This window comes from Manis pentadactyla, chromosome X (genome assembly GCF_030020395.1).
Source record: "Manis pentadactyla isolate mManPen7 chromosome X, mManPen7.hap1, whole genome shotgun sequence".
Taxonomy (NCBI): Eukaryota; Metazoa; Chordata; class Mammalia; order Pholidota; family Manidae; genus Manis; species Manis pentadactyla.
This window is the reverse complement of record NC_080038.1, coordinates 13,500,275-13,740,101: the sequence shown is the minus strand read 5'-3', so window position 1 is coordinate 13,740,101 and position 239,827 is coordinate 13,500,275. Positions and strand designations below refer to the sequence as shown.

Genomic DNA, 239,827 nt, shown 5'->3' with positions numbered 1-239,827 from the left:
ACATACAGTTAGTTCATCTGCTAATCCTTCAAAGGGATATTCTTGGATTACCATAAACCCCACATGTAGCCTACGCAGAAAAACCTCTGTGGTAAGGGCGTTGGTCAACACGCATTTGTCTGTCCCTTGCAGTGCCAATGTATGTCCTGGCTTTCCCAAGTTCAATCGGGATTGCACTAAAGCTGGAATGTAAGGGGGAGAAACTGGCAAGAATGTCTTCTTCCTTGATGGCACACTCTACCCATTCTCACACAAGACCTGTGGGGCCTGGCCATCCCTAGGAACTCCTGTGGCTCTAAGATCCCTGACTAGCATTTGTGGCCGTGAGGAGCCAGATGGCTCCACACATACAATATTGCACGCACCTTCATAAAGCTGAAAATACTGGCTTACCCCCCGCCCCCAACCCAGCCCCTTTGCCACCCACCCGGCCCCTCCCCTCCCTTCCCGGCCCCTCCCCTCCCCTCCCCTCCCCACTGGCTTGTCGCCCACCCTACCCCACCCTCCCACACATTACAAGGCTGTCTCTTTTAAATCATTCAGATTTGGCATTCGGGACCGATTTGTTCTGTTATAAGGGTGCCCGTTTGGCCCACTCTTGGCACCTAGCTGTTCAGAGTAGGAAGGCCCCTCTGTGGCACTTCGGGTCACTGAGGACACGTGCCAACCAGGGTCCATCTGACCTGGCAGCTGGAGGGCTGGCCTGCCCTTTGGTGTGGGCTCCTGCCGGATGTTACTGCTCCCGCCAGAGGCCTGGCTCAGGGGGTGAATCCGAATTTCTGAGAAGGAATTTTTGGCTTGTTGAGTTGTTATGGGTTGGAAGCGGGGGTCAGAGGCAGCCGGGTGATTTGAGGCTGAAGGGAGATGCAACAGCTTGCGCAGTGATTTTAATGGCTGGCTCTGAAAGAAAAGATGAAAGTGTGTGTAGGATTTAATTTATAGTAGACTCGAAAGCTGGGGGGAAACAGCAACAGATCTGAGATGGCTGCGTGAGGCCAGGGAGGGAGGAGGGGTTCATCCAGCCTTATCTGTCCTTTTGGTCTTTTTCAAATGAGATCAAAGTTAATTACTTTTCTGTAATGAAAAGAAATCCAGAGCTTGTGTGGTAGCTATCAAGGCTTAGGTGCTTTCTGTCTGGCTGCATCCCATGTTCCCCGGGGGGGCTGACAGGGGTGCGGGAGGGTGGGCACACACTTAACCTGCAGGGAGAAGCAAAAGAAGGGATATGCCTCTCCCCTTTGAGACACTCCACCCTCTCTACATGAAGCTGCCCCTGGCCGGACCTCAGCCATCCAGCCATATCTAGCTGCAAGACAAACAGAAACAAATGTAATGTTCTTATCTCCTCAATTTTCACTTTCCTTTGAATATAAAATCCAAACCTTCCCTTTCTGCACTTTTACTTTGTTTGGTTTTTGTTCTTTAATGTTTTTGAGGAGGGGGTAAAGTTTGGGTATTAAAAATGCCATACACAGAGAAACAACCAAAAGCCCTACACGGTCTACAACGCAAATCACTCACAGGAGGCTTTCAATCCCTAACGTGGGTGACGGCCGCCCAGCCTGTCTGCTGTGGGGCCGGGGCCTGGGCCAGTGTGGTGCTACCCTGTGGAGGGTGACTGTGCTTCAAGACAGACCAGACAAGGGTCCTGGGAACATTGGCCAATACTACTGCCCGGCAGCTCCTGAGCCACAGCCTCTCCCTAGCCCCACCAGAAAGGCGGCTCACTCCTCTCTCCTCCACATGGGGAGTGGTGAAGAGGCATGGAAAGCACTCTGAAATTCAAGGCCCTCACCAGGGACTCCAGCACTTGGGGCACCACTCGTTGCCAGTCTTCAAGGGCCATGCCTTTAAGGGCTCAGCAAAGTACAGTAAGATGTTGATGATCTCAAAGAACACTACAAGATTTGAAGGAACTGGGTGTTGGAATCCAATGGGAACTGCTTGAGAATTGACTCATGTAGAAATTGCTTCTGGGGAAGCATCCTCCATAGCAATTCCAAAGAAAGCTTTGTGGTCCCTGCGCGAGGTGGCATAGTACACTGCACACGGTAAATGCTCAAAGGTGTGTGTTCTTTATTGTTTTTTAATGAAATTAGTAGAATAATGCAATGAGATTCTGGGTGATTTTTATCACATGTAACTATTGACCACACGTAACTATTGAGCAATTACAATAATCTGGGTTCAGCCAGAGATACTAGGTTACGTGAAAACAACTACTTAGCAAAAGAAATGGCTACAGAAAAAAGGTTCTAAAGCCCCATATTCTTTTTTTTGCTTTTCAACTGGGACTAGATCAGGCCATCACTCAGAACCTTGTGCTTAGTTTGGCTACATATCCAATATGCCTTGGCTATCTGGTTCTCTACACCATCTCTACCCCTCAGCCTATATTATGTTAGAAGCAGAAAATATAAATGGTTGGGCAAACAAAACAGAAATCTGGGGAACTCCTGACAGCAGCTCTAAGTAACAGCTTATAGTTCAAAAAAAGTAAACAACAGACCTACAAAAAGAAACCCTCCTCCTCCAGATGATAGAAATCTGTGGTCATTTAGAGGCACAAGTAACCCTATAGCTTCAAAAGCTCACAAGGGTTGCGGAAATTATAGTACACAGAAATAATGGATTTAGGAAATACTGAATATGATCAAAACACAGTTTAGATTATGTTACTGTGCTCATTATGGGACACTGAAAAAATAGAGTATTAAAACATTTCCAATCAAAATAGTTGTTCAAAGGTGATAAACCTCAATTACTTAAAAAATTGATTGATCCAGTCTCTCCTTATTCCCCCATTATGACAGATAAAAGTAATGGTACGATACAGTCTAACATGCAGTTCCTAATGCAACTGGTTTGCCAGTTTTCTATCAAAAACAGTATGGATTTCAAAGAAATTTAAATATTCTTTCAAGGAGTGCTGTATCTTGCAAGACCCAATTTGTATGCTACCATTTTTAATAAAACCATCTTTCCACTACCTCCTCTCACCCTCCCGTTTTATGGTTTGCCTCATTTTTTACCATGAAATTATGGTTATGTATGGATTTTCTTTTTCTCCTAGGCTGCAGAGTATTTGTCGGCTGGGGCCCTGTCTTATTCCCCCTTAATCCCCTCTAACCTGCACCCCCCACACCCCACCCGTGAAGGCTAATGGAAGCTCACTTTTTTGTCCAGTAGAACAGGGGTCACTAAAACAAGATTCATCTGGACTCTCAAGATGCATCTGACTATTAGTGAGGGTATATTCTGGGGAGGCGCTCAGCCTTGCTGTAACATTGAGAGACTAAATTTCTCAACCCTGTTTTCCACTCAGGAGAAATGGTCACTATAGAGTCTGAGAGTCTAGGAATAATGCAGACACCACTCACTTGGGTCTGCAGATCGGAGATTTTCTCAGGACGCCATTCCTTAGGCCTGCTGCTCGGGGTGCTTGCAGAATGAATGGCTTTCTGCAACGTCATAAGATCAGGGCCATCAGAGTTGGGCACCTAGAGGAGAATATGGACAAAGATTCAATAAGCACACCAATAAGCGTAATTGAGATATGCAACCACACCCCAGAGAAGAATGAAAGCAAATCAAATCAACCCAAAATTCAACCAAAACAAACAAACAAACAAACAATAAAAAGAAACCAAAACTCTCCCAATGTTCACAATGCAAGTGATGCTAGTTAAATTCTGCGGCCCCCTTAATAATTTTCCCTGCATTAGGAAAAATTGGCAGATGTCATGCAGCTTTGTTAAAACCTCAACCTTTTCAAAGCATTCCCATGCTGTTAGTTTTAGTTGCTGTAAGAGAGAGCAGTTAAATTGGGCTGTACCAGGAATTTCTGTCGTATCCTCATTCCATATTGCAGTTAGGTTATGAACCAGTTCAATAAAACAAAAATTTGTTGCTGCTGGGAAAATGATCCAAACACCGTATTTGGTGGTGCCCAAGGAAGTCTAGCAGGCTTTCAAGAATAGCAAAGTGGGAAAGTATAGTTTGAATCACATTCCCAAGACACTGCCCAGTAAATCTGAGTCTAGCTTTATACACTATGAAAATGCTGGAAATTTGTGCCACAAATCCCAGATAAGTGCAATCCACTCGCCAATTTTGGTGAACACAGGAGAGTAACACTAAATGCCAAGCAAAAGCCCCGGCTTTAAACTGTGACCAGCAAGAGCTAGAGCCAGGCAAGGAAAAAGCGCATCACCAACTAAGTTAGAAGCTGTTCATGGAGCCTGCTAGCTCGTTCGACTTGGTCAATTCAACTTGGTTTCGAAGAAAAACTGCCAACCAAGTGTTACAAACTTTGTGAGCCAAACGAAAGACACTTGTTAATTGTAAATGTTAATCAAGCTCTTTATAAGAAATAAGGGATTTTGTGAATGCTGTCTGCCAACAATTGGCTATCAGACAACCCAAAGTAGCTTTGCACTAGTTTGTTTGTTTAATAGCCTTTTATGCTTCAACTTCCTTAACTGATTCAGAAAATCCAGAATGGTAAAGAATTTATATCCCAGTGAATTTATGGAACTGGCTCAGGTACTTAACTAGCACAAGGAGAATATGACCCCATGAAAATACAAGACATGCTGTTGTCATCAGTAAAACAAGTTTACTGGAGCAGTTTTCAGGGCTACCATACATAAAAATGGGTACCATGGGTGGAGTGACTACAGGAAGCTTTTTCAAAGAAGAACTATGCTTTAAATGATTCTTTGAATTAAAAAGAGGAAAGAGGGATTTCTTGATGCTTGGATTCTCCCCGTTGGTGGAATCTGTCTGCAATATAAGATACAAATAAACTAATTGCAAAAAAAAAAGAAAAGAAAAAAAAGGTGCTCTTATTGTAGCTCCTAGCCCTTGGAAGCCCTCAGATCGTTAAATATTAACAGTTATTCAAAGAATCTCAGTTGTTGTGTGTGCATCTACTGGGGTTCTGGATCATTTCTCAACTGGACATGAAGATGCCAAAAATGAAAATTCAAGACATACAAAAGCATCTGCATGTATAAGGAACGTGTGGTCATGACCAATACCCATAGCAGGAATGCTTAGAGACCTTAGACGCGTCTTTATTTACATTAAGCTTACAAAACATTCAAGCATTTATTATCAGAAACATGATTATTATAAAGAATAGTGTTTAAAGAGCTAATTATGAACTTTAATCTTTGCATGATTGCTAGAGAGGACTTTAGCAACTAACGAATCTACCATGTAATCTGCCTATTAGGAAAAAAAAATACCGCAAACTCTTTTGAATGTGGTCAACTCTTAAACCAGAAAACAACACTTGAAGGAGGACTATCACTGCTGTAGGACCCTACCACAGTGGGAGAGGCTGGTTCTATATTATTTAAGAAGTGTTCACCCCATGGAGAATACCTGGTACAATTCAGAATCTGGGTTTTCCAACTAAAAAAACAAAGTTCAATCTTTAAATTGAAGCATGATTACCAGTTAAGATACTAACTAGGATACAATTACCAAGTTGGCAAAGTCACCATATGCTCTGAGGGCTTATATAACTCTCTGGATGGGGAACTGAAGCCAGATTCCCCAAGGCGGCTTCCAGATTTGCTCAAGTCAAAGCCGGCACCCTTTACAATACAGAATTATTCTTTGGCACCACATTTCCCTGTTTTGGATAGCTCAACTGTCAGAGAGCTAGAAGGTATATGAAGGTATTCAGGGCATCCTTTACTGGCATGTGTATGAAGACATTCAAGGAAAACAGCCCATGAAGTTTCCCTCTCCTATGACAAGGATCCCAGGGAAGAGTTTAATTTGCATCCCCATGGAGTCCTTGAGAGAGCTGGTGGGGACCCGTGGCCAGAGGCTCTCCAGAGGTGGGCCAGTGGCATGGACTGGGCCTGGGCCTGCTATTCAGGAGAACCTACCTTCTAGTCCTCCCAGCTGACTGTGCCATATCGGGCATCAGTGAAATAAAGGGACTAAACTAGATTTAGGACCCAAGGCTTTATTTAATGTGCCCTGCCCCTCTACATGCCCTGGTGTCACATTTCCTGTTTAAAAAAAATATATTATGCAAAGGCCTCAAAGCTTTAAATATTTCAAAGCTCGTTTACCTAGTTTCCTTTTGTGGAGTTCTAGAAAGTGAAAAATAGCTAACTTTAGTTCTGTCAATGCTCATTCAAAGGAGGCAGAGTTAAGGCAATGCCAGGCTTAGGAGCCTGAGGCCTGGCAGGATATACTGAATGCTCTTTGAAAATCTTCCTCTAGATATCAAAGTCTTTTTAAAAAACCTTTTTTTCTTTTCATTAAAAAATACAGAGGTACAAACAACTTTGGTTTGTCAGGCTTAAGGCACTGTGGCCTGTATGGAGATAATTTTGCAATTACTTACTTTGCATATCAAAAATGAAATGTATGAAAACCTATAAAAATAAGTTCAAGTGGAGAGGATATTAGAGAATAATAATTTTCTTATTTACCATAAGCTATACTATTGAAACATCTAAAATTTGAACCAGATCCTGAATAAAATAGCCAGTCAACATGTATATACTTGACTTGGGTCACGGTGAGTAGGGGCTTTAGGTTTAATGTAGATTTTAAGGCAGATAGACATCAAAAGCCAAATCTATATACAGAACACCTTCCATGCTTTGGTTCCTTCTACTTTCTTCTACTTAATCACCCTGTAATAGCTATAGACCAGAGGTTAAGAACAAAACAAAAACCTTAAAATAAAAATAACAGTCTTTAAGAGAAGGTACTATAACTTCAATGTTCCTGATGGATAAATGTTTCACAGACAATGATAAAAGCTTTATTAGCACTTTAAATATTTTAAGGTTCTCCAGTATAGCACGGAGAAGACAAGTAATGACTCTATAGCATCTACTACGCTGATGAACAGTGATTGCAATGGGGTTGGCGTGGGGGGGCCTTGATAATACGGGTAAATGTTGAAACCATAATGTTGCTCATGTGAAACCATCATAAGATTGTATATCAATGAGACCTTAATATAAAAAAATATTTTAAGTTTCTCTACTTTAAATCAGGTCTATTTTGTTCATCCAGTTTGAATAACAAATGTAGTAATATTTGATTGAGTGGCATTTTGATTTGACATCCCACTTTAAGTGAGTTTTACTTAGAGATAGGTCTTTAAATGAACATTTCAGGAATATTATACAGCCATTAAAATGAAGATAATAAAATTTGTGTAGAAACATTTATGTTGTATGTATGTGTGATTGACAGATACACTATTAGAAGCCAGAATAAAAATTGTACTAGAAGAATTACTATTATTTAAAACCTAAAAAACCACCTTCTTTCCATCAACATACGCATAGGCTAAAAGGCTAGGTGGAAAAAAAAATCCTCAATACTAGTTGTGATGGGGTGGTAAGAAGTCATTTTTTCCCCTCAGTTTTTCTGTAATGAGCTCATATTTATTTTATATTGAAATATGTAAATTTAACAAGCAAGTGAAAGAATAATCTAAAATGGTAATCTAGGAAAGTCTTTATTAATACTTTCAGAACATCCATGAAACAAAAACCCTCACTTTGGGTATTACATTCTTTGCTACTATTATATATCTCATGTTTACTTACCATTGAGTCATAATCCTAGAATCCATTTTCCTTTTAAATATATGAGAGTCAGTCATGAATGAAGTAAAACTAGAAACAAGATCATTTAAGATGGCTGACTCAACAGTGCCTGGTCCTCGCGGTGTCCTAGAGCACAGGGGGAAGCAGGCCTCACATGAGTAAAGAAGCTCCTGCCAGTCTGGGGTCCTGGCTTACCCATGTGGACTCACGTCACCAACCAGCAGAATCCTTGCTTGGGTGGTTCAGTGATGTGATGTGCACAGTTCCATGGAGCCAGGCCTTGGCTCAGGCAGAGGGCTCCCAGGAGATAAGACTCATTCCATTTCACAGTTTAGTCACAAGATAAACATGTCTTCCTACTAAAGCAAGCCCTGAAATGTCAAATGCTATCTCCTCTCTTTGACTCTGCAGCCCAGGCAGCACTTATCAACATGGGAAATGGATAACCAGCCAGAGGAGAATAATGAATGATGGATATGAATTTCAAGATTTAAACATAAACCAAAACCGTTTCCTAAGTTTTCACATATCTTTAGCCCCCAGAGAGAAATAAACCCCCCAGTTTTATAGTTTTTACATGAATATAAATTCACATGGGTAAGATGTTTATTGAGAGGCTTAAAGTGTTCTCTCTCATCCAAATTAAATTTCTCCTATACCTGGAGATTCTGTTGAATCTAGAAAAGGTTCTATGAGGAGGATAACTGTATTGGATTTGAGAAAGAAGCATATACAGTGTATGCATGTCAATTCTCAATAAGAAAACAATTCACTTTGATTGCCATGTACGAAGTGTGAAATACACACAGACTATGCAGATTCATACGTCACTGTATATAGAAATTGGCCATCTACTTACTGTTTGAGATTTCTTCTTTTTCTTTTTCATTGATCTGAAAAAACCTTGTTTTTCCTTTTCCTTGAGTTGTTCGGAATGACTAATGTTTTCAGGACTTTTCCTAAACAGGAAGACATTTTTATCATATTGATTTTGCAGTCATTCTCCCGCTGTTTTGTGACAAATGTTAATGAAGAATAAAAGTGCATAAAACCAGGTTCAAATAGTCCTGGAGAATCAAGCATGCAGGTAAGGAGCCTCTAAAAAGCATGGGAGGAACTGAGTCTAATCAACCATGGTTGACGATTAGTCTTTGGCACTGACTCACTCCAACTGGCAATTTGAGCATTATTACAAATGATCTGTAACTATGCTGCAGAACCATTTCCGTGCTGCTGAAAACCTCAAAATTAGAGAGTCTGAAAAGCACATGGTTTAAAGGATGCCTTTTCTGTAACCCTCTGTGGAAAAAAGCAGAAACATTTTCAGTATCTTCCTTTTTCCATTTACCTTTCTAAACCCAGCTCAAGAAGTTCATTATTAGTGGCCTGCCAAGGTATTGAACATTAAAAAAAAAAAAAAGAAAGAAAAATCAATGCTGCCACAGAAACCTTATCAGTAAAAATTGCCTAAAACTGGAAAATTTCTTTATAAAAGCCTTATATATATTTATTAATACTAAATTAAAAATGGATAAGGTAAGAAAGAATGTAGACAGGATGAATGCTTTCATATAAAGCACTGCTCTGGGGAAAAAAAGCTTCTAACTGAAAATACTAACAATAAGCTTCATACCGGTGACATCAGCAAGTATTTTAATACAAACAGGAAATATTAAGAGACACAAAATAAGATATACCTTGGCCCCAACAAGTTGTCTACTTGTAGTTAACAGAGGCCCTATATTAGTAATTTAATTTTCTGTCTTTAAAAAGCAACTCAACTGATGTTATTCTTGGAAAAGGCACATTCTACAGGCTCTGCTTTAAATCTCATTATCTATATGACTTTGAAAAAACATTTTCTAAAATGATTGGATGCCTTTTTTTTTGACTATTCCCTAAAATCAAGGGTAGGAACATTAAGGTAACAGAGTTCATTCACATTATGGTTTTAGGACACCTAGCAGTGATGAAGCTACTAGAATATGTAAGAAAATATGAGCAAAGCAGCATTCTTGATTAAATCTGTGTGAAGGCAGAAAACATTTACATAAGCTATTACAGATCCACATGATAGAAAAACTCCATGAAGCTACTAAAAACAAATCACATTTTTAAAGAATCCTCATTGTGAAGGAATATTCATACTTCGATACTAAGTGAAAATAGCAGGATTCAAAACTTTCTGCATGAGCCCAGCTGTATTAAAAAGAAGGCATATATATATATGTATATGTGTGTGTCTGTGTGTGTGTACATATATACACATTTTTAAAAAGGGAGAAAATAAAATCAAATTTTAATAGTACCATCTCTGGGTAATAGGATTAGTGGTGATTTATTGTTTCTTTTTAATTTCAACACCAAACACATATTACAGATATATTAAGAAGGTTTTAAAAATCACAGAAAATTATTTGAAAGACCAAGAACTCAAGATCAAAGACAAAAGGGAAGAGATTTAAAAAGAGACAGACAGACTGACATAGAAAAATAAAAATAAAAAGGAGAACATCAACAGCTGGTGTTGGCAAAACTGGACAGCTACATGCAAGAGAATGAAACTGGATTATTGTTAAACCCCATACACAAAAGCAAACTCGAAATGGATTAAAGAATTGAATGTAAGTCATGAAACCATAAAACTCTTAGAAGACAACATAGGCAAACATCTCCTGAATATAAGCATGAGCAACTTCTTCCTGAACGCATATCCTCGAGAAAGGGAAATAAAAGCAAAAATGAACTCATGGGACTACATCAAACTAAAAAGCTTCTGTACAGCAAAGGACACCATCAACAGAACAAAAAAGCATCCTACAGTATGGGAGAATATATTTGTAAATGACATATCTGACAAGGGGTTAACATCCAAAATATAAAAAGAACTCATATGCCTCAACACCCAAAAAGCAAATAACCCTATCAAAAAATGGGTGGAAGATATGAACAGACAATTCTCCAAAGAAGAAATTCAGATGGCCAACAGACACATGAAAAGATGCTCCACATCACTAATCATCAGGGAAATGCAAATTAAAACCACAATGAGATAGCACCTCACACAAGTAAGGATGGCCAGCATCGTAAAGACTAAGAACAACAAAAGTTGACGAGGATGCAGAGAAAGGGGAACCCTCCTACACTGCTGGTGGGAATGTAAGCTAGTTCAACCACTGTGGAAAGCAATATGGAGGTTCCTCAAAAAACTAAAAATAGAAATAGCATTTGACCTGGGAATCCCACTCCTTGGAATTCACCCAAAGAATACAACTTCTCAGATTCAAAAAGACATATGCACCCCTATGTTTATTGCAACACTTTTTACAATAGCCAAGATATGGAAGCAACCTAAGTGTCCATCAGTAGATGAATGAATAAAGAAGAGGTGGTACATATACACAATGGAATACTATTCAGCCATAAGAAGAAAACAAATCCTACCATTTGCAACAACATGGATGGAGCTGGAGGACATTATGCTCAGTGCAATAAGCCAGGAGGAGAAAGACAAGTGCCAAATGATTTCCCTCATTTGTGGAGTGTAACAGTGAAGGAAAACTGAAGGAACAAAATGGCAGCAGACTCACAGACTCCAAGAAGGGACTAGTGGTTACCGAAGGGGAGGGGTGTGGGAGGGCGGGTGGGGAGGGAGGGAGAAGGGGACTGAGGGGTATTATGTTTAGTACACATGGTGTGGGGGGGATCACGGGGAAAACAGTGTAGCACAGAGAAGGCACACAGTGGATCTGTGGCATCTTACTACACTGACGGACAGTGATTGCATTGGGGTATGGGTGGGGACTTGATAATATGGGTAAATGTAGTAACCACATTGTTTTTTCATGTGAAACCTTCGTAAGAATGTATATCAATCATACCTTAATAAAAAATTAATTAAAAAAAAAGCAGGAGAACATGACAGTTTGAAGGAGCAATGATCATTTCTTCTTAAATATTTAGCCTAAAAGTTAATGGGAATGCCGAGGAAGTAAAAACATGAACTACAGGCCCACGTGTTCCTGAAACTCCTTAGCACCTGCGATTTTAAACATCACTGAGAGAGTTCCAAGTTCTGATTTGAACTATAACACAACCAAAAACAAAAAAAACAGCTTTGGAAGTCAGGATGATCCATTTATAGTTTGAAAGCTAGAAAACTTCAGACGTGATGGAATGGATGAGAATGGAATGGTGCAAAGTCAAAAAAATTCTTTAAATGCAGTGTTGCAGTACTGGGAAAAACACTCCCATCCCCATGACAGACTGGGGCTAGACCCTGGGAATTCACTGGACGTGAAGGAAATGAAATTCTCTTGTATGAGGCCCAAAGACAGACTGCACCAAACTAAGTTCTGGGCCACAGCATTCAGTCCTGTTAGAGTTCTGGGGTACAGAGCAGAACAGTGTAGCTCACTGAAATCCCAGAAGCATAACTCTTAGAACTGAAAGAAATGTCAGACGATCTAGTCCAACCAGCAATACTATTTTTAATGTTCTATAACTTCCAGAAGTTAAAGAATTATTTGCTTATGATATGGTTTATGTCTTTCCATAATGTGGTCTGCACACCACCTAGAAGCACAGCAAAACATTCAGATTAACAGGCACAAGTTTTGACCAATCAGAATGAAAATCTAACAAAATCTCAAAGGTCTGCCAAGGGTCAGTAGTGCAAGTGCTTGCTGCCAATCCAGGAAATCCTTAAGGGGGACACATTCATCATGACTGCAAACTCAGACTCCTACTGTTAAGGAGGTTAATGCTGGAACAAGAGGAAGGGGAGGCTTGAGACCCTCATTCTAGGGCGTGCAAGATTTTGGATGGGAGGAAGAAAGTCTATCTAGTAAGATCCAAGTGACAGGGTGGGGAGTGGGGGAAAGAAGGGTAATGAAGGAGGAGGAGCAGAACAAAGGGCCTAGTGCTTGCAACTCCTAGTGCCCACAAAACACAGGATGATGAAATAGCCAAGAAATGGAAGCAACCTAAGTGTCCATCGGTAGACGAATGGATAAAGAAGATGTGGTGCATATACACAATGGAATATTACTCAGCCATAAGAAGAAAACAAATCCTACCATTTGCAACAACATGGATGGAGCTAGAGGGTATTATGCTCAGTGAAATAAGCCAGGCAGAGAAAGACAAGTATCAAATGATTTCACTCATCTGTGAAGTAAGTATAAGAACAAAGAAAAATACTGAAGGAACAAAACAGCAGCAGAATCACAGAACCCAAGAATGGACTAACAGTCACCAAAGGGAAAGGGACTGGGGAGGATGGGTGGGAAGGGAGGGAAAAGGGTAGGGGGAAGAAAGGAGGCATTACGATTAGCATGTATAATGTGGGGGGAGACACGGGGAGGGCTGTGCAACACAGAGAAGACAAGTAGTGATTCTACAGCATCTTACTATGCTGATGGACAGTGACTGTAATGGGGTTTGTGGGGGGGACTTGGTGAAGGGGGGAGCCTAGTAAACATAATATTCCTCATGTAATTGTAGATTAATGATACCAAAAGAAAAAGAAAAAAGAAAAAAGAAACACAGGATGATGAATCAACGACCCTCTGCCAGGTCTGTTCTCCAGGCACTGGATACACTGGAGCCTGGAGGAAGAGGGAATGATGAGAAAAACATCTTCAAACTGAGGCTGGGCAGAAGCAGTGGGGACCAGATCCAGGCAGGGAAAGATTCCAGAGGCCAAAACCAAAAAGGAAATGAATGATCCTGGAACTAGAGTGAAATGTGAGAGCACACGCATCAGCAAAGACACAGATAGAAGTCAGAGAGAGAAAACAGCCCAGGTGGGAGAGCAAGCTGGGGAGAGAGGCGTAAGAGAGGAGATGTCACGCCGAAACATACAAACACAGAGAATTAACAGAGAACAGGAAAAAGCCTGGGAGAGAGACCCAGAGATGGAGAGAAGCTGCCTGGAACGCAGGCACCTGAAAAGCTCTGTGTTGTACAAAAGAATGGAGATAGAGACTTGAACATTTACAAGTACTGCACCAAATGTGTGAGAAAGAATGTGCCCCCAAATTTATCTCAGTTGTGAATTGTGGACCTCATGATTCTCCCTGGTACCGCCAACAGTTGTGTGCTGAGCTGCCTTGAACGGTACCTGACATGTAACAGGCAGGGCCGGCAGGAGCAGCACAAGGAAAGGGGGAGTGGGTGATCGCACGAATCTCAGCGACAGCAGCTTTGAGGACCACCCACTGAGTTGCCTGGCACAATATCCAGGGCTGAAACAACAGCCGGGGTGAGGCTGGGGGGATGCTGGTGCGGGGGCAACAGTTTCCTTCCCGCAGTCACGGGACTCAATGTTATCAAACACAAGGGCTATTTCTGTAAGGGATCAAGAGGAAAGAGAATTCAAAAGACTCCCCTAAAAAGGGAAGGAATTAAAACTGACTGAATCAAAGTCAACCAACATCTGCAGAGTACTTTGTACGTGCAGGCCCAGTGTTAGGTGCTGGAGCTACAGGGCAAAATAAAACAAGGACTCTGACCTCAAGCTGCTCACAGACTCAAGGCAGGACACCCACAGGTTTAACAGAGGGTCAGACTTCTGGGGCCTCACGAGAATCCCTTTAGCAGCAGCGTGAAGCCACTGGGCTGAAGAAGAGAGGGCCATTACTCTGTGAACTCTCCTTGCTCACTCCTTTTCCCTGGCAGCATGACTAGGTGCTTAGCTAACATCTGAGAAGAGAAAATCAGTGGAGAATTTCTTGACTTATGGTGCTAAACAGTAGGGGTTACCAATATATTTGTAACTTTACAAGAAGACAAAGCCTAGGATTGTATAAGCAATTGTGTAAGTGACAGCAGTTCTTCACTTATCTTCACTACTGGGATTTCTAATTAATTTGGTTTACTGTTTCAAGTGTCAATTTTAACCCAATTCTGGCAGCAGTTTTTCTAAACGTATTTATACTCTTGTTTTTTAAGCAAAGTACGAGCAGTCTATTTCATAAATATATACTCTACATGGGTATTTATTCTATGTATGAAACTATAAAGGCTAGAAATGATTTTCCCACTTGGGGCCTGAGAAAAGGAAAAAATACCCCCCTTCTCTCCCATGGCTATTATTTGGATCTTTCTCCCTCTTGCACACTGTATTGTTACCTGGGATTATTTCTTGCCTGACTACCTCAGTGCCAACAACTAGAACTGTGCATAAAAGCAGCAGCTAAGGGCTCATAGGGAGGATGGAGGTGTTTCTCATTAGTAAAATGAGGCATCTGGCTGCATTAACTCTATTTTTCTTGTTCTGAGATATTTTGGCTTACCTCCCAGTTCTTAACTGGATTCTAGACAGCTGAGATGTCCAGAGCAACTGCTCTGGATATTATACTACCATATCTATTTATCACTTTAATGTATGACATAGTAGTTGGGGTTTTTTTCCATTGTGAGAAATGTGTACACTGTACAAATATTCTCTTCCCAAAAGAAATGTAAAGTACCACTATCAAGGAGAAACAGACTGCCCTGAGGTAAGTGGTTTAAGATAGTAATTCAGTGTTACCCCAGCAAGACTTGTTCATGTTTTTCTACCAGTGGCCAAACTGCATTTCTTTCAAATATACACAATATGATGAACCAATGATAGACCTTGTTCAAGTAAAAAAATCAAGACAAGTCAAGCTTAATGAATAACTTGACTAAGTTAGATGAAATACATAAAGGAGAAGTATCATAGCAGCATTATCATTAGGGGCAGGAGGAGCAAAAGCATACAGCAATTCATCACTGGCAATTCTAGAACCCTCTCAAGCCTTCTAACAGCAGTATCAGAGTAAGGTTGACTCGATGAAGACTTGTTCAAAGGTCACTGTCCAAACTGTGCCTCTAATTCTTTTTAAAACAGCTGTTTTGAGGTTTCTACACATATCCAGGTCTAAACAAACTCTACTCAAACCGATTACCGAAAGACAGAAACAATACGTTGTTAATACTTCCTATCCCACATTTTGATTGAGTTTTGATGTGACCTACTTGATTTTCATAGGACTGTTATTCTGTGATTGATGCTCTCTTAAACCATCACCACTTCACTATGCAATGACCAAGAGAGAAAAACAACTCCTTCTGTACTTCCATGTTCTCACAATTTAGACCCCATTCTCATGGCTTGTCAAAGCCACACTTGAAAGTGTCAGTGCTGGTAGCTAAAAGTAGTAGTATCTATATTCTGGGTTAATGTACAGGAGCTCTTGTCTACAGCCACATGAAGAAAGAGTATATCAAAGTTTATCAGCAAAATTAAGTTGAGGGGAGACCCCTGACAGGTCACATTAAGTGAGAGGACACTAATGCCACAGCTAACACTGACAAGTCACTGTGACAGGTGCTGCTCTAGGTGCTTTTGGTGCTTTACCTCCTTTAACAGTCACGGTAACCCTACGAAGGAGATGCTATGCTTAGCCCTATCTTACACATGAGGAAGCCAAGGGGCAGAGAGGTTACAGTCATGTGGTCAGGTGACATTAATCAGGTATTTTATTTCCAGAGTCTAATCGCTTAAGTCACTAATGTTAAAACTCCCATTTTTATAAGGAACACAAGGGATATAAAGTCTGTTTATAAAAGAAAAACTATTTACAGCTTTAAAACATCATTTTTATTATATTTTTTAAATAAGTAAGCTATTTTCACCATAGGGCACAGTAATACCAAAACCTTGATATAACCTTGCTAACAGGGTCCAAATTGTGAAACCATACATACAGGGTCAGGAGTACTGACTGACCTAGGGCTCTTCTGTGACTTCTGGCAACAAATACCAGAGATGGAATCTCTGACAGACTGGACTCATTCTAAATTCGCTGTGTTACAGTGGTGCACCATTTTATTCTTTAGGTGGACACCTTAGGAGTTCTATGAGTACACATAAACACCCCCCCGCCATCTAGATTCTGGGCAGCTGAGAATATAAAGTCGACATCATTATCATTATTATTACTACTATTCTTATTATTCTTTTAAGTCCTTACTCCCCAGAAAGATCAGCTAATGAGACTTGATAGATACTATAATTCTCTCCCTAAGTTTTTATTACATATGACACAAAAGGTAAATGGGTAAGCCAAGCTGGCACACCATTTTAACCTCTGACTCCCAGGGTGCTTTTGTGGCAGCATGAAGGATTGTTTCCCGGTTTCTCTCTTCTCACGCTGAAACAAAGTTGGGTGGCAGAGAGGTGAAAGGCTTGAGCTTATGAGAACCAAGTGAGACACTGCACACAACATGCTAATGAGCAAAGTGTCTGCTACCTGATTCAACAGCAACAAAAAGAGAGACAATGAAAGACATCATTTACGTCAGAAGGACGCCATGGAAGACTTGTGAGGTGTTTATGGACCCAGGAGATTTTTTCCTTCTACATAATTTTTAATATAAATGCTGAGCTTGAAAGAAACCATACCCATGATGGCAAATCACATTCTCCCTATCCAACGATCTCTGGACTGAGAAAGGCCCAGCAGGCGAAACACTACTAAAAAGTTTGTCCAGAATTTCACTGGCATCTCAAATCAACGACTAGAAAAAAGAAGAGCGAGAACAAGGCAAAGTACTCACCACGGATCGAATGCTGGTTGTCTTTTTGAGTGGTTGGTTCCAGAACTGCTTTCTGATGGGAGGGAAGAAACTCTGGCCGACACATTATTTTCATGGAAAGAACTGTCCGGACGTGGAGACGGCACTGAATAAAGCAAACATCAGTCACTGATTCACTCTTTTGGTCAAAGCAGCCCTCAAGTTGTTCTACTGCATTTTCCCTCCCACAAATAAAACAAACAGGTAAGTCAAATCCTCATCTGCCCTGCACAGAACTTTTGTCTTTTCTGAGGGTGGGTAGAGACATTTAGGGAACATTCTTCCTGCCCTACTGCTTGCAACATTATCTTGCAAAGGCCAATTAATACTAGGCAATATATATTCACAACACAAACTGACCTGTCAGTTGATAAACTGAAGAACACTGTACGATATTTAAAAGTATGAATATGATAGTCCCCTGCCCCTCCTTCTTTGACATTCTTTGAAGTTGAGGCTTTCTTACATCATAGACCCCACTATACAAAATCAATTCTTAGTCTGAATATTTGTGCTGGAATATACAAACTATGGTTTGACACCTGGAGGCAGTGTTGATTTTGTATTTTTTAAAACTAAATTCCAAAGAAACTTGGTTATTTGCACAAAAACCCTACCTTTCTCTAAATTTGCAATCTAGGAATGAACAGAAAGACAAACCAGAATGTATGTGAGTAATACTTTTCTGCATTTTTTGGGGGGGTGGGGAGAGGGTTACTCTCTTTTTTTGTCAACTTCTAAGCTTGGTTACAAATCAAAATATATTGCAAATTTCATTGCAAAAGATGATATAGGCTGCATATTAAGATAAATGACACCACTTCACTTGACTCTTGCCCAGCAGGACTGAAAACAGGAAGTGTTCTGGAGACAGCTTTCATCACACTGATACTACTAAATCTAACCGGATGAAGATTTAGCGGGGTACCACTGAAATGGCAGGTGTCCCCAGATGTTTCACCTACTTCAATCTTTTCCTTCTATTTTTGGACTTTCTAAAATAAAAATGTTCTACCTGCCAAACCCTGAAGTGGATTAGGAGGGAGACAAATGAGGGGCTTTGCTGGTATTAATCAATTTAATCTCCTTCATTCAAAATAAAACTGTTTCCAGAGGTCAAACGCTAATTAATGAGTTAAAAACTTCACTAACATTTTATATTAAAGTATATTCTCCAGGCAGCTACAGAAATAACCTGTGTATGGTCCATTTTGGAAATAAAATTTACAGTAACAGAAGAAAAGGCTTTTCTTCATGTATACTACAATATTTTAATTAACTTAAATCTGAATTAAAATTTTAGTCCCATGAGATTTGAAGGTAACCATGGCATCAGAAAAAAAAAAAGTGTTAAGATGCAAATTCAATGCCTTTTGCTTTTTTCAAAGGCAGGGCTGGGAGGGAACAGAGTAGCCTTCTCATTCAATATATATTTAGTCCTTTATGACATTTTGCATTTATAAAGTTCAGGTTCCTAGTTAAAATGATCAAACAGTTGTCCACATTCACCCCCAATTCTTGTCCCTTTCTAGCCATCTTCCAAAATCAATAGAATAGTGGCAATGGACCTTTCCCCTGTCCTGGTGGGCTTGCTGTCAGTCTCCCCACTAGAGGCTGGGTCTCCCACTCTATGATTACATAGCTACTCAAAGGGGACGCCTCTCTCTGTCAACATCTCCTAAATCCACATAGCCCTGAGGCATCCATTTTAAGGCTGTCAAACATTGAAGTACATACTTAAGGCTGTACAAGTTGAGTGTACAAGGCTGTACAATTGAAGATTTTCTTTCATTCAATCAACAAATATTTATGAAACTGGCAGGCAGTGTACTACTTAATGAGGGTAAAAGGAGAAAAGACAAAGGACCTCTCAACCTTGTGAAATACAGACATCAAATCAGTACCATGTGGTCTGTGTCATGTTTGACACCTAGACAAGCAAGATGGAACAGAGGAGGCAACATTTTACTTTGGGTGGGTGGGCAGGAAGACATCACACTGTAGAGGATCTCGAAGTAGAATCTTAAAAGTGATAGAAACAAGCTATCTGAGTAGGGGGAGGAGTGTGTTTTGGACCAGAGGAGGGTCTCACAGGCTGAGCATCAGCATGGAAGGGAGTAGCTGGAAGAAGGGCAAGGGCCAGGGCCATGTAAAGTGTGGAATGCCACCTTAGGGAATTCAGATTTTGTGTGGATGCCAATGGGAAGCCACCAGAAGACTCTTAGCAGGTAAGAGATAGAGGCCTGGGGTTGGGGTGGTGGGGGCACGGCAGGGGGTGCCTTGCACTGCTTTTTCCCCTGTAGCATTTATGACCTTTTACTGCTCTATATAATTACTACATTTAGTGTTGCTCTCTCCTCATGAGAATGTAAGCTCTGTGAGGGTAGAGACTTTTGGCTGTCTTACTCATCAACATGCTGTAGGCTGGAACTGGGCCAGGCATACAGGTGATATCTATAAATATTTTAAGACTTAACGGAATGAATGCGTGGTGTGGTCAGAACACAGCTTCAGACGGATCATTCCAGGGACTGTTTAGATCACAACCCTGGGTATGGGGAGACCAGTGGGAGGCTATTCAAAGAACCCAAGTCAGAAGCCACGAGGGCCTAAATTAAGACAGCAGGACCTGAAGCAAAGAGAACTGTTGCAAGGCAACAGTACAGGCAAGACCTGAAATCAGGGCAATGAAATGCAGTGGAGGGCATGGGTAGAGGTGTAGGGGAGGGAGAGAAGAGGGGAGGGGCCCTGGTGGGCGTTAGGGGCCAGGCTTACCTCGGTAGAAGCTGCCAACTCTCCGTGGAACAGGATCATTGTACAGGTGTCTATTTTCTTTGGGGGCGGTGCCATCATCAGAATGGGGGTCATGATAGGCTCCACCCTGCGACAGGAAACAGGTTTATAAAAAGTGAATGACAGCAATGACGATGTGCCCTGTGACCTCAGAACAGTGTCTAAAGGATCTACAACTTACTCCAGGATCTTTTTAAGAGAAAACTCAGAATTATGGTATGAGGAAAACTATTTAACTTTGTAAGCCAGTTCAAATTATTTGTGGGAGATTGAGTATGAATGAATTTTAAAAGAAAGGCTGTAATGATGTTGAATGACCCATTTTTACAAACACAGTTTATCGTAGAAGGTAGCAACTCAGGAGAACTCAGACCTCAGACTTTTGCCGTGCATGGAATGAAGAGGTGCCTTCTCTGGAGGGTTCTTTCACAGAAGATCGAGCCACAGTCATCTCTGGAGGGAGCTGTTCTCCAGGCTGGAAATCAAATTTAAAAGGATTTATGAGTGTCCTGTTCCTAGGGATGAAAATCACTGAAATCACCAGGGGCTATATTTGGTGTATAACCAGTACCTTAACTGGCTAAAATAAAAAATGTTAGTTGGCTAAAACACAAACTGTCCCATAAAAGATGAATCAGCTGATGAATGTAAAATAAGTCAAACAAATGTCACAGAGATGGAAAGTGAAATTCTCATTAAAGTTAAGGCAAGCAAGGAATGAATTACTCTGAAAATAGTTCAATTAATTATTAAAAACAAAATTATCTTCCTCCCATCCAAGTACTAACCAGGCCCAACCCTGCTTAGCTTCCGAGAACAGACGAGATCAGGTGCGTTCAGGGTGGTATGGCTGTAGACCAAAATTATCTTCCTAATAGCTAGAAAGTTCACGGTTCTGAGCAGCACTCTAATAAGAGATCCTATAAGTTACTAAAAAATTTCTCTAGCAGATTTTAGGCTGAGTTCTTCAAAAAGAACTGTTCTTCATGAAGGCCTTATATGGCAGATTCAGATGAAAACCAATGTTCTTTGGCTATATCAAGGAATAGAATCAGCACTCTTAATAAATCCTATTTTAAAATTCCCTAACTTCTGTCGTTCATGTACTCAGTTCTCTTCCTGATCTTCTCTAGGATAACAGTACCTTATATTTCATGTATTTCCTTAACCATAATCATAATGGTGCTCATCTCCAGAGAGACACTACCCATTTCTCTCAAGGAAGTAAGACACAAGCTAAGAACAGCCTAGGCCCAAGGTGGTGTTCACCGAGGGGAAAGGTGGCATTTTCTACCCTTGCATAAGATTAAGGGACAAAATTAGCTGCATGGCTTATCTGAACATCAGACAGAATGAGTATTACCTTGAGCCTTACACGATGTATCAAAAACATTTTATTTAAAACTTAGAATACGATTCTGTGTGTCTTCCCTTCACTTCCCAAATGTACTATATTACAAGAAGACATTCTGGGCAGGAAATCCAATGTAGCCTTTCTTCTTTCTACTTTGTGACAGGATCTGATTTGAATTTTATCACCTGTATTACTTGCAAAGGCCTAAAAGTATTTTTAGAAAACAAATGATTTACATTAAACCTAAATTCTTTAGTGACAGTGCCAGTCCAGTCCCTTGCTCTTGAAGATGGCCACAATACTTTGCAATAGAGTGATTCTCATCATTTATTCACAGCTGTAATTACCTGCCAAGCTGCCTGCCATCTTTGTGCCTTTAAACTTGGCACTGTTACCTCTCAAACTAGACTTTAAATTCACTAACAGTTGGATCTGTGTTTAACCCACAGTAACTTTATAATTAGCGTATTTAGACCATGTTCACAAAGTCTTTTTTCTGGATCTCTCAGATAGCCAATCCATTTGTCCTAAGTTACTGCTTTCTGTTTTTCTTACCTCTCTTCTCGGTTTACACTATGCTTAACGCTAGCATACTTTACCTGGCTTTGACCTCTATGTGACAACTATGGGCAGCTGCCAAGCTCTAGAGAGCTTGCCAGGCCTGAGAGGTTCTCTCTTCTCTAAAGGGACTCTAACCACTGCTCTGACGCCAATCACGGCATCTCCTGTCCTGTGCCCGTCCTCCGTGCCCAAGTGTGCATCTCCTGTGCCTCCTCTCACCTGGGCACTAGGTGGTGTTTCCAGCCTTGTGGAGAATACCTCTGCATAGGGGCCCAGGATCACTTCAACCACAACATGTCAGCATGCTAGAACAAATGGTACTGGCTTAAGGACCTGGACATGGCCTCATGATCTCAGCTCTGTCCTCAACTAGTTGGGTAAACTTCGGCAACCCACCGAACTTTTCAGAGCCTTAGCACGCTCATCTGGGAAATGAAGGGGTTGGATTAGGTGACCTCAAAAGCCCTCTCTTCTACTTTGAAAAGGAGCACCTCTAAAAGAAACCTGGAAGGCTTCCTTTTTCCAATATTCAATTCTTCAATTCACAAGTCTCATAGTTTCTACTTCTGAGTAGTCTTTAAGACGCATCCACTCTGTTTTGCCACTGGCACTGTCACAGTCCAGAACATACTCTCCTCACCTCATACTTGGATCCTGCAAAAGCCACCCAATCGTGCATTTTTCACTCCAGCAGCATGGAACAGGTTATGATTCCCAGGGCACACATACCATTTAATGTCTCTATTACCCTCCTCCTCCTGGCAGTGCTCTTTTCCATCATCCCTTTGAGCCTCTTTCCTGATGTCGACTCTACTTTCTTCCCCCTAGTTAAGTCCCAGAAGTCTCTTCTCAGATACCACCTCCCCTACCTCCCCTGGGGGCCTGCCATAGCCCCTGCCTGGGCCACGCCACTCCTCTCTGTCCCTCTGGCATGCACACATCTAACACAGCGTAGGCATGCAGCCTCACAGTCTGATAGTGACCTATTTGCTGGCAAGGGTGCATGCTGTGCCCCCTGCCCCACCTTTGCACACTCCCAGAGGACAGAGGCCACATCTTTTTCATCTTTTTAATTAGAACTGATCATGGTGCCTAGCTCAGGAAATGCCTGAACACAGAGATGGAAAGTGAAATTCTTATTAAAGTTTCACCATCCAAGACCTCTCTCTGTACCCTATCTCAGAGCAAGACCTTTAGTTGCCCCCAAAGCCATTTCTGTCTGCTTCTGCTCACAATGATCTCTCCCTGTTCTCAACTCCTATTTATAGCTGGTGCCATAGTAATTTGGTTCTTAATTATTTCATTGTTACCATGTATAATTTACTCTTCCCTGAAAGCAGAGAAGTTTCTCAAGGGCAAGCACCCTACCTCAGATTCTCTGGAGAGTCTGAAAACACTCAGCATGGAGACAGTCTTTAATGTCTGAAGAACAGCCCCCACTGTCACAGAAGCAACCAAAACCTGTCAACACTCGCTGTGTGCCAGGCACTGGGCACGGTGCTTCATAGGCTGTGCTTAATCCTCTGATGAGGATCTGAGGCACAGAGAGACTGTTGCTACTTTCCCACATCACTTGAACCACATCGCAGAAGTGGGACACAAACCCGGGTCAGCCTGGCTTCTCAGCCCGAGCTCTTGGCTACTTTGCTACACCGACTGCTCACTTACTGACTGTCCCCTTTGCCAGCACTCATGTCCCCAAGCCGTCCATTACAGGTGCACTCCCAGTTTCTGGAGCTCTGACACATGCTGATGAACCGAGTTTCATATCCTCTAAGAGGTGAGTACTTTCCCTACACGGAACTCTATTCTTCTGACACTGGCTTTCCTCTGCCTTCTTTTCTTTGGTGCAAGTGAATGCTCCATACCACAAAAATACAACTTACAAAATGTGATCTGTTCTAAGAATGTTACTTTTTTTAGACAGCTTAGTGTCAGTTCTAGAGTCTGAAAATCAATAGGATAGAGGAAGCATTATGCTAAAAATATTGTCTTGAGATTTAAAAACACTCCAAAGACTTAAAATTAACATTTATCCTGACCTGAAGTTTAATTTCCCTATAGTTTTAGATGAATTTACAACTTTCCAATTCCATTAAGATATTGAGTAAGGTATTAGCAAAAGGGTTTGATTTAAGCAAATGTGGTTTGCAAAGATTAGAGAAAATCCCTGTAACTTCACACTGAGTTTGGAGAAAATCAGCAACTAACCCAGATAGCTGATGAACTCTAGTAAACCAAAATAGGATTCCCTCAACAAAATATGCCAGAAGGAACATTTAAGAAAGGAAGCGGATTTCTAAACAAACCTTTTGAGCTCTCTTGGTACTCCACATTTGGCTTAATGAAATTATTATTTTTAAAAAGTAGATTAGTCCTTCAAGTATTGCTTCCCTAAAGGAGTCCTATTAAGGGTACAACCTCCTGCAGTAGGGAAAACCGCAGGCTGACCCTGTGCCCCCCTGCAGCACCTTCCCATGATGGGCCGAGAACCCCAGCCCAGGTCCCAGGCTGTACCTGAGGTGCCAAGAGCTGCAAGCTGTTGGCTCTGGCTGCCATCCCTTGGCCTACGCTCAAGCTTCCGTCCAAGCCTTTGGTTCTCACTTTGTCGCGCGTCACATACATGGAATGCCTATGTGGACGCTGCTGGGAGGAGAAAGGGCTGGTGTAGCCCAGCCCATAAGAAAAGGATTCATGAGGTGCAGACAGCGAATGGGAATGGCTGCTGTCCATGTGCTCGGGCAGCTTCAACTCCTCCATTGTTTTAGAATGCCTGGTTGTGGTTCGGCGTGAGTCGAGAGTGCCCTCGCTTCGGTTATTTCTGCCCGAGGGGCTGAGCAAAGTTCTCGTGTCACTGTGCCTGGTCGGGGTTGGGCTGGTGGGAGAGTTCAAGTCCAAGCAGCTGGATGGGAAGTACCTACTGGGATTAGACTCTGCAATTTGGGCCCTTGCTTCGGAAAGGTTGCTCACGGACTTGGAGTCACTCAGAGCCCCGTGGCTTTTGGCCTTGGTCCTGTAGGAGGGACTCCGAGAGGACTGGGGGATGGTGTCAATGTAGCTGTGCCGACTCTGCTTCTCACTGGGCTGCAGTGTCCCTGCTTTGCTCTGAGAGCTTTCCATAAATGAGTGCCGGTTCTGCTGAGATCTGCTGCTCGACTTGAGGTACTTTGTGCCTGGACCTTCCGAAGGCTTTGGGTCAATATTAAAGTCAAACTCTGTCTTTGACTTGGCTTCTTTTGGGCTGAGAAGGTGCGGTATGTTGTTGTTGGTAAGATCTTTGCTGGCAGACCCAGGTTGGCTGCTTGCTTGGTAGGTTTTGGTGTGCATGGGGCTTAGAGTAGCTCCAGCAAGGTTTCCATTTAGGAAGCTTTCGTTGGTAGGCAGACCTTCATCCGCCCGGGGCAGACCCACACTGAGGTTCTGGATGTCCTTGCTGTTCGATCTGTGGTGAGACTGTAAAGCAGCACTTTTGCTGGCTTGGTTTCTATGGTCAAAAAAAAGAAAAAGAAGTATGTCAATTTCCCTCACAAGCCGACCACAGAAAGTATCATTAAAAAAAAAAAAAAAGAATAAATACCTCAAACATCTCAGTGACTAAAAAAGCATTAACTCTCTCAAACAAGTATAAGCAAACAACAAGCAAACATAAGAAGCGACTTTCTTGGATCAAGTCCCTCTGCAACAAAGCAGTGGTCCCGATAAAATGGTTTTGGCATGTTTAAACGCTCAGCCAACTTGCTGCCAACAGTTTCTAACTGGTATCTGGAAAAACATGCTTTGCTATCCTGGTATTTGCAGGAGTGTTTGTTGTGGAACACCTGCTAAGAAGAGGAGAGCTGAGCTATGGACAACCTCTTTAGAATTCTTTTGTCTTCTTGAATGTCAGAAGGCAACATTTAGACTTGACGGTCACCGTGTTCCTTGGACTTCATTTTCATTTGTAAAACTCACAGCCTGACTCAGAGCTACATACAGCACATACAAACAGATGCCGGTGTCTCTTTTGCCTTTAGCGTTTACTGTCAAACGATGAGAATTCCAGAAATGTATTCAATGGAAGAAATGACACTCTAAAAAGAAATATAAACTGCCTGGTGAGGTTTGTTGGAAAACATGATGATCCGTGTTTGTGTTTCAGAAAAGTGCCAGTTCTTGGGGTGCCTTCAGATGGAAACCTCCCCGTCCATTAAATAGGAACGTGCCTCTAACTGAATTGCAGGGGTCTAAATACTTCATTTCTCTCCAAAAGACACCACTAACTCTCTTCTTCATTTCATATGACAATATTCCAAACTGACTGAGGCCTTCTTTAGGATTTAAAGCTTCATTTCCTACTTGGCCTAAAATATAAATTATAAATCCAGAGGAATACCTTGCCCTCTGTTGGAAAGCTGAAACTGACATCACAGCAAGGTCATTTTGTTCTATGGTATCTATTTTATAGGATCAAGTTATAGTGTGAGATAGGTGAGAATGTTTTTAAATGAAAAATAATTTACACAACTCCCGTTTTACTGTGTATTCAGAAAATTTTGCTGCAAATACTGCTATTGCTAAAAGATGGTTTGTTTTGGGAGATTTTGGAAGAAAATTCCATACTAATTGGAAAAAAGTCACATTTTTTCCCCCACAGAATTGTAATCAGGCATCAAAGGTATGGGCCCTTTTCCCCTCCTAGTATCTAGCATCAAGGAAACCTGTAATGGCATGCAAGGCCTCATCTCCTAAACACACTTGCTAATCTACCCCAGTTGGGCCACAAGAATTGCAGCATTAAATAAAGTCGCTTAAATTTAATGCACTAAATGGCAGATCCCAGACCTAGAAAGAAATTACCAAGAAAGAAAAGTTTCATTTTCTGTTAAATGATGTCAACAGAATTTATCCCCAGATCTATAAACGGCAGTCCTCGAATCTTAAAGACATCATGTTTTAAACCATTAGAGACGTTTTGTCAATTTTTATTTCAGTAAATAAAGTATCTTAGCAACTTTTCAAAAACTCAAATGATGACAAATAGCCTCACCCACAAATAGATCTAAATGTGGTTATTGGTTATTGTTGGTTGTATATAGATTATTCTCCATTTGCCCAACCCCCAATCCATTCTCCACTCCTTTCTGCCCACCTTGGGCCTCAGGGCCCAGAGCTGCAGGATACGTCAACCAGGCTCCCTTGCCACCTGACACCCATGTGGGCTTAGCAGTTCAAGGGGCTGAGGGCTGTCTTCCCGGCACCTTCTGGGCATCAGCACTGACCCGAACTCAGATTGTAACCGTACACATCCAGATTACAGCTCCCCTGGGGTGGCTCCTCCTGCCTGGCTCCCCTAGGCTCCCATAACCCTATTTCCTGCCCTTGGTCCTTCAGAGAGAGTAATAGCAGAGAGACCACATGCAGGGCTTGTGAAGTGTCCGAACTCTCAATTCAGAGCCCAAACCTACACATTAGAAAGAACATACTCACAGCAATGTAAAATACAATTTCTAAGGTGAGAAGGAAGGCTATACAATTAAGGCAGAAACATTTGTCAAAGAGTTAGGTTTCCCATAAAAGTACAGAGCCTGAACCACTATTCTGAAAGTTTCTATTTTGGTATTAATCTGAAGCTGTTGAGCTCTGCACAAAATTCTTGTGTAGAAAGGGCATCAAACTGTCTCCAAATTAGAGCTCTGCCAAGCACAACAATAAAAAATGGCTTCAAAAATTCCACAGATTTCTAACACAACAACTGTAAGGAATCTGCGTTAACTTGCCAAACACAAGAGGATTTTATACTCAAACCCTTCTTAAATGGCTGACAGGAGAGATAGTTGCTCTCTTTGGTTAAGATAACTTTTCAAGGCAAACATCAAAGTTGCAAAGCTCTACTTTTATGGAGCAGGCTGGCGAAGGAGGGCTGGTGAGAGGGCAGTCTGCAGCACCCTGCCAGGCCCAAGGTGAGCAGAACTTCGGCAGAAGAGTCCAAAGGAGGCTTCGGCAAGGGCTAGCTAACGCAAGAGTCTGCTGCTACAGAGACAGGGTGTGTGTCTCAGGGACAAGGCGGGGGAGTGTGTCAGTGGCAGCCAACATGATACGGGGCCACGAACATCTCTGCAATGGTGCTCTAAGTCCCACGGAGCCATGGTCTGTGAGAAAGCCCTGGGAGAGGGAGACTGAGTATCCCCGGTAAGAAGGGCTTCCATGAGGGAAACATGGACCACAGATAAACATAGAAAAAAGGGTATTCCCACATACATGTAAACGAGCTCAGATCAATTAGAGAAACCACCCAGGACTTTTTCTTTAATGTATTCCATGTAGTATCAAGAACAAAAAATCAGTTCCTCCAGAGACTTTTATTTATTTATAATTTCTATTCTTGTCTACCTCAAAAGGGGATTTGGGAGAACTCCTCAAAGACCCTTATAAACCATATGCTCATCACCACAGACACTGTCCGTGCCAGACCCCTAAATGGATTTCTCAAGGAGCACCTCGGATCTCCGGAGGACTCTCTCAAGCGAGTCACTAGAGGACGGACACAGGCCCACTTTTCATGGTACGGGTTATACCCTCACCACTACAGCATAAATCAAAGAACTGTGATCAGTCTACTGATGTTATATCACTGGGATTCTTTTTCTTTGCAAATGTAATCTAAAGGACTCAAGCGACAAGGTAGAGGGAGGACAAAAGCACCTGAACTGGGAGTGACCCCAGATAAGACACAGGCATAATGTGAACCTCCTAAATGCAAAGGCACAACTAAATGATGAATACTATTCCTTGACTTAGTGTACTAAAATCTCACAGTTCTCACCCCTCACAGATCTAAAAAGTACCAGGTCTTGAGCTTTCAAAATTCCAGCAGATTAAGAACAATTATTCTACATGGAGACAAAAACTGGGGGAAAATGGGAGAAATTTTATATTCAAAAAGGTGCCTATTAAGAATTATTGTTTTCTATTTCTTTTCTAATAATAGATGAGAAAAACTATTTCCTGTCTCCTATAGTTTAAGCAATGCCAAATGACAAGACCAGCTTCTTGGGAGAGGGAGACTATGACAAGCATACTGGCCTCCTAGGAATGCAGCCAACAAGAACCAGGGAATGTCAGTTCTAGAGAGAGAAATTGATTCCATGGTCCAGTCCCTCGTGGGTGCCTTCCCCCACCCCCACCCCCTGCCAAGAAGTAGAGGGTTTAAGATTATGCTGAAAAATTGTACTTTAAAAAGCACCAATTTTAATCACTATCTACCAAACTGGCTTTTCTATTTCCGTATTCTTACTGTTATGAAAAAAATAACTTCTCAACTCGATGATTAAAAGAGCAACAAAAACGTAAGACCCTTCTAGAGAGCCAGACATACTTGGTTCAAGTTTCCAAAGATTATCCTACGTGCCTTCCCACCCACGTTTGGCCTCCTCTTCATCCTTGGCATCACCCCCAGGTCCCATTTACACAGAAACTTATAGCTTATGGGGCTAGAAGTCCCCTTAGTTGCTATCCCATGCTACCTTTCCCAGGAAATGCATAGGTTTCCATAATATACTTGTTAAAGATAAGAAAGACTTTAAGACCCATACGACTCTTTAATTGTGGTTCTGAATCATGTAATAAGCATAAGGAAGATATTTTTGAATAAAGAGGGCTTTCCTTCTTTTCTCTAATTGCATCATTTAAGCAGCCACCTCCTCCACCTACTTGTAAGACCAACACTACATCTGTACTTCCTTCAAAGGGAATATTTACCTATTAGACAAAGTGCTGCTTTCCACGTGGTAAGGTTTTCTTTTTGCTGACCTTGAAGGAGAGCGATCCAAAAGTCTCTGGGTTTGAAATGTAGGGTGATTCAAACACTGTTCTGTCAAGTATCTGTCAGCTGGGTCCAACTTCAGTAAATTCTTAAGAAATAAAGTTGGGATTGGAAAGAACATGACAAAGTCAAATTTAAATCGTAATAAAAACCTTATTTCTTTCTCTCGTAAAAGAAATACATGGTCACTGCAGAATACCTAGCAAACAGTTTCGTCCAAAAACTTTGTTTACAAAGGACTATCTAAATCACCTACCATCTTACCACTGTTGTCCTCTGGGAATATGCCCTCTCAGCCCTCTTTTGAGTCTCATAAATCCAAATTTTCTTTTAAAATCTGGCTCATGTTGTACATTAATTTTTGTATACTACACTTTTCACTACTAATCAAAAACATTTAAAAAATAATATATGTATTCAAAATATATTTTGGGATCAGAATATATTCACAAAAAAGAATACACATTCTTTATCTTTCTCCTGTCCCCGACTCTGGAGGCAGCCTGTTACCAGTTTATGCATCCTTCCATAGCTACTCCATTCATCTCTCTCTACCTGCTCCTTTCATTTTACCCTAATAGTAGCACACCCACAATGGCTGCACTTATGCTTTCTTTCCAATGGGCTTTTAGGTATTCCTAGTGATAAACATTGTAGTTGATTCCCTTCTTTGATTATTATGAACAATGCTGTGACCAATAACTTTACAGCATGCTTTTAAATGACTATATAAAAGTCTGTGGTATGGATATACCATGATTTATTTAACCATTTTCCTACTTTTGGACATTTAGATGGCTGCCACTTTTCACTATTACAATTAATGCTGTGATGAACACATGAACTCTTTGCATACATCCATGATCCCTTTCATAGGCTAAATTCCTAGAGCTAGAACTGTAGGTATATACACTTTCAAGGATCATTTTCTATGTGTTGTCAAATTACCCCCTAAGGAAGATTATCTCAAATGATACTCCTCTCAGTGACTGAGAGCCTCCCAATTTCCTAGCACCTTCATTAATACAGGTACTATCATTCTCTTTAGTACTTATAAATTAGATATTTTAAAAATGGCATCTCATAGCTGTTTTAATTCACATCTTTAATTACTAGGGAGGTTGAGTACTTGTTTATTGGTTATTTATATTCCTTCGTTTCTTAGTTTTCTGTGCATCTTATTTTTGAGTAACTGTCCTAATTTACTTTAAGTCTTTTTTACTCATTAAGGTACTAATCACCCTTTTAAGTTGTATGTATTAGTTTTACAACTAAAATGTTTTCTTCTAATTTTACTTTTTAGTAATTGGATGGGATTTTTGAAGGAGAGTGATTACTAAAACATCGATTTTTATTGACAAATTCAGCAGATACATAAGCAAACATATAGTGCATAACCTAACACAACTCAATAGAGCACATGGAAATTCACTCTTTGAGTGACAGGCATTCTCCCTCAGGGAAAGAAGGAAGGGTGAAATTCCTGTCTCCCCAAATCCATCTCCAGTGCACTTTTGTGCCCATGGTTAATTCTTTGTGATCCACTGCTGAACAATAAGAGCAAACCTAGATTTGTTCCCAACAAACCAGAATAAGATAATAAGAATACTGAAACCTTCAGTTTGGGTCAAAGAGTCTGATAACCCCAGCCACTGCTTCTATACAAATGGATTTACATTCATGTTGTCTCAGACACAACTTTCAAATTATCTCAATTCTACCTTATTCCTTACTAGAAAACAAAAACTGTGGGGCTACATCAAATGATTCTGGTCTACTGTCAGTTAAAACAGTTTACATCAAAATGGTTTCAACTGTATGATACTAGTTAAAAACAAAGGAAAACTGGCCTCTTGAATAGTACATTAAATTTGAAGTACATATAACCTTTCAGAAGCCAAATATCTATTAACAATTATTTTTATATTTATCAATACAGCTGTTAATTTTCAAATTACTTGAAGAATGAGGTCGTTATGAGGAATGTATAAAACCTACTGAGCAAATAGTTAAAAGTTCTGTATTTGGGGGGAAAAAACAACATTATTAGTTTTTTGTACTAAAATAGACCCATATAATTATTATAGCTATTATTTAAGTTATTAGGAGCTTGGGTTAATTCTGGTGACTTGTATCCAAAACTAAAATGGCTGATACATATATAAACAGATGGAGGATGAGATGGCCATTTTAGGTACTTACATGAAGACAAAATTACAAAATCTGCTTTAGGGAATGGCATAGAGAATAGATTTCTTCATGAAAGGATAAATAGTATTATTTTCCAAATTCAATTTCAAAAATAGTTAAAAGACAAAAGGAATAATTCTATTTATACAACATTCAATCATAACAAGGCAATATTAATCTTTGGTGATAGATGTCAGAGTCATGCTTTCCAGGGATAGGAAGGGGCAGGGATGTCGAGCCTGGGGTGGGGGGTGGTTCACAGGGGGGCTTCTGGTATGTTAATCATTCTCTATATCTCACTCTGGGTGTGGTTACATGATATATTTACATTATAAAAACTGATTAAATCAATGATATTTCACTAAAAATTAACTGAAACGTACACATAATTTGGACACCTTTAAACATACATTGCAATTAAAATGTTTAATGTTAAAGAAATTCGAGGGTTAACTATATTAAATGAATAAGAATTAGGCTGTTTAACATCCAAATTGGTATGCAGGAAGATTCAGGGTATTTTTGTACTTTTAGCTGTACTTTTTACCAGGCACCAACTACATTTGGTAATGATTTAACCAAAAAAGTCCAATTATTTTTAACTAAAATAAGATGAAAGACAGAAAATGTGAAACTGTATTTAATTCTTTTACTTTATTCTATTTACACTTTAAAAGTTACCAAATAATTAAGGCCCTGATAAACAAACAAGCTTGTGAAAGAACATATTGACAAAACGCAACTGATTTAAAAGATAATTTATGTCTAATTAACCTGAAAGAGCCTTGAGGGCTCTTTTTTTAATAGCATCTCTCAATTTGTGTTCAGAACACTAGTGCCATGGAGTTTTATTTTTTAAAAAAGGCAAAATGTATTCAATATTTAATTAAATTTGACAAATGTTGGGTAAGACAGAAATGCTTCCTTACTGTGGGATTTCTGAAAGCCCTTTTATAGGTTAATGAGGATTGTGAATCTCTATGGACAGGTATGCATATATGGCCTTTGTCAAAGGCCATGCCACCGCCTACCCCCATACCTATTTATACAATGTTCCTGGGGACACACATTAATACAGTTTAAAGCACAGCAAAGTTCTTAGAGTGCTGCTCAGCAATTTCCAACCATGCTAAGAATACTTTTAAGGCTCTGTGCACAGTGTACCCTCTGATTTTCGTGGTTGACGGGGCATACAATAAAATCGACCCATTAACAAGAGGTTTTTGAAGGTCTACTAACCAAGAACCAGCACTTGCTTATGCACTGGCTGGCTGCAATGAAAGCTGGAGAAATATGAAAAAATAGCTCTCAGTCAAGGGCTGACTGCCGGTCTACTGGGAAAGAAAAACCTGAATAAAAAATGGAGGATGCTTTCAATAGTTCAGGGCAGAAGACCTTCTGGACAGGGGGCTGCACCAGCATAAAGAGGACACTGGCACGGCAGCAGCAGCGTTCCTGTGTGTCCACGCAAGAGCAGCCAGGAAGAGCCCAGCAGTCCGGGAGAGAAGAGGCCAAGTTAGAAAGAGGCAGAATTAGGTTCACTGAGAAAATAATCTGATGGGAGTCCTCACGTGTCATATGAAAATAGGCTAGAATCTCTTTTTCTTCCAACATTCATTTCGATTTGTTTTAAAATCTCATGCATGAGCAGCTCTTCAGTGCTGAATACAATTTTTAAATGACTTATTTCTTATGTATATTTAGATTAGTATTATTCTGTCCATTTGAGGAATACAGTTTGAGGTTTCTCGTGGTCCTATCTAGATGGAGTGTTACAATACCAGATACTGCTGCAGCTTAAAATAAATTGCATGCCTTTTAATAGGACATGGTCCCCTGTGATTCATCATCATACATCTATTAATATAACATTTAATTCATAAAAGTAGGTTATGGTTACATGTAGACACATGAGAGCCCACAAACCAACCAACATTTTATACAGACAATATCAACGTGTCCCACCTTCATTAAGTCAAGTAAAACGCTATTTAAAATTCCAAGGTATCTTCTCTCCAATGACTGAGGATGGTTAACAGCGGGAAACTGTAAGAACAGGACAGGACAGGAGAGTTAGCGCTTGGGGAAGGGCTGTGTGCATGTGCTCTGAGTGCTGCCGAAGGCAAACGGACACACAGTTACTGCCCCAGTGCCCAAGTCATATGTATTTCACAGACATACCACTTTTGGCGTCTAACTATCTGAGGTACAGATTAACAGGACTGGGTATCAAACAACAGGAAAACTCACAGGTATTCAGATGATATTGAAGTCTAGTCTGAGAACACTGAAGCATGTAAAAACAAACCCATCTATAAAAATATGAAACCGTTATTCATCCAGTTTATACAGTATTGTCTGCTTATATAGACAATTCAGTTATAATAACAGTTTATACAGAACTTATCACTTATACAGATAATTCTTTAGCCTTTTCCACAACAACATATCATTTATTTCTGAAAATTCGAGAAGTAAAAAAAGACAAAGGGCAGAGAGGTTGGTACCTAAAAGGCTACAGTAAGAGAAACAGTGAATTCAGAGATATGGTCTATTATTGCTCTTAAAATACTCTTTTAATGACCTATTTTCAATTCCTTTCTTTACATAAGCTGGAACAGAAGGCAAACAGGCTCCCAGATTAACAAACACATTTTTTAAACAAAATGGGGGGGCGGGGAAGGTCAAGTTTATTCAGGTGCTCTGTCCATCCCTCTGCCAACTCACATTTTGCAATATCTAAGTGGGTGGCAAACTATTAGAACCCAATGCCATATACTCTCTCCCAATGGGAGGGCTACTTTGCTTTTAATATCTACTTCCTTTATACTAACGTAAATTTCAAAGTACTGAAATCCTTGAACATGCTAAATAAGTGGATACGAGAACTACTTAAGCAGTAAAATTCAAACAAGATATTTAAAGAATGATTCTGACATCATCTCTACCCTGTGATGGGTGCAGCAGGAGATACAGAATATGGGTAAGACCCAAGCTTGCACTTAAGCAAGCCATAGTCTGGCTGGAAAGCAATCAATACTGAATTGTGCAGGTGCGAATGCTACATGAAGCTCACAGAAAGAAGAGCCCCAAATGGTATGCAGCCATAGAAGAACCAATCCATAGATGATATCTGAACTAGGTTTTGAAAGATAAGAAAAATGTGAGGTCAGAGAAAGTAGGACAGCACCTTCTAGATAGATGAAGTGGAAAGAATACATGAATGTAACAGACACACAGGCTATAACCTAAGACTGATTTCTGAGGAAAGTGATGCAATGTAAGGCATTTTAGCAATTCTTCTTTTAGAGATGAGGAAGATGACAATCAGGAAGTTCAAGTAACTGGTTTAAGGCAAGTTACATAATTAAAAACAGTAGAACCAGTATGTGCTCCCAGGTTGGTGACCCAAACCCCCCACTCTTTGTCAACTCAGGCACCTCTAAGGGAGGCACAGAGGTTCCTTTGGATGTGGCTGTAGCATTAAATAGCAGCCCAACGAAACAGACACCTGAACCTGATGTGCTGTGATAAAAGACTCCCCACCAGTACATTTTAATGAACATCTTGCTCATGAGGTCTATCTTATGCTACCAGATACCAAACTTTGTTTTTCAAAGTTTGAAGTAACATTTTATTGATAAGAAAAGTAATGCAGAGAGTCAAAAGGTATTATAAATATTCTGATAAAAAATGACCAAGCAAACTCCTAACTTAAAAAACTAATTTATGTGTTTTTGTATGACATCTATCATTCTAATGTGAGATAATTCAACAAATAACTAAAACTCAAGCATGGACGTTTAAAGTATATTCCAAGGAGTAGTTTTTCTTTCTTTCTTTCTTTTTTAATCACTTGGCCAGTGCAATACAATGACAGTGCCTCTTTGCAGAGCACTATGTGTCAGGTACTGGTCCAGGCATTGTACATGTAATATTTAATCTTCACAACAACCCCATCAGGTAGTGCTTCTATTACGACCATTTTACACATGAAGTAACAGAGGCACAAGAAACTTGCCTAAAGTCATTCAAGTAGTCAATGTGGAGCCAGGCTCTGAACCCCAGCAGTGTAACTTGAGTCTATGTCCTACACTTTGAGACATTAACTGGTACTTTTTCAAAATAATGCAGACCATTAGAGCAGTATCTGGCTGACTTTCCAATCTCTACACACAACTCAATCAAAATGCAAATGACACTGGACTGCTCACTGGTGAGTCTGTTTCACAGAAGTTGCAGCTCACATGCCTTGTGTGCTTCACTATCTGTTGCAGACATTTTCAAGTAAAATGATAAAGATGTTTCCCTCAAAAAAAAAATGTTGATAAACCTCCAAAAAGATGAATCTAATTTAGTTAAACCACCACACTTTCAGACTCAAATGTAAAAAGAGTTTTATAAAAATCAAAGTGTCACAGAAGCAGCAATTTCCCTGAAGGATATTTATAAGCAGGGTTATCATGTGCGGTCTAGCATTTTACAGAAAATACTGTTTAGTGAGGAGGTCTGGGAACAAATAGGACAACAGACAAATGAGGAAAAGATATCCTTCACTTGGCCTATATAATCCAAATGCTACTCATTCTTCAATATCCAATTTCAAATGCTCTTAAATCTTTCTCTAGTGTATCCAGCCAACTATGATTTATAACTCTCCAGAATGTTTAACATTCTCACGGTCTCCACCGTATTGAGATGTATTAGAAAACAGTAAAATGTAGTAAAGGATGCAATACTTTATTATACACTAGGCTTTATTACAAATTGTATTATTTTCTAATTATTTTACACATGAACATGTTAATTCTTCAGCTAGTTTGTAAGTGATAAAGGCCAGGTACCATGACAGATGTGATTACACTCTCTTCAGAGAATCCAGCATAGAGCCTCTTTAACCAGGCAGAGGATAAGGCAGCCAGCAGACTAAACTTGATGTTCTAGTAGATAGCGTTAAAATCCTCAAGTCAAAAATTCAATCACTCAATACTATTCAACCTAGTAGGCACTAGTCTAGTGTGTTGCAAATATAATGGTGAACTTGACAGGCCATTTCCTCAAGGAATTCCTTATTCCAGTGAGGATACATATTTGTAAACAGCCCTTTAAAAAAACTGCAATGACTGCTACAAAAGAGAGACGACCAAAGCACACCAGGAGCACAGAAGGGGGTCACACATTTCCCTGGAGGAGTCTAGAAGGGCTTTATGGAGGGAGGACATCTGACCTGAGTCTTGAGGCAGGAGGAGGAAGGGCTTTCCATGAAGTGGGGTGAGTACTGGGAGCATTACAGGAACAGAAATACAGCGCTGGAGAAGCAATGTCAAGGCAATGGTTAGAAGTTCCATGTGGCTAAAGAGCAGGAGGCAAGGTTAGGAAAAGGTGAGAGACAAGGCTGGAGGGCTAAGAGCAACGGGTTCTTAATGCTACCCCAAGGAGTCTAGACTTAACCAGCAATCCCGCAGAGCCTTTTAAACACAACGGAAATAGAATTAAAAGTGCACTTTGGACAAAAATCATTCTAAACGCAATGTGAAAAGACTAACATGACGAGAGAAAGTTGTAGAGACAGTCTGGAAGTGCTTGTCAACAGTTCGGGTAAAAGGTGCTCAGGCTGAAAGAACCATTAGAGATGGAAAAAAGGAAAACACAGCTGAGCCTGAGTATTGACAACACCAATCGGTTCAAGTGATCATTCAAATATTCTTTGAGTCCCCACTAGATCTGGTGGGATCTGTGTTAGATGTTGGAAATACAGTGATGAGACTTTATGATTTCTCCCCTTGGGGAACTTCTATTCTAGTGGTTGAGAACTAGACAGTTACTAATTAACAAGTAAAATAATGACATACTATGATAAATGCTATGACAGAAAAAAGAAGGGTGCTGTAAGAGACACTAGGAAGGAGGTGGGGGCAGTATGTTGAAGGGTCAGAGAGAGGGGGAATCCTTGGAGTTGAGATCTACAAAACGAGAAGGCGCTACACAAGGGAAGTGCCTTCCCAGGAGGAGCTGCAAGTCCCCAATCCACAAAGCTGGAAAACCCTTGAAATGTTAATGGAAGTCAAAGAAAAAGGAAGGCAAGCGTGGCAAGTATTTGGAGAGAGGCATGAGCTGAGGTCACGCAGCTGAAAGGGCCTGGATCCACCAAGATCTCATAGGCATGAGAAGGAGTTTGGATGTATTCTCAGTAAAACAGAAATTCGTGATTTACAACTAACTTTATTTCTGAATATATAGCTGACCCTTGAACAACACGGGGGTTAGGCATACCAACATCCTCGCACTGTTGAAAATCCATGTGTAACTTATGACTCCGCAAAAACTTAACCACTAATATAGCGTACTGTTGACCGGAAACCTTACTGGTGACAAATAGTTGATTAAGAAATATTTTGTATATGTATTATATACTGTACTCTTTAATAAAGTAAGCTAGAGAGACAAAATGTTTTTTTACCAATTGCCACAAATCTTCAAAAAATTTTCCAATACACTTTTTGAAAAAAATCTGTGTATAAGTAGACTAATGTAGGTCAAACCCATGTTGTTCAAGGCTTAACTCTAATAGGTTTTGCTTTCTGCTAGACTGAGGGTGAATCCTGCTTAACTGTCATATTTTCAGCACCTAGTATGGCAAATGCTCAGTAACTGTTGAACTTTTTGTACCCTAATTAATGGTCATAACTTGGCTAATTTTTGGCTTATAAAAGCAAAAATAAAAGAGAAAAGAGAAACTTGACTGAGGTAACTCAGACAGATTTGGAATAGAGGGAAAGCAGGAAGGAGATGAGTGAGAAACTGTATGTACTTCTTTCCATTCATTTCTTCCATGTTCATCAGGAATAGGCCCCATGCTGGGCACTATGAGGAGGGTTGCTTCTGAAAGCAAAATGAATTGAGGTCCAGAAAGTCAAAGGAAAACACAAAGTGCTTTGCAAATGTGAAGAAAACATCATTTGAGAATGACGCATTTAAGAGAAAGAAAGGAAGTGGTGGTGAGCTTATAGTTCCCACAGTGGCCACCAACTGGCATGTTGGGTCGAACGGGGTAGGTGGAAACGAAAAAGTAGCTTTGGGGGCAGATGGAGGAGAGACACTGCCTGTCACCGGCCCCTCCAGTTATGTGCCTCCCCAAGTTGGTTGTCCCTCATTTGGGTAGTGTTTATACTTTAAGACCCTTTTTAGCATATTCTCTGAAAACAAGTTTTGTACAAAGTTACGAAGTCTAGAAAAGGCTGCCCAAGACACTACACTAGCCTGAAAGGAAGATTTGATGTTTCACTGCCAACTGACAGACAAAAACCTGCTGGCACAGCACCTTTAATTCTGAGGAATCCAAGAATTCACAGTCCTCCTCAAATCACTACAACAAGTTATGCTTGCTCAAACGAGCAACAGCAATTTATACATTTTATTATCTTTTAATATTTTGGATAAAGAGACATTCTGTGATAGCCAGAGTTTAGCATAATGCATACACTGGAAAAGATTTTGAAAAATTTTGAGGAAAAACATACAGCAGCTCCCATTTTCCAGCTCAGACCACTTTTTACAATTCACAAAACCTGTTTAAGATTCAAAAATAAAATATGATAATGGGGATTATGAACATCGTAATGGGAAAAGGAAGAGTATCCAACGGATAGCTTAGCACTACATTGTGCAACAAATGATGATTTAAATACTGCTGTATTGATACCATGTGGAGTTTTAGCAAAGCCTCTTACCCGGAGCCCGTGGAAGCGAGGATTACTGTAGAAGAGTTTCATCTGCTCAGATGGAAGTGGTCCTAGCACCTTCTGAATAGTAAAAAGTTGGTCAATTTCACTTTCTCCAGGAAATAAAGGCTGTCCATCACTAAGCTCCCCAAGAATGCAGCCCACTGACCACATATCTACAGACTTTCCATAGGGAGCTCTGAAAAGCAAAAGGAGAGATTATCTTGGCAACTGAAGGAAGGGAATTTTAATAATTTCCAAATTATTTTGAACAGATTCATGATCTAAAGCACATTTGTGTATTTAAGAAATTAAAAAATACCATGCAGGAAAAAGTGAGGCTGAAAAAAGGAATTATGAATAGCCAAGTAAAAATTCAGAACACAAGTGAATAAATCCATGCTAATAAAACCATCAGTTTAATAACAATTTAGTTAGTATACACTAAGTTGAAATCTATTTACATCCAGGTATATTTTAAACATGAATGGCTTAATAAACCCTAATACAGTGCACACACCTCTTGGTTAACACCTCATTTTGGGAATGAAATGCTCCCAAGAAATTATTTTCTAGGCAATTATCCTTTAGCTTTCTAAATGTTAAAAAGTTACATCTTGTCCATGTTTTTTAGTTTATTCTATTGAATGTATTACTGACATGTGTCTTCTTAAACAACAAATACTGAATATTATTTAACCTCTGACTTCATAGAGTCAATTTCTAACAGTTAAGACTGTGTTAAGCTCTAATGTACTATTTAAATCTATTGTACCCTATGTTATGGGGCTTTATGATAGCTATTTCCCTCAAAGCATTTTTTCCATTTGCTAACAGGTTTACAGTTCTCTTCTAGGATTTGAGTTTACCAGATGGCTTTAGGAATGTTACTGCTATTAATAAACAGAGATTATACATGAAAATGTAGTTATCCCAGAACAGTTTTATATGTATACCCCAATAGCTATAGCCCTTTAAATCAAATTATATATGGCAGGTTAAGCAAAAAACCATATTTTCTTTAGTTTCAAACATAAACAATCCAACTTTTAAGAAGGGAAAGCCAAATAAAGTATGTGAAAAAAATATGGGGTCAAATTCTAGGATGTCATAATGATAAGGTAGTAATACAAAACTTTTAACAAATAGTCTAAATTATAGCACTGTCACACTATACAGAATGTTTTAAGAACGGTAGGTCTTTGCAACAATAAGTCAGTATTTTATTTTTCATTTCCTTCCCAAGAAAAACTAAGAGTTGTATTAGAAAACTGCACATATATTTTCTAGTACCTTGTTGGGGAGGGGAATACACCGATCTTTAATACCTGCAGGAGAGGGTAAGCCTGTGCTAGATGGAGAAACCTGTGGGAAATATCCACGTATTCACTACACACTATTTTTCTTCTGTCAACTGATTTGAATAACTTATGCTCTAGAACTATTTTGAATGTCAAGGACAAAGTCTTGAGAATGTGCAAAAATGTAAACTCTTAATGTTAACCAACTATCAACTGATTTCAATGGGATTTTTATATAAATAATATGGTTCTTCAATTAGTACTTGCCAACCATTTAATTAGCAATATTCAATCTGGTTCAAATTACTTGGAATCTCCACTTTTGGTAGCTACCACATATCTCTAAAAGTAACTGCAGTTTTCTGGTAGGTATTATTAGGCAGTGAATAAAGTGAAGATTCACAATAAGGTTGTCCTCAGAATGAAATCCCTGAGGCCATCTCATGAACAAAACCATACTGTAATGAGTTCTTGAATCTTCATTTGGGGTTCTAAGAATGATCTACTTCATACTCATTTCTTCTTTGGCAAATACTGTCCAGTAAATTCTAATTCTAATCCCCCCCAAAAAAATGGACTGTGTAACCCCACTGAGTCCAGGTACACAAGAGGTACACAAGAGAAGACCAACCCTAAAAACAAGTTTAAAAATTAGCACAGAAATTCTAAAATCTACCCACACACAGAGATAATAAGATCTACCCACACAAAGAGAGTTTCCCAGGATAAAACAAGCTTTTGATTTCAAAAAAATAGTAACGCTTTCAGTAACTGACACCAATAATTCTCATAGGCTGTAGGTCAGCAATGAATCAAGAATTACCACCAGATGGTTGATAGACACTGGGAAATCAGTTGTTAAAATCAAAACAAAATCTCAGTGAGTAACTTAAGCATACAGTCATCATGATCTTCAGAAAAAACACAGAAATTTATATTCCTATTATATAAAAAGTATCTTTCAAAAATTAAATTTTCATGTCCCCCAGATACACATATGGCACAATAAAGAAAAAAGATAAAACCTACAATTCATGCACTGGTCATCATTCACTATATCTAATTTTATTTATAGAGTGTGTGCCTTCTTTCTCCATTCTTGGATGGTCTCAAAGAAAGAAATACAGTCTAGGAGAAATAAGAAAATACTACAACTAGGATAGATAGAGAACTGTTAATATAACTGTGTGATGGAGATCAGCACAACCCTTAGCTCCTCCTTAGGTGCTAACATTAAAATGTATTAAAAAGAAAAGAACCTTAGCAGGACCCTTTTCAGGTGTTAAGAGATGAATGAAAGAGCATTCAAAGTGGAAGGGGAGGTGTAAAGTGGATGGATGTGGATGTGTTGCTGAAAAATCATCAACGCAGTGCTTGTTTGCCTAGCCATTTATTATCAAACAGGATTTACACAGCTCAGAAGAAAAATGGCAGTTGGTTCACTATTCATACCATGTTTCCAGCAAAGCAGCCAGATGTAAGAGGGAACTGAAAAGTGTTTGTTGAATGAATGAATGAATAAATAAACAAACAGATAAGCTAGAATGTCAAACTGTGGTCATCCACATTTTGAGAGTAGAAGATTATTAGCAAAGATGGCAGGAAAAATGTCTCCCATTTCTGTATATCTGCCACCTTGCAATGTGACTCTGCCATTCCTCCCAGCCGTAGGTTGAGTTTGTTTCTCCATCCCTTGAACAGGCTTGACTATGTGATGTGCTTTTGGCCAATGAGGCAAAAGTCATGCAAACAGAAGCCTGAAAACTACCTTTGCTTTGGGGCTTGCCCCCTTCTGCAGGGAATTCTTCTGTTATTACACGAAGAAACTTGGACTAGCCAACTAGACGGTGAGACACCCCCTCTGGAACAGAGGTGGTTTGTCCCAGCTGAGGCCCTCTAAACCAACCTGGCTCGGGATGACCTATTGACCGATTGTAGCTACATGAGCGACTCCAAATGAGACCAGAAGAACCATCCAGCTGAACTCAAATCACTAACTTCCCCAAATTGCCGGCACCCAGAATCATGAGCTAAATAAATGATGTTTATTTTATGCCACTAAGTTTTTGGGTGGTTTGTTACACTGCAGTAAGTAACTGGCATCTAATTAACTGAAGCTCTTATCTTCCACAGATGATCCCAAAGCTAACGATACAGGATCAGCAGATATGTAGACATTCTATTTGGGGAAAGTAACTCACCCAAGTAAGAGTTCTGGGGACCGATACCACCTGGTGGCCACATATTCTGTATAATTAGCATTATTGCCTTCTGAAAGATTCCGAGCAAAACCTGAAAGACAGCAAAGCCTAAAGGTGTAACTTTGAAAAAGGAGAAATAATTTCATTTTGGCAAAATATTTCAGTGCTAGTATATTTTAAAGGAACATCTAAATCTAAAGACAGTAATAACTGGTATTGAACGAGCTGTTTATTAATAGTATCCTTGTTATTTTAATAGGCTAGTCCATTGTTCATATGGCAACTAAAATGTATGACATACTCACTAAAACACCAGTCTCTCCATATAAAGAAATCCATGCTTTTGAAGCCGCTGTATGCTTTTATAAGCATTCATAGCATACTTTTAGATCAGCTCTCTTAGTAAGTACAAACCTTAAGAACAAAATGAAGTCCTCACAAGAGCCAGAAGTCAAAGCTAAATGAGCATATAGCAGACAGTCATTATATTCTGCTATGTGGGACTTACACAATATTCCTACATCTTTGTTGCTGATCAGTCCTAGCCATTACATAAACAACTCACGGTTGGCAATGATGGAAACAAAGCAGACCAAAATTATTTTCATCTCCTAATGTGACTGAGAAACATATTAGGGGTATTACAGACTCTATCACTATTTCCCCCCTAAACCCTTTCAAAAGGTTTTGAGGTCACAAAATAAACCAGCAGGAAAGCTAATTACCCATCTAAGTCACCAAAAGCAATATGGGTTCACTGTGAATCATCATAAAGAACCAGAACATTAAAATTAGGGGTAAAAATTAAGTTGTATGTCAGTTTTTAAAATGGAAAAGTACTTCTTAAAATGGAACAGTAAAAAACAAAAACCCCTAACATCAGTTAATCAATGCTTCTAAGACATATTTTGAAGAAATACTCGTATTTTTGAATGGGATTCTTCAAGCTAGACAAAGGAGTTATGTGCTCTGTGAGGAAAAGCAATTAGGAAGTCCTCACAGGGACACACGGGGCACAGAATGTAACATGTGGTGCCGCCATGCAGAACTTCCTCACCATTTAAGATAGTCTTTTCTTTAAGAAACAATGCTAGACCAGGGATGCTCTTTTCCTGTTATTAACCATTCCACAGGCATCTCTTTTGTATTTATAACTTGCTTACCAATGTCAGTAACTTTGGAGCCTAAGCAGATCACCAACCCATAGCATCATGGATGATTGGTAAAGGATGTATGAAGTACACAGTCTCAGTATTTGGTGATAATTACAACTATGGAAAGGAACTCAGAAATACATACTATTTATAAAAATCATAATGCTAAGGAAATGCTAAAAATGCCAAAATCAGAATCTTTTAAATACAGTGTTCAGTATTTCCTTGTTATTCCTGTAAGCATTTCTTAAGATGTTCAGGATACAGCAGGACTCTTCTTTGTAATAGTCTCTATCATAAGGTACAAAGAAAATTAAGTCCTGTAAAACATTTGTCCTCAGACATGCAGATTCTTAACATTCAAATTATTTGAAAACGTTGAGTGAAAACAGCTACACACACTTGTAATTACTGCACTGGACAAAATCAGTCATTCTACCAAGAGAATTCTTAAAATGCTGCCATTTCTCACTTCTGTGACCCATCTCCTAAGTAGTTTGGCTTATAAAAGGAGATGTTCTCTCACATATATGTGGAGGCTCACATTATATTTGTGATTATATATGAATATATGAAAAAATAACATTAAAAAAACTTTTAAAAAAGTTATTTTTAGCACTGGATTAAACAAAAGAAAAATTTTTCAAGTGACCCATGATTTAAACACCCTAATTTACAGTTTTTAAACTTCTCTGAATTATTTCAATTTAAATGTTTAGTAACACTTAATACAGAGTTTTATATTTTTAGAAACAATACACAATTATCTACTAGGAGAGGGTACAACTCAAAAACTTCCTTATATACTCAACCAGGAGCTGGAATATTATATATCAATTACTAATATCATTCACTGAACATTTAAAAGGAATTAAATACTTACATTTAGATTCTAAAAAACAAAACCAACAAATAATACTGAAATAGACTTATAAACACAAACAACAGAATGGTGGCTGCCACAGGGCAGGGAGGGCGGGGGGGTAGGCAGGGTGAAATAGGTGAAGGGAGAAAAATATTAGTGAGAATTGATATGCTGATCTGGGCAATGGTTACATGAGTGTATACATATATCAAAATTTATTGAGCTGTACACTTTATTCTATGTCCCTCAATATAAAACAATTTTTTTTAACGGGGAAAAAGGAATAAATGGAATTGCTCTAAAAATGTCTTTTGGCTTAAGAGATATATAACTACTGCATATGCACAATACACACGTGTGTTTACACAGGCATATTTTCAGAGTTTATGTTATGTCTATAACAATTTCTATCAACATTTAAACTATTGTTTAAAATATTTTTTTATCCTACTCAAACCAGAAGGCCACAGTGGCATTTCCTAGAAAATTCTTTTTCTGGGGTCCTTAATGCTAGGCTTATGAATATATGCATGTGTGTGTATCTGCTTTGAATTCATTAAACAAATATTGCATGATGAATTTCTTTTTTTAAGGAGACAGTACTACACCGAGCAAAGAGAAAGCAGTATTCTTCAAACAATTTTTCAACATACAACCTAATTTATGTCAACACATAAAAAGTAATTTTAATATGCCTGTAAAAGCTACCTATGTGTTATATCAAATGAATTCTGTACTTACAGGGCTCAGTTTCTTTTTTTTTTTTTCCTTTTTTTTTTAAGGGCTCAACTTCTTTTTAACTTACCAAAGTCACACAGTTTCAAAACATCATTGTGGCTGATTAAGAGATTTTCTGGCTTTATATCTGGAGTATCAAGATTAAAAAACAATTATTAAAAAGTGTTCCACATACTGCTGATTGATCCCATTAGATTACTATAACAGCACCTAATTAGAAACATCCAGAGTAATTTGTATGGAGACCTGTGGAGCAAAAAGCAAAGTAATACATTTTATACTGGTACATAGAAATTTCAATTTATTTCTTTTTGAGAAAACATGCAGATGCAGGCCACAACTTCAAAAATGTTTTTCCCTTTAAATCTGAAAGGCATTAATTAGATCACTGCAAGGAATTTAAGAATGACTGAATCCAGGCTACCACATTTCAAGGAACTATTTTTAACATACCTTGTAAAATATTAGTGATTCAAAATTCTGGAGATAGAATATAAAATGTTTACACCTACAAGATACCTCAAAAACATTTGTTAAGTAGCTAGCACTGTATTTATTGGAGGAAAAATACACATGTAAGATAGATTTTGTTGTGATTTTCCATATTAATTTCTGTATTTACATATCTCTTAGGTTTTCTGTGTGGTTCAAAATTATAAACGTCTAATGCCAAAGCTATACGACATGAGTCAAAATAGGATCTCTCATTTTTTTCATGGATCTTTTGAAGATGTAGTGGGAGTTGAGGAGTAAAAATACACAGAAAATGCAGCTTAACTCCCCCCTTTGGAGGCGTCTGACAATACTATTTTTAGAGTACCCATCATCTATTTCATACGGTAGAGGTGAAAACAGAGAAAGGGAAGAGATAAGAGTGCAATCTGTAGATTTCCGAATCAGTTTCTACTGCTAATTCACAACCATTGATTCACTACACACCTAACCAACTCACAGTACCACTATGGAAATGTAGCTTAGTCAGTTCCTTATTAATATCCTCAAGTGGTAGTATAGACTATCAGAATCTTACCCTAGATGTCCAGTTGACTTGGAGATCTACCCATCCACCAACAACCCTGACAAGGTAACTGCTATTAAATTCAAATGTAAGAGAAATACAAATAATCTCTTTGTAGAAATAATAGGAGCTGGCATTCTTCACATGACCTTTAAGCTATTCTTAAATTGAGACTACCTTTAAAACGATATCCTTGTGTGTTTACACAGGCTTATTAAAATGTAGTATTCATTTATCTGATAATTCAGAAGACAAGCAGACATGGCAGTATTCTGATGAGCAACTTTAGCTTATTATGTCAATGTGTCCCATTATATCAAGAGAAGATGAATGGCGCAGTCCAAGATGGTGCTAGGTAAGTAATTCCCCTTTTAATGCTATAAACCACCTACCTAATGGAATAAGGAGAAAGTACAGGAGTTTATGGAGTATAATCACAGCCTTTTAAGGCAAGGTTGATCACGCCTACAAACCTGCAAAACAGTGGGCACTTTTCTCTAACAAGCAGGGAAAATCACGAGGTGAAGGTATATACTTGGAGATCATTAGTCTCAGAGGGAATGAGAGGTGGCTATCAGTGGTGGTCAGTGACTTGGGGACCACCTCAAAGCCTGATTCTGGGTTGTTTCCCACACCTGGTCTACCAGCAGGACTCAAAGGCAAAGGAGAGCATCCTTTTGCTATTTTTCCTGCACATAAGCTTCAAGATTTACATTTGTTGAGTTCTTTATATAGCTATGCATTTCTACAGCTAAGAGGGAATCTGGTTAAACAAACACAGAGATGTCACCTTAATATCCAAACAAACTTGTACCCCATCCTTTCAGTGATAATAAAGGAGACTTGGAGGGTAAACAACATCTCATATCCTATACTTTCAAAATACATTTAATTTATGAGGAATTTAATTTAAAGTGCCCAAGGAAGTATTCTTAAGACAGTAACATATGAACCATCTGTTAATTTTATTTGATGTTTTAATATTTTCCATTTCAAAAATTTCATACTTACCCCTATGAACAATATCATTCTTATGGCACCAGTGAATAGCTTTGATTAGTTGATAAATATAACTTTTAACTTTCTCAGGTGGAACTCCATTTGGCATTTCTTCCAGCAATTCAAGCATATTCTAAAAATTAAATAGGGAGCCATCAATCTCCAAAATCAGGCAGGCACATAAATCATGTATTAAAAAAATTTTAAGGCATCTGGGATGATATACAACATGCTTATTTTTTCATTATTTTGTTTTCCACCCACAATCCTTTTCCTGCAGTCACAGGATATTGTATTAAATGAAGGTTCTCTTTTAAAAGAATCTATTTTTATGACTCCCAAATGCTGCCCAAGTAATAACCCTGGGTACTTTTTACTCTCCCTAAAATCTTTCAGCATCATTTTAGAATAATTTCAAGGGAAAAGCAATACAAAATAGACATATGACATTGTAATGTATAAAGGACAGGGGAAATAGTTACTTTAACACAGAGTACTGTGCATCTTTAACAGAACCCTGCAATAAAATCAAGCCTTGAAAACATTTCTGGGAGACCTGGAAAACATCTGTAAGAGAAAATGATCCCTAAGATTAGAAGTGATCAATAAAATCAGTATAAAAATAAAGACAGGCTAGAAAATACTCTTGAAATAAAAATTCACTGACTCCAACTAAATCAGTATTAGTCCAGCGTCAGAGACCATTCTAAAATTCATGCAAAATTATTAAGTAGAAACTCTATTTACTTCGTCTCCACTGATTTCCAGATATACCAAACATTCTCCATTCCCTGTGTAAAGCACAATACTAAGGCCCACAGCATGATTAGAGCTTCCTGTTTGTAGACGACCATCTAGGAAAGCAGTTCTCAAAGTGTGATCTGTGGATCTCGGGGAGAGGAAAGGGTCCCCTCAAATCTTGCAGAGGGACCATGAAGTCAAAACTATGACACAAAGCAATGATGGGTAAACTGGTGGCAACTTAGCATGCATCAAGACACTAGATTCTGCAATGCCACATTCTTGCAGTTAAAAATAAAGACCAGGATGTCTTTGATAAAGCAATAAAAATTATTAATGTTACTAAATGTCAATTCTTGAGTACATGTCTTTTTAGCAATCTGTCTGCTAAAATGAGGAATACACATACAGCACTTCCGCTGCTTATCAAAGTATGATGGTTGTCTTGAGGAGAGGCTCTTGGACAACTGAGCTGCAAGCTGAACTAGCTGGTCTTTTGGTGGAACACCATTTTTTACTTGAAAGAAGGACACAAATGTATTTATGATAACATTTAATGGGTGTACTACTGTTATTTTTAAATGGATTTATAAATATTTTTATATCACTCAGTTTCGACTTATGTAAATATATTAATATTTATGTATTAACATAAAACTCAAATGAAGTCCCCATAATCTTTAGAGTGTAAAGGAGTCCTAAGACCAAAATGTTAGAAAACCTGCTGCTCTAATCCTACTTCACACTTTTGTTCCCACCAGTCAAGTTGTATAATATAAACAGCTGTTTGTTCATAACATTTCCATACCTATTTTAACAGATGCACTTTTAATTTTAATATAATTAAATATCACATAAACCAATGAAAATGTTTTTTTAAAAAGAGAGCTGCTCTTTTTAAGAACACAAAGTGTGCTGTTTTGGAAAGGCTTAATAAAGGAAAGTCACTAAACACATAGCCGTCTAATCAAATGTGAATGCGACAACTCTAAACCACTGGCAAGGGACGAGGGTGGTGGCGGTAAGGATTCTGCATTGAGATTGCTTTGCAATGTTTTTAAGCTTCTGCTTCGCTTTAAAGAAGCAGACGCAGGATATCCTAGCTGATGCATCCATCACAGGTATGATGTATGCGAGAAAGACCCATCAGAATTCTACCCAGAAGATCAATACTCAGAAAGCCTTGACCCTACCTCTAAAGACTGGTAAATGAAAATATACTGATATGTTTCAAGTTAAAATGTGTAAGGTATACATGCATCATTTTTAAATGGTTCTCCACTTCAATTGCCTTTTTCAAGTAACAAATGCAGCATAGGAGGCCCCAAATGTATATGAGAAATAAGAGGGCTTTATAATGTAAAGTGAATTGTATGACTCATTTCATATTCAACTCTAAGTTCCTCAGTGGCAGAGAGGAATGTCCCCCAATATCCATTCTCCCCTTACTCCACAGTAATACAATTTGTAAATGGATGCATAGGTGTCCAAAATGAAGAGTATATTTCCCCTCAGCTTGCAGCTAGTATGATCATGCATTTAAGGATGTGCCGATGTGATGTGGTCACTGGAGCTCCATCTGGACCTGAGAACAAGTCACATCTCAGGAGTGGTACAGCAGAAAAGCAGAAGCCACCTGGGTCTCCTATAGCTGTAGAGCAGTTACTGTACCAGCCCGGTCATGCCTACCTTTGTATTTGTATGTGAGAAAGAAGAAACGTCCGTTTTGTTTAAGCCACTGCAACCCTGAGTTTCTGTTGCAACCCCCGACCCCTTTAGAAGCATCTTTCTCCTTGCACTTTTGAGACTCATTGTCAATCATTAGGCACTGCCATTGATGGGAGGGGATGATGGTCACCTTCTACTGAAAACCCACAGGGCCAGGGCAAGAATCCCGGGCCTGGGGGTCAGAAGACTGGAGTTCTGGTAGCATCAATGCCCCTTATCATCAAAGAGAGCTCAGACATGACAAATCACCCAATATACACAGAGGTGGCTTCTCCATTTGTGCATACTAAATTGTTATTAAGTGCGAACAATCACCATGAATAGAACAGAAATAAAAAACATAAACAGAAAGAGAACTGTCAAGAGTTTTATTATTTGGCAGTGAAAACTGCAAACTGCATGATTATTTTTGACAACTAAAAAATAATATAAAGAGCATCTCACTTTATAGCAATATAATAATTTTTTTTAAGTATCAAATTTTTGTTTTATTTTAGTGAGGAAGGTCCCTTAGGAAAATAACCTAAATTGACACAGGAAAAGAAACCTTAAAACAGTGTTTTAAAACAACAACATTGAACCTTGTAATATTTCTCAAGTTTTGCTTGTAATGAAATTACTATGTATCTTTTTTAATTAGGAAAATAATTTGTAAAGGGTGAATTAATTCAAAAGTCACTTTACTGGTCAGTCGTCTTGGCAACTGCTCTCTACTTCATGATGGTGGTGGTGGTAGTGGTGATGCTCTCTCATTTATGACACAGAGAGCACCTGGGAACTGACCTAAAGAAAACAAGAAACCTCTCCAGGCACCATCTTCTCTAGAGAGTTAACACAGTAATCAGCAGAGGCCACCTATTTATTCATCAAGGAAGCCTCTAGAAGATCTGTCTGGCTCCAGTTTATGCTACTCTTGTTAAGGCACTTATTTAAGTTCTTGACGATAACCAACTGCAGCAGGTCACTGCTCTCCAAGAAATTCACAGGCACACGATATTGACTACCGTAGCAGACGTCTGCCCTTAGGATGGCGCATCATTAAAAACTGTTACTAATAGTTAACAATTAAAAAAAAATACTGAATGCAGATACCTTGAACAATGTGTTCTTTTCTTCTTTTCTCCCATGCTTCCAGTTCCTTCCTTGTGGTCTCATACACCTCCTTAAGCCTCACCTTGGCCTACTGGCACATCTGCCCTCAAGTAAAGCCAAAGCACTGGCAGCTCACAAAAGGCAGCTTTCCGAGGCAACTCATTTGCCACCCTAGGTCTAATTTAGACACATGTTCTAGGCTTGGGAGGTGCCTTACACAGGCCTCCGTCATCTGTGCCACCACTGTCAACTTGCCTCTCTCCAAGGCCTTGCTTAGGTTTAATGAAAGTAAACCAAGTATAAAAAATTACATGTTGAACACAGACTCTAAGACTTCAGAAGCAAATCAATACAATATTTAAACTTAAGATCATCTCTATACAGTTATATGTATTTTTAAAAATATATTTTATATGACATAAAATATATTTACATTTTTTTTCAGGACTTCTAATGATTATGGATAATACTTTCATTTTTAAAGTCTTCAGATTATGAGTATATTGACAAGTCATACTAGATCATACTTCCTTGCATAGCATCAGAAAAAGCCCTAAGTAAAAGAAATCAAGTAAATCTCCAAAGCATCAATTAGTGACTTACTTTTTCAACATACTCAAACACCAAGTACAATTTCCCCCTCCGACGAAAGGCTTCCTTCAGCTCCACAATGTTTTCCTGTTTGAGAGTACGAAGCATTTTAAGCTCTCGTAAAGTCGTTTCCTTGACTTCTTCATTTTCTAGAATGTAAACAAATGATGAATAGAGTCAAATTAAAGCCTTCAAACTACTGTTCAAAAAATTCTAAGAACATTAAAAACATACCAGTTTCACTTGCCACTTTGGTACTTCTGCATAGTAAGTCTAAGGATGAACTATTAAGTATTCCATTGTCTTGGATCAGGGATCAAGAATAAGAAACTCAAAGAAGAGAAGACTTATGTGACCAGACTGATTTTCTGCTTATATTTTCTTATACTTCTCATTGCAAAGTGCATGTGTAAAACACAGACTCATAGATATGATATATAAATCCACTGTCATTTTAACTTTAACACTACCTACTGAGGAAGAAGTTTAAAAGGGTAAAGAGGAGTGAACCATATTTACGTGCAGAGAAGCCTCTATGAAGCATCTGTAGCAGCTGACGTTTTAAGTTTGGCCTGAAGCTTTGGCTTAAAAGAGCCTTTGATTCCTCAGGCTGCCATGTGCGTCACCTCACCGAGCAGAGGTCATGTGCCAGGCATCCACAATGCCGCTCCCAGGCAAGCTGCAGGGAATTCTAAGTATCTGATCTTCTCTCAGAACTGCAGCTGCTGTAGGTTCCTGCTGTCTTCCTGTGGCATGTCCACCTGTCCACCCCAGATGGTGTAGCTATACTGGGATGGAGAACTTATGCTTAACCAATACACCCTTCCATATCATCTTCACTCATGATAACCCTCACCCCAGACACGGAGGAAGGACACAAGTCACATTAACTCTAATGGATTAATTAGCTGGGAAGTAGAAAAGGTAGTAAGTATTTCACTTTAAATGAATTTTTATGAGAGCTTTAGATTTAGCTGGGAAATTCCAACTGCCATGTTTACAGATGTATGCACAAGGACACAGGTTCATAATCTCTTATCTGCAATCCCCCAAATCCAAAAATCAGCCTAAAAACTGAATGCTTTTTTCAAAGTTTATGGCAAATCAGTTTAGAGGCAAAACCTGAACTGACATGAGATCGCTTAGTCTGTTTATCCCAAATTGGTATGAATATTCATATATTTTGCTTTAGAAATACTATCTGATGTCAAGGTGCTAGTAACATGCTTATTTCCACTCTAAAATCCAAAGGTTATGAATTCTAAAACACGTTTGGCCCCAAGGTTTTGGGTTAAGGGTCAGAATCCTAGCTTGAGATCTAAGTTCTGTGAACCCCAGGGTCAGGCATGTCTGGAGAGGAAGAAAACGGAATTTGGGGATAAGGGTGAGAAAGATTAAAATGTCTTCTAGGAAGAAATGCTTCCTAAGCAGACACACAAGAGGAAAAAGGCTGAATGGGGCCAAAGAGGGAGGGGAGATTCTAAATGCAGTGCCACGAATACTTCAGATTATTTTCTATCCCAGTCCTTCTCCCAACCCCCATTCAAACTGAGTTTAAAGAAAAGAGGCCATAATAAAAGCAAGGGCTTTGTAGCACCAGAGCACCTGCAACAAACAGGGAACATAAAAAGTCAACACTGTTTTGGGAACTCGTTACACAAGTGATGTATTCTCCCTACTTCAACAAAAGTAGCCTGTTGAAGAACGCTGGAGCACAGATTTAGGAAAGGCCAGGCAGAAATTCTGCCCGCCTGAAGGCAAGAACTAGCAGTAGCAAAGGCAAGAGTGGCACAAGCAGTGAACCAGCCCAGCCCACCTCAGGGGGGTCAACGGAGAACTGGGCACTCACAGGGCCCACCCCACGTGAGGGAAAAAGAGCATGAAGCAGTGGGGGCCACCTGGTAGTAGGGGGAAGGTGTGTGATGTGACTGGGGGCCTTCCCAAAGCCCAGCTGTTCTGCAAGCTGGGGCTGTGCCTCAGCAGTGGTGTGTTGCGACCTCTGGACTTGCTGACGCCCAGGAAATGCTGAAAGTCTTTAGACTTATGAAGAAGGCCAGCCTGCTTTATTGCTCTCCTATCTGAGTTACTCCCAAAGTTGGGGAAATCAAAGTAAAATCCACCTCTAAGACAAAGAATACCACACAGATCTCAATGAGAAGCAAATGTCTTCTGACAAGGAAGCAATTCAACAAGGGGCAAAAACACGGATTCCTTGTGACCTGGTCCTCATCTGCTTTTCTACCCCCATTGTCCTTCCTTTCTTCCCTTCCCTCAGTTAGTCTTTCAATTCCCAGAACAGCCCAAACTTTAGTTTTCAACCTTAGGACCTCTGAACTTGTTCCCTCTACCTAGAACTCTCATTCTACTACAGGACTCTTTTACAGGGCTAGCTCCTTCAGGTCTGGGTGTATACATCACTCCTCATGGCCTTGCCCAGATCACTAACCAAAGCAGGCCTCCATCCCATTATTCCTCACCGGACTACTCTGAACTTCTCTTTCACTGGCCTTCTCACCGTTTTCACTGATGCATTTGCTTGCTTATTGGTTTTAGCATCTGTGTGGCCACCCTGCTTAATCGAGAGCTCCAAGACAGGTCTACGTTCTGCTGTTCAACAACATACCCCCAACCACTTGGGGCTGTACCTGGCAAAGAGGGGACTGATAAACACTTCCTACACAAATGCTTTCACTGGTACCAAGAGAAAATCTTTGCTCACAGGCGGCTATCTCTCATTCCCTTAAGACACAGGAAGCAGCAATGTGACAGCAAATAATAGGCACTTTGCACTCTCAGTTTTGAGTACAGTACTTTCAAAGGACAGCTTCTCAGGCAATAAGACAAACTGAATTTATTTTCCCCTATTCACCTCTGCCCTTGGTTGTCTTCTGCAATATGTGATAATGAAAAATGGAGGCTCCAGAACACTGACAGCACTAAGAGTCAAGAACACATATATATTTAATCATTAAGAACATCCATAAACCATGCTAGAGCTGGGTACAAATAAACGTTGCACCAAAGTCAAAAGTAAATTAAGCTGGTGGTCTGTCTTTTCTAATCAGTTGCTTGGTGAATTCTTGGCTCCCAAAAAGCAAGTGAAAAAAGGGAGATTTATATTATTAGCACTTGTGGTAGTTTCACTTTGCTAACATTTAAAGCCACCTCAGAATGGCCAAAGCAGGATGGTTTTAGTAGAAGGGACACTGGAGTAGAATTTGGGAGAACTAGATTTTGGATCCTCTTAAACCAACGCTGTGACATGTAACTCTGGGAAAGCCACTTAATTTTTCATAAAATAACTAAGCAACTATCCAAAAGCAACAGGATACACATTCTTCTCAAGTGTACACAGAACATTCTCCAGAATAGACCACATACTAGGCCACAAAAAGAGCCTCAGTAAATTCAAAAAGATTGAAATTCTACCAACCAACTTTTCAGACCATAAAGGTATAAAACTAGAAATAAATTGTACAAAGAAAACAAAAAGGCTCACAAACACATGGAGGCTTAACCACATGCTCCTAAATAATCAATGGATCAATGAACAAATTAAAATAGAGATCCAGCAATATATGGAAACAAATGACAACAACAACACAAAGCCCCAACTTCTGTGGGATGCAGCAAAAGCAGTCTTAAGAGGAAAGTATATAGCAATCCAGGCATATTTAAAGAAGGAAGAACAATCCCAAATGAATAGTCTAAAGTCAAAACTATCAAAATTGGAAAAAGAAGAACAAATGAGGCCTAAAGTCAGCAGAAGGAGGGACATAATAAAGATCAGAGAAGAAATAAATAAAATTGAGAAGAATAAAACAATAGAAAAAAATTAATGAAACCAAGAGCTGGTTCTTTGAGAAAATAAACAAAATAGATAAGCCCCAAGCCAGACTTATTAAGACAAAGAGAGAATCAACACACATCAACAGAATCAGAAACAAGAAAGGAAAAATCACGACAGACCCCACAGAAATACAAAGAATTATTAGAGAATACTGTGAAAACCTATATGCTAACAAGCTGGAAAACCTAGAAGAAATGGACAACTTCCTAGAAAAATACAACCTTCCAAGACTGACCAAGGAAGAAACAGAAAATCTAAACAAACCAATTACCAGCAACGAAATTGAAGCAGTAATCAAAAAACTACCAAAGAACAAAACCCCCGGGACAGATGGATTTACCTCAGAATTTTATCAGACATACAGAGAAGATATAATACCCATTCTCCTTAAAGTTTTCCAAAAAATAGAAGAGGAGGGAATACTCCCAAACTCATTCAATGAAACCAACACCACCCTAACACTAAAACCAGGCAAAGACCCCACCAAAAAAGAAAATTACTGACCAATATCCCTGATGAACATAGATGCAAAAACACTCAACAAAATATTAGCAAACTGAATTCAAAAATACATCAAAAGGATCATATACCATGACCAAGTGGGATTCATCTCAGGGATGCAAGGATGGTACAACATTCGAAAATCCATCAACATCATCCACCACATAAACAAAAAGGACAAAAACCACATGATCATCTCCATAGATGCTGAAAAAGCATTCAACTTAATTCAACATCCATTCATGATAAAAACTCTCAACAAAATGAGCATAGAGGGCAAGTACCTCAACATAATAAAGGCCATATATGATAAATCCACAGCCAACATCATACTGAACAGAGAGAAGCTGAGATCGAGAACAAGACAGGGATGCCCACTCTCCCCACTGTTATTTAACATAGTACTGGAGGTCCTAGCCATGGCAATCAGACAAAACAAGGAAATACAAGGAATCCAGATTGGTAAAGAAGAAGTTAAACTGTGACTATTTGCAGATGACATGATATTGTACATAAAAAACCCTAAAGACTCCACTCCAAAACTACTAGAACTAATATTGGAATTCAGCAAAGTTCCAGGATACAAAATTAACACACAGAAATCTGTGGCTTTCCTATACACTAACAATGAACTAATAGAAAAAGAAACACGGAAAACAATTCCATTCACAATGGCATCAAAAAGAATAAAATACCTAGGAATAAACCTAACCAAGGAAGTGAAAGACCTATACCCTGAAAACCACAGGACACTCTTAAGAGAAATTAAAGAAGACACTAACAGATGGAAACTCATCCCATGCTCTTGGCTAGGAAGAATTAATATCGTCAAAATGGCCATCCTGCCCAAAGCAATATACAGATTCAATGCAATCCCTATCAAATTACCAACAGCATTCTTCAATGAACTGGAACAATAGTTCAAAAATTCATATGGAAACACCAAAGACCCCGAATAGCCAAAGCAATCCTGAGAAGGAAAAATAAGTTGGGGGGAATCTCACTCCCCAACTTCAAGCTCTACTACAAAGCCACAGTAATCAAGACAACTTGGTACTGGCACAAGAACAGAGCCACAGACCAGTGCAACAGAATAGAGACTCCAGACATTAACTCAAACATATATGGTCAATTAATATATGATAAAGGAGCCATGGACATACAATGGGGAAATGACAGCCTCTTCAACAGGTGGTGCTGGCAAAACTGGACAGCTACATGTATGAGAATGAAACTGGACCATTGTCTAACCCCATACACAAAAGTAAATTCGAAATGGATCAAAGAACTGAATGTAAGTCATGAAACCATAAAACTCTCAGAAAAAAACATAGGCAAAAATCTCTTGGACATAAACATGAGCGACTTCTTCATGAACATATGTCCCCAGGCAAGGGAAACAAAAGCAAAAATGAAGAAGTGGGACTATATCAAGCTGAAAAGCTCTGTACAGCAAAGGACACCATCAATAGAACAAAAAGGCATCCTACAGTATGGGAGAATATATTCATAAATGACAGATCCGATAAAGGGTTGACATCCAAAATATATAAAGAGCTCACACACTTCAACAAACAAAAAGCAAATAATCCAATTAAAAATGGGCAGAGGAGCTGAACAGACACTTCTCCAAAGGAGAAATTCAGATGGCCAACAGGCACATGAAAAGATGCTCCACATCGCTTGTCATCATGGAAATGCAAATTAAAACCACAATGAGATATCACCTCACACCAGTAAGGATGGCCACCATTCAAAAGACAAACAATGAAAAATGTTGGCAAGGTTGTGGAGAAAGGGGAACCCTCCTATTGTGTTGGTGGGAATGTAAATTAGCTCAACCATTGTAGAAAGCAATATGGAGGTTCCTCAAAAAGCTCAAAATAGAAATACCATATGACCCAGGAATCCCACTTCTAGGAATTTACCCTAAGAATACAGCAGCCCAGTTTGAAAAAGACAGATGCACCCCTATGTTTATCACTGCACTATTTACAATAGCCAAGAAATGGAAGCAACCTAAGTGTCCATCAGTAGATGAATGGATAAAGAAGATGTGGTACATGTACATAATGGAATATTTTTCAGCCATAAGAAGAAAACAAATCCTACCATTTGCATCAACATGGATGGAGCTAGAGGGGATTATGTTCAGTGAAACAAGCCAGGCAGAGAAAGACAAGAACCAAATGATTTCACTCATATGTGGAGTATAAGAACAAAGGAAAAACTGAAGGAACAAAACAGCAGCAGAATCACAGAACCCAAGAATGGACTAACAGTTACCAAAGGGAAAGGGTCTGGGGAGGATGCGTGGGAAGGGAGGGATTAGGGCGGGGAAAAAGAAAGGGGGCCTTACGATTAGCATGTATAATGTGTGTGTGTGGGCACGGGGAGGGCTGTGCAACACAGAGAAGACAAGTAGTGATTCTACAGCATCTTACTATGCTGATGGACAGTGACTGTAATGGGGTTTGTGGGGGGGACTTGGTGAAGGGGGAGCCTAGTAAACATAATGTTCTTCATGTAATTGTAGATTAATGATACAAAAAAAATAATAACTAAGCAACTGACAACCTCCCCCACAACAGCACCCCCCCAAAATCTCATGGCCATTTCCCAATCCAGCAATCTATGATTTCTTTTCATTAAAATTCCCTTGATTATAAGCCTATAAATCTCCCTGAATTTTGGTACTTTATTGTATACACATCATTCTAATTTATACTGACTCTACTTAACAAAGGCTATAGAGAGAAGAGAAATCAATCTTCGAAAAGCTCACAAAAGCACCCCACGTACAGTACCAAAACTACCTTATTTGAGCAGCCTATCTTTTTCAGGAAATGAAGGCTTCTTTCTTTTATTAAAAGTTGAGGTAAGCACTTTGGTACTAGGATTGTTATGAATGGGAACAGCCAGGAAGTGGAGTTATTAATTCTCTAAGTGCACGCAAAATGCACAACCTTCATGACTTGCTACAGCCTATCAGTTCCGTTTCTTTAAGTGCTTTTAGTATTCCTGGCCTACCGTGCGCTTAATGATGAAAATTGTGGCATTAAATGGTCAGATGATGGGGAAAAGAAATGGACTTTCCACTAGCACATGCTCCTCTCCTCAGAGATTCAGAAAATCGCAAAGCTCTTCAGTGAGGCAGCTTTCTACAGGTCGCAGCTCAACCCACTGAAGGGAGCACAAAATCCCTGCCTTCCAGGTGAAACAGTGCTGTGGATCCTCCATGTAGGTGAGGCTCCTCCAGTTTACAAACTAAGAAACCAAGTCTATAGAGAGTAACTTTCTCAGGGCGAGTGAGGGAATGTCATACGGAGTAGAACACAGGGACACAGGCAGCATGGTGTAAGGCAGTGAGCGAGCCGTGGAGGGTAGGCTGGAACACCCAGGTTCAGGATCGGCTACTTCTAGGCTGAGGGGTGAAGCAACATGGTACAGGAGGAAGAAAAACTCAGTGAACACCCTGGGGCCTGCATCTCAGTCTCAGTTAATCACATACTAGCTGTGAAGCTCTGAGGCTGGGGTTCCTAGGCTGTAAGCTGGAGTTGGGGTTCTACCAGATGATTCTGAAGGTCCTTGCAGCTCTAAGAGCTGGTTACTTCCGATTCCTGCATATGTGCATGCTGATGGACCTGGTCACCAGTCATCACTGAGGGTGTTCAGCTTAGTATAGGCAGCAACTCTGATAATGTTGTATAAATTCTAGAGTGATGGCTAAAAGGCAGGGTAGGAAAAGGTTGTTAAGTAAAAAAACAAACAGAAAACTAACCTGTTTCTAAGCTTGCCAGCAAAGCAAGTTAACACACTTAAAAATCAAGAAGGGAGATTCAATAAAGTAAATGAAAACAATTTTTAAGAAGAAAAGTCACAAGAGCAAATGAAACACAAAGTAAGTAATGAAAAGAGAAAACTCTAAAGATGAGCAGAAACTCTATTGTAACTCTATTTTTAAAGAACTGTGGGCTTGGAAAAGAAATCCAGAAATAGCTGTAACCTACTTTATGAAATCACAAACCTGACATTCTTGTACAGCCAAAGAAAACTCCAAAGACGGACCTTAAAGCAGGTACAATGGGGAAAAAAACTCAACCCATCCTTTTACAAAACCCTAAAGGTGCCATGTTTGAGTCAGTTCACCCTGACTGAAGTAGGAACATCAACAGGAGAGTAACACGGCCAGCGGTGGGTTGAAGGGCGTTGCAGCTGCCTGTACACCAAAGGGAAGAACCTTTCCATCTCCACGGATGAAGGCCGGGTAAGGCAAAATGGAAATGTGTTCAACTGTGAAAGGTGCAAATGTTCACCAAATCCTTGAAGAGTCCCTGAAGTTTGAAACAGATCCATTTTGGACATTAAAAGGAAGTATGGTGAAATCATGACTAGCCAGAATGTTTAAGCTTAGTTAACTGAATTCTCTGTTTAACCAAGGGTTGAAAAGTTTGTTTCAAGGCCTCTCTTACAGGGAACCTAACAGGTTCTTAAATTTAAGAACCAAAGATTATGAACTCTAGTTTTGTACCACTATACAAAATAAGAATCTGAGTTCTCTGGATCTAGAGATCAGGATAGAGCTTTCTAGTGTTTGGGTAAAAATAAAGATGAAACAAACTGGAGAAAAGAATAAATGACTGGGAAAATCAACCAATGAAAGATAATAGAAGCATGTTAAAAAAAAAAGAATAAATGATCAATTAAATACTTCCTCATAATTACAAAGAAGAAAAATGTCCATTCCAAGAAAAAAATATATATATATCTACAGGAAACAGAAGCAGCAGCAGGATATGAATTGCAAGCAATTTTGTTTGATATAAAAGCAGAGAGACAACCTAAATTCCATCTTAACCATGGACTGCTGCACAGCTCCCTAAGAGTCAGCCTCCTTTCCGTGCACTGAGGCCCACTGACAAACTGGGAGGATCCTTCCTCACTCCATCACCTGTACGTTCAGGGAAAGACTGAAAAGTCCAAAGAAGCAAAAGGTGTTGTCACATCAGAAGATCCAAATGTATGTCAAATTAATTCTAGACCACAGACTTCCTCAAGTAAAGGTTGAACAAAGCTTTTAATTCTTGCTGGTCCAAAGCTATCTAGTCTAAATCAGTGCTCTTGGATTATTCAGTAAACTGAAGACAGACACTTGTACGTGTGTGTGCATGAGAGATTATCACCTGAACACCAAATCTCATTGTACAAAATTGGAGTTATAAGAAGGGCAGGAGAATTGGGCTAAATTATCATTATAAATAGTCTGAGAAGTACCCGTTAATTAAATAATATCTTTTTTGGTATGGTGTCATTTTTCTCTTCTCTGAAAAACCAAATACCAAGCAGAGCTAATTCTATGACATCTTCTGGTTGGTTAGGTGTTTATCAATATTTTTCTATGCAAACTTACATGAAGAAACAAACTTATAATATGATCATTCAGAGTATCATTAAGAATTCATTATGTGAGGCTCCACATTTATGATGATGTATAAAAAAAAACAAAAAGTCATCAAAGCAAGAAAATATTAACTAATGAAATGACCTCAGATTTAAAAAAATGTCATCGCTCAAACACTGCTCCCTTTTAACAGGAGTTTTTATCCCCACCCAGTGTCAAAGTCTTTCAGGGAGAATCATAGGCAGACACTGATTAGTAATCTGACAGTTATACAATAAAACCTGGCAAGGATGAAGAAAGACAGGAACACACAAAAATGAAGAGAAAACTGACAAAGCCTTTTCTGTTTTTTTTTAACAACCCTCTTTTTATTTTGAAGGTCATTCACTGACCTAGCCTACAATTTTATAGTAAAAATTGTCCCTCCTCCCCAAAACACTTGATTCTTTCCTCTAAGTAGTACAAGGTTGCTATTATAACCTAAATTGTGTTAACTATAAAATAAACTTATTTTCATAATTTTAGTTTCATTTTCCCAATTTATAGTCCCAACCTAACCTTTTATTTACTATGAAATTTTGGTTCCCATTTAAAAAAGTGATCTGTTTCTTATCCTGGGATAATAAGGACTTCTTGAACTAAATAGTTGTCTACCTTAAAATGTAGTTTCAAAATCCACTTTATACAAATCTGTGGATATATATGAATTTAACAGGAAAATAGGACATTATCATAATATTTTAAAGTTCACAGACAGTAATATATATTCTCATAAAAGAGCCCTTAATATCATCAGTGTTAGAATACTTGATTAGCTTGAACTTGGGTCAGATCAAGTTCAGATCCTATTTCAGTTTAACAATGTTTTTACAGAATTATTTTATTATCTTCAAAATGATTTTTAAACTTGGGTTTATAAAAGTGACTCCCATACTATGAAAAGAATACTTTCAGAGGAACTAATAAAAGAGATTAATGAGACCTATGTGACAAAAAGGGCAGTATTATCACGAAACTCCATTTTTTATTATCATTGGCCTGGCTGAAACTTAAGATACACTGATTCAGAATTAAGTGGTTTATATAGGGGTTGAATAGGCATCCTCAACTGTACTAGACTATCTATGTGCACTTCATACTCTTAAAGGGTTGTTCACCACACACAAGCTCCCTTACTTTCCATTAAGCAAAATAACTACTCTGTCAGGAGGAAAAGGGTAAAGGCAGAAAAGAGAGTACAAGATCTCCCAGGCAGAACTGGAGAACTAGGAAAGTGTGCTAGAACAGGGTTGGAACTAAGAAGTTACAAATAATTGGATTTGTCTTCAGATTCTATCACAGAAATGTTTAGGAAGTGTCCCTCTAGAAGTATGTTTAGGCGTACCTACAAAGGTGCCCATGTGTAAGGTGGGTGGGTGAGAAGGCTGCATGCCTGTGAGGTATGGTCACTGGTCTGCCCGGCAGAGATGAGGGCAGAGTGGATTCACGTCTTGTCAGTTCAGTAAAAATAAGGGTTGACCGAATGTTTCCTATAATGTCTGGACTACTTACACATTCTCAGAACTGGAGAAGCTTCCTGAAAGCACCCATACCTGATTTACCTTTACAGCTTTTATAGTACCTAGGCTCAGTGCTCAATGAGTTTCAACAGATACACTATTGACTGCCACTCTGGAGGTATCATAACACAGGTACAATTATATCATTTAACTGAAGCTAAGAATTGATATGCATAGGATAGAGATTGTGAAGCATATGGTACTAAGTTTTTTTTAAAAGCTGGCACACATGGCTTTGACTATAATCCTTTTCAAAAATTTGATGACAATTATTTTTGGTGGTAACTGATGCTTGACAATGTGTCTTACAAGATGAATGCACAGCCAGAAGTCTTCACACACATGTGAAGGTTATGCTTTGATCTACTGTTGCAATCAGTCTTTTTAGTAGATCACCATTCGTCTCTTGGGCACCTGTGGTTAGCCCACAGCCAGTGCTCCAAGAGCTCATTTCCAATGGTCTCATAGTGGGTTGACCTGGGGCTATTGCCTCCATCAGACTACAGGTACATCATTTGAAGAGGGGTTTTTATTTTGTTTTGTTTAAAAGAACAAGTTAAGAGCATTTTTATGGCCTTCCCTTCAAGGCTGCTGAGACAATGGCTGCTTAAGTTCCCAGTTGAGGAGCATGCAGCTCTGCATCAGGAGCTCAGCACATCAGAGTTACATCAAACACCACTCACTCTACCCCAGGACTCTGTTAGTGAGCCCTTTTTGTTATTTATGTTTGCTAGGTCTCTAAGGTAAGGGTGATGACATTGTTCACAAATACAGAGGCTGGTGTCTTACAGTATTTAGTCAACGTGTGCTGATGAAGGTAGGCTACGACTGCTCCTGTCATCCTTCCAATTAGACATGAAGATTGATGCTATGCTGGTGCCTCTCGCCCCTTCTCCCCTGGAGCACTATTCTACAAATGGCACGTTGTGACTCGGGAGTGGTAAAATCAATGTATCTGATGCCACAATAGGCATTTACATGAATTTATATGAGCAGGAAAGAACAGAAGATGGAGAACCACACATTAGTAAAATAAAGTAGTTTTGTGACACTTTTACTTCGGTTATATATAGTGTATTATGTAGTGGATATTGGGTTAGGATGTAAAAAATATATCTACTGTGGGTCTCTGTAAAAAATAAAAGATTGGAAAAATGCTGCCTAGAGCTTCTTAAAAGCCATGCATACCTTTGTCATCAGCTTTTCTACTTGGCTATCTTTGGATGGTCAACAGCCGAGATATACAATGCAATGAACCACTGAAATGCTTTATTTGTATTTCATACAGTACCTTTTTTTGTATACTTTTTCTTTAAATGCTTTATTTTAAACTTTCTTGCCCAGCATAGGGCAATTTTCTTTTTGTATCATTATCTACAGTTACAGAAAGAACATTATGTTTACTAGGTTCCCCCCTTCACCAAGTCCCCCCCACATACCCCTTCACAGTCACTGTCCATCTGCATAGTAAGATGCTGTAAAATCACTACTTGTCTTCTCCGTGTTGCACAGCCCTATACATGCTAATTGTAGTGCAGCATAGGGCAATTTTAATACTCCATTTGAAATGGAATATTGTGACCAAGTCATCCAAGTATTGTGTTTCTTCTTGAAAAGCCTCTATTCTCCCAATGAGTTACTCTAAATATAAATCACTCTCTCGATATCATCTATATGCCACTTACCCTTGCATTTCTGACTGACTAGGAACTAGAGATTATAGTAACCAATAACAAAGTCTTTCACACAGAACTCACTACTTGTCCGCAGTATTTATTTCAAATTAGTTTTCTCATTTTATTAATACTTAGCAACAGTGTAAATAGCATGCCTTCTATCCAGCATCCGACGGAACACTTCAAATATTGACTGTACCTTAAAATACAAGATGAATTTTCTAATATCATAAGATTTGAAAAGATTCACACAACAGCTAAATATTTCAAAGTAAAGCATGATAATAATAAGCTATATTTACTTTCTGAGTTTGACTTTAAAATCTCATGAACAAACAAGTCTAATCAACTAGATCCCATCTCTTCCATATTCTATTCACAAAAACTAAATACAGAGAAGAAAAAATTATATATACATATATATACCTTCACTGTCCTTGAATTTCTTGATTGCCACAATTTCATGCGTTTCCTGCAAAGGAAAAAAGGCAGAAAGTCAGTCATTCTCCAGTGTTTTTCAAAAGGAAATCCCAGTTGTCTCAGGTATATTCTGGGACAGAGCAGCAAGAAGCCAGAGAATAAGTAAATATTTCTTTACAGGTGTATGTACACATCAAAACACATCAAGCTGAACACTAAGATTCAAGCATTTTATGTATGTGCCTCATTTAAAAAAAACACAAAAACCTAGATCCTCCTCTTCCCCAGCCCCTCATTTTTTGGTTCCAAAATCCTCTTTTTTACCACACTGCAGGCCTTGTCAGGAAGGAAAAGGAGAAGAGGGAGAGGTGAAGGACCAAGAGCAGAGACAGTGAGAATCCATGGATAAACCAGGGTGGCAATGTCCTGAGGCTACCCAAGGGGCCAGGAGGCCTGACAACATACCGCCATCTGTACTTCGCACTGAAACTAAGGCACACATTTCACTTGGGCTTCTAAGACCAGAGAAAAGGCTTCTACAATACTTGGTAGTTGCTGGTAGCAGAATACCTCTTCCAAGTGTCCTCCCTTGACTTACCTTTTCCTAACAAAACTAGTTGTTCAAGAGCACTTCCCTATTTTGAATCCAAAGTGGTATACTACACATTTGCCACCGCTACCAATCACCACCTCCCCTGCCCTAATTATTTAGCTCTCCTCAACTAACGGAAGGAATGTGTGCACAGAACCCTACTTTCAAATGACACATCACAAATATTTTTTCTTTTTTGGTTGGAGGAGAAGAAAATAAGGGCTGGAAAGAAAACGGAAATGCTAAGAACTAAGTACCACTAGGCTAAATAACTCGTGTCTAAATTCTGGTCTATAAAAGGAATAAAAAAGCTTTTGATAAAATAATACATAGATTCTTCAAAGCCAACATGTCTTATAGAAAGGTCTTCTGAATGACCCAGTCTGCTCTTTTCTACTCTAAATGGCTACACTTTAAGATCTGCAGGCGCAAATCTTTTTATAGAAGATTGTCCCCGCATCAAAACAAAGGCTTAAAGAATGGACACAATACCAGGCAATAACCAATAGGGTACAGATCATTAACTTAATAAAAATACACGCTTTTCTTTCATTCTTTACAAAAGCAAAGGGGATCACGAAAGCAGAAAAAGAAAAGAAAAAAGTAACCATTTTAATCATTACGCTGAAAGCCAAACCCTGAGTCATAACTATGTGTATAAATCAAATGCTTTCTGCTTCCCATCCGCCTGTTAAAGAAAAAACAAGCTTTCATATTTGTGTTATAGGAAAAAATTTTATCTGAAAGTGCTAGAGGCTACTGAGGAAAAAGATGCTTCTTCAAGGTACTATGTTTTTGTTTTTAATGGGGGAACAGATAGAACTGCAGAGTGCTGACAGCTTTTGAGACACAATTTCTTTGTACTCAGCCTTCCAGTTTCTTTCTGATATTTTAAGTGTTTCATCATCGGGAAGAACAACTGCATATTCAAAGTGATGCGGTGGGGGTGGGGGGGCAGCTAGAATTTAGTGTAGGTAGTGCTAGGTAACTCACTTCCTACACTGATAGCACTGTCTTACCCAGCTCCTTTTCAAATAGCCCTAGCTAGCCACCTCCCTAGCAGCACAAGGGGAAGAACAAACCCTATCAGGAAACTGCTCACAGCACAAAGAAAAGGGCGCCGTGATACACTCCTTCGATGAGAGTAAAACTGCTCACACTGCATCCGAGAGCTGTTCTGGGTTGCATTTCTTTTTTTTTTTACTTGAAATATCATTGATATACAATCTTATATTGGTTTCGAATACACAACATAGTGGTTCAACAGATACCCACATTATTAAATCCTCACCCCTACTCTATTAGTGTGGTTACTATCTTGTCAACACAAATGTTACAGAATCATCGGCTATATTCTCCATGCTGTACTAATATTCCTGTGACCAACTTATATTATGGAGATTTTTTATCCCCCTCCCCTCAACCACTCCCCCATGGTAACCACTAGTCACTTCTCAGTGTCAATGAGTCTACTGCTATTTTGTTCATTCTGTTGTTCTGATTCTTGATGTTTTGTTTTTAGATTCCACAAATAAGTGAAATCATTTGGTACTTGTCCTTTTCTGCCTGGCTTATTTCACTAAGCATAATTCCCTCTAGGTCCATCCACATTATTGCAAATGGCAGGACTTATTTTATGGCTGGGTAATATTCCACTGTGTATATGTACATCATCTTTATGTTCCAGGTTGTATTTCATCCTATGTTGCACTCTAAACAGAGTCCCATGCACATTTTTTTATTCCATCCTAAGTATTAACTTTATCTCACTTTATAAAAGGTCCTGCTTAGTTCAAACTTGCCCACTGATATGACAACAAGGGCAGAACGAGGCACCTGAGACTGATACGAATTCCTGGCAAACACTCTTCTCACTGGCTGGCTGGTCTGAGGTTGATCACCTGGTCTGAGGTTGATCCTCAGTTGTCTGAGAAAGCTGTTTGCTGAGCCCACTCTTTCTGGCACATCCTGCTCCCATGACTACATTCACCTCATCTTACCAAGGGGTGGGTGGAGGGGGTCTGTGAATCCTAGGATGCAACATGCTGCTTCCAATCCTTCTCTATTTCTTGCCTTACTGTATTTGGGGAATTTAGTCTCTGAAAAGATCTGGCACTACAGGTGCTGACGTGGGCTAGTAGAGAACTCCAGCTCCCACGGGGCCAAATGACAGTTACCCTCATGAGATGGCTGCCCGTTTCTAGCCCCTGGGGCCATGGCTCCAAGCTTTGCCCTACTCCCTTTGGACAGTTTGCCCTATCCCAGTTCAGAAAGTAGAATACATAGCATGGTGTTCAAGGCTGCATTTTTCGGTCCATCTCCCTGCACCTTGCCAATGATCTAAGGTCAACATTTAATGTATCAATTTACAGAACTTCATGAGTTTTTGTTTTTAAATATCTTCATGGTATTTAACGGAGAGGGAGGGGGTGATACACCAACTTTTATTACTTATACTACCACCACCCTGGATGCTACACATAATACAGGTGTAGACAAAGAATAAAAATATACGAAAAATAACTCGGAAGGACTGTGTTTTAAATTCAATTTATTCACAAAAGCATTGCCCCCACAATGTCTGCAACAGAATGTTACCAGCTGTAGGGAGCATGACAGGCATAATTTGCTACTTGTTTCAGAGTCTTACTTTGTTTAAACAATGAGCTAGTTAAAAGCTGCTGTTTTAAACAACAAAGGATGTGATAAAATATATAAGTAAACCATTAATGGTAATTCCATATCACACCCTTAATTTTGCCTCAAAACTGGAATTATACTACCTTGGAATGCAAATAGATAGAGGTTCCTGAATTTACTGCTATCTCAATGAGTGAACAAGCTATCTAGGCATTTAACATTTTCTAGAATAATCTCCTCAGCTAAAAGAAAATTAGAAAGCACATGAAAAATAAATTTTATGAGTAGTGACAAATTGAAAAAACCTGACGGGCCTATGTTTCGTCCACTATCTCAAGATTTCCACCCCATACAAATCATGCCTCAATCACCAAACAACCTTACTGGACACAGAATTGTAACCAAAATTCACTCCTGCTACTGACTGTTTAAAGCTCATGAGTCATTGGTTTATTCCAGAATCAACTGTCCCTTCTGAAGATGTTAGTAAAGCAACTAATCAATATTAACAATCATAAAATGTACTGAATTATTTTAAATGCAGCCATATAGCTTGATTTATTTATGTTCTGGAACAAGGAATTCTCTAAACCAATCATACTATATGAGGAAGTAGCAGGAGCCACTATTTTAAATATTTTGCTCTGTTATTTAAAATATCCAACATACATTATGAAACAGAACAGAAAAAATATTGACTTTATTGTACTCCAGTATTCACGGATTAAACCATTCCAAAGGTTATATTATACTCTACAATTCATTCTCTAATTACCCTCTGAGGAAGCCCTTCCTTGGGAGAAATTCTTTACTTCTTCATCCAAATAGCAGGAAACACAACTTGACAGCTAACGCATTTTACAATATTTCAATCGCATTTTGTATGCAAATATCCCAACTGTCTGCGTGTTTTCGCACACTGACACGCTCCTTTAGCTAAAGCAAAACCCTGCACAGACACTATTACCTTAAGGACCGATATGGTACCTGAAAAAGGAGGCTTTATTTTAGATTATTAATTTTAAATACTTTTGTGCCAGGCCCTGTGCTAAGCGCTTCTCATATATTATCTCGTTTAATCCTCAAATCAACACTCTGAGGTGAATCTTACCATCATACTCATTTTAACAGATGAGGATATACTGAGTTTTAATGAGGTTATTTAATTTCCCCAAGATTACATAGCTAAAATTTTAAACCCAGGGAAGACAGGTTCTGGAGGCCATTTCTCATCCAAGGCCCTACTATCCTGCCTTTGCAAGCCATGTACATAAGCTTTGTTGTTAAAAAGGATATATTCTGAAACACCTATATGCATACCACCAGAGAGGCCATCATTATTTCTAAGTTCTTCTAAAAAATGTATTTAGCACCAACAAAAATTTTCAAATAATTTTCTAATAATGTCTGCTATAATATTTATAGACCTAAAAGTATGTGCAAATATTTCATTATTTTCATCTCTATCTTTGTTCTTATTTCACAGAAACCTTCTAAAATAACTTTGACAACTAAAGTTATTTTTACACTATAAACAAAACTATAAAATGTGAGTAAATTCAAGCATGGCACACATTCCACTTAGATACAATGGAGCAAATATGTGTTTGCCAACTACATTAGAAACACAAAATATAACCCAAGATATGCAGTGATAAGAACTGTACAGTTTTCCAAGAAATCCCTTAGAAATGTTTACTTCTGTAATTTATTTACTACTTATAAACTACCACAGTTTGCCAATACTGAAAGTTAGACTAACTAAATTTAAGTATTTCAGACCAAATCAACAAGGAAAACAAACTATAGCAAAGAAGAGGAGCATTTCAGTCAGTCAGCTCAGAAGTGTCTACTGGGCCCCTGCTTTGTGTGAGGTTTTATGCGACATCCTAGGTTTGACATGGGTGAGTAAATGAAGTATCTCACATACATAGAAGCTTATACCCTGGTGTGTGTATCAGTGCATGACAATAAGTTAACATTCCTGACAGATGTTAAAATGTGCAATAATGTTACATGATATGCCACAGGAGTTCAAACAAGTTGATTGTGTAAAGATACAGAAAAATTGTATAGCCTTCTCAGATTTGAGTTGATAGTATCTTGGTTTATTTGCTTCTGATCTCTTTCTGAAATGTAAAATGTCATAAATATATCTTCATTCATTCTCATTCCTTCTCTCCTGAGAGGTTGCTTTTATCCTGAAGTTGGTAGTACTGTTTCCACGCACATTTTTATTACTACAAGTGTATTTATCCATAAGCCACTTTACAACTGTTTTGCATACTGAGAATCATGTGACTGGCGTATTATTGTCTTTATCTTTTTGTAATAGCCTTTTGTTTGTAAGCACTACAGTGTATATCTGAGATTTAAAAATAAATCTAGTTCAGTGGCTCTCAACTGGGGATGACTGTGCCCCCAGGGGACACCTGGCAATGTCTGGAGACACTTCAGGCTTTTACAATGCGGTAGGGGGCTTGTGGCATCTAATGGGTAGAGACCAGGCATGGCAAACATCCCACAGTGCAAAGGACAGTCCCTAGGACAAAGAATTACCTGGCCCCCAGTGTCAAAAGTGCTGATGTTGAGAAACCCTGCTCTGATTTAGTCATTTAAACTGTTTTGTGGTATTCCATTGTAAACACTCCTCTTTAAAAGAGAGGCTACTTGTTGACATCAGGTAAGTCTTTTGAAAGACTATTATACTGTGAAAAGAAATTTTAGTTGAAAATGAAGTGATTAAAAGACTAATTCTTCACAAATTATTAAAGCTATTCAACAGAGCACTAAATAGTCTACATATAGCTCACTGTCATAAAGCCATTACTTCTATAGTTAACTTCTGTAATACGGCTCTAATCATTAAACATTACATGATCAGACATACCAAAAGATACATAAAAAAAAAAAATATATATATATATATATTTTTTATTGAAGGGTAGTTGACACACAGTATTACATTACATTAGTTTCAGGTGTACAACACAGTGATTCAACATTTATATACATGATAATTCTAGGTACCAGCTATCACCATACCAAGTTGTTACAATATTTTGACTATATTCCTTATGCTATACATTACATCCCGGTTACTTATTTATTTATAAAAAATATATTACTTACTTTTTTAATTAAAAATTTAGCAATGTTTTCATTTGGCCAAAAACAGTTTAGCAGAGTCACACAAAGTCTACACCAAGAGCTAGCAAACTTGTTAAAAAGGTCCTCATTATGGGGATACTATCACAGGAAATTTGGTAAACTGCAAATTGTTCATAATTTGTGTGCTAAGAGTACTTCAAGAAAACTCTTACATTTTAGAAAGCTTTACAAGGAAAACTCATAATGAATTTACTTCATGCTCAGTCTCTAAAAAGAAGACAGTCTTATGAAAATATTAACACATGTTCAAGAACGTGAGAGCATGAAGTCCAAGAAGGAAGATGGGGGAAGTAAGGTCTTAGAAAGACTCACACCTAAAAGAACTGCTTTCAAGCCAAGTTAGTAATAAAATTATTTCATAACAAAATCTATTTTCTCATTTATTTCCTCCGAAACATCAAATTCCTTCAGACCTCCTCTGGGCTGATCTGTCCTCAGTAAATATTTATTGAGATGTAAAATGAGAGTAAATGAGTGTAAAATATTTAGACAAAACATTTAACCATTCCCTCATCTACTGCTCTGATCCTGGTCCTGTCTCCTGTCCCCACAGCTCAGTGAACACTAGCCAGAAATTTAAGACCACTTTTGTTATCTCCCCTTCTGCACCCCTAAATCCATCTTCATGCTGTTGGACTTTTCAAATTGATCCACTGTTCCCTACCTAACACTCCCATCCCAGTTTGAGCCCTGGACATTCCCATCTGGAGTACTGCCTAGCCTGCTGACCCTTCTAATGTGTCCTCCACTCAGCAACCAAGCCCTTCAGAAATCTGATTTTGCTGCCCCACCACTCCCCTTAAAACTCTCCCCGAACTCCCCTGCCCTAAGGACTCTATCATAGCCCATTCATGTGGCTCACATGGCCCACAAGGTCCACCCAGGGACCACTGGGACGCCCTCCAGCTTCCTCTCCCCTGGCCTTCCTTGCTTGCTGAGCGCCCCTGCCATCCTCACACAATCTCACCTGCTATAGTTCACTTTGCTCCTGAAAGCCTTCCTCCGTCGCCCCACTCAACCCTACAACCCCTCGCTTCGCTTCAATCCTCACTTCCTCAGGGAAGCCTTCCCAACAGTCCTGTGACTAGGCTGGAAGCTCCATATGCCTTCTAAGCAGAACTACTTCGAAATTTTTATTAAAGTGAGACCTTCACACATTTATGTGACCACTTGATAAAGGTTTGACTCTACTGTTCGACTGCAAGCATGTGTGTGAGAAATAAATGTATGACTGATCCAAAAGTGTGGTAAGCAAGAGAGGGGGAGATCCAGTGTAAAGGTCTCACTACACAGCATCGCCAATTCAAAACTTACACCCTGCCAGACCAGGTCATCCTTTCTGCACATCATTTACTAATTCTACTACAGCTTAACAGAGAGAAACACCTTTCCCTGCCATAGTTTTAAAAAGATGACATTCCTCAGTATATAAGGAGTTTAAAAAAAAAAACACAGAATACAAATATACACATGCAAGTTTTTTTAAAGTATAAAATATCCATAAAAGACATATTAAGATAGGTCTGTTTGCCTCTAAAGTCTCAAAAAATGAAGATAATGAAAGAAACATAAGCTCCTTCAAAACTTCACCTGGTCCTCTCCAGAGGTCTTTTATTAGACAAAAATTTAAATAAGCTCTAAAAATTCTGAAGGAATTATACTGTCTTGATTAAAAACCTCTTTTACTACTTGGCCACTCTGGCCTCCTGCAACTCTGAAAAATACAGCGCAAAACTGTTATTTCTTTCTGTTAAAATTTTCTTCCACAGCATATACTATCAAGTGCTTGCAGTTACTAGGTTGCCAATATTTATCAAGTTATATAAGGAGGCTTACTAAATTAAAAAAATTATTATTGATTGATTTCTCTCCTGAAGCAATAGAATAAAGATGGTTCTCCTTCACTTTCACCTCCATTCCATTCTGTGACAAAAGTAGTAAGATTTCCTCTAGCCCGGCAAAACGTAACATGAAAACAGAGATGTCACATAACTAACATTTGTGCAGTGTGAGACATTCCCAATGACAGAAAAAGTCCCAACTTGGGAACTGTCTAATACTTGCGTTGCTTGCAGTACTGTAGAGGAACGCGGTCGCCAAATCCTCAGTGCCAATATGCTACAAACATCCAGGCACTTTGTATTAGCAGTGCTTTAGAAAAATGAAGAGAAAGGAGTAAGGCTCGGACTGACGTGGAACAGGAAGAAGGGAAGGGCCTCTAGAGGTGAGATACAAGACCATGAGCCTGGTGGGAAGAGAAAATCAAAGCGAGAGGCTCTCGGGAAAATGTAAGCCACATTCTTAAGGCAGCCACTGGAATTCCACAGCTGAGACTTGAACTATTTTCATTTGAACATAAAAGTAAACATATCCAGTAAGGCTGTGAGACTTGGGGCTACCTAGATGGCTGACATTTGGGTGCCACAAATGTAAGAATAAAGAACATAAAAGTCTAGGAATATTGAGTTGTGAAATGCAAACAAACCCCCACACAGAGCAAGCCTCTGTAAGTACTTCTAAAATGGCTCAGTGTTAACTGCTAGTGGATCAGTATCAACCTGAAAGGACACTGGCTGATAATGTCAGAGGATATAACCATGATGGACTAAGGAAACTAGCTTGTACAGAACTGTACACTTAAAACGGTACATTTTATAGTAATGTAAGAAGGTACATTCTTATATGTAAATTATACTTCAACAAAGCTGGTTTAAAATGATGCAAAACTAATTCACCTCATAGTTATAGACCAATATAAATTTACTACCCTATGTTAATATTATAAATTAGGTAATTAACAAAATGTTCAAAAATGTAGTTAACGAGATGAAAAATGTGACATGCAAAGAACAATTTTCACTGATCCCTCTGACAGAGCAAATAGCAACTCTTTTCAATAGAAAGAGACGGGAGAACTTTAAAAAAATTTTAGCTCTGTATTTCTAAATCATATGAAATTCTAGATTACTTTTCAAATAACCCACACTTTCAGACATCATATACAGATGCTGTCAAACCACCATGTGTACATCAAACTCAGACTGTGTTATGTCAGCAAATGAATGGAAATTTCAAAATGTACATGGTATGATGCCTGCCAGACAGCATTTCAGCTTGGTAATATCAACCATCATGTCTGTACTGCAATTATTGCACAATTGTGTTACAATTTTATTTCATTTTGACCTTATTTTATAACAATGAGATAATGAGAAAATGAAAATTCCACTTCTAGCGATCAAATAATTGAGACAAAGACAGCATTAGTTAGGCATGCCAAATGCAATCTACAACCTCAATCAGATAATCATTGGACTTAAGCTGTGTTCAACAGTGAGCAAAGAGTACAAAATTTAAATTTAAATGTTGGAAACATATCCTCAAAGACTAAATCTAAGATGTTGAAAGAAAATGTAGCTTTTTAATCTTCTATAACTGATTTAACCTTGATTTTTAAGCTCTGATTTTGACTTTAACTTGCATTGTATGGTAGCTCAATCCTTTCTGGTTTATAGTTTCTTTCAAATACTCAGTTTTTCCCCTCACATTTTCTCCCTGCTTCTATGAGGCTGGCAGCTGGGTGTAGGGATGTGGGTGAGGTTATGTAACTTGGCTATGGGAAGGGAAGGGCTCTCGGATGAATGCACTCAGGCTTTTGTGCTGTCCCCTGGGGCTCTCTGGTCTCCAAGACAAGGTTCCTTATAGGCCTGGACCCCAGACACCAGCCTGATAATGCCGTGGGGGCCGCGCTTCTATCTTAGAATCCAGAGCTCTGGCCTGGTTGTTTGGCTCCCCCTCAGCTGTAATTGGTACCAAAGACATCTACACTGCATAATCTCATTCACACCCATGACCCAGCCACCAACTAGAGTACTGGTATCAGCCTGCCCCTCAGCACAGCATCCCCATCAACAGGTTCTCTCAACCCAGCTACGCAGGGTGTACAGGAACTCTGGGATTCCGGGAAGCCACTCCCCACCTGAGGCGGCCCGGGAATCCTTGCTCTCCTCCAAGCACGACACGCTGCACTGTACGCTGCTGCTGCAGCTTCCACTGCGGTGAGGCCGCCTTGCAAGGCAGTTTTTCTCCCTGGGTTCTAAGACCAGGATGGGGCATAAGCTTTCTTCACAATTTTTTGGCTTCGCCCTCAACCTCCTGTCTCCCTGAACCCAGAATTTCAGTTCCCTGAGGTGGGGAGAGGGGTGAGGGGAGGGAATGTCAAGACTTAACTGCCTTAACTCTGCCTCTTCAGCCCATATTCCTTTGCACCTGGAAGAGACATCTTTCATTTCTCCTTTAAGTCTCAAAGGAATTTCCCCGACAAAAAGGCATTCACCCTACTCTGTTACCTGGAGCCGTGACAGAAGAAAAGGTCAGCAGAGGAAAACCAATTTATTGACCAAAGACTCATCAGCAGGTATTCCAGAAATATTACCCCTGTTAAATATGTAGAGATTCATGTATAATGACAGAAGAAAAAACAAAGAAAGGTTTAAAATTAAAATGTACTAATGATCAATGTAAAAATACATGGTCCAAATGAAGACAAAAATCCATAGTTCTGTTGAACTAGTCACAGACAGCCAGCTTGCTACGGATTCCTTTATCGAGGGAAGGACTGACTATGCCTAACTTTTTCTCATGGCCAAGTTTCCCAGTAAATTATGTAGATACCACTGAAGTCAGCACACTCAAGTGCTGGACACAGTGGTGGGTAAACAATGTATAGAAAGCTAACAAAGGCAGAGCTACCATAGAGGCAAGCTGCTCACAGCTCCTGAGAGCCTAACCAGATCCATTTACTCATATCTTCTGCTGAAGTTAGTGGATGTATAGCAAAAATGGTTATAAAATCATGCTTAAGAATGTGTGTTTTGCTTTTATTCACCAATAAGCTGACAGACTGTGCATGTGGGTTTATAAAATATCAAATCTATAATTCTTAATTTTTGGCAAATACTTTGCCCTAATTTTATACTGTCTTATAAAACAAGAAAATGAAAGTATGGAAATCTGGTAAAGAACGCCAACATACCAAAGTTTACTTTTTTTCAGTAAAGATATGAAATATCTTTCAGAGAAATATGCTTGGGTTTTAGGACAGAAACATGCCTGAGGAAATTCCAAACTTCAAAAGCAACTGAAATTATGCTCTGTGTGGTATCTTTAGGCTGGTAAGACAAAAGGTCCTCAGGTACAGGGTTACTACAATACTGCCAAGACGTGCAACACTGGTAGGTACCGGCATGAAAAATTTCTCAACTGTCTTTTCAAACTGAACTGGACTACCTCTAGGGACCCTGTGATCGCAGTTTCTGATAGCTATATTCACACATAAGCAGACAGGGAAACAATCGTACAACCAAATTCTGAAAAAAGTTCCAAGTCACTGCTTTTTGCCATAACCATATCCATGTACAAGACTGAAAAATATATTCAACATAGGTAGAAACAATGTTTCTTTTAAAAGCTTCATCAAAGGATCTAGTTAAATTTTTAGTGAAAACTCATTCTATCTTACATTATGCATTGTGGGGAAAAGCAGAAACACCAGATTCACTTTCTGTACCACAGAAGGAGATGAGTATCGAATATACATCAGCAGCCTGTAATATTCTTGAAAGAGCCAAGTCAGATTTATCTTTATAGCCAAGTACCCAATGCTTTAGCTTACATATAGGGATGTAAGAGAATGTCCACTGCAGTGAATGGCTGGACAGGCATGGAGGAAGAACTTTTTGCCACCATCACATAAAGGACATGGGACAACCTCATTTATGCCACCTTGTGCTAAAGCAAAGAAAAGGAGGAGGAGAAAGGAAAAACAGACAATAACCCAAAAGTGGCTGTGCCTTTGAAACAACTGCAGAGTTTAAGTCTCAAGCAGTTCACTGTTCTAAGGGAATTAACCAAGGAACACTACAGATCTGAACAAAATTCTTGTGTGTCTGGTCACTTGACATCAAGAATATCACTGAAGCACTGTAGCTGAAATTGAAATCCTAGTGATATTCCCCAAATGCTGCAGTGAGGTCATCAGTTTTACACATAATAGATATTTCAAACATACTCCACTGTCAGTCACTGGACTGAGGACAGAAAGATTACATATCATGCAGCCTGGCAGCTTTCCAAGGCTTCCAGGATAAAGTTTTAATTCCATGCTTCACCTCCCAACTTTTACGAAAAAGCACCACTGTTCCTGTCACACCTAATTTTTGCAGTTTCTCAACTGAACCTTCACATATACTTGCTTTCATCTGCTCACTCTGCCTCCAGCATTCGTCCTGTCTTCATTCATTCATTTATTTATTCAACAAACATTTTCCTAGCTCCAAGGTGAGAGGAACTGTGCTCAGCACTGGGGATACACAGGAAGCAAGACAAAGGAGGTCCCTGTTCTTCCGGCAGTTACGTTCCGGAGGGATGAGACCTGTAATAAGTAAATGAGTTACAGACGGGAAGGTAAAGGAAACTGCTATAAAGAAAGCAAAGCGGGGCAATTGCAAAGAGCATTCACCTGGGTGAAGGAGTGCCCAGGGAGATAATGTTTTAGCTGTTACTTAAATAACAAGAAGTCAACCCCACGACCTCTAGTCAATTCTTTTTTCTCCTTCAGGAAGCACTGCAGGATCCCCCAGCTTGTTTTGTGTACTCCTCTTTTTTGGTCCTTAGCACCCTATCCACAGCCCCAACCAAGCTCTTACCACAACTGCACTGGAAATCTGGACCGCATATGGTAATTCAAATCTGTGATTATAGATGCTTCACCTAACTCTAGGCCCCTACAATCTAGCAGGAAGGCACTCCAAAAGGTGGGCTGGCTGAGTCAGGCAGTTCAGCTGCTCTATGCATCTCTTAGGGATCTTACAGGGACCAAGAAGAAGTGAGGCAATGAATGCACAGGGCATAGAAATGAGATTTGTAAATTACATGGTAAATAAAAACAATTTTCTGTCTATTGTAACAGAAAATAAAGACTGAAATATAATCTTGTTAAAAGGACCACCTACCTGAGTTTCAAATGAATGACTTGTTTTTTTGACATTTTCGTTCTCTGACAGCCTGTGAACTCCTCAAGGGCAAATCACTATGCTGCCAGAGCCTTTCCCTTCTAGAAGGCAGGCCCTCTATAATCAGTGATCATGCCCCTCCTGTTCTTTATCCCTGACATCCAGTGGGACTCAAGACAGCAGGGCTTTAACAAATGTCTGCTTAATAAGTTCATTTTAAGTTTTAAAGCTCAATCCTATGGCTTCTCTTGAGCTAGAACTAACAAAGATTTTTTATGTTATCAGCGAAGAAGGTATTAAATTGGCATGGGTGACAAATCAGTATGAATTTGAAAAAGATATCTGCTTCAGATAAATCACACAGTGATGCAGATAAATCACATAGTGGGTAAAGTGCCTGTGGAAATTTAAGAACCAATGGTAAGAAAAAAATGCAAATTAGTGGATGACTTTATGAGAAATTATACATTATTCTCTTAACAAAACATAGCAGAAATTTTATATTCAACACCCTGTTTATAAAGAATAGAATAAACTATTAGATTATACTACCAAGTACAAAAAATATGTTTGTAAATGAAACTTGATTCCACATTTTAAATGAACAGGAAAATTTAAACATTTTCAGTGAAAATAAAACAAGGTAAAGGGCAGCGTGAATCTTTTCTGAACAGAGGAACTTGTCTATAATTGCTCTACAATAAGCCCCTAAGTAGAATTTAAATCTATTGGCATGGATAATATTTATACGACTTGTGAACCAGGTCCTTCTAGTTATTCTATGACCTGTATTCAAACAAGAAACCTAAAAGCAATAGAAAATATCACGTATGTATAAAGAAATGTGATGAATAATAGATGTATAAAATTAAAAAATAATCTGGTTAAAGTTTCTCTTGAGCTCTAAACAACAAAACAAAATGGCAGAAATTTCTAGAAAAATCATTATTCCCTACTCTCAGAAACAAATAAAAAAATCTGATTTCTAGAGGACTATACTCCAAATGGTTTAAAAATATAAGATATGTACTGGTTATGTTATTTTTCGTAGTCCTGTCGCCAGAGCTATCTATGTGGTGGTTTCCTAAGAAAGAAAACAAAGTGTTTATTATTAGAAACATTCTTTAAATTTTATGAAATTACTTAACTGATACCTTTTAGAAGGCCAGAGTACTTCTTTCAGATACAGTCTTGATTTTGAACAAATAATAATAAAGCAAAGTGAAACTCAACGTTTGTCACACACCAAGAAGAGAGGTAAGAACTCCAGATCTAGAGTCAAACTCCCTGGCTCTGAATCCTGCCTCCACTGCTTATTAGCTGAGCGACCTGAGGCAAGTTACTTAACAGAATTCTGGTGCCTCAATTTCCTTTTTGAAAACTGGGTCTAATAAAATCACTTATTCCTGAGGCTGCTATTAGAATTGAATAAGAGGATGTAAGTTAAATGCTCAGAACAGCACACGAGCGAAGTGTTTATTATTACCATCATAAGGGACAAAGTTCAAAATGCTCTACCTTTGGGCATTCGCAAATTACCAAAACAAGTTACCAGAAAAACTCAGAGAGCAAGTGGTTTGTCCCCAAGGGGATTCTCCTGCCCCTGAGAAGAGCTAACAGTCCCTTATTATTAAAGCCAGCTCTACTAACAGGGGCAGAAGAGCCAAACTTCCCATCCAATAGGCTAATGTCAAAGACAGCTGATGTTCCTCCAGGACTGGGGGCTCCTCCCGGGCGGGGGGGGGTCCTCCCTCACTGGGAGGATTGCAGGACTGAAGCTTCTACATAAGGCAGAGGGGTATCCACGACCTCAGACACTGGTGATACTTGGAAGACTCCTCCAGTCTGATCACTAAGCACCATCATAGCCTGGAGAGCTGGGGCCAGCCAAACAACGGCCAAAATGGTGACCCGAGTAACAAGCAACGGTAATCATGGTAACAGCAAGGCACTAAGGCCTGGGCTCCGTCCCCGTTTGCCTGGTGCCTCATAAACCAAAGGAGGCTCAGATCAGTCAATGGCTGGCAGAGAAGTTCCAATAATACCTAGATTTAATTTTACTTCTAAAATAAAGAATTGTGTTTTCTACCTGAATGTCATAGAGCAAATTAAAATCTCTTTCACAAGTCTCTGAGCTCTACAAAACTGTGTGGTCTTTGAAGGTAAAGGGCTTTGTCTCAGTCCTATCTATAGTCCCCAGAATCAACCATTGTGCCTGATACATGGTATACTTGAAGAAATGAACTGCTATTATCATGTAAACCAGTGTTCACAGAATTTTCGCACCTATGTGGAGACCTCTTGTTTTGGTAAAGATGGAATGGCCCCATTCCTCCCAGGTCCTTCCGCTTAAATCTAAAACTCCCTGTGTATGATAGGCAAACAGGCCGGGAAGACAAGGTGGCAAGGAGAACAACGACTGCATGGAGACTGGGACTTGAGGAAGACCACGGCAGTGAGTTCCCTGGGTTTCCTGTCTCCCATGTACCCCCCAGGGTGCTGCAAGGAGGCTCCGACCTGGAACCAACAAGAGGCAGACAGAAAAAGGTGCCAAGAAAGGCCTGTTCCCATGGCCAAAAGACCAGGAAAAGGATGGGCTAACCACAGAAAATCTTTTGGGCAACATCAATGGTAAAACTGCCCCACAGTCCCACAAGGGTTTAGTGGGGCTAAGCAGGGAAACACTCCTCTCTCTCCCTCAATCTCTCTCTCTCTCTCTCTCTCTCTCTGACTGCCCCTCCTGGTGCTGGTGCTGTCTCGGTCAGCAAGGCTGAGCAGCGAGCGAATCTTCCATCCCCTGCGTGGCACAAGCAGGCAGTGCTCCTATTCCCTGCCTGGCAGGTGCAGTCGGGCTGACCTTCCATGTCCCCTCAGGCAGAAGCAGACAACCGTACTCTGGCCCCCAGCCAAGGGAGTGTCTGCACAATGGAGCACAGGCTACGAGGCAATGCGAATCAGTGACCCACTTTCGCTGAGAAGGTCTTAGGGCCAAGAGAGGAGCTGAACATCCACCCCACCTGCTGGTAAGGAGGCAGTGGGAATAAGAGCCACACAGAACACAGGTGATGCTGAGGGCCAAGTGGAAAGCTGAGCATATACACCCAGCTAGCAATTCCTCAACAGGGAGGCTGCCTGTTAAAGAAAAATAATTTAAAAGGATCCAGAGTCTCATAATGTCCAAAATGACCAGGATACAATTAAAAAAAAAATCACTTGTCATACCAAGGACCATGAAAGTTACAACTTAAATGAGAAAAGACAAGAGACACCAACACTGAGATGAGTCAGGTGCTAGAATCATCTGGCAAGCATTTCAGGGCAATACTAACAGAATTACTTCAACAAGTAACCCAGAAACACACAAGGGCACAGACAGAAAATAGCCCCAACAAAAGCCTGCTCTCTCAAGCTAAAGGACAAGGCAAGGAGCAGCCTAGCAAGACAGAAAACTTTTAGACAATAACCACTCTGCTCCAGCAAATGAAACATGAAAAGTGTGGCTCCATTCATACCAGCAAAGGCAGAGTGGGGAGCATGTTCAACCCCCACCAGGGTAGTGTCACTGGAGGACACATGGGGGGCAGTAACAAAGCACTCCCTCCCCCTCCTACCCAGGGCAGTCAGTGGACGCCTAGTGGGGAGTCGAACTCTCACCCACACCAGTGACAAGGAGCCCCTCCCCAGTGAGTGTCAATTCAGGCAGAGTGAGGAAATTAACTACCATCCCCGTCTGGTGTTTCCTTTTCCCTTTGACAGAGCAGTGTCAAAGGAGGCCAGATAAAACAAAAAATTAAATAAGATCCAGAGTGTAATGACATAATATCCAAAATGTCCAGGTTTCAATAGAAAATCACTCAGCATACTAAGATCCAGGAAAACCTCAACAATTATCAAGAGATGGTAACACAAAGAAGTCAGAATTATCTGACAAGGGTTTCAAAGCAGCCATCATACAAAATAGGGAGTCTCAAAGAAAATTCTACTTTCATAAAATTTAATGAAAATACTTTATACAAAAATATGTGGGATGCAGGTAAAGCAACACTAAGAGAGAAATTTATAGCACTGAATGCACACATTAGCAAAGAGGAAAAGTCTCAAATCAATAATCTAAATTCTTACCTCAACACTAGAAAAAAAATAATAAAACCAAAGCAAGGAGGAAATAATAAAGATAAAAGCAGATATCAACAACATTTCAAATAGGAAAACCACTGAGAAAATTGAAGAAGCAAAAGCTGGTTCTGTAGGGAGATTTTTAAAAGTTGGTAAGCCTCTGGTTAGACTGATAAAGACATAAAGACAGAAAGACAGGCAGAAGACAAACACCATCAGTATCAGGAATGAAACAGGAAGAACCCTACAATCCTGTAGCTATTAAAAGGATAATAAGGGACTACCACAAACTTTTTATTCATAAATTTGACAACTTAGAAGGAAAGGGTCAATTCCTTGAAAAGCACAAACTACCAAAACTTAACCAAGAGGAAATAAACAATTTAAAGTCATAATTATTAATTAAACTGAATTTGTAATCTAAAGGCCTCCAATAAAAGAAATCTTCAGGTTCAGATAACTTCACTTGAGAATTCTACCAAACATTTAAAGAAGAATTAACACCGATTTTACACAATCTCTTCCAGAAATTAAAAGAGGAAGAAATACTTCCCAACTCACTTTATAAGGCTACTAATACACTGACATCAAAACCTGACAAAGCCAACTATAGACCAACAGCTCTTATGAACACAGGCACAAAAATTCTCAACAAAAAATACTAGCAAATCAAATCCAGCAATGTATAAAAAAACTATACACTCATACCAAGTTAGATTTATTCCAGATAGTCAAAGGCCGATTCAACATCTGAAAACTATCAACAGGCTAAAGAAGAAAATCATATGATCATTATCAATTGATGCGGTGAAAGAACTTGACAAAATCTAGTACCTATTCATGATTAAAAAAAAAAACTATCTGGCAAACTAGGAATAGAAAGAGGTTATTCCCCAACTTGATAAAATATCCACAAAACCCTACAGCTAACATCATATTTAATGGTGAAAGACGAAAGTCTTCTTCCCTAGAAAAAGACAAGAATATCTGTTCTCATCACTGTTACTTAACACAGGATTTAAAGTTATAATCAGAGTCATACACCAAGAAAAGGAAATAAAAAGCATACAAATTGCAAATGAAGGAATAAAACTGACATTATTTGCAGATGACATGTTTGGCTACATAGAAAACCCCAAGGAACCCATAAAAATCTCCTAGAACTAGTAGGAGATTTTAACAAAGTTGCAGGATACAAGATAAACACACAAGAACCTATTATGCTTCTATACAAGCAATGAGAAGTACAGAGAGAAATTAAAAGTAAAATACTATTTACAACTGCTCCAAGGAAATGAAAGTCAGAAACCTAGTGAAGTATGTTTAGTATCTGTATTATGAAAATTATAAAATGCTGATGAAAAAAACTTAAGAAAACCTAAATAGAGAAACATACTGTACTCATGTATTAGAAGATTCAACAAGATGCTAATTCTCCCCAAACTGATAGGTTTAAAGCATTTCCTATCAAAATCCCAGCAATTGTTTTGTAGATACAGGCAAGCTTATTCTTTTTTTCTTTTTTCTTTTTTTTTTAAATTTTTTATTAAGGTATGATTGATATACACTCTTATGAAGGTTTCACATGAAAAAACAATGTGGTTACTACATTTACCCATATTATCAAGTCCCCACCCATACCCCAGTGCAGTCACTGTCCATCAGTGCAGCAAGTTCAGGCAAGCTTATTCTAAAACTGAAATAGAAGGGCACATGACCTGGAATAGCTAATTTTGAAAATACAGAATAAAGTGGGTGGAATCACTATACCTGATGTTAAAACTTACTACAGAGCCCCATAACAGTAATCAGCTGAATGATAAATACAGATCAATGGGACAGAGCAGACAATCCAGAAATAGAGCCATGTAAATATGCCCAACTGATTTTTGCCTGTAAAAACAATTAATTGGAGGAAGGATAGAATTTTCAACAAACGATGCTAGAGCAACTGGACAGCCATAGGCAAGAAAAGGAAAACAAACATCAAAAAAAAAACCCTTCAACCTAAATCTCACAACCTATACAAAAAAACAACTCAATGGATCATGGACTTTAAATGCAAAATGTAAATATATAAAACCTTTTGAAATCCAAACAAAGGAGAAACGTTTAGGATATAGAACTAGACAAAGAGTTCTTAAACTTACCATCAAGAACACAATCCATAAAAGGAAAAATTGATAAGTGACCTTACTAAAATTAAAATATTCTGCTCTGTGAAAAGACCCCATTAAGTGATTAAAAAGACAAGCCCCAAGCTGGGAGAAAATACTTTCACACGTATCTGGCAAAGGATTTTAATCCGGATCATTTATATTTTTAAAACCTTAAACTCAACAGTAATATAACCAGTTAGAAAATGAACAAAAGATACATATAGTTAACTGAAGAGGATACAGATTCCAAATAAGCACAAAGATGTTCAACGCCAGCCATTAAAGAAGTGTAAATTTCACTTACACACCTATTAGAATGGCTAAAACAAAAAATAGTGACAAAACCATATGCTGGTGAATATGTGGAGAAATGAGATCACTCATACAGTGCTGATGGGAATATAAACCACTCTGGAAAAAAGGCATGCCAGTTTCTTACAAAACTATACATTTACTTACCATACATCTCAGCAAATACACTCTTGAGCATTTCTCCCAGAGAAATGAAAACTTATGTTCACAAAAAAACCTGTTCATGAGTGTTCACAGCAGCTTTATTTGTAATAGTCAAATACTAGAAACAACCTTAAAGGCCCTCCAAAAGGTTAGTAAACTGTGATACCTCTGTTCTGTGGAATACTACTCAGCAATAAAATAGAACTACTGGTTCACACAAAACTTGTATGGATCTCAAAGGAGTTATACTGAGGGAAAAAAAGACAATCTCAAAGGTTATAGACTATCATTCTACCCAAACAGTACTCTTGAAATGACAGAATTATAGGGATAAACAGACTAGTGGTTGCCAAGGGTGAAGGAGACAGGAAGGGGAGGATGTGGCTGTGGCTATTAAAGACAGTGCAAGGGATCCTCATGATAAAAGTGCTCTGTATCTTTTGACTGGGGTGGCCAAAACAATCTACAAAACTGATAGAAATGTGCAAATGCCCACACATGCACACACACACACAAATAATTGCATGGAAAATTGGTGAAATTTAAATAAGGTCAATGGAGTCTATCAAGGTCAGTTTTCTGGTTATGATATTCTATAATAATTATGCAAGATGTTATTATTGGGAGAAATTAGTTGAAGAATATATGGAATCTATCATTTCTTACAAATGCATGTGAAACTATATCTCAAGATTAAAATTTTAAAGAAAATCAAGCAAGCAACATGTGAAAATGAATGAGAAACAGGAAGTGAGATTGGCAGTGCCCAATCTGATTCCTAGATTTTAGAAATTTCTCAGTGCCCCACAGAAACACACATCCAATTATTAAATAATTGTGATTATTCCTCATGAAAGGGTTTGTGAGAAGGAAATCTGACTCTTCATTGAACCAAGAGACTGGGTTTTCCAAATGAGACTGTTAAACTGTCAGAGCAAAATGTTGTGGATTGGCAGGCTTATGTTTAACCTGTCCCTGCCTTTTCCTTCCCCTGGGGCTCTGTGGGGTAGAAGGAAGCTTCTGACGAAGAGTAGATTGGCTAAAAGAAAAAAAGGTACATGTTTTTGTACATCTCAAAGGAGTAGGATTACCTGTGGTCCTATTACATATAATCAAAGATGGGAATATTAAAAACTTCTGTAACATATTGTCACAATTCAATTTCTAAAAAATCTGACTCCAGTGTATTTTGCTTAGATTAAGATGTATCAATGAAGAGTACAAAAGACTAGGAAAGATCAATGCATCCAGAAACTCTCAGAGGCAGCAGACATGTGGGTTGCTCTCTTAAAACTTCATTGAATAAAAGAACACTCTCTAGTATATATATGATGGACTAGGTCAACACTGCATGCAATACAGGTGAACATGAAGTTTAATATGAAATGTTAAAACTAATTAGTATACAAAGCTGCTTACGTAGCTGTCATACAAGAACAAAGCATTAAATTCAACATTTTCACCAATCACTGTGATGAGCTTTAAAAAAGGCAGCTGAAGAAACATATTTCTTTAGTATGTATTTCAAACAAACTAGTTACATGAGTAACGTTCAAACCTCTTTCAACCTCCCCGGCATTCCAAATAAAATCTTAGTACAAACATCAAAAAGGCTGGTCACCCCCAAAAGACTGCCATACTACAAGTTCTGAAATAATGTTTATTAAGTAGGGTTTATTAAGTAGGATAAACCCAAGAATTATCAGTTACTGCAAAATTTATGTAAGACCATTTAAAAGCACAGCTCGAAGCATTTCTTCTAAAGTTATTCACATTAATGGGTGCTATTTACAGTAGTAAAATTCTACCATTCAAGCATCAATGATTACATTTCAGAAAAAGGAAATCATTCGTGACATCTTTCAACAAGAAGAGAAATAATAATGAATAGAACCAGTATCCGTAAGAGGATGCATTGAGGGGGGCAGGGAGTTAAGGGGAAAAAAAGGAGTGTTTTACTTTCACAGGAAGAATTATGCAGTGTAAATATATGGCCCACACTACAAAATCCATGAGAAAGGCTCAAATTTGAAAATGCATTATTTTTAAAATCTCAGTTTATGAGTTTATATTGCATCCATGTATACATTGCAAATATCTATCACTTTTTCACATACACTGAACCGTTGTAGGGGAGTATGAGAGAGAAAAAGCCCTTACTTATGCATTACCTTATATAACTTTTATTTAGAATACGAGTTGTCTGAGCCAACCACTTTAAATACCAACATGTACTCTGTTAATCCCTCTCTCTTCAACCTCCTCTCTCAGACACCCCCAAAGAACCCTGGTAGTCTACTGTGTGTCTGCTAAGCCTCGAGGCTGAGGTTGTTGAGTACCACTGGAATGTAAGCACACTTTCCACTTACTGTACCTTCCTTCTCTTTAACAATTAAGTAAAATCATAATGCTTTCAAGTATGTGTCTAGATCTCTTAGGTCCTTAGGCTGATGCTGGCATGACCAGTGGCTCTGCAGAATGGCTGCTGGTCTCCAATGGCCAGTGCCCAGTAACTAGGTTTCTCCAGATTTCTGCTTATCATCAGGGAAACCAGAAGGCTGTGAGTGCAAGTTAGAAGTGGTGCTTCCTGCCTGCCCCATCTGCTCTTGCTTTCTGCTGTAATCAGCACGGTTTTGCTCACTTCTTTGTTTGTTGTAACTGCAGCAGAAAGAACTGTTTCTGTCTCCAGGAACCAGCTTGTCCCTGGGAGGGGACGTAGTGGAGAGAGAATAGTTGATGAGGGGCTCAGCAGACCAGATGTACCACGGTAAGATTAACTCTGTGGATCCTTCACATGGTCTTTATTTAATGCTCTCGAATAAGACATAGAATAGCTCAAGATGATGTTCAAGGCAAGAGACACCAAGGACACCACTAATATGAGGAAGATGAAGATGCCTTTCTCTGTGGGGTGAGAGGGGAAGCAGTGCACCTGAGGCGGGCAGGAGTCTTGTCTGCAGTGTGAATGGCATTCAGGCTGAATCCACAGATATACCACTGGAATCTGCAGGAAGGCCACGTCAAAGACAGACTTGAGGAGGACACTAATGGTATAGGTTTGCAGCAAGCACCCCTGCATTCCTACCTTGCTGTGTTCTCCAGTGCCATACTTGCACTTCCTGATTCTGATTCCCTGTGTGCATCTCCATGCTGACACCATCGGTTTGGGCAACTTTTCAGTTTCTCCTCTTTCCTGTTCAACTTCTCTCCCTTTAGTATCTTGTAGAATACATGCGGTAGATACAAGAGTATGGGGACAGACACAAATACGATCTGCAAGGCCCAGAAATGTACGTGAGAGACTGGGAAAGACTTATCATAGCAGATGTTTTCATAAGCAGGCTGCCGAGTGTTTCAATGAAAGGCAAACTGCTCATCATCCCAGGCTGACTCAACTGCTGTCCCCAGTAGCAAGATTTGGAAAATGAGAAGGACTGAGAGCCCCACCTTCCCTCCAGGGGTGGAGTAAGCCTGAACCTTGTCTTTGGAGTTGCCCCGATGCACTCCAGTCACTCACATTGCCTGTTCGCTGCTCCTTCACTTAAAGAAGTTAAGTAGATACACCGAGTGAAGGCACTCCTTGGAGGATGAAGCAAAATGAAAAAATAACTTCAAGCACTCAACACTGTCTAATGTTGAATTAAACATTAGAGTCTGCCACTCCTTGGTACCGTCCTCACTCTTCTTCCCCCGGAAGAAAGACAAGCTGATACCTGATGAAAGCTTATGTGAATGCACTTTCATACATAGTAAGTAAATACTCTTAAATAAGGATGTATGTATAAGAATAACAGGACAAGCTACATAAATGGGGAAACAAAACACACATCTGAAAGCCTCCTTCAATTCCAGAATAAAGCAATCTCCAAAGATAAAGACTCAAACACAAAAACTGAATTAAAAAATTCACATGCATATACTGACTGATACATCTTCAGCCATATTAGGGCCATCATCTCTCAAACAGATAATAATATTCATTTGAGCACTATTTATTCAGCTCTTACTAGATGCCAGGTACCATACTGGGCACTGGTTCTTACTGGCAAGTTAAAATAAAATTCCTGTAATTATGGAACTCACAATCAACTAAGGGAAGCAGATCATTAGAAGTCCTGGTATTATATTAAGACATGATTGTAAGATAAACCATTATTTTACTTATCATTCAGAAAGCAATTAAGCTATCCAGTGTTAAGATATGCCCCAATTTCAGAAATAAGGGAGGTGACTTATCTTAGAATCAGTGAAAATGGCTAAATGATTAAGTGAATATACAATTGCAATTTTAAATAAGTGCCAAGAAGGAAAACAAGCACTGACAGAGGTCAAGGCAAAGAAACCCAGAGGAGAAGGTATAGAGAGCCAGGCAGATAATGGAAAAACTGTTGGGTGGTGAAGGACGCAGCAAGGATAAAAATCTGAAGGGAGGACGCACTGTGCTCAAGAAGCTCCAAGGCAAGCAGCTCAGTTGCCAGATGGCAGGCAGGGGCAGCGCGGCTTGGGACTGCAGCTGGAGGGGCTCCCTCAGGCGTCTGCTTGGTGCCAGCAGAGAAGCCCAGGGGCAGAGAGCGAGGTTATACTGAGAAGACAGCCGGGGATGAGATTAAGGCAGTGGGAAAAATTACTATTGGGAGCTCAGGAGCTCCAGGGGACCGTTGAAGGGTTGGGGGAGAAGACAGGATGCAACGAAGGCTTATGCCAGAGCAGTACAGGAATGAGGGCTGTGTGCTGATGGACGGCCAGAGGGTTTTGGGTGACAAAAAGGCAAAGAGGATGTCAAGAATCAGGGCTGGTCTTGACGGTCTCTGGAGAGGGGAACAAATGATCGGTCCTGGCGCTGTGGTCCTGAAGGCTGGGGTAAATGAAGAGACATTTTTCCAAGAGTAGCTGCCATCCCAGTTAGCAGGAAGTAGCAAGACTGGGACAAAAAAAGAGGAACTGCTGCTCCCCACTTACCTGCGATTTTGAAGTCCAGCCCCTGCCAACAGAGCCCTCAGTTTACTTATTTACTCAGTACTGACCATTATCTTCAGTCAAATTTTTAGCACATGGAAGCTTTTTTTTAAACTGTAATACTGATGCACTGTGTTCATTCTTGTGGGTTCCTTCTAGGATGCTATTATAATATATCAAGAGGTGTTTGTTTTGTTTTTTTCCAAAGTCACCAATTTGTTGAAGGTGGGTGGGACCTGGCATGGAGGACAACACATAACTTGCCGTTCCTGAAGACCTGCTCTTCTTTCTCCATTTCTTCCCGACAGCCTTGCTTCTTTACAAGAAATGTCTCTAAGCAAAAGCCTAAGGAAAGGTTTCTGCCTCTAATTGAGAGCATGCTAGACAAATGAATCTTACCTAAAACTAGACTGCAGCTAACTGATTATTACATGGCAAAAAAATTAATATTTTCAACCAAGCCCTTTCAATGCAGCACCAACACATCATTTTTTACAGCAAAATTTATTATTTTAAGATAATATTCATAATATTTAATATGTTAATTCTTCCTCTTCAAAACAAAAATCTTTAATACCCAAAGGTAGATATTCATTTAATCAACTAGGAAAATTAAAAGAGTTATTTCTTAAAATAAACATGACATTAGTTTGCTAACTAATAAGCAATCTTCAATATCATGCAGCTAATTTGTTTCTTGGTTTAATGGCAGTTCCTCACAGTAGATTCAGTGAGAAAAATAAAACTTAAAATGAAACTTAAGAAAGGGGCAAGGTTAATGCAATTTGCAATGTCTCATTTGCCCAAGGTTGGTTATAACTGCTGATCAAGAATAAGAACTGAAGCATCCCAAAATACAATCTTTCAGCAAGTAATCAAATTATAAGACTTTGAAGTACACACTGTACTTTCTCAGTTGCTTAAATAACACACTTTAGCCAACTGTCCTCTATCACAAAGATTCTGAAAGTAATCCTATTAAGCTAAAGTCACCAAGATCTATAGTGTATAATTAATACATTCTTCAAGGTTAATTGAATTTATTCAATTTATTTTCACTAGTTTTCCAAATTTAAGCAGTACTTAGCAGAGATTCAAAGTGCCTTAGAAAATAAAGTCACTTCTTCAAAAACAAATAGGGTAAAATGTCAACAATCGAAAAGGAGAAGAAACTAATGCCCGAAACTATTTGAGCATGGTTTCTAGAGTACATATGATAAAACAAACAAAAACAGTGCTGGGGGGTGAGGGAGGTGGGGTCGGGGAGGGGAGGGGGAGCACAGGATTAATCAGTAATTTTAGTTAATTTAGGTTAAAGTCATTAGCAATTTTCTAGAACTACATGAAGTCCTTAAGTGTCTCAAATACTAGGTTCTGAAAAAGTTCTTACTAAGCACTTTGAAAATATATAGATCTGAGATTCAAAGGAATGAAAATAACCTAAAATGAGTCATCTCAGCTGAGCAAATGGTTCATAAGCTAAGCAAAAGCCTCTTGCTATACATTATTTTTAAACTGAACAAGATATTCCAATTTAAAAATATAAACATAAGACTTCAGGTTTCTACTCCAACACATGAAGTGCTTGGATATAGTCACTCCTATCCTTACAAGAAAAACCCAAACTGCAAATCAACAAATCAACAACTTTTCTTAGGCTTATCAGAGAATTAAGAACACAAGGCAACTGAACTCCTGAAACCTAACAAAGACAGGCAAATAAAGAGAATCACATCCAAGCTTACCTTGAGCCATGGCACTGCAACAACACACTAGTAAGAAAGCTTAAATGGTCATTTTGACAAGGCTTATTAAGAACTTCTGGGGACTCAATATTAGAAGGGCCTCTACCCTCTCTTGGGCTTACCTCCCAGAGCCTCACCAGTTCTGATATGAAAATCAAGAACAAACTCCCCCCACTTTTGAGTAAGAGAAAGTAACAATTTTGAAGTAGGTCCAGGGTGAAGATCCAGTAAAAATCTTTTCCCTTTTGGGAAAAGGGAAAGTAACCATTTTGAAATATACCCAGGGGGAAAGTAATAGTTTGGAAATAATCCCAGAATGTTCTCCCTAACAAAGGCCAACACTCCAAGGGAAAATTCACCAGAACCTCATATATTATCCTGGGAGAGGAAAAATTAGCCAGCCACAGCCCCTCTAGCCTTCTTGTTTCACCTAAGAAGTGGGGTGGGAAGAGGCTAAGAAAAATCTGTGAAGGTTGCACCACAGGACTCAGGCCCACAAAAGACTAAGATTTGGTCCTAAGACGAAAAGAGCACTTCCCCTTCCCTATACTCTACCACATGCCACCAGGGTTCCAGTACAGTAACAGTGGATTACGACTCAAGAAATGGACTCTATTTAAAAAGGAGTTCTCAGGGAAACCCACAGACAATGGGGGAGAAGAGCAAACAAAAAAAGACACGAGAGGAAATTGAAGCCACAACACCTACACCTACAATACTCATTAAACACAGCTCAGCTCCTAGCCAAACTAAACATCAAACCTTACATTCAGGGCCTATATACTTGAGTTCCTATTACCCAATATATCCTATCTGGCTTTTAAAAAATATCAAAAGCCATGCTAAAAGGCAAGAAAAACCAGTCTGAGGAGACAAACCAAGCATCAGAACCAGACTAGGATATGGGGATTGTCAGGGATTATTTCAGATAGTAATTAATGATAGTTATTTTGAATTTCCTATGTTAGGAAAAAGTAGACAACATGCAGGAACAAATAGGTAATGAAACCATATACAACTCTAAGAAAGAATTAAAAGAAAATGCCAAAAATAAAGAACACTGGAATGTAATGAATATGAGTACTGCCTTTAATGGACTCCTCAGAAGACTGAAGATGGCCAAGGAAGTAGTCAGTGAACTTAAAGATGTTATCAACAGAAACTCCCCAAACTAAAATGCAGAAACAAAAAAATTATTTTAAAAAAGCAGAAAAGAATATTTGAGAACTATAGGACAATTATGGAAGGTGTAACTAGAATACCAGAAGAAGAATGAGACAAAAGAAAAGAAATACTTGAAGGACTAATGGCCAATAAATCTTCCAAAATTAGTAACAGACACCAAAGCACACATCCAGGAAGCTCAGAACACACCAAGCATGATAATTACCAAAAATCCACACCTAAACACATCATATTCAAACTACAGAATACTAAACACAAAGAGAAAAACATGAAAAAGAAGCTGGGGGGCGGGTGGGGGCACTTGCTAAAGAGAATAAGGATAAGAAGAATATCAACTTCTTGTCAGAAGCCATGAAATAAAATATTGCAACTGTTAAACAGAAAAAGAAAAAAAAAAGCCCTAGAAAGTATTCAGTGAAATTATCCTTCAAAAGTTAACGGAAAAATAAAGACTTCCTCAGATAAACAAAAACTGAGGGAACTGTCACCAGCAGCAGACCTGCCTAGTAAAAACGTTCTTCAGACAGAAGGAAAATGATACACCAATTGGACTGTGAGAATGGATTCTAAAAACTCGCTTTAAATATAAAGACACAGATAGATTAAAAGCAAAGGGATGGAGAAAGATATTCCATATTAACACTAATCAAAAGAAAGCTGGAGTGGCTACATCAATCTTAGACAAAGCAGATTTCAGAACAAGGAAAATCACCAGGGATAAAGGGGTACAAAAGAATACATTCTCCAAGATATCATAACAATCCTTAATATGTATGCAGCAAACAAGACAGCATCAAAATACGTGAGGCAAATACTGGTAGAAGCAAACAAGGAGGAATAAACAAAATCTACTATTATAGCCGACGACTTCAACAACACCCCCTTTTTAGTAACTGACAGATCCAACAAGCAAAAGAATAAAGAGTTAAGGATATAGGTGAACTGAACAGTACTATCAATCAACTAGACCCATGTGACATTTATATAATACTTTATCCAACAGTTAGCAGAATAAATATTCTTCTCAAGCTCACATGTAAAATTCATCAAGACAGACTAAATTCTGGGCCATAAAACACAGCTTAACAAATTTTAAAGCCTAAAAATCATACAAAGTATACTCTCACACCACAATGGAGTTAAACTAGAAACAAATCACAAAAAGACAGCTGGAAGAAATCTCAAAATATTTAGAGATTAAACAACACACTTCTAAATAACACAAAGGTCAAATAAAACCTCAAGAGGAATTTAAAAACATTTTGAACTAAATGAAAATGAAAATACAAACCAAAATTGTATGACTCAGCAAAAGCAGTACTTAGCGAAAAGTGTATAGCATTGAATGCACATCAGATCTAAAACCAGTAAGCTAAGCTTCTACCTTCAGAAATAAGAAAAAGAACAACTTAAACCAAAAGCAAGGTGAAGGAAAGAATAATTAAAAGTAACAGCAGTAATCAGTGAAGTTGAAAACAGGAACTCAATAGTGAAAAATCAATGAAAACAAAAGCTGGTTCTTTGAAAAGACTGATAAAATTGGTTGGTAAACCTCTATCCAGGCTAACCAAGTAAAAGAGAGAGAAGATACAAATTATTAATATCAGAAAAAGAAAAGACAAATTATTAATATCAGAAATGAAAGAAGAGTCATCAGTACCAATCACATGGACATTAAAGGGATAATAAGGAATATTATAAACAAATCTGTGCCTATAAATTAACTTAGAAAAATGGCCCAATTCCTTGAAAGATACAAACTACTGAAATTTACACAAGGAATAACAGATTATCTGAATAGGCCTATATCTATGGGAAAAATTCAATCAATAATTAATAACCTTCCAAAAAAGGAAGTCCTGAGAGGGCAGGACATCTGGCTTATGAACAGGAATCTTCATATGGCACATGATGAAAAAGTGGTTTAAAATTGGGTGACAAGAAGAGCAAGAAGACTTTTGTTCAAAAGTGTGCCCGGTGCCATACCATGGAAAAAGGAGGCAAGCACAAGACTTGGCCAAATGTCCATGGTCTATCTGGATGAAAGACAGGTCAGGCCCCTGGATTTTCTGGCATGGATACCAACAAGAACACAGGCATCACCTGAGGAGATGAGACACTGATGGAGTACTACAGAATCCCAAGTACTTCCCTGGAGCAAAAATTATCTTTGCCGGCATTAAGAAGTCATCAGAAAGGGCCAACCTGGTAGCTCATCTCAAAAAAGCTACTAAGAGGTAATGGTTGGCCACTGCCTTACTTATTACAAAACATCAATGTCTCATGTCTTTTTTTATGTATACCATATTTAATCTGATCTCATGCACCAAAATTCAGATCATGAATGGCAGACAGAATATTTCTTTTGCACAGTCCTGATTTAAGTAAGATTGGCTTGTGGTTAAATGAATAAGATCAGCTTTTTGAATTTTGAAAGCAATTTGGATTCAACAAGTGTTATTACTGTTTTCCCCTTCCAAAGATATAATTGGACGTCATTAGTAATGTTCAACTTTTCACAGAGATGGTGAATACCATCTCAAAACCTCTTGGAGACCGGTTTTATATTTACATAAATAACTGGTTGTATTAATATAGTTAAATACTGAGGAAATCCCTCCACTGTCCCCTAGAACAGCAAGAGTCACCTGTGTTCCAAGTTGTGCTCATCAGCCAAAGGCTGAAGATAAGCTGGCAATGCCCACTTCTTCTTTTGGTCTTGACTATGCCATTTTAATTAAAATTCCATGTACCTAAAATTTTGCCTTTTATTTAATGAAAGGCATTTTAGTGTGGTTTATGTATGATATAAAATAAAGAATACTTAACAGTTAAAAAAAGTCCTGTACCCAGATGATTTCATTAGTGAATTCTACCAAGCATGTAAAAAAAGATATTATACCAGTTCTGTAGAATCTTTTCCAGAAAACAGAAGCAGAGGAACACTTCCTAACTCACTCTATGAGGCCAGTATTAACCTAATACCAAAACCAGAAAAAGACAGTAAAGGAAAGGCAAATTACAAATATCTCTCATGAACATAGTTGTAGAAATCCTCAACAAATATTAGCAAATCAAATCCAGGAATGTATAAAGAGAATTATACACCATGACTATGTGGGATTTACCCCAGGTGTGCAAGGCTGGTTCAACATTATAAAATCATTTCGTATGTCTGCCATCATCAACAGGCTGAAGTACAAACATCACATGATCATATAAATTGATGCAGAAAAAGCATTTGACAAAATCCAATGCTCATTCATGATAAAACTCTGAGCAATCTAAGAATAGAGAGAACTTCCTCAACTTGATTAAGAACATCAACAAAACACCTACAGCGAACATCATACTTAATGGTGAGAAACTGCATGCCTTCCCACTAAGCTCAGAACAAGACAAGGATGATCCCCCCTCTCACCACTTGTATTCAACATTGTACTAGAAGTCAGAACTAATTCAGTAAGAAAAGAAATGGTATACAGATTGGGAAAGAAGAAATAAAACTATCTTATTCACAGATGACATGATTTTCTATGAAGAAAATCTCAAAGAACCTACAATAAAGAACTCCTGGAACTAATAAGCAATTCTAGCAAGGTCACAGGATATAAGGATAATATACACAAGTAAACTCCTTTCCTAGTACCAGAAATGAACAATTGGAATTTAAAGTTATGAACACAATACTACTTACAATATCACAAAAAAAGTCAATAGGTATAAACATAACAAAATATTTGCAAGATCTCTATGCAAAAAACTACACAGCACAGGAAACTCTGAACCTTATGGTAACCACAAGCCTAAAGCCTATAACAGATATACAAAAAAATTTTTTAAAGAAATCTGATCAAAATAAACTATATAGCTCTGTTGAAAGACACCAACAATCTAAATAAATGGAGGGATAGTCTGTGTTCATAGATTGGAAGACTAGAATTATTATGATGTCAGTTCTTCCCAACTTCATCTATAGATACACTGTGATCCTAATTCCAGCAAACTATTTTGCAGATACCAACAAACTGATCTTAAGAATTATATACAAAGAGGCAAAAGACCCAGAATAGCTAACGTAATATTGAAAAAGAACGAGGTTGGAGGACTGACACTATCTGACTTTAAGACTTACTATAAAGCTACAGTAATCACAGTAGCTTAGTATTGGTGATGAATAGACACACAGATCAATGGAACAGAACAGAGAGCCCCAAAAAAGACTCAACACAAATACAGCTGATCTTTGACAAAGAAACAGAAACAACGCAATGGAGAAACAAGTCTTTTCAACAAATGGTGATGGATGTCCACATGCAAAATAAAGAATTCGGAGCAAAACATTACAACTTTCACAAAAATTAATTCAAAGTGGATCACAGACTTAAATGTAAAATTATAAAACTTCTAAAATATAACCTAGAAAATCTAGGTAACTTTGAGTTTGATGATGGGTTTTTAAATACAATGCCAAAGGGATGATCCATGAAAGAAAAACTTGTTAAGTTGCACTTCATTAAAATTAAAAACTTTTGCTCTGCTAAAGACATTGTTAGCAGAATGAAAAGATATGCCACAGACTGGGAAGAAATATGTGCATTTGCAGAGTGATGTTACTAAAAATGGCAAAATCGGGAAATCCAGGATGCCATCTTTCCAAAAAAAAACAACTAATGAGCTGACAAAATCTGTCAGAATCAGCTTTTCCTGAACTCTGTAACTACTCAAAAACTTAAAACAACCATTGAAAGGCTAGGTGAAGGTGGCAGCTACTTGGTGGTATGAGCACAACGTGCATTTTAAACTACCTACCTTACCCCACACACCACATCCATGACGAACAAGGAGACTGGATATAGAAGGTAACTTACTCAACTTGATGGGGCATTTATGAAAAACCCACAGCTAACATCATACATTCTCAACAGTAAAAGACTGAAAGTCTTCCCTCCAAGATCAGGAACAAGACAAAGATGTCCACATTTGCCACTTCTATTTAATACTGTACTGGAAATGCAGGATAAAAAAATCAAAATGTCAAACATATAATTACTACATGATCCAGCAATTCTACTCCTAGGTATGTATCAACAGAATTAAAATAAGGACTCAGATACTTGTATGTGAATGTTCACGGCATTATCACACTAGCCAAAGGTGGAAACAATCCAAGCATCCATTAATAAATCAACGGATAGATGAAATGTGGTATATACATACAATGGAACATTATTCAGGTATTAATATTATTCCTATGAAAAAAGAATGAAGTTCTGATATATACTACAACATGAATAACCTTGAAAACATTATGCTAAGTCAGAGAAGCTGGGAAAAAGGACAAATTGTATTATTCCACTTCTAGAATAGGCAAAATCATAGAGACACAAAGTAGAAGTTACTAGGGGCTGGGGGTAAGGGAAGTTACTGCTTACTTGCTACAGAGTTTCTCTTTGGGTGATGAGAAAATGTGGAAATACATAGTGGTGATGGTTACACAATATTGTAAATGCATTCAGTGCCACTGAACTGTACACACAGAAATGGTTAAAATGGCAAACCTTCTGTTTTATATATATATATCTTTTACCACAGGAAAAAAAAACAGTAATATTGCTATACGCTATCAACTAACAACCCAAAAAGGAAATTAGAGAGCAATTATATTTACAATAGCAACCAAATGAATAAATACCTAGGAATAAATCTAACCAAGGAGGTGAAAGACTAGTACACTGAAAACTACAAAGCATCGCTGAAAGAAGTTAAAGGAGACTTAAATAAATGCAAGGTCCCATGCTCGTGGGGTGGAAAAATTTATACTGTTAGGACAACAACACTATGCAAAGTAATCTACAGATTCAGTGCAATCCCTATCAAAATTCTAATGGCCTTTTTTTCAGAAATGGAAAAGCTAATCCTCCAATTCATATGGAATTGCAAAGGACCTTCAACAGCCAAACTGAAAAAAACAAAAAAAAGAAGTTGGTGGACTTACACTCACCGATTTCAAAACGTAATGCAAATCCACAGTAATCAAAACAGTGTGCACATAGGCCAAAGGAATAAAACTGAGAGTCTAGAAACGAACCCAAACATCTATTCTATAGCATCTGAATATCAAATAGGGTGGCAATACCAACAAATAGTGAAAGAACTGTTTATTCAAAAAACGGTGTTGGGACAACTAGGTATCCATATGCAAAACAATGAAGTTGGGCCCCTACTCACATCATACAAAAAAATGAACTTAAAATGGTAAACGTAAGAACTAAAATTACAATATTAATGAAAAAAAGTCATAAACCATAATGGCTTTGGGTTTGGCAATGGTTTCAAAAACACAAGCAATAAAGGGGAAAATAAAGGTAAATTGGACTTCATCAAAATTAAAAACTTTTTGCATAAAAGGACACTGTCAAGAAAGTGAGCAGAAAACATACAAAATGAGAAAAAACATTTGTAAATCATATATCTGATAAAGGACTTGTATCCATAATATAAAAGAACTCTTACAACTCAACAATAAAAACCTAATTTAAAAACAGAGAAATGACTTAAATACACATCTCTCCAAAGAAGATACACAAATGGCCAAGAAGCACATGTAAAGAAGCTCAACATCACTAATCATTAGGGACATGCAAATCAAAATCACAATATGATACCACTCTATGTCCACTATGATGGCTACAATAAAAAATTTAAGGAAGCAAGTGCTGGCAAGGATATGGAGAAATTGGAACCCTTGTACATTGCTAGTGAGAAGGTAAAGTGGTGTAGCTACTGTGGAAGACAGTTTTGCTGTTCCTCAGAAAGTTAAAACAAAGAATTCCCATATTACACAGGATTTCCACTCCTAGGTTTATACCCCAAAAGAATGGAAAACAGGGCTTCAAACAAACCATGTACATGAAAGTTCACAGCAGCACTATTTACAATAACCAACAGGTAGAAACAACCCAATGTCCACTGACAGATGGATAAATAAACAAAATGTGATGTATTAAAATAATAAAATATTTGGTCATAAAAAGGAATGAAGTACTGATACAAACTAAATGCAGATGAAACTCAAGAACATTATGCTAACTGAAGAAGTCAAACTCCAAAGGTCACACATTGTATGTGAAATATTCAAGAGGCAGAAAGCAGATTGATAATTTCCAAGATGGGAAGAGAGAGAAATGGGGAGGGCTTAATGGGTACTGGGCTTTCCTTTGAGGTGATGAAAATATTTTGGAATTTGATAGAGGTAATGATTACAAAACACTGTGGATGTACTAAATGCCAGCGAATTGTATGCTTTAAAATGGTTCATTTTATGTTATGTGAATTTCACCTCAATTTTTAAAAAATAAAGATGGGCCTAAAATGTGGCTTAATTCCTGGCTGTACCACTTAATAACTCGTATTCACCTTCAGGAAATTAACCTATTTGAGCATCAGTTTCCCACAGGTTAAAGGAAGGAAATTCTAACTTTTATAGTTGTTATGAGGATTTAAAGAATAATGAAAAGAAAGCATCTAGCACAATGCCTGGAAGTTAAGGGGTATTTAAAACATAAATTACTATTCTTCTACTAATTTCTCATTTATGTCTACTTAAAACATAAATTACTATTCTTCTACTAATTTCTCATTTATGTCCACTTGAATTGTATTAGGAAGATATCTCATGCTTTTTGTCTCAAAGGAATTTTACTCTTCATGTTTGTGAGAACGTCCTTCTCTTGAATTCAAGTTAGCTTTCACAGTCTTAGTGAAGACCGTTGTCTTCTTTGCATTTCTATTTGGATGAAAAGGGAGCTATTTGGGCCAGTGGTGGAACAAAATCATGACTAGATTGTATGTGTCTCTATATACCCACTCCCTAGCAAAGTTCCTGTTTTGACAGGTGACATGCAAAAGTAACCGATACAAAATTTTTTATCCAGCCATTCAAAGGATTTACCCAAGTCTAGCTCAAGAGTAAAGTAATTTTCAGTGGGAGTTCCACACTTTATTAACTCTATTCAAGCTCCAGAAGCACCAACGGCAAGGAAACAAACAGAAACTGAGATCATCAGTCCACTGAGGCCACTGTGATGTTTCCACTGTACTCTCCACGGTAGGGCTTTCTTAACATCAGAAGCCCTCAAACTTTTTCTGTCAAGGGTCACATAATAAATATTTTAGGCTTTCTATGTCATACAGTCTCTGTCGCAACTACTAGATTCTGTCATTTTAGTGCCAAAGCATCCATAGAGAATATTTAAATGAATAAGTGTCCTGTTCCACAAAGTTCCAACAAAACTTTATTTATAATATAAGTGGTGGGCCACATTTGGCCCACGGGCAATAGTTTGCCAACTCCAGATCTGCACTGTCAGGGCAGGCTCTTTTGCCCATGCTAATAAGGTGGGCCACAAGGACCAAGTTTCAGCTGTACCATTTGGGGAAGGTTCCACAATTCATCAATACTACACCTAGGATTCTGGGTCCTCAGACATTCAGAGGCAAAGGTTCTCAGATATACCTTTCTCATTCAACTGTCCTCAGCTAATAGTGCTACTTCCTAATTCTATTCGCATCTTTGTAGTAGTAGAGGCTTTTTTTTGTTTGCAGTCTGACCTTATTTAAATAAGGAGGAATGTAATGATGAAGTAAATAATATAATTAATCCCATATATTGTTTCTCATTGTTGACTTACCTCTTTATAGGGGTCTGGAAAATACTTAATTCTCTTTTTTTTATTACTGACATGATTTTTTGTCCTTAGTAGGCTTTAGTGGAGAATTCATTGAAACAAATGAGAAAGGTTTCATACTATCATTTCAACTGCAATCTTCTCTCAAATTTTCCTCTCCCCAACTGTATTTTAAGCTTCCAAACAAAAGAAAACATGATGTTTTATCTGTCAATTTATATATGCTAGACTAAATTCCTCAAAAAAATATTACAGCATATCGACTTTTACAGAGCAAGTGCCTAGCAGAGTACCTGACATTTTGTAGGCATCAATACATTTTTCTTAAACAGGTATTTGGTTGAATTTTTTCTTTATAATGCCATACTAGAACATAGTACTTTAAGTACAGGAGGTAGAATTATATTTTGATTTTTTAAATTAAAATGCTTTAATATATGAAACAAACCTTTCAGAAACAGTGACGCTCAGAAGTATCGTAAAATGCAAATTATAGCTTCTAATAGTATTTTAGGACTGGATTACCTTTTATATAGAACTAGATCACTTGCACTACTTTCCAGTCACTGGTTTCAACAAATGATAAAGAGTTATGCTTAACTACTTAAAAGTACCCACTCTGTGGACATTTGTTGATCAGTTCCTTTTCTTACATTACCAGTGAATATATATTCAAGCCTGTGTAGAGAAATGATTCATACTCATTTTTGCTCCTGAAGTTTTGAAGAAAAGTCACATTAAAGTGCTAGGATAAATCCCTTAAGCACAGGCATTTATCAGAGACTAATGAAATTACTCATCTTAAGAAGGTGTACAAAGAGTGTTCTCTTTTTTGAACTAATTATGTGGGGTTTTTTTGGTATCATTAATCTACAATTACACGAGGAACATTATGTTTACTAGACACCCCCTTCACCAAGTCCCCCCCCACATACCCCATCAGTCACTGTCCATCAGTGTAGTGAGATGCTGTAAAATCACTACTTGTCTTCTCTGTGTTGCACAGCCCTCCCCATGCCCCCCCACATTATACATGCTAATCATAAGGCCCCCCTTCTTCTTCCCCCCACTTCTCCGTCCCTTCCCACCCATCCTCCCCAGTCCCTTTCCCTTTGGTAACTGTTAGTCCTTTCTTGGGTTCTGTGATTCTGCTGCTGTTTTTGAACTAATTATGTTTTTATGATTAGCAAAAAGGGGAACTTTAGTGATGTGGGTAGGGGGGTAAGGGATGTGGTGATCATTTAAGAATTGAGTCACTGCAAGAAGGATGAATGAGGTAAAGTCTTCTGTGTAGACAAGGCATGCTGAGCTAGTACTGGCTCATGCTAATATGACCATTCCCTTATCCCATTTACTAAAAACTAAACAAAAAACAAGTCCAGATTAGGGTAATGAGGATAAAAGCAACTAGGAAGCCTGCAAAAGCCCAATTCTTTTGGTTCCTTAAATAAGTTAGACAGACCTAGAAACTGACATGAGCCATCATTTCTTTTGATATAACAGGACAACGGAAACATGGGTGTAGTTTTTCCAACATCAACAGACTAGCAGAATCTGAAATACAAAATAGTGTAATACATACAAAGAAGTAAGATTTTGGTGAGACCTTTGTAGTGTTCCAGACTATTCTACAATTAACTGCATCAGCAAGAAAACTGGTCAAGAGAGGAAACCATACAAAAGTAATGATTCTATATGACTGCCTGTGTAATAGGAGACAGATGTTTCCCCCATTAATGATTCCTGCTATCTTTGCTCCTGACGCAAAGTCCAGTTTAACATTGGCATCTCATTAATCTCTATAACCTGCAGTAAATTAATGTCATTTAGGAGAGAGTATTACTTTAAAAAATGATTATGGTGAAATAATCAATTAATACTGAAATATTTCCAGCTTCTTGCAGTCTTTATTAAAAACCCCAAGCCTCTATAATTTTCTTCAAATGGTATGTAAATTTTGCACACAAAAAGCAAGAACCATCATATTATTTAAATAAGGAGGAATGTAATAACGAAGGAAATAATATAATTAATCCCATATATTGTTTCTCATTGTTTACTTACCTCTTTAAGTTTTGTTTTAAAAAACTCAATTCACATGTACAACCTCAAACTAAAAATGTTTTTAATTTGTTTTTATTTAATGTGGAAAAAAATTGAGACAAAATTTGTGTTTCAGTCAAAAATAACTGTTTTTAGATGACAGACTATTAGTAATCTGTTAAATTGGTGATGGCTCACTGGCTTTTCCTTAAGTATCTTCTTAAAATAGTTTTGTTAAAAAAACAAAAAAGTGACCAAATTATCATTCAGTTTTTTGGTGGAAAACAATATTAATCTGAAAAAGAAAAAAGGAATTACTAAATCAAAATGTCTAATGCCTGCTGAAAATGAACCCTAACAGCAAAAGAAAAATTGTGAACATTAAGTAATAACAAGTAGCCAAACAATGCCTTTCAGTAGGGGAATATGAGTATTCCTGACTAGAGAAGAGTTAACCAAGTCTACTGTTCCTACTATGATCAATCTCAATTTCTCAACTATCGAAAGAGAAAAATGGCACAATCCAGATCTTCTCTATCTACTCTCTCCTTAACCTCTTGCAATTTGCCATTCAATGTACCATCTCACTTACACAGGTATTATTCATGGCACTATTCGATGGATTTTCTCAACCTTCAATGGATCTTTTTATGGATCTTCTTATGGATTTTTAAACTGTTGGTGAATACCATTTTAAAAAATATTTCTCTGCTTTCAAGACCTCTGCCTCCCTCTCCTTTGAAGTCTGATCATTTTAAACAGTCAATTCACTCTGCTCTGCACTCCCTTTTGGAAGGTTCATAGCACTTCACAGTTCCATCTCATGCTCAAGTTAGCTTTGAGGCACTAGATCAAAGCCTGGTTCCATACTTTACCAGCTATATAATCTTGGCCGTTACATAACCTCTCTATGACATTCCCTCATCTGTAAAATGGGTATGAAAATGGTTACTGTGGGGAATAAACATAAAACATCTAGTAGAGTGCCTAGCATATGGCAGATGCTCAATTTGTGGTATTTATTAATAGCAGGTTTGGTATTCTGCCATCTTATTCCTTATTATGAAAGTCAAATTCATTATTTCTCTCCCCAAACTTATACACCCTATAAGTTTTTCAGCCAAATAATACCAATGCTTTTTCAGTTTACCACAAATCCATGGGATCATCTTTAATCCATTGGCAGGGACCTACTATTCCACAACAGCTCTCTACCATGTCCTTCTTTTTTGGTTCTGTAGTTTAAGGCAACTTTATTATTTATTGAATACTATAGGCTGTGCCCCAGTACTGGATTCCCCACAGCTTTGTATAATTAGCTATCTCAAGAGCATAGGTCACCAACTATTTCAGAACAAACAAAAATTTCTCCTAAGTCAACCCCAACCACAGGATGGGAACTATATCAATCACTACTCCTGGGTCCTGGGCTCAATGAGCATGGCCCTCTAACCTCTCAGTCAGGCAGCATGACCTCTCTTGCCTCAAATTCTAAACACATCTCCCTATTTCAACTCCATTTCATTCTCCCTACTTTGTTGTGAGGATGACCTCTTTGGGCTTTTACAAAGACAAGTGTGCTGTACAATATCCCTTTCGTAGCACTAAAAAGCAGACATGCTAATAAAAAGAAAATCAGCAATGCATATCTGGAGGGGAAAGGTTCAAAACAGAACTTCTTTCACATGGGAGTAGTCATAAGAAGCATAAATAGCTCAACAGTTATTGCTAAGAGTTTTCATATACATGTCAATGTGCATCTACAACCATAAACAGAAGTTGTCAAAAAGAGAGTAATTACATTTTTCTTTTTTAATTGGGTAGCATTTAATTCAGCAAATTAAGTCGTATGGTCTTTGGCCTGGAATAACCCAACATCATATTGTATTCACAAAAGATAAAATATATCAATTTATAAACATGACCTCTAAATTTCTTGTAACAGTACACAGAGTAAAACACTGACTTTCTTTCATACTTGCTCAAATATATAATATGCTAGGAATTATTTAATACCCACAGACAACCTTCTCAACAAGATCAAACTTATGGACAGGTGATCACACAGACCTGATTTATACATTTTTATAAGCATTCCATTAAATTTTAAAAGGTATGCAAAATATATGGGTGTGATTATTTTACATATAATGAGTACAATAGGGAGGATTATACCCATTTTTAACTATAACATGAGATTTCATAGTAATCCATCTGTTTGATCTGAAAGGGTTAAGTAAAGTGTCAAATTCTCTATTTTTGGATAATGGGGTAAAGATTTGAAAGTCTGATTCTAGCTGAAAAAGGCTATACTATATAACAAGTCTAATGACTAAACAGCTGCAGATTCTAAAAAGAGTTTTTATATTACTCTGAGTTAGGCACTAATTTATGCTTTAAATTTTCCTTCCAGTGATATCTTTTTAGACACATGAAAGGAAAAAGCAAAAAATACTTAAGAGAGCTAGTCTGTGAGTACCTCATTTAATGTAGGGGCAATAAAAAGAAAAGGTTTTTTACATGCAATCTCATTTGCAGCAACCTCACAGGTTATCTTTTTAACTATTGTTCTATCTCTTCAGACATACAGTAAGCCATAGAGCAAGAAAACTAGTTTCCTCATCCTTGCAACTCCCAAGTCCCCTGAACATGGCCACTAGGACTAGGAGTTCACATTTAGAGTTGTTTTCTCCAGAGCAGAGATTCCTGTTCTCATTCACTTTCACACTGGGGCCCATCTTGCTGGCACTAGCAGTGTGAATTACGAGAACCAGGTCCAGGTAACAAGTCTATCTTAACATACAAGTAAACCAGATGCATGGAAAGATAAAAACAATATATTCGACTAATACACTTTATTTTTACAAAGAAGGTGGAAGAAGAGCTTAGATAAGGTCAAAAGAAAATAGAGGGGAAAAGATCACAGGAAGAAGTGTGACAAAGACTGAGAGCAAACACTGTTGGAAACTTCACATTATAGATCAGAAATCCTTGGGTGTTAAAACTCCAGAATGAAGACTAGGAACTGAGACTTCTATTTCCTATGTTGTATAAACAAAGCCATGGTACAAAAGGAGGTATTTTGTTCCTGAAAGAATCAAATTTAACTTGAAAACTAACAACCTATTTACCATGAGTAGTACCTACCCAGGAATATTTTTTAAGCTTTAGAAAATTTATTGTAATGCGAGGCAACTCATTAAAAGCACAGAATTTCAATACATAGCTTTCCATTTGTTTAATCTCAAAATGAGGTGATATTTCTTAACGAGGTATTCAGGCACTAAATTTATTTTGATTATATTTAATTTATTATCTTTAATTCTTAATCATCTTAAATCAAGAACCAATAGTATTTAAACCATTTTTTGGAAATTTACTGGCAGAGATCTTCAGATAACTATTACCAACATAAAATAATTCAAGTCCTGAATTCAAAAATCATAGAAAATTCACTGAATTATAGAGTTGTGATCTAAAACTCAAAAATACATCAAATGAATGAAGACTTAAATCCAAAATGCAAATAGCATTTTTTACAATAGGAAAAAAAAGTAAACATAGAAATTATATCATCTTTCTTTACACACACACGTTACAATAGGAAGATGGGAGATTTTAAATTAAATGGTTTGTCTCAATTGCTAGGCTCATTTCAGACAAATTATATCATTATAAAATATCACAAAAAAACTTTAAACTTTATCTTACTAAATCATACACGAAATAGCATAGGGCCAGGTATTTTAATACACTAGGTATACCATAACAGAAAGACATTTAATCTAAATTTTAAAATTGTTACAGCTTCACCACTTGACATCTTAAAAGTTAGCCTCTAAGTAAAACATGTTCACCAACTAAGCAATAGCTATGGAAACTTGAAATAACTTCTCTGAATAACTGATGGTTATATAATCCATATAATAAGATTCATCTCAAGCTGTTCAAGGATGATCAACTACAGCCAATACTCATAATCATACACCTATCTCAAGCCCTATTTCATAACCAAACACCTATCCACTACCCTTCAAAATCTGGATTCAGATCCATCAAGCAATCTGAATTACTGGGTCTAGTTACATAAATACTGACTGAAACTCTTCCTTGCTCTTAAGTACTTGAATATAATTAAATCTGTCACTACCTTTATTTATTTTCTACCACCTTTGCTTCTTCCCATTAGACAGCTTTTTACCTATACATAGATTGGTTGAAAAAAATAGCAAGTGATTGCGAAGACCTAATCATGATAAAGCTTGTCCAAAAGCAGTCTCCTTTTTCTGTGTTTACATATTAATTCTACTTCATTAAGCATCCTCATGGTCATAACCAGATAGTTTTAATCATATGCCCACATGCACAGAGCACTACACTTATTTCAAAACAGTTAAACATATATGGCTATTTTCTTTTTAAAAACCATGTACTTGCCTTGTGTCTGCATTTAAGTACAACTCCATAGGCTCCTATAATAAAAAGAAGTAAAGAATTAGGGGCATGTATACAAACCACAGCTCTTGGAGAAATCAAAGATTTATTATATTTACATTAATTATCATTACATGCTATAATAATGATTCCTAACAAGACAATATTCTGCAGTGAGAATGCAATGAGCCTCAGAAAAAGAGAACATGGGTATTATATATATTTTTGTAAACCAAAAACATAAGAATTCATTTCCCCAACAAGTATTTTTAAATGTTTTTCTTTTTAAAGAAAATTTATACTTGAGACACTTTTTGAATTTAAGCTTATAATTTCTGGAGACAAAATCTGGACATAAGAACTTTAAAAGTAAATGAAAATGAACTCAAAAGATTCCAGGGAACTTAAAATTTAAGAGCTAACGATTTTCCAATAGGAAACTTAAGCATTGAGCCTACCAAATATGTTCTCTGTCCTAGGAGACATTTAAATCCTCTTCTAGGTTACTGGAGTGTCTTTTCTGACTGGCAAAATAGTACAGGCCTCAGCATTCCAATTAATAACTAGTATGAGCTGCTACATTTTTGCCACAAGTAAAGACTTAGTCCAAGGGCACAGGCCACAAGCAGTCCAAGACTCTGGCTATTTACAGCCAGGCAGTCCCATTCTCTTTGGTGTACAGCTGACCCTTGAACAACACAGGGATTAGGGGTACCGATCCCCCATGCAGTCAAAAATCCACATACAACCTTTGACTTCTCCAAAATTTTAGTAATAGCTGTTGACCAGAAGCCTTACCAATAACATAAACAGTCGATTAACACATATTTTGTATGTCATATGTATTATATATTCCTACAGTGAAGTAAGGTAGAGAGAAAAGAAAATGTTCTTTCAAATTGTCACTCACCTCCAAAAAATTTTCCAATATATCTACTGAAAAAAATCTGGATATATATGAGCCTAAGCAAGTCAAACCCACCTTGTTCAAGGGTTACCTGTATTTGGATGGATTCATCACTACCTTTTCCATCTCTTATCCTATTATCTAGCCAAAAAAGTTCCTTAAGGTGAGAATACAGAGTTGACAGCAAGGTACCTAGGAAACTGAGGTTAAAGTCATACTGTGAAAAATCTAATTAGGAGAATCAAAACAGAATGAATGATAAATGACGTTTGTAGCAATGTCAGGAACACTGACATTAACAGACAGGCAAAGTTTGCATGCATCCATGAGGAGGGGACTTCAGGGAGATGAAATTGGGAAATGTGTCTCTAAAAGAGTCTAGGGAACCGGAGGAACAAGTCTCCCTCACTTTGGTGGAGATGAATGAATCTTACTATCATAGCTAGGATGGAATCAGCCATTAGAAATTCAACTCAACTCCACCATCACCAGGCAAGGCCCCAATCCTCACTTAACTGCCCATGCCAGTTTTTCTCTGGGGTGAAAATACACTGTCTAGGCTACAGGAATGTAGAGTTTGCTTGACAGTTTCTAATTTCTTTAATGTATATGTGCTTCTTAGTTAAAAAACATGAGGTAGTTTGCAAAGAAAATATATGCAACAGTGATGATTCTACCTACAACTTAAGCTGCCATTTTCTCATTTGTATAAGTCTGGTAGTTATAGTTCATCAGAGCCAGTCCTTGAGAAGATGATCACCTATGGGTATACTAAGAAAATAAGGTTATGATCCAGAAAAAGGCCCAGAATCTGGAACATACCAACCCTCTATACCCTATGAGCTGACCACCTCTAATCAGTAGTTTTATTGCATAAATCTCTAATTATAAGACTTTTGAAGAATGAGTAGTTAATTTAAAACAGCTATTATAAATCAGATAGTATATAAAACATTGAGAATGAGTTTTATTTACATAGTTAACATCAAGGAAGAAAACAATAAAGAGTTGACCAGTGAAAAAAGATCCAGCCTACTTCAGGTCTCGAAGCAAGCACCCAATGATTAGACTATATTTTAACTGTTTCTGTTTATTTGAAAAGGATTTAATAATTTGGTATTAAAATCTAGAACGGCTTTCCTATTCACACAGGTAAATTTTTAGAACTTCTTTTGAAATTCCAAATATCAAAATTCTGAGATACAAAATTTTTTTTAAACATTTGTTTTAAAGATACAAATGCTAAGAAACCCTAATTATAATCACATATCCCCTGTGAACAGAAACATTGTTCAAAATCTCCATAAAGCTATCTTTAAGTCAACAGCAAAAATTACCAAGAAGGAAAAAATCAGAAAGACTTATGAAAAATGAATCACCATACTTCAGCAATTTGGTAACATCATTTGTTATAAGTATTGTAAATGCTGCCAATTAAATCATGACATGCTACTGATTATAACACAACACACCCTGATTTTGGAGATATTAAAATATGACCAATTTTTGTGCCTCAGAATTTATAAAGTATGGTTTGTCTCTCAAAGACAAATTGAAGTTATTCATTTATATACCATGTGTTAAATAAAATTTAACTTATACCAATACATTTTAAGTTATTCAAAATAAGACTAGCTAATATAAAAATAAAATGTAACCAAAAAATTATAGACTGAAGAAACCATGACTGCTAATGAAAACAATGACATAAAGGCAGAAGAAATTAAGAAATCCCTCATTTAAAGAGTTTTAAAATGGTATTAGCTTTCCATTGGAGAGTAAGACCCAAATAATTTAAGACTAATTTCATTTTTCACATTTTTCTCCTAGGCACAAATCTGAATTAATATAGTTAGATTAATAGGATCTGAATGAGTAACATTCGTGGTAGTAGGTGTAACTACACATTGCTCAAAACCTCAAGGAATGCCAAACTTACCTTCACCTACAACCCCAAGGATCTCAAATTTATTCATCACATTACCAATGTTAGGAATCTTCATGAAGACAAACTCCTCTTTTGATGCAAGCCACAGAACATGGCATCAAAAAAGAACTTCTGAGGAAGTTGTGTAGTTAGTAGAACAAAAAGGTCAGAAGGAAGAAATTCTCACAGGTTGGCAGGAACTTTCACATATTTGTTCTAATGTGGATTCCCTGAAAGAATAAACAATTAAAAGCTGTAAGTATCTCAGTATCTAATAATCTACCCTACCTTTAGGAACAGTTGTCTTAAACCATGTTAATGTTTCATATACTAAAAAAAAAAGATGAGAGAAATAATAATAATAGTAATAATAGGAGAGAAGTACCCAAAGTGGAACACAAATGAACAAAGGTACCTAAACTGTATGTGACATGATAACATAACCACGCTGAAGGGGGCCAACGGGAAAAGAAATAATCCCAGGGAAGTTTTGAAAACATTATTTTAACTACATACACTACTCAACCTCAAGACAAAAAGAAACATAAACAAATTTTATACTCTACTTAGGTATTGTTCTTACAGAGATAAGAAATTCCTCTAGGTGTATTCTAAGACAAAGCAAGTAAGTAAATATATTGTGGACAATCAGAGTTTGGTTTCTTATTCTCATAAAAGAAGTCACAAATATGAAAATGGGGAAGGCTTGGAATTAGAATTAACCATATAAACTCAGATCTTAAAATAGAGAGATGCAGAAATAGATATAAGTGTATATGTAAACATACATACCCACACACATATATATCCCCTAGTTCTGTCTGCTGAGGGGGCCTAGAAGTAATAAGCACAACGAGAGCATCACTAAAAGAAAGCAGGCTGCCTTGGAGAAACAGCTGATTCCCACACTAGGGGGGCATGGAAAAGGACAGTATGAGCCGAGGATATATTTTTGTGGTGACAGAAAGTAAGGAAATGCTCAAAGAATGATGGGGGCATGTCTATAGAGCACAGGAGACAGCTTAAAGAGATTCCCACTGGTCAAATGTGGAGCATTTCAACAACAAAATAAGTATGGACAGTAGTAGATAATAATCCACAGTGTAAAATAAAAATGCACCAGCCCTTACTGACATACATACATAAATGGGGGAGAGGGAAAAGCTCTTAGAGTGTAATTTCAAATAATAAATGTAGTGAAGGAATTGACAAGCATCCTGCTAATTGTATCAGGTAAGTATCATCAACATGTGCTGAAAGTAGTGGCTGAAAGTGTGATGGAAAACAGGGTATTATCTAGTTTCAAAGTAGTTCCCTACATGATACCCAATTAATTAAAATGGGAAAAATAGTCATTTCATACTGAAGAACCCTACCAGACACCACCTTAATTAAGTGATCAAAGTTAACAATGTCAATAATAGGACAAGTGAACATCGTATGCCCCCAGATAGGGCAAATCACATTACTCCTGTGGCATTCCTCCCAAAAAGGTAAAACCTTGGATCTCCAAGACAGCTGAGAGACATTCTACTAAACAACTACCCTGTATTCTTTTAAAATGTCTAGGTTACATATTCAGCCATAAGAAGAAAATAAATCCTACCATTTGCAACAACATGGATGGAGCTAGAGGGGATTATGCTCAGTGAAATAAGCCAGGCAGAGAAAGACAAGTACCAAATGATTTCACTCATATGTGGAGTATAAGAACAAAGAAAAACTGAAGGAACAAAACAGCAGCAGAATCACAGAACCCAAGAATGGACTAACGGTTACCAAAGGGAAAGGGACTGGGCAGGAGGGGTGGGAAGGGAGGGATAAGGGCAGGGAAAAAGAAAGGGGGCCTTACGACTAGCATGTATAATGTGGGGGGTGCATAGGGAGGACTGTGCAACACAGAGAAGACTAGTAGTGATTCTACAGCATCTTACTACGCTGATGGACAGTGACTGTAATGGGGTTTGTGGGGGGGACTTGGAGAAGGGGGAAGAAAAAAAAAAAGAATGTCAAATACCATTTAATTTCTATTCTAAGAATGTAGAAATTGAATCTTCCAGAAACAAGTCAATTAAATACTCTCAAAACTAAAAAAAAAAAAAAATGTTGAGGTTACAAAAGACAATGACTGAGTAATTGTTCCAGAAAAGATGATTAAGATTCATAATAACTAAATTATTAATACATGATCCTGGATTGGATCCTGGGCAAGAAAAAAATGTATTTTGCTATAAAAGGTAACTGATAAAATTTAAGTGTCTACAGATAACAATACTGCATCAGTGGTTATTTTATTTTCATAATAGTATAGTGGTTATATAAAACAGAGTTCTCATTTTAAGAAACAGCAAAATGGGTGAAGGAATCAAAAGGTACAAACTTCTACTTACAAAATAAGTCCTTAGTGACATAATGTACAGCAGTATAATTAATTAAAATGTATGTTTGAAAGTTGCAGAGAGATCTTAAACATTCTCATCATAAGAAAAAAATTAATAACTATGCATAGCAATGGATGTTAACTAGACTTACTGTAGTCAGCAATTCACAGTGTATACACATATTGAATCATTATGTTGTACCCTTGAAATGAATACATGTTAATTATACTTTAAATAAATAAATAAGGCACAGCCCAGAATCTCTAAAATAAGCCAGTCTAATAAAGAGTTTAACCAAAATAAGAAAGAACACCAAAGTTTTTAGAGATAAAGTTTGCAACAAGGTAAAATGTTAACATTTGGGAAATCTTGAGTCAAGGGTCTATGAAACAGGAAATTCTTTCTGCTATCTTTGCAAATTTTCTCTAAATCTGAAAATATTTCAAAAAAACCTATCCTATCTTTAAGAAGAACAACTGTTAACAACACAAAATACTGGCATAAAGGGAAGAAATAAATCAAAGCCAATAAAGAGATTTTCCATGCTGCCTATGAAATTTGAAACTTTTAAAAAATAAAATTACCCCATGTGGTGTGGATAAGAATTGACATGAAGAAGTATGCCTGTCCATACGCTTATGGGAGGAATGTAAACTGGTAATAGCTTTCTAAAGAGCAGTACATCCATCATTAAATGCTTTTAAGGTGTTCATACCCTGATGAAAGTACCTGCCAAAAACCTACAACAAACATCTTCTTTAAAGTATTAGATACAGTCCCTTTAGAAATTAAGAACATGATAAGAAGTCCTACTATTAATGCTCAGTAACATTATTATTAAACTTTATCTTGGTGGGTTAGCCAGCTCAGTAAAATAAGAAAAAATAAATTAAATAAATGAATAAAATGTACTGAATCAGAAAGTGGGAAGCAAAACAGAATTTACAGGTACTATTTTCTACATAGAAAACTCAAAGGAATTTACAAATCATTAGAATTATAAGTGTTAGCAAGGTAGCGGAATATAAGCTTAATTTATCAACTGCATTTCTAAACATCAGTAAGAAACAGAAAATGCCATTTTTAAAAATCTCATTTACAAATAACAAAAAAGGCACTTCGTGACATTAAAGAAGACCTAAATAAATGGAATTATCCTAATTTCAAAGCTAGGAGGATTCAGTACTATATAAAGATGCCAATTTTCTCCATATTAATCTGTACAGTCAATGCAATTCCAATCAAACCCCAACAGGGTTTTCTGAGGAATTAAGACCAGCAGATTCTAAAATACATATGGGCAGAGCAGAGTTCCAAGTATAGCCAACACCCTCCTGAATAAGAAACTAAGAAGGCTTGGCCTTGAGGGTAGGATCTGGCAGGATGCCCTACCAAATATACTGAGGCTTAGAATTGAGCTATGGAAGTTAAAACTGCCAGGTCTTGGCACAGAGACAGACAAATTTGCAAGTGGAACTGATGTGAGAGCCAAGCTGTTAAGCATACTTCAGTATCCCTACAGTTCTACATTCACCTCCCCCTTCAGTCTGTTCTCAACACAAGTGATAGGTAAGTCAGACCATGTCATTTCTCGGCTCAAAACCCTCCAATGACCTCCCTTATTATTAAGAGTGAAAGTCATAGTCCACATGAGCCACAAGGTCTTAACCTCCCCCTCCTCTGACATCATCTCCGACTATTTTCTCCATTGGCTGGCTTCAGTTCATTCACAATGACATCCTTTCAGTTCAGTATAGAACAAGACAGTCACAGTTATACCTAATGCTAAATATTTCTTTGTCACTCTAATGTTTATTTTAGGTCAGATTCTTATCTGATTTTTCATTCAACATTTACAAAAAACGTTTTTGTAAAAAAGGCAAGAGAAAATAGATACTATACTTACTTCAGAAGACTTTAATTCAATGGAATCACAAATTTTTAAAGGATTACTGTGACATTTAGAGAAAATGATGTCACAATTTCAGAAGAAATTAATACATATTTATCCTAGTCATTCATTTATTAAAAAACGAATTGCTGACTGCCTAACAGGTTTCAGGGAGTGGGTAAATAAGATACACAAGATGAAAAAGATAGGCAAGATCATTGCCCTCATGGAGCTTTACATTATGCTAAGGAGGAAAAAATGCAAATTATCATATACATAATATGAAAGGGGAAAAAAGGAGTGATTACTGAGATGGTAACATTTGAGGGGAAATATCAATAACAAGAAGGAGCCAGCCTCATGTCACTCTAAGTCAATCACATTCCAGGTAAAAGATGCTTAGGGCGCTTCCGAGAACAAATCACTCTTTCATTTTCTATGGCCGATTTGGAAGAACATCCAGGCAACATTTAAATATTCCACTCTCTGACAACAATGGCATGGCTCATTTTAAAGAGATAAAAATTACATCATTCCCACTAAGAAAATCCAGCACTCCAGAAGTTCTATATAAGCACATATAAAGCACATTTGGTCCCACCTATTCACTATAGAACTCCAAATTGAGTAATGCAAACTGGGAGTCAGAATTTAAATGTGTAAGTAAACACATAACATAGGTGTCAAGAACACTCTTTTAACTACCAGTATTCATACTAAGAAAAAAAATGTGATAAATTGGATCAACTACAATTTTATATGATGACACCGATTAATTTTTTTAAAGCATAAAAACTCAGACACTTTAGCTTCATGTAACTAAGTAACTTGGGTAAGATGTCCCTCTGAGGATAAATACAAATGTTGGAGGGAATACTTCTTAAAAAACAGCCTTAAGACCTCAAAGACTTGAGAAGACTGTAAAGAATGACCTGGCTGAAATCAAAGCAAACGATTAGATCCCAGAAAGATAATCAAACTGCCCAAAATGGTTGGGCATGCACTTCATGATCCAGGAAAAATGTGAGTAAAACAGACTTTCCATTGAAACCCTTGTCAAAGGCAAGAGTGTTTCAAAAGGAAAGAGTTTGGTTATCTACTACACACTTGAAGCTTGCATCCCAAAGAACTATACTTCTAGGATAAAGGAAACCAGAAATAAATAAGCCCTTGGATGACTTGAATTATAGCTTTATATCATCTGTGTGGCCTAAATAAACCCTAACTGTACCTTGGATTGAGATGGTCCCACATTCAGATTGGTAGTGCCACCAGTTATCTGGTTGAAGTGAGGGGGATCTCTGCAGGCAAACATTAATCTAGGATTCACAGTATTGCTATAAATAATTTCTCATTTACATTGTACAGTATATAATTAAAAATAGCTAGATACACAAGGTAATAAGATACCATGAACAAGGATCAGTAGAAACAACTGAAACAGAAAATGACCCAGAAAGACTTATTATCCTGAATAGCCTATAAAACAACTATAGTGTTAAATTAATAAAATCCCAAAAGCTAAACATTTTGACAGAACTGGAAGGCCAAAAAGGTGAGAACAAATTTGAAAAATAAATTTGAATTCAAAAGAATAACAGCAAAGGAACTAAAAAGACAATTTAAAGATAAAAATAGCAGGATACAGAAGGTTTTGAACATATTTTTAAAACTTGACCAAATGACCATATGAACTGTAGCAAAGGACTGCAGAATACCTTTCAAGCACAGACCGAACATTTACAATAACTAATAATGTGCTGGGTCATAATAGAATCCAAATGAACTACAAGGATTGAAGTCCAAGGATGTTCTCTCTCCACAATGCAACCAGGGGAGAAATCAATCACAAAGTAATAATTAGAAAATATTCATGTTTGGAAATTGACAAATACATTCTTAAAACAATCTGTAAGTCCGACAAAGAAGAAATCATAACAAACATTTAAAAATAACAAAACTACACATTAACGGGTAGAAGCTGAAGCAATGCTTAGGGGAGGAAACAGTCTTATGTATGCATATATCACAATATAAAAAAACTGAAAGTGAATAAACTAAGCATCAGTCTCAATAGGTAAAAAAAAAAAATAGCAAAATAAATTCCAAGAAAATATAAAGAAATAATTAAGAGCAGAAATTCATGCAACAGAAAGCATACAAACAGATCAAAAGAAAGGAGGTGGACCTTGAAAAACCAACTTTGGAACTAATCGAGGAAACATGAGAACTCAGCCCAGCCAACATGCTGATTTCAGGCTTATGATACGCTGAGCAGAGAGAGCGCCCAGCCACAACATGACAGACTCCTCACCTACAGAACTGTGTGCTAACATATGGGTGCTGTTTGAAGTTGCTACGCTTATGGTAATTCATTACAAAACAACACAAAGTAATACAACAATATTTCATTTACATACAGTTTTAAAACAGTCAAAGCTGAACTACAAACTATATTATTTAGGTATGCAGATGTAAGTGGTAAATCTATTTTTTAAAAAGTGACGAAGGAAGTGCTTCCTATAAAAATCGAGATATTAACTACCTCTGGGGTGAAACTGAGATTGACGAGATGCACAGGAGGGCTTTCTGGACTCAGATAATTTCTATTTCTTGACTTGAGTGATAGTTAAATTGACATTCATTACACTATATATTTATGTTTTATGTACTTCCATGTTGCCATATTGCACAGTAAAACAAGTTTTTTAAGAACTCAAAAGAATAATTCTGATAATGGTATCACACATAAAGAGTTGCTTGGTCATTTATATGGCGGTAAAAGAAATTTTATCAAAGAAAAAGCATTTCAATATTATATTAACCAAAAAATGTTCAACTGAACTCTCTCTCTCTGAGGCTCAGGCTCCACGTACGTACTGTGTTTAATGCTGGGTATCAAGAACAAACCACAAACTCCTAGTGATGCATAACCCGGATGATGACCACACTCCAAAACCATGCCAGGTGAAGAGCTAGTGAGGAAACTGGACAAGTGTGGCCTCGATTGGGAGATGACTGACATCAAATGTCTGAAGGCTCTTTGAAAAAGAGAAGAGCAGGTGATTTAAGTTATTTCACAGGGAAGAAGTATGATCAGTGGTAGAAGTAAAAAGGAGATGTCCGCTCAGAGTGACTGGACAACAATGAACCATCAATGGTTACTCATTCATTCTGTAAATAATCTGCCAGATACCTACAGTGGGCCAAGCCACCCACTGTAGATGCTTCAGGATACATCAGTGATCAAGACTCGGCCCCGGCTCTCATGGAGCCTACCAAAGGAAGAGAGACAAAAAACCAAGCATGGTCATTCCAGACAGTGTTAAGTATTATAAAGGTAAAAAAGTGGTCTTATGACAAGGAGTTATGGCAACTGGGCACAGGGGAACAGGAGTTAGACAGTGCAGTCTGGGAATGGCCTGTCTGAAGATTTGAGTGAAACACGTGTAATCTAAAGAAGCAAGCCATGGGAACAGGGATGTGAGAAGAGCATTCCAGGCAGTACAGAGTCTTAATGTAATCTGAAGCCTAGCAGACAAGGAACAGACCAGCAGGGGGAAGGAAGAGTCCAGACAGGAAGAGGCCGCTGGTAGCAGTTTGGCCTGCTTATGGTACAAGTCATGTACTAGACTAGATGACCCTAAGGTCCCTTATAACATGAAAATTTAAGAGTCTCTCAAAAATTCATTTGAATTTTTCATTACTAACCATCGACTTTATGAACAAATAGCAAAATACATTTTAAAAGTGGATTTGTCTTGCACTAAGAAATACACCTAGAATTAATGTCTCTCCATTAGCAAGTAGGCACCCACAAGAACTGAAAGACATAAAAAGCTTGTAATTTATTCCATATATTATTAGTATTGAATTTAAGAGCTGCCTGGGCCTTGAGTGTTTCCTTCACTGCTGAAATTATAATCTTCATCTCAATGGGTCTTTTCTTCTTCCCAAAGACAGTACAAAATCAGTTGAATCATGAGTTTTGTTTTCATATCTGGCATAGTTTTATACATACAAACGAGAGAACCATTTTGTCACTGAAAACTACACAGGAATGAATTTGGTACATGACAAAACTACTGCTACAATAAGAGCTTAAGTGGTTTGAAAGCATCTTAAAATTCATGACCCAAGTATGGCAACAAACCACTTCTGTGGAAAGCACAGCCTTGTGAAAACACAACCTAATTACTCTCTGGTAGAGAATTTTCCATGTTGAATATAAGACAAGAAAATAATGCACTGATTTCCTTCCAAGATGGGACCACCTGACCCATAATTAACAGGATCTTCATTTTGCTTTATTCCCCCAATAGCATAATTTTATTTATCAATCCTTTCTCTATTAATTCAGTTCCCATTACTAAATCAAACTGACATTTGACTATCATGAGTAACAGACACACAGTTTAATAGCATAAAAATTTCAAACTACCAAACAGTAGCCTGCCTCCCCACCCTTTTACCTTTAGAATCCTTTTACAGGGTAGGAAACCAGTACCAACTCAATATATTCCTACCCACTGGCTTAATATTCCTCCTAGCACTGCCAACCCTACTAAATTTCCAGCCCTTCCTGAGAATCTGAAGGCCTAGGGGTTAAGATTGGGGGGAAGGGGACAGCTAAGCTGGGGTCTGAGAAATTCACGGTTCATACTAATATTGTACTATTTAAAATACACTATTGGTTATAAAGGTTTTGAAGGCACCTGCATGAAAATATATCAGCTTAATCAAGGTCTCTGTGGGATAATTTGTTCTGATCTCCAAATTCTAAATAAGTGAATTTAAAATAAACTTAGAGAAATTGAGAGATTTTGCTGGGTTGATGTGGATCAGAAAATGTGATCCAAGTTATTGCCCTTTACTGCCAAGAAAAACACTGAAGTCTGACTGTAGAAGAACACCTGCAGACTTTAAATGAATTCATTTAAATGAATTCCTTCCATTACTTCCCATGCACCATTGGCCTACATACATTTCATCTCTGAAATGTGTTAAGACTTTGGAGATGAGATTACTGAACCTTTGTGGTTTTGGGACAGCCACAGGGAAAGATGGGAACAAAGACTGGCCTAGAGCAAATACAGTCATATTTTCAGAAGGGGTAAAACAGTACATTCTGTAAATTCTATACCCGAGAACTTATAATTAAACAATCATTCAATAAATATGTCTTGAGAACTATATGCCAGTCCCTGTGACAGGCACTGGGAACATATCAGTAAAGGAAATAAAACAAGACCACTTATTTCAATTAGTTTATGAAAGAATCACACAGTAAGTCTAAAACTGCAAATACAAGTGCTATGAAAAAGAGACAGAAGGTGCTACAAGGGCTTGTAACATAGGTTTTCCACCTAATAAGGGAGGGCTGGCTTTTCCAGAGGAAGCTTCCAAGAGCCTAGATCTGTAGGACAATTAGACATCAAGTTATGGAGGAGGAAGGATGCTCCAGGAGAGAACGATTTATTCGAAGGTCTCAAGTCAGGAGGGAACATGGCAGACACAAGAGACTCAAAGGTGGTTGGGTTAGGGTAGTTAACAACCCTGTACAAGGTGGCTGGAGAGATAGTAAGCTGGGATATTTTAAGTAATTTTGTCTTTATCCTGAGACATAAGGAGCCACTGGAGGGTTTTGAAGAATGGGAGGGATGGGTGCAGGGGGCAGTATGACAATCAGATGATCTACATTTTGAAAAGATCACCCAAATGGAACTGGAGATGTCAATTTGGGGGTGTAAAACCAAGCCATTGCAGCTAGCCTGGTGAATGATTAGAGCAGAATAGACTAAACTGGTAGATATAAAGAGAAACAGATAGATTTAGGATATATTTAGAGGGGAAGCCAACACAACTATGGATGGATTTTGGAGATGGGAAGCAACGTAAAGAGGAATCAAGGATAACTTGTTCGTTTGGAGCTTGGGACTGTAAGGACACGGAGGCTGCTGTTTTCTGATGTGAGGAAAACTAGAAGAGGAGCAGGTTATGGGAAGGGAAGAAATCCAGGACTCCATTTAAGCCATGTTAGAGTTTAGATATCCACAAAACTGAAAAAGGCAAAAGCCAAAAGGAAAAGAATTTCCAACTTGTACCACAAAGTGAATAACCTAACACATAGAAGGCAGTCCTACTGTCTCAATAAGAGCAGCAGAAACCCAATTTTTAAAATGGGCAAAATAATATGAACAAATAATTTACAGAAGAGGAAACACAAATGGCTCCTAAACATAAAAAGTTGCTCAACTTTACATATAGTAAAACTGAAATTAAAACTGATACAATTTTTCAGATTAGCAAAGACCAAAATTACCATACCAAGTTAATGGGAGTCTGAGGGAATTAAGCTTACTTATACATTGCTGGTGGGGTTGTATACTGATAATATTTTTTGTAGCCCAACTTAACAGTATCTTTCAAAACTAAAAACAAACATTGTAATGATTCTAATGACAGAACAATTGCATTTCCAGGAATTTATCATCAGAAACACATACAGACAGGGTAAGCTTACATCATTCACTGCAGCACTGTTTATAAAAATAAAAGAATGGAAACAACTAAATACACATCAATAGGGGACTGCTTAAATGAATAAATGGTATGTCCATTCAGTGATTTTAAGCTAGAGACAGAAGTGAAATTATATATACACTAATTTAGCATTTCACAAATTTAAGTTTTCTGTTTTACAAATCAAAATACCTAAAATTTTGTTTTAATTAAATACCACTTATATCTGTTTTGTACACAAGCTCTACATAAGATTATATTTGAAAAAGGAGGTTTATTGCCATTTTTTGGAAGTTTGAAAAACCTACTGATTAAAAAGTATGTGGTAGAGTTTACTGTTCCTAAAGACATCAAATGACTTCAAACACTGTCAATAATCTGGAAAATTCACAAAGGCTGCTTCCAGACTAAGCAGGGTTAATGCTGTCATGAAATGACCTTCTTATCATGTCTCCAGATTGCTGGTCCTTGCAATTGTAGACTGAAGATTTTATCAGAGAGATTCTCAACCTGGGTTTCTCTTGCCAAGACAAAGTATCAGATTTATGGTTGACCTTGACAACTTTCATCTCCTCACTTAAAAAATACGGCTCCCTCTGCTGGATGATCTCTAAGGTCCCTTCTAGCTTTCAAGTCCCACAATTCCATTTCTAAACCCTGAGAACGTCTCAGACTGAAAAATGAGTGTCAAAATCCTCAATTAACAAATGTCAATTCTTAAAGTACCTATTATTCATCAAATATATATACCTTACCTTCTTTTTTCATCATGGTTTCAAACCACTTATCAAGGTATGATCAAGAGCAACTGAATAAAATGATCTTAGAACAAAGAACATATAGCATGATTGCCCTTCAGCCTATTTCAGAAAAACTGTAAAACTAAGAATTTATCATCAGAAACACATACAGGGTAAGTGGAATATGAAACACATAAGTGGAATACTGCGGCCAAACGTCTGGCAATTAAGCTATTTCTGGGAGGGTCACTTATGTTAAAGGGAAGAAACAAAGAGTAATAACGACTAGACAGCAGCAACTTTTCAAGGCATGAAGACGAAGTCTGGGATATTTTCCAAATGGGTTGGGAGAAGTTATTTTTATTTACGGAGATATTTTTGTCCTATTTAAAATATAGAAGGAACTGAAGAAAATCAAGCTAAAGATCTTGCACTTCCTCAGCTGTTCATCCTGCTAACTTTAGAAGTTTAAGTTTCGTTACTTTGGCCAAACAAGTAACAGCCAAAATGACAAGCAATTTCATAACACCCATTAATCGATGAAAGCATTAAATTAAGCTCGAAAGAGATGTGAACACATGACTAATAAAATTTAATATATTAAAAGATAGATAGGTTCCTTCCCTCAAGGAAATTTCAATTAAAAAAAAAAGTACAGTTAAGAGGACTTTTGACTTACAGGTCTCCCACATACAAATTTAACGTTGAGCTGGGCAGTCTCTTAAAGCTTAGTTTGTTTCCTTTCTTTCCATTTGTAAACTGGAGTTAAGTAACCCTTACAACAAATATGAGGCACCTTTTCCAACACCAGTTCTCTGGCACCAACTGGGTGTCCCTACAATCTACTCTAATGCTAACTACCCACAGTTAATGTCAGACTCCACATTTTGTGGGCCCAGTCTCACAGACTTCATTTGCTTTAGGAGCCAGTCACAAGTCTCAGGTCCTCAGGCCACCTGCACTTCTGTCTGACTTGGCTAAAAATGTGGGGGTTCCCAAGCCTCTCCCTTCAGGTTTGATATTACCCTAGAATGATTCACAGAACTCAGGAAATTGCTTTACTTACCATTTACTGGTTTATTATAACTCAACTCAGGAACAGCCAAATGGAAGAGATGCACAGGGGAAGGAGTCAGGGTGCAGAGCTTCCATGCCCACTTAGGGTACAGCACCCTCCCAGCACCTCAACACATTCACCAACCCAGCTCCCCAAATCCTGCTGTTTAGGGGCTCCTGTGGAAGTTTCATATGTAGGCATGCTTGATGAACACATTGGCCGTTGGGGACTGAAGTCAATCTCCAGCCCCTCTCCCTTCCCCAGAGGTAGGAGCAGGAGGAAGGGGCTTAAAGTTCTAACCTTCTAATCATGGTTTGTCCTTCTGGTGGCCAGGCCCTATGCTGAGGTGATCCAGGGGCCTCTGCCAAGAGCCATACAGAAGACACTCTTATCACTCGGGAGATTCAGGTGACATTCCTGAGACAAGAAAAGATTAGGCAGACAAAAGGGTAAAGGCATTCTAAGCAAAAAAAAGAAACGAAAGAAAGAAAAACAACGAAAACCCTAGAAGGAATGTTTGTGGAACTCAAGTCATTCAGCTTCTCTCAAATCCAGGGCACAGGTCTGGAATATCAAGAAATGAGACAGAGACTAAACTATAAAAAGCCTTGTATGCCATATCATAGGCATGTTTCCCTGCCATACAAGAAGTTTGAAGGCTACTGCCACAGACAACAACAATAATCAAGAGAAGCTTTTTAGGTTAGTACTTTATAAATGTTGTTTCAGAAACATCACCTTGGAGGCAGGAAGAGGGTTAAGGGTAGAGACGCTAATCAGAAAGCTACTGATTGATAGAGGCCAAGCACAAAAGGATGTAAATCTCAGCTAAAGCAGCAACAGTGAGAACAGAGAAAGGCAAATATGAGGTATATAAAAGATGTACTCAAAAGACACAGTGACAATTTAAAAATAGTTGAATGAAAAATGGATTAAGTCCAGAGGATTACAAAATTTCTGCCTTGACTACTGGGTTTATCAGGTTCAGTTCTACAGAGGAGCACATGGAAAAGAGTATTACATGATTGAAAATTATGGAATCCTATTTAATTAGTATTTATTATAGGAAGTTTTATGCTGTATGATACAGAGATATCATGGATAGCTGGATGAATAGAAAGTTGAACTTCAAGTCAACAGCAAGGAACAGAAACCATATATAAATTGAGAATATGAGAAACTCAAGACTTAATTTCCAACTTAAAGCAACTTCACCAAGAATATAACCTGCTCTAAGAGTAAAATAGCCTTGCTTTTTTCAATTAGTTTATGAAAGAATCAAACAGTAAGTCTAAAACTGCAAATACAAGTGCTATGAAAAACTTATTAAGTCAGAAAAGAGCTGTATTTTCAATCTCCAGGAGGAAGTCACTTTTCAGATGAATATACTATATCCACAACCTTGTAGAATCCTTGGAAAACATGCCTTTGGGAAAAGACTGATTCATGTAATCATGGCATCTAGTTTGTTGTTCAATCTCATGCAAATTGTATTGTCAAGTGCAGCAAAAATGGTGTGGCAATATTAAATTGCTATAAAAGTTTCTAAAATCTTACACTCTAAATATTTTTATACAAAAATACTTAATACTTTTAAAACTCAATTATTTTGTTAAAAGAACCCTGACAATTCATAATCTAAACAGGAATTCACTAACTCCAACAGAAACTAATCTGAAAACACATAACTATTATTTAACGGAAGAGACTGACTTACTCTTGTTAGAGTAACACTGTTATATCATTTTACTATCAAAAATTAACTTCTCACTGCCTACCAAAAAGTCCAAATTCCTAAGGCATTGGTATCAAGAAAAACAGCTAAAGACGTCTCTTTGATTCACTCATTCAACAAATACCTATTGAACACCTATTAAGTAGGTTAGAGATCATCTCATCTGACCTTATTTTATAGAAGGGAAAACTTAGGCTCAGGTCAGTTATGTTACTTAATCTGAAATTAACAGTAACGTTTAGCGATTGCTTTCCCGTGAATTTAACTATAATCTTTGGCAATTACCCACTTCTTCCCTGTAAGAATCCTTGGCTCCAAACCAACTACACTTGCTCATCGACACCTAGAACACGCCTCTCACTTTCCCACTTCTGTGTCTTTGTTCAGATTTTTTTCTCCACCCCAATCCTGCCTTTGCCAACTAAAATGCTAGCCATCACTTTTTAAAAATCAAGTAAATTATACCTTCCTCTCTGTTCAGCCCAGTTAGAAGTTATTCTCTATAAACTTGTTGGGTTCTTTTTTCTTTACCTAAGATTGTTTCCCATGACAAAAATTCAAAAGGATAGTCTATAAATTCTTACATATAGCACTTACATGACATTCATCATATACTTACTTAAATGTTTGTTGTTTGTATATGTATCTATTTCCCCTTAGGTAATCAGAATTCCCTAGAAACTAGGTATCATACCCCTAACTAAATTCTGGATCTAGGCCATGCATATAAAATAAGTACTCTAAATTTTTTTTTTAATTTCTGTATCAAAATAGGTAAGTAAAACACAGGTACATCCAAAGCTTTACTGGGAGGCTGGTGGGGAGGAGGGGAGTTTCATTATCTTTTCTATACAGTTTTCTTATGAAGTATCAAAAAAAAAAATCCACACCTCAACTCTTTTCTGCCTATCAAATGAGAACTTAATAATGATCTATATTTCCAAAATAATTAAGAATTGCCTATCCGTATTTTTAACAGTAACTGACAGAGAAACAATATCACACTGTCAATTACTATCTGCTTATGGATCATCCATAGTACATCTTATTTTACAGTTCTACAATACTAACATAATTGCTTTTAATTCCATGTAAACAATATGTAAAGCCCTTTGAAATACAAACTACCATCTTCTTGGTCAGGGAATCACAGAATCTGAAAGCTAGGATAAACAAAGCTTATATCCAGGTCTCCTAATCAGCCCCGCCAAGGGGCTCTGCCCCGGCCTGACTGAGGGGCCGTCTGCCCATACACAACAGGAACAGAGCAGGTGGGAAAACAAGAGGACTTCCTGGTGAGCATGGGGTCTGATTCTCAGCACAGATATCAACATTTTCCTTGAAATAATTCCCAGTTTACTTAATCACAGATACAGGATTCAGTATTTTTAAGAAACCCATGCACATTCCAAATTTAAATATTGCCTATTATCTATTTTGAATTATTCAAACATATGCTTGACTATGTTAACATAGGCCAACATATTCTAATAATTTTCAAAATAAAAAATGAGTTTTCTTTTAGTTTTTACACTTTAATATGTCCTTGTAAGTTGAAAAATTATTTTAATAATCCAAAACCAAGTAAAATGATGAATAATCAGGCCCAGTGCACTGTTTAATAGCCCCAAATCCTTCCTCTACCAGGACCCTTTTCTGGTGTCAACCTTCACTTAATATGTGACCATGAGCAAGTTACTTAATCTCTTCAACCTGTTTTTTAATTCACCAAGAGGGACTGATACTACCTACTTATAAGCTAATGGTAAGGATTCAAGGTTATAGAAGTAAAGCCTCTGATGCATACATAGTAGCTACCTAATAAAAAACTATTATTAATAATTAAATAATAACAGTAATTTAACACAATAGATGATGGAAATAAGAAAGACAACACCTCTAGAAAGTGGGATTTATCATCTCAATTACCAGCCTGCACTTAAAGAGATTTCCCCAAATGAGACAAGTAATTTATGTCAAGACCCAAAAGAAGTAACAGATTCATGAAATGTCATTAGCATTTTTAAGAGCAATATTTTTATTAAGTAAATAAAATGTTAAGACAAGCAATATTTTAGTCTTGCCAATTCTGATGACAAATTATATGTGAAACACTGTTATTTAAGTCGAACAGTATCACTGGAAAATTTTCTACTCTAGACTCAACAATATAACTATGTTAAATCCAGGACCACTTCTGAAGTTATCCTGTACTATCAACATTACTGATTTACTTACAGTCTTAAAAGTAAAAATAACCTTCAGCTAACTGTATAAAGTAAAACGCCTTCTGTTGTGCCAAAACAAAAAACAAGAATTGACAAATCTAAGAGTATCTATAAGCAGAATTGCTGAGGTGTATTTCTAAAGCATTTGATTTGGGGAAAAAGCCAATGCACTTCAATTACCTTTATCTATAAATGGTTTCATGAAAAAAACCAGAGACAAGACACATATAAAAGGTATATTAGAGGACTACAAATGAAGTATTATGCCTGAGCTATGGAACAAAAAAGAGGCTTTGTTTTCAAAAGATAAAATACAGAGATGTGAGTTACAGAGTCTAAACTCTAAAGAAATGTATGATCACTTAATTACTATCAAAGGATAAAGAAAATATGATGGAAACAATGAAGACTATTATTTACAATAGATGAAATACCTTTCCTGTTTCCATAAGTGATACTTTATTCCAACAAAATTAAATGAAACAGGAGAAGCACTTCCAGAGTGGTGGTGAGGAACTCCATATGGACCCTGTTCCTCAGCAAAACAATCTTCACTGATTAAAATTATTTAGAAAAAAAACAAGACAACTATTTACAGTCTCAAAATTGCTTTAAGGCCATTTGCCTTAATGGCAAATGAAGAAACATTTATTCAAGAAATCTACTGGATCTTGGCAAGGATAGTCAATCTATGGCATTTGAGCCACAGCCCAATTACTTACTCCACCATACCACCAGCTCTACTCCAGGTGGGTGTAGCCAAGAAAGGGCATTCTCTCACCCCACTCTGGGACAAAAGTCTCTCCCTGGGAGCAGCAGCTCGCTAGCATTTCTCATCCCCACCCTGCAGAAACTCTATTGCAGGCAAGCATGGCAGAGAAGACAGGGGATCCCTGCCTCCACTCACAGAATAGCTCTACCCAACGCAAAGTAGGCTGAGAATACTGGAAATGGAACCAAATGGAAATTCTGGAGTAGAAAAGTACAGTAATGACCAAAATAAAAAATTCATTAGCACACACCTAGCACCCAGATCCTAGTTTCTAATACCATTCTCCAAAGGAAGAAATAAAGGCTCTTTGAGGAAACGGCCGATTCTAAGACTGGAGCAAAAAATACACAAGATGAGCATCTTGTAATAGCAAGAAAGGTATTCAACAAAAATAATGAGTTATGTCAAAGCTGCACAGGAGGCAATTGAAAGGTTCCACAATGGCCAAAGCAGAAGAACTGAACAATAAACTTTCATAGTACTGGATTTGGATTATAACCCAGAGTATAAAATAAAAGAGTTCATAATGATATTAATAAATGACTGAATAAATTAATGGAGGAGAGTGGCAAAATTCCCATGCATTAGAATCTCAAATAATTTATGTAAACATTCCACCCTCCAATGAGGTGAAGTGTAACTCCCCACTTCTTAAGTGAGGGCTATACACCAACATTCTTCTAAAGAGGACAATATGGAAGGGGGGGAGGAATAACAGCTTTACAATGGAGAAACATGACAAACACTACTTCAGTCAACACTACTTAGTGATCAAGATTAACATCAATAGTAATATGTCACATTAATAGTATACACCCTTGAGATGATGTAATGAAAATGGCACTTCACTGCTGTGGTCTTCCTCCCCAAAACACATTAACTCAGTCTACTCACAAGAAAAAAATCAGACAAATCCCAACTGAGGAACATTTTACAAAATATGTAGCCAGTACTACTAAAAATTATTAAAGTCATCAAAAACACAAAGTTTGAGAAACTATAACAGCCAAGTAGAATCTAAGGAGACAAGAGAAGTATAATGCAGTATCCTAGATGGGATCCTGGAACAGAAAAAAAAAAACAAAAATCAGGTGAAACCATAGCAATTTGAATAAAATCTGGACTTTAATAATAGTACCACTATTACTTTAGAACAGTACCAGTAATCAGTATCAATATTGGCTTACTAATTGTAATAAATGTACCATACTAATGTTAATGTTAGTAACAGGGGAAACTGGGTGTGGGGCACATGGGAACGTTTCTACTGTATTTGCAACTTTTCTGTAAACTGAAACCATTCTAAATCATGGAGTTTATTTTTAAAACCTCATGAGACAGGCTCTACAGATTTCAGCTGGCAGAAGAATCAGTGGAGACACAAAGATAGACTGATAATGATTATGCAATCTGAAGAACAGAGATAAAAAAGGATTAAGAAAACTAAGCAGAGCCTCAGAGAAATGTAGGACACTATTAAACACACTGTGACAGTTAATTTTGTATGTCAACTTGATTGGGCCACAAAGTGCCCAGATATTTGGTTCAACATTTTTCTGGGTATGTTCTGAGGCTGCTTCTCAGAGATTAACACTTAAATATGTGAACTGAATAAATAAGACTGCCCTCCACAATGTCGGTAGACCTCAACCAGTCCACTAAAGGCCAGAATCAAATAGAAGGCTGAGCAACAGAGAATTTGCTCTCTTGGCTTGACAGTCTGGTCTTCAGGCTGGGAAATCAGTCTTCTCCTGCATTGGACTTGGACTGGAACTTACACAACTGTCTCTCCTGGTTCTCAGGCCTTCAGACTACAGATTTGGGACCTCTCTGCCTCTATATTATATGTATCTCCTACTGGTTTTGTTTCTGTGGAGAACCCAGTCTAATACACCAACATACACATAATGGGAGTACCAAAAGCATAAAAGAGAAGAACAGAAAAAATACTGAAGAAATAATATCTGAAAACTCCCCAAATATGATGAAAAACATTAATCTACACAACTAAGAAGCACAAGCTCCAAGTACAATGAATTCAGAGAGCTCCACCGCCAGAGGTACCACAGTCAAAATGTTGAAACACAAAGACACAAGAAAAACAACTTGTCATATACAAGGATCCTCAGTAAGATGAATAGCTGACTTCTGATTAGAAACGACGAAGGCCAAAGGGCAGCAGGATGACACATTCAAAGTGCTGAAAGAAAAAAATGTCAACCAAGAATCACATATCCAGCTACACTAGGTTTCAAAAATTAAGGCAAAATAAAGACATACTCAGACAAATAAAAACTTGAGAGAATTCATTACTAGAAGACCCACCTTACAAGAAATAGTAAAGGAAGTTTTTCAAGCTGAAAACAAGTGACACAGACAGCAGTGTGAATCTACATTTTTTTAAAAAGGCACAAAGGAGGTGGGTAGGAGCAAAGCTGTACTGGAGTAAGGGAGTAACACCAGATATTAACGTGAATCCACAGGAAGCTAAGAAAAGAACCATAAATGGTAAATAAGAAAGTTAATATAACTGCAAAAATACACTTGTATTCATTTAGTCTCTCAGCTTCTTTAAAAGACAAAATTATATAAAGTAATAATTATAACAACATGTTTTTAGGTTTAACATATGTAGACATAAGATGTATGACAAAAGCACAAAAGGGGGAAGAGAATAGAGCTATATAGGAGGAATGCTCCTATACTTCGCTGGAATTAAGTTAGCATAATTATGAAGTAGATTCTGGTAAGTATATATATAGTAAGCACTAGAGCAATAACTAAGAAAATAACAAAAAATAGTGAAAAAACATCATTAAAGGAATTAAAATATGACACTAGAAATTATCCCCTTAATACAAAAAAAACTAAAGGAAAAACGAACAGAAAAGACATGAAACATAGAAAACAAAAAGCAAAATAACAGATGAACTCCTATCAATAACAATACTAAATGAATGGATTAAACAATCCAATCAAAAGGTACAGACTGTAAGACTGGATAAAGAAACAAAATCCAACTATATGCTGTCTACAGGAGACACATTTTAGATTCAAGGATGTAAAAAGTAAAAAGGATGGACAAAGATATACCAAGCATAAGAGAGCTAGAATGGCTATATTAAAATCAGAGTAAATAGACATTAAGACAAAAACTATTAGGTAAAAACTAAGGAAGCTTGAATAAAGTATGGATTTCAATAATAACAAATATCAATATTGGTCATCAATAATCCAGTAACCAATAAACAATTACTAAACATAAAGAGGGATATTTTATAGCTGTGAGAGAGTCAATCCATCAGGAAATATATAAACGTAATATGCACCTAACAACAGATCCCCCAAAACACATGAAAATCGAACCAAAAAAATAAAAAAATGTTGATGCACCAAAGCAAAAGAAATAAAGGATCAACAGCAGAGAAAATACTTGAGACCTATCATTTGTTCATTTTTCAACGTCTAACTCTGATTTCAAGCCTTGTCTGATGAATGTAAGTTTTCTAGTCTTGAATCATACAAGTTACTAAAGGACAGTAATGTTCCTTCTTTTATGACTATGTTGCAGGAACAAAATCTAAAATATGTTACATGAATAAACTCTATATAACTTATTTTTAAATGCAGGTATCAGAAAGTAGGAATAACCATAAACATTGTCCTTTCCAAGAAAAGCAATATATCAAGTTTGGAATATTAAAATACCACCATCAATTCTAGTTTGTATTAATACTAAATATTAAAAGGCTCAAATGTATTACAAATAATCTACGTAATACTTGAGAGGAAGAGAGTGGGATGCTATTTCTCCAATTATCATTTTCTTAAAATGTTATTTAAAATTACCAGGTTTAAAATATATAAAACCACATCATGGGAGAACTGTGTTTCAACATTTAAGATACTTGCCATTCAATATTCGACTTCTTCAAAGAAGTTTGGTCAACAGGCTCTCCAAAATTCATACATTACCTTATGTTTATTCAAATATTAACTTCGTACTAAAGTGCCTAAGCCCTGACTTGCCTATCTGCCTGAATTGCCTTTCCATTACATCAGTTCCCTAGGAGTACAGAGTTCCATTCTCAAAGTTTGCTATTGCTTCTGTGCAGCAAAACACACTTCCACGTTTACCATCCTCTGCTACTAACTCTGTGACCTTGGGCAAGTCACTTCAACAATTACTACACTGTTGAAGGGCTTTGATGTAGTATTACAGTGTGTACACTTTAATTAATCATTAGGTATCAGAACTTACCAGAGTTTTGTAAGTTTAGTGACACCAGTAAACTTGTAAATCAGAAAGCATTGTTGTTGGGGGTGGGGGGTGGTTTGGAAGACGTAGAAACTTGGAGACTAGCAAAACAATTAGGATATTATTGCAAAGGCCAGGTGAGAGATTAATTAAGGTAATGGCAGCAGAGATAGAAATGGGATAGTTTCCAGGGGAATAATTAACACATACCATACTATTACAATTTCTGTTACCATATTAGAACATGAGGTGAATAATCACTGCCAAAAATGTTTATAAAAATGGACAAAATCTAGACTGATGCTGTCAAGGGAACAAAAATGATCATTTTAATCTGTAGAGATTTTACTTCATTAGAATCAAAGTTCCCTTGATGGCCTACTTTTCATATGCCATCCTATTCCCTCCAGGTCTTTAAAAATACCAAAATTCTCAAACATAAATAAAATTAGATGTGAGACTAAATTAGACAAGAAGTAAAATTTTAATTTTGTTTTAAATAAAACATAGTTACGTTCAATCAGAAGTAAAAGGGCTGGTTTCACACATCTCACTTCTACCTTGGATTTTTCAGGAACACTAGTGAAAGATAAGATACCAAAATGAAATGGTGTTAACCAAAATGAAATGGGGAGGGGAAGAGGGGGTTGAAAGAAAAATAAAAACACAAAAATTTTGTCTGAAGCCATTACCTTTTGCATAGAATCTTATTCTATTCCCTTCTTTAAGGCCACATCATTAAATATCAGGTATTTCACAGTCACTAAGCAAGTGAGGGGTGGGGGGCTGGCTGCCTCAAAAGGTTTGTTTTAAAACTATGTAATTCACAAAAATTACCTGCGTCACATTTTCTAGTAAATAGTCTTCAACTGTGTGTACAATGTGGCACACAAAGTAAGTGCTCTAAGTTTTATTTTTCCTTTTGTCATGAAAGCAGAGAAGCATCTGTCCTATTAACTCATTTTTGATCTGCATTTAAAGAAAATTTTCTAATAATCCATAAAATGAATATTATCATACCTCTTAATAAACATTCCTAATTCCAGCCAATATGTGTTCTATATCCACAAGGACGAAGCCCAAGAAACATTCCAAAATTCAGAGAACAAATTTAGTATGGAAGGATACTTCATTGCCAACTTTATCCAAAATTGTTCTAGATTAAGGTACCAAATAGATGCTTATCATATTACCTAATGAGATAAATATAAAAGAAAACTCATCTTTCAGTTTGCATCATTACTTTTCCCATCTTGTCAAATAACAGAAATTACATTTTCAATCTACATGATGTATATTATGATTCATGGATTTACATGATATTCTTGTATCTTCTCCTGAGCAATGCTAGCATTTTATTTTGGGACTTATAACCTAGCCTACACTAAGACACTAAGAGGACTCTTGTAATATTTCAAATCTTGTACTTTTTCAAATATTACAAAAATCAAGGAACCACTTGAACACTAAGTAAGGGGAAAGTATGAACACATTTCAAAAAACCTTCCTCGTTTGTTTTTTGTCTGCATAAGATGCCAATCATTATCTCCCCCGGCCACACTCCTTCAGGAAAAAAAAGATTCCATCCATGGTCCCAGAAGCCAATCCTATATATCATGGGACACTGTCCCCTGGCCACAGTTTATTGAACCAGAGAAAAACGCCTGGCCAAAGATGGACCTATCATATTCTCTTTTCTGGGAGATGGAATGATGGAATTCAAACAAACTCACAGACCAAGACAGTCCTCAGCTTTAGAGAACTAAAGAAGGTCCTGAAAACTCAAGGCTGCTATCTTGAGGCAGCCATAGCATACACCTGCAAGCGAGTGAGAAATTTGAAAATGACTTGGAGAGAAGCAATTCTGAGAGACCGGGGCAAGAGAAACAGCTGTCTGATTATTTCCTGCAACTGAGTCTAGGAAATATCCCAGCTTCTTACAATAAAACATCATTTTACTTATGTTTTGTTAAGCAAGTTTCTATTCCTTAAGATATTGCCTAATTAAATCACAATATATTGATATATGTATTAGGTAATCAATTTGGCTGCTCTAACAGAGAGACTCAAATAACAGGCTTAAATAAAAGAGAAATTTATTTCTCTCTCATGTAAGTCTGGGTTAGGTGTTCCAGTGTTTTTCATCTCACAGACCAAGTTATCTTCCTCAGCTCTCACCATTTTACCTGCATCCCAGACAATGAAAAAGTAGGGTACAGGCAGGGCAAAACTCCTTTCCTTTTATCTACAAAGAGGAAACAGCCTCCCATAGACCTCTCTACAATCATCCTCTTCTTTGCATTCCCACTTTGATAGCTGCACACAGTTAGCTTCTTCTAATTTTCCCAGGAAGCTCTAACCTGTATCAGTGTTTCAAGAGCATCTATTTTTCTCATCCTTCCCCTTCTGATTTTCACATCGCCAGCAACTCCTACAATTATGTAGTCTGCTTACTATAATAAATCCCTTATCCCCTAACACTCACAGTGGTTCGATTTCTCAGACTCAATCTTGACTAATATACTCAAAATTCAGCAATTAACTGGTAATTCAGCAATACTGACAGAATGGATTTAATTACTGAAAGCCATCTCCCTACTACTACTAAACTGAATTTTTCCTGAAACAACCAGGTTCACTTCATCCATTTACTTCTATACTATGTGAGAAATGTTTGCTCCTTTCTATCAAATGATTCCTAAAATCAACTATTACTCTTATCTTTATTTCCCTACATTCAGCACATAAAAAACACATATTAAATAATCCAAGTTACAGTATTTATTTATTCTAAGCTCTTTTAGTAGAAATAGTGTGTTACTATTTCAGCTTTTTACGTGCTATATTAATTTGTCATTTGGGGACTTAAGAAGAGAAAATGGACTAAAAATTAGTGGTTTTTAAGAATCCTCTCTGAAATGGGCCCACAAATGCTAAAACTACAAAATGCAAAACTTATGAAATAATCATTAGAAACATCTTCTCCCCAAAAGAAACAAATATATACTACGCACTCAAGTCCTGAACTAGATATTAGCAGGTCTGATACATAGTTGTTGCTTTTTTTTTCCCTTAAAGTCACCTTTTCTAAAGATTCCCCAAGCTCCATTTGGGACTTAACAACCTTAACAGCCTAACATATAAGATACATTTTCATACACCTTTTATAAATTATCAACTATTTCTTTCATGACTGTGACATGAAGGTATCCAAGGGCATGAAAATTCACAACTTAAAGGACATTCTGCCATGAGTAAAAACCATAATTAAATACCAGAATCAGGTACTGATCTCTAAAGTGCTACTTGTGACTGAGAAAATTTATTATATATGAAAACCCAGCCCTGTAAGTAGTTAGGATATGCATGGAGGATGAGAGGAAGAATAGGAGATATTCATGTTAATAAATGAACCCCTGTTTTACAAGGATTCACCTCATAATTTATTTGAAAGGAAGATTCCTAAGAAGTGTTTAAAATTATTCCATCTAGAAAAACTCTTAACAGCTTTTTTACAAGAGAGTGTCATTATATAAAAATACACATAATTATAAAAGCTAGCATTTGTGCTCACTAAAGGTCCACCATTGGACTCCTACCCACAAAATGGCATAGAGTTTATATTTTGGGTGGAAAGGATTTTTTAGCTCACTGCATGAATTCCCAACTCAAGAAAAGCACAAACAACAAACAAAATGATTCAGTAGTATACCACTGGGAAAAGAAATAAGTAACATTTTACTCCACGTGGCTTCCTACAGAACCCTAAAACATTTACTATGAAGATAAATTTACTTACTGTCAATACTTTTTGAAAAAAATACAGAACTTAAGGTCACAAGTTTTTTTAGCTTAAATTAGTCTCACACCTTATCCATTTGCTGTTTATAATTTCAGCTATACTTTTTCTCAAACTAGGGAACTGCAAATCAAATTCAAATATATCATGCTCCAAAATTAGAACAATTTTCCTCTAAACTTCATCTTTTAAAAATTTTAATCTGGAGGAATAATAAAATTATTTAACCTGCTGACTGTGACTGGTTAAAGCTACTAATTTTTTTTAATGAGCACATCTGAGTGCTTACTTGGAATAGTTTTTAAAAGTTTTCTGAAGTCTCAATGAAAATTCACACACATGGGACATTAACTGAACCCCTCCCGCGTGTAAAAAACACTGTGAAAGACAAAAGTGGGTGATGATTTTCATTCCACAATGCTGATTACAGGTGCACTTTTGTTTGCCCACTCCCATAATTCCCGAAATAGTCAATACAACCCGTGTTCATTCTAACTGCCTTCTGCTGGTTCTTCTCTACAGCTCCATCATGTTACTGTTAAAATTCCACAACCAGGATGGCTCAGACTCCCCCGTGGAGATGACCCTGCAGAGGTGGTCTGTTTTAAATTTCAATTGCTTTCCCAAGACTGCTCAGAACCTGTTGACTCCCTTAACAACAGCAGCCCTGACTTCTCCAGCTTTCAGAAGCATGTATGACACTGCCAGAGGACAAGTTGCAACATGACTCTGATCCATCAGCTGCAAGTCACCAGTTACTAGCTGACTTGGAATTTTCCTCTGTGAAACTACCCAACACTTACCCACACTGACACTCATATGCCACTTCTCTCCCAACATTGTTTCAAGAGCTCTTCCCTCAACTCATCTCTACTGGCACCACAGGGCACTAACCTGAGCAAGCCAAAGCCTTTGGAAAAGTGGGGGCTCCCTGGGCTACCCCCACTGCATAGGAGGTGTTGAAGAATGATGCTTAAGAAAAATTAGTACATCAGCGGTACCCTGGGGCTTCACTAGTGACTCTACTACTTTGAGGAATTCTTTCAACTACTGATAAGCCTGCATATATAAGTCCTTGGGATACACACTAAGAGTTCTCACCATCAAAATTAACTTTCAAACATTTAAAATAAAGATTTCAAAAGATTTGTTTATATAGCCTTTAGGAACACTGAGGATGCCTCAAAAGATACTATTACCTTTCGCCGGGCCCCAGAGCTGTTGAAACACCCAGAGATTTGGTGTTAAACTCAAAGATAATTCAGAAATGAGAATGGGATACAGTTTTAATTTTTCACTCTGGAAGAATTTCTGCTTCTAATAATGCCGACTGGGTAATTCGGGTAACCTTTCCGCTGCAAGCAAATAGAAAGTTTGACAGAACTATGACAATGGGGGACAGACAATTAAGGGGGAAAACCTTTCATCGTTCACAGACTATACATACAGAAAATCCAAAACAGTCTACAAATAAACCTTCAGGGAAAAATATATGAGTTTATCAAAGCTGAGAGATATGAAGTCAATACCCCAAAATAAATTGTATTTCTATATGCCAGCAATAAAAATTAGAAAATGAATTTTAATGCCATTTACAATACCATCAAAAATATCAAATTTCTAGAAATAAAAAGTAGAAAACCTCTACATAGAAAGCTATAGAAAATAGTATTTAAAAAATTAAAGAAGACCTAGTAAGTGAAGGGATATTCCAAGTTCTTGAGATTCAACATTGCTAAGATGTCAATTCTGTCCAAATTGATCTAGCGACCCAATACAATCCCAATCAATCCTAACAAGGTTTTTAACAGAAATTTACAGGCTGATTCAAAAATGAAATGCAAACAGCCAAGGAAAACAAGACACCCTTGAAGGAGAACAAAAAGACTTTCCGGATATTAGGACTTATCATAAGGCACAGTCATTAAAGACAGTATTTTAGACAAACAGATGAAAGGAAAGAACAGAAAGCACAGAAATGGATCACACATGAAATGGATGCCGGCTGCACAACAAAACTGGCACTGCAGACAGGGAGAAAAGTTCCATCTTTGCAGTAGATGGTGCTAAGTCATTTGGATATGAATAAGGAAAACAAAATTAAACTTCACCTACACCTCACAGCATACACAAAAACAGTAATTTAAGTGGATTATAGATCTCAATGTAGAAGTCAAAACAATAAAGCTCCTAAAAGATAATGTAGAAGAATCTCTTTTTGTGCAGAAAGCACTAACCATAAAGGGAAGGACAGATAAATCGGACTATATTAAGAACTTCAATCCATCAAAAAGAGAGTGACCAATAAGCCAGAGTAGATAATGCACGCACACACACACACACATTTTTTAAATGATCAACGAACACACAGTGCTAATAAAAAGCAGACCAACTTTTAGTCACTAATTGTATGGCTTTTCAATTCTCTATAGAAGACACACACTCTGTCGTCTGAAGCTGCAGCAGACCACGCCCACCACTCTGGGCCCTTAGGATATACCACTAACCTGTGGGGATTTGCAGTGGTTCTGTTTTCACCGGGGCCAGGTTCCATCAAGTGTTGGCTTTGTGACAATGCACGGAGCTGTTCACTGATGTCTTGTATACCTTATTACCAAGTGTTTATCATGCTTCACTATGAAATAGTTTAAACACTCAATGGCTGGGTATGTATACCGCTTGGTTTACAAAATTATGAAATGAGATAAAGGCTGAACATCCTTCATGTCGGGGTGCCACTGTGATATATATAAGAAGAAATACATACTTAGTTTTTGTTCCAGTTTCTGGCACACAGCTCCTAAAGCCCTTGGAACTTCCTAAGTGGTGAGAGCCACAAAGGTGTCTCAGTACGGTAATGAGGTGACTTTTAGAAAGCCCCAAAGGATGCGGGTGAGTTGCCAAACGGAGCCAACTCCTCCAGGAAGGAGTGAGGGGCTGGAAGCTGAACTCAATCAACAAATGGCCAATGATGTAACCAATCAAGGCTATGTAATGAAGCCTCCATAAAAACCCAAAAGGATGGGGTTCAGAGAGCTTCCAACTTGGGGAACACATGGAGATCTGGTGAAAGTGGCTAGCTCAGAGAGGGCATGTAAGCTCTGTGCCCTTTCCTCCTATCTGGCTGTTCCACAGTTACATCCGATTATAATAAACAGGTACTCTAATAAGTAAAATATTTCTCTGAGTTCTGTGAGCAGCTCTAGCAAATTAATAGAACCCAAGGGGTCACTGGAACTGCCAATGTGTATCTTGTCAGTCAGAAGCCCTGGACTTGTGACTGGTATCTGGAGCAGTGGGGGGTGAGAGGGCAGCATTCTTGTAGGACTAAACCCTTCATCTGTGGAATCTGATGCTGTCTCCAGGTAGACAGTGCCAAAATAAAACTGAATTGTAGGACACGCAGCTAACGTCAGAGAGTTGCTTGATGCTATGTGGAAAACACACACGTGCGCGCGCACACACAACACATACATACACACAAACAGGAATTGCATGCAGTATCCTACATGGTCATCAGAAGTGAAATTGGTTCCAAAATTGTGTATAGCATCTTATAAATCAGTATAAACACTCAAAGGGAAAATAGGAAAAGAACACACTTTTCATAAAAGAAATACAAGTATCTAATAAATCTATGAAAATCTGTTCAATAGCACTAGTAATCAATTAAATTTTTTTAAAAAGAGATCACTTTTAACCTATCAGGCTGGTAATGATTAAAGTAACTGACAAATATCTAATGCTCTTTCATAGGCATGGGAAAATGTGAACTCACATTCACAGTAGGTAGGAATACACAGGTTTCTGGAGGGTAATCTGGCAACAGATACCAATATTTTAAATATATGAGTACTATTTGATTCAAAAATCCATCCTACTTTTAGAGATTTGTGCTTAGGAGACCATCAGACAAATGGGCAAAGATGGATACTGGAAAGGATGTATGCTGCCGTGCTGTTCATAATAATCAACAAGAAAAAAACTAATATTCATCAATGTAGGACTGATAAAGTAAATGAAGTCACACCACTGTTAAAATTATTTAACTATTCTACTGATATAGAAAAGCAGCTATAATATCTTAAGTCAGAACATGGTATATTCTGTCAATAAAAAATATTGTTTCACAAAATTAAGAAATCAGCAAACTGTAGTCTACATCTTTGCTTGCTGATTAAGAAATTCACTGGTAGCTACCTGCCTATTTAAAGGAGAACTTTGGAGCCTGGTAGTGACCTATGTATGAAACCATTTTATACCCAATATTAATTGGTCCTTAGAAGACACTAGAATAATTTTGTTCTAATAAAAGCCATGATGTTTCATCTTTTTCACCTTAAATACAGTTGGGGTTCTTCTCCCCAGATGAATATTGCACACCAAGCACCTCAGATTGTTTTATCCCAGATTTCTTCTCTAACAACTGATAGGAACAGGAAATTTTATGACCCTGAGAAATGAAATTACAATCTTTCCCAATTAGCTGCTTATATAAACACTGTTGCCCAAATATCATCCATCAATTTCCAAACACACACTGACTTGAGTATACTCTTTTCATATGTGAAACACTGACAGGTTTTCAAGATCAATTTGTCTAAGGAAGGTTTTCAGAATAGCATAATTCCACATGTACGAAGCTGAGTTTAAATAAACAAATGGACACTCAAATAACTAAACAACAGAATGTACTGCTTCTCTCTGGAAAAGTGGATTTGAGGTTATGTTGCTTTCATCTTCACCTTCCCTACCTGAAGCATCTGAATTTTTTCCAATGAGCTTGCATAAATATGGAAGCTATTATTTTTAGAAAAAATGATCTTCCCCCATATCCCACTTCCTGTGCCATGTGGCATCTCCACCTTCTGTCTGCACCGCATCAGAAGGCACCACCATGCTCTCTCAACACTGGGTTCAAAGCCTCAGCTTCTGAGGCAGTTGTCTCCACCGAACACTTACCCAGCTGACTGTCAAGCCTACCTAGCCCAACTGTATTGTATTGTATTGCTCCTCAGCAGTTTCTCCTTTCAACTCCCAAGGCTACTCCCCGAATTTACCTGCTTCCAATATCATTTAGTATTAATTCACCCTATAAAAAGTCTATCGGCTTATGCTTCCTAAATAAGCTCCCAGAATGCAGCTTAAGTGAAATGATGACATACTAACACTCTAGTATTCAAGGTCCCTGTGGTAACCCTGCCTTTTTGTTCTCATCACTGCCTTCCTTACACTTTACTCTCCAACCCAAGGGCAATTAAGTGACTGTTCTCTAACCAAGCAAGTATAGACCAGTGACTCTCAAAATCTGGCACATCACAATCACCTGGAGGGCTTGTTAAAACCTAGATTTCTGGGATCAACTCCCAGAGTTTCTGGTTCCATAGGTCTGCAATGGGGCACACTGATCTACATTTCTAACAAGTTCTTAGAACCACTTGATATAAATTATAGACAGTCCCCAATTTAGGATGGTTGGGCTAAACATTTTTCAACCTTAAAATGGTGTGAAAATGAGCTGCACTGAGTAGAACTCATACTTCAAATTATCATCTTTCCTGGGTTAGAAATACATGGTGGTAGGTATGATCTCTCGTGATGCTGGGCAGCAGCTATGAGTCAGCCACGGGATCACAAGGGCCCTCTCTGCAACCCAAATAAGATGTGATACGCTGTGATATGGAAGCCCATAGCACTTTATTTGTAATTCTATTAGTGACACTATATTTGGTCTTTTATCAGTATATGTTGTCTCCTATATCTATTAGACTAGGATTATGAGGTTAAGAGACTCATTCTTACCGATCTTTAGACATGGAGATACCAAGGGCAGGACCTTGCAAGCACCAAGAACTCAATTTGAAACTTGTTGAATTTAACTAGTAGCATTTCAATTGTTCTTTATTCTGCTACATACCACACTGTATGCCTTCAAACAGTAGTTAGTGATATCAGTGACATGCAAAGTACACTGGTTCCCAACAGCACTCAAAACAATCAACTTACAAAGGCAGGAACCAGTTTCTTCAAAGAACCATGTGTCTTGAATATCAATCAAGATGGTTAAGAGATGGAGGGAGAGAATGCTTAGTTTTTGTATTCTTTTAAGACCATCTGAATGATATGATAGGTCTGCAGTATTTTCAGATTTATTTGGAATTAACCCCAAAGGTCTGTGACATATAATGATTAATGACTTACAAATTCGGGGGAAATATACCAATAGTAAAAATGCATAGATGAAAAATGCAAACTGGTGGTATAAAAAAAAAACACAACTTAAATTGGTACAGCTAGTTTAGAAAGTTGTTTGGTATTATGTACATAGGCTAAAGCTCAGCAATTTCTCTGTTAGGTGTGTACCCAGGAGAAATGAAAGCATCTGCCCACCAAAAGACCAGTACACAGTAGTTGTACTTCTACTAGCCAAAACGGAGACATAACCTAAATACCCATTAACAAGAGAATAGAAAAGTTATGTTTTACCATGCAATAATATGGAAGCAAGAAAAGATTCAGGAAACAATGAGAAGTAAATCCATAGGAGCGAATGATTGACATAAATATTTCCATCATGTCCAATTACATCTTCCCTAAGAAATTACATATAGTGCTGTAAAAACCAAATTCAGAAACTTGGAAAATGTCACTGTGGTGCATCCCACCAAACATAATGGCCTTCTAACATAATGGCCCACTGCTGAATTCCACTTGGTAAGGGTTAAGAACCAAGGTAAAAAGTTCTTAAATTTTCAATGTGATGAAGCTTGTTTAAAAACCCCTCTTCAGTGCCTCAAAAAATTAAAAACAGAACTACTATATGATCCAGCAATCCTACTTCTGGGTTTATATTCTGAAGGAAGCAAAATCCATACCTTGAAAAGGTCCATGTTCACTGCAGCATTACTTAACAATAACCACGCTGGGGACAACACAAGAATAAGTGTGCATGAATGGGTAAAGAAAACGTGATGGAATGCTACTCAGCTTTTCCTTTTTTTAAAGGCAAAGAAAGAAAAAGAAATCCTGCCATTTGTGACAACCCAGATGAACATGGAGGGCATTATGCTATATGAACTAAGCCAGAAAAAGACAAATACTTATGGTACCACTTATAATGTGGAATATAAGAAACAAACAAACTCATAGAAACAGAGTAGAAAGTGGTTGACAGGAGATAGGGAAATGAGATGTTGGTCCATGGGTACAAACTGTAAGTTCTGAGGATCTAATGAACAACATGGTGACTATATAGTTAATAATAGTGTTTTGTATACTTGAAATTTGCTGAGAGTGATCTTAACCATCTTCACACAAAAAAAGTAACTATGTGAGATGACAGATGTGTTAGTTAACTTGACTGTGGTAATCATTTCACAATATGTACATATACCAAATCATCACATTGTACACTTTAAACTTATACAATTTTGTGAATTATATCTCAAAGCTGAGAGGGGAAAAAAAAAGAATGACTGCTTAAAAAATCCCTCTTTAAAAAAGGACACCGGGCACACATTGAATGTAGCCACCTAAGCTACTTCCTGTTATGAAAATGAGGAGCTTTTCCACCTTTTGTCCAAACTCTTTAACACTCTAGTTGTTTTCTCTGGTACCAACTACTGACCCTCCGAGGCCCTGAGGGTAAAACCAAGGGAACACAGAAGGAAAGGGACAAGTTCCATGACCTTTCTGAAGGAAGAAATACATGTCATAGTAATGCCTGGAAGTAAGTGACTGAAGCTTTTCCCAACTCTCCAGGTACAACTGTGGAACCATATTCTATACCAGTGCTGGTCCAACAGAACATTCTGCCATGATGGGGATGTTCTGTATCAGTCTAATACAGTAGCCACTAGTCAAATTGTGGCTAGGGCAACTGAGGAACTGAATCTTTACATTTTATTTATTAACTTAACCTTATTACACTTAATAAATTTGATGTCTAAATTTAAGTAACCACATGTGGCTAGAAGCTATTGACAGTGCAATTCTACACATACTTCTATCCTATCACTTACCGTTGACATATACTCTAGTTCCCCAATTGCAAGATTCTACTGGTTGTAAGCACCATCAATTTAACAGCTCTTAAGGGGGAATAAAAAACTGTATTAAACATATATGCCCAGGTTAAGACTCATCTGGATTTCAGAAACGCTAAAGCCTGAAGAAGAAATATACTTTAGAACAGAGGAGAGCCAGTAGCTGTGTCTTCCAGGCCTCTTCCCCTGGAGGTGGAGCAGCCTGTGGGGAAAAAAACTGTAATACACCTGAGCCACACTAGCACCCAGCACAGAGGTGGCTCAATAAACATAGTTTGACAGACTGCCAGACTGTCTCAGCCGCACTGGTCTTCCAAGAGCAAGGGACTGGATCTGTCATATATTTCCAGCACTTATATAATGCTAAGAATATATAGTATGTACTCAATATTTTTTTAATTGGCATGCAATGATGAGAGTGGAAAGGATGATGTGGCTATGAGTAACATTTTGAAGACAGAAAGAGAACTTGCTTACCAGAATATGGAGTGAAAGGGAGAATTTCTAGTACCATGAACAGGAAAAGGAATGTCTGGAAGAGAAGCTGAGTTTGCTGAAAGCAGATAAACTTATAAGAAAGGTATGTGGCACCTACTACTTACAAAACTACATACTAGATACTTTAAGAACTACAAAGTTCGTATGTTTAAATGGTCAGAACTTCTCTTTCATTCAATATGTTGGGCACCAACTATGGATCAGACCTGGTATCCAAAAGCTCCTCAAAGGAAGAGCTCATAGAAGAGGTGAACAGGTAAGTCACATACATGTGAGAAATGCAAAAAGGTATATGCCAGGTGTTTTACATGCCCAGAAAGAGTAGAAACTACCTCTGTCTGTGAGAAGGGGGAAACGGCTTCACAGTGACCTTACTTGAACAGAGAGATTTCTCCAGGCACTCTGAATAACTCAGTTTTCTCTTGTTATATTGTAAAAAAGCATGTTATTCACAGAAAATGGCCTTCTTGAAAAGTGTAAAATGTACAACAGAAGTCCATTTGCATTGTGCACTCAAGCCATACTGGCCTCCAGCACATCTCTTAGCAGACCTAACAGTTACCACGTCTCCATTACTTCTATAAAACAGGCTGGCTGATGCCAATAGTACAAATGTTTTTGTCTAAAAGGTAACTGTTTAGTTCAATTTCACCCTTCTGCTCCCTTAAATTGAGCTGCATGCTTAGCATCCAAAAGTCAGCTGCATTTCTTCCCAAAAACTATTGGTCACTCCTCTGGTAATGGCCATCACATGGTTTAAAGCTAAAGAGGATGCAAGCAATTAAAAGGAAGTTGCAGTTTCTGTGAAAATTAGGTTGGACGCTTCAGCAAGATTGAACAAAGGTGATGAGTCACTTTAAAAATGTGGCTGTCAAATTAGATACGGGTTAGATAATGTTAAAAAGGGAAAAAAACTGTTAAAAGCTATAATTCTGCACTAGGTTTCATAAATTGTCTAAATTACTGCTTCACTTTCAAGAAATCAAAACTGGACCTACTGCACAGATGGGATGGCCTATGAGTGTGCTTCATACAGGAAAGATGACACTGAACTTCAGTCAGCTGATCCATCCTCAGAAAACACTGTCTTGGCCCTACCTCAAAATTCTGGTAAAGAAACAAAAGCTTTATGGCAAAATATTCGTGTTGTATGGGCATTCTTATTTAATTACTTAGAACTTTACCAATTCTTAAAGTTAACTTCCCAATTATTGACGTCAATCCATTAAATAAGAGGGTTCCCACCAAAAACATCCTTCTAACATTCATTTGAGTCCCTGTACAAAGGCCACCTCCTTCAGAAAGTCCCAATAGTACGCAACTTGCCTCTTCAAAACAGCCTCAACGAGTGCTGGACTGATATTGTTTTTAACCTCAAACCATTTTAAAAAACCAAATTCATTATCAGTAATGAAAATTCCATTAGTATTTTTTCTTTTGACCTTGATGCTCAAAAAGTGAAAAAATGACCTCAATAAATCACTGCAGAGCTACATCTTACAAAGATAACATGTGAGAGAAATGATGGCTGTGTCCAAGAGGTCCATGAAAATCCAAGGTAAATTATTTAAGGAAAGAGAGTATCTCTCCCTTGGTGGAGGAGAAATAAATAGGAAATACGTCAGCATATTTGAAAACAAACTAAAGAAGAAAGAAAATATAAATCTGAACCAATAATTAACAAAAATCCAGTTATCACAAACAAAAGTTAGACTGGTTCTAAAATGGAAAATGGTGTTTGGAACTTGATTTTAACATGATACATCAACTAATCACCCACTGCCGTATTTTACTATATATAAGGGAATCATTCATGAAACCAGAATGTACACATCATAGTCTTTGTTCTTAAAGTTTTGTTTAAATTAATTAAACAAGGAGGCTTTTTGTCTGAGGTGACTGTAATGCCATAGCAGCCTATGTAGGCAAACCAAAATCTAAGCCTGTAAAATACCTCAAGGTTACGAAGTCAAAACCTAAGGACAAGCAATCACAAACAGCCAGCCATGCTTTAAACTACAAAGTATTTCCTTTCTTTGCCACCACACCTTTGCTTTACCCTGGCCCCGAACTTGGAAAGCCATTTGCAGCTGTTACAGGAACCAGAAAGGTGGTCTTGCAAAGAATCAGCACCAGGGCAAAAAATTAAAGTGGGAAATAACAATCAGTATCAGCACGAAAATCTCCTGTCAAAGTCCTTTTTCATTATGACTAAACAGTGTAGCATTTATCTTCCAACCCAATGTCTTCTCTACCAACCACTGAATTTTAAAGGTTACTTTAACCATGTCAGCGCATAAAATAAAGGGGGAGAGTAAAACAGTATAGTAGAGGTGCACTTTAGGAATGTTCTTAACATACCATTTAATAATAGATGATTCGTTCATTCAACAAATATTCATTTAGCACCTACTGAGGCTGGAAATACAATGGTTAGCTTTCTTCCCCGTTTCCAATATAGCCTATTTTTACCATAGCCAGAAGCTGAGCAAGTCACCCTTCAGGACCCCTATCTATAAAATGGAACTAATAACTATTCTTATAAAGATGTAATGGATTAAATGTGTCACGCCAACCTTTAAAGTGTTCTGTGCTCAAATAAAATAACACAGTTTAAAGACTGAAAGGTTTTCAGAACAGCATGTTTTTAAAAAAAAGGCTTAGAAAGGTAAAACATAGAGTAAGCGAATGTTTGCCCCTGGGCACAAAGCAGCCTTAAACATCTCTGTATCCCTCAAGGCATTTGGCCTAGCACCCTTCATTTAACAAGGGCTTCAGTAAATACATGTGATTTTTGTCTCTCCCTCTCTCAGGTATGGGGTGCTGTAGTTATTTCAACAATCTGGCAGAGGAGGAAGAATGCACAAAATAAACCAACACTCCTGCCTATTATGTACCGAGTTACTTCTTGGGCACTCATCTCTGTTGTTTCACTTAATTTTCACAGCCACCTTACAAGGTATGTATTAATAATCACAAAACCAGCAGTGGATTTTCATTTACCAAGAATCAAATCATAATAAATCTAAACTTTAAAAATGGGCAACAGATCTTACATCTGACAGCACTGGCTTATTTCATTTTAAAAAGTGAACTCCACAGCTGTGTATTTAAAAAAAAGACCTTGATCAACATGTAAAGAATATGTACAAAGAAAAACAGATGGCCAATAAATATATTCTGCAAATGTTCAATCTCACAAGTGGTTTTTTTAAATAAACAAAATAGAGAAACCATTAGATCACATTGGCCAAAATAAATTTTTAACTGACAACCTTTCCTTTAGGAAAATCAGCAGTGTTTTCTCTACACCATTCATGGGTGTGGCACACTCCCATTATCTCATCTATCATCACCCTCAGTGATCCTCAAGGGGACTTTAAGACTAGTGTCCTAAGAAAATGACTAAAGATGTACACCAGATTCACTTTAAAAGATATTCTTTGCCATGATGTCTACAATACAAAAAAAGGAGAAACCACATGCAGTCCAAGAGCACTGACACTTTGTTTTAAAATGGCTGACCAAATACTGGTGTTTACCTTTCTGTCCACACTAAAACCCACTGAAATAAGCAAAACGAAATATGAAAATAAATCCAGAGCAGCCCTGGGAATGTAGAAGGTGCTCCCAGCAGACAGATCAGTGAGGAAGTCCAAGGGATAGATTATGAAGCAGGTTAAGATCAATGGATGGCAAAACCCAACAGAGCCGAAGAACACACAACTTCATGTAGGCAAATAAAAGAATCTCCCCCAAAAGATACATTTCTCCAGAAGACCCCCTGAAAGATAATAAAACTATAGGTAGAAGGGATTAAGAAAAGAAATGGCTTAACAGAAATAATTGAAGAGCTGTGAAACATCTACTCCCTCCTCTATTTCATTCAGGATCAACACCAGCATTTACCCAGCACTGGCTCTCCAAAACCATACTTCAGGCAAGGAATACTCCTTAATAATTCTGAGGCCAGAGAAGTGGGGAAAGGTGCCAATTAACTGTAGCTTCCATGAGGAATAGGGAGTCCCACTGTCCAGAGAGCTAGTGACCCACACACTCTACAGACACTGCATTCCAGGCAGATGAGAGAGCAGAAGAAGCAAAGACACCATATTTGAAAGAATATTATGGGGAACTCTACATGCTGGAACATAGTGTTTGAGGCTGACAGGGAAAGGATGTGAGGTGGAGAGGTAGGCTGGCAGAGAACACACCGAAGAGACCTGATGGGCTCCACAGAATGGAAATCAGGCTTTATCCTAACTTTCTCCTTCTCCTGTCACAAAGAGAGCAGCATGGCAAGCTTTCAAGATCAGTGATATGATCAAAATCACATTTTACATCATGCTAGCAACTGCAGATAATATATCTGAGTTGGACAGGGCCCAACTATCTCCCTTAGGAGTCTGGGTAGATGGTGGAACCATTAATAGAATTTTTGGTGTTGTTTCTTTCCCCCAGTTAAGGAGGAGCAAGTCTGAGGAAAGAATGCTATACTGCAGATTAGACATGCTGATTATAAAGTGCCTGTAGAATATTCAGGTGTAGATTTCCAGCAGGTTACTGAGAATGAGTCTGAAGCTTGTAGGGAAAAGTCAAGGAAGAATTTAAGAATGTAGAAAAATACCTGCATGAAAGGAGAACTGAAACTCTGTGTGTAACTGATACAACGACCAATGATAACACTTGGCCAAGAAGTCAAACCCATGTAACAGCAGTGTATCCATGGTTCAAGATAAGCCTGCAGGGGATGCAGAGAAAGAAATGTAAGAGGAGGACATGGAGAACAAAGACACCCGGGGACACACCACTTCATGGAGACAGCGATCAACAGTGTTGGGTGCAACAGAAATATCAAGTAAAATTAGGACTGAATGAGTCCACTAGATGCAGCCCACAGTAGGTCACAGGCAATCTTAGCAAAAACAGTTTTAAGAAGTATGGAAGTGGGAAGTCAGAGAGCAACAGCTGAGGTTTGAGAAGTGAAAAAGAAATAGGTAAATTATGTATAGACCACTTTCTCAGAAGTTTAGATGAGAAGGGGAGGAGAATGTTATGTAGCTAGGAGGAGTGGACAAGTTGTTAAGGTAAGTTACCTAGGACAAGAACCTTAAGGATAAAATAAAGGGCAGAGAAAAACAGTCAAAAGTGAGACTCTTAAGGATACAGCAAGGTTACTCGACCTTCGCACTACTGACATTTTGGACCACATAATTGTTTGCTGTGCATTTAAGATGTTTAGCAGCATCTGTAGCCTCTACCCACCAGATGGCAGCAGCATGCACATGCATCACCACCACCACCCTAGCTGTGACAACCAAGTATGTCTCCAGACATCACTGACAACTGTCCCTGGGGAGGGGGGGGACGGTGGTGTGCACCAGTCATATCTGAGAACAATGGGGAGAAAGAGGGTAAGTGACAGAAAAAGACTGCCAAAGACACAGCCCTGAAAAATATGTAGATGGGTCCGAAGCTGCAGAAAATCAGCCAAAGGACCCTCAGTATTCCCAGTGGAGGAGAGGCAAGGTTGTGTGAGTGGTGATAATTCAGTAGCAGGTTGGAGAACAATGGCTAGGATTTGTAACAATTAAGAGGGACTGGTTACAGGCAGGTCACATCAGGGAAGACCAATTGAGGTTGGAAACCATCATACTCCCTTCTCTCACTGAGAATGTTGAAATGCACCTCCCTGTTGAAATTGCCTTCTACACACTGATTACCACCCCAAAGAGCTCACAAGTCTATACAAATTTCAACTGCATCATGGAAAGAACACATTCCTGAGGGTTATGTAGGAAACTAACCTTTTTTCAAATAACACAGTTCCCATCAGATAATATGAATTGTGTTCTACACATAAACTTCTACATGAACTTTCTGTAAATAACCTGTTCAAGTTAGAGGATGCCTGTGGTTGCACCTATTTTCTGATTCTTAACTGGATAAACTATTTCCTGACCAATAGTCAGCAAGACTAAATCAAAAAGAACAGTGGCAAAGACAAAAGCTTCTTCAATGAGATTCTTCACAGGACAAACACCTACCCAATTCCCACCCTCTAAACTAAGAGCTGCAAATCAAATGATTATGGAACAAGGAAACCAGAGATGTTGCTTCAAGTTCACACATGGGAAAGAAGCTGAAAGTGAACAACCAGCAAAAGTCAAGAAATACAAAAGGCTCTCCTTGGGTGAATAAGAAAAAAAAAAAAAAGCTACACCCAGCATCCCAGGCTGCATGTAGAAGAGATGACCAAAGCAAAAGGGACAAACCAAGTCTCTGCTCTACCACAGACATGGAATCCAAACTCACACCACTCCCCATATGTCAGAGAGAATACAAAAACTCTCCAGGAACAGTGAACCGAAAGGGTCCCAGAACAGAGAAATGCAAAACCAAACAAAGGAGCATCTCACAAGCCAGGTACAGGCAAACAATTCCCTAAATTGTCAATGTTGCAAACCACACAAAGAAACAAGCAAAACTTGGAGGAAGGGCAGAAAAACAAATGTGGGATTTCATTCCTCAAGAACTACAGTTAAGAAAATTACCTAAGAAAGAGACAAACATAACTATATTTTTAATGTTTGAAGACAGAAAATGCCTTTATGAAAATTAAAAAGATATGTAAGAAAACACAAGTTTTTTTATTTAAAAATATACTCAAATTGTTTTTAGTGAAAATTCCTAATGAATGGATTAGCCAATAGACAAAACACAGCTAAAGAGAAATTACTGAATCTTAAGTGACATGAAATCACCCAGAAGTGAAAATGAAAAATATTAAAGAAAATTTAAGCAACACGGAGAATAAAATTTAAAAACTCCAGCATATATCTAAAATGATGATTTCAGAAATGGAAAATTAAGAAGCAATACTTAAAAAAAAGTAATGGCTAAGTTTTTTTCCACAACTGAAGGCATCATGAATCTTCAGACTGATGGAATATGCCAAATAAAAGATAAATAAAAACAAATCTGTACCTAGAAATATCACAAGTGCAACAGATCAAAAAGAAGGAAAAAAATCTTAAAGGTAGCCAAAGAGAAAAGATAATTACCTTCCAATAAAGCAATTACATCTGAACTAACTAAAGATGTCTCATTAACAAAAGAGACTTGTCAAAACACAAGAGAATAACATTACCAAGGTACTGAGGGAAAATAATTGTCAACATAAATTCTGTACCCAGCTCAACAATCATTCAAGAGAAAAAAGTGAAGTAAAGACACTTTCAGAATTACCAAAACCAAGTTTACTAGCAGACCTTTAATGAAAGAACTATTAAGAGCATTCTTTATAAAGAAGGAAACTGAACCCAAAAGGAAGAAATGGGGTGAATAAAGAATGGTGAGCAAAGAAATTTGGAAAACATGCTGATGAGTAAATATTCCCTATTTTTATAGGCTTAAGGCAGGTTAAACAAGGCAATCCTAAAGCATAACTAACTAACATGGAAGAGGAGATGAGGGTTAAAAGGTAAACCATTCTAGAATCTTTGTCTTATTCAGGAGTACAGGAATAATAATTAAGCTCAGACTTAGTTAAATGTGCCTGTTAAAATTTTAAGGGTAATCAAACTTCTGTCTTCTACCATGGGTAGAAGAAAGCTGGAAGGAACACGGCTACCCATCCTTACAATGAAAAAGGGCTGTACTAATTTCAAATTCATGCCTTTCTGTAAACCCATCATAGAATCACCAATTGGCTCAAAATCTTAGGAGACAGGGCCTGCAAGGAGAGGAGACAACCTTGTGATCATCTGCGGAAGACTGCAACTGGACGCTGAGTATCCATTGTGATGTAGACCTGGGGGAAGGGAACTGAACTGTGTCTCAGGAGCAAGAAATATATACCCAGATCCTTCTCTCCCTATCTACCTCAACTAAGGAAGAAAAGCCTTCATCTGTGAAGGAAAGGTCTAAGTGCTTCTACCCTTAAAGCATTGGTGAAAACTCACTGCAATTGGGGGAAGGAGCAGGCACCCTACTCTTGGGAGAAGGGCAGGATTCCACACTGAGTCCACCACAATACCCAGGGGAGGGACAAGACCTTGGGACACTGATGCAGGCCTAAACCTGAGGTTTAATCAGAACAAATGCCTACATGCCACCATCACTCCCCACCTCCAAGCTAACCAACTTCCAGTAAGTAAACAGCAGAATACTACAGAGGGACAGAACAGAGCATGTAAGGAGACCTTCTCTAAGCCACAGTTCAAAAGGAAGACCTGAAACTCAAGAATCAAATAAACGAACTTCCACCCTAACCACAAACTATCTCTACGAGAATTTGAAGCCTGAGGAACACTGAGGGTAACCACAGCAACAATCAAACTCAAACCCAGCCCTACTCCTAACTAGATTAACTCAAATCCCTGCACTAAAGGCCTAACACAAAGAAAGATAATAAAATTATATACCTCAGTCTCTACTGTTCTACAAAATAAGTCAGGCCTGCAACAGAAAAATCACAAGGCATAAGAGGCAAGGAGAAAAAAACACTCAGAAAAGACAATATATTAGAATTAGACACAGTATCAGATGTTGGAAATACCTAGAATGAAATTAAAAATACTGTAACAAACATGTTTAAGGCTCTAACCTAAAAAGAACAACAAACATGCAAAATCAGACAGGGAATTCAGCAAAGATGGAACTATAAGAAAGAATAAAATGGAAGTGCTAAAAATGAAAAACACAGTTAAGAGGAATGGAGAGTGCTTTCAACGGGCTTTTCAGTAGACTCAACTCAGCCAAAGAAAGAATTGGTGACCTCGAAGTGAATAAAGTTACCCCAGCTGAAACAGGACCGAAACAGAGAACTACCCGGAAAACAAAACAACAAACCAAAACAGAACATTCAAGTGCTGTGGGACAGTATCAAAAGTTCTAACATACTGATAATCGGAATCACAGAAATAGAATGGGACAAAAGAAATTATCTGGAGAGACAATGGCAGAAAATACTCCAAAATTAATATAAGTTATCTAACCCCAAATCCCAGATAATCAGAGAATAGGAAGAGAATTACTGAATAACAATTATTGCCACTACTCAGCACCAACACTACTTGAGACTGAATTCCATAAGCTCTGCCATTGCCACTACTTAAAAACCAAACAGATAATCAACTACACATGATGGCCCCCCACACTGCTCACCTCCATCAGAGGTCTCACTCTGTAAATGACTGGTCAAACCTAGGTCACAAGCCTCTATCCCAGCTGTAAAAGAAAATACAAATAAGTATCACTGGGGATGTGAGTTTTCTGGGAAAGTGGGACCCATACTATGAGAAATTACCAAAATGTAGAGAGGGTATTTAAAATACTACAGCATGTTAAAAAACAAAACAAAACTGTCTAACGAATCAGCTATTATTGTATGGTGGATTCTTTGGAGAAGCCAGTGCATCCCCCGAGGGATGTAATTAAGGCAAATATTTTACCTCAATGTGGTAACACACTTAAAACCTGCTTCCCAATCTGAGGGACATAAACCGTAATCTGGAGGTGTGTGAAACCACACAAAAAACATCTTCACAGAACATATGCTTTGCTTAATGGTAAGTACTATACAGTGTACACATACACAAACACACATAAGCACACACATGCACGAGTTTATCACACAATAGAACTCAGTATTTCAATGACTTCATGCAATAAATCATGGAAAAAAACTTTTGCTTCCCCCTCATTTGCCATACTGTAAATGTTGCTAGAAAAGTTTCAGGAGCCCCACAGGGAGCCATCAGCACCTAGCTTTGCACCCATGTGGATCCAATTGTAACACAGCTGTCTTAAGACCAGTGATGAGATACAGGACAAGCATGTCTACAAGGCCAAGAGAGAGAAAGCTCAACTAGCCAGGTATCTGACAAAAAAAAGAAGCTACCAGAAAAGGACAAAGGCACTGGCATGAGGAGATGGGGGGAGGGGCAGAAAAGGGCATCTTTCCTAAGAGAAATATTTTCCTACGTGCCAGGCAACACACTGGATGCTGAGGTGACAAGAGGCAACACTCCTTGCCTTCGTGGAGCTTCCAGGAGAAAACCGATACCACCTGCGTCTCCCTTTTACCAAAGGCCCACCCCGACCCAAACCTCCTGTTTTAGTATTTCCTGTGTACATCCTCAGGTAGAAGTGAAAAGGGGCAAAAAAAAGAAAGAAGGTGGCCATAAAGACAGATAATTAAGATCCTGGTTGTAGGTGGGGTTTAAGCATCAAAGAAGGCAGGTAATAATACATAAATCCACGTTACATCATGCCGTTTTCCCAGCTTTATATGCTCATTCTTAGACTCATGTCTTTGAATACACCGTGTGCCAGAAAAGCCCTTCCATCCTCCTGGCACATTGGGCCTCCTGGAAGCCTCCTGGCAAACACTCAGGAAGCAGTGCCTTTCCCAGTCCCCGTACATCTGCATTAAGTGCACCCTTCTAGCCTAGAATACCGGCACCCTGTATTTCCCACCTCAATGAGCAAGTGCAATCATCCTGCAGTTTAGTCAGTGTTCTCTGCCTCTCCTACTGGACTACAGACCCCCTAAGGGCCCAACACCTCAGCCCAGCCTTGTATCTCCATCACCTACCATGATGCTGACGCCTTTCCAGTGGCTGAACAACACTGACACCAAGACAGCCAAATCCTTACCTCACCACAAAGTCAGCCAAAGAAGAACAAGTATGGCCTGCCGAAAGCACAACTCGAAAGCAAGAGCAGTCACTCTGCATGCTGGAGAACCCACTAGCACAGAAACGTCAGTTTCAAACTTTAAAATCTGAAGTGAGGCAAATCTTCTAACATTAATGTCCTGGGCTGGACAGGGAGTGAAATAAGTGATGACACAAACCACTGCAACCTCTTCAAGTTACCAGCAATGTTTTTTTTTTAATGATTAAAGCAACAAGGAAAGAATACAGAGCAGGTACATAATGGTTGAAAAAGGCCTACAAACTCAAGGCCAAAGTGAGCTAAGTCAGAAGCTGAATCCAAATGCAGATCTCAAAGAACCATTTGAAGGAGGTGGTGATGCTGTGGGTATTCCTTATATCTATGGAGCGGGGAAGTGTGCAACCGTATTCTACACAGGCACAAACAACTTTACACCAAGGAAGGCCTGAATGAATGCTCAGTCACCAAGGCAAGCAAAAATTTAGCATGGCTGATGATTTCCAAAACAGAACTCAGCATGTAGGGACACACACTGTAGGAGAAAGAAATCAGGATATATAAAATAAAAGCTTTATAGCATTTTTATACACACATGCTCACTTGAACATAAGAGGCTCAGCAGAGGCCAGCTTAAAAGATGGTAAGGTCACAGAATGTGAACCAGATTTGAAAACGGTACTCTTGCTAAAGACTAATGCTCCTAAACAATATTAACGCAATTCTCTAAAAACATTGCAGGTGCAAACAACAACAAATGCTGGCAAGGATGTGGAGAAAGGGGAACCCTCCTACACTGCTGGTAGGAATGTAAACTAGTTCAACCATTGTGGAAAGCAGTATGGAGGTTCCTCAAAAAGCTCAAAATAGAAATACCATTTGACCCAGGAATCCCACTTCTAGGAATTTACCCTAAGAATACAGCAGCCCAGTTTGAAAAAGACAGATGCACCCCTATGTTTATCACAGCACTATTTACAATAGCCAAGAAATGGAAGCAACCTAAGTGTCCATCAGTAGATGAATGGATAAAGAAGATGTGGTACATATACACAATGGAATACTATTCAGCCATAAGAAGAAAACAAATCCTACCATTTGCAACAACATGGATGGAGCTAGAGGGGATTATGCTCAGTGAAATAAGCCAGGCGGAGAAAGACAAGTACCAAATGATTTCACTCATCTGTGGAGTATAAGAACAAAGGAAAACTGAAGGAACAAAACAACAGCAGAAACACAGAACCCAAGAATGGAATAAAAGTTACTAAAGGGAAAGGGACTGGGGGAGGATGGGTGGGAAGGGAGGGATAAGAGGGGGGAAGAAAGGAGGCATTATGATTAGCATGTATAATGTGGGGGGAGGCACAGGGAGGGCTGTACAACACAGAGAAGACAAGCAGTGACTCTACAGCATCTTACCACGCTGATGGACAGTGACTGTAATGAGGTTTGTGGGGGGGACTTGGTGATGGGGGGAGCCTAGTAAACATAATGTTCCTCATGTAATTGTAGATCAATGATACCAAAATAAGAAAATAAAAAAATAAAAAAACATTGCAGGTGCTCAAATGAGATTTCATAAAATATGAAGTAACATAAATGCTGAAAAATATTAAATTAGACCTAAGACACTGTGTTTCAGGGGAAAAAGAATAAAGCAAATTTAATGTTGATATCTAATGAAAAGTTTCATTAAAACATTAAATACCTTGAGCAGATTAAAGGTGTCTTCGGGGAAAACACAGCAAGTGTTTTAAGTTTAAATATGGAAGAAGACTAAAACTGTTACAAAAAATTTTAGCTCAGTTATAAAGAGAAATGACATTCCTATATAAGGTTAACAGAATGGGGAAAGATGAAAAAAAAGGAAGAGCCTTTAGAAAATTAACGGTAATTTCTATAAAAACTGTGAAAAGAGCATCACAGATGACAATCAAGGGAGCAGGTGCAAAATTTTTAATGAGATGAGGGAAGAATATTTTACCTTGCAGAGATTACAACCTTTTTGCTAATTTATCAAGGTTCCATTGAGCTAAAATTCTTGTTTTTTGTGGCATTTCATGTCATACCCCTGCTTAAAACCTTCAATAGCTTCCCAGGAGACTTAGGACAAGTTCAAAAACCCAGCAGATGGCCTGCTAAAGCCTTTTCAAGACCTGGCCCCTGTCTACCTCTGCTTTATCACCTGCTTTTCTACTTTCCAGCCATGTTGGACTTCTTTCAGTTCTTCAAAAAGTTGTTTTTCAAAAGCCTCTTTTTCTCTCACCTTGCCTGAGGACATCTGCACCTTCTGCCAGGAAAACTTATTTCCCGAACTAAACCCTGTCCTTCTCATCCTTAAGGTCCCACTTAAATGTTACCTCCTCAGTGTGGCCTTCCTTCCTACCTGCTCTCCCCAGGGCAGATTCCCCCAGCCCCACCCTGTTACATACCCCTGCCTCCACCTCCAGCTATAAACTCTCTGAGGGAAGGACTTATACACCTTTTATTTATCATTCTATCCAAAGTCTACTATAGTTTGGTACACAGTGGACACTCAGTAAGTATTTGCTAAATGAAGGACAGAGCCTCAAGTATAAAACAGGTTATTTTGCAAAGAAATAACTGATAACATATAAAATACCAATCTGCACAAAATTAGCTTTTGTCTACCTCAACTGTTTTTGATGACTAAAAATTAAAATAAAACTTTCCTTTCATTTGCAATGTTAATCTTAAATGTAAGTGGCAATCTTACTAATAATTACTAGTGATTAAAGTTAATACAGGAGGCTGACAAACAAGGGTGGGGGTGTGATAAATTCTAGGGTATGTCACACCTGAATGAGCTTTTATAACCCCTGAAGGATTGTATTCATCAGAAACTAGTTTTCTTCCTTTGGTCAATATTGGGGAAATTAGGCAAATCCAAGTCAGCAAGTTGTTCACCTATTACGTATCACCGTTTTTTATCTGCCATATCTTCCTCCATGAGCGTGTGTGTGCTTAATCTATTTTAACACAATCTTACACTGCTAAGAACCTAATCTCTAAGCATAATACAAAATCTAAAACTGAGATCTAAAATTGCAACTTACCTAAAATAATTTAAGGCAATCTTTAAAAAAATAATAATAACGTAGCCCTTTTCCCATCCTAGAATATCCAACCCTCCTTCCCCACTCAGACTAACCTTGTGAAGGTGAAGTTTGCCCTGACACACCTTAGTTGAACCCCTCCTTGGAACTCAGAGAACCAATTATCCCCTTGATCTTCTCAACAGCCCTGAAAGAAGATGATGATAATTCCCATTATATCGGAGGGAAGCTCCAAAAACTTAAGTAACTGTGCAACATCTCTCAGATGATCACTCACCCCGGAGGAAGCAGCATTGTGAGGGGGCACACACTCACAACAGCCCTATGGAGACGTTCACGTGTGAAGGAACTGAGGCCTTCTGCTGTCAATCATATGCGTGAGCCCTTCTGGAAGCAGATCCAACAGTCCTCAGAGGTCTACAGCCCTTACTGACCTGACATCCTGATCGCAACATCATGAGAGACCCTGAGCCAACTAAGCTACTTAATTCCACATTCCTGACCCTCAGAAACTGTGAAATAATGATTGTCGTTTTCAACTGCCAAAAAAATAATAATTAAATTAAATTAAAAATAATAATAATAATGTATTCATCCATACGTTTTGCTAACTTCCAGAAACCAAAGTTGTTACTTTCAAAGTCCACTATTTCGAAGTCAAAGTTACATTGTCAGAAAGCACTTGAAATGCTATTTACCTGATACTGTATTAGGCCTTTCTTTCTCTTACAAAGCATACAAAGCGACAACAGAATCCTATAGCCACAACAGTTAAACAGTTTTAAGAAAAAGGGGGAACCTATTTCAAACTGGATATGACTGAATTTACACTGTTATTATCAGAGCAGTGCTGTGTTCAATCTGTTTGTTATTAAAAATCCAGACCCAATCTACCACACAAGGAGTTAGTGCTTTACTTGCCTGGGACTTGTAAGAGTCACCTTTCATAGAGAAGTGTTCATCGAAATGCAATGCAAGTTAGACACAGTTTCCAAACACTTCACTTCCAACCAAACCACTGCATTCCTCTACTATGTGTACCCAAAACCTAACATCCCTAAGATTTCCTATTAGCAGTGTCCATCTGCACATGCTGCGCACTTGCGCAAAGGGGAGCACCTGCACCTGTAGAGATCAGCCTACCCTATACAACTCATTCCCAAGCTTTTACTCCCCACCCACCCTGAGGGTAACTAAAAAGAATATGAGTGACGCAGTAAAAAGCAGCTACAGTACCTTGAAGGTTAAGCTGTTTCTAAATTCCACAACAATCTAGTCTGAAGCCACGCTGAAGGCAGACAGTGTGTCTGAATACCTGAATTTAATGAAGCCTGCTCTATGTCATGCACAGTAGGCATGAATCTCTCAAGGGGGATTAGAGCTCCAACAATAAAATGCACCATGTTATTGACTTTAAATCAAGAAAACCAATTATTTTGCTCATGGTCTTAAATCTGAAAGGTATTTTTTTCTTGCCCAATAATTATCTTACTTTTACCTTCATTTCTTATTCCTGCTTTTCCAACATATCACTAAGAACACTGTATTCATTTGCTGGCTTAAAAAAAGATCAAAACAAAATCACAGACAAGGTCATTTATACCATTTGCAGTACTGTCCTTTATATTCTGGTATGTATTAGTTCAGGCAAAACCTGTTGAAAATACAAAAAGCACCAAGAAACTGTAATATGTATAGGAAGGTATTTTTAAAAGGCATACTTTTAAGATCTACATGATTTTGATTATCAGTGTGATGATAAAGGGAAATAGGTGGAAGCAAGTAAATAACGTTAAAAAAAAAAGCATGTTGGCAGAAGGGATCTTTTTGGCGTGATGGAAATGTTCTAAAATTGGATTGTAGTGATGGTTATACAACTCCATAAATTAACCAAAAAAATCACTGAATGTTAAACTTAAACAGGTTAATTTCATGGTATGTAAAGTACACCTCAATAAAGCTGTTAAAAATGCACACTGAAAGCGGAGAAGGACAAGTACCAAATGATTTCACTCATATGTGGAGTATAAGAACAAAGGAAAACTGAAGGAACAAAACAGCAGCAGAATCACAGAACCCAAGAATGGACTATCAGTTACCAAAGGGAAAGGGACTGGGAACGATGGGTGGGAAGGGAGGGATAAGGGTGGGGAAAAAGAAAGGGGGCATTACGATTAGCATGTATAGTGCGTGGGGGGCACGGGGAGGGCTGTGCAACACAGAGAAGACAAGTAGTGATTTTACAGCATCTTACTACGGTGATGGACAGTGACTGTGAAGGGGTATGTGGGGGGTACTTGGTGAAGGAGGGAACCTAGTAAACATAATGTTCTTTCTGTAATTGTAGATTAATGATACCAAAAAAAAAAAACGCATGCTGAAAACCCATATAAGAACGAAAGAAAGAAAGAGTAACAAAAAAGGAAAACCCATACTTGGTAAAGATATTCATAAGAACAGATGCATTATCTTACTATGTTGAATGACAGTGACTGTGAACGGGGATGTGGGGGGGACTTGGTGAAGGGGGGAACCTAGTAAACATAATGTTCTTTCTGTAATTGTAGATTAATGATACCAAAAAAAAAAAATGCACGCTGAAAACCCATATAAGAACGAAAGAAAGAAAGAGTAACAAAAAAGGAAAACCCATACTTGGTAAAGATATTCATAAGAACAGATGCATTATCTTACTGTGTTGATGTGAACAGGGATGTGGGGGGGACTTGGTGAAGGGGGGAGCCTAGTAAACATAATGTCCTTCATGTAATTGTAGATTAATGATACCAAAATAAAATTAAAAAAAAAAAAAAAAGAACAGATGCATTAGTCACATCATCTTAGAACAACTGTCCTGCTTTGGCCAAGATGACTTCAGCTCTGAAGTTCTACAGTTTGCACCACTCCTTTCCAGCTTACATAAGTGACAAAAGTGATTCTCATCAATTACAGAATAAGGCCTTTTCCTCCCTAATATGGATGTCTGATCGTTCCCTTTGGCTAAGCAACTGTTGAGCTCTCTTGATGCGTCTTGTCTAAAAAATACACACACAAAATCACAAGAGGCTTTAAGTAGCAGAAAATTCTAACTTCTATGTATTAAGGAGCAACAACATCTCTGTAGACTCCACCTCCAGATTTTATTTCACTGAAGTCATTACAGAAAAATACCCATCTGCAAACTGTAATGGCTGCCATTTTACTTCAAGAGTGTATCTAAACCACAAAATCAAATTCAAGGAATACCTTCATAGCTTAATTATGAGTGTAGCCAATTTAATCAAAGTCAGTCAAAAGTTATAATGGAACATGCAGAAACATGAAATACCAAGTGGTTCATTAGAAACAGCTACCTCACTTTGGGTGTGAATAATTATATACCACTTTCATTTACGAAGAAACAGAACTAATGACCCTCTGTAAGATAAGTCTGCACTTAGTTTCCTCCAGCAGCGCTGATGGATGGATCTGAGTCCAGTCTCCACGTGGTTCATCAGGTAGCCTTGCCAATGTAGCCCATGAACTCCAGGAGGCATATTTATACCTCTACTACCACCCCAAGAGTGCTGTATGGTAGGAACTCAAATAAGTTTAGGGAATCAGATGCCTCAAGCAGGAAGCATGGTTTGAAGAGCACAGCTTCAAGTTAGACCGGTTTGGATGCAAGTTTTGCCTCTGCTGCTGACTAGCTGGGTAATTTGGGCAAATTATTTTCTCTCCCTGAGCCCATTTGGTCAAGTGTACACAGGAAATAAGAAAAACATCTACTTCATAGAAATGTTGTGAGAACACACATACACACATATATTCATGCAAATGAATTATTTGCCATAGTATCTGGTATGCAGTAAGGCTCAATAAATAGAATATAGTTTAATTTTCATAGAGAAGACTGCCCCAGAGACTACACCCAAAACGTGACCCTAATTAGAACTATCTCAAATGCAAATGCCTCTAAGAGCTTAATTCAAAACTGGCAATTTCAAAGACCTGAGTGGGTTCTTTTAACCTAAGAATTTTCTGTTAAATTCCCAAATCCTAATTGTCTAAATGCTCTCAGGCTCAGTAGGTAGAAGGTCCTCACTCTTGGCTTTCATACCCACTGACAGAATTGCACCCAGGTTCATGTCTCAGCGTTAAGAAGTGTGTAAATTCGAATGAGAAATGAAGCCAGACCTCTGAGTAATCCTATCATCCATTCACTGCTCTCTATAAAGGAAACACTCAAGAAATTATCAATAATTTAAATTCAAACACTGAAATGATGCATCGCCAACAAAAGAGTTCTAATGTTGTTTAACACTGAAAGTAAACTGGAAAACCCTCCCAAACAGAAAGTTGAAATAATCACCCAAATGACACCATCACCAGATGATAAAGAACCCTTGAGATTCTATCAAGAGATGTGATTTTGTCAAAAAATGGAACTTCAGAATCTAAAATTACCAGATTCTGAGTAAACAGCCTTTTCCACTTGGAAAGCAACTTAATACTTCCAATTTTGCTATTCTTGTACCAAAGTTAGGAGTTACCTAAAGGAATTCCCTCACATTTTGGATCTATGTATGTGGATTTGTTTGTTCCTAAATGCCTTGTTATTATTTGACATCAATTTATTACATGAAAAAGTCATATACCCACACCGACAAAAAAAAAGTACATTAGCATACCTTCTATTATCTAGAAGAAATAAAGTAGATAACCACCAAAGTTATCAAAATGGAAGGAGAAAAAAGGATGAACTTTCATCAGACGTGCTGAAGGAGGTTTATTTTCTCTACTCACTTCCTTACCAATTTCCTACAGTCAAATTCTCAGATATAGCTGAATTTTCCATCACAAAGTAAACTGAAATGTAAATCATAATGAAAGGTTAAATTTCTGCAATGGCAGCCGCTGTCATTTCTAACAATGCAACTATTGTTGAGAGTATCTCACAGATTCCTGGACACAGTGGTGAAGCAAAGCTGGTGGGGGGAGCGGGAGGTGGGGGAAGAATACTTGAAGGAATTTCTCCACCTCTGTATTTCATTTCGTAATGTAACAAGACTGCACCTTCAAAGCAGAAATACCATGTAAAATCTGGTTCTCATTAAATTGGACTGCCTTAACCCCATGCAGCAGATTTGGACCAGAATTCGTAATCAGTCAACCTTCTATTACTCATCTACGCAAGATGGCCCTGCCATTTTCCTCAATAGGTGCCTTTTCTTTTAAAACCCCAGGGAATACTGGAGATGCCACACTACAAAACAATTACAATGGAAAAAATGGCAAATTCAGTCCAGGAAACTTGCGTAAGTAAAGTGAACAAAACCTAAAATAAAGAGGTAAAAAATCCCTACCACAAGCCCCTAAATCATGAATAAATTATAAATCTGAGCAGGGAAAAAAAAAGGAATTCGTTCTGGAGAAAGAATGCTTATTCTTATTTTTTTCACTATATCAATTTTTATTTTTTTAAATGGCTTAGTAAAAATGGTAAATAAGCAAAGTTAGAAGACTAAACTGCTTTATATATACACACACACATCAAATTAATCATTGCACTGATTATCTTAAAAAGGCGAGACAATTCAAAGGAATTTGACACTTTCTCCAATTGAAACCCCTCTGAAATGGTAGATTATTTTACGCTCTTGGAATGATTAATTTTATTTAGCATGCCTCTTTTGGAGTTCAATTATTTAATACAGGCACACTGAATTTTTTTTTATCCTAATTAGGTTTCCTTGTACTTGTGAAATGCTCAACATACACTGTGCTGGCAGCTTTAGTTCTACAGCTTCTCTCTTCTGGCTCCATCCCCCCTCACCCACTCCCCCACCCACCCGAAAAAAAGATTTCCTTCCCAAATGTTCTCTTCCCTGCATTTGTCAACAGAAACACCCACTGGTGGTGTCAAACTGGTAATACTGCTGCAGGCTTCCTTACTCCTGTTCCAGTGTCAATGGCCAAAAATGCTCAAACCTAAAATAGTACTTTTAATAAAGAAATTAGAAGATTTGCTGAAGTACTCAACTATCATGTTCTCAAGGAGACAAACACCTTTTTAAAAAAATATATTATTAATGAACCCTAACTGGGTTGTTAAATAGAAATTATATACCCTCCTTCAACCCTGAAAGTACAGACACATAAACAGATTCCTCACATTTTATAAATAAAATATCATAAAAACACTTAAAGGAATTTAAGACAAATTAGACAAATTTACACCTAAATGTTATTCACAAAGAATTCCGAATAGCCCCGGTAAAGCTGTCTTTAAAGCAAGAAAGGAACAAGCTGGAAATGTTCCAGCAGATGTTACCTAAAACGTTAATCCTATTCTATACATATTTACGTCTCCTGTTTCAGTCAAATGCTCTCAGACAAATTAATTTGAGTAGTCTTTTACATTAACTGCATAACCATTATGTCCAAACAAACCGAATTCAGATGCACGGAAAGAAATTATTCTGTGCCTGCAATACATCCTAAAATCAGCTTAAATTTTAGCCAATTAAAATTAATTGTGTTAACACACTGATCTGCAACTACTTTAAATATCGCAGCATCCGTCTAATCTCACAGTGGAGATACTAAGGTCAGGCTTTTCTTTTTCAGGCATCTGTGCTTTAGCACTCAAGTGAGGCGGAAAAAAAAACCTCAAGGAAGATCTGCCTTTGCACTGAAATATGTTCAGGTTATTTTTTCCCCAACGTGGGCACAAAACGTGTCAATGTGAGCAGGACCTGCTCATTCTGAGAAATGATTCCAAACCCCATGATTTAATTTCTTTGAGGGTCCAAAGGGTCAAGGTCTGGGAAGGGGCCAATTTCTGCTTCTCTCCACTATGCCAGTCGTGAACTTCAGAGCAATGCCTGAAACTTGTTGGGTGGAGGCTGGAGGAGCCACGGGTAGGCGGTGGGTCGCTCGCCCACCCTCGCCGGCAGCCAAGGTCAGCAGGGCCGTGGCCGCAGCTCGCAGCCCCCGGCGGGTCCCGGGCTCCCTCGGAACTCAGGCTGGGGGCTCCCACGCGCAGGCTCCTCCTCGGCGCCGGCAGCAAGGGGCTTCCCTCGCCGCAAGCCCCGGGGAGCTCGCGCCGCGGGGGCGGCGGGGCGGGGACGCCGCAGAACTGCCGCGGAGGGGAGCCTGGCGGGGCGGCCTCGACCCGCCGCCCCTCCGCACACCCTTCCGACTCCCCACACCTCAAAACACAGCCCCAGCCCCTCGCCAGGGAAACCCTTCCAGCAGCACAGTGGGACGCTGCGGAGGGGCCACTCCAAGCTGGAGCACCCTCGCCGCTGCGCCCAGTTCTGGGGGGACCCTCGCCGCCGCCCCTTCTCACGTCTGCCCAGAGGGACCGGGTGGGTCCCCTGTCTCGGAAAAAGCCGGACGGGCGAGACCCGCTATGGGGTGGGTCAAGGCCTGGAGGGCGGGTGGCGGCGCAACTACTCACCCCGCCGAGTCCCCCACCTCCAGCGAAGACCCACCGCTCCCGAGGCCGCCGTCGCTGCTTTACCTTCCCTAGCGGCAGCGACAACTAATCCAAACCTCCGGCCCCGCCCTCTCGAAGAGGCGAACGCACAGCCTAAATTGCTAACTGCCCCGCCCTGGCCATCTCACTCGGGCCAATGAGGAAGCCCCCAAACCCCTCCAGGTCCCGCCCTCTCCCCGCCCACTTCTAGTAGGAACCAATGTAGAGAGAACGCTCGGCCTTGGGCTCGGGCTCGCCGCCCCGCCCGCGTGCTCGTGCCCGGGTCCCAAAAGCCGAAGACTGCTGGTTCCTTGTATAAGCTCGCCTGAACGCGCACCCGCGCGCCCCACCCCCTCGCGGGCCAGGTTTGGTTGCCCCGCCAGGCCCCTAGCAACCTGGGCTGGGTGGCTGAGTGGGGCGGGGCCCGAGCCGTGAGCTGTCGGGGGAAGGAGAACGGAGTTGAGGGGGAAGATCGTGACTGGGAAAGGGGAGGCTGCGGGGGTGGGGGACCGAGAAGGCCCGGGAATCCGCCTGTCACTGCGGGAAAAAAAGGGGAAATCCTGCCTGCAGCGCAGCAATCCTGGCCTCCCTCCGAGGGACACGTGCGGGAGGCGAGGGGGGGAGTCGGGGAAGAGGGGGGAGAGCACAACTGGGGCGGGAGCCGAGACACTGCTTCTAAATAAAGGATGGAGGACGATTTACCTCTGTCTTCGGTAAAAATGATAGTCGAAGTACATTGCAGCTGCTGCCCAACTGTTGCAGCTGCGCGTGCACACACGCACATATACACATATTCACACGTACACTCATCCATCAGCCTGCGATCCCTTGGGTGAATTAGGAGCAAAGAACTTGTAGCCTGAGGATTCCTTACACAGCAGCTGGATGCATGCAAACGGCTGTGCGGCAGCGCAGCCACCCACTGCTCCGTTTCGGTCCAATGCTCCGCCACACAAGATTCCCGAGCTGGCACGGAAGCAATGAAGTCATCGTCCAACCAGTAGCAATATAAAGATTTTAGTTATCTACCGTGGATCAGGTTTCCAATGAGGATGAAAAGGTGATGAAATGGAAGGAGATACGTTTCCAATGCCACCTTTTGAAAATTACGAAAAATAATTTTTAAAAACACTGCGAACAAATGTATGTAAGGATGCATAGTAATTTCCACTTAAAAAAGCAAAGAGAAAAAATAGGTTTTTTTTCTGGTTTTTAAAAAGTAGGCATTGTATGAGGTCATAGCAGCCACCAAATTAGAAAAATGCAGTACTTACTGTACTGCAATGGGAAATAAATATCTTAGATAAAATCCACTTAATCCATTCCTGTCCTGAATCTGGTAACAATATGTAACAATACACTGGGTTTGGCCAGTTGGTACCAAGCTAATAGGGTTTTCTTTTTCACAACACAGTGAATATTTGGTAAGGGAATGAAGGTGCCTACTTTCTCCTCAGCTATTCAGGAAGCATATTAGAAAATTTTACAGGTAATAGGAGTGAATCGGCAGAGAGGGAAAATGGAGTCAGAGGTAACAGCAGAGAGCTTTGCAGTCTCCCAGCCTCCTCCAAAGGCAAAGTAAGAGGGCTGTGACCTCAAGCTTCACCCACGTGGAGCCAGAATTCCTGGGGCAATCACTCCAGCCTGTTTAATGTGCCTTTGTCCCAGGAATTGCAGCTGCATTACCTTTGAGTCAAATGAAAAATGGTGTATCTGTAGATTCAGAACAAGATAAAGAAAAAACAATAACCAAATATTCATTGATATAGGTCCAATTTAGTTTTAAGAGGTGATATTAGATGCTTTATAATATGCCATTCCATATATACAAATATGACCTTCCACTTAGGGACATTTGCTCTGATCTGGTTTCAAGCAGTGAAGGACTTCTTGGAGCCACATCCAGTTCAGTCTATTGCAATTTTGTAAGAGTTTAAAAGTATCATGCTGCCATTTAACTGAGCTCTTTTCTTTTGTAGAAAGAACACTAATACTTAACCACTGAATGAATGCCTGCTATGTGCCAAGAACTTTACATACATTTAGAGTTGCCAGATAAAATATAGGAGGCCTGTTAAATTTGAATTTCAGATAAACAACGAATAATTTTTCAGTGTAAGTATGCATTTTTATCCTGGATACATGCAAGGCAAGGGTAGAAGACTAATTTTTTAGTCTTCAGATAATAATTAGCTTTCTAGTCATTATTTTTTTTAAAAAGTTTTTTTTTAATGCCCCTCAGTCCAGACCTCCTAATGCAATCAGGATCTGGGAGGACAGCTTAAGAACCAAATCAGTGTGTAAATTTCTAATGTTTGTAGGAAAGGGTGCACATACTAAAAACGTATTTGCTGTTTATCAGAAATTCAGATTTAACTAGGCATCCTCTCTTTTTACTTGTTAACTCTGGCAACCCTACATACATTATCTCTGAGCCTCATGATTCCCTGGAAGATTCTCTGTTAGGTCACCAATTTCCAGTTGATGAAACGGCTTCAGAGCCTCCCCAACATCTATTTGCTCTCCTCCTTCTACTTAGAACCCCAACTGTGTTCAGGCATATACGCTTCCGGGTTGGTAGGTGCTTATTAGTCTTAGTCAATCAACGTGTGGCACAGTAAGACTAAAGGAAAGGACTTAACATCGTATGTTTGAGAGAGGGGTTTTCCCTGTCCATCCTGGATGAACAAGAAAGCAAGTACCCGGAAAGCCACTGGCAGCCATTTTGTGACTAGGAGGAAAACCATACTTAGTTCAAAGCCTACACACTCCATAAGGCAAAGCTGAAAAAAATTGAGATAGAGAGAGAGAGAGAAAAGAAAGAAAACCTGGGTTCTTGATGACACCACTGAAGTGTTAATTAATTAAACAAATTCTACCTTTTCCTTGCATTTGAAACAGTTTGAGTCCAAGTTTCTAACAGATGCCTTAGAAGCATCCTGCTGCAGAGCCTATGCATGCTACTGAGACAGGGACGGTGGATGTAGTCAGAGTAGGGTGAGGGCCTCCGGGAAAAGCAGGGTGGAATATTTACAATGGGCAGAGAAGTCCCTATTGAAACTCTGTGCTAAAGCATTATGCAAAGTTAAGGTCACACTAATTCTCTAGGGAAAGATACTTAAGAATATAGACATCTTCAGTGAAATCAGTTAAAGGTCAAAAGGCCAGAAGCAACTTGGCCTGGAATGTTTGAGTGTTCTGCAAGGGTATCAGCATAACCCGTGACTCCGCTGTCAGCCCCAGCAATCAGACTACGGCCCAGCCCACCTTGAGGACAGGGCAGGTGATGCAAGTCCACACCCCTAAGTTTTTTTCATGTTCTTGAAAAATCCTCAACTGCCTATAAAACCCCCTAGACAACGCACCACTACGGGCTCTCTTGTCCCCTCCTGGCATGAGCCAGGAGCTCTATTCCCTCACTTTATTTCTAAATAAAAGCCTGTACCTTGCTCTCCTAACCTTGAGTGTTTGTGAAGCTCATTCTTCGGCTTCGTGAACAAGAACCCCGGCATCACTACTTGTTAGGGTTCTCAATAATAAGTAAGTGATCATCAAGATGCAAGACATTTTTATCCTTGATGTATATGGGACAAATCTAGAAGACTAAATAAGCCTTCTAAGCATTGTCAAAAAGCATTTATGAAATGCCCATCTGGGCCTGTTGGAATAGACAGACAGACAGGAGCGGCAGGGGAGAAAGGATGCAGCAGACCAACCAGTTTCTGCCCAGAGACCACCCTGTCTCCCTTAGACCAACCCCTTTGGCTCCTTCGCACAAACTGATAAGCAAAAGATACAGGTCACTGGGACCTTCCCCATTTTGGAGCATGTGCGCTTAAGGAAGACCTTGTTGCTAATGACCCTGAGGCCATTATAATATCATTATAATATTATTTACATTGCAGTTTTGGCCCCACCATGGGATTCCGCTTTGGTGCTCATGGAAAAATGACAAACACAAAGTTGCGCAGAGTCTGAAGGGGAGGAACCAAGGCAGATCCAAAGGATGATGTAAGAATGACAAAATGGGAGGGAGGAAGCTAAATAAACCCCCATAAGAAGACACATTATAAAACTGGCCCAGCATCTACCCACCCTCAGGGTCAGCCCTATCCTCTGTCTCTGATGCGTACTTTCCTTGCACTTTGCTAAATAAAAAAATCTTTGTGGTTTTATCTCTCTATCATATCTCTCAACTAAATTCTTTGCTTCGAGAAGATAAGAACTGATGAATTCCACAATCTACTGGCGGGTAATAGGCCTCATACTGCAATCAAGATCTAGAAGAAAAGCTTAAGAATGAAATCAACGTGTAAATTTGTAATATTTGTAGAAAATGGTGAGCATTGCTTATTCCTTGGCCACGCTCAGAGCTTAAATCAGACTGTCAGATACTACATTTTTCATTTAAAGTTCATACCATTTGGGAAAATGTCATTTTAGAAAGGCGAATCCAGTACCTCGTTTTAAACTATTGAAACTTCTACCCCTGCCCTCCAGGCAGTTAGGCTGAACCATCAACAGTGTAGAGCGACAGAAATGTCAGCCTCAAAAGACCCAGGAGGGAAAACCACACCAGAATAGAATGCCATATGAAACTGGATGGTTGACAAGGCAGTGTAGTTTAGTGACTAAAACCACAAACTCAGGAGCCAGACTGCCTGAATTTAAATGCCAGCTCTAGTTATGTCCTTGGGCAAATTGCTCAACTTCTCACGGCCTCAGTTTCCTTCTCTGTAAAATGGGGGTGATGATAATAACAGAGTTCACCTCGCCGGTCTATGTGAGCAACTGTTTGTGAAAAGCTCAGCAGAGGAGCTGGCCCGTGGTAAGGACTTTCTGAGGATTAGAAGTTACTGAGCAGAACCAGTTGCGTGGGATACAAACCTGAAGCAGTTTCCTTTTCTCCTGTCACTATTTGAACCATGCTTTTTAAAACTGAAGCATAACTGATATACAATATTCTATTAGTTACATCATAGTGACTTAAAATTTTATACATTATGAAATGATTCCCCTGATAAGTCTAGTCACTATCTGTCACCAGGCAAAGTTAGGACAATATTATTGACGTATTCCCCATGCTGTACATTACATCCCCGTGACTTACTGATTTTACAGCTGGAAGTTTGTACCCATTAATCCTCTTCACCTATTTCACCTATGAACCATGTTTTTATGGCAAATTTGCCTTTCATGTCCCTTCACATCTGGGACAGTTTTTCTGACACTTTGATCTTTTTCAGCTATTAAAAATCGATCCAGTTTAAAACTCGAATGTTGTGTTTGATTTAAAACCCCCCACCCCCAACATCCTGCCATCATCACCTGCCAGACCTGTGGCTCAAGGCACCTGAAGTGACCAAGGAGTGTGGGTGTCCCTTTTACTTCTGCTCCAGTTCCTTGGAGGACGCGGTCAATTCCCTCACCAAACTTAACCCCCCAACCAGAGGAATTTGTAGGAGGTAGAGCAGTGAAGGAACCTTCAGTTCTTCTCTTAACCACCCATGAACATCACCCTTCCTCTCCTACCCAGTTATCCCTACCCCACATCTTGGCTGTAGTTGACCTCTATGTAGAGGGCATCTGAATGACAGGTATAAATCCCCCTTCCGGTTCCCATCCACAGAGCCACAACCACAGCCTCTAGCTGTCACTTCCCTGACAGAAGCCCTCCTAGGCAGGGGCAACAGGAAAAATCTCTTTCAAAATACTCATGTGTCAACAATATATGGAAAACAAACCAGAATCTCCCAAGATCAACTCAATAAGAGTTCCAATAACTCAAAAAACCACTCCAGCATCCTCAGTGTTTATACGCTTACTGACTGCATGTGAATAATAGTGTCAGTGGTTTGAATACTGTGTGATGTTGGACAAGTTACTTTTTCTGTGTCTTAGTCTCTTCATCTGTAGTACAGAGATAATAATGGGTTGTTATGAAGATTAACAAAAGGCTAGAAGAGTTAATGCATGTAAAATGTTTAAGGCAGTACCACCAGCACAAAGAAACTGATCAATAAATGCGAGCTGCTATTATTATACGCCAGGCACTATACATACGTCATCTCTGTTCATCCTCACATAGACCCTGTGAGCCATGTCTTAGTTTGTGTTTCCCCAAAACCAGACCCTGAGATGAGGATTTGATTGTGAGTAGTTTTATTTGAGAGTTGGTCCCAAGAAACACCAGAAGATGAGTGGGCGAGCGAGACAGGGAAGAGAAGGAAGCCAATAATAGGTATGTTATCAAGCCAGTTACTGCTTGTGGGTGACAGGAGCTCGGCAGGACTTGCTGGGGAGCTCTGGGAGATGATGTAGAACCTTCTCCCCTCCCAGAAGGTGAGGAGGCTGGGGTATCTCTCCTATGGAAAGCTCTTCTGGACATTAGCTCTCCAGTATTTCCGGTGCTCCCTCTGTGCAGGCACAGAGTACCCCTGTGGGTAAGAACCCTCAGGCAGTCCCACATGATCACCAGACACAACCTGGGCAGGTGGAGGTGAGTGCCATGGAGACATGACTGGGGCAACAACAGTATATCCACCAGCTAAGAATATTATTATGCCCTTTTACAGAACACATACTTCACAGAATTGTAGCCATCTTAGGAAATGTTCTGCAGCCACAGCCTGGCAGCAGAAATAACAGAAAATGATATGGACTCCATGTCTGATGAGGGATTGTGAAGAAATTTAAACTTTCGAGGAAGAGGCCTGAAACTTGGCTACTTTGAGAATCCTCTGAGATAACAGTTATATCAAGAAGCCGCCTCCAGTGCCCCCTTCCCCTGCCCCATTTTCAGTCCCTTAGGGTGACTGTGGATTCCCAGGTCTACCTCACTCTAGTAGCCCAGATCATCTGAGATCAGTTGTATCTGGGGAACTGGCAGATGGCAGTGCTAATAGATACTGTTCCTGATGTAGAAGGCCTTTTTATTTGAAGAGGAATATCTAATAAGATAATGGACATGCACTGTCTTTGGCTTTGTAAGAAGCAAGCCAGCTAATTTTACAGACAGCAGCAGGAAAATAACAGTGAGAAGTGGGGCACATGCTGGGGAGTGATTCTAGCATCTTTCCAGCTGGCCTAAATAATGTCATAGTTTTGTCCACCCCTGACCTGATGATTCTAGGTATAAAGGCAGTCCCCAACATCCAGCTCCCCTTCTTCCCCAACACAGTACACAATAAATTATGAAGGAGCTGAAGGCTGGAGGAGCATGTCAGAAATACTGGTTGCCTCACATATGTGTTTCTACTGAACATTCGTAATTCTACATAATTTTTAAATGTCAATGAGTAAAATTTTGTTGTGTTGTCTTAACCCAGATGAAACCATTGTTTTCCTAGCTAAACAGCAGTCTATTGATCTTTTTTTAGAAATAATATTAATCAAGATTTATTGAGAGCTTACTGTGTGCCAGGCATCGGGCTGAACGTTTTTCATGGATTATGTCATTTAATCCTCCCAATACCCCTATGAAGTCATATAGTGGTTTTACATTATCCCTACAAATTTCCCCCCACTCCTCCCCTCAAAAGGTAGAACTGAATTCTCCTTCCCTTGAGCGTGCGCTGCACTTAATGACTCACTTCTAACAAACAAAATATGGCAGAAGTGATGGTCATAGATGGTCATGACCTGAAACCAGGTAGCAAAAGGTGTTGTGACTTCCTCCTTGCTCTCTCTCGGAGCACTCACCATGTGGAAAGGCAGCTACATGTTGCAAGGACACTCTCAAGACACCCTGTGGTGAGGAACTGAAGCCTCTCATCACTAACCAGCAAGGAACTGCCAACAGCCGTGTGGGTGCGCCATCTTAGAAGCAGATCCTCCAGCCCCAGCCGAGCCTGCAGGTGACTGCAGCCTCGTGAGAGATCTTGAGTCAGAACCACCCAGCTAAGTCACATCCTGAATTCCTGGCCCACAGAAACTACGAGATAACAAATGTTAACTGTTTTAAGCCACTAAGTTTTGAGATAATTTGTTATGAAGCAATGAGTAATTACTGCGGATGGTCCTATCTCCATTTTACAGACAAGGTTTTAGGAACTTGGCCAAACTTAACCCAGGCAGTAGGTGGAGGAACCAGGATGCAGACCCAGGTGACTGACTCCAGAACCCTAATCCTTTACCACTTAGCTGTTCCCTCTCAGCAAAGAAAACCATTTATGCAAGGAAACCAGCCCTTACACTGTCTCATTTACTCCCACAACAGCTCTGCAAGGAAGACTTTTTCCTGCCTTTCAAAGGCATCAAAGTAAAACAACTATCTTCTTATGGGAATCGAATGATAACAATGTACACGAAGATACACAAGTGAGGCAGCGCTGTTGTCCATTTCATTTTTGTCCTTTGCTTACTTCCTTAGCTCAAGTGTGAAGTGACTGGATTAGCACTTTACTAATATCCTTTCCTCAAGGGGTTTTGAAAGTTTAAAATGACCCCAAATGTTGCCTTCCCTTGAATATATGCAGGTAGACTGAGATGTAATATATAATACATAGTATTTTATGTCAAGATTCTAATTAAAAATGGAAAAATTAAAAACACACACAGCATTTAACTTATAAAGGAAATAAATGAGTTCATAGAGTCTAAGCACTAAAAAGTAATAAAATGGCTGTGCCTTTCATTTTCTAGGTTTAATATCAAACCTGATTCAATGTAATTTTACAGACTTTATAAGGCACCTTGGAATTCTGGGCTAGTTATATAAAAACACACACAGTGGAAAACATTGCTCTTGCTTCTTTCAAATCCATAAAACAATTCTTGCTCTTTAAAAATATTCTAATATGATAATGAATCATTAGCATAACATTGGTCTTCTGTGTACACTCCTATTTGGTATCTATACAACACAAAGCAGATTGGCTACAAAGCACAATAGTTGCTGTCATTGGAAAAGTGGAAAAAAACTTCTAAGAGGCTTCAGTCATCCAGTTTTGTCACCTATATTTATCAGTGTACTGTAGTAATGACTTTGCATTGAAAATAAATTTTCTGTCTTACACATTTTTGTTTTACCAATGCCTATCACAAGACCTGACATTTAATAACGGTTTACTCAATGAATGAATGAATCAATGAACTATTGAGTCCCCACATCATTTTGTCCTGTATAGATACACAATAGAGGAAAATTAAGGATTCAGACAATTACCTGAAAAACATACATGTTTAGAAAAAGAAGAAAAGAAAGATAAACACAAAGTGGCTACGTAAATTGAGACTATACCATCTAGAGGAGGTGAATTGGAATAAAAAGGTATGGGAGCTGTGGAGTGGCCTTGATCTAGTGGCACAATTGCCTCGAGTCCTACTTTAATTTTCCTAAAAGAAATTCTCGACCAGCTTTACAGATAAAAATTCAATGTGGCTTCCAACATACTATAAGGAAATGAAAAGGTACAATGGTTATTTTATTCATTAGTCAGCCTTTTTACTATCAAGAGGCACAACTATTCAGTACAAATTGTATACTTTTTATTACATTCTCAAGTGGAGGCAAAGATATAATCTGAAGCACATTAAATAATATGCATCACAGAGCACAATCTTCACGGAGTCTGTTTCTCCAGCAACCTCTCCACTAAATTCTCATAGATTTCATTTTAAATATAATGACAAAAGATCAAGTCCAACTGATTTCATATATTTGTCAAATATAACTTTTACAAGATAGATTGAAATAAGAAGGAAACTGTCCACATTTTTAAACAAAACTCAAAATATGCTACTTTTCCTACTGATGACCGTAAGTTACTTTGAAATGTATAAAAAAGAGATGGATTGGTGGGAGGATAAAGGGATGGATGAATGGATAAATATGGGATTAAACAGATAGAGTAAATTGTTAATTGTAGAATCTGGGTGGTGAGTATTTGGATGCTCATTTTACAATTCTTTCAACTTTTAGTATTTTGAACATTTTGAAAATTAGTGGTTGCGTAGGGCAGGGGTGAGGAATGGGGAGCTAGAGGGAAATGGGGAGTGACTGCTAATAGATACACGATTTCATTTTAAGGTCATGAAAATGTTCAAAAGTCAATTGGAGTGATGGTTGCATAGCTCTGTGAATATACTAAAAACCATTGAATTGCACACCTTAAATGAGTGAATTGTATGGGTTGTGAATTATATCTCAATAAAGTTATTTTAAAATGGGTCCTGAAGAATATACAGGAGTTTATACTATTAAAGATACCTGCCTGGTGCACGTGCTACTCTGGTCTATCGCCAGGCTACTCAAATGTGGTCCTGGAACCAGCAGTGCTGTTATCACCTGAGAGCTTGTTAGAAATGCAGAATCAGTCCCAGGCCCCTGAGACAGAATCCACTCCTTGGGCAATGCCTTCTTCGCCAACCAAAAGCTTTTGAAAAGGTTTCAGTTATGTAGAAGCATAGGTGTTCATCAGTGTTACAAAACAAAGCAAAGCAAATGATCTTTGTTCCCTTCGAGAAAAGGAACTGCTCTTATAAAATGCATGGTAAAATAGTTTAGGGGTACCTGCTATTTCCATAAAGCAGTTGGCACTGTAGGACGGTGTTGGGAAATGGGGGGGGGGTAACAGCTAATGAGTATAGTGTTTCTTTTGGGGACAAGGGAACAAGGAAAATGTTCTGGAATTTGTGGTGATCAATGCACAACTGTGAATATACTAAAGACCACTGAATTGTACATTTAAAAGGGTGAGCATTATGGTATGTGAATTATAGTATGTTTCAATAAAGCTGTTATAAAAAATGGTGAGACAAGCACGAAAGGCATTTTGTAGAGCTGGTAATAGTACTTCACAGTGACTAGAAATTCCACTTAATTCACGTATACCAGGGTTTCTCAACCTCAGCGCTATTGACATTTGAGGCTGGACCTTCCTTTGTGGTGGGGGCTCTCCTGTGCACTGGAAGGTTTTAGCAGCATCCCTGGGCTCCACCCACTAGATGCCAGTAACACCCTCCCCTCGGTTTTGGCAATAAAAAAATATCCCCTGGGGCACAAAATCACCCCTGTTTGAGAATCACAGACTTGGACATACTTGGCCCCACCTTTATGATAAGGAAGCTTGTCCTTAAAATGCATTTGATTCTGGGGCTTTGAGAAAATTTCCCCTTGTTCTTTTCTCAGTGGAAATGGCATCAATGGTCCAATTCTTTGAACTTTTCAAATGCCTAAATCCTTTATTTATTGATGACCTTAGCCTTCTGCCTGTTCACTGTTGCAACTTTTCCTCATGTGTCCCATTATTCAAGTCTTGGATTCTTTTTACAATTATCCAATTGACCTTTATCTATTTCTTAGAGCTGTTTTTTAAAATGGAAAGCCAAAATGAAACATAATGTTTTACTCCATCAGGTCCCAGCAGGAAAACAGAACCCACTCTTTTTATACCAAGCAGAAAGAAATTACTAGAAGGAATTATTTACAAAAGAGTCAGGAGAGCTGAAAGAGTGAAAGGGGGAAGATGAGGTTACCCAGAGATAACCGATGCTGAAAGCTCTATCGCTCCTGGGACGGGAAAGCAAAAGGCAAATGGGGTTCTCTGAACCTGAAGGCTGTGCTGCTAGGTTGCTCGAGTTCTACATGCTGCATGCCTTGCACTTATATTCCCACTGATGTCGCAGGACCCATGGTGACCCCAACAAAGGGATTTTTTTTATGACATGGGGAAACCCTGATATAATGTTCAGTGAAATAAAGCAGAACTTAAGTGAGGATAATAAGTGCCAAATTTTGAGCAATTACTACTTGCAGGCATTTTACATACATTACCTCATTTAACAAAATTGTAATTCTCACAGAAACCCTATGGGGTAAGTATTCTTATCTGCATTTTCACAGGTGAGAAAGTGTAGACTTTAAGAAAGGTTGTTTCCATTAACATGTGCATTCATGAAGGAAAGGCTTTATCTCTCTTTTTCACCCATGTATTCCCAGTCTACGTAATAGCTGTTCTTTGAATGGATGGATGAAAGTTTTACCACTAGTAAGTGGCAGAGTCAGAATTCAAACCACGTCTTTTTGCCTTCTGAGTTCCTGTTCTTAATCACAGCGCACTGCTGCCTCCCATAAGTCCAGCTTGAGCTGAACTATGTGGGAATGTGTGTGTTGGGGGCTGATATATATATATATATATTTCTAATGTTCTCTGCTATATATAGCTATAGATAGATAGCAGAGAAGATTAGAAAAAATGCTAAAATATTACCAATGATTCTCTGATTACTTCTGCTTGGTGGGCTTCTGGATGGTTCTCCCTGCTCTCATACCTTTTTTGTCCTATACATATTTTTCTTAACAGTACACATAAGTTGCTTTTATAGTCAGGATAAATAAATAATTGAATTCACCTCTTTTCTTAAAAGCATGTATTGAAGAGAGGCAGGCTTTTCTTCTTCCTGATTGCATGGCATATCTGCTGCAGGTTACCATAGCACAATCGAAAGGTGTTGGTCTCAGCCCGGCTTCTGTACTCAGCCACAGGAACATGAGCCTGTTGGCCCAGGGATTACAGCCTGTTGCTCCTCCTGCTGAATGGATCAGTGCCGATGGGACTAGCAATTTCCACAGGTGTGCTTTTTGATTTGCCACTGTAAATTCCTAGTTACTGTCTTTTTCTATTTTGAGTGTCCCAATAGACACTTTTGTGCACCACGCCAAGCCCCCTTCAGTGGAGGGCTTGTTGCTCTAGCAGCTGGGAGTGCTGTGGGCAGGCAACTTCGAGCGTTCAGCCATTTAAGGAGGTGCTTCAGGTGCAGAGCCACCTGGCCCAGCCAGCCTGCATCCAGGACAGGTGGATGCAAAGTTATAAAGGCCTAGGCCTCTCAGGCCAGCCCAGAACAAAGTTCCAGAATTTCCCCAAGGATGCGGTTGAGCCGGTGTGACAGATGGACTTCTCTCTCTCTGCCCAGTGCTGCTTCCCTCCCCTCCCTTCCACAGGGGTGACCCCAAGGGCACTCTCTAATAAACATCCTGCGTCCATCTCAGAGTCTGCTTCCTGGGGCATCCAACGTGTGACAAGTCTCAATTCTGATTTTATTCCCTCACCAAAAATTCATGTCGTATACAGTAGAGAAAGTGGAACATTATAGGAAAGGAAATGAGAAGTAGAAAGGCATTTTATACTTTAGCAAGATACCGGTACAGACAGCTAGCTTTTCCATGAATGCAAAAAGCTCCATTATCACTAGGCAGCTTCAGCTAACACAATGTCTAATGCTTCCCTACTCCCAGAGAACTCTGAAATGGAAAAGCCTTCCCATCGTGCACCTTCCCTAAAAAGTGTAATCTAGGGCAGGTATTTGGGGGCTAGTGGCCCTTCTGTGCCACTCAAATTTTCTTCGTGGGAGCCATACTGGTCACAGTGATGTCACATTTGTCAACCATCTGCCCACCCAGTGGCCTCAGGCTTTATCCAACTCATCACCAGCAGAAATTCCCATAGCTTTTAAGATAAAATGCAAGAAAAGCCAAAGCCTGACCAGTCTCCTAAAGCAGACTAAATTTCTACAATGGCAAATGCTTGCTTCAGGGCCAGGAATGTAGAAGAAACACAGAGGCTGTGTGCAGCTGCAGACTGGAGCAGGGAGGAAAGAAAGTTACGGGAAGCACTGGCTGGCAATGGTAGGAAGGGCCATAGGTGGGCCATCGCTGGGTCCAGCTAAAGAACCCAGGAGGGATTGGTGCAGCATCCCAGGCCCCATCAAGTGCCCTGTCACCACTCCCACTGTCCCCCAGGCCCGGGCCTGCTCCCAGCCCCACCTATCAGCCCGTCCCTGAAGGCTCACCAGCTGCTCCTGAGCCCAGAAGCCTCCACCTGCACTTGGTTGTTAGGAAAGCGACCCTCCAGTTGCCCTGCAGCTAGGAAAGGGAAAAGAGGAGGGCTGACAGGGAGATACAGCCCTAGCATTCCAACTCCGATTCCTCAGTACATGTTCCCACGGAAACACTGTCATAAAACAGTGTTTGGGCTCTATGATACCACTGTGTACTGGGACACTGGTTGTGCTTTTCCAGCCTGACCTGGGTCCTTAATCAACCTCTACAACCCTGTTTCTGAGAGAAAATTCCATTGATTTTAAAAATAAACTGGAATCAAAGCCTTTCTGTGAGCTAAGCCTCCCCTGCTCCTCCTCCCCTCCCCCTTCCTCCCACATACACATGCATATACATGTATATATATTAAGCATTAATCAAAGGCTATAGCCCTTACAAGTTTCTAAAAATAAGAGTTTCCAATAAGATGTATTAAATTCCTTCATTCAAATAGAACAAAAAGGCATCCTACACTATGGGAGAATATACTCATAAATGACAGATCCGATAAGGGGTTGACATCTAAAATATACAAAGAGCTCACACACCTCAACAAACAAAAAGCAGATAATCCAATTAAAAAATGAGCAGAGGATCTGAACAGACACTTCTCCAAAAAAGAAATTCAGATGGCCAACACACACATGAAAAGATGCTCCACATCGCTAATCAGAGAAATGCAAATTAAAACCGCAATGAGATATGACCTCACACCAGTAAGGATGGCCACCATCCAAAAGACAAACAACAACAAATGTTGATGAGGTTGTGGAGAAAGGGGAAACCCTCCAACACTGCTGGTGGGAATGTAAAGTAGTTTAACCATTGTGGAAAGCAGTATGGAGGTTCCTCAAAAAGCTCAAAATAGAAATACCATTTGACCCAGGAATTCCCCTCCTAGGAATTTACCCTAAGAATGCAGGAGCCCAGTTTGAAAAAGACATATGCACCCCTATGTTTATCGCTGCACTATTTACAATAGCCAAGAAATGGAAGCAACCTAAGTGTCCATCAGTAGATGAATGGACAAAGAAGAGGTGGTACATATACACAATGGAATACTATTCAGCCATAAGAAGAAAACAAATCCTACCATTTGCAACAACATGGATGGAGCTAGAGGGTATTATGCTCAGTGAAATAAGCCAGGTGGAGAAAGACAAGTACCAAATGATTTCACTCATATGTGGAGTATAAGAACAAAGCAAAACCTGACGGAACAAAACAGCAGCAGACTCACAGAACCCAAGAATGGACTAAGAGCTATCAAAGGAAAAGGGACTAGGGAGGGTGGGTGGGAAGGGAGGGATAAGGGGGAAAAGGGGGCATTACAATTAGCAGACATAATGTAGGGGGGAGCACAGGGAAGGCAGTACAACCCAGAGACGACAAGTAGTGATTCTATAGCATCTTACTACACTGATGGACAGTGACTGTAATGGGGTATGTGGTGGGGACTTGATAATGGGGGGAATCTAGTAACCACAATGTTGTTCATCTAATTGTATATTAATGACACCAAAATAAAAAATAATAATAATAAAATAAATTCCTTTATTCACGAATTAAACTGTAGCAAATCTCTATCGACAGAGAGGATGTATAAAGAAGGAAACCTGTGTGCAGGCCACCCCTGTGGTACCGCACTTAGACTGCACATACTTACCCTCCCTGGGCAATGAGCTGTGCTTCTCATCAGCAGGTGACCCCAGACAAGGAACTTCCTCTCTTCAAGTATTAGGTTCCTCATAGGTTTGCCTTCCTTTGTTCAGTCAGAGCTCAGAAAGTACCAGGTTTCATTACCATAACGGGACTACCACTGAAATGAATGCAACAAGGTCTAGGTGTATTCAGCAACCCAAAGGTGTCTTCGCCTCTCTTTCAGATTAGGTACGGTTACAAGAGGTTTCTCTCCTGAGAGAGTGACATGGCAGGCCCAGTTTGCAACTCCCACAATACTTGTAATCCAGTTTTCCCCTGCCTCTCCTTTACGGGATCTCTCCCATCAAGCAAGTGCCATGAGTTTCTCAATTCTTCATTCTCCATTTAAAATTTTGAAAAAATCTCTCTGCAACAGCTACCTTACATAATATTCTCCCTTTTTGCTTGCCCCCCCCAAGTTCAATCTTCTCTTCTCCTTGCTAGCAGCTCTTGCTCCCCTTTCCTGAATAGTCTTGTTAACCAGTGAAATGCCTTCAGTTCTCAAGCTCTTTCTTACCTTACAACAAAAGCCTCAGAATTTTTCACAGGAGAGGTTTCATGGAAGGAATTGTGTTACCCCAAAATTCATATGTGGGAGCCCTGACCCCTAATATAATTCTATTTAGAGATGGGGGCTTTAAAGAGGTAATTAAGGTTAAATGAGGCCCATAGGGTGAGTCCTACTCCCATAGGACTGGAGTCCTTATAAGAAGGGGAAAGACAGCAAGGATGTGCACACACGCAGGAAAGGCCTTGTGAGGACCCACAGAGAAGGCGGCCATCTACAGGCCAAGGACAGAGGCCTCAGGAGAAACCAGGCCTGCCAACACCTTGATCTCGGACTTCCAGCCTCCAGAAGTGTGAGACAATACATTTTTGCTGTTTAAGGCACCCAGTCTGTGGTACTTTGCTATGGCAGCCTTAGCACATGAATGCGAAGGGCTTAGAGCGACAAACTGGTCTAGGTAGCCTCCCCTGCAGACTGCATATTTACATTAACATATTGTTTTTAATTTAGGCTGTATATTTATTTAAGGTAGCTTTCATGAAAACATGGGCTGAAGAGATTATTTCTGGCATTCAGGTCCCCCCACACAAGGCTCCTTTTTCCATGACCAAATCCATCTAACCTTGTCTCATTTACTTTGACCTGTTTGTCCCATCTACTCTGTGACCTAATTTCTCATCATTTCCCAGCTCCTTCCTAACCAAGCAAACCTGCCTCTTTTTGACCACGGCCAGCTGGCCTCTATGACTTGGCCTCAGGGTATGTCATGTCCCCTCCCTCCTGACTCCTCTTCATCAAAGAAATGCACACCCCATTTCCCATACGATTCCGGAGTCAGTGCACGTCCTTACAACCCTGTGCCCAAACCAGAGTGGCAGACACTCCCCCGGTGGGTTAGTCTGCCAGGGCTGCCAGACAAAGGACCACAAACGGAGGGGCTCAAACAATCTATTGTCTCACACTCCTGGGGGCTGGAAGTCTGAGGTCCTCCTCATCTTAGGGGGACTCCTTATGAGAGCTGTGAGGGCCTCTTCCTAGCTTCTGGTGGGCTGCTGGCACTTTTCTTTTCCTGGCTTGTTCCTGGCTTGTTGATGCATCATCCCAAACTCTGCCTTCATATTCGTGTGGCCTTCTTCCTGTGTGTATGTCTGTGTCTGAATTCCCCCTTTTTATGAGGACACCAGTCCTACTGGATTAGGGGCCCACTACTCCAATATGTCCTCAGCTGAACTAATTCCTTCTGCAGCAACCCTATTTCCAAATAAGGTCACCTTCTGAGGCACTGGGGCTTAGGACTTCAACATAGAAATTCTGGGGGACACAATTCAACCCATAATGTCCACCTTGTGCAAAAATATCCCTGAAGATACCAAGAGCACTTTAAATCCATCTGCTCCTCCTCCCTACTCCTCCACAGGACTTGAAGATAAAAGCATAAATGGCAGAAAACGCCACAGTAGAAAGGTCACGACGTATTAAAAGTGGATTTGTGAGCATATTGTCTCTGCATCTCAGCTTTCTCAGTTGTGATATGAAGGTGCTGGGGAGCACTGGGTTGCTGATAACACTTCTTATTCAAAATATCTCCAATTTATGGAAATAAAGTACTTTAATTCCAGTGATAAAAGGGGGTGGAGTTAAAAGTTCCAGAGAAAGGAATTCTTACCCTGAGATCCATGGGCTGACTTTATCCATGGCTCCCCCAAACTACATGCAAATGGGGATGGGTGGTGTATACCCGTATGCCTTTCTTAGGAGATGGTCCACATTTTTCATCAGATTTACAAAGAGGCGATGCCTCCCAATAGTTAGAACCTCTGCCTGGACGACAAAAAGGCCAGTAGAGCCGAGCACAGTGACCACCAGCCCCCTCTCCCACCCAGCCAGCACCTCAGCAGACTGAGGCCGTCCATGATTGCCTGCAATTTGTCTTGGGAATGGGGCACTGGATCTTGGCTTTTCCTGCTAGTCATCACCATTTTTGCTTGGCATCACTCAGCCTGTCCCACATGCCTCGTCCCTGAGGTGACTTGGTGGTGCCCAATGAGCCTCCACTTCTTTATGGGCCAGTTCCCCTGCATTTTACACCTAATTATTTGCTCTCTCCCTACCTCCATCTCCCAGCCTCAGCTGCAAACTGTCTGCCCAGATACTAAGTCCCCAGATCCCCAGCAATTCCCTCTGTGAGACCTTACAGTGGGTCATGGTGGGACAAGGGTCTGATTCCTGAGCAGCTGGGCACTTGGCCCCCCCTTCCCCGTTGGGAGTTTAGCTGGCCCGAGGTGGAAGGTAAAGGGTGAGACCTTGGGAGGCTATGTACAGAGGAGAACCGGCAGGTTTAGAGTGTCTGGGACCTGACCCAGGTTCCTGTTTGGAACAACGTGGCGTATGGAAAGCCAGACGGACAAATCTAGTCAGAGTCACTGGAGACGTCCCTGGAATGACCAAAACCAGGCATTTGTTCCCAGGGCCAGGGATGGGATCTAGATCGTCTTACAAAGCTGAGAGTCGTGAGTCAGAGGGAGGCCAAAGTTGGATGAAAAGCAGGTCAGGGACAAGTGAGGAGGATCCAGAGAACGTACATCATCACGGTTGGTCTAAGGTATCCATTTGCATAAAGGCAGCAGAGCCATTAAGAGCAGAGTCTGGCCCCAGACTGCTTAAGTTCAGATTCTGGCTCAGCCTCTTCCCAGCTAACCATGGGCAAATTATTTAATATTTTATGCTTCGCTTTACTCATCTACAAAATAGGCAATACTAATCATACTTACCTCTGGGGGTTGCTGAGAGGATTAAGTGAATTAGCGCTTGTGAAGGATTTAGAATGGTGCCTGGCACACAGTAAGCTCCAAGTTAAGTATGAGCTGATATATAAATATATTTTAATTGAAGTATACTTGATATACAATATTATATTAGTTTCAGGTATACAATGTAGTGACTTAACAATTATATACATTACTAAATGCTCACCATGTGATAAGTGTAGTTACCATCTGTCGCCATACAAAGTTATTACAATATTATTGACTATATTTCCTATGCTGTACTTTTCATCCCCGTGACTTATTTATTTTATAATTGGAAGTTTACCTGTTAATCTCCATAACCCAGCCCCCCTCCCCTCTGACAACCACCAGTTTGTTCTCTGTATTTATGAATGTTTCTGACTTTTTCATTTGTTATATTTTTTAGATTCCAGCTGTAAGTGAAATCATAGAGTATATAATCCAGACATTAATTTTAACCTTTGTGGCAGCCTCTTAAGGCAGATACAATTATTACATTTTACAGAAGAGTAATTTGAGGGCCAGGATGTTAAGTGACTTATTCAAAGCCACACAACCAGGAGGTGGCAAAGATAGGATTCAGGTCTGCAGCACCTTCTATGGACAATACAACCTTGCTGCTTCCAGTGAAAACAAAAAAGACAGAGGATCACTCTGCCTGATTGTGAGACTGGGTTTCTGCCCTGCACATCAACCAGGAGCTTTAGCTCTTTCCTTTTCAAAAAAAGCTTTCTCTTTGAATTTCATTTCTCAATGTACAGGCCAATACCTAGAGATCCACTCTTTCTGGTCTGTAAGAAATGTAACCACACATGAAATCCTCCAAACACATATAGCCGATATTGTCATAAAGTCAGCACATGATGATTCACAGACAGGCACTTGTGAGATCAATATCCATGTGAAGACATCAGCTAACACCACCACTGCTCCACCGTTCTGGCTGCACTGAAGGTCTCCAGCGATACCAATGACAGCAACACACCAGCCCAGATGAAGTCTGAAGAGCTCACATGTCACTCAGTGTCTCAGGATGACAGACTTGGAATGCCAGCTTCTTGACTCTCATCTGCTCAGCTTCTCTCTCCCAGGACCTCCACCCAGCTTTTTAATGTCTAATTTTCAAACTGTACCACATTACCCCAACCCATGCATGATCCCAAATAACTCCCTCCCAGCCCTGATTACCCAGTTAACCTCAGCACATTCTTTACTAATACCCAAGCCTCATGTTTCCTTTCTGCCAAGTCTATTGCTCCAAACATTCATGCTGAATCTTTCTACCCAACAAATTTTCTATCTGTGTGGCCTACTGACCTGCTCCAGAAGATACCACAGAGCAGTTAGGATTCTACAAGTTTAGGCTGTCCAACTTCAACTGGATGTTCAATGTCATTGCGTAGTGTTTTAATTCATGTCCTTGTCTCTAACATGCCCTCAGAGATCTCTCCCCAAACTTGCCTCTCACCTTAAGCCAGCAGTTCTCCCTATCCCCCTTATCCCCAGTTTATGTCCTCCCTTCTGCTTTACTGACATCAGGTCAACAAATGTGACTATCGTTCTCCTTCTTTACCTCTATGCCTTTCTTCCTTCTTTACTGCTTTAGTGGAAGTGTGAATCCTCCTTTTAAAGGCACACTCCCTGAAATTAAGTACGATCTGTGATTCTGAATTGGATCCTGCATTAGGAAGGGGGAAAGTTGCCATAAAGAACATTACTGGGACAGTCAGTAAAATCTAAATATGGACTATGTATTAGATAAAGTATGGTGGCAATATTAAATATCCTGAGCTTGATTTTACTGTGGTTACATAAGGAAATGTTTTTGTTTTTAGGAGATGCATACCCATGTTTTTAGAGGAGAAGGTGATGATATCTGCAATTTACTCTCTACAGTTGAGCAAAATATATACATACATATATATGTGTGTGTATTTACACATAAATAAGAGTAATGTATATATTATTATATTACATATTTTATATATACATCTATTTGAAGAATGAGATAAAACACATAGAACATAATGCTAACAATGGCAGGTCTAGGGGAAAGGAAGTCAGGAATTACTGTAATATTATGCAACATTACTATAGTTTCGAAATGTTTTCAAAATAAAATTTTAATTAAAAAAAAGAGAGAGGAAAGCCAGACTATACTCCAGGTGAGTTCAGTTCCTCTTGAATCGACTTTCTAGATAGAATCACTTGAGTGAATGTATTTTCAAGCATACATGTACAATACAAGAACATATAGTTTATCAGTTCATGCATGAAAACTTCAAGGCTCCAGTGAAGGGTCAGTTTAAATGATAATATATTTGGCATGATAGCTTCCTCAGCTAATTACTGTTAATTGCTATTTAAACAACACTTTTATTGCTTCCAAAGAAATAAAAAAATATTTTTTAGAAAAGAAAGGCAAACTCCTCCCTTGGTACTTATGATTTAAATCCTTCCCACCCTCTTCCCAGGTATCAGCCCTACAAGACTCCTTCCCTTTCCAGCTCTTGAACTCATGTCAGTTCTTTCCTCTGTTCTTCGATTACATGCAGAACCTCACCATCCTGGAGAAGCCTTTCCCTCCCTCCTCCAGTGACCAACCCATTTCTCTCTTCTTTACTGAACTACTTCTTGAACACATGGTCAATGTTCCCTGCTTTTCTGCTGAAAATATCATGCTGTGGACAGGTTGAAAATATGGAGACAAAGCAGGCGTGGCATGTGGAGTCAGGGGTTTGGCAAAACATAATCCAATTCAATAATATTAACATGAGTCACTGTGTTAGGCCCCGTGGATACAAATTGAATCAAACATGGCAGGCCCCGTAATTGACTCAAGGTCACAGATAGTAAATGTCTCCTTTGGAGGGATTTATCTGATGGCCAATGGAGGGGTAAGAAATGTGCTGTGTGGTTGCAGAGGATGACACAATAATTAGTGTCATTTCAAGATAGATGAGAAATGGGGGAGCTAGTAAAATGACAGCTTCCTGAGAGTATTAAGGTTGGCCAAGATTCCAGGTCTTGGGGGTCTGCAACTGGCCAGAGATGAAAGAAAGCTAGAGACAGTTAGAAACTCTTCTGGACTTGGTTCTGTCTTGCCTAGAGGATGCCGGGTGGGTGAGCAATTGCCAAGTCCATGGCAACCTGACTCTCCTCTTGCGTTGGTCAACATGGTCTTAGTAGCCACACACTGTCCACCCTCTGCTTCTCCCTTTGATGTAGTTCTACCTCTTTCTCTTTCCCCAGTTCCTCATATGTTCCTACTCCTTATTCACCAAGAAAAGGCTTTTGGTGCACCATTTTTTTCTCTTTTTTTAATCAGTCATCTCAAAAACCATAGACAATCCCACAGCTTCTAAGACAGCACCCAAATGTGACTTGCCTCCCAAGCCCCCAGTCTTATATCTCCTGTTTAACTGGCTGGCCACTTAGGTGTCACTATAGGCTCAAAATTTATACCAGTGAACTTTAATCACCCCGAAGCTGCCTGCCCCTCCCAATGCCAGCCACTGTCCTTAAGGACATCACTATTCTCCAATCCCTTGAAGCCCTCTTCAACATCTCCTTTGTTTTCTGGATTTAACAGTTGCAGGGTTCTGTCAATGATTTCCCAGTTTCCTTTCATTTCTTCTCTCTTTTCATTCCTGGGGCCATGGTCTTAGTTCAGGCCATTGCCTTCTCATGTCTTTCACCAATGACTTTGACCTCTGAAAAGCTTCTCTTGCCTCTGGCTGTCTCTCCCCTTCAGCCCACCCTGTGTGGAGTTGCCAAGCTGGTTAGCCTAAATCACAGCTTGGATCCTGTCACTGCTTAGCTAAGAAAAGCTGTGACTGCCTACGCTCTACCCAGAAAGATCCAGGATCCTCAAGGGACTGTGGAGGCCTTTTTCAGACTGCTCTCAGCCTGGTAGGTGGAGGCACAAGCAGAATGATCCAGATGGGGAGAAGCCATCTTTGGGCTTAACAGAGTCCTGCTCCAACCAGCTCACTCTCCTAGGCCAGAACTCTAGACCCACCCAACACCCTGCTGGCCATCCACTCCGCACCCTACTCTGTGACCTTTGTGCTTTGCAACATTTAGTTTTCACTGCTAGCAGTGCTAACCCTCTCCCCATGCGCTAGGCAGATCCCAGCCAGCATTAAGACCCCGTTCCATTGCCACTGTTCTGCAAAGCTTTCCCAGGATCTTCCCAGGGGTCCTTCCCTCTTCCAAACATCTCTAAGGCAGTCTATTCTGATCCCACTCATTTGAGCATTAGTCTTCTACTGTCATTGCTAGATTTCTTACACTGGCATGTCAAATTGTCAGTTTTCTCTATGTCTTTGTATGGTCAGTACCAAGTAAGCACTGACATATAAAAAATTATATCTAACAACTATCTACACCATAGTTAACACTGTCAAATTTTTAAATATTTCAAGCCAAAGTGTTAAGACACTCCTGTAACAGACAACCATGCTACCAATGCCCAGATTTAACAGATGCTAATATTTATCAAAATTTGCTTCAGAAATCTTAAAAAAGAAAGAAAATCAAAACATTACAGAGAACAGTTAAAGCCCACCTCCCTCCCCCAGCCCATATATGTACTTGCTCCTCTCTTCTCCCCAGAGGCCACCACTATCCTCATTCCCATGAATATTTGTAGTTTTAATGAGATATGTATAATTCCATAAATAATAATATCTATAATTGTGTGCTTTAAAATGTTACACAAATATCATATTATATGTATCTGTTCTGATGTGGCTTTTCTTTCACCCAAGGTTGTGTTTTTGAAATATTTTTCATGGTGATACCTTCATTCATTGTGTCTGCCATTCATCATAATGAATCAGTCAGTATCCGTATGAGAAAGAGATGGTATACCCAAAGGTGCAACTGAAGAGAGTCCACTGAAGGGACTCTTTCTAGAGGTGTGGGCAGAGCTAAGGGAACCAACAAGGGGTAGTGAAGATCCAGGGACTGGCAGCATCAGGAAGCTTTGGTGAGACTGTCTTTGCTCCAAATGTATCCTTCATTGCCAGCTCTGTGACAATGGATCTGAGCCCTTTAAATATTTTGCCCAGGCCAGAGGCATGATGTCAGCAGAGGGAAGGGGTTTGCTTCCTGATTGGTGGGCTCCTGTGGCACACACAGCTTCTCCAGTGCACATTTCCTGCTGCCATTGCAACTTCTGCAGTGTACAGAAATCAGTAGGTTCCCCTGGTGGTGTCGGGCAGCTGCATCGGGCAGGTCTCTCCCTGCACCCTAGATGAAACCTCAACCTGGATGGGGGTGGGTTCTTGTCTCTGTACAAGAAAGAATTCTTGAGCAGGTTGGACAAGCATAGGTAAGGAAGGAATTCACTAAAGAGGGAGTAGCAGAGAATGGCAGCAGGCGTGCAGGCAGCAGAGAGCAAGGAAGAGCAGAAGGAGCAAAGGGAAGCTCATGAAACTCATGCTCAGCATAGGGCAAATCCCCTTCCAGCTCCTAGTCAGAGTCCCCTGGTGTCCAGTGTCTGCCTGAATCTGCACAGCATGGGGAACTAAGCACCTACCACCCCAGGATTTGGAGGCCTCAGAGCACTGGATGGAATGAGATTATGTTCTGAGAATTTCCCAAAGGCAAAGAAAGGAGATTTTTGGGCAGGCTAGTAAAGAGCATGATTGTATAGCTGCAGTCCTGTCTGGGTCACCCAGGTGACAGGAACTTGCAAGCCCAAATCAGAGATCTCAGTAGCCTTTCCCTACTTGTCTGAAGTAGGACAGAGAGAGTGAAGACTTGTGCTTAACTCTAGAAAATTGAATGAAATAGGAAAATGACAAAGACATTTGCCATTGGGAGAGCACAGCAATAAAATGCAGTAAGTTGAGCAGCGAGAAGGCTTTATTTAAGGCAAAAAGTACACTTGAAGAAAGGGGAGTGTAGGCAACCTCAGAGAGGAGGTGCACTTAAGGGCTTAGGATTCTGTCTTTGATACTTTCCAGAATACGGCAAAGGGCAGAAGTGGGGGGTGGAGGCTTGACATGTGGTCTCCTAATGTCTTTCCAGTGAGAGACATTATGTCACCATCCATACTCTGTCCTCTAGATATTCCTTAAGATGCACTTAACACAAGGAATTTCTTGATCCTGTTCTTTTCCAAGACAGTGGTTACCCTCAAGCCCTGGGGATATACCATTTAGGACTAATTGCCCTGCCTTAACATAAGGTCTGTTGTTGGCTGATTACCATAAGATATGTTAGGAATCTTACCTCTTGACTCTGGTTTTTAAAATGGAATCTTAGCCATAAGATGAAGTCCCTCCTGTTCTCACTATGAGACCTTCCCACCTCTAGTATTTTGTAGCCTTCACTGAGACACCTCCCTGCGAGCAGCTTTGCCAGGCACCCTAACAGGATGGTTCCCAGCAAGTTCCAGAGCACAGCAAGTTCTACGAGTGCAGCACCACGGTGACTGCCCTGCGGTTTAGTGAGCCTCGGCTGTGCTCTCCTACAAGGATTAGAGGGGGAGGACCTCCCCTTGGGCACTCTGTGGTGGCCACGGGGCAGTGGCTGCTTTCTTATTAGCTGTGCCTATCTTCTCCATAGTTCTCTTTACCATAGTAGCCAATCTCTTGTTACTCCAATCCCATTACAGTTAATAATTCTTTATATTAACCTTTTTCTGTTCAAACTACTGTGTGACTTCTTTCTCCTGATTGCCTCAAACTGATACCCACAGTCATCACACTTAAGCCTGAAGAGCCCAGGGGAGGGGACAGCTACTGAAACGAGAAACGGAGTTAGGAAAGAGTGGCTGCCTCATTAGGAGAATGGATATACATGAGTGAAGCTTTACTGATGCAGTGAAATACAACAGTTATGCCAGGTATTCTCCATTTTCCCTTCCAAATACATTCTCAACCCTTCTCCATCCTGCTCTGTGCCTGGGAAACTGACAGTGGGGTTCTGGGAAGTGGTTAACACAAGCACCATGGAGAAAAATTTACTCTCTTCTGTAATGTTTGCTGATTTCCACGGTGTAAATACTACAAGGGCCAATTTCAACCTATTGATGTAACGTAACTGAATATGAAGTTGGGAAGATTTGCTCACTATTGGCCTCAGCACATCCCTAGGGGCTGACCTCCAAAGCCTGAAAACTCCAGGCCCCCTTGCCTTCACATTTCTGAGGGGCTCTGCCCTTGGGAGGACAGCAGGAGGCTGTGGTTTGGATGTAACTACTGAAGGGGAACAGAATTTGTCACCCCAAAATGTGCCTCTTAGGCATAGGGATTTTTTTTAAACTTTTTTTTTATTAAGGTATCATTGATATACAGTCTTACGAAGGTTTCACATGAGCAACATGTGGTTACGACATTCACCCATATTATCAAGTTCCCCCCACACCCCATTGCAGTCACTGTCCATTAGCGTAGTAAGAGGCATAAGGATTATTTCAGGCTGATTATTTTTAAGAAACAGCAGATAAGAAAAGCTCCGAAAACTGAGTAGAAGTGAACCTTCTGTAAGAGCCATTCCCATGTATAAGCAAATCTCCATTTGTAAGGGCATCTCCCACAGTGGACCAGAAAGAGGAGCATGACTTTAAATCACCAGAAACTCCACTTAATAATGTAAACAATGAATCACCGTGTTGTACACTTGAAACCAATACAATATTGTATATCAGCTATACTTCAGTGAAAAAAATAAGTGGAAAAAAGATTATGAAAATAAAGATTCTGATTTTGGAGAAAATAAAATCACCAGAAACTCTCATCAACAGAAAAGGTACCAACCTAAGTCTGCATAACAACCTGACCTTGTTTACTGTGCTTTGCCTGATAACCTTGTACAACTGCCCCCACGACCACCATCACCACCACCGCCAACAACGAACATCTTTTGTCTTCAGCTGGAGATGTTATTTAAGGGGATGGCTTGGGTCCACTGGGGCACTTACCCAGCTTTCCTTGGTTTCTCCCATGTATACAGGAAGTATGTGTGTTATCAAACTTCTGTTTGTTTTTCTTCTGTCACTCTGTCTTTTATTACAGGGGATCTCAACCAGGAACCTAGAAGGGTAGAGAGGAAAATTCCACCCCCCGCAACCCCCCCAGTTTCTCCCTCACAAGGCCTTGTTAGGTGGTTTCTGCTTTCTCTCTATTACATACCAGGGCTGTGGTGAACATCTTCATGCGGGCCTCCTTGACCTGTGTGTGAAAATTTCTCCAGCGGTAGGATTGCCAGATCAAGTACAGGATGCCTAGTTAAATTTGAATTTCAGAAAAATGTCAAATATTTTCTTAGTGTAAGTTTGCCCTAAATAATGCACAGGACATATTTCTACTAAGGAATCATTCATGGTTTATGTGAAAATAAAATTTAACTGGGAGTCCTGTTTTGCTTTTGTTTTTGCTAAAGCTGGCAACCCTACCTGGGGAGACTCCTGGGAGTGGAATTTCTGTGTGGATATTGTTCTTCCTCAAAGAATGTCTCCAACATGGTTTGGGTTCTGTAAATCATATATGATGAATTGGTTTTATGTTCTTCAGATGCCCCTCAATTTAGTTTCAGTCATCTGTAACCCCACACTGGGTCTTCCTTTAATAGGGCTGGACAGTGAGTAAGGCCATGGCCACGTGATGACAAAATAGACCCATATGCAAGTGAGCAAGACTGACAGGAGGCCCGTCCCGAGGCTGAAGAGCATGCTCCTGTCTCAAACTCTGGACATCTGGACTCAGCCTGCCCCGTCTATGCCCCTCCACTGGCAAATGCCTCTGAAGAGGCCAGTGGCAGTTACCATTTAGAGCCAAGCTCCCTTCCCTTCCAGAGTTCTCTCCACTGGGAAACCAGTGCCCAGAGGCCCTACTCCGGGCTCCCATCTGGGCTTCTACCCCAGCGTCACACTTCATCTTCTCCATCTTCCTGGCTAGTCTTGCCTGTGTCGGGGAGTTCCTATGCTGCCAGGGAGTGACCTTTATTACAGAGGAAGGGGTCAAATTAATGCCCAGAAAGGCATTAATGACGGTGAAACCTGTTGCCTCCTAGGAGCATTTGTGTTTTAAGTGGTACCTCAAAAGGCTGGAGTTCTAAACAATGGATCTTAAGAGAACATTTCAGAGATCCTTTCTGACACTTACTTACAAATGAGACTTCTTTTTGCTCTTCCAGAGGAAAGTCCTTGTCTTCTTTTTACACCACTTCCTCCGCAAGCTTATTTTATTTTTTCTCATCCAGAAGAGTTCCTAATCTGATTTTGGAGATTGCTGTGTTTGATCCTGTTTCCTAGGCTTCCTCCTAGCACCAGAAAAAGTCGCTTTAAAGTTGTCCCACAGTGCCATCTGCTGCCTGAGAGCAGCAGGGACCGCAAGTTCCTTTAACGAGTATTTTGTTAAGACCAGTTTTTTTCTTAAAGGGACCAAGGGTTATTTTGGCTTGCTTTGCTTTGTTTCGTAACCATGATGAACACCTGCGTTTCTGCATAACTGAAACCTTTTCAGGAGCTTTCCATCGGCTAAGAAGGCATTGCCCAAGTTGCGGATTCTGTCTCAGGGAGCCTGGCACTGAGATTCTGCATTTCTAACAAGCTGTCAGCTGATGCCAGCGCTGCTGGCCCGAGGACCACATTTGAGTATCGACGGGATAGACCAGCGTAGCATACGCACTGGACAGCGGCTTTTTTAGACCCGGCTCCTTGAAGAGATGCAGATTGTGAAAAGGTTGGGATCTAGCACAAGACTGCAGTGTTTGATTTTATTTCCCTGCTTCCTCCGAGCAAACAGGCGCTTAGAGTTGTCCTGCAGTGCCATCTACTGCGGGAACGTGGCAGGCACCTGAAAGGCATTTAGTGTATTTTGCAAGAGCAGTTCCTTCTCTGGAAGGGAAACAAGGTTGTTTCCTTCGTGTGTTTTGTTTTGCAGCACTAATAAACTTTTGCAGTTCTATATAACTAAAACTTTTTAAAAGCCCAAAGGTTCATTAGGGGCATTTAAATAAGGATATTAGAATTTCTTTGAGCACTTCAGTGACCCAAAGTTTCTATTTATTATCTGATGGTGCCAAAAATGATGTTTTCATTCAACTAGGCTGTTGGGGGAGGAAAAATAATTTTCCCTCCACCCTTTTAAGTTCTTGGTTGAAACCCCACCCTGCCCCCCTGTAATAAAAGACAGATTAGCAGGAGAAAAACATACAGAAGTTGAATAACACGATTACCTCCTGTATACATGGAAAAGACCCAAGAGAAGTGAGTAACTCCCCAAAATGGCCCAAGTCACTACCTTAAACATCATTTCCCGCTAAAGACAAAAGATATGGGGAGCACTGGGGTGAGGAGGTAGCCGGTTCTGCGCATCACCAGGAAAAGCACACTGAACAAGCTTATGGCTGCTCTGCAGATTTAGGTCTTTACTGTCTCTGTTTGATGAGTTTTCAGAGAGGTAGAGTCCTTCTCTCCCAGTGGGGAGAGGCAGAGGCCCTTACAAATGGAGATTTCCCTTATAAATGTAGATGCTTCTTTCAAAAGGGTAACTTATGCCTGGGTTTTAGAGCATTTCTTTCTTTTCTGCTGTTTCTTAAAAATAACCAGCTCAAAGTAACCCTTATGCCAATAGGCATATTTGTGGGTGGGTATATTCTGCTGCCCTTCAAGTCCTTCAACCCATCGATGTTTTTGGAGTACAGTGTCTATTGGGGGCAAAGCTCTGTACCAGGACCTTTGCAGGGACACATAAGTAACTAGGGCTCCCCGGGGGTGGGGCTGAACAGCACAAAACACAGATGGGGCACAAGGCAGCTGTTGGAAAGCCAAGCTTCCCCCTGGAAGACAGTAAGCTGAGAGGTGCTTCTTGGTGCCCTGTGAGGACAGATAACAGAGAGGGTCCATCTACCCCCCTGCCCCCACTACCCCCCCACCCCCCCCACCCCGTTCTGGAGAGCAATCTAGCAGCTACATTTACAGGCCACACCCTGCATCAAAGCACCGAACAGAAAGCCCTTCTCACCTCAGCATCAGCTGCGGTTTTGAGCTAGGGTTCTTTCTCCAGCCGGCAAAGATCCCACTGTGTTTGGTGCTAGAGCTGGGAAAGCACCTGTCCCTCCACTTGGCTTGAGCCATTGTCACAAGGGCACGCATTTGGGATTGCTTTTGCCCCAAACCTTACAGAGTTTGTAATGAAGTCATTTTGCCACTTTAAAAGAAATCCTCCTCTTTTCCCTGTAGGGCTTAGGCCTGGTTCTAAGGGAGAGAAGACAGGAGATAGATTTGAGTGGCTGATCCCTTCTAGGGGTTGCTCTTCCCATAGCTAAGAGTCCATCTCTGCACCAAGTTTGATTCTCTGCTCCTATAGGATGAGTTGGTTCCTAGGAGGCTCCTCAAGCTGTGTCTGAGACCAGGTCCTGTCAGTTGCAAGAGTTGGAGACCCAAGTCAACTGGCTTAAACAAAGAAGGAGAAAAGTACTGGCTTATATTATTGGGAAATCCAAAGGTGACCTTCAGGCATGGGGGGATCCAGGGGCCCACAAGATGTTAGCAAGGCTTTCTCTATTTCAGACTCTTAGTTCTGCTTCTTTCTCTGTTGGGCTTCATTCTTTCCCAGTTTCTAAGGGCTTCCTTCATGTTGCTGGGAACATGACCAGAAAAATCTTCAGGCTTGTAGCATTGCGGCTAGAGATCCAAGGAAAATGAGAGTGGCTCTCCTTCCCAGCACCCATACATGTGATTCTCAGAGATGAACTCTGGAAAGCCTCATTTGTGTCATATGCCCATCCCTGGAACAAATCAGTAGTCAAGGCAATGGGGTAGAGGATTCAAGGCAGTAACCTGCCTCTAAGATGGCCCCACTCATCCCTGCCTCTTGTATTAATGCCCTTGTGTAATGTCCCCCCAAGTTGCATCAGTCTGGTCTGTGTGACCAAAGAAAAAGGCAGATGGTATGTGACCGTTGATACCAGGTCATAAAAGGCCCTGTAGCTTCTTCTTCGTCTTTCTTTCAGATCATTCTCTCTGGAAGGAAGCCAGCTGCATGTTCTGAGGACAGGCCCAGATGCTGAGAAACTACGCCTCAGGCCAATAGCCAGCAAGGGGCTGGGCCTGCTACCAGCTTTGTGAGTGCACTGTCTCGGAAGCAGATCTTCTAACTCTGGTCAAGTCTTCAGATGACTGCAGTCCTGGCTGACATCTGGACTGCCACATCGTGAGACACCCTGAGCCACAGCCACCAGCTAAGCCACTTCTGAATTCCTGATCCATAGACAACATGAGATAATACATGTTTACTGTGGTAAGCTACTAAGTTTTGAGGATGTTTGTTGTGCGGCCATAGATGACTAGCACATATGCCAACTTCTGTGATCTGGAAAACCGGGCGATATAATTGGAAGCCCGACCTGAACGAGAATCAAACCAAATGGGACAAGTGGCAGTTTTCCCAAAGGAAAGCTGGGGTGCTAATATGGGAAAAATGAAGATCTTATTGGTCCTTGAAAGGATGCTGTCCAATACCACCCCAGGTAGGAGTTCAGTCACCTGCCAGGCCTTCAAGCCCACCCTGGTGGGTCTGAAGTTCAGTGATGGACTGGGCCTTGGATCCAGTTATGACTACCTCTAGAGGATTAGTGATCAAGTGTACTACACTATTCCTGGTCCTGATTTTCCATTACCAAGAGATGGGGCTTGCCAGCTGTGTGACCATGGGCAAGTAACCTCCCTAAGATTCAGCTTACTCATTTGTAAAATGGGGTAACAGTTCTATCCACCTTTAGGGGTGATGATGGAGATTAAATGAAGATATGTGCTTATCCCAGTACCTCCCATGTGATGAATCCCAATATATGTTGCTGTTGGTATTATTTATATTTGTAGTATACTATATAATGTACCCTGAATATATCAGATACAATTCCTTAGCTTAGTATTCCTGGGAATACTGCCTTATATGGAAAAGACTTTGCAGATGTGATTAAGCTAAGGAATTTGAGATGGGGAGATGATCCTGGATTATCTGGCTTAGCCCTAAGTGGAATCACAAAGGTCCTTATGAAAGGGAGGCTGAGGGAGGTTACATACATGGAAGAGGAGAAGGCAATGTGACCACAGGCAGAGGTTGCAGTGATGGTGCCATGAGCTAAGGAAGCTGGCAGCCACCAGAAGGAAGAAAAGTCAAGGAACAGATTCTCCTCTAGAGCCTCTGAGGGAGCATGGCCTTGTTGACACCTTGATTCCAGCCCAGGGAAACTGATTTCCAATGTCTGGCTTACAGAACTGTAAGAGAATAAATATCTGTTGTTTTAAGTCACCTGGTTTGTGATACTTTGTTAGAGCAGCCATAGGAAACTAACACAGTATTATTATCTAAACAGCTATGGACAGCTGTCCAGTCCATGACAGGCAATATAAAAGATGTAGAAATGGCAGAGGCTAAGAGATTAGATGGACTGATTCACTATTCCTGACCTTTCCTATGAAATATAGAATTATCCTATATAACATAAATGCAGAAATTCACTCTTACTTGGCAAGCAAAAGCGATAAGAAGAACTTGAAAGAAAACTTAACCTGAAAGTTCTAAAGAGTGAAAAAGAAAAAAAAATAGTCCTTATGCTTCCTTACCACCAACAGCATAAACTTTTGAGGCATCTACTCTCCCTTAAAAAAAAAACCTTTAAATTGTATTAACACACTGGTCTTGGATCCCTTTCAGGACAATCCTCTCTTGAATGCCTCTTTATTACCTTGCTGTGATCACCTTCAAATTTTGATAGGCTGAGAGTATTTCTAGTAAAATTTGTTAATGAAGCAAAGATTTATCTAAGCCATCTATTCAAATCCTGTTTGCAGGCTTCTATTTCAGGAATGTAATTAAAATCTACTGCAGCAGCTTGAAATCTCACTGGATATAATCTCTGCTGGCCAATCTCTTTTGCGAATTCCATTTCAATGTTATATTAATGACAAGGCTCATCTAATTAAAACTCCCACTTTGTGTTCCTTCTCCCACCTTTTGGCCTTGATATTCCTAAGGTAAGCCAGGCCCTGATGGCTTCGTGCACACATCATGCTTACGTTTCCCTGAGTGTTTGCAGGCAAATCCACGGTGTAGAAAACTAGATTTGGGGCATTAAAATTCGTATTGTCTAGGGGGACTGTTTCCAGGAAATGTTGCCCTCACTGATGGAAGATCTGCAGGTCTAATATCTTGCTTCTCACCAAACCACCTTTGAAAGTACTCTATCCCAAGTGCTAGGGAAAAGAATGTTAGAACTGCAGGGCACAGGTGCCTGGATGTTATAGAGACAAAAACCCAGATGGCACAGTCACGGAGACAAGAGCTCGTGCTGCTCACTGATTTGTTTGTTGTATGTGGATACCAAACATAGAAGCAGATTCTACCTCTCCTTTCATGGCTTCCCACTAATGACATAATGATGGAGCACACGTCAAAACTTCCAGAGCTTAAAAATTCAGATTTCACAGTAATTGAACTCCTTTAAAATTATCACAACCATGTGACAATGACAAAGGAAGTGGTAGTGAGAGGCACGAACCTAGCAGAACAGCAGCAGGCAAAGGAGAGAGGGCCGAAGCCCATATGCCCAATACATAGACACCACACATGGTAGGTGGGCAGGCCCAGGCTCATGTGCTCAAGGGGATCTTTTTAAACATCAAATTATACACCACAAATTTCAGTGTTTGGATCATCTGGGCCTTAACGACCTTATCTCACGGATGCTGAAGCTTTTTCATGACTTCTTCCCTGTGGCCAAATGTGTGCTGTTTATCTTTTGTGGCTGACTCTGCTTTGGGTTTGCATTCAGTTTGCTCTAAACTGAAAATAAAATTACATTTAATGAGAGGCAGGACACAGATTGCTTTATGTAACCCATTATTCACTAGAAAATTCAGAGGCAATACAGGAGGCTGGTTTTTGGTTACAGCGATATAATAATATTTTCTCAAATGATCACCATAGCTGCTGCCACATCTAATAATTGCAATTAAACCTCCTTAATAACTGTACCAGTAACACTGACTTTGTGGTTCAGCTGAAGCATATCGTATTTTCTATAATGAAAAGTCTGTTAAACAAATTAATTGTGTAGACAAGACTGCTGAGGGGAGAGGCTGCACTCCATCCTTTAGAAGCAACTATTTACATACAACATGTGAACATTTGATATGCTAAACGTAAGCACTAAATCAGTATGCTGATGGGAAAAACTTTTATCCATTTGCTACAACTGGTTTCTTGGGCGATACATTATTAGTCCAATTACAGATGCTATATGTTCTTGAAAGCATGGGAACTTGATATACTTCAGATCAAAATATTCCCACTGTCATCTAAATGAATATGCTGTTCTTACTTCAGTGTAATTGCTGAGTTTGACTATTTCTAAAGTCATAGAAGTCTAGCCTAACGATCTCATTTTATGAGTTAGTACACTGAGTTCAAAAGCTTCAATGATGGAAACATACATCTTCTTTTTTTATTAAAGTATCATTGATACACAATCTTATATTTGCTTCAAACGTACAACACAGTAGTTCAAGAGTTACCCACGTTATTAAATCCTCACCCCCTCTAGTGCGGTTACTATCTGTCAGCGTAGAAGGTGTTACAGAATGATTGGCTAGGAAAACTACATCGTCTTGTGACAACCAGGTTACTGTCAGAGACGTGAGCACTTTCTTTGGGGAGTTCAAAGAAGGATCAAAGTCATTAGCTTTTGGCTGTGCTGCTGCCACTGTGAGTTCCCACTTGTGCTCTCTGTTCCTCCCACAGCACTCTGACTGGTAGGGGTGATTGGCACTGGGTGTGCATTTCAACCTCCTTGGCAAGTGTATACTGCACCACAGGGGCTAAAAAGCTAAAAATTACATTCCCCAGGTGGAAGGGTGGCGGGAGCCATCTTCCTGCTGCCTCAGTGTTAACTGCTGGCAAGCACAATCCTGAAGATGTGAGGACTTTTGCACCCAAGACCTGGGGTCTAGTCAACCTGGTGTGTGTCAAGAGGCCACTGTAACCAAGGAAACTATATTTTAGCCGTGCGTCCCGTCATTAGAGTAGCAGTCCCTGCACTTCACTTTCTCCTTCACTGCACTATGCTGTCTGGCCTCCCAGGCAAAAGTGACCCCTAGGCGGTCCTCTTTCCCACTTCAGTTACTCTAGGCCACTCTAGGACAGCCAGAGGACCCATGGCTCTATGGCTGTCCTGCCCCTTGCACAGCCTGAAAATGGTAGCTGGTGGGGAGCCCTGGGAGATTTAATTATTTTCTTGCAAAACACACACACACACACGACAAAAAACTATATATCATTTCTGGAGAAAAAATATATCTTTCTCACAATACAAAGTTGGATAGACAGCATAGGAAAAAAATATGGAGGACCTTGAACACTTTTGTACTTGATCTGTAGGAAATGGAGCAATTAAATGTTTTTGGCGTGACAACAGTGGTGTTTTAGAAAGATAAGTCTAGCAAGAATTAGAGGAGAATGCGGGATCAGGTAAGCTGTGCAGGAGGCTATTTTCAAAGAGCATTCTTTCATTTATTCATTCAACAGGTATTTATCAAGTTAACATTTCCCAGGCTTTGCACCAGATGCTGAGGATACAACTGACGCAAGCGAGACTGACCCTGCCTTTGTGGAGTTTGCCATAACTAAACAAGAAACGACAATCCAGCACAGTAAACACTAAATAGAGGATATTCTGAAAGCACAAGAACCACCAGAGGAGCAACATTTAAGATGACAGCAGAAGGCTGTCAGGCGTCAGCCTGGTAGAGTGGTGGGAAGAGCCCTCCAGGCAGAGCAAAGAGCATGGTCAAAGGCTCATAGGTGAGGGAAAGAGAGCTTCTCTGAGGAAGTGACAGAAGTTCAGTTTGTCTAGAGCCTCTGAGGTGGAGAGTGGGGAAGGACGGGGGCAGTGGGGAGAGATGAGGTTGGAAAGAGAGAACGAAGCCTTGAAGGGCTTTCCAAGCCTGCTAAGGAGGTCAGCATTTCTCTAAGGAGCAACAGCAAGCCACATAAGCAGAGCAGCGACATGATTACATTCACATGGTAGAAATTCACTCTGGCTGCCATATGGAAAATGATTCACCGGGGAGGAAACCGGAGGTTGAGAGACGAGCTGGGAGGCTGCTGCCATGGGCCAGGGGCAAGGCAATGATGGCCTAGATTTGGGCAGTGGCAGATGGCAATGGAAGGGACTCGAAATACCTTTCAAAGAGGAATTGTCAAGACATCCATTCTTCTAAAAAATAAGTTTAGTTTGTCAAATCGCATAAGTGGAAATGTGGGCTTTTCATACACCTCTCATTGTGCACATTGGAGGTGCCTAACCACTGGACACCTATCAACAGACACCACCGCACACTCAGTGGCAGCTGCTAAAATGAATGGCCCAGGGCCACAGAGAGTGTAACCAATTCCTATAAGGTAGTCTTGCAAAATTAAAATGATATGTGGTGCCAAATGTCTCCATTTCTCCAAGTGAATTTTTAATTTCTAAAAAGCAAGGGTTGTGGTGCGAGATGACCTTGGAGAAGGAAGGGGTCAACTCATAGAGGACCTTATAAACCACACTAAGTACTTTTTCTTTACCTGAAGAACAATGGGAAGCCATGGAGGGATTCTAGGTAGGGAATTGACAGAATTAGACATGTGTTTGTGCATATTTAAAGAAATAGTTTAAATTTTAAAATTGCAACATGTTCAAAAGCATAGAGAATAAATATAACAAACTGCCATCTCCCCAAACAGCTATTAACATTTGCCATACTTGTTCATCTATCCCATTTTTTCTTCTTTCTCTTCTTAAAATTGAAATGTTTTAAAATAAATCCTAGACATTATGACATCTTAGCTCTAAAAACTTAAGCGTGCATATTTAATAAATAAGAATGCTTTCTTGCCTAACCACAATACCATTATCACATCCAAATGAATTAACAATAATTCCTAAATATCATCTAATACCTACTCTACATTCAAATTCCCCAGCAGTCTCAAAAATGCCTCTTTTTTTTAAACAGTTGGTTTGTTTGAATTAGGATCTAAACAAGGTCCACACATTGTGTTTATTAGGTCTCTTAAATCTTTAACTTTACAACCCCACCCTCTCCTTGTTTCATGCCATTGACTTTTGGAAGAAACCAGATTAGTTGTCCTGTGGAATAATCCACCTTCTGAATTAATCTAATTGCTTCCTCATGAGGATGTTTTACTTGTTCCTTTATCCGCCGTACTTCCTCTAACATAGAAGTTAAAGCTAAAGGTTGCATTGGATTCCATTTCAATGGTTTGGAGAATACAATGCTTCATAGGCAACTCTGTATACTTCACGTTGATCACATCAAGAGTCATGTAGTGTCTGTCTTCCCCCTTTTAGACTGACCTATGGGTTCAGGTGGTGACGGTCTGACTCATCCATTGTAAAAATGTCCTTTATAAACAGGAAGTCATCAGTGGGATGACACTCTGGCACCCTGATAATGTCAGTTCCATGGCAGCCTTTCCTTTCATGGCTTTAACCTCCTTTGATGGTTAGTATCTGTATCAGTTATTTCAGTGGGAGTGTCAAAAATGGTGATTTTATAATTCTATCATTCCTCCTATGCTTATTAGCTGGAATTCTTCTGTAAAGAACTCTTTTCCATCTACTAGGATTGTCTGGCAATCCTAAAACGAGATCTTGTTTAATAAAGGCTAATTCTTTCCCCTTCATTACCAGATTTCATAGTAAGGTATTGCTGATTTAGCTATTTCCAGTTGCAACCAGTAAATCTGTTGTTTGGGCATTCTCTTTTTATATTATAATTTGAACCCATGGATTTTTATATACTCCATGTGTTTAATCCATTCTGTCATTTTTTTTTAAAGCCCAAATTGTTCCATTTTAGGCTTAAGCCCCTCACGGTGGTTCCTGTTTCCTTCGACATAACTCATTAGTCTTTCTGTTTTGTTTTGTTTCATTAGATCTTTATTTCATGCAAGACTTTGGATTAAAAAAAAATTTATTGAAATATAGGTGATATACAATATAATACTGGTTTCAGATGTACAACATAGTGATTAGACAATTACTTACATTACTAAATGCTCACCATGATAAGTGTAGTTACCATCTGTCAACATACAAAAACATTACAGTATTATTGGCTGTATTGTCTGTGTGGCACTTCCATCCCTGTGACTAATTTATTTTATAATTTGAAGTATGTATCTCTTTATCCCCTTCGTGTATTTAATCCATTCCCAACCCCCTCCCGTGTGGCAACCAAGCAGTCCATTCTCTGTGTTTATGCACAATTCATTAGTCTTTGATAGCTTCCTTGTTGCCTGGCAGAAAAGGGTCATCTCATGCATTTCACGCCCCAGACCTGGAATCAGCCATTTCACCAAGAATCCCTCATTCCTTTTAATGGAGAATGGCATTTAAAGACCACAGTCTGAGTGCTAGATTTGCTTTGAAATAGATCACTTAGAATATGATGAGAACAGAATATAAGAGGACAGAGTGGACATAGGCAGACTAGTTAAGAAGCTGTGGCAGTAGCCCAAGCCAAGTGGCTTGGATAAGGGAGGTGGTAATGGAGATGGGGTGAAATAGATGAACTCAAGAGCTATTAAGGAGGTGCTACTGATGGGGCTTGGTGAAGGATTGGAAATGATGGATGACAGAGAAAGAGCTGCCAGGGTTTTACTCACAGCTTTCTGGTAGACTGATCTACCAACCTGGCACATTGATTTCTGGGAATCAATTGATAGAGGCGATTCCCAGTGTATTGGCAGAACCAATTGCTTCTGTGAATCCCAACTGAAAAAATAAACAACGGTAAGATGATTTTTTCACAGAGAAAAAGAATGTTGGAGAGGACTGGATATGTGTGGGAAGATCATAGATTCAGTTTGGGGCCTGATGATTTTGAAGAGCCTTTGCGTCATCCAAGAGATATCAAGTAGAGGGTGAACATGGATGTCTGGCATTCACAGGAGAGGCCTGGGATAAGGATAAAGTTTGTGTGTAAGTCATTGATGCACAAATGTTTCTTTCTCTTTTTTTCTTAATAAAGTCTGTTTCTTTATGTATTATGGATATTAATCCTTAGACTGTAATATATGTTACAAATACTTTCTACTAGTCTACTGCCTGTCTTTAAACTTGTAGTGTCTTTTAGAATGGGACAGAAGGTTTAACTTAGTCAAAATTATCAATATTTCCCCTGATGGTTTGTGAACTTTTTTCTTGCTCAGAATGATCGACTCTGCATCAGGTTTATAAACATGTTCCTATATATATATTTTCTTAATACTTTGAGAGGCTTTTTTTTTTACAATTACATCCTTAATCCATTCGGAATTCTCTTTTGTTTATCATGTGAAGTATGGATCTGTCTTCCCTAACGGACAGCCAATTATTTCAGCTCTTCGAACTGACCAGGCTGTCCTTTGCCCATCATACACCAACTTCTCATATACACGAGTCTATCTCCAAACTCCCTGTTCCATTTCACCAGTTTGGTTTCTTCATCAGTACCACACCATTTCATTTATATAGCTTTGGAGAACATTTGATTTCTGGTTCTAATTGGGTACTATTAAGTTCTAGTTCTGAGAGTCAAACCTCTTCTTTTGTCACAAAATCTATAAGGTCCACTCTCTGTTTGCTTGTATTTGTCATTACAAAATCCCAGTGCATATGTTACAGTTCCCAGGTTTACTGGAAATTTCCCTTTACATTTTAGGTTGAGAAAAGATTGTCATCTTAACATCAGTCTGTCTTAAATCACACCATACTGGTGGATCATGGGACACTTTCCACCAGCCAGCTCTCTTCATGGGGTCTAGATTCTGGTGAATTTCTAATAGTATTTGTTTCTTTTTGATATTGGGTCTATCTCGGACTTTTTGTTTTTATTGGATCCCACCAAGTGTTAGCTTTGCTTTTATTCTTACAGGTGAGCAAACTCTTCCCCACTCTTCGAATTTAAGGAACAAAAGAACACAGAGGAGAATGTCTGACTTTTGAGCAACTTTTGGGTTGCTTTTAGAAAAATGTTTTCAGTGCTCCCAGACCATTAAGGCGTCTGTACGAAATGGAGTTTGCAGGTGAGAAAATTTCAGGCAAGAGAGGAAAAAGTCATTATAGCCCTTATAAAAGACTGAAGGAAAAAATTGTACAAATATATCATGGAGTTCTGCATGAATTAAAGCTTTATGTGAAGGTAACTTTGTAGCTAGGAAAAGAGGGGTGGCTTGATTGCTATGACTTGCCTAATGCATTTCTTTTTAACTGGAAAAATGAAATAAAACATCTTTTAACTTGCAAAAAAAAATATATGTCATTAATGTAATCAAGATGTGAGTATTGAAAGTTTTTACCACTCATCAAAATCCTTACCTTTCAAAGTATTATAAGGATTTCTTAAAATGTGAAAAATTGCAACAGAAATTAGATATAAAAATAACCTTTGTCAGAAATCCTTCAAATCTGGAGTCTGCCACATGTACAGAATTTGAAACTGATCAGACTTCAGTTGTTTTAGGAGCTTAAAAAAAAAAGCACCCATTGGCATACCAATGAGACAAGTCATTTGCATGTTCATTGAATATCTCACAAATTCCCAAACTCACCTTGCCCTCCCTTATAGAACTCTGTGATATAGTTGTACATTTTTCCCCTCAGTCCTTTCTAGGGGCTGTAGTGACTTCTTCTCTTTCCTGAAATTTTCTTGCCTGCAAACCCCAATTCATCTATCAAGATCCAGTGCAAATGTCACCTCCTCTGAGAAGCCTATTTTTATTTTCCCAGGCAGAAATGGTCACTGTTCTCAGAGTAGGTGGTTCTTACCTCTGTATCATTTTACTTGCTCACCTTCCTTTCAAAGCTCTGAGTTCCTCAGCACCAAACAATATTCTGTGATAGCTGTGCTCAATAAATTGAATGAATGAACATTAAAGGTTGAGACTTTCTTACCTTTCTCTTGATAGTGCAGTCCTTATTCTTTTCCTTCATATGCTCCCAGAATTTTTTCAATAATAACAATGTCTTGTTTTTGTAGTTTTGCATTTCTGTTCAGCCTTTCAACTGTCTTTCGATGGGAAAGTAAATCCCCACCCCCTTTTTTTTATCAATGAGGAAATGCCAAGTGCCATAAGATTGCTCAATTAATAAGATAATCAGAAATGGATCCTGGGATTTCTGACAACTAGTCCAATGTTGTTTTCCATGATATGACATTTTTTCTGCAATATCTTCTACTCTCCAGAGATTTAGTTAAGGTAAAGTACAAAAACAAATTCAAAGCAAATAGCATCTTAATGTGAAACTGAAAACTTTTCTTTCAATAGGGGAAAAAGGCAAAAATGACCATTCTTACCATTTCTAATTCATCAGTCTTGAAATGTCTTAAATATTGCACAATTTAAAATATGTTAAAAGAATAAAAAGCGAAGTCTACCCTTAAACCTTCAACTTTGTATTTTCTTTAATTCCTGCTTTAAAAAAATAGTATTTATTTTAATCTGGAAAAAAAAAGATTTGGGGGTTAAAAAAATTTTTTTTTTACTGGTACTCTAAAATACATACAAAAATTACATGGCATGCTTCATACATTTCTGGATGAACTATGTCCCTTTGTAGTATCGACATAGAAAGTTTCTAAATTACATAAAGAGAAAGCAATGCCAAAATATGTTCTTGATTATTAGCCATTTCTCTAACTGGTGCAGGCAAATGCATGAATGTTTCAAAATTATTCATCTACTGATTTGGTGCTTGTTATATATTGCTCCACATAATTGGTGTTCCCAGAATTTCTTCCTTTATTCCTCCTTTCTTCTTCAGCTGCGTGTTCTTGGATGATCCCAGCTCTTCCTGTGAATTCACCTTCTAGGTGCCAGCTTACGACTGCCAGCATTTTAACTCCAGCTGTTATCAAAGCTCTTCACTAAAAATTCTGGGCTATTTGATACCTCCCTCTTGATGTTTCAATCAAACTGAATATGGCCTCATTATCTCCTACACTACTGGCATACTGTCTCCTCCTTCCCATCCCCTACAAATCCTGTAGGACTCTCTTCTCTACTCTCAGGGCCATTACCTTGTCCAGTTCTTTATTTCCAGCCTAGTTTGTCCCAAGAGTATCTTATCTGATCTTTTGGTTACCTCACTTTTCCTACCCTAGCCCATTCTTCACACTGCTGTCAGTTTCCCTTCCAAAACCAAATCTGACAGTCCAATTTCCTTGCTTAAAAACCTTCCCTGGAGAAGAGACAAATCTCCCATGCAGAAGAATTCCAAATAATTTATGCAGACACTCCACTGTCAAGGTGGTGTAGCTTAACACACACACACACACACACACACACACACACACACACACACACACACACACATCCTTCTGGAGTGTGGGCTGCACTTAATGACTTCTTTCCAAAGAGCAAAGTATAGAAATTGTGAGGGATTGGGGTGAGGGGAGTGGAGAAACCTGACAAACACTATCTCAGCCAGGTGGTCAAGGTCAACATCACCAGCGATAAGTCATGTTGATAGCCTGTTCCCTTAATATGATGTGATAATAATGGCATTCCCTCTCTGTGGTCTTCTTCACAGAAACATATAAACCTCCACCCCATCTGATCATGAAAAAACACAAGACAAGTTCCGAAAGAGGGACATTCTATAAAATACCTGGATTTCCTCAAAACCAGACCTCCTCAAAACTGTCAAGGTCATCAAAAACACAGGCAGTCTGAGAAACTTGTCACAGCCAAGTGGGGCCTAAGGAGACGTGACAACTACATGTGATATAAGATCTTGGAATAGAAAAAAGACATTGGGTGAAAACTAAGGAAATGTAAATCAACTATGGGCTTCGGTTAATAATAATGTATCAATATTGGTTCATTCATTGTGACACATGTACCATACCAACGTGAGATGTTAGCAACAGAGGAAACGGGGTCTGAGGTATATGGGAACCCTCTGTGCTTATCTTCACAAATTTTGTGTAGATCTGAAACTATTTTAAAATAAAAAGTCTACTCAAATTTTTTAAAAAGGAAAGAAAAAGCCTCTCTTGGCTACCTGCTACCTACAGGTTAAATCCAAATCCAATATTATTGACACTGGAAAACCCTTTAAAATCCTTCCCTATGTACCACTTCAGAGTAATTTTCTGCCACCTCCTATGTACATATCCAATGCTCCTCCCTCAATTAACTTTTCACTGCTTCCAAATGCACCAGCTTTCAGCATAGTTTGGTTGGTCAGTGATTAGGTAAGTCTGCCCACAAAGTCTTATTTAACCCAAATGCACATGTGTTGGTCGTACTCATTCTCAAAGACATTAGGTGTTCTAAGGTTCTTGAAAGAGCAAAATAAACTGCCTTCTCCAATACTTTGCCAATTGCCCAGCCTCCCATACCATGTCTTATGCCTGTAACCACTATAAGACATTGGTCTTTCAAAGAATTCCAATAAGCTTAGGGCAAAATACTAATAATGGAAAAGAGTTTTGATCTCGATGTTATAACTTGCAGTATGATCTCAGTTTTGTAAAAATACACAAGACAAGAAAGGCATTTATACTCAGGAAAAGAGAAAAAGAATAGGAAGGAAATCCATTAAAATGTAAATTATGTGTATTCCCAAGTGGTGGATTATAGTAATATTTCTTTTTTGTTTTCCCATATTTAGTTTTAAAAATTATGAAATACACCTATGTACAGAAATGTATATCAAATATATGTACTTTCTATTTTAAAGCCAAAAACAAAACCAAATATGGGTAACTATCACCCATGTCAATAAAATAGAACCTTACAGAAGTTCTCCACATGCAACTTCCTTACCAAGACCCTCCCTTTCTGAACGCAGGTGGTAACTTCTAACTCCTAATAACAAGTCCTTGTATATATATATATATATATATATATATATATATATATATATATATATATATATATATATATATATCATGCTCTCTCATCTTTGCTCTCTTTTCTTGTGCTTAACATTGTTTTTGAGATTTTATCCATGTCACAGTATGTAGCTGTGTGTTTTCATTGCTATAGAGTATACATTCCATTGAATGAATATGCCACAATATATACTTCCATTTTACTATAGATGGACTTGAGTTTTTCACTTAGGGGCTATTACAAATCATGTTGCCTTGAACACTCTTAAAACGTTTATCTTGTTTACCATCTGCATGCACAAGTTTTTCCAGGATGTTTGCATAGGAGTAGAACTGCTGGGCCTTAGGCTATGTTTATCTTCAACTTCATTAGATAATGTCAAATTGTTTCCTAAAGCGTTGTACCAATTTATACTCCCACCAGCAGTGTATGAGAGCTCTTATACTCTGCATTATTATCAAAAGCTGATATTCTCAGTCTTTTTTATTGGGTATAATTGGTATTCATTTAAAAGACTGCAAATTGGAATTTTTGTTAATGTGGTGGATTTGTAGTGGTATCCTACTGTGGCCCTAATTTGTATTTCCCTGATTGCTAATGATATTAATGACTGTTTAATGTATTTATATATAAAAACAAAAACAGAAAGTGAAATTTAAATAAATACGTCTTTTAGAACACCAACAAAAATATGTCATACTTCTTCCTTTTTCCTGGAAGTGCATAGACTTTAGGACACTTTAACTCTACTTACCCACCTCCTGATTTATATTCAGGGTGGTAACATACTCCAGTTTGCCCAGCAAAGTCCTGATTTATGTCTGTTGTCCCTGTGTAACTATTAATATCCCTCCATTCACTCTCAAACTATATAAAATAATATGGTCATCCTACTTAAATGTCATTGTTTTGTATATTTTTATTCTCTCTGTCTTTCACATATATGTCTCTCAAATACGTATATATCATATACTGAATGTTTTGTGTCCTCCCAAATTTCATATGTTGAAGCCCTAACTCCCAATGTGATGGCATTAGGAGATGGGACCTTCAGAGATACTTAGGTTTAGATGAGGTCGTAAGGGTTGAGCCCCATGATGTGATTAGTACTCTTATAGAAAGAGGAAGAGACACCAGAGCTTCCTTTCTTTGCCACATGAGCACGTAACAAGAAGGCAGCTGTCTGCAAGCCAAGAAGAGGGCCCTCACCAGAACCTGACTATGCTGGCACCCTGATCTCAGACTTCCAGCCTCCAGAATTGCGAGAAATAAACTTCTGTAGTTTAAACCACCCAGTCTGTGGTATTTCATTATGGTTGCCAAGCTGAGGCAGATACTTCTCACAAGACATTATTATATTGTTTCATGTAGTTAGTATTAATTTAGATTTACCCATCTATTTACCATTTCATTAGCCTTCAGTCCTTTTTTGCATCTGTGGCCTTCCTTTGGGATCACTTTTCTTCTGTCTGAAGAACTCACTTTAGTATTTACTTTAGTGCAGGATTTCAAGAAACTCATTCTCCCAGTTTTTATTTGTCTTTAATCTTGAAGAAACTTTTCAATAAGCTTGGCAGTTATTTTATTTCAGCACATTAAAAATATTCATTGAGAACCTGCCTTCCAGGTTTTGTTTGTTTGTTGAAAAGTCATCTGTCAGTCTACCTATTACTTCTTTGAAATCTTTCTTCTTTCTCTTTGCCTGTTTTTCAGATTTCCTTTTTGTTTTCAGTTTTCTGGAGTTTTGCTATAATATGATTGCTTTAAATTTCTTTTTATTTATTCTGATTAGGATTCACTGAGCTTTTGGAATCTGTGGATTATCATCTTTCAACTGATCTAGAAGATTTTCAGCCACTATCTCTTTAAATAGTATTTTTATTCCATTCTCTATCCTTTACTTCTAGAGCTATAATTAATGTATGTTGGCTCTTCTTACTCAATACTCCACCTCTCTTAAACTTTCTTCCATATTTTCTATGTTTTGGTCTCTGTGTTAAATTCCAGAAAATTCTTCTGATGTTTATTGTAGCCAAGGAGTCAACAAACTTTTTCTGTAAAAGGTCAAATAGTAATTAATTCAGGCTTTATAGGCCATGCAGTGTCTGCCACAACTTCTCAACTCTGCAATTTTAGCACAAAAGTAGCCATAGACTGTAAGTAAAGGAATGGGCATGACTATTTACAGTAAAACGGTATTTCCAAAAATAGGGCCTGGGACTATATAAAATTAAAAAGCTTCTATACAACAAAGGGCACAGTCAGCAGAACAAAAAGGCAACCTATAGTATGGGAGAACATATTCATAAACAATTTATCCAATAAGGGGTTAACATCCAAAATATATAAAGCACTTATATGCTTCAACACCCAAAAAACAAATAACCTGATTAAAAAATGGGTGGAGGACCTGAACAGACATTTTTTCAAAGAAGAAATACAGATGGCCAACAGGCACATGAGACGATGCTCCACATCACTAATCATGAAGGAGATGCAAATCAAAACCACATTGAGATATCACCAGTTAGAATGGTCACTATCCAGAAGACAAGAAATAATAAGTGTCAGTGAGGATGTGGAGGAAAGAGAACCCTTCTATGCTGTTGGTGGGAATGTAAGTTGGTGCAGGTACTGTGGAAAGCAGTATGGAGGTTCCTCAAAAAACTAAAAATAGAAATGCCATACAGGCCAGTAATTTCACCCCAAGGAATTTAACCAAAGAAAACAAAATCCCTGTTTTGAAAAGATACATTCACCCCTATGTTTATCACTAAATTATATACAATAGTTAAGCTATGGAAGCAATCTGTCTATCAATAAATGAATAAGAAGATGTGGTACATATACACAATGGAAAGAAATCCTGCCATTTGTGACAACATGGATGGACCTAAAGGATATTATGCTAAGTGAAATAAGCCAAGTGGAGAAAGACATATGATTTCACCTACTTGTGGAATCTAAAAACAAACAAACAAAATGAACAAAACAGCAGTAGACTCAGACACTGAGAACTAATTGGTGGTTACCATGGGGGAGTGATTGGAATGGGTGGGTGGGGAGGGTGAGGGAAATAAAAGGACACAAAAATTCTCAATCATAATATGTGTTGGTCACAGGGATGGTAGTGCAACATGGAGAATATAATCAATGATTCTGTAACATCTTTCTGTGTTGACAAATACTAACTGCACTAGCAGGCTGAGGATTTAATAATATGGGGAACTGTTGAACCACTGTGTTGAATCTTTTAAACCAATATAAGATTGTTTATTAATTAGACTCCAATTTTTAAAGAAGAAATTAATAAGTAAAAAAAAATCTAAAATATAAAACAGAACAAAACAAAAAACCAGGCAGGAGCCAGATTTTGCCCATGGGCTATATAGTTTGCCAACTACTGTTCTATCCAATAAGTCTTTCTTTTACTATGCCTAATCACTATTTGAACTTTTTATTTTAGTTATTACATTTCCAATTTCTAGAGGCTCTTTTTATTATTTACTGTCTTTTTTTATAATTTCCTTTTTTTAGAGGTAATTTAAACTTTATCTGTTATTTCTTTAAAGAAAATGAGCATAGTTTTTTTTCCTAATAATATGCACCAAATGACCACAACATCTGAAGTCAGTTTCTGCTATTTCTTGTTCATGGTGCCTTATTTCCTTGTGAGCTTGTTTATCTTTAACTGGGCACTGTTTGTTGCCCCTTATCATTTATTTGTGGGATTCCCTGATGGTCTAAGATGAAGGCAACTCCCTCCAGTGAGGGTTTGCTATTACGTTGCTTGGGGCTTAAGGGAACCAAGTCCAGTATCTGATGGCACTCAACCATATTCATGACTTGAAGTTTTTGTAGATAGCTCAGTAATTTGAATTTGGGCAGTAATACCCTGTATGGTTAATCTGTGGAAGAAACTTCTTTATCAAGTTTTCTATTCTTATCCCCTGTTCTTTCTGAGTCAAGGCAAACATTATTGCAATCTCCTACAAGCATTGCCAAATTTACTTCTGGTTCAGTCTTGTCCCAGTTTAACGTGACGAGGGTTTCCTATTGGACTCTTCACCTTTGGCTTTCAAAATGAAAGTCTGATTTTGCAACTTGGCTTAGTGATTTGCAGAACAGTTCTAGGGCAAAAGCAGCAAAAAGCATTCCGCTTACCTCTTTGCCTTCTTGATTTCTCTTACATTTTCATCTGATTCTTACAATCTTGTCAGCTTTCTGATGCTTTAATGAAATTTTAAAAGCAGTATCTTATCTAAGATTTGTAGTTGTTTTCTTAAGAATTATTCCAAATAATATGGCTTATCACAGCAGAAACCAGAAGTCCTCTTTATTTCCTCGATTTACTCAGTGGAGGTAAAATATTTACTTCTAAACTTAGAAACAAATGTTATTTTTAACAAACACTTAAAAATTAAGATATAACATACACATAGTAAAGTGCACAAATCTTAACTGCACAGCCTAATTTTTACCTATGTCCACAGGAGATCAATACAGAGGATGTTTCCGGGATTTTACAAGTCTCTCTTGTGTTCCCCCAGTCAGTAGCCCATCCCCCAAGGGTAACTGCTACTAGTACTGCTGGAAATGCAGATTAGTCTTGCCAAAAGAAAAAGAAAAAACATCTCTGATAGCCTCCTAGTTACTTAAGTACAGAGGAGTTTTTTTTTTTAATCTGCTTGGTGGACAGTGCCTCTTACTTGCAATTCCAAGCTTATCCTGTTTCTTGTCTGGCTTCCCTTTCCCCTATCCTTTCAGTTGAGATGAATATCAATGTCACAGTCATTAATTTATTGACTCTTGGCTCCAAGTCCGCCCTTCTCCCTACTTTGTAATACCGGGGCCGCTGCAAAACCACATTTTCTCCTTTAGCAGCTGGATCGATATTAGACTCTGTCAATGGGGGGCGTTGGAGGACTTTTCTACTTCCTGCTTGCTTATTTTCTTCTGCCCCTTGCTGCGATTGGCTTAGTTGGCTCGGGGCGCCTTTGGTCCCTTGGGCGTTCTGGGTGCGGCGGGCTGCCCTTACAGTTCTGCGGAGCCGCTCCCACTGGGTTTCCTCTCCTCTCTGGCGGTGGGTGATGTGTTCCTGCAGCAGTCGCACCCTCTCCTCAGAGGTCTGAACCTCAGCTCTGCCGTGGTGGGGGTCGGGGCCTCCTCGAATTTTCTAAGTTCCTTTGGTCACTTTTCCTTCACCCCTGGAAGTGGCAGCTTCTTTCCACAGTAGTTATTTCTGTCACACCTTAGAGTTCGCTACATTTCGGTAGTTAACCACCCTTTACCTACTTCAGTCTTTATATTCAGTTTTGTGAGAAACACACTCACTGGTCCAAATTCAATAAGTGGACAGGGAGACAAAGAGAACAGCGGAGCGAGGCTTTAATGACGGTCTTGCAAGATCGGCTGTCTGGGGAGCAGGCACACCTGGGGAGTTTGGCGCCAATAATTTATCTCCTAGTGCGCGAGTCCCTCCCCTGGTTCTTCATTGGCTGAGTACTACAGGGTTCACAGTCTTCCCCCGGCGTCGCCTAAGCCCGTTCTATCGTTCCTTTACATTTGTCTTATTCTTATTGATAGGTTAAAAAAAAACTCAAACAGGTATAGCCAGGCCCTTATCAATCCCCCCACCCCCACTCTCAGCCCGAGCAGCTTCCATCACGTGGCCCTTTGTTCGTACCTAACTGTTAAAATGTTTAAACATCCTAGTGGGAATAAATCACATTTAGGTTTTATACTCTTTCCTAACAGTTTCCACTGTCAGATCACTGGTGTGGTTTTTGTTTATTGATTGGACCCTGATTCTGATTTTGATCCCCTCTCTCTTTCTGTATATCATTTCCTTATAAATCTCCAAACCCATATGGAACTTTCAAATTTATATCTCCAACTGTACCTTTCTCTAAGATTCCAGTTTAGCATGATCAGTTGTAAGCTGGCTCTGATTTTCTTTCACCACCTCCTTCTGCTGTGACATAGTGGTTTATACTAAAAAAAATGTGTTTAGCCCTCCACCTCTTCCTGCCACAGAGGTTCTAAAACCTTTGGAATTTCCTGAGATGAGAGCCATAAGGTGCCTTTTGTTATGTTAATGAAGTGACTTTTGGAAAGGTTACTAGGTTAGGTGCTTGTTGCCTGATGAACCAATCACGTGATTAAAGGGTTGCACTTTCAGTATCCCCCCACCCCCAAAACCTCCGCGGAGGGGAGAGGGGCTGGAGTTTGACTGAATCGCCAATAGCCAGTGATTTAAATAATCGTGCCTACTTAGTGAAGCCTCCATAAAAACTCGAAAGGACGTGGATCCGAGAGCTTACACGCAGTTAAACAGGGGGTGTTTGGGGAGAGTGGTGCACCTGGAGAAGGCGTGGAAGCCCTGTGCCCTTTCCCCAGGCCTGGCCCATGCGTCTGTCTGGCTGTTCCTGAGGGACATCCTTTTATAATAAACACGTAATCTAGTAAGTAAAATTTTCCTGAGTTCTGTGGGCCGCTCTGGCAAATTAATTGAACTCGAGGAGGAGGTGATGGGAACTTCTGATCTATGGCCAGTGGGTCAGAAGTACAGGTGACACCCTGGACTTGTGATTGGCATCCTGAGTCGGGGCGAGGGTCATTGGAACCTCTAATTTGTAGCCGGTGGGTTTGAAGCACTGGTGACAATCTGGACTTGAGACTGGTATCTGAGTGTGTGTGTGTGTGTGTGTGTGTGTGTGTGTGTGTGTGTGTTTGGTGGGGGCATTGAGCAGTCTGTAGGTCGGAGCTCTTTACCTGTCGAATCTCAGGCTGTCTTGCCGTGTACAGTGTGCGAATTAAGTTGAATTGCAGGACACCCAGCCGGTGGTGGGGCACTGTTTGTTCGTGTGGGGGCAATCTCCTTACACTCGTTGCATTTGGTGACCAAAACTCCAGTTATCTGCATGTCTTATTTCTGTCAAATACACAAGACCATCCTCCTGTTTTGCAAGGTACAAAGCTAAGTCATCTTTGAATACTGAAGCCAAAGAAGAGGGTAGTGGTCGTTATGGCATCCTACCTTCTAATTCTATCTCCTCTCCAGCAATCTTATAATTGACCCTGCCTTTCCCTTCCCATTGTGATGGCTTTAGTCAGGTCCTCGTGACAGGTCTCCTGTATATAGACTGTCCGTAACCTCCAACTACACCACTGTATACCCATCATCGCTCTCCTGGAAACCCACAGTGGCTCCCCGCTTTATAGTGAATAACAGCCAAACGCCTTTGCCTGACATTAAAGGCCCTCCACAAAATGGAATCAGCCTGCTTTTACCAAATCACTCGGCTCTTTGCTCTCTGCTCCAACAAAATTGAATGACTTGCTGCTTCCTATGCATCTCTCAAATTCCTTCACCATTGTGCTTCTGCCTGAAAAAGCCTGTTGGAGCTACCCGGTGATGTTTTCCCCCATGCATCCTCCTGTCTAGAAAAAAATCCATCTCTTCCTTTAACTCTCCATATGCTTGAATTAACACCTGTTTCAGCGTCTACAGCCTATCCCAGTATTCAGGGGGGTCAGGGTCAGGTATACCTGGCTGGCCAGGAGGTGGGGCCTGGAACTGGCCCCTCCCTAGCTGTGGGACAAGGACGTGGAGGGGCTGGAAAGACAGTGCTGGTGGACATACGAAGGGGTCTGGGATCAAAGAGCAAATTGCCGTTGAGTCGGTCTGAAACCGGGTAGGGGACCCAGGCTGAAGTAGCCGTCATTCTCTGTAAGTCATAGAAATCCCAGGAAGGTGAAGTTTGAAAGGGCAGTTATGTGGCATCAGAAGAGCATCATTGAGAAGAGCACACAAGGTGCCAGCTAATAGCTGCACTTGAGAGGTAGTTTCTCTGTTGATGCAAGGACCCCAGGCCAAAGAAAAGATAATTATTAGAACCGAAAACAAGGGGTAGGGGCCAAGGTAGAATCCAATGATAGTATCTGGATCCCTCAGTAGGGGACTTAGATGTTAAGCAAGTTTACAGAACAGGAACTCAGGTTCAGTGACAAAGTCAGAACTCCGTATGTAAGAATTAAGACCCCTCATCAAAACCAAATGATGAGGAAGGGCAGCTGGGATCTTATATCCAGCCTTCCATGGGCTGGAGCCTGTTAAATGCTTCCTGCCTTAGGTCAGGCTCATCCTGGGATCTGGATCTGTGTTGATTTTATAGGTGTGGGCAATGTTAGGAGGGAAAGGATTTGGCTCGGTGTTGCAGGGACGTCATCAGATACAGTGAGACGAGAGACCAAAGTCAAGAAAGCAAAGTAACTTTCAATACACTCTGCACAGAGTCACAGAGCAGGCCTGCCTAAGGTGAGACAGGCAGGCATGGATGCTCATTCTGAGGCTTCTTTTACGTGGTTTTGGCAGGGCAGAGAGATCCTTGATTGACAGCTGTCAGTTCTCTAGGCTTGTTCTGATTGGTAAAATGGGGACAGGGGCTGTGCTGTGTCTGTGCCTCTGATGTTTCTTATCTGGGGTGACCCTGGACATTTCCTGAGTCACTCTTGGACCCCGTGGCTTCATCTGATTAACTCTGAGTTATTTTTGGCTTTCTGGTTCTCTTTGATCAACTCCCTGAGTCATCTTTGAGGGGCCCTTTCTCCTTTTCATCCTGCTCATTTCTGTCTTTCTGCCTAACAGGCAAGACCAGACACATTCCTTTCTGCTGTATATATGTCACCTCCTTCATTGTGATTTGCATGTTCCTGAGGCTAGGGCTTTCTGTGGTTCACCTTATTTTATTGCCCATTGTAGCTAGGGGCATATGGTGAAAGCAGCTGGTGAGTATTTTTTGAATGAGGAAAGGAATAGGCTTGGATCTCTGGAGTGAAGAGATAGGCAATGGGGATGAAGAAGGTAGCTGTGGATTCCAAGAGCATAATTCTGGCCCCAAAGTCTGCATGGGTGATGAAAAGCCAGAACCAAGGAAGTGTTAGAGAGATGCCAGGCTGGAGCAGGGTAAGCTGAATTGAGGGGATGGAAACCCTACTCTGGCAAAGTTGAGAGAGAGAAGGGGCGTTCTGGGGTGGAGGGGGTTGGGTCACTATTTGTATGAAGGAGAGTATATATGTAGAAATTTTATATACACAAACATGTGAGAGAGTGGCTGAAAGTGGAAACTTACTAAATGCATAAACTAGGAGATAATTATATGCAAAACACAGTGGTTATTTACCTTACAGAAAGATTTGTTATAAGGTTGCTATTAAAAAGAAAAATAACAACCAAAGACAAGGCCTAGGAAGACCTTTGAAATTTCATTCCATTGACCAAAAAAAAATTGTTTATGGTTTTTCAGAGTACATGTACAAGTTCAAGTGAGTGTGTGCTTTCTTATTTTTCCATTTTTTAAATTATGAAATATTTGATATGTAACATGTTTTTAATGGACCATAGGTGAGCAGATTTGGATTAATTGCAGTCTTTGGTTCGGGACTATTCTCATCATTGGTCCATTCATGATCCCTTCTAACTGTTGTCTGTTTACTCATCTATTTATCCCTCCATCTATCTAATTAAATTTACAAGTAAATAGCACCAGTGAACCTACCACCTAACGTAAAAGCTATGACTCGTACAACCACATACACCCAGCTATGTGGTCTTCAGCCGTTTTATCTCCCTGCTTCCCCAGAGCTGAGATAACCATCTGAATCCTGTTAGTCATTCTCTTGCTTTCCTTGATCTCATCCATACTCAGACCTGAAAGTCCATCTTTCATTTTAGTTTTTAACTTTTAAAAAGGGCATCAAGTTGCATGGCATATTTGTGGACTCAAGTCTTTTCACTTAAGGTATTTCTAAGATTCATTCTTGTTGGGAAGTGTTGCTGTAGTTTATACCTTTTGACTGGGTACAATATTCTGTTGTATGAATATACTACAGTTGATCAGTCCACTCTGATGCTAATGGGTATTTGGACTGTTTTCAGATTTTTGCTATTGTGGACAATGTTACTAGGACCATATGTATGTGTGTCTCCTAGGATACATGTGTAAGAATTTCTCTGTGATATATTTAGGAATAGAATCATTGCATCATACGGCATATGACTGTTCAACTTCATGGTACAAGGTCAAACTATTTTGTACAATGATTATATCAGTATACACTCCTAATAGCAGTGTATGAAAGATTCTCTCACTCTGTATCCTTTTCAAAACTTGCTATTGTCAGACTTTTAAATTTTTGCCAGTTAATAGATGTAAAATTGCATCTCACTGTCATCTTGATTTGAATTTGCCTGATCTTTAATGGTGTTTAACACCTTTTCACATGTTCATTGGTCATAGGTCTTGTCTGTGAAAAGTGGGTTCATGCCTGTCTGTCTTGCCAATGGGTTTCAGCCCCGGGGAAGTTTGCTATGGATTCAGTGTGACCAAAGGAATTGACCGCAAAACGTTCTTTGGGGTGAAAGAGTTTATTACCCGGCTTGTTCTCCGGCTGTAGGTCGAGCACTAGCGTCTCTGCCTCCGCGCAGAGCTCTGGGCCCAACTCTCTATACAGCGCAATAATAGCTTATTGCCTAAAGGTGTGGAAGTGGTAGCCTAGCAACAGGCCAGTTACATCATCAGGTGGTTTAAGTTCAGTGGGGATCCTGGCCATAGGAACCCCAACTTCCCCACATTGTCCTAGTCCATTCAGGCTGCTATCGCAGAACACCATAGGCTGGGGGACTTATAAACAACAGAGCTTCATTTCTCATGGCTCTGGAGGCTGAGAAGTCCAAGATCAAGGCGTGGCAGGTTTGGGGTCTTGGAGAGCCCTCTTTCTGGTTCATCCATTGTACATCCATTCTGTCTGTGTCCTCACGCAGCACAAAGGGAACTCTCCAGGGTCTCTTTCATAAAGGCACTAATCTCATTCCACCCTTGTGACTGATTAATCACGTTCCAAAAGGTTCAATCTCCTAATAACATCACACTGGGGGGTTAGGATTTTCAACATGTGAATTTCAACACATTCACTCCATAACAGTGCTTGGTTGCTTGTGTTTCTCTTATTTATTTGTAGGAGTTCTTTATATATTCTAGTTGCGTGCATTGTGAATATCTTCTCCCAGTTTGTAATGTGGGAGGAGGACTTTATCTTGGCTGGCTGGTCTAGTCCAGTACCATATAATTGTCCTAATTACTAGCGCTTCATACTTAGGCCTGAGATCTGGGAAACCAAGTCTGTTCTCCTTCATGAGTATTTTGGCTATTTTTGGTCCCTTCCCTTTAAGGCTATAAAGCTGTCCCTCTTATCTGGGAGCAACTTTATCACCCCCTTCCCCTGGGACTTTGGCAATGTCTGCAGTCATTTTTGATTGTCACAACTTGGGTGGGTTGGGGGAGTAGGTTTTTACTGGCATATAGCAGGTAGAGGCCAGGGATGCTGTAAGATATACTGCAATGCACACAGGACAACTCCCCAGGACAAAAAATTATTTGGCCCCAAATGTCAATACTCTCAAGGGTGAGAAACCCTGATATAATGTTTAAAGTCAGCTTATCAAGGTTCTTGAAAAAAAGATAAGAATTTTGATTGGAATTGCACTGAATCTACAGATGAATCTGGGGAAAATTGATTGAATATGTGAATCATTTCTGAGTGTTTTTGTTTTGTTTTCTCCAGAACCAGCTTTCAGCTTTGCTAGTCTCTTTGTTTTCCATTTCATTGATAGTCTCACTTGTTTTTATTTTTCTTTCCTTCTACTTTGCTTGGGTTTATTCTTTCTTTTTTGAATTTCATAAGATAGACAATTAACTAACTTTAAGCCTTTCTTGTTTTCTATTCTAGACATTGAGGGCTATGAGAGTTAAGTTATAAAGTATAATAAAATTAACATCTGGGACTTGACTACCTATCTTTTGTTTTCTGATTTTAAACATTTCCCTTTCATCTTTTCCTTATTAATAGAATATTTTTCCACTTTGTTACCCACTCCTTATCTATATAAAACTGTTATTTCTTCACAGGTGGGTGGTCTTTTGTCTGGGGTTTCTTATCTGCTGCTGTTACTGTTAAAATATTGTGATTTTGTTTTATCTGGATCTCATTATTGGTTAAAGTCAACAAGTGTGTATTTTAGGTAGGAGTTACGGGGTCCCCAAAATTAGAAAACCTGATTTTCATCCTCAAGGAGCTAATCATTTTATTCAGAAAGCCAAGACATTAAAAAAAAATAGGTAAAACATAACAGAACCAAAAAAAATACACCATATAGAATTCTGTCTGATTATGTAACATAGAAATTGGCAAAACACTCAGCCAAAATCTTACATCGATACTTCATGTTTTAGCTCATGGAATACAGAATAAAGAGATCTTTAGCTGTGTTTCTAAGCTGCATAGACTGTTAGATTTACTTTTTTTTTTTTTGAGGAACATTATGTTTACTAGACTCCCCCCATTACCAAGTTTCCCCCACATTCCCCATTGCTAGATTTACTTTTAATGCCATTTCATTTTACCTATGTTTAAAAATCCAATACCCAAGTTTAAGACCAGAAGCAGTTTTGAGATCATTTGTAGGCAGTGGTTCTTAACCTTGGCTGCCAATCAGAATCCTGGGGAGTTAAAAAAAAAATCAATGCCCAATTCCAGATAAGAATCACCTAGAGTGCTTGTTAAGCACAGATTCCCAAGCACCTGCTCTGAAGAGTCAGATTTAATAGGTCTAGGGCAAGGCCCTGGACTCGGATTGATTAATGAATATTCTAGGTGATTCTTACAGTCAAGTCAGTCTGAAAATACTGATTTAGACTGGTATTTCTCAAACTTTAATTTGCACACAAATTGCCTACCATCTTGTTAAAGTGAGGATTCTGATTTATTGGGTTTGTTGTGGGACATAGATTCAGGCTTTTTAACAAGCTCTCAGATGCTGCTGACACTGCTGTTCTACCCTTTGAATAGTAAGGATTTAGAAGAATTCTGTTCAATAGAACTTGCCTCATAATGGAAATGTTCTGCACTGTCCACTGTGAGAACCACTAGCCACATGGAGTTACACAGCACTAGAAATGGCACTAGTATGGCTGAGCAGCTTAGTTTTTCATTTTATGTCGTATTAGTCAATTTAAATTTAAATTCAAATAGCTGCATGTAGCTAGTGGCTCTCATATTGGAAGTCAGATTTAGAACAAACATCCTGCAGGATAACTTGCTGAAAGAACTCTAGAATCATTTCAGGTTAGGAAGTCATGCTGGCTTCTCAAATCTTTGATTTGGAAATCCGCATTCTCTTACAATAAAAACTGTGGGTGTATATTACTCCTGGAAGGCTCTATAGAGTTATGGTGTCTTTATAGTATGCTTTCTAGGAAATTTTTATTTATCTCAACCTCCACAATTTGGCTCCTAAAGTTTTTTTCTCATTTGCAAAGTTTTCCAAAGTCATCAACATTTAAGAAAGGGAATTAAGAGAACTCATTTATTGAAATGTTTGTTGTTGAAAAAACTCTCCTGAAAATAATCCTGAATGTCCAATTCAGAACTAGTAAAACATATTTGGGACTGTTGGCAACTCTATTTACCAGGATTTAAAATACTTAAAGCTGTTCACACCAAAAAACATTTGCAGTCATTTCCTTAGGCCTCCACAAAGTTGGCCCATCCCACACTGCCAAAGCATTTCATGAAAATTTAGAGCTTGCCTGTTATTTGTGGAAACTGCTAGCAAATGAGTAGAAGACAAGGACCTGATTGTTCATGACACTACACCTTTCCCGTGTTGTGTCGTGCTTTGGAAGTTTGCAACTTAGGCATGTATGGTTTTTTTCCCCTTTCCTAGCCGATGCTACATACTAAAAAAGGTTTGCACACTGTGGGCTTACACAAAGCATCCCATAAAAACACAGCTTTCCATCTTCTTTTCTCAGGCACCTGGGTTGAGGACCCCAGGACTACAGGGGAGAAGAGAGGCCACTGAAAGCACTATGCTATTCAAGGCTGGCTGGAGCCCGGACTTTATACCATGTGGTTGACTGCCTGCCGCCCTCCTAGATGCCTAGTGGCAAAGTTTGGAAAGACAGCTTGCTGGGAATGTGGAAAGGAGAGTTGGGTGGAAATTTCCAAAAGCCAGGAGCTAAAGAACTTCTTTAAGAAAAGGAGGAAAATGTTCTGTGAGTGAATTTTATGTTATCTTGTCTAATTTGACTGTGTATTATATTCAGAGTGTACAGGATTTTGCATGAGGGTTATTTTTATTAATTTATATAAACATGTAAGAGTCCGTCTGCTCAACAAACAAATGCCTGTAGTGCCTATAATCAATGTGTTAACTGGATCAATAGCCCTTACCATTAAGATGGCTTGTTTATTTGTCTGCAGGCTGGATGTGCGTAGCGCAGAAGGTATGTAAGAGGCTCAGTAAAGACTTTCTGCTTGAATGAGGAATGAGTGTGCAGAAGGTATCACGAGATGCATTATGATGCCAGATGCTGGCTTTAGACAGCTTGTCTGGACCAGCCTGAGAGGGGCTTATGGCTGGCTGGTGGGGTTGTTTTCCACTTGCTTTAGAGTCCTGTGCACTTTAAATCAGTCCCAGTCCCAGAAAGGAACAGAGCCAAATATAACCCAGGTCCCCAACTCCCCATGCTTTGTCTATTTCTCTCATGATAGACCTTGTTCGGAAGCCATGTTCGTTGGAAATAGAGGTACTGCTATAAACATTGTGCAGAATGTTTGAATTGTGGTTATATCTTTCTGAATTCAAGCCTGTGAACTCCAAAGTGCCCCAAGCATTGCATTTTACTCTTTCCATCCACTTGCTCATTAACTCGACTGTTGCTGTTACTGTTCTCCAGTTTTTGAATCCTTCCTAAATGTTGATGTGAGATTGTGTGGATTCTAAAGCATTCTTAATTCACCCTGTTACTTTGAAGAAGTAATTTAAGATATTTAAAAAAGTTAATAAGCTTTTGTTTCTGAGTTTCTCTGGTGTGTGTTTTTTTTTGCTTTTTTTAGTGGGTTTAGACCAGTATTTCTCAGTCTTTTTTAAAAAATCTTTTTGTTCATTCAGTATACTTGACATACAACATTATGTTAGTTTCAAGTGTACAGCATAATGATTCTATATTTGTAATGCATTGCAGAATGGTCACCACAGTAAGTCTAGTGAACCTCCATCACCACCCATAGCGACAGATTTTTTTCTTGTGGTGAGAACTTCTAAGATCTACTCTCTTAGCAACTTTAAAATACACAACACAATATTATTAGGTTTAGTCACCATGCTGCACATTACATCCCAGGACTTACTTATCTAGTAACTGGAAGTTTGTGCCTTTTGACCCCCTTCATCCATTTTTCCCACCCCCTACCCCTCACCTCTGGCAACCACCAGTCAGTTCTCTAGGAACATGTATATATTTATGAGTTTGGTTTTTCAACGAAGCGGTGTTGATTCCGTATTTCCACGTTTCCAATTCTTCACTTAAAAATGTGATTGCTCCTCTAGCTGCCTCTTTTGAGCATGATCTTACTTTATTTTGGAGGTTTTACTTACTTGATTTTGCCCCATCCCTTCTGAGTTAGTGTTAGTCTTAAATATCAGCACTGGGCTACCTTTGATGATCTAACAGTGGGGCTTCTCAAACCTTAACCTGCCTCTGAAACCCCTAGAGGACTTGTTAAAACTCACATTGCTGGGCCCCCACCTCAGCGTTTTTGGTCCACTGGGTCTAGGGTGAGGCCTGAGACTTTGCATTTCTGACAAGTTCTCAGGTGAGCAGGTGCTGCTGGTCCAACAACCACACTTTGAGGCCTGCTAACCTGATGGATTTAGGCATTGCACGTCAACGGTTGCTGACATCATAAAATGAGAGACAGCTAGACATTATGTGCCTCCTGATGGAAGAGCAAGCATACTACTGACTACCCAGGAGGTCATCTTGCAGAAAAGAAAATAGAACTTGAATCTTACCAAGCTCTGAATTACCAATTTATAGGAAATATAGGAATATATTATATTTATAATATTATACATATTATATCTATATTGTAATATATATGTAATACAGAATAACGTATTAAACTATGGGCATGCAATTAGCAAAAGACCATAGGAAACCAGGATTCTTCAACTAACAAATTGCAAGGGGAAAGAAAAGAGAGATGGAGGAGGAACCTATAGCTTAAAGAGACTTCCAAGGAATATCATCCATTTGCAATCTGTGGGCCTTATTTGCATCTTTTTTTTCCCCAAAGATGTAAAGAAATATATGATATTTTATGGGACAATTGTAAGTCTGAATACTGAATGGATATTTGATGATTAAGGAATTATTTCTAATTAGTTAGGTGATAATATGGTTATATTATTGTGGTAGACAGTGCAATGCCTTTCCACAAATGTGTGCATATCCTAATCCTGGGAACCTGTGAAAATGTAGCAAAAGGGGCCTTGCAGATGTGATTAAGTTAATGATCTTGTATGGGGGACATTATTTTGGATTTTCTGGGTGTGCTCAATGTAATCACAGGGTCCTTATGAAGGAAAGAGGAGGGCAGGAGAGTCAGAGTCAGAGAAGATGTGATGATAGAAGCAAAGGTCAGAGTGAGAGAAAGAGATATGAAGATGCTGGCTTTGAAGATGGAGGAAGTGGCCACAAGCCAAAGAATGCAGGTGATACCTAGAAGCTGGAAAAGGCAAGGAAATGGATTCTTCTCTAGAGACTCCAAAGGAACATAACCCTGCTTACCCATTTTGGACTTCGGAACTACAGAACTGTAAGATGTTAAACTTCTGCTGTTTTTAAGCTGCTAGGTTGGTGGTAATTCATTATGGCAACAATAGAACACTAACACAGTTCTGTTATGAAGAGTTGTCTTTTAGAGATCCTTAATATTTATGAAATAACTGATAATGATGTCTAGAATTTGTTTCAAAACAATAGGGGTGGGGGAGATTGAAGGCTGTGTGGATGAGGCAGGACCGTCCATAATTGTGGAGGTTGAGTGATGGGTGCACAGGGTCCATTATACTGTTTCTACTTTTGTGTACTTTAAAAATTAAACACATACACACACAAAAGAAAAAAATAGTTAAGTCTAAGTGTTATGACCTAAAAGATTTCCAAAGACCTAGGTTGGTGAAATCCAAGCTGCACTGATCTAAGGGTGGTAACACAGCCAGACTGAAAGTATCATCAGTACTGGAAGTGAGATGGGGCATTCATCCAGCTGGTGTGGGGACCAAGAAGACCTAAAGACACCACCCCAAAAAAGATGGGCTGGAAGGGAAATGAATGGGTGTAAGGCTCTGGGGAAGTAGAACAGGTGAACCAGCAAAGACATGGATTGATAGTACAAAGGAGCAGAAAGACAGTGAATCGAACCAGTCAAGGAGCAAAGAACACTCCATGCTTCACAGGGCAAAAAAGTCTGTGTATTATCTCTTCGGTTCTCAGTCACCGTTGCCCTTCAAAGGTAGGCAGCTGGCCACTTTTATCCACCATTTTCCCAGTTGTCTTCAACCCACACTCCTCTAATTATACTCCCTTTTGTCAGATACTGTTACCTGCTATTTCCATTTATTGCCTGTGTTAGTTTGCCTTTTTACCTTTCTAACCAATTTCTCTTGGTTGTTCAGTTTATTTTTTGTTTGTTTGTTTTTGACAAAGCAGAGGCAAATGACAAACAAAATCCAACTGCCCAAATCTATGGAATACATGGAATGCAAAGGGCCTCTCCCTGGTTGTATTTCCCCACCACCATGTTGGTTTGCAAATCTGTATTTAGAGGGCCCAAAGGGGAAGAAGGGTCGATAGTTTACCTACACAGTACCCCACAGAAGTATGAAATGAAACCTGTCCTTGACTTTGAATAAAGCAAGGTTTTATTTTCAAGATAACTAAGGTTTCATGCAATTGGAGGCCAAACTACTGCCTTAATGAAAGAGAATTTATCATAAGAAGAGGAAGAAAAATAACTGGAAGACAAATTACAGAGGCCTTCATTAAAAAGAACAGCTTGTGGAAAAGAGGGGGACAGCGAGGTGTCTGTGACACTTGCTAACAATGAGGGAGACGCTTCAACAACAGGTATGAATCTTGGGGACAGCATTAAGTGAAAGAAGTGAGACACAAAAGAGAATGTACTGTGTAAGTCCATTGACACGGCTTCCAGGAACTGGCAAAACTAACCTATAGTGATGAGTTAGAACAATGGTTACTTAGTAGGGGGCTGTTCTTGACTGGGAAGAGTCATAAGATTTTCTGGGGTGCTGAAAATGCCGGTATCTTGGTGTCACTATGAGTACTATAGGTGCAAATATATGTAAAACTTGAGCTGTACATTTGTGATTTGTATACTTTACCAAGTGTAGGTTGAAGCTCGGTTGAAAAATAAAGAAGCAAGGATGAGACCACATATGTTGAAGTGGCCTTTTGAAATCGTCAGTCTGGCTGGCCCCACTGCCTGTTCTGGTTCTTCTACCCTCCCTGTGACCATCAAACCCCCACTGCTCTGGCTGGTCCCAGCCGCTGCCCACACCAGCTCACACTCTCAGGCCGCTGCTGGCAACCACTGGCCTCCTGCCAGCACTTGCCCCAGCTCAGGCTGCTCTCACAGAGGTCAGGCTTCCATTAGATGAGGTGAGCAGAGCCCTCGCTGCCGTAGCAGCAGCCAGAAGAGTTTCAGGGATCTGCAACTCTCTACACATTCTCTGCTTGCTAACTTTCAGTGGCTCCCCCCCATCCCCTGAATAAGTTTGCAGTACCTTAGCATGACACTCAAAGTCTTCTCTAAATTGACCCTTTCTTATTTTGGTTGGCACAATGAACCTTTTACTGTTCAAAGACCAAAAGTGACTTTTCATGACTTTGTACACATGCTGTTCCCTATGAGCTTCCATGTCTGTTGGCAAACTGCATTCTTCCCTGCTCAGTTCAAATGCCACCTCTTTTACCCTCTGAAGAAATAGGCACACGGGGAACTAATAATTTTGGAGTCTTTATTATCAATAAACAGCGTTTTTGGTGCCTTTCACACATTATCTTCTTAACTTTCAGTCTTATATAGTATCTCCAAGTTGATTTTTTCTACTCTTAGCTCACCACATTATAGTGACTCATTTATACCTAACAGGCTGTAAGACCTTTAGGTGCTGTACCCAGTGCCTCGGGTCTATAAGTTCTCAAAGGACTTACTGAAAGATTTGAACCCCTTGTCTCATCCTCTTGATTGGTTGGCTCTAAATAAGACAAGAAAACATTTCAGTACTGATCCCAGCAGGAGCAGAAGGCACAGTCATACGTGCTTTTGAAGGGAATTGCATGAATTATATACAGAGGTGTGGGTCAGTTTAAGGGAATTAACAAGGGATGCTGAGGTTGCCCCAGGATTAGGAAAAAGTGGAAACTGGAAGCTGTACCTGCTCCTTGTCCTTCCTGAAGACTTAGTGAGAACGAGACCCTGAAAGGGGAGCCCCTGCCAATGCCAGACTGAGGTCCTGGGCAGGAAGGGAGTGGGGAAGAAATGGGTCCATCCCCCCATCCCCACACCCTGTTTCAGTCACTCCTGATGGGACCTGTCATTGGCCAAACGCACTGACTAAAGAGCCAGAGGGATGCACTACTGAAGGTAAGTTCCCAGGGCACATAGAAGGGTGACACAGTGTGGGGTCAGGGATGGCTCAAAAGGACAATAGCCAGCACAAAAAGTGTATAATCAAAATTAATAAATGTTTTAATTGTATGTCCAAAGGACACATCAGCTGATCAGCTGCAAGTCCATTCAGGGAACCAGATGCATCTAAAAATGTTTGATATGATGAAGGGTCCAGTAAGAATTCCTAGTTCTTTTGAAGATCTTAAAACCTCTGCATCTTCTTGCTTGTCCTCTCTCCCACTTTAGACTGAGTGTAAAGTGGAGTGTTCAATCTATCTTACTCATCTTTGTTTCTACATCTGTAGTAGAGCTGTATACAATAAGGATTCAATGTTTGGTGTTTGAATGAAGGACAGAGTGAATGTAATAACGGCCAAGTGTAGTATATGATGCTCACTGAGGTTATGCCGGTTTTCACAGCATGTAAAATACTTGGCTTGGCCAAGGTCAGCTTAGATCTCATGTGTTTTGTTGGTAAAAGACTAACTTGTATTTTTTAAAAAAGGTGGGGATTCATTAAGGAAACACCATGTGGTTTTCTGATAGATTTGGGAAGAATTTTCTCATCTGTGGAGTAAGTGTGGTAGATGTCATTATCCCTGTTTTTAAAACGTAAAAAGCTGAGGCATGGAAAGGTTCTAAACAAATCTGGTTAGTGGATGACAGACTCAGGATTCAAGACAAGAACTCAGATCTTCTAATACCACCATGTCCTTTGACAAGACATACTCTTCCTGTTAGACTAGAGTCTCCATCATATCACAGATTTCACCTTATTTATTTATTTATATTTTTATTTTAATTTTGGTATCATTAATCTACAATTACATGAGCAACATTATGTTTACTACACTCCCCCCATCATTAAGTCTTCCCCACATACCCCATTATAGTCAGTGTCCATTAGCATAACAAGATGCTATAGAATCACTACTTGTCTTCTCTGTGCTGTACAGCCCACCCCGTGCCCCACCCCCCCACATATTTTGCCCTTATCCCTCCCTTCCCACCCATCCTCCCCAGTCCCTTTCCCTTTGGCAACTGTTAGTCCATTTTGGGTTCTGTGAGTCTGCTGCTGTTTTGTTCCTTCAGTTTTTCCTTTGTTCTTATACTCCACAGATGAGTGAAATCATTTGGTACTTGTCTTTCTCCGCCTGGCTTATTTCACTGAGCATAATCCCCTCTAGCTCCATCCATGTTGTTGCAAATGGTAGGATTTGTTTTCTTCTTATGGCTGAATAATATTCCATTGTGTATATGTACCACCTCTTCTTTATCCATTCATCTACTGATGGACACTTAGGTTGCTTCCATTCCTTGGCTATTGTAAATAGTGCTGCGATTAACATAGGGGTGCACCTGTCTTTTTCAAACTGGGCTGCTGCATTCTTAGGGTAAATTCCTAGAAGTGGAATTTCTGGGTCAAATGGTATTTCTATTTTGAGTTTTTTGAGGAACCTCCATACTGCTTTCCACAATGGTTGAACTAATTTACATTCCCACCAGCAGTGTAGGAGGGTTCCCCTTTCTCCACAGCCTCGCCAACATTTGTTGTTGTTTGTCTTTTGGATGGTGGCCATCCTTACTGGTGTGAGGTGATATCTCATTGTGGTTTTAATTTGCATTTCTCTGATGACTAGTGATGTGGAGCACCTTTTCATGTGCCTGTTGGCCATCTGAATTTCTTCTTTGGAGAAGTGTCTGTTCAGCTCCTCTGCCCATTTTTTAATTGGATTATTTGCTTCTTGTTTGTTGAGGTGTGTGAGCTCTTTATATATTTTGGATGTCAACCCTTTATCGGATCTGTCATTTATGAATATATTCTCCCATACTGTAGGCTGCCTTTTTATTGTATTGTTGGTGTCCTTTGCTGTACAGAAGCTTTTCAGCTTGATATAGTCCCACTTGTTCATTTTTGCTTTTTTTTCCCTTGCCCGGGGAGATATGTTCATGAAGAAGTCGCTCATGTTTTTGTCCAAGAGATTTTTGCCTATGTTTTTTTCTTAGAGTTGTATGGTTTCATGACTTACATTCAGGTCTTTGATCCGTTTCGAATTTATTTTTGTGTATGGGGTTAGACAGTGATCCAGTTTCATTGTCTTACATGTAGCTGTCCAGTTTTGCCAACACCAGCTGTTGAAGAGGCTGTCGTTTCCCCATTGTATGTGCATGGCTCCGTTATCATATATTAATTGACTGTATATGTTTGGGTTAATATCTGGAGTCTCTATATTCTGTTGCACTGGTGTCTGTCTCTGTTCTTGTGCCAGTACCAAATTGTCTTGATTACTGTGGCTTTGTAGTAGACCTTGAAGTTCCAGAGCAAGATTCCCCCCCACCCCCGACTTTATTCTTCCTTCTCAGGATTGCTTTGGCTATTCGGGGTCTTGGTGGTTCCATATGAATTTCAGAACTATTTGTTCCAGTTCATTGAAGAATGAGATTTTACCTTTTGATATTTTTCCAAGGAAGTTACTGTTTTGAATATAGGAAAAGAGCTTTATTGTAACCATCAATTCAATACCAAATACAATTTATATCTTAATGTTAATGTGTTCTTGTTTTAGTGGGGAAAAAGGGGTAATTTGTTAGAAACAACGATCTGAAGATGTTTGTAAACTCATTTACTATTTTAATTAATTTATTAGTAATTTAATATGTATTATATGGATTTTTTCCCATAAGGTGAAAATAGGAATGGTGAGTTCACCAGGAATACTTTGGATCTGTAGTTTCTACCAGGCTTATCTTAGTTATTGTTTAGGCTTCTGTGATTTAGGGAGAAAGGAGTCCATGAAGTGGGAAAACCTAGGGAGTCTTCACTAATCCTCCTAAAATGTTTACTTATGCAGATAATATTGTTCCAGTAAAAGCATGTGTGCTGATGGGAATCTAAATTAAACTTATTTAAATTGGATAGAAGTTCATCTTTTCATTCTGGTGGACTAATAAATTGTAAAGAAAGGTACAAAGGAAGTAATCAAGCACACTTGAGATACAGGACTATTTCACATTGGATTTGGGCTTAGTGGGGACAACAAATCTCTAAAGTTATCACAGGCTGAATCAGAACTATAGGAGCAAGTTGACAGAAGCAAATCTGAGGCTTGAAAAATGATCACGAAAATTTGGATTTTACCAGCCTTAGTCTATTCTCTCAATTCAAATAGAACTGAATTACTTTTATGTTTAGTTTTTGTTTATCCTTAGTTTCATATTTTTAAAGAAAAATTAATTGAACATCATATACTAGGTGTCCATTCATCCATTGATCCGTTCACTAGTTCAACAAATATTTACTAGATTCCTACTGTGTGAGGGGTACTCCCATATAATGTAAGAGAAACGGTGATGTTCCGACCTATGCTAACACCATTAAAGAGCTGTCTCAAGTTTATTTTGGCAAAGGGGGAAAAGGAAAAGCAGGGTATAAATAAGTAAAAGAATTATTGAATGTTTATGTACATAGCCTGTGAGGAAAGCATATGATTCCCCAAGGGTGGGATAGGAAATGTTCACGTGTATGTTCAGAAGTTGGTTCTGCCACTTATGAACTATGTAGCATTCAATTTCCTCATGTGTAAAATGGGAATAAAGGTATGTACCTCGCAAGGACTTTATGAAAGAACAGTATGTATCTGAAGAAGCTAGCATGATTCTCAGGACATGGTAGGTAGATAGTGACTGTTACCATTAACTCACATTCTGTGTAAGAGTCACACTTACATAAATGCTGTAAACACAGTCATTGACAAGATGTTCTAATATAGATAATGTGAATTATATTTTTCAAGTAAAGGCTTCAGCAATTTCATGTTAAAAACAGAAATAGGGGAAGTAGATGAGGTGGTGGTCAGATAGTGTATATATATATATATGTATGTATATTATATACACAACAATCAGGCATACGGGACAACGCAAATCTTCCCCACATAGAATGTAGAGGGAATTTCAAATGTTTCCAGTGCGTCAGGATTATAAAGACAATGGTCAGTAATTAAGAGTTAACTGCGGACCCCATTCCCACCCTTCTGTAACCCGGATTTGCTTCGCTTAAAAGGTTTAGCTTTACTAAGGGTTTGCTTAGATTAAACCTGTTTTAATTTCTTTCTGTTAAAGATAACTTTCTGGCTTTAGAAGACATTTTTTAACCCTCATTTTAGACCATGTCATCATTCCCTTATTCACGTGTGATGTATATTATACAATTGATATGATCAAATCTCTTTAATATTTTCATATGAATGGCCTAGTTTTTCGATTTTACACCGTAAAGTTTTCTTGAGTTTTGCATTAACATGTATTGATTCATTTTTAATGGATTCAAAACAAGAGCAATTTGAATTTATGCCACTCGTCGATGTTTCGATATAATAAAAACCCTTTAATTTGGTCCTTGTTTAATAGTGCAAAAGTTGTGTATGAGAATCGTTTTATTTTGCATTGTAGACAGTGGATATGTAACGCAGGTTTTTATTAAGTTTAGGCTCCGATTTCCCACTTATGATTTAAAAAAATACATAATGCTCTATATGTACTACGTTAAGGCGATCACGGATTGAAAACATACATACAGGTTTTGAAAGAGGTGTAGAAAGAGAGGCCTGCCAATGGTTTATTTTGGCTAACACAGCACACTGTATTGTTTTTCAAACAAAAGTTTTAGATCTGTTCATACCCGACCTCACAAAGAGGGGTGGGATGTTTTTCTACGGTTTTTTGTTTGCTACACTGTGCACAGAGATCCGTGGGCCGTTTTACGCCCGCCCCTTCCCACTCGGTGCGACTTCAAACTGCTCAAACGCTCCTCCCGGGACGAGGAGGATCGAGCAGAGAACACACCCTCCAAAAGCGCACTCTCGAGGATGCTTCCGAGCACCCTAAAGCCAATGAGCGAATTCTTTTCCCCTCCGGTTAATCTAGTTCCCGTTAGCTCAAGCCTGGGTTTACGGGAACAACTAAATCCAGAATGTGCAGGTGGAGGGGAACGCGTGGCAAAAACCCATGGGGGGAGGGGGGGAAAGCTGTTTCAAGGAAAATGCTGGAAGTCGCGAAAGAGGGCTTTGCTCAAGTTGCTCTGACGAGCTGCATTTTCCTTGCTCATCGGACTTCAGCTTGAGTTCTAGCGAAGCGGCTGCCTTTTCATTGAGTGGCCAGGGTGGATGGCGGCCGAGAGTCGAAGGCGACGGCCAATGGGAGCAAGTTCCCGGGATGGAACTTGACGCGGACCCCGCGGTCCCAGTTGGGGAGCCCACCACAGTCTTGAGTGTTTCGGTTGCGACTGGCTTTTTTCTTTGGCGGGAGGGCAGAAAGTGGGGGTAGGATAAAGGAAAACTGCCAAGGGCTTTCCCGGGCTCTCCGTGTCTCATCGCTCGGCACCGTTCGCGCGGGCTTCCGGCTGGGACCCCGGCTCTGGCCGCGCCGGCTCCGGTGGTCACAATGTGCGTGACCAAAGAATGGCACGCGGGCTGGCGGGGGCGGGGCTGGCACGCGGGGGCGGGGCGGGGGCGGGGCTGGCACGCGGGGGCGGGGCGGGGGCGGGGCCGGCGCGGGTCCGCGCGCGGCTTCTCAAAAATGGCGGCCGCGGTGTGAAGACCGGCAAGCCGTTCGCGATTCCACTACACAGAATATCCCTGCTGTGGCCGACGAGACCCGAGGCGCATGGCGACTTCAGGCCCCGTGAGTAGCAGAGAGACCGAGACGTGGCGTCCATGCTCTGGTCGTAGTCCGCGGGCAGGCGGGCGGCCGGGAACCGTCGCGCGGTAGTCGTGCGCGAGAAACGCCTCCTCGCCGGCCCGCGGGGTTCGGCCTTAAGTTGGCCCCGCCGGCTCTCGGCGGCCTCACTCCCGAGGCGAGCGCTCCTCTGCGCCGTGTAGCGCCCTTCGCGACGCCCCCCAGTAGTTTTCGCGGCTCGCCTTACCACTCCCTCAGGGCCCCGTCGCCGGGCGCGGCCCCATCCCGCCCGCGGCGTCCGTGTGCAGGGCCGCAGTCCGATCGTCCCCTGTCCCGAAAAGCGCACAGCACCCTCCCGAGAATCCTCCCTGTGTGAGTGCGGTCGGGCTGGGGCCCCGGGCTGGTTCGGGTGGGCTGCGGGCTTGAGGTGCAGGGATGACTTTGAGTGCTTGGGGCTGAAACCCACCCGGTTGCCTTCCGGGGACTTGTTAAGTAACTTTGAGAGTTTGGGAGGGAAACGTTGGCCCGGAAGGATGCACCTGTCGCGTGGCGCGGGCTCGCGTCCCAGTGCCAGGTGCCCTTCGGCTTCGCGTCCGGAGCTCCGGGCGCTTGGAGGTGGCAGGGGTCGCCGGTGGCTCGCCTAGGGGGAGGAGGGGGAGGGGTGGGGGCGCGGTCCCCTGTGGGAGGCGGAGCGGAGCGCTGGGCTTAAATACTCCGGAGGAGCAGCGAAGTGGCCGCAGTACCCTCGCGGCACGACAGAGTGTAGGGACCATTGCTGCCTTCATTAAGAGACTGCGTTCTCGCCTTTTCCAGCTGAGTACTGGTTGTGCTATATCCTAGTGTGAACCGTCGTGCGGAGAGCAGGTAGGCGAATTTGATAGGTTTTGCGCCCTGCGGTTATACGTTGCTTTTATGTCTGAACTGTAATTTGGTCTCCTCACTGCCGAAATGTTTGGTCAAGCTCAGGTAGTTAGTTACTAGTTTCTAACTAAGGGGATTGTGTTTTTAAAAAATTTGGTATCATTAATCTACAATTACGTGAGGAACATTATGTTTACTAGACTTCCCCCTTCACCAAGTCCCCCCCACATGCCAGATTAGTCACTGTCCATCAGCGTATTGAGATACTGTAAAATTACAACTTGTCTTCTCTGTGTTGCACAACCCTCGCCGTGCACCCCCACCCACAATCCCACATTATACATCCTAATCGTAAGGCCCCCTTTCTCCCCCCCCATCCGTTCTCTGTCCCTTCCCACCCATCCTCCCCAGACCCTTTCACTTTGGCAACTGTTAGTCCTTTCCTGGGTTCTGTGATTCTGCTGCTGTTTTGTTCCTTCAGTTTTTCCTTTGTTCTTATACTTCACAGATGAGTGAAATCATTTGGTACTTGTCTTTCTCCGCCTGGCTTATTTCACTGAGCATAATCCCCTCTAGCTCCATCCATGTTGTTGCAAATGGTAGGATTTGTTTTCTTCTTATGGCTGAATAATATTCCATTGTGTATATGTACCACCTCTTCTTTATCTATTCATCTACTGATGGACACCTAGGTTGCTTACATTCCTTGGCTATTGTAAATAGTGCTGCGATTAACATAGGGGTGCACCTGTCTTTTTCAAACTGGGCTGCTGCATTCTTAGGGTAAATTCCTAGAAGTGGAATTTCTGGGTCAAATGGTATTTCTATTTTGAGTTTTTTGAGGAACCTCCATACTGCTTTCCACAATGGTTGAACTAATTTACATTCCCACCAGCAGTGTAGGAGGGTTCCCCTTTCTCCACAGCCTCGCCAACATTTGTTGTTGTTTGTCTTTTGGATGGTGGCCATCCTTACTGGTGTGAGGTGATATCTCATTGTGGTTTTAATTTGCATTTCTCTGATGACTAGTGATGTGGAGCACCTTTTCATGTGCCTGTTGGCCATCTGAATTTCTTCTTTGGAGAAGTGTCTGTTCAGCTCCTCTGCCCATTTTTTAATTGGATTATTTGCTTCTTGTTTGTTGAGGTGTGTGAGCTCTTTATATATTTTGGATGTCAACCCTTTATCGGATCTGTCATTTATGAATATATTCTCCCATACTGTAGGCTGCCTTTTTATTGTATTGTTGGTGTCCTTTGCTGTACAGAAGCTTTTCAGCTTGATATAGTCCCACTTGTTCATTTTTGCTTTTCTTTCCCTTGCCCGGGGAGATATGTTCATGAAGAAGTCGCTCATGTTTTTGTCCAAGAGATTTTTGCCTATGTTTTTTTCTTAGAGTTGTATGGTTTCATGACTTACATTCAGGTCTTTGATCCGTTTCGAATTTATTTTTGTGTATGGGGTTAGACAGTGATCCAGTTTCATTGTCTTACATGTAGCTGTCCAGTTTTGCCAACACCAGCTGTTGAAGAGGCTGTCGTTTCCCCATTGTATGTCCATGGCTACTTTATCGTATATTAATGGACTATATATGTTTGGGTTAATGTCTGGAGTCTCTATTGTGTTGCACTGGTCTGTGGCTCTGTTCTTGTGCCAGTACCACATTGTCTTGATTACTGTGGCTTTGTAGTAGAGGTTGAAGTTGAGGAGCGAGACCCCCCCCACACTTTATTCTTCCTTCTCAGGATTGCTTTGGCTATTTGGGGTCTTTGGTGGTTCCATATGAATTTTAGAACTATTTGTTCCAGTTCGTTGAAGAATGAGATTTTACCTTTTGATATTTTTCCAAGGAAGTTACTGTTTTTTTTTTTTTGAGAAGGCTTCTCTCATATTTATTGATCAAATGGTTGTTAACAACAATAAAATTCTGTATAGGGGACTCAATGCACAATCATTAATCAACCCCAAGCCTAATTCTCAGCAGTCTCCAATCTTCTGAAGCATAACGAACAAGTTCTTACACGGTGATCAAATTCTTACATAGTGAATAAGTTCTTACATGGTGAATAGTGCAAGGGAAGTCATCACAGAAACTTTGGGTTTTGATCACGCATTATGAACTACAAACAATCAGGTCAAATATGAATATTCGTTTGATTTTTATAGTTGATTTATATGTGAATCCCACATTTCTCCCTCATTATTATTATTATTATTATTATTTTAAATTAAATGCTGAAGTGGTAGGTAGATGCAAGATAAAGGTAGGAAACATAGTTTAGTGCTGTAAGAGGGCAAATGTAGACGAACAGGTGTGTGCCTATAGATTAAGTATTAATCCAAGCTAGACAAGGGCAAAAAAACATCCACGGATGCAGAAGATTTCTCTCAAAACGGCGGGGGGGTGGTGAGGTTCTATGCCTCACCTCTGTTGATCCCCAATTTCTCACCTGATGGACCCCCTGCAACTGTGACTGTCTTAGGTTGTTCCTCCCTTGAGGAATCTTACCCATCTTTGGCTAACCAGTCATCTTCCAGGGCCATACAGGGAAATGTAAACTTGTTAAGTGAGAGAGAAGCAATATTGTTTGAAAAAGTTAGCTTTTTCCTTCTTTGGGAAGTTACTGTTTTGAAGATAGGAAAAGAGCTTTATTGTAACCATCGATTCAATACCAAATACAATTTATATCTTTATGATAACCTGTTCTTGTTTTAGTGGGGAAAAAGTGGTAATTTGTTAGAAACAACGATCTGAGGATGTTTGTAAACTCATTTACTATTTTAATTAATTTATTAGATATTTTAATACATATTATATGTATAAATTGGATCAAAAAATCCAATACAATTATATGGATTTTTTGAAAATAGGAATGGAGAGTTTACCAGGAATACCTTGGATCTGTAGTTTCTGCCAGGCTTAAGTTATTGTTTAGGCTTCTGTGTTTTAGGGAGAAAGGAGTCCATGAAGTGGGAAAACCTAGGGAGTCTTCACTAATCGCCCTAAAATGTTTACTTGTGCAGATAATATTGCTTCAGTAGAAGCATGTGTGCTGATGGGAATCTAGATTAAATTTACGTATCTAGGAAAGGAGTTCATTTTTTCATTCTGGTGGACTAATAAATTGTAAAGAAAGGTAATCAAGCACACTTGAGATACAGGACTATTTCACATTGGATTTGGGCTTAGTGGGGACAACAAATCTCTAAAGTTATCACAGACTGAATCAGAACTATAGGAGCAAGTTGACAGAAGCAAATCTGAGGCTTGAAAAATGATCATGAAAATTTGGATTTTACCAGCCTTAGTCTA

At 39.3% G+C, this 239,827-nt stretch overlaps 1 protein-coding gene and 2 pseudogenes across 4 annotated transcripts; 1 reads left to right on the top strand and 2 right to left on the bottom strand.

Annotated features, from left to right (window-relative positions):
• Positions 1–508: 508 nt before the first annotated feature.
• CDKL5 (cyclin dependent kinase like 5) lies at positions 509–133,677 on the bottom strand. Of its 4 annotated transcripts, XM_057496124.1 has the most exons (18): positions 133,595–133,677; positions 111,509–111,726; positions 108,666–108,700; positions 65,469–65,514; positions 52,068–52,204; positions 47,916–48,036; positions 45,954–46,013; positions 43,130–43,220; positions 39,637–39,826; positions 33,872–33,952; positions 29,653–29,804; positions 24,433–25,399; positions 20,374–20,475; positions 19,983–20,088; positions 17,190–17,313; positions 8,458–8,557; positions 3,381–3,500; positions 509–900 (listed from the first exon to the last, which is right to left on the bottom strand). In XM_057496124.1, exons 2-18 carry the CDS (start codon positions 111,570–111,572, stop codon positions 514–516), a joined length of 2,883 nt encoding a protein of 960 aa, XP_057352107.1. In that variant the 5' UTR covers positions 111,573–111,726; positions 133,595–133,677; the 3' UTR covers positions 509–513. The 4 variants fall into 4 exon arrangements, with proteins under 4 accessions (XP_057352107.1, XP_057352105.1, XP_036768772.2 ...); XM_057496122.1 differs by lacking the exons at positions 108,666–108,700; positions 111,509–111,726; positions 133,595–133,677 and adding exons at positions 4,663–4,785; positions 92,311–93,462; XM_036912877.2 differs by lacking the exons at positions 65,469–65,514; positions 108,666–108,700; positions 111,509–111,726; positions 133,595–133,677 and adding exons at positions 4,663–4,785; positions 63,192–64,687.
• On the bottom strand, positions 87,309–89,551 carry LOC118926185 (gap junction alpha-1 protein-like; annotated as a pseudogene).
• On the top strand, positions 89,986–99,959 carry LOC118926186 (cytochrome c-like; annotated as a pseudogene).
• Positions 133,678–239,827: the final 106,150 nt, after the last annotated feature.

Coding starts and splice junctions, on each gene's coding strand:
- CDKL5 (XM_036912877.2), bottom strand. CDS start 63,237: ATGCAGCCTTCTCACCCACCCACCTTACACATGGGCACCTTTGTAG. Junction 33,953..39,636: donor CTCGCTTCCACGGGCTCCGG/GTAAGAGGCTTT, acceptor CTGTTCTTACAG/TTTCCCGCTGTTAACCATCC. Junction 20,089..20,373: donor ATGCACGGCAAAAGTCTGAG/GTCTGAGTTCTC, acceptor TTCCTGTCGCAG/GGTGGAGCCTATCATGACCC.